The sequence below is a fragment of the Heterodontus francisci genome, chromosome 11 (genome assembly GCF_036365525.1).
Source record: "Heterodontus francisci isolate sHetFra1 chromosome 11, sHetFra1.hap1, whole genome shotgun sequence".
NCBI classification, from domain to species: Eukaryota; Metazoa; Chordata; class Chondrichthyes; order Heterodontiformes; family Heterodontidae; genus Heterodontus; species Heterodontus francisci.
In genome coordinates this window covers 49,259,224-49,547,581 of record NC_090381.1, presented here as the reverse complement: position 1 = coordinate 49,547,581, position 288,358 = coordinate 49,259,224, and the positions used below count along the sequence as shown (strand labels likewise).

General features: G+C 43.2%; 1 protein-coding gene across 3 annotated transcripts; it reads left to right on the top strand.

Moving 5' to 3' along the window:
* The first annotated feature begins 88,464 nt into the window (after positions 1–88,464).
* LOC137375251 (ephrin type-A receptor 4) lies at positions 88,465–236,258 on the top strand. 3 transcript variants are annotated; one of them, XM_068042129.1, is made up of 18 exons: positions 88,476–88,661; positions 91,192–91,259; positions 94,418–95,081; positions 148,443–148,598; positions 162,129–162,464; positions 194,216–194,340; positions 194,932–195,091; positions 200,515–200,626; positions 212,421–212,485; positions 213,989–214,102; positions 215,305–215,490; positions 217,581–217,642; positions 217,769–217,978; positions 218,082–218,231; positions 220,284–220,480; positions 222,659–222,814; positions 230,467–231,268; positions 235,244–236,258. In XM_068042129.1, the coding sequence occupies exons 1-17, from the start codon at positions 88,571–88,573 to the stop codon at positions 230,579–230,581; spliced, it is 2,967 nt and encodes a 988-aa protein (XP_067898230.1). In that variant the 5' UTR covers positions 88,476–88,570; the 3' UTR covers positions 230,582–231,268; positions 235,244–236,258. The 3 variants fall into 3 exon arrangements, with proteins under 3 accessions (XP_067898231.1, XP_067898230.1, XP_067898229.1); XM_068042128.1 differs by having other exon boundaries at positions 230,467–231,276; XM_068042130.1 differs by lacking the exons at positions 148,443–148,598; positions 162,129–162,464; positions 194,216–194,340; ... (10 more) ...; positions 230,467–231,268; positions 235,244–236,258 and adding an exon at positions 118,676–119,122 and having other exon boundaries at positions 88,465–88,661.
* Positions 236,259–288,358: the final 52,100 nt, after the last annotated feature.

Here is a 288,358-nt window from a genome sequence, read left to right as displayed (position 1 = left end):
TCCATCAGATTCCTTGCTCTATTATTTTCTCGAGCTATATAATTAGCTGAGTGGATTACCTGAGTACAATTTTGCAATAGCTGCAAAAATACACACATCCTATCCTGCTGTGATTTACATTCACCTACGATTACAAAGTGGTGGAAATAGTACTGTAGACAGGAAATTCTTCCAGCTTCTCTTTTAACAGATCAGCTGATTGAGTATCTGATTGAGGACTGATATTTGCATTGCATGTGACTCACTTTCTGTAATAAGCACACAACTCTTATATATCCTCTTCATTTATTTCTATCGAAAAATACAGTTAAAGCCTCATTTTTAAAAACATCTTCATGTGTTCTGTCAGTAAATCCCCATTGATTATCTCATATTGATCAATTATCAGTTGACATATCTGCTGAGGGATGCTTTATTTGATCATAATAAAAGAACAAATACTGTAGATCAAACACTCTAATAAATCAATCATCTGCTCACTTCATAGATGCAGAACACAACAGAAATATTTAACATTTTATTTTGTGTGGAGACTAGTCATATAAGGTTGCTTGCATTGGAATGTCTTTGCCCTGAAATTTCTAAACATTGTTGCCCCAGGTCATGCATAAAACTAAAAGCTTACAGCCTTCATCATCCTTTCTACCAGGATATTTACATATGGAGTGCCATAACAGTTTATAATCCAATCAGTGTATCGACTACCTGACTGGAATCTATCAACTAACTGAAGGTCATTTTAATGCTAAGGAGCACAGCATAGGTGCTAGACCAAGAAATTCAATAAAATATAACGAAACTATAGTTAATTCTTAAAACATTATTTAAAGGATACATCTTAGATTTCAGGGACAAAGTAAGAATATTTGCATTGGTGTAAAATTATGATCAAGGCTGAAGGGACATCAGTTGTAACATACTTGAGATTGAAAATGTTCGGGCACTGTAGTCTCTTTCTGTGTAATGCAGTATTTTCTGTTCAAGAGAGCGTGAGAATAAATAATGTATATCAAAATCACACTGCAGAGAGGACAGTAATTTACATTTTATATGCAACATGAGATAAGACAATGCAGGTAGCTCCAGAATAATATCAAATTATATTCTGCCAAGAGTAGAAAAACCCTCCCAGCTCAACTCCCACATGCAGATGTAGTTTACTTTTAATATTTTAGACAGTTTTCAGTTCAATCTTAAAACAATACTCATTGTATATTCAGAACTAAAGTCCTTCTTGCAAGAACTTAGAATGAGGCTGCACCAGTGTATCGCTTTGCAGGAATCTAGAACTAAAAGCAACAAAGACTCAAGCTTAACAGTACATATGATTCTTCCTCCTGTTAATTAACGCTGTATTTAAGACATTCATTGCAACACTTGTAAACCAGATAGAGATTATTTCAAGAACTGAATGTCTTACATTCTGGGTAATAAATCTTTGTCCTTGTAGTGCCTTCTAGATTGATATCTTACTCTTTGTGTTATATGCTAGTATATATCCAAGCACGCACATGTGGTTTTCATCAATTTACCACCTAACTAGAGGTCATGAAAATGAAGCCAGTGAACCACATGCAGTCCCAAAAAAGAAGTGATGTGCCTCCAATTATGGTAACTTTTATGCTGAACAGTTCATTTCACAATATCTTTTATATTCAGAGCTCTGAAGGAAATTGTACTTCGAGAATACATCCTATATGTCATCATGTAGACATGCTTACCTGAGTTGAATGGAGTAGTACTGCATGATACTTGTTTATTTCACTTAAAACCTTTACAAGTCATTAAACGGACTAGCTGAATCCACCAGCATCACCATGGAACATTGCATACTGCATAAGCAAACTACTTGGTAGGGCTGTGCATATTTTTAGAAGCACCTAGTGCTATTAGCGAGATCTTGAGCTCTTCCAGGCTGCTCCAATACTTTTACAAACATCTTCAAATATCCAGCACAGTAACACTAATGGTTTAAAGCACTTATTATACAGTTGGTTAAATGTGATATTTGTAAAACTTGCAGATCCCGTGTAATACGCCAACCTGTTTTCAGGGTGGTCATCTACCATATATCTCAATCTTACCACAACAGTAACAACTTATATTTATATAGGGCTGTTATCATAATAAAACTTCCAAGGTGCCTCACAGGTCAGCTATAAAACAAAATTAGACACCAAGCTAACAAAGGTGATATTAGTGAAAGAGAAGTGATGGGCTCAGATCTGGAGTGGCAGATTTGTAGATATATTCTGGGTATGTCGCTATAGTCACAAGATGTGGTGAGAGATCAACTAATGATAGTCATTTCCAATTGTGTAGCAGTGATATTTACTGCTTTGTAAACTAAAAGCTTCTAAAGACATTGAGAAAAAGGTGTGGGGGAGAAAATCATTTGTGTAGCACTACTTCTAGCTTTTAGTGGGGCTATACTAACTTACCTCGATTCACCAGGGCAGGCAGTGCCACAGGCACTTTTCTTTGATGATATCAGAGGCCAGAAGCAGCATAGAATTTAAATTCCATGAATTAATAAAATATCTTGTATGGTACCATGAAACCATCATCAAGGAGGCGGTGGCGTAGTGGTATTGTCACTGGACTAGTAACCCAGAGACCCAGGGTATTGCTCTCGGGACATGGATTTGAATCCCACCACAGCAAAAGGTGGAATTTGAATTCAATTAATAAATCTGGAATTAATAAAGCTAGTCTAATGATGGCCATGAAACCATTGTCGATTGCTGTAAAAACCCATCTGGTCCACGATTGTCCTTTAGGGAAGGAAATCTGCTGTCCTTACCTCGTCTGGCCTACATGTGACTCCAGACCCACAGTGATGTGGTTGACTCTTACATGTCCTCTGAAATGGCCTAGCAAGCCACTCAGTTGTACCTAACCGCTACGAAGTCAATAAAAAGGAATGAAACTGGACGGACCACCCAGCATCGACCTAGGCACGGGAAACGACAAAGGCAAACCCAGCCCTGTCGACCCTGCAAAGTCCTCCTTACTAACATCTGGGGGCTTGTGCCAAAGTTAGGAGAGCTGTCCCACAGACTAGTCAAGCAACAGCCTGACATAGTCATACTCACGGAATCATACCTGACAGACAATGTCCCAGACACTGCCATCACCATCCCCTGGTATTCCCTGTCCCACCGGCAGGACAGACCCAGCAGAGTTGGTGGCACAGTTGTATACAGTAGGGAGGGAGTTGCCCTGGGAGTCCTCAACATCGACTCTGGACCCCATAAAGTCTCATGGCATCAGATCAAACATGGACAAGGAAACCTCCTGTTGATTACCACCTACCGCCCTCCCTCAGCGGATGAGTCAGTACTTCTCCATGTTGAACAGCACTTGGAGGAAGCACAGAGGGTGGCGAGGGCACAGAATGTACTCTGGGTGGGGGACTTCAATGTCCATCACCAAGAGTGGCTCGGTAGCACCACTACTGACCGAGCTGGCCGAGTTCTAAAGGACATATCTGCTAGACTGGGTATGCGGTAGGTGGTGAGGGAACCAACAAGAGCGGAAAACATACTTGACCTCGTCCTCACCAATCTGGCTGCCGTAGATGCATCTGTCCATGACATTATTGGTAGGAGTGGCCACCGCACAGTTGTTGTGGAGACGAAGTCCCGCCTTCACATTGAGGATACCCTCCATCGTGTTGTGTGACACTACCACCATACTAAATGGGATAGATTTCGAACAGATCTAGCAATGCAAAACTGGGCATCCATGAGGCACTGTGGGCCATCAGCAGCAGTAGAAGTGTACTCAGCCACAATCTGTAACCTCATGGTCCGGCATATCCCCCACTCTACCATTACCATGAAGCCAGAAGACCAACCCTGGTTCAATGAAGAGTGCAGGAGGGCATGCCAGGAGAAGCACCAGGTCTCAACCTGGTGAAGCTACAACACAGGACTATCTGCGTGCCAAACTGCGTAAGCAGCATGCGATAGACAGAGCTAAGTGATCCCATAACTAACGGATCAGATCTAAGCTCCGCAGTCCTGCCACATCCAGTCGTGAATGGTGGTGGACAATTAAAGAACTAACTGGAGGAGGTGGCTCCACAAATATCCCCATCCTCAATGATGGGGGAGCCCAGCACATCAGTGCGAAAGATAAGGCTGAAGCATTTGCAACAATCTTCAGCCAGAAGTGCCGAGTTGATGATCCATCTCGGCCTCCTCCTGAAGTCCCCAGCATCACAGATGCCAGAAGTCAGCCAATTCGATTCACTCCGTGTGATATCAAGAAACGACTGAAGGCACTGGGTCCTGCAAAGGATATGGGCACTGACAATATTCCGGCAAAAGTACCGAAGACCTGTGCTCCAGAACTTGCTGCGCCCCTAGCCAAGCAGTTCCAGTACAGCTACAACACGGGCATCTACCCTGCAATGTGGAAAATTGCCCAGGTATGTCCTGTACACAAAAAGCAGGACAAGTCCAACCCGGCCAATTACCGCCCCATCAGCCTACTCTCAATCATCAGTAAAGTGATGGAAGGTGTCATCAACAGTGCCATCAAGCGGCACTTGCTTAGCAATAACCTGCTCAGTGACGCTCAGTTCCTGACCTCATTACAGGCTTGGTTCAAACATGGACAAAAGAGCTGAACTCAAGAGGTGAGGTGAGATTGACTGCCCTTGACATCAAGGCAGCATTTGACCGAGTATGGCATCAAGGAGCCCGAGCAAAACTAAGGTCAATGGGAATCGGGGGAAAACCCTCTGCTGGCTGGAGTCATACCTAGCGCAAAGGAAGATGGTTGTGGTTGTTGGAGGTCAATCATCTGAGCTCCAGGATATCACTGCAGGAGTACCTCAGGGTAGTGTCCTCGGCCCAGCCATCTTCAGCTGCTTCATCAATGACCTTCCTTCAATCATAAGGTCAGAAGTGGGGATGCTCGTTGATGATTGCACAATGTTCAGCACCATTCGTGACTCCTCAGATACTGAAGCAGTCCGTGTAGAAATGCAACAAGACCTGGACAATATCCAAGCTTGGGCTGATAAGTGGCAAGAAACATTCGAACCACACAAGCGCTAGGCAATGACCATCTCCAATAAGTGAGAATCTAACCATCTCCCCTTGACATTCAATGGCATTACCATCGCTGAATGCCCCACTATCAACATCGTAGGGGCTACCAATGACCAGAAGCTGAACTGCGGTTACATGGCTACAAGAGCAGGTCAGAGGCTAGGAATCCTGACTCCCCAAAGCCTGTCCACCATCTACAAGGCACAAGTCAGGAGTGTGATGGAATACTCTCCACTTGCCTGGATGGGTGCAGCTCCAACAACACTCAAGAAGTTCGACACCATCCAGGACAAAGCAGTCTGCTTGATTAGCACACCATGTACAAACATTCACTCCCTCCACCACCGACGCACAGTGGCAGCAGTGTGTCCCATCTACAGATGCACTGCAGCAATGCACCAAGGCTCCTTCGACAGCACCTTCCAAACCCACGACCTCTACCAACTAGAAGGACAAGGGCAGCAAATGCAAGGGAACACCACCACCTGCAAGTTCCCCTCCAAGTCACAAACCATCCTGACTTGGAACTATATCGCCGTTCCTTCACTGTCGCTGTGTCAAAATCCTGGAACTCCCTTCCTAACAGCACTGAGGGTATATCTACCCCACATGGACTGCAGCGGTTCAAGAAGGCAGCTCACCACCACTTTCTCAAGGGCAATTAGAGATGGGCAATAAATGCTGGCTTGGCCAGTGACGCCCACATCCCGTAAATGAATAAGAAAAAAAATCCATTTGGTTCACTAATGTCCTTAAGAGAAGGAAATCTGCTGTCCTGACCTGGTTGGCTCTTAACAGCCCTCTGAAATGGCCTAGCAAGTCACTCAGTTGTCAAAGGCAATTAGGGATGGGCAACAAATGCTGGCCTTGCCAGAGATGCCCACATCCCATGAAAGAATAAGAAAAAAATTCTCTTCACATTCTCTTTACTCAACAGCAGAGTTTGATTCCAACTGGAACTGACACACAGCCTTCTTACTTGGTCAATGGGTTATGTGCACTGAATGCTCTAATACTGAATCACACTGACCAAATAGGACACTAGGTTCAATTTTTATCTTCTGTTGACTTAGTCAACCTGGGTGGAAGTGTGGCATGACCTCAGGGCCGTTTGACCTTGAGAAGGAGAAAAAAATCAACTAGGTTGCTGACTCTAAATTTCTATCCAGTAAGCAGACTGGAAATGTGTGTGAATTTTGGGGGAACATAGAATTAGACCTGAATGTGATACCCTCTCCACAGAGTAATAACTTATTGACACTCACACGAGCTTCACCCATGAACTATGCAAGCAAGAGTCAGCATCTTCAAGAAAAGAGGAGAGGAGGAAAATAACAAGACCAAATTCAATTCTGTTTATTTATTTAGAGATACAGCACTGAAACAGGCCCTTCAGCCCACCGAGTCTGTGCCGACCAACAACCACCCATTTATACTAATCCTTCATTAACCCCATATTCTCTACCACATCCCCACCATTCTCCTTCCACCTACCTACACTCGGGGCAATTTACAATGGCCAATTTACCTATCAACCTGCAAGTCTTTGGCTGTGGGAGGAAACCGGAGCACCCGGCAGAAACCCACGCATTAATTTAATTAATTAATCTGTTATTAATTTTGTTCTATAATAAAATGTTTCATAAGTATATCCTACGTAATCCTATGTAAGCTTTCTCAGTTTCTGAAGGTGGTACCAATACTCCCTCTATCTTCTTCCTCTCCCTGCCCCATCATTTCATGTTGTATTTGTCTCCTTTTGATTGTCCAGATAACTCATTGCAGCGTAATATGATAGGGAAATCACCTCTCCCCATACCAGCATAACAACACAGTTTTGCTCAACATTGACCCTACTTACTGTAGATTAATCCCAGAGTAAAGAAGTAATGGCTATTTGGCTTTCCCAAATATATGTAAAAACAGTTCTCATACAAACTTCTTACTGACTTGCCTCACAGCTTTAAGCAGGCATTCTTCTGTTTTCATTATCCATCTGTGATGATGGATTCTATTTTGACAGCATCTGATGAACTTGCAAGCTGGTATGATTAAATCACACCCGCCCGCAATGTGTAGGTAAAACTTAATTCACTCTAAGCAATCCATACAAAATACTTATGCTGGGGTTATATTCATCCTTGCCTTGATGTTTCCAATGCACGTTAATGAATTTCCATTACATCTATTTTTCATTGGTTGGCCACTGTAACCTTCTATGTTATTTTAGCAAGAACAATTTTTTGGTTAGATGAGATAATGGAAATAAATTTAAAACAGAAGGTGCATATAACTTCATGAAGTGAATGTTTTGGGTTTCTCAGATGGAAACAGCAGGAGGGAGATGAAAATGCTCTGTGTGGACTCTGAGTGAGGTCCAAATAAAAGAGTGAGCTGAATGAACTCAACAGCCTTTTCTCATTCCGACCTTCTTATGTTCCTATAATAAACAGAGTATGCTTTTGTTACATTTGATTTAAACATTAAGGAAACATGTCATTTACCCTCATTTGGTCATGGAAAATTGAGAATAACCAAAGTGTATGGCGCTAAGGTTGACTAGGGCAATATTTTTGAACTCTAATGGGAATGGGGACAATTCACAATAGTTTCATGTGCTGTGCAAAGTGCAACCTTAAATTGATCATAATTCATTACGGCATACCCTCTTTGAATTATTTCCTTCAAAACTTTGAACTTGTTAAATATATAGATTAGATCTGGGTATGCCAAATCACAATTCTCCTGACTATATTGCGAGATGAGTCTAATCACCAATATCATCTTGAGCATAGATGCCATAACAACAACTGCAAACACAACTGTGCACAGAATATGTTCAAATATTGGACAGGCTTTCCAAATAGCAAATGCAACATGAATATTTGAAGTGTATTTTCCTCTATTTGGTTATTTTAGCAACAATGGATTTTACCAGCCGCTCGACATTGTGGATCGTGGCGGGGAGGCCCGTAAAATGCTTGCGGGTGCGGCCCGCCACAACCCACAATGCCAAGAAGGCCCCGCCGCATATTATCGGCGGCAGCGAAGTCTCGGTGCGGCCCTGCCTTCATTTAAATAATCAACTTTATTTAAATCAAATGCAAATTGCCCTCTGTACGGAGTTCCAAGGCAAGACACTAGTCGGGAGGGGGGGAAGGACTTTATTTAAAATCATTAACAAACCGGTCCCTTTAAACATTGAAATTTCATCTAATATTCTAATATTCTATTCATCTAATACATCTAATAATGTATTATTCTGTGAAATTCTGTCTGTGGCTTGAAGCCTTTTATAAATGGCGCCGGAGCCTGCGCGTTGGCATCAGACACTGTTGCGGGGGACGCGGCAGCCGCCCCCTCTGCACCATCGGGGGTGGCTGTTCCACCCCCTCCATTTAAATGAGCCCCCACGCGCAATATCATGGGGGCTCTGCAGTGGCGCTTCCGTGTCAGAAGACCGCCGACTTCAAAAGACAGGGTGTGGCGCGCTGATCAAATTCAGCCCTATGTGTCCGTAATAGCTGTGCACTACTGGTAGCAAGCATAGCTGACTATTCATTCAGCTTTTCTGAGCCCTCCAAAAAAGGATCAACGAACATTAGCGAAAAATTCTGGTCAAATTATTTGTACTAGTTTAAACCCTCATTACGGTTATTAATAAGGGACCTGAACAGAATTCCTCAGCTTCACAATCAAATCAAAAATTATTTTATTCCTATTCATGCCTAGAGTTAGTGAGCTCAATGGACAGGAAGATTTGAAATCATCAGTACTGTGCAGACAGAAGTGAATAGAAAGAAAAAAACATGCATTTGCACAACATCTTTCATGACCTTAGGAAGTTCCAATCCAATGAAGCACCTATGAAGTGTAGTCAAGTGTGACAAAGGTCTCTTTTGAAGTTGTCACTGTGAGCCCATTGCTTTTAAAGACCAAAGCAACTCTCATTTGTATGGTTATATAATGTAAAAAATGTTCCACAGAGTCATGGAGGGACATTTAGAAGTGATGACCAAAAGCTTGAGTGAAAAACTTGGTTTTGAAAAGCTTTTTAATGTGAAGAGAGCTGTGTGGAGGTGGAGGGGTTTGTGGAGAACTCAACCAGCTGAAGGCTCAGTCACCAAAGATGGGGTAAAAGGGAGGGCAGGAAGCTCAAAAGGTCAGAGTTCGTGGAATGGAATATTCGAGAGGAGACATGGGGCTGCAGAAGACTGCAGTGAAAGGATGGGGCAAGACCACAAAGGGATTCATCGGCAAGGATAGGGACTTAAAATTGAGTGCATTAGAGGATAGGGAACCAGCATAGATCAGTGAGAGGGACGAGTTATACCTATTGTGAGACAGAATGGGCTGAATTTTACAAGCCCCTTTACGCGGTGGGTCTCGGCGGTGGGGCCTGTAAAGTTCTGCGGTGAGAAACCCGCCTCGACCCTGATGTCAAGAAGAGCCTGCTGCATATTAACAGCAGTGGGGGGCCCTTGGTGCTCTCCCACCCCTGCCGCTCGGCAGTGGCACCCCAATTAGAATATGTAAAACGCTACTTACCGCTCCAGATTATGCATCCCGTCACCACTCGCTCCACATTTCCATATTTTACTTAGAATGTGCAGCCGTCACGTGCCGTCCCATTCACGAGCAGAAAACCAGACGGGACATCAGAAGCAGGAGTACTGGACAGTGAAGATAAGTCCAGATATACAGGGGTCTCAGCTCTGCACTCTTAAAGGGAGGAGGGAAGGGGGATTACAGGGGTGTCAGTGCTGCATTCTAAAGGGAGGAGGGAGGGAGTCTGGGATTACTGGAGGGAAAGCTCTGCAGGCATGAAGGGATGCACTGTGTATCCTCCCTCCGTAAACAGTGTATGTTTTGCGTTTGTTTGTGTGTGTGAAGGAGCAATGTCTCCCTGTGTGTGGGGAGGGTGCCAAAAAGGGTAGGAGTGTTAAGGTTATATGGATAGTGGGGGCAATCGATGCAGATGGTAGGATCTTGATGTGGACATGCAGTGCCACTCTGACTGTTAGCCAAGATGAGCAATGCCATGGCATGCCGCCGTGGGTAATATCATGAGGCCTCGGTGGTGGCCGTTCAGTGCAGGCACACCACTGAGTTCAAAGCATGCTAATAAAATTCAAGCCGCAATGTGAGACATATTTTAACAAGTTGGAGTGTGTGGAGGGGAAGAATAGGAAGCAGCAAAGAGAACATTGGAAAAATCTAGTCCAAGGACAATCATAATGTGGATAAGACATTCAATGGGGTAGGTGGAAATTTTAACTTATCCATAAATTGACAGAGGTGGCAGTGGTATCAGGGGAAGTATTAGGAAGGTAGGACTGGATGTTGTCCAAATTTGTTTCAGGCTTTAGACTGGACCAAATGGGTGAGTGGAGTAGCTGATCTGCCAACTTTGTTCTGTTTCAGGGCTAGTCAAATTTTTGGCCATTGACTCTATCCATTACATTCTGTCACACTTATTGTCTTCGTTGCATTGTTGTTGGGGATGATCGGGGTGCGAAATTGGTGGTGGGCTATCCTCCCTCATGACAAAAAGGCTGGCACTACATTGCCATAGTTACCAGCACATTCAGTGCCTGGTCTGTAATCTTTATTGTCACTGAAACATTTTATATACAAATTGTATGCTCTATTGCAAACTTAGATTCACAGTATTTTAGACTTCATATTGCTTAAGTAACTTGATAGCTACTAACAAGCATTTGTGATCGATCTTATTTTGTTCTGTTTAACAAAATTACATTTTCGGGAATCACACATTTCTAAATTGCTGGTCACATCGACAAGGTTGGGTGCTCTATTCCACATTTATTTCTCTGAATGTGTATCAAATGACGAGATGAACAGTTGGCTCACAATGGTGTGAGTGGAATAATAGAATATATCTTACATTTTAGATTATTGGACAGATACTGAATAAAAAAAGAAACAGTGAGATCTACAGCTAGATATGCAAAATGTGTAGTACTGTGGTGAAAGTTAAGCTGCAGGAACATGTCATTATGCTGTTTACAGGAAGACAAGAACAGTCAGTGATGATAACTCCTACTTACACACCATGATATTTTCTGGACTGAATTGCAAAGCACCAGCACAAAGCACATTTTGTTCTAATTTAATTTAGTTTGTTTATTTCCATTAAAAATGTATTTTATTTACGTCCATTCATTTGAGGTTCATGCACTAAACACCATTCTGTTGTCAGCAGGGTAGGCATATGACCTAAGCTCAAATTTGTCCCTATGCTACTCTTGAACTAGATGTTAAATGGGTTGTCGAAATGTTCCTGGGTCACTTGTCTCTAATTTTTTTTTGACTCCCATGGGGATGTGCCAAGCATTTGTTCTGCACTTCTCTCAAGCAGCTTGGCTGTAATCAGTATTTCCCATTTAGGGAACCAGGTCTACTATCTGCTGCTTAGCCTACTTAGATTGAACTTACTACCCATTTTAAACCAAACAGCTGTTGCACTAACCTTAGAAATTAGTCATTATGATGTTTTTACAACACTATTCTACTTTCTTAAAAGAAAGTACATATAATATCTATATACTGTATTATAATCACAAAAGCACAGGGTTTGTTAGAAGCTCAACCTGGGTAAATTTACCAGATATGTGTCGGCTTAGTACAGTAATATTCCTGAGGATCCAGTACAAAGAAAATTTCTCCATTTTATTTCAGCTGTCCTGATAAAATGTACTGTTATAAATAAATAAGCATGTTTTTTGTCTGGCTCTTTTCCATGCTGTGATTGTAGTCACTCATGGCTGCAGAGTGTAACTTGCCTTTGTGATTACCAGTTTAATATAAAAATAAATAAATTGTTGTTCTCTTAATTTAAGCTGCTGGTAACCCCTTTGAAAATACCAGGAAAATAAACAGAGATAACATAAAAATGGTATCATTTGATTTATCTGGGAAGACTTGTACATGCATCAAAGCAACATGTTTTTGTGATTTACATTTTTATTAGGTTTTATTTTAATTTTATTTGTTCCAGATTGAAGCACATTCTAAGTTCAGATTCTTAAAGGGGCACATGATGTTTTCGTGAACAAGTTATTGTTTGGGAAGAGAGAAGAGTCAAAACAGCCAAAAGTCATGACAATATTATGTGCAAGTGGTAAATGCACTGACACAGCTCAGTGCAAGTTACTGCACCTCGGTGTGTTTGTGGATAAATTAACAGGTTTTGTCACTTTTTTTTTGTATGAAGGCAGTGCCAATTCATATTCTAAAATGATAACTAAAACTATAATTAAAGAACATGATTATTTGAGGATTTGGCAGTGGTCCCCATTTGAAACCTTTTTCAGCACATTGTCAAACAAAGAGCTTGTAATATGATACCAAACTATTTCTACTTGTAAGTATTTATGATGCTATTAAAACTGCTCAATCTGGTCCAATTCAGAAACAATGGGAGGAATTTTAATGCTGCCCTTCCCCCAATACAGAGGGCTGAGGGGGATTAAGTTCAAATTTCAAAAATATAAAATGCACCTCCAACCCGCCTCAAACCCTCCACTTCCGGATTTAATGGAGGTGGTTTGGGGATGGGAAACTAACTGGCTGCCTAGAAGCAGACCAGTTATTTAGATATACGAACGAGATTGCGTGCCTCAACTACTAACAGACTTTTAGATTTAGTAGCTGCAGGCTGGTTTTCCCATGGCTCGGGAAACCCGGTAGCAGAAGGGAGGCGTGAATAGCTGGATTCAGCAGGTAAGTGCCTTCTAAGCATTGTTTGTGGACTAGAAGGAACAGGAATGGTTCCCCCAGCCCCTCAAACAAACCTGCATCCCCCTCATCACTCCTTCTCTCCCTCCTCTCCACTCTCCAGCTGTGCCCTTCCAGTGCAGACCTTCCTATCGCCCAAGATGGCTGGCTGCTGGCTGGGGAATGGAGAAAAAAGATTCAAATGAGGTCCTGCCCTTACATTTGCAAGGTCTCCATGTTACCAACATTATGGGCTTCCCTGCCCGACGATGCCCTCCACACTGCTCCCTACCCACCTCCTCGCAAATGTTGGGGCCAATGGAATTGTTTGGAATATCAGCACTGATTTATGAATGTGTGTACATTAAAATTTTTCTCAGAGATTGGTGACCGAGTGAGTTGAGGCACTACGCAGGTGGGCACTAAATCATACAGATCAGAAGGTCCTGGGTTTGAGTGCTCATCTGTGCTGTTTGTTGATTTCAGCTGAGACTGCAGTAGAGATACTATAACTAACCTCAACATTAGGATTCCCACTCCCATTGCTTTCCAGTGACCCAGTAGAAGGTCTGCATGTGTAGACATCAGGTTTGGGCTCATGTGTGATGCTTTTGATGGCCAAATAGCTTGTTCTTACTCACTGTTTAAGCTCCCACCGTAACAACAGCTGTAACAAAGGTACAGAGGAATTAGCACCTTTAACTTTGGAGATGGCAGAATTAGTGTTGACTAGGTTATACCTTGGTAACCCAACACCCCCCATTACTTCTTTGGCACCTGCCTGTCCTTTGAACAGTTCACCCTATTCTGCCCCTCTCATCTCTCCTGTAAAATCCGCATTGCATACTGGCCCCTATAGCTGTATCTCAAGTTTCTCTCTGAAGTGTCCTTCTTCCTTTCGTCCCTCAGCCTCTGCACTGAGCAGTTCCTCGCCCTTAACATTTTAATCTCCATGTAAGCTGCCTTTGCTCTCTCTCCTCTGAATTCAGAACTCCTATTCTCTCTGAACCTCACCCTCCAATTAACTCTCTTACCTATATTCATGGCTACCTTTTTGAGCTCACAATCTCCCATTGCCTCCACAAAATTTTGTAAAATTGGTTCCATTGACACAACAGTGGTGACACAACGTCCACTGTGAATTCTGCATAAAACTTAACATACAGTTCCTTTAGTGGTGTCATTGGTATTTGCCAGGAAAACAAGCACAGATCTGCATGAGTGCTGCTGGTGATCACACACCAGTTGCATAATAATAGTATGGAAGCCCTTGCAATTCATGAATGCACTGGGTGTGTATTGAAAATTTCAAGTGACCCAGCATCCTTAGCTTTTTGAATGAGTCATTTCCAGATTTTCACTATCCTTCCTGATTTCCATCTTAAATGTCCTGGATCTATTTTTAAGATCATGTCCTCTTGTTTTGGATTCCTCCACCAGAAGAAATAGTTTCTCTGTATATAGACTATCAAATCACTTAATCAGTTTAAACACCTTGTTACGAGCAGGTGAGAAAGAGGTCTAGGGTTCCCTTTCAGCCTTCACCTGGTCTTACTCTAACAGGGTTTTATTTTTAAACACACCGTGTTTTTAGCTCCCCCTTGATGAATCTTTGTTCACCGCTTTCCAATTCCAAGGCAAAGAAACTGGCACAACAGGTTTTCTCAGGTTTAAAGAAGAAAAGTGAAATTTATTAAACTTAAACTCTAATTTGGTTAATGCCTACGGATACAGGACACCCACGCTAACATGCATACGCAATACACACATGTAGATAGGGACAGAAAGAACAGAAGAAAAATAAAGTGGAAAAGTTTGAGGCAATCTCTGAAGAGTTGTTCTTACACATCTCCGAACTTGCTGTAGTCCTTGATTGTAGGTAGATCTTGCTTTTCATTGGGGCCCAGTATTCTTCTTAAACCTTGTTCACTGTAGGAGACTTCTGTTTCTTGGGGTTCATGTGTCTTTAGTGGGTTTTGGAGTTTTGTGAGAATGAGCTTGGAGCATACAGGAGAGACATAAGGTCTTCTTCAGTCCAGGAGCATTCTGCTTTCTGCAGACTCACAGTTCAAACTCTGCAACAGCCAGTTAATCATGTGACTAACTGGTCTGAACACATCTATTTGTGGATTGAATTGGAGCAGGGAATAGCTCCTTTGTCTGCAAGCACTGTCTGTCAATATGGAAAAAAAATTTCAGTCAAGGTCTAACAATTCTTGTAACAGGCTTTCTCTTCTTCCCAGCAACAATTTGAAATTTAATGCCCATGTGGCGAAATTGATGTGCCTCATTTTTGGCATTTGGGGCCTGCATGACACCTCCACACCCAGGGAAATGAAATGCGATTTGAGAAAAGTGCATTTCATTAAACGGGTTGGGAGAAAATATATAAGATACAGGGGAAAAAAACAAGCATTTCTCTCATTATTTCCATTCATTCAAAAATCCTAAAGCTTATTAAAATTGCCTGTATTTTCTTGGTGCCAGTGCTGCTTTAATTGTTCCCTCTTTGGTCTCCCAGTAAACATGAGATTCTTTAGGGAAGTTTTTCTTCAGTTTGCCCAATGCCATGACTGCCTCGGGTCTTTGTTCCTGTTGAGGTCTGCCAGTGAGGGGGGCGGGGGGGAGGTGGGGAGGATGGGAGTTAGATTTAATTAGCCCTCAATTGGAATTTTTTCCAAGAGAGTCAGTGGTGGGCATGTCTATCCAGAACTTAGGATGGCACAGTGGCGCAGTGGTTAACACCACAGCCTTACAGGTCCAGGGACTCGGGTTCGATTTAGGGTACTGCCTGCGTGGAATTTACAAGTTTTCCCTGTGACCATGTGGGTTTTCGCTGGGTGCTCCGGTTTCCTCCCACAGCCAAAGACTTGCAGGTGATAGGTAAATTGGCCGTTGTAAATTGCCCCTAGTGTAGGTAGGTGGTAGGGAATATGGGATTAGTATAAATGGTTGGTTGTCGGTCGGCACAGACTCGGTGGGCCGAAGGGCCTGTTTCAGTGCTGTATCTCTCAATAAAATAAATGAAAAACTCTCTTTCAGTGCTTTGCTGAGTCATGCAAAGACTTTTGACTCCACGGGATGAGTGGTTCTCTTTTTCACTGACTGTGGGGAGGATTCTTTGATAATCTCCCCTTTGTTCTCTCCAAAACTCCTGCCTGCCTGTATGTGTGCAGACTCTACTGTACACCCCTGTGGCACTTTGACTAGGTGAGGCATCATCCTCACAGTCTCTCTGTTCCCCAGAGGTCTTTCTTTGTCTCTTTAGGTTCCTGTAAATGCTGTTAGCAACTCTCTTGAGGTGCTTCTTGTGTCTGCATTTACGTAGGAAGAAGAGGGGTCTACCTTTTCACATTTTTTGGGTTTGGCTGACTGGACAGTGGGGGTTTTCATCTGGGATACCCCGCAGACTTCCTTTAACCTGCCCTCTTGGTTCCTTTCTCTCTTTTCCTGTCTGACCTTTTGCCAGCCTTGTGCCTGCCTGTCCCCTTCTGTTCTCAGTGAGGGTCCCTTACAGCTCACCAGCCCTCTGCTGGAGGGTCCTCCTAATACTGGTACAGGACTTAGGGGTGCAGTTTTCTCTGTAGGTTGGGGTTTCCCTTCAACTTGGCACATGTGGCAACTCCTGCAGTACTCCACCACATCTTTGTGGAATTTTGGCCAGTCAAACTGCTGTCTTATGCGAGCATCGGTTTTTCGTATACCGGCATGTACAACCATTGTAATCTCATGGGCCCTTCTTAATATTTCTCCCTGGTACCTCTGTGGCATCACTAACTGGTGAACTACTATCCACTCCTTGCCCTCAGGTCTGTGAAGAGAACTCCCTTTCCTCATCAGTACCTCATTCTTTAAATAGTAGCAATCAGGGACTCCCTCTGCTTCAATTTCAGACTGGGCAACCTGTGCTAACTCTCGCAATACTGGGTCAGCTCGCTGAGCCTCAGTTATGGAAAATCCATTTAATTCATTCTCTGGGCCTCGTAACTTTCCAAAGAAAGTCTCAGATGGGCAGACCTCATGGTCATTTGCTTGCCGTGCCAATGCAATCTTCTCTGGGGGAGCTGGTTTGATCATGGCCTGACCCACTACACATTCAGGGAAACTGCAGGGGTCCATCTCCTGCCACTGCCCTGTCACTCTGACCTCCTGCAGTCTTTCTTTCACTACTGGGAGTCTACCACCTTTACCCCCTCCAGATCATTACCTAGGAGTGGGTCAACCCCGTCCACAGGCAAACTAGGGACAATCTCTACGGTCACCGGTCTCGAAACTAGGTCGCACTCCAGCTGCACCCGGTGTACAGGTACAGGCATACACTGCCCTCCAATACCATTCACCACCATTTTGGTGTTCACTGCACTCTCTGGGGGAAAAGTCAGGCCTTTTCCCAGTAAAAGGGATCAGGACAAGCGGCTGTCCTGGCTGATGAGTTTGCTTTAATTTATAAGTCAATTTCTGAGAATCACTATGGGCTTGCTTGCCCCACTTGAGGGGTAAGGGGTTACTTTCTCTTCAGACACAAAACCCTGATAGCCCTCAGGAATCCTGGTAAATTTTCCTGCACTTGCAGTAGTAAGCTTCCTGGGTTTCACTCTTACTGCAGTAAAAGCCATGGTTAGTTCTGCTGTGCTTTCCATCAGGTTCACTTCTTCACTGAACGGGTGTTCTCTGATTAACCCTACTGGTTGTCCCTTTAGTTTCCAGCAGTTAGCTTTTAAATGCCCTGCTTTATTACAATGGAAGCACACAGGTCTCCGGGTCTCACTTTTCTCATAGTACCTTCCTTTTTGGCTGGAGGAGGGCCCCCTTTCCTTTCTCTCCCTGGGCCTGGGCTTCTATCACCCTCCCACCCTTTGTCCCTTTCAGATTTGTCATAGAATCATAGAGTTATACTGCACAGAAACAGGCCCTTCAGCCCATCATGGGGGTGATTAGGAAAGGTTCTTCCCTGGGAAACTGACTTATAAATTAAAGCAAACTCATCAGTCGGAACAGCCGCTTGTCGGGGTCTCTGAACACGCTGCTTCTCTATGTGGGTCTTTATGGAGAGTGGGAGAGAGTTTTTAAATTTCTCTAACAGAATTACTTTCCTGAGATTCTCATAGCTGAGCTGTACTTTAACAGCCCTCAGCCACTGGTCGAAAGCCAGCTGCTTACTTCTTTCAAACCCCAGATAAGTTTGATTAGCTTGCTTTTTGATGGTTCTAAACTTTTGGCGATAGGCTTTGGGTACTATTTCATATGCCCCGAGGATAGCATTTTTTGTCATTTCTTAATGTGATGAACTCTCATCTGGCAACGGGGAATAAACCTCATGGGCTTTTCCAGTGAGCTTTCTTTGCAGTAAAAGAGACCAGATCTCAGCTGGCCATATTAGCTGCCTTGCTAGTTTCTCAGAGGACACAAAAAAGCCACCGCATCTTCCTCATTGAATTTTGGGATTAGTTGAGCTAGTTTTAACAATTTTGTACCCAGCCCTGAATTATGCTCCTCCATATTGGCCATTCTTTCACTGGGGTTACTCTGTCACCCCCTAGTTAACTCAAGCCACTTCAACTCTCTTTCTTTGCATTCTTTCTGGAATATTCTTTCTTTCTCTCTCTCTCTCCTTCCTGATTTTCATTTTCTTCCCGTTCCTTCTGGAAGGCTTTTTCTTTCTTCTCCTTCTCTAATTCAAGTTTCATTTGTTCCAATTGTATCTTTGCTAGCAGTACCCTGTCTGGGTCTGCTTCAAACCCTGTTTCTACTTCTTCAGATTCAAAGGAAAAATGGTTGGCCACTGGCCTTAGGAGTTCAGACTTCCTAGCCTTGCCACATACAGTGATCCCACACTGCTCAGGCATTTTCCTCAACTCCTCCATAGGCAGTGCTTTCAACTTATCCCAAGTTACTTCACCCTAGCTTGGAGAGCTACTCGCTCCAGTTGCAGACATGTTAGTATTCAATCACACACAACCACAAGAAAACCTGTATTAATCATACTCTTTTTTGCTTGGAACAATTTGGCTTCGCCCTTCCAATTTCTCTCGTTTGTGGGTCAATTCCAGATGCTAGCACCCAAATTTCTGTTACGAGCAGGTGAAAAAGAGGTCTCGGGTTCCTTTTCAGCCTTCACCGGGACTTACTCTAACAGGGTATTATTTTTAAACACATCATGTTTTTAGCTCCCCCTTGGTGACTCCTTGTACCCTGCTTTCCAATTATAAGGCAAAGAAACTAGCACAACAGGTTTTCTCAGGTTTAAAGAAGAAAAGTGAAATTTATTAAACTTAAACTTAAGCTCTAATTCGGTTAATGCCTATGGATACACGATGCACCCACGCTAGTATGCATATGCGATACACACATGCTGATAGGGACAGAAAGAGCAGAAGAAAAATAAAGTGGAAAAGTTTGAGGCAATCTCTGAAGAGTTGTTGTTACGGTTCTTCGAGCTCACTGTCGAGTCCTTGATTGTCGGTAGACCTTGCTTTTCGTTGGGGCCCAGTTATTTTCTTAAACCTTGTTCACTGTAGGAGACTTCTCTCTCTTGGGGTTTATGTGTCTTTAGTGGGTTTTGGAGTTCCGTGAGAAAGAGATGGGAGCATACAGGAGAGACAGGAGGTCTCCTTCAGTCCAGGAGCTTTCTGCTTTCTGCAGACTCTCAGTTCAAACTCTGCAACAGCCAGTTAATCATGTGACTAACTGGCCTGAACACATCTGTTTGTGGATTGAATTGGAGCAGGGAATAGCTTCTTTGTCTACAAGCACTGTCTGTTAAAATGTCATTTTTCTTTCAGCCAAGGTCTGGCAATTCTTGTCAGCAACAATTCCCAGCAACAATTTGAAATTTAATGTCCATGTGGTGAAATTGATGTTCCTTATTCTTGGCAGGTGGGGCCTGCATGGCAACCTCAATTGGACCACAAGAATGCAAGAAATAGTAGTGGGAGTAGATCATATGGCCCATCGAGCCTGCTTTGCCATTCAAAACGATCATGGCTGATCTTAGGATTCAACTCCACTTTCCTGCCTGTTCGCCATATCATTTGATTCCCTGAGAGACCAAAAATCTGTCAATCCCATCCTTAAATGTATTCAACAATGGAGCATCCACACCCTCTGGGGTAGAGTATTCCAAAGATTCACAACCCTTTGAGTGAAGTAATATCTCCTCATCTCAGTCCACTTCTCAATCTTCTAAACTCAAGGGTGTACATGCCTTGAGACATTTAACTCTTTAAACCCTGTTTTATTCTGGTGACCTTCCCAGGTCAATATATCTTCTGGAGATTTGGTGCTCAAGACTAAATGCAACTCTCTGTACAAGGCTCTGTACAACTGAAGCATCACTTCTTCACTTTTGAGATAAAGGCAACTTTCCATTCACCATTCTCTCTCCACAGATGCTGCCAGACCTGCTGAGTATTTCCAGCACCTTCTGTTTTTATTTCCATTCACTATTTTGGTTTTGATTACTGTCCTGTAACTTTTAGTGATTTGTGTATTTGGACACCTTTGCTCCTCCTAGTCTCGCACTATTAAGAATATATTCTGATTTGTCTTTCTGAAAGCCAAAGTGGTCAACTTCCCCACATTGAATGCCATCTGCCATAGTTCTTCCCATCTGTCTATGTACCTCTGCAACTTTCTGCTCCCATCCATACAACTTACAGTGACTCATAATTTAGTGCCATCTGCAGACTTGGATGTACAACTGTCCATTCCTTCATCAAGGATATATATTTCATATATTATATATATGTATATTGAAAAATTGTTGCAGGAGGCAACTCAACTCTGTGATAGCCTCCCTAGAGAAGTCAGCCTCCTTCTGCACTGCTCCTCAGAGGGTATGTTGCCTTGGGCCGATAAACTCAGTTGCGAAGGTAAGATTATTGGGGGAATGTCTGCTTCTCTTTGCACTCCCTGCAGCTGCAGCTCTTTTGGCTCCTTTTTCCTACTGCTGCTCCTTCATTCCCAACCTTCTTGTCATAGAAGCATAGAAAGTTTAAGGCACAGAAAGAGGCCACTTGGCCCATCGTGTCTGTGCCAGCTGAAAAATGATCCACCCATTCTAATCCCACCTTCCAGCATTTGGTCCGTAGCCCTGCAGATTACGGCACTTGAGGTGCATATCCAGACTCCTTGTGAATGAGTTGAGGGTGTCTGCCTCAACTACCCTTTCAGGCAGCGAGTTCCAGACCCCCACCAACCTCTGGGTGAAATTTTTTTTCCTCAACTCCACTCTAATTTTTCTACCAATCACATTAAATCTATGCCCCCTAGTCACTGACCTCCCTGCTAAGGTAAATAGGCCCTTCACCTCCGCTCTATCCAGGCCCCTCAAAATTTTGTAGATTTCAATCAGATCTCCCGCAGTTTCTCTCTTCCAAGGAGAACAACCCCAGCCTATCCAATCTTTCCTCATAGCTGCATTTTTCCAGTCCTGGCAACATCCTCGTAAGTCTCCTCTGTACCCTCTCTAGTGTAATTACATACTTTATGTAATGATGTGACTAGAACTGTGCACAGTACTCAAGTTGTGGCCTAACCAATGAGTTATACAGTTCCAACATAACCTCCCTGCTCTTATATTCTATACCTCAGCTAATAAAGGGAAGGATTCCATATGCCTTCTTAACCACTTTATCGACCTGTCCTGCTACCTTCAGAGATCTGTGGACATTCACTCCAAGGTCCCTCACTTCCTCTACACTTCTCAGTATTTTCCCATTAATCGTGTATTCCTTTGCCTTGTTTGAGCTCCCCAAATGCATCACCTCACACCTCTCCAAGTTGAATTTCATTTGCCACTTTTCTGCCCATCTGACCAGACCATCAATATCTTCCTGCAGCCTCCAGCTATCCTCCTCGCTGTCTACCACACGGCCAATCTTTGTGTCGTCTGCAAACTTCTTGACTATGCCCCCTACATTTACGTCCAAATTGTTAATACCACAAAAAGCAGGGGACACATTACTGAGCCCTGCAAAACGCCACTAGAAACAGCCTTCAAGTCGCAAAAACACCCTTCAACAATTACATTTTGTTTCCTGTCACTGAGCCAATTTTGTACCCACCTTGCTGCATTTCCCTGGATCTCATGGGATTTTATTTTTTTAACCAGTCTGCCATATGGGACCTTGTCAAAAGCCTGGCTAAAATCAATGTAGACCACATCAACTACATTGCCCTCATCTATCTTCCTTGTTACTTCTTCAAATAATTCGATCAAGTTGGTCAAACAAGATCGTCCCTTAACAAATCTGCAGTATTGAGTTCTCGGCACAGTGGTGCAGTGGTTAGCACTGCAGCCTCACAGCTCCAGCAACCCGGGTTTGATTCTGGGTACTGCCTGTGTGGAGTTTGCAAGTTCTCCCTGTGACTGCGTGGGTTTTCGCCGGGTGCTCCGGTTTCCTCCTACAGCCAAAGACTTGCAGGTTGATAGGTAAATTGCCTATTATAAATTGCCCCTAGTATTGGTAGGGGGGATGTGGTAGGAATATGGGATTAATGTAGGATTAGTATAAATGGGTGGTTGATGGTCGGCACAGACTCGGTGGGCCAAAGGGCCTGTTTCAGTGCTGTATCTCTAAATAAAATAAAAAATAAATCGATGCTGACTATCCTTGATTAACCTCTGCCTTTCTAAGTGACAGCTTAACCTGTCTCTCAGAATAGATTCCAATAATTTGCCCTCTACTGAGGTTAGACTGACTGGCCTGTAATTATTCGGTCTATCCCTCATTTCCTTTTTAAACAGAGGTACAACGTTAGCAGTTCTCCAATCCTCCGTCAACACACCTGTATCCAGTGAGGACTAGAAAATGATGGTCGGACCTTCCGTTATTTCATCTCTTGCTTCCAACAGCCTGGGGTACATTTCATCTGGTCCTGGTGATTTATCAACTTTCAAGGCTGCTAATCCCATTAAAATTTCCTCTCTTCCCATGTTTATCACATCCAATACTTCACACCCCTCTTCCTTAACTACAATATCTGTATTGTCCCCCTGTTTTGTAAAGACAGACGCAAAGTGTTCATTAAGTACAATACCAACGTCTTCCGCCCCTACACATAGGTTACCTTTATGGTCTTTTATGGGCCCTACTCTTTCCTTAGTTATCCTCTTACTCTTAATGTATTGATAAAACATCTTTGGGTTCACTTTGATTTTGCTTGCCAATATTCTTTCATGTCCTCTCTTTGCTTTCCTGATTTCCTTTTTGATTTCACCCCTCCACTTTCTATACTCCTTTTGGCTTTCTGTAGTATTGAGTTCTCGGCGTCAGACATAAGCTTTCCTTTTCTGCCTTATCTTATCCTCTAAGCTCCTTGACATCCATGGAGCTCTAGATTTGGCCATCTCACCCTTTGCTTTTGTGGGAACATGTTTACTTTGTCCACAAAGAAGAAAAATCAGAACCTCCTAAGAGTTCAGATGTTTCTACAAATACTACAAGCAATTTGAAATTGTATAAGTACCATAACGTAATACAATTCCCAAAACTTTCCAGTGTTTTACCTGAGAGCAGCTGAGGGTTCCTATAAATATCACTGGAAATAGCTGCCGACCAACATGTACTGCCTGTGATTAGAGGGCAGGATCAGAATGGACAGAAACAGAAATGGCTTTGGTAGTTCTGACTATGTCATCTGACCCAAGTTAGAATATATTTATTAGTATGTTCACTTGTTTCTGGAATGAGCTCTGGCCACCTAAGCTGAGGCTCGTCAGAATATAGGAATGGGGAGATGACCAGTAGTAAGCCAAAGTTTCGGTACCCATGCGGTTATGATCCACTTTTAAAAGAAACAAAAAAAAAAGAAAAGCCTGCATTTATATAGCACCTTTCACAACCTCAGGACGTCTCAAAGCGTTTTACAGTCAATGAAGCACTTTTGAAGTGTATTTACTGCTGTAAAGTATGAAACGTGGCAGCCAATTTGTGAATAGCAAGCTCTCACAAATAACAGTATGATAATGACTAGATGATCTGTTTTTTTTCCGTAGTGTTGGTTGGGGAATAAATATTGGCCAGGACACTGGGGAGAATTCCCCTGCTCTTCTTTGAATATTGCCATGGGATCTTTTACGTCCACCTGAGAGGGTAGATCTCGGTTTAACATCTCATCTGAAAGACAATGCCTCCAGCAGTGCAGCACTCCCTCAGTACTGCACTGGTACTGTCAGCCTAGATATTTGTTCTCCGCAATGCAGCACTCCCTCAGTACTGCACTGGAACTATCAGCCTAGATATTTGTTCTCCGCAATGCAGCACTCCCTCAGTACTGCACACGGTGTGTCAGCCTAGATATTTGTTCTCCGCAATGCAGCACTCCCTCAGTACTGCACTGGGACTGTCAGCCTAGATATTTGTTCTCTGCAGTGCAGCACTCTCTCAGTAGTGCACTGGGACTGTCAGCCTAGATATGTCTATTGAAGTAAATAGGGCAGCAGTGAGACAAGAATTGTCACAATGGAAATGACCATTCCTTAGCATCAAGTTAAGAGTACCTACAAGTAAATAAAAGGTGAACCAATCAAGTGGCAAAATATTTTTGGAAAAGAAATACAGATATATTTTAATTGAAGATGTTCGTATCTCTCAAATTTCTTGGCTTGAAATTCAAATGTTTTCACTGAGTTATTACTCTGTCAGCTGTAAAAAACGATGCTACAGTTTCTACATGCGTCATGTGAACAGTGTCGCAATATGATTCTGGACAACAACAACAATGTGAATTTATATAGTACCTTTAACATAATAAAACGTCCCTTGGCATGTCATCGGATCATAATCAGCGAAAAATTGACACTGAGCCAAAGTAGGAGACATTAGTACAGCAGTAGGTTAAGGATTTTCTTAAAGTAGGAGAGACAGGTGGAGAGATTTAAGGAGGGAATTACAGCTGAAGGCACAGCTCCAATGGTGGAACAAAGAAATTTGTGGATACACAACAGGCTGGAAAGGCTTCTTTCAGTGCAAGTAAAAGGCTGTGCTTTCTCATTGTGAAATGCATTTTCAGCTTCTTTTCCCGAATGATTCCCAAATAAGCTGGTAAATGTAAACTATTTAAAGTGTTACCAATTACTTAATCTACCATGAACTGCTCACTTTTATTTCAGAGAGACAGCCTAGATCAGATAAACTCAGACAAAGCTTAACACATGTGCATTTTTGTTTATACTTAGAAATCCAAAATAGTGACTCTTTATAAAAAATGTATTTTGCTCAGTGGATTGGTGTTTACTTATTTTTCTTCATGATTTTGAACTTAGCTGGAAGAAGATTTGAATTATTGTGTTGGGTTTTGCTGGCAGGGTTTTCCTTTTAAATGTCTTGGGTCCTCCTGAATATCTGCCCTCCACATCAATCATATCAACTCTGCCCGCCCCCTCTTCACCTTGGCAACCAACGTAGTTAATGATCATCCTTGCCTGAGTCAAGCTGAAATTTACAGTGTCAGCACATGTGTCAGTAAAACATTCTGGCAGATCGGAAGCTGCTGGCAATGTTATGGCATTAAAGTCTCCCCATACTTTAGGGGAAGTCCTTGGCAGAGGCTGGGAAGCTGGCAAAAAATATGGTAATGACCCTCAGGCCAGAAGATTGGATCAGATCAGGGATACATAATTGCGGTGAACAGAAATCCCATCACACTGGAGATGTGTCCCAATTCCACATCCTGCTCCTATGTTCTCTTTGCAATAAAGAATGAAACATTTTTCTTAACTAACCTGCATTTAATTTCACCAATCTCACCAGCGAGGCTCACAAATCACTTTACACACATCACCATACAGAGAAGAATCTGTCTTTACAACACGTACATACGTATGCATGTTCTATGTTACACTTTGATCTGAATATCCTGCAGAATTATCTTCAAATTCTTCAGCTAGGCGAGATTTGGTTTGGCCGTTGAGGGGCTGAAATTTGACATTTAATCTCATGACTCACTGAGCCAGTGTACAAGATGAATGACTCTCTTCAAGAGATGATGAGAATGAATTAGACTATTTCACAACATAAGATTTACTCAGTTTTCGACAAAATCTCCCAACAAAATTTGACACCAGTGGCAGGATAATTGATATTGCAGGAGACAATGAACAAGTAAAACATTCCTTTAAATGTATAATGGAGTATAAAACTTTTCATTTGCTCTTAATGCTTAATGCGTTGCATTTATGCAATGAGAAATTTAACAAAAGACACCTCTGGTAGTCATTATCTTCTTATATCTTTGCTGTCATTTAATAAACCATATGTAAGCTGTCAAGTAACAAAATATTAGCGAGTGCATGCTCATTTCATTTGCTTTCCAATACCATTCTATTTTGTTAGTGATTGCAAAGCCATAGCAATTTGGAACTGGCTGCTATCATTGCACATTAGCTCAATGTTTGGTTCAAGACTTTGAACCTGATATTTGTGGGAAGGCAAGGAGGGTGTGGGGATGGCTGACAACAGTTGAAGAGCCTAACAAGGTTAGGTACATGGAGGTCCAGCTGAACATAACTGCAGAAACTCACTAACATATTTTGCTTCCATTTCCCACTTGGCAGCTGGCTAAATTGAAAGCCAAGCGAAAGCCCTTGGGGATATTCCCTAGTAATCGGAAGGGAGGAAGTTTGGCGTTCCAGGTTTTGTGGCGGAGGTTTGTGAGGGAGGTTGACCGTGAATAGGGCTTCAAAGGGAGGGTGTGGTTAGCAATCACAGCAGGGAGATGAGAGGAGCCACAGTCAACAGGGAGAAGACTGAAGGCTTCCTTAAGGGGCTGAGGCGAGCACTTTTACTCCTGGCCCACAAGCTACAGACCCTCTAATTTTTTTTTTGGCTTGTGCGGGAAATTTAAGTGTGCAGCCCGTTTAAAGTTTTTTGCACAGTATCTTAAAAGGGCTGATTTATGCACGGCTTGCAAGGGAACTTGAGGGTTGCTGCGCGGCCACACAGCTGAGAGGAAACATTACCCCCAAGGAGTGCTATAAAAGGCACTTATCTTGTGGAGTCGGCAGTTGCCACCTCTGTTAAAACATACTAATGAGGTGTCCCACCTCTCCATGGGAAGAAGCCCAGATGGCTCAGATTTTGTCACTGTTAAAAGGGCAATGGATGCATATGGCAGATTGGGGCGCAAGCCTCATTTTAAAATTTTTAATCCTGCCCGTTGTGTGTTTTGTGTGTGGGGAGAAGGTGTTAGATCGAAGCCTTGGGCTGAATATTGTATGGCTTTCCCAATTTGTTAAAATATAATAATTCTGTGTATATAGGTATATCAGGCCTGTATTTGATTATAGTGATGTCAAAGAAATAAACATACTATTAATAACAGTTTTAATATTGAAATATTTGACAGCTTGGCAATAGACATAGGAAATACTCTTCCCCTACTCCCACACAATGTACATTGGTTACCCAGATGATATCACATTTCATTTCTCATTGATTTGAACAGGAAGCAGATCTCTTTCGAGATCTTTATACCATGTTATCTGCAGAATTAACAAAGTGAAGTGACGTGTGCAGTTGCACTTGAAGTAAATGGGATTTTGAGCCTGCTAAGATGTCACGTGCCTGTGTTGTAATGTCTTCACTGATGCATTGGTGCTAATGAGCTAATGTGCGATGATACGACACAGGATATCTGAAATTGCTATCAGTGCTGTTACAATTAGCTGGACAAGAAGAAAGGTTAGAGCTGGCTAAACGCAGGCTAGACCCTAAACAAAATGCTCTAATAAGATGAAATGGCAATCAGCCCTTTTAGATATTGATCTTTCAACCTCATTTGCACTAACATTCAGAATACTTTGAGTCAATCTCACTTTGGGTTTCCCTATGTAAAGAATTAAAATCCTGTCATAGCGTTCTGCTTGGCAGATGGCGCTAGAGTAAAGCCAACCACCATAACAATAGCCTTTATTGCATCAGACTCCAGGATCATTTGAGGGTTCTGTTTTCCCTAATCAGGTAACTAGTTTTTGATCAATTAATTATTACCATATAAAACTTACAGCCAGATATATAAGATTTTGCATCAGTACAATTTCAGTAAATAGTGCAGGGGGGTGGGGTGGCGTGAGTGGTGAGGGGGGTAGTGATGGTTATGAGGCAGGAGGTGGGGAATACATAATGATATTCATTAAACAGTTGAACTTATACCAAATTCAGTCTGGAAAATGTTCTTGGAATGTGAGGGCTAAAGATAAAATATTGTTCAATTTATACAAAGTTTATGGATTAACTCAAGTTTATATTTATTGCCAAGGCACCAAATATTTTAATATTCAAACTTTCATTTATGAATTGAAATGGATTGAATCATTTGACCACAAGTTGAGTATAAAATAATGACTTGAACAGAACAGATACTCTAAATCACTTTCTATCCTGTGTAGCGATGCCCCAGAGTTATAGCTCCACTCTATACTTAGTTATTGATAAGATTTTCTGAATCACCAGAATGTAAGCAGCCTTAAAACAAACCAAGAGTGATTGAGAGGTAATCTGGATCAATCTGATTCTGATTCTTTGCAAGTACCTTGTATAAACAGGATTACAATGCTGCTTAACAGCTCAGCTGATATCAGAAAACCCCAAAGGTATGTGTCTGAAGTGAAAGATTAAACCATGTATTATGGGTGGGAGGCTGCAGTACCAGCTCAAGAGTCAGTGCTGTCCTTTCAATGTTATTTGAAAATGTATGTTACAGACAGACCTATAACATAGGAATTAAAATTAAGGTATTTATGAGGTGCCTTATACCTTCTCACATGATTTTATATTGTCCAGAACCGATTATCTTGATCCTGTTACTACATCTTTAATTAATGAATAACAGTTACTTAAAAAAAAATCATAATACTGCTGTTGTATATTTCACGTATACGGGTAAATGCAGCAAGGCTGTGCTCGTGGAATGTAGCCACACTAGACAGGTTTATAGGCCAGAGAATTGGGCAAGAGTGTTTTTGCCCCATCTAGCAAGGCCCTGCTCAAGAAGTGCATCTTGCTGATTTGCCCTATACTTGCTGCTGAAATGTCTGAAGGCATGCTGATAATGATAGATTCTCCCAATGGGAATGTTGAATTATTCTACATTGTACTTACATGATGAGATCAAAGAGGAATCCCAGAGAAATATGATAAATTTTCCTATCCTTTTCATTTTATTGATTTTTTTTGTTTTTTTGTTCAATACGTTTTCTTTAAACAGTGAGTTCTGATAACATTGTGGGAGGAATTAAATGAATAAGTTTGAGGGGTTGGGGAGCCGACTTTGTGAGGGAACTGTATTTATATGTTTATGTAATTCTCTTACACTTTTAAGCTGTATCGCTCTTTACAGTTACTTCTCCTGATATTATCATTGTCGGAAATTCAGGCAATTATATGAATATGCAGGAAGAAGACTGGGGAATTATTATCACTTAACATGCTGTCCTTTGACTTCTAGAACATAGGCTTGAGTCAAGCCTATGCTGATGTAACGGAAATGTCATGTAGGCCCCCACCTGCAAAGGATGAGATACATTAATTTCGCCACATAAACATTGATTTTTAAACTGTTACTGGAGTAAAGAAAGAACTTCGCATAGGAACAGACAGTATTTGGAAAGGACAAAGGGGCCATTCCCTGCACCAATTTAATCCACAATGGACTTTTGATTACCAGACATTGAAGATGGAGAAGCTAGCATTCCAGGTTAACTGCTAAGTTGGCCGAATACACAAACTGATGTGGTCAGACTAGTTTAGTCAGATGACTAACTGGCTGTTGGAGTTTTTTGAATTTGAACTTGCCACCGAGTTTTAAAACTCAGAAAGCTGTTTGCTCCTGGACTGAAAAGACCTCTCTCCTGTCTGCTGTCATCTTGCTGTCACCAGCTTCGGAAACCATTGAAGACAAATGAACAAGAGAGAAAAGTCTCCTACGGTGAACAAGGTTTAAGAAGAATACTGGGCCCCAACGAAAAGCAAGACTACCTAAAATCAAGGACTCTACAGCGAGCTCGAAGCACAGTAAAAAAAACCTCTTCAGATACTGCCTCAACCTTTCCACTAGTTTTCTTCTGCTCTTTTCTGTCTCTATTTGTATGTGCATATTGCGTATGTGTGCTAACATGGGGCACGGCGTGTATTCGTAGGCGTTAACCGATTTAGAGTTTAAGTTTAAATTTAATAAAATTTCTCTTTTCTTTTTTACACCTAAGAAAGCCTGTTTATACTCATTTCTTTGCCTTATAATTGGAAAGTGGTGAATAAGGAATCCCAAAGGCTGAGCTCAAAACACAATGTGTTCAAAAATTAAATCCTGTTACAGTAAGACCAGGTAAAGGCTGAGAAAGACCCCAAGACACCTTTCTCACTTGATCAGGCAGCACAGTGGTGCAGTGGTTAGCACCGCAGGCTCACAGCTCCAGGGAGCCGGGTTCAATTCTGGGTGCTGCCTGTACGGAGTTTGCACGTTCTCCCTGTGACCGCGTGGGTTTTTGCCGGGTGCTCCGGTTTCCTCCCACAGCCAAAGACTTACAGGTGATAGGTAAATTGGCCATTATAAATTGCCCCTAGAGTAGGCAGGTGGTAGGGAATATGGGATTACTGTAGGGTTAGTATAAATGGGTGGTTGTTGGTCAGCACAGACTCGATGGGCCGAAGTGCCTGTTTCAGTGCTGTATCTCTAAATGAAATAAATAAATCGTAACAGAAGTATTTTTCTCAACTGACGATAAAGTCCTATGTGAAGTGGATTTAGGACCATCACAACACAATACTTAGCGAGTGTGAATCGACAGCACAAACTGCCCACAACTCATTGCAAAATTGGTGCTAAATCAATAATCTAATTCAGTGAAGCTATAAAGTTAGTTGCTGTGGGAAAAGCAGATATTCATATCGATGTAAAAAGTGATATTGGGGAGGTTATACATCCTGGATTGGTTAAAGGCAAGATGAGAGATATTGACCTCGATTTTGATGTCTGCGACAAAGCAACCACTCTCGCTGCTGACCTCGAAGAAAGTTGCACACAAAGATTCATTGATCTCTATGGCAAAGACTTCCTCTTTCTTGATAGCAGTTTAAAGCTGGCATCATCAAAGGGACCACTAAGCATCCAGTAGCAGTGATGCCAGCAAGCAGGGTAAGCAACCAATCACATTGAAGTATTCTCTCAGACAGCATAGCAAGAAGTTAAAAGCATTGAATGATTTCCCTTTTAATTTAACTTTTCAGATAGCAACATAAATGATTATGCTTCTGGATTAAGGTAGAAACTAGAATATTGCAAGCCAAATTTTAGAAAATACATATTATTTTGGAAAATTTGATTTTTTTAACAAAATGAAGAAATTTGACATTCTACAAATATAAAATTAGCTTCTCAGGGCCAGTGAGGGTGCTTAAAAGTAATTATGAAATTATTTTGCCATTAAAAACCCAGCTACACCCTGTTCGACACAGTGTAACTTTTTCAAAAGTTTTACAGTGAGACTAACAACGTAAAAATGGAAGTTTTCGTCAATTCACTGATTGCTTAGGGATTGCACTCTGGGAGAATGCCACCAGCACACCCTCTGGAGGAGCATAGAATCAGTGACAGCACCTTCTGGATTTCAGCAATATTCTGCGCGAGTGTATATACCTAAAGTTATTGTCAGTTTCAGTGGAGTAATGGCAGTGAGCACTGGCAGTTTTGCCATCATTACCTCTGCAAAATTTGGGACATTATAATAAATAAAGGGTTAATATTAGAATAGTTATATAAGCTAAAGGAGGACAACATGTCAGGATCTAACAGGATACATCCAAAGGTGAAATGAAAGGAGAGCTAATGGAGACCCCAGAAATTATACTTCGGGGTGCGTTTTAAACAGTAACTTAAAGGAGGAGAAGGAGGTGGCAAGGTAAGGGGAGGGTGAGAATTTGGTGAGGAAATTACAGAGACTGGGCCTAGATGGCTGAAGGTATGACCACCATTGATTGGGTGATGGGAAAAGAGAAATGCACAAGAAATCAAGATTAGAAGAAAGGAAACTAGTGGGTGGGGGGGGGGTGGGGAATGAGATGGAGGGGGCTTGCATAGCTGAAAATAGTTACTGTGATAGAGAGAGGCAATGCCTTATAGGTATTTCAACACAAGAATGGGAATATTACACTTAAATTTTATAGCCATTGGGGAACCAAGAACTAATGTAGGTTGGTGCAGTTAAAGTTTTGAGCTGAAGTATTCAGACAATGCAGAATGGGAGACCAACAAGGAAAGCATTGGAGTAACTGACTCTAAAGGTGATAAAAACATGAAAGATGGTTTCAGCAACATTTGGGCTGAGGTGGGGCAGAGACATGTGATTTTATGGAGGTGATAGTAGGCAGTCTTTTGATGGAGGGGAAATGGAGTTGGAAACTTAGCTCAGAATCAAATAGGACACTAAGATTGTGAACATTTTGGTTCAGTCTGAGACAATGACTATGGAAGCATTTTAAGGATATAAAACATTAGTTTTGTCCCAGGTGGAGCACTGGAATGAATTTTAGCACACACAAAAATCGGTGAGTTGGGAGCAGGTGTGAGGTTAAAATTTTAAATTCTAAACCCTGATCCCAACCTACATCCAACCTGCCCATTTCCAGGTTTTATGGAGATGTGACAAGGGGCTGTCTGCCAATCCATTCACAGGAAACAAGTGTTTAACCTGTTTAACAGCTTAACCGTGGCCGGCCAGGTTTCCCAGGCCTCAGGAAATCCAACAACTGCAGTGAGGTGAGGACAGCTTCGGGGAAAAGGTAAGTGTCTCCACAATACTGCTTGTCAGCTCCATCAGATTCCCCCTTCAAATAAAGGCCCCCAGGTTAGTAACTGCCTCCCACTCTGCTCCCCCACCACCCTGGATCAGGGATCAGAACCCCTTCAGGATAGGACCTGCCCCTGGATCAGGGATCAGAACCACAGCTTGCCCCCCCGGGACCTGAACTCCTCCCCCTAGAATCAGTCCTCCTCCCCCCCCAGGATCATGGATTGGTCCTGTGGCCTGTTCTAGTGTACTCCCCATTCAACTGGAAACCAAGCCTGTCACTCAGGCTCCACAGCATGCAGGGAAACCTGGACAATCCATTCCCGACCCCCACTCAACCCCATCCTGTGTAACTCACCCCTGTTAACATCTATGCCATTGTGTCCAATTCTGGGCACCACACTTTAGGCCAGACTTGAAGTTTTGGAAAGGGTACAGAGGAGATTTACTGGAATGGCTCCAGTGATGAGAGATTACAGTTATGTAGATAGACTGGAGCATTTGGGGTTGTTCTCCTTCGAGCAGGGAAGGTTAAGAGGAGACTTGATAGAGGTGTTTATAATCACAAAGGGTTTGGATTAAGTAAATAAAGACTAATTGTTTCCAATGGCTGAAGGGTTGATAACTAAAGGGTACAAATTTAAGGTGATTGGCAAAAGTGGTTAGAATTTGAAATGTACTACTCGATATAGTGGTGGATACAGATTCAATAGTAATCTTCAACAGGAAATTGGATAAATAGTTGAAGGAGAAAAAATTGCAGGGATATGGAGAAAGAGCATGGGAGTGGGACTAACTAGATTGGTCTTTGAAAGACCTGGCACAGACTCAATGGGCCAAATGTCCTCTTTTGTGCTGTCCTATTCTATGATTCTAGATGAAAATGGTAGCGAGGGTATAGACAATTGATTGGGTCTTCCTAATTTTTAGCTGGACAAAATTGAAGCTTATCCAAGATTGCATGCAAGACAAGCAGCCTGACATCACAATGGCAATGAAAGGATTATGAGAGATTGTGCAGAGTTAGAGCTGGATGTCATCAGCATGCAAACAGAGAAAACTTTACAGCTCCATTTCACTTTACCTTTATGGTCAGTGATGTGTCAAAATGTTATCATCCTGGCCCCAAAAGTGCCCTTTAAGTCCAGCCTAAAGGAGACCACATCCAATTTTTCTTCAAGTGCAGAAGAATATAGTTTGTTAATGTAAGTCCTTTCCATATTCTAAGTCAAACAATGAAGTTTTGTTCTTAGTTTTATGGTGAGCAACAAGTTGCATCAAAAATGGAATGAGTCAAGTGACTCTAAATAGTGTCAGACAAGCCCCCCATCTGTCAAGACTGAGGTACACATTATTTCACCACATGAACATTAAAACTTAAAATTGTAAGCCCCCGACTGGTAACAAGCAGTGTTGGAACATGGGATAAAGGACCATGCCCTGACACATTCAACCAACAATGGACTTTTGATTTCCGGATGTTGAAGCATTCCAGGTTAACTACTAAGATGGCCGAATACACAGAAGAAGTGGTCAAACCAATTTTGGTCATATGACTGACTGACTGTTGGAGCTATGAATTTGAACTTCCAACAGAGGATTTGAAATCAGAAAGCCGTGCGCTCCTGGAACTGAAGCAAAACCCTTTCCTGCCTGCCTGCTCATTTCTCAGGGAACTGAATCTTGCAAAGACACGTGAACCTCGAAGAGAGAAAAGTTTCTCGCAGTGAACAATGTTTAAGAATTCTGGGCCCCAGCGAAAAGCAAGACTACTTACAAAAGGACTAAAGTGAGCTCGAAGCACAGTAAACAAGAAACTCTTCTGATATTGCCTCAAACCCTTCTCTACTATATTTTCCTCTCCTCTTTTCTGTCCCTATTTGCATGTGTGTATCGCGTATGCATGGTGTGTTAGTTTCTTTGTCTTGTAATTGGAAAGCTGTGAACAAGGATTCACAAAAAGGGGGAGCTCAAAACACAGTGTGTTTAAAAATAAAACCCTGTTACAATAAGACCAGGTAAAGACAGCAAAAGTCGCGTAGACACATTTCTCACCTGGTCGTAACAATATTTATTTCATTTTTTAGTTCTGTTATTGCTCTATTCCCTGAAAGTAGTTAGGAGGGAGAGGTGATCTCTCCCCAACTTTCATTGTAGTTTGATGGGAAGGAGTGACTTATATACATGAGTTCTTTGGGGAGACCCTTGTTGTTCAAATATCACAGTGGTCTAAGGAGCATCCTGATCTCCCTCAACTTGTGGTCTTTTTATTTTCACCCTTTAGATTAAGAACATCTGAGTTCCGGATGTTTGGAATTTGAAAACAAAATTAATCCAATAGTTATCCACCTCATGCATTACATTCATTCACACTGGTGCCCTCTGGGTGGTTTTATTTAAAGACTGCTCTGTTAAAAAAATGAAATGTCAAAGGCATCTATATTCAAAAAAAATCACAGCAGACTATCAGACTGGCAGCACGGAAAATGGGATGTCAAAATGTTACGGATCAAGTACATAAACTAAGCTGAAACTGTTGATGAGAAGGCTGCACTAAATTCATAGGCTTGGCAATCAAGTCATTCTGCAAACAGAGCTGACTCCAGATGCACAATTATCTGATTGAAACATAATCTGATCCAAGTACAGCATTCCAACCTAAAATCATTCTCATTCCTCTCATTATATACAACTCCTAATTCAGACATAACAATGACTCCTAGGCAATTCATGTTCTTGATGTTTGATACACAGGATTCAGTCAGTTCAACATTTGCTAGATGTTTCGTTCAGACTAACAGTTATTTGTAATTTGGTTTGCATAGTGGTTTTTAGCTGTTGTTGCCATAGTTCTTTAACATTGTGACACCAAGGGAGACTTTCTCTGGTTTCCTGCAGACCACTTATGCACATATGTCCTCTAATGGGGAGTGTGCAACTAGCTAGGCCTCTATTTACACTGCTCTGCAATGGTTGATAGACGGCATGCAAAAATACTTCTGGGATGGCTCTTCTGATCTTTCTCTCATCCCTGTTGAAATGGGCCTAGCGTCTGCTTGCAGCCTGTAGCAGTTCTGGTGTCAGCCATGACTCCATGCTTGCACTCTCACCTTTGAGCCAGAAGGATCCGGGATTCACTCCAGTGATTTGAGCATAAAATCTAGGCTGACGCTCTAGTGCAGTACTGAGTGGAATGCTGCATTGTCAGAGGTACAATCTTCCAGATTTGATGTTAAACTAAGGCCCCGCCTGTCCTCTCAGGTGGATGTTGTTGCCTTAAGAGTGATGTCCCTTTAAGATCTCAGTATGCTAATGAGCTAATAACCAGAATGTAGTCATGGGGCAATCCAGGGTCACTCTGTAACTGTTACACCTAGAGGAAGGTTCTGTAAATAGTTTGCTCTGTACTGTACATAATAGTTTAGCTATAATAAACCTGTTAGAGATCTTCAATGAACTGGATTCCACACATATCATTTATGTTGTATCAGACAGCATAAATAACTCCTTACAGATGTAAAGGATCTCATGCCACTATTTTGAAGGCCTCCTCGTGTACTGTAACCATTCTATTATTCTAAGAATCAGGGAATTTGCCCTGGTGTTCTCTCAACCAGCAAGTCCAAAATAGATTAGCTGGTCATGATTAAATTAGCTGTAGAGTGCTTTGGGACATTATGAGGTCGTGAAAAGCACGATATAAATACAAGTTTTTCTCTTTATTTCTTTTTAACTGAGACTGTCTGCTCAAAGTATGTGGGACTGAATCTGTATCCTTCTTTACCAATGAACTCCAACACACTGATATTTCAATGATGTGCTTCGACACTATGTGCTATCATACCAGTGAGACCCCGTACTCAGGAAATTCATAGGGAGATGATTACATGTTGCATGCTGTCTCGCAGCCATCTCAGAGCAGATAAGATTTTTCTCAGAATTTAATGATTGTCAGCGAAAAGTTAATAGGGGGAAAATTGGATAGACCCTGAAAACAGGCATGGGGATTGCAATGCATGATAAAGTGCGCCCGTTCCTTCTGATGCAAGTATCACGCAAATTTATTGGCTGGATTTATCCAAGCCCTTGACGTTGGGCTCCGTGGCGGGGGGGGGGGGGGGGGGGGATGAGCGGGGCAAAAGATAGGGCCAGCAGCGGTCCGCCACAGAGGTTGATGCTGGGAGGGCCTGGCTTGATCCTCCCGCCAGCGGCGAGGCTCCCTGGCGGACTCCCCCCCCCACTGCCGCTCGGCAGCGGGAACAGGATTTCAAAATTTAAATTAATGACGTACATAAATTTAAATGAACTCACCTTCAATCTTCCGGGCCCGCCACCATCTTTGGCGCGGCACCCCCACACCTTCAATTTCCCATCCGGGGAAAGCTGACGTGACACTGGTAGGGAGGGGGCAGGAGTTAATATTTTCAGTGCAAGGGGGTAGGGGGGCAGGGTCAAATAAACATAATGGGTGTAAGGGATGGTGGGAAGGGGTGAACTTTAAACTTTGTGCAATCTGTGGGGGGAAGGTCCGGTTTAAAAGGAGTTCCGAAGAAGGGTCACTGACCTGAAACGTTAACTCTGCTTCTCTTTCCACAGATGCTGCCAGACCTGCTGAGTGGTTCCAGCATTTCTTGTTTTTATTTCAGATTTCCAGCATCCGCAGTATTTTGCTTTTATTTAAAAGGTATGTGTTTTGTGGAGGAAGGGCAAATAGTTAATGTAATTGCTATTGGGGTGGGAAAGGGGCGTTAGAAATTTATTCAATAAATTTTGGGGGGGAGATGTTTCTTTAAAAATTTAAATTGACCGTCAGGGCTGGCTGCCCTTTCAAAATGGTGTCAGCGCCTGTGCACAGGCAGCTGATGGCATTGCTGGGGACGGACAGCACACACTCTCAACATGATTGGGGGGAGGGGGGAGCGGGCCGCCCCAGCTATTTAAATGAGCAGCCGCACATGAGATTGCAGCGGATCTTTGACAAGATCAGCGGCGGGCTCTTAAAATCCAGCCCCATGTTGTCAGCTCATTTAAATATTTGTAGCCTGCAGTCAGCGCTAACCGTGCTGTTGAGTGACTGCATACCTTTTCGGCTCAGCACTGGGAATCCTGCCGCCTCCACAAGATTCACTGACACACTTCCCTCTCTCCTGCAGGTCAAGCTGATACACAACTGCACAAAGCCTCAGTGAGCTCTCTTATACAACAGTGGATAGCAAACTGTGAGATGTTGGAAATATGACCTGCTCCAGCCTAGAAGGAATCCTATGTGAAAAACATGGCCTGGGTCACCTTCACAGCCACTGGCAATGCTGTCCTTGCTCTGCTATGAGGTTGCAGGTCTGTGCAACTGAGGTGACACACACAGTGTTGTTTGCTGAGGTTGAGAGAGGAGAACTGTTTCCTGAAGAGCCTGGATGTTTGTGGCCTCCTACTGAGAGTCCTTCTCCCCTTCTCCTCCTCCCTCTTTGTACAGCTTGTCCCTCTCTCTGTCACCTCTGGTCATTCTCCCTGTCATGCTGCAGGCCAAGGAGGGTGGAAACTACAACACCCAAGACTGGGAGCAAATGGTTTCAACAGAGAGCTTGAAGTGAGAACCAAGTCCTTTTGGCAGGTGCCACACCACTCCCTGTAGACATCAGCAACTTACAAACCTCCAAAACGTCTACTAACTCAGCCATAGCCAGTAGTAAACAATCAGCAACTAACCTGAAAGTGGTTGATGATCCCTTTAAACAGAACTGGAGGGGAGTTGGGGGTGTGGGGAAATCTTTCCTACAGATGAACCCATGTTGTAAGTTGTTTATTTATCAAGATTCAGTGGTATTTATACCTTAGAATACTGAAACATACAGGATTACAATGGCACTTGAAAAATCTACCACACTGACTTTGAAATTTGTTTAAGAAAGGCAATCAGTATACAGAAATAAATTGTGACAGCAATAATTGTTTCATGGTTTTATGCTGTGATGATACTGTTTTACCTACTTCAGTTCCAAACAGAGCCAACAACACTGGTGTCATACTGCAGACAGCGAGTAACTGTGAATCCTATTCTGGCTGTTAGGAGGCAGCACTCTGCTTCACTCCTGAGAGGTAAATTTTAAATATTATTAGACTGCAGGTGGGACCATCTGGCTTTTTCAAAAGATTAGAAAAATAGATTTCTCTTACGTTGATAAAGTGGTGAGGAGGTCCAACAGGGTGCCTGCATATTCTTTGAAATCTTTATTCACACTGCACAAGATTTATACTCCATATTTTCTCGAGCCTAAGCTTAACGGAGGGGTGCTCACTTCACTGTACTCTGCAACTGTACCAGAGTTATGAGGGGAATTTTAACCCCCAAAAATGGGCAGGTTTGGGTCAGAAGGGAGGGTAAAGTGTAAAAAATCTGAATCCTGATTCCAACCTGCCTCCAACTCATCCACTTCCGGTTTTAATGGAGGCAGGATGGAGGGGTGGGGCCAGGCGACAAACCTGCAAATTAAATATTACAATGAGAATGGCAACTTCATGTTTATCCACCATTTCAAATTTAACTCTGGCCAGCACAGGTTTCCCATGCCTCAGGAAATCAAGCAGCTAAGGTAAGGACTGCTGGATCCAGGAGGTAAGTGCCTTTCCACCTACCTGCAGCATCTAGTGTATCTGCCTTGACGACACCCTGCAATTGAGCACCACCACCCAACCATTCCAATCTAGCCCCTGACCTGCCCCCTCCCAACCCAAGGCCACCGATCTCCCCCCAAGTCTTCCGATCCCTCAGGCCTTCGGTCTCCAAATCCCTTCCCCCGGAACTGGCAACGCCCCAACCTCCCAACCTCCCAGGTTCGGACCACCAGTTCCCAGGATCAGAACTACCCCCAAAACCCCCCAACCCCCAGGTTTAGGGATCAAAGCCCTCCCTGGGGTTAAGGATCGGACACCCCAGGGATTGCACTCTGTGTAAGTTTGAGCTCATCCAAAACTCTTCTGCCTGTATTATAAGCCACAACAAGCTCTATTATGCATGTCAGACAAACCCCCCACCTGCCAAGACTGAAGCACACATGATTTCGCCACATGATTAAAACTTAAAATTGCAAGCCCCTGACTGGAAAAACATTTGCATATTAACTGACTGTGTTGGAACAATGGGGACACAGGCGTTGCTTCCCCAATACACAGAAGAAGTGGTCAGACCAGTTTTGGTCACAATACTGACTGACAGTTGGAGGTTTTGAATTTGAACTTCCAACAGAGGATTTGAACTCAGAAAGCCGTGTGCTCCCAGTTGGAACAGAACCTCCTCTCCAGTCCAGCCTGCCTCTATCACTTTCCCACAGAACTGAATCTTGTGAAAACACATGAACCTCAAAGAAAGAAAAGTCTGCTCAGTGAACAAGGTTGAAGAAGAATACTGGGTCCCGGCAAACAGCAAGACTACCTACAATCAAGTGAGTTCAAAGCACAGTAAACAAGAAACTCTTCTGATAATGCCTCAAACCCCTCTCTACTATACTGTCCTCTCTTCTTTTCTGTCCCTATTTGCATGTGCGCTTTGCATGTGCATGCTAGTGTGGGCATGTCGTATATCTGTAGGTGTTAACTGTATTAGAGTTTAAGTTTAAGTTTTAATAAATTTCACTTTTCGCCTTTAAACCTGAGAAAATCTGTTGTGTTTGTTTCTTTGCCTTATAATTATAAAGCTGTGAACAAGGATTCACAAAAGGGGGAGCTCAAAACACAGTGTGTTTAAAAATAAAACACTTACAATAAGACCAGGTGAAGACAGCAAAAGATCCCAAGGCACATTTCTCACCCGGTTGTAATAGAAATTTGGGTGCTAGCATCTGGAATTTTATCCACAGACAAACGAGTGAAATTGGAAGTGGGAAGCCAAATTGTTCCCAATCAAAAAGAGCAAAGATTAATACAGGTTTTCTGGTGGTTGTTTGTGATTGAAAACTAACATGTCTGTGACTGAAATGAGTAGCTCTCCAAGCCAGGGTAAAGTAACTTGGGATAAGTTAAAAGCACTGTCTATGGAGGAGTTGAGAAAAATGGGTGAGCAGTGTGGGATCACTGTACATAGCAAGGCTAGGAATTCTGAACTCCTAAGGCTAGTGGCCAACCATTTTCCCTTGAATCTGAAGAAGCAGGAGCAGTGTTAGAAACAGAGACAGGGTATTGTTAGCAAAGGTACAATTGCAACAAAGGAAACTTGAATTTGAGGAAAGGGAAAAAGAGAGAGGCAGGAGAGGGAGAAAGAGAGAGCTTTCCAAAAGGAACGTGAAGAAAATGAAAGGCAGGGGAGGGAACAAGAGAGAGAGGAGAGAGAGAAAGAAAGACAGGAGAAGGAACAGGAGAGATGAGAGAGAGAGAGAAAGAATATTCCGGAAAGAAGCTGGAGGGAGAGCTGAAGTGGCTTGAGTAAACTAGGGGGCGACAGAGTAACCCTAGTGAAAACATGGCCAATATGGGGGAGCACAATTCAGGGCTGGGTATGAGATTGCGAAAACTTAATTAATTCCATAATTCAATCACTAAAATGTGGAAGTGTTTTTCATGTCTTTCGAGAAAATGGCAAGGCAGCTAAAATGGCCAGCTGAGACCTGGTCTCTTTTATTGCAAAGGAAACTCATTGGAAAAACCCATGAGGTTTATTCCTTGCTGCCAGCTGAGAGTTCATTAAATTATGAACTGACCAAAAATGCTATCCTCGGGCATATGAATTAGTACCCAAAGCCTATCGCCAAAAGTTTAGAACCCTCAAAAATCAAGCCAATCAAACCTATCTGGAGTTCGAAAGAAGCAAACAGCTGGCTTTTGACCAGTGGCTGAGGGCTTTAAAAATACAACTGAGCTATAAGACTCTCAGAGAACTAAACCTGTTAGAGGAATTTATAAACTCTCTCCAAGTCTCAATAAAAACCCTTGTAGAGGAGCAGTGGGCTCAGGAAGCCCGGCAAGCAGCTGTTCTGGCTGATGAGTTTGCTTTAATTTATAAGCCGGTTTCTTGGGGAGAATCTTTCCTAATCACCCCCACAAATCCGAAAAGGACAAAGGATGGGAAGATGATATCCACCAAGGCAGTCCTGGAAGAGAAAGGAAAGCAGAAGACACAGGGAGCACTCCTCCAGCCAAAAAGGAAGGTACTGTGAGCAACAGTGAGACCTGGAGACCTGTGTGCTTCCATTGTAATAAGGCAGGGCATTTAAAAGCTGGCTGCTGGACAAGGACAACTGGTAGGGTTAATCTGGGTACACCCGCTCAGTGAAGATGAGGCCCTGATAGAAAACACAGAGCAAGCTGTGGCTTTGACTGCAGTAAGAGTGAAACCCAGGAAGCTTACTACGGCCAGTACAGGAAACGTTAATAGGATTCCTGAAGGTTATCAGGGTTTTATATTTGAAAGGAAAGTAACCCCATATCCCTCAAGTGGGGCAAGCAAGCCCATTGTAATTCTCAAGGACACAGGGGCCACCAGATCCCATTTACTGGGAAAAGGCCTGACCTTTCCCCCAGAGTGTGCAGTGAACACCAGAATGGTGGTGAATGGTATTGGAGGGCAGTATATGCCTATACCTGCACTTGGAGTGTGACTTAGTTTTGGCACTGGTGATCATAGGGATTGTCCCTAGTTTGCCTGTGGACGGGGTTGACCTGCTCCTAAATAATGATCTGGCAGTGGGGAAAGTGGTAGCCCCCAACCCCAGTAGTGAAAGAAAGACCACAGGAGGTCAGAGAGAGACAGGGCAGTGTCGGGAGACGGTCCCCTGCAGTGTCCCTGAATATGTAATGGATCAGGCCATGATCAAACCAGTTCCCCCAGAGGAGACTGCATTGGCACTGCAGGCAGATGACCATGAGGTCTGTCTGTCTGAGACTTTCTTTGAAAGGTTAGGAGACCCAGGAAATGTATTAAATGAATTTTCCCTAGCTGAGGCTCAGCAAGCTGACCCAGTATTGCAAGAGTTAGCACAGGTTGCCCAGTCTGAAATTGAAGCAGAGGGAGTCCCTGATTGCTACTATTTAAAGAATGAGGTACTGATGAGGAAAGGGAGTTCTCTTCACAGACCTGAGGGCAAGGAGTGGACAGTAGTGCACCAGTTAGTTCACCAGTTAGTGATGCCACAGAGGTACCAGGGAGAAATATTAAGAAGGGCCCATGAGACTACAGTAGCTGTACATGCCGGTATACAAAAGACCAAAGCCTGCATACGACAGCAGTTTTACTGGCCAAAACTCTGCAAAGATGTAGTGGAGTACTGCAGGAGTTACCACATGTGCTAGGTGGAGGGGAAACCTCAACCTACAGTGAAACCTGCATCCCTAAGTCCTGTACCGGTGTTAGGAGGACCCTCCAGCAGAGGGTTGGTGAACTGTAAGGGACTCCCACTGAGAACAAAAGGGGACAGGCAGGCACATGGCTAGCAAAAGTTTAGAAAGAGAGGGGGAAAAAGTGACCAAGAGGGCAAGTTAATGGAAGTCCAGGAAGAATCCCGGCTGGAAATCCCTACTGTCTGGGCCACCAACCCTGAAAAATGTGAACAGTTAGACCCCACATCCTCCTATGTAAATGCAGACTCTAGAAGCACCCCACCAGAGTTGCTAACAGCATATACAGGAACCTGCAGAGACAAGGAGAGACCTGTAGGGGGCACAGAATCTGTGAGGGTGATGCCTCACCTGGTCGAAATGCAGGAGGGTACAGCCAAGTCTGCACAAATACCTACAGAAAGGAGTGTCCCAGAGAACAAAGGGGAGAGTAACAAAGACTCCTCCCCCACAGTCAGAGGAAAAGGGAACCACCCATCCCCCTGAAATCAAAGGAAAAGGGAACCACCCAGCCCCTGAAGTCAAAAGTCTTTGTAAAGCAGCCCTGGCACCCAGAACAGAGCATTTTAAATAAGCTTTAAGATTGGTGAGTGAGTGAAAATGAATGAGACAAATCATGGTTTGTCTTTCTGTTGAGATGCAAAGGAATTCCTTTTCTCAGAGGGTAGCGAATGTCTGGAATTCTCTACCCCAGAGAGTTGTGGAGGCTAGATCACTCAAAGTATTTAAAGAGAAGGTAGATAGATTTTTGAAATGTCGGGAAGTTGAGGAGCTGGCACGAAAGAGGAGTTGAGGTCTGGGGCAAATCAGCCATGATCTTATTGAATGGTGGGGCAGGCTTGAGGGGCCAAATGGCCTACTCCTGCTCATATTTCTTAAGTTCTTATGTATATTATATTTCTCTCAAACTCTAATAAAATAAGCTGTTTTTCTTCAAATCGCATTTCATTCCCCTGGGTGTGCAGGTGTCAGGCAAACACCCCCCCTGCCAAGACTTAGGCACACATAATTTTGCGATATAAACATTAAAACTTAAAATTGCAAGCCCATGACTGGAAAGACATTTGCATAGTAACCGACAGTGTTGGAACTATGGGGACCCAGTCGTTGCTTCCCCAATAGGCCAGAGGATTGGGATTTTTTTAGGAATCAGCAGCGGATGACTAAAAAAATAATAAAGAGGGAGAAAATTGATTGTGAGAGTAAATTGGCAAGAAATATAAAAACAAACAGTAAGAGCTTCTATGGGTATATGAAAAGGAAGAGAGTAGCGAAAGTAAGTGTGGGACCCTTAGAGGATGAGCCTGGGGAATTAAAAACAGGGAACAGGGAAATGGCAGATAATTTAAGCCAATATTTTGCATCGGTAGAGGACACGATAAACATCGCAACAATAATAGATCAACAAGGTATAAATGGGAGGGAGGAACTTGTAACAATCTCTATCACGAGGGAAAAGGTGTTTGACAAACTGATGAGACTAAAGGTAGACAAGATGGCCTGCACTCAAAGGTAATAAAAGAAGTGGTTGCAGAGATAGTGGAGGCATTGGTCGTAATATACCAAAACTCACTGGATTCCGGTAGGGTACCAGCGGATTGGAAAACTGATAATGTCACGCCCCTATTCAAGAAAGGAGGGAGACAGAAAACAGGAAACTATAGACCAGTTATCTTAACATCTGTAATTGGGAAAATGCTAGAGTCCATTATTAAGGAAGAAATAGCAGGACATTTAGAAAAACATAATGCAATCAGACAGAGTCAACATGGTTTTATGAAAGGGAAATCATGTTTGACAAATTTGTTAGAGTTCTTGAGGATATAATAAGCAGAGTGGATAGATGTTGTGTATTTGGATTTTCAGAAGGCTTTCGATAAGTTGCCACATGAAAGGTTATTGCACAAAATAAGAGCTCAGGGTATTGGGGGTAATGTGTTGGTGTGGATTGAGGATTGGCTAACGCACAGAAGGCAGAGATTAATGGGTCTTTTTCAGGTTGGAAAGCCGTAACTAGTGGGGTGCCATAAGGATCGATCCTAGGGCCTCAACTATTTGCTATCTATATTAATGACATGGAGGAAGGGACAAAGTGTAGTGAGTCATGGAGTCATAGAGTCATACAGCACAGAAACAGGCCCTTCGGCCCATTGTGTCTGTCCTGGCCATCAAGCACCTAGCTATTCTAATCCCATTTTCCAGCACTTGGCCCGTATCCTTGTATGCTATGGCGATTCAAGTGCTCATCTAAATAGTTCTTAAATGTTGTGAGGGTTCCTGCCTCTACCATCCCTTCAGGCAGTGTGTTCCAGATTTCAGCCACTTTCTGGGTGAAAACATTTTTCCTCAAGTCCCCTCGAAACCTTCTGCCCCTTACCTTAAATCTATGCCCCCGGTTATTGATCCCTCCGCTAATGGAAAAAGTTTCTTCCTATCAATGCCCCTCATAATTTTGTATTCCTCAATCAGGTCCCCCCTCAGACTTCTCTGCTCTAAGGAAAACAACCCTAGCCTATCCAGTCTTTCTTCATAGCTGAAATGCTCCAGCCCAGGCAACATCCTGGTGAATCTCCTCTGCACCCTCTCCAGTGCAATCACATCCTTCCTATAGTGCGATGACAAGAACTGTACACAGTACTCCAGCTGTGGCCTAACTAGCATTTTATACAGCTCCATCATAACCTCCCTGCTCTGATATTCTACGCCTCGGCTAATAAAGGCAAGTATCCCATATGCCTTCCGAACCACCTTATCTACCTGTGCTGCTGCCTTCAGTGATCTATGTTCAAGTACACCAAGGTCCCTCTGACCCTTTGTACTTCCTAAGGTCCTACCATCCATTGTATATTCCCTTGCCTTGTTAGTTCTCCCAAAATACATCACCTCACACTTCTCAGGATTAAATTCCATTTGCTACTGCTTCGCCCATTTTACCAGCCCATCTATATTGTCCTGTAATCTAAGGCTTTCCTCCTCACTATTTACGACACCACCAATTTCTATGTCATTTGTGAACTTACTGATCAAATTTAGTGTATCCAAGTTTGCGGATGATACAAAAATACGTGGGAAGGCGTGTTGTGATGAGGACACAAAGCATCTGAAAAGGGATATAGATAGGTTAAGTGAGTGGGCAAGAGCTTGCCAGATGGAGTTCAATGTAGAAAAGTGCGAGGTCATCCATTTTGGTAGGAAGAATAAAAAGGCAGATTATTATTTAGATGGAGAAAGACTACAAAATACTGCAGTACAGAGGGATCTGGGTGTTCCTGTACATGAAACACAAAAAATTAGCATGTAGGTGCAGCAAGTAATTAGGAAGGCAAATGGAATTTTGGCCTTTATTGCTAGGGGGTTAGAGTTTAAAAATAGGAAAGTCATGTTACAACTGTACAGGGTGTTGGTGAGGCCACACCTGGACTACTGCATACAGATTTGGTCCCCGTATTTAAGGAAGGATATACTAGCATTGAAGGCAGTTCAGCAAAGGTTCACTAGGCTGATTCCTGGGATGAAGGGGTTGTCTTATCAAGAACGGCTAAGCAGGTTAGGCCTTTACTTATTGGAGTTTAGAAGAAAGCGGCACAGTGGCGCAGTGGTTAGCACCGCAGCCTCACAGCTCCAGGGACCCGGGTTCGATTCTGGGTACTGCCTGTGTGGAGTTTGCAAGTTCTCCCTGTGTCTGCGTGGGTTTTCTCCGGGTGCTCCGGTTTCCTCCCACAAGCCAAAAGACTTGCAGGTTGATAGGTAAATTGGCCATTATAAATTGTCACTAGTATAGGTAGGTGGTAGGGAAATATAGGGACAGGTGGGGATGTTTGGTAGGAATATGGGATTAGTGTAGGATTAGTATGAATGGGTGGTTGATGTTCGGCACAGACTCGGTGGGCCGAAGGGCCTGTTTCAGTGCTGTATCTCTAATCTAATCTAAATGACAGGCGATCTTATTGAAACATATAAGATTCTAAGGGGGCTTGACAGGGTAGATGTTGAGAATATGTTCCCACTGGTGGGGGAATCTCGAACTAGGGGGCTTAGTTACAGAATAAGGGGTCACACAGTTAAAACTGAGCTGCAAAGGAATTTCTTCAATCAGAGGGTGGTGAATCTCTGGAATTCTCTACCTCAGAGAGTTGTGGAGGCTAGGTCACTAAATGTATTTAAGGAGGAGATAGATAGATTTTTGAAATCTCGGGGAGTTGCGGGTTATGTGGAGCAGGCCTGAAAGAGGAGTTGAGGCCTGGGACAGATCAGCCATGATCTTATTGAATGGCGGGGCAGGCTTGAGGGGCTGAATGGCCTACCTCTGCTCCTATTTCTTATGTTCTTATGTAAAACACAGACGAAGTGGTCAGACCAGTTTTGGTCACATAACTGACTGACTGTTGTAGGTTTTGAATTTGATCTTCCAACAGAGGATTTAAACTCAGAAAGCCATGTGCTCCGTCTTGGAACAGAACCTCCTCTCCAGTCCAGCCTGCCTCCATCTCTTTCCTACTGAACTGAATTTTGTGAAAACACATGAACCTCAATGAGAGAAAAGTCTCCTAAGTGAACACGTTTTAAGAAGAATGCTGGGCCCAGACAAAGGGCAAGACTACCTACAAACAAGTGAGCTTGAAGCACAGTAAACAAGAAACTCTTCTGATATTGCCTCAAATCCCTCTCTACTATATTTTCCTCTCTTCTTTTCTGTCCCTATTTGCATGTGTGTATCACGTGTGCATGCTAACATGGGCGCATCGTATATCCATAGGTGTTACTGTATTAGAGTTTAAGTTTTAATAAATTTCACTTTTCTCCTTTAAACCTGAGAAAACCTGGTGTGTTTCTTTGCCTTATAATTGGAAAGCTGTCAACATGGATTCACAAAAGGGGAGCTCAAAACAGTGTGCTTAAAAATAAAACCCTGTTACAATAAGACTAGGTAAAGACAGCAAAAGACCCCTAGACACATTTCTCTCCTGGTCGTAACACACATCACACCTGCACACTTTGACCTACATTGGATCCTAGACCTACAATGCTTTGACTTTAAGAGTTTCATCCTTGCTTTCAATTGCCTCCATGGTCTTAGCCCTCCCTATCTCTGTTACCTGTTGGTTATCTCTGGCCTCTTGGGTATCCCCAATTTCCTGTCTTCCACCATTGGTGGCCATGCCTTCTACTGCCTAGGCCTTTAGCTCTGGGATTCCTTCCTTAAACCTCTCCACCTTGCTAACTCTCTCTCTTCGTTTACAACACTCCTTTAAAACAGATCTCTTTGACCAAGCTTTTTGGGCATCTGTCCAAATACCTCCTTATGACGCTCAGTGTCAAATGTTGTTTGAAAATCTCCTGTGATGCACTTTGGAATGTTTTACTATGCTAAATGCAAGTTGTTATTGTTGTTGTTGTACTGTCACTTCTACATTGCTTCAAAATGGAGAGTATTATGCTCATTTCCAAAGCATAGAAGAACCATAGAACCATAGCAAAATTACAGCACAGAAGGAGGCCGTTCAGCCCGTTGTGTCTGTGCCGGCTGAACAAACTAGCCGCCCAATCTAATCCCACCTTCCAGCACCTGGTCCATAGCTTTGCCGGTTACAGCATTTCAGGTGCATGTCCAGGTACCTTTTAAAAGAATTGAGGGTTTCTGCCTCCACCACCATTCCTGGCAGTGAATTCCAGACACCCACCGCCCTCTGGGTGAAAAAGTTTTTCCTCATGTCCCCTCTAATCCTTCTACCAATCACATTAAATCTGTGCCCCCTGGTAATTGACCTCTCCGCTAGGGGAAACAGGTCCTTCCTCTCTACTCTATTTAGGCCCCTCATAATTTTGTACACCTCTATTAAGTCACCCCTCAGCCTCCTCTGTTCAAAGGAAAACAACCCTAGCCTATCCAATTTTTCCTCATAGCTGCAACTTTCGAGCCCTGGCAACATTCTTATAAAGCTCCTCTGTACTCTCTCCAGAGCAATTATGTCCTTTCCATAATGTGGTGACCAGAACTGTATGCAATACTCCAACTGTGGCCTAACCAGCGTTTTATACGTTTCAGCATTACATCCCTGCTTTTGCATTCTATACCTCGGTCAATAAAGGAAAGCATTCCATATGCCCTCTTCACCACTCTATCTACCAGTCCCGCCACCTTCAGGGGCCTGTGGACATGCACTCCAAGGTCTCTCACTTCTTCTACCCCTCTCAATATCCTCCCGTTTATTGTATATTCCCTCACTTTATTTGCCCTTCCCAAGTGCATTACCTCACACTTCTCTGGATTGAATTCCATTTGCCAGTTTTCTGCCCACTCAGCCAAACCATTGATATCTTTCTGGAGTCTATGGTTATCCTCTTCACTACCAACTACACGGCCAATTTTTGTGTCATCAGCAAATTTCCCAATCATGCCTCCCACATTTAAGTCCAAATCATTAATAAATACCACAAACAGCAAGGGACCCAACACTGAGCCCTGTGGAACACCGCTGGGAACAGCTTTCCATTCATAAAAACATCGGTCAACTATTACCCTTTGTTTCCAATCCCTCAGCCAATTCTGGATCCAACCTGCCACATTCCCCTGTATCCCATTTGACCTTGTCAAATGCCTTACTAAAATCCATGTAGACCACATCCACTGCACTACCCTCATCAATCCTTCTTGTTACTTCCTCAAAAACCTCAATTAAGTTAGTAAGAAATGACCTTCCCTTAACAAATCCATGCTCACTATCCCTGATCAATCTGTGCATTGCTAAGTGACAGATTATCCTGTCCCTCAGAATAGATTCTAACAACTTACCCACCATCGAGGTCAGACTGATTGGCCAATAATTATTTGGCCTATCCCTCACACCCTTTTTAAACAATGGTACAACGTTTGCAGACCTCCAATCCCCTGGTACCTCACCTGTATCTAGTGAGGATTTGAAGATGATCCTCAGTGCATCGGCTATTTCCTCCCGGGCTTCCTTGAACAACCTGGGATGCAATCCATCCAGCCCTAGCGATTTATCCATTTTCAAGGATTTCAGACCTTCTAGTACTTCCTCTCTCATTATGCTTGTCGTATCTAATATTTCACACTCCTCTTTAACTACAATGTCTACATAAACCCTCTCCTTTGTGAAGACAGAGACAAAAAACTCATTAAGAACCCTGCATCTTCTGCATCCATGCATAAGTTCCCTTGTACATATCTTATAGGCCCTACCGTTTCCTCAGTTAGCCTCTTGCTCTTAATGTACTGATAAAACATTTTCACATTTTCCTTGATTTTACCTGCCAATAATTTTTCATGTCCTCACTTTGCTTTTCTAATTTCCTTTTTTACTTCACCCCTGCACTTTGCATACTCCTCTCAGCCTTCTAAAATATTAAGATTTTTGTGATTGTCATAAGCTTTCTTTTTCTGCTTTAACTTACCCTGTAAGCTTCTAGATAATCGGGGGCTCTAGATTTGGCAGTACCACCCTTTATCTTTGTGGGGATGTGTCTACACTGTGCCTGTAACATCTCGCTTTTGAATGTCTCCCACTGGTTTGCCACTGATTTTCCTTCCAGTAGCTGTATGCCAGGTCACCTCTCAGTTTTTTTAAAATTTGCCTTTCCCCAATTTAGAACTTTTACTTCTGTTTTCTCTTTGTCCTTTTCCCTGATTATGCTAAAACATTGACTTAATGCACCCAGAAACATTTAAATAATTCACAATTACTTGCAGTATTACTATAGTTAAAGCAACAATATCCCTTTTTAAAAATAATGATATTCATTTCAATATTATAAAATGTAAAACCTACCAATGAATTTTGACAGATGTGAAAGAAAAGATAAATTGCCCCACGTCTTGAGAACTGTCTGGTCTGCTGGGCGTTAAATGCTTTTGTAAACTGACAAGGACATCAGTTTGAAAGAGGGCAGCCATTTGAATTTGAAAGCTTTGGTTTTCTGCATTCAGGTAAAAGAGTGATATCTCTGTATCCACAGTATGGGTTCTGTGAAAAGTAGATTGAATATAGAATAGGGCAATCATTTCAACAAGTGGATGGTGTGTGAGTCTAATGGTCGAGTAAAATTTACTGAATCTAGTGTTCAATTGAATGTTCTTCATGCAGTATAGAAATGTCTATCATCTTTGTATATACAAATATATATGTATAAATATTCTACTTCAAAGCTATCCATGACGATAGGGGATGCGGACCCACAGCTCCTTCATTCCTCTCACTTTAATATTTATAAAATGCGTTGAAAGAAAAGTTACATTCATACGGTAGTTATATTGCTACTCACAATCTTGGTGCTGTCATGCAGGCCCCCACCTGCCAAGAATGAGGCACATTAATCTCGCCACATGAACATTGATTTTTAAGCTGTTACTGGACTAAAGAAAGAACTTGCTTTAAAAAAAAAATCAGACCCTTGACTGGAAAGACATTTGCACAGTAATAGACAGTACTTGGAAAGGGTGAAGGGCCCACTTCCTGCTCCAATTTAATCCACAATGGACTTTTGATTACCAGACGTTGAAAATGAAGAAGCTGGCATTCCAGGTGGACTGCTAAGATGCTCCCAATACTCAGAAGAGACTTGGTCAAACCAGTCAGTTATGTGACCACCTGCTGGCCAACTAGGGGAGTTTTAAATTGGAGAAACAGCATTTGAAGTCAGGAAGCTCCTGACTCCTGGATTGAAAACATCTCTCTCCTGTCTGCTTCCATCTCTTTCTCACAGAACTGAAGACCCATTGAAAACACATGAACCTCAAGAGAGAAAAGTCTCCTACAGTGAACAAGGTTTAAGAAGAATACTGGGTCCCAGTGAAATGCAAGGCCATATCTTCAGTCAAGGACTCTACAGCGAGCTCAAAGCACAGTAACAAACCCTCCCCCCCTTCAGAGATTGCCTCAAACTTTTTCACTTTCCTTCTCTTCTGCTCTTTTCTGTCCCTATTTGCATGTGTGTATCACGTATACATGCTAGCGTGGGGCATGCTGTGTATCCGTAGGCGTTAACCGAATTAGAGTTTAAATTTAAGTTTTAATAAATTTCACTTTTCTTCTTTAAATCTAAGAAAGCCTGTTTGTGCTCATTTCTTTGCCTTATAATTGGAAAGCGGTGAACAAGGATTCACCAAGGGGGAGCTAAAACATGGTGGGCTTAATTTTACCAGCTCCTCGATTCCGCGGGTCACGGTGTGGGAGCCGGTAAAATGCTGCAGGGAGAGGCCCGCCTCGACCCGCGACGTCGAGAAGGGCCCACTGCATATTACCAGCAGCGGCGGGGCCTCGGTGTGGCCCCCTGCCACACAGCGGCACCACAATCAACATATGGTAATATTTACTTACATTTGCTGATTGTGCAACCCGCTGCCTCTCCACCGACACTGCTGGATTTTTCGTTGAACGGGCAGCCGTCACGTGCCGTCCCGTTCACGATCTGAAAAGCCGGCGGGTCCTCAGAGGCAGAAGTTGTCGCCAGCGAAGGTACGTTGTGTTATTCAGGGGTCTCACTCTGCATTTTGAAAGGGAGGAAGGAGAGGGGAATACACAGGGATCTAACTCTGCATTCTGGACGAGAGGAGAGAGGTGAGTAACGCAGGGGTCTAACTCTGCATTCTGAAAGGGAGGAGGGAGGGATACACAGGGGTCTAACTCTGCATTCTGAAAGGGAGGAGGGAGGGATACACAGGGGTCTAACTCTGCATTCTGAAAGGGAGGAGGGAGGGGGGATACACAGGGGTCTAACTCTACATTCTGAAAGGGAGGAGGGAGGGATACACAGGGGTCTAACTCTGCATTCTGAAAGGGAGGAGGGGGCGGGATACACAGGGGTCTAACTCGACATTCTGGAAGGGAGGAGGGAGGGGGATACACAGGGGTCTAACTCTGCATTCTGAAAGGGAGGAGGGAGGGGGGGATACACAGGGGTCTAACTCTGCATTCTGAAAGGGAGGAGGGAGGGATACACAGGGGTCTAACTCTGCATTCTGAAAGGGAGGAGGGGGGGATACACAGGGGTCTAACTCTGCATTCTGAAAGGGAGGAGGGAAGGGGGATACACAGGGGTCTAACTCTGCATTCTGAAAGGGAGGAGGGGGCGGGATACACAGGGGTCTAACTCTACATTCTGGAAGGGAGGAGGGAGGGGGATACACAGGGGTCTAACTCTACATTCTGGAAGGGAGGAGGGGGGGATACACAGGGGTCTAACTCTGCATTCTGAAAGGGAGGAGGGAAGGGGGATACACAGGGGTCTAACTCTGCATTCTGAAAGGGAGGAGGGGGCGGGATACACAGGGGTCTAACTCTACATTCTGGAAGGGAGGAGGGAGGGGGATACACAGGGGTCGGACTCTGCATTCTGAAAGGGAGGGGGTCTGGTATTACTGGAGGGAAAGCTATGCTGGCATGAAGGGAGCACTGTGTACCATCCCTCCGTTAACAGTGTACAGTCTGTGTTTGTGAGGGGACAATGGCACACTAGGCACCCTGTGTGTGGGGAGGGTGCCAGAAAGGGCAGGAGCATTAAGGTTTTATGGATGGTGGGGGCAATTGATTCAGCTGGTAGGATCTTGATGTGGTCATGCTGTGCCACTCTGAGTGTTAGCCAACATGGGCAATGGCATAGTTGATCCAGGAAAGCAGCTGATGTACAATTCAACACCAATCCATGCCCTGTTAGGAACCTTCGAATACATGCAGGGTTCAACTTTATTTATCACATGGAAATAGGCATGAATCATCGTACATTGTGTGATCCTCTGCACGTGAGGATTCGTATGCGCCAGAGGTAATACCAACAGGCAGGTGCGATCCACGTAGAGGTCCCCGGTCGTGAGCAGCAGCCCCCAAGGGGAGCCCGCCATTATGTTTGCCGTACATCTATGGGCCCCACATGACGTGCCATCGGACGTCAGAGCACCAGTGTCAGAGGAGATTATGCATATAGAGAGGGTGGTGACAAGTCTCTATGCCCTGCTCAAGGATGACCTGCAGCCCATGGGCTCCAGTGGACATCCCATGCCTTTGTTCCTCATAGTGCCAGCGGTTCTCAGGCCTGATGCCTCTGCAGCCTTTTAGGTACCCACCAGAGACCTTTGTGGGGTCACACAGTCAGCAGTGCACCCCTGCATCAGGGAGGTCACCAATGCCCTGCACCAGAGGGCCTGTGAGGATGTCCTCTTCAGGACGGACTCTCACAGCCAGGCCCAAAGGGCCATCAGTTCTGGCACCATTGCCGGAGAACCATAGGTTGTAATGTTCATAGACTGCACTCATGTGGCCATCAGGCCTACTGCCAGGCTACCACCTGCAGACATCACCATTAAAGAAGGCCTCTCAATCTAGGTGAAGCTGGTATGTGATCATCGCAGATGTTTGCAACGAATGTGTGACCGCTTCTCAGGCAGCTGCCATGACACCTGGGTTTTGCGCCAGTCCCGGCTGCCACCGCTGTTCACTGAACTGGCTCAGATGGACGAGTGGCTTCTTGGAGATAAGGGCTATCCTTTGCAGACATGACTCCCGACACCAGCAGAGGAGAGATACAACGCCAGCCACTGAGCTACATGAGTCCCATTGAGCATGTGGTTGGCATGCTGAAAGAGTGCCATCAGAGGCAGCAGCTGACTGAGCCAATGTCCATGTCACTGAATCCGTGGAGACGCTCATGAGTAATGGTGGCACGGCAATGATGTTATTGCATATGTTGGCTCTCCTGAAAGGCCAACGGTGCAAAGGGATGTGACATTGGCGCTACATGCTGGCACACATCATTTACATAGAGAAAAGGACACACATGTTGGTGAGGAACATTTAGTGAAAGACGTATTTACATTGCTGTGACACCCGTGCATTCCCATTTGTGTCAGCGTGTTCTCTCTAAACCTCTGTAATACCTTTTATGGTCTATTTAAGTCTCACGTCCTGGAATGTGCAAAATTAAGATTATTCACCCAGGTGCAGCACGCCTACAAGAAGGAATGTTACACTTGAGTGGGAGAAGAAGATCGTAACTTCACAGGACACTGGGACACAGCAGTATAATTATGTGGCAGCAAAGCGGAAAATGCTGGGGTAACTCAGCAGGTCAGGCAGCATTGTGGAGAGAGAAGCAGAGTTAACTTTCAGGTCTGTGAACTTGGACAAGTTAGCTCTGCTTCTCTCTCCACAGATGCTGCCTGACCTGCTGGATTTCTGCAGGACTTTCTGCTTTGCTGCCAGATTGACAGCAGCCCCATTCTTCAGTAAGTATTCAGGTAAGTATTCTTTGACAGCTGCCAGGACGCAGGTGCTGGGGCCCTTAAAATAGGGCCCCAGCACCTGCTGCACAGCAGTCAAAAACTCTCCCACTGTGCCAAATGTCCCACCTCTCCCCATGTAATATGGGGATGGCAGCTCGGCGCCGTGATTCTAATGAGCCTCCGCGATCCAGGCGGCGGCGGGCGAATGTGGGCGCATCACCGAGTTCAAAGGACACCGCCGCGGACAGCGGCACCCCAATAAAATTCAGCCAGGTGTGTTTAACACAAAATCCTCTTACAGTAAGACCAGGTGAAGGCTAAAAGGGACCCATAGACATCTTTCTCTCCTGGTCGTAACAGTGCCATTGTTTTAGATGCTTGCTTCACAATGTCAGGAACAGTCTTGCCCTGTGAGAAATCATGCTGTGCTTTGCAGCAACTAAAATTTAATCGTATATCACCTCCACTGGAAAAAATAATAAATACTGCTCACTGAACTATAAGCATGACAATCTGGTGTTAGGAGTCACACTTTCATACAGGTTTTTACGACCTGCAGTCCTGGGTGTGAAACTTTGCTGTGATTTTGCTGCATGTCACTTTTGCAACTTTTTATCCTGGCACGATAAATACACGAGATTTTATGGCATATATTTGTCTATTTCCCAGAAATGGTAAATCACTATTGTAAAGTACCTGGTAGCTCAGCGCATACATCTTTTTATATACAAGAAGTAGCAGCGCCGGCATTTTAAAAATTGATCGTACCTTATGCATTATGATAACTGTCTGGTGACTGATGCCAATGAAAAACGACTGCTGCAGCACTTAAACGCCATTGGTACTGTTTGCTGAGCAGATCACCACAGTGTAGCTGCTATGTTTGAAAAATAGGTGATCAGTCGCAGCTATTGATTGTAGAGGATTTTCATGGTGATTTCTTGCTTAATTACTTATTTTCCAGCTTCCTGGTTCTGAACGCAGATTTCAGTCACCACTCATTTTCAGTGCTATGATATTGGCAGTGATCATTGGTTTCTTATTCAAAATATTATTTATCTGTTTACATCCAGGGCAGATTGCAGGTCTCAAGTCAACTAATTCTCTCCCAGGAGAATACGTTTATAAAGATTAAGTTTCATTTTAATGATTCCCAATTAAGAATTGTACATGAGCATTTCAATGGGGGTCGGTTAGCTCAGTTGGCTGGATGGCTAGAGCATAATGCAGAAAGACGCCAACAGTGTGGGTTCAATCCCCATACTGGCTATGATAGTTCATGGAGGTCTGTCTCCTCGCCTTGCCCCATGCTTGAGGAGTAGTGATCCTCACGCTATAGATCACCAACTGTCTCTCTCCAATGGGGAGTCCTTTGGGGACTATGTCTAGAGCAAATTAGTTGCTCAATGGTTCTTCAATGGGTTGCATAGCTGTGTAGACCAGGATGGATCTTTGGTTTACAGTGTGTTGATTGATGCCACCTAGGGCAGCAATAAGGGTGTTCAAATTAGGATCATTGCCCTTAGATTCATGATTTGAAAATCACATCAAGCTTGCACTCAAGTTTGCTATCGAGTGATCTTTGATGCAACAGTTCATGTATAGAAAGTTGGTGAGGGCAATATCAAATTTGGCTGTGATGCCCATAGCAGTTGAGAAGGAAGAGTTACATTTATTTGGCACGTTACAGAACCAACAACAACAGTAATTTGCAATTATATAGTGCCATTAACATAATAACATATCCCAAGGCCTTTCACAGGAGTGTTATAAAGCAAAATTTAACACTGAGCCATAATCCAGAGGCCCAGGCTAATGCTCTGGGGACGTGAGTTCGAATCCCACCATGGCAGATTGTGAAATTTGAATTCAATTAATAAATCTGGAATTAAAAGCTAGTCTAATGGTGGCCATGAAACCATTGTCGATTGCTGTGAAAACCCATCTGGTTCACTAATGTCCTTTAGGGAAGGAAATCTGCTATCCTTACTTGGTCTGGCCTACATGTGATTCCAGATCCACAGCAGTGTGGTTGACTCTTAAATGCCCTCTGAAATGGACTAGCAAGCCACTCAGTTGTATCTAACTGCAAAGTGCAAGAAAAGGAATGAAACAGATGGACCATCTGGCATCGAACTTGGCACCGGAAATGACAACGGCAAACACACCCCTGTCGATCCTTCAAAGTCTTCCTTACTAGCATCTGGGGGCTTATGCCAAAATTGGGAGAGTTGTCTCACAGACCAGTCAAGCAACAGCCTGACATAGTCATACTCACGGAATCATACCTTAAAATGTCCCAGACACCACGATCACCATCTCTGGGTAAGTCCTGTCCCACCGGCTGTACAGATCCACCAGAGGTGGCGGGTGGTGGCACAGTGGTATACAGTCGGGAGGGAGATCCCATGGGAGTCCTCAGCATTGACTCCAGACCCCATGAAGTCTCATGGCAACAGGTCAAACATGGGCAAGGAAACCTCCTGCTGATTACCATCTATGGCCCCCCCCCCCCACTGTTAAGTCAGTGCTTCTCCATGTCGAACACCAATTGGAAGAAGCAGTAAGGGTAGCAAGGGCACAGAATGTACTCTGGGTGGGGGAGATCAATGCCGATCACCAAGAGTGGCTCAATAGCACCACTACTGACCGAGCTGGCCTAAAGGACATAGCTGCAAGACTGGGTCTGCAGCAGGTGGTGAGGGAACCAATAAGAGGGAAAAACCTACTATACCTCATCTTCACCAATCTACCTGCTACAGATGCATCTGTCCATGACAGTATTGGTAGGAGTGATGATCCCACAGTCCTTGGGGAGACAAAGATGGACAAAGTTCCATCTTCACATTAAGGATATCCACCATTGTGTTGTGTGGTACTACCACTGTGCTAAATGGGATAGAATTCGAACAGATTTAGCAACTCAAAACTGGGCATCCATGAGGCATTGTGGGCCATCAGCAGCAACAGCAGAATTATACTTAACCACAATCTGTAACCTCATGGCCCGGCATAGTTCCAGGGGATTCCAGAGCGTAGGGTCTTGGCAGCTGAAGGCATGGCCACCAATGGTGGAGCAATTAAAATCAGAGATGCTCAAGAGGCCAGAATTAGAGGCGTGCAGATATTTCGGAGGGTTGTGGGGCTGAAGTAGATCACAGAGATAGTGAGGGGTGAAAACAAGGATGAAAATTTTTTAATTGAGGCATTGCTTGACTGGGGACCAATGTAGGTCAGTGAGAACAGGGATGATGGGTGAATGGGACTTGCTGCTAGTAAGGACACGGGCAGCAGAGTTTTGGGTGATCTTAAGTTTACAGGGAGTTTATTTATGCCTTAGGATGCCCCAAAGTGCTTCACAGCCAATGGAGTACTTTTTTTTAACAATAGTCACTGTTGTAATGCAGAAAATATGGCAACCAAATTGCACACAGCAAACTCCCGCACAATGAAATAATGACCAGATAATTTCTTTTAGTGCAGTTGATTCAGGGATAGATATTGGCTAGGACACTGGGGAAAACTCCCCTGCTTTTCTTCAGATAGTGCCATGAGGTCCTTTGCATTCACCTGAGATGGCAGAAGGGGCGTTGCTTTCACATCTCATTTATAAGACGACGCTTCCAACATAGCAGCACTTCCTCAGTACTGCACTGTGGTGTCATCCAAGATTTTTGTGTTCAAGTCTCTTTGAAGAACTAGAACCCACAACCCTCTGACTCACAGACAAGAATGTTACAAACTGACCCATGAAAAAAGCATGCCAATACTCATCATCAAGACGTACATGTGAATATTGAAGTTCAACAGCCACTCATGGAACCATACTCTAAGAAGAATCTCCTGGAGAGGGAGAGTCAGGAGAAAATTCATTTGGAAAAAGAAAGACAGGGCAGATATAACAACTCCTGTTGAAAAATGTGCCGGGGAGGGACAGACATTGGATGAGGACAGGTTCAAGCTTGGCTGTGATGCTTCCACAAATAGTCTGCTGACAGGGCAGCCAGAATAAATGGAACCACATCTCATGATAAATCAGCACCATCAAGAAAGAAGCTACTTCCTGTAGAAGATGCTCAGTTGAATTTGAAATTTGAACAAGAATTACCCCCCAAAAGATCACAAAATAACCAAACAACCTCATTGGCTATATGTGTTTGCTGCTCCGAATTTTACTTTTTTAATGTGACTTTTGGAGGTGTGGCAGTGTCAATGTATTTTAAATAATTGTTTTTAAGTAAAGCATATGATAGCATTGCAAGACCTGTGAGATAGAGGGCAGAAGAATGTCTGCAATCAGCTGATGCTGTCACTACCGATTGTTCTGAGCTGGTGTCATGGTAATGCAAGCTGCCTTGAGTGATACACTGGCTGAAGTACCCTTAGACTGTAATGAGAAGATTTTTATGTTGTCTGATGCAACATAAATGAGATGCGTGGAATTCGGATGATTGAAGATCCCAAACAGGTTTATTAACAGCTAACAAGTATATTCGGTGCGGAGTTATCTATTTACAGATCTTGCCTCTTGGTGTTCCAGTTACAGAGTGAGAGTGGTATGTAGTCACATGACTGCATCCTGGTAGTCAGCTCATTAGCATACTAGATCTGAAAGGGACATCATTCTTAAAGGCAATCACACAACATTCCCCCTCTTTCCAAAGATAAGTCTTGTATGCTGAAAGAAAAAGCATGTAAAATTAGATCACATCAAAATTATTTACACATGGATAGAGAGTGTGAAATTTACAGATATAGAGGCTTAAAAGTCCATAAATCATCTCAATGATTTGGCAGGTCTTGCTCTGTTCATTTATTCTGGCTGCCCTTCATCTGTTGCTGTTCTTTCTGAAGTTTCTCTCTCTCTGCATTCAGTTTCTGTTGCTCTGACTTCAGCCTGCTAATATACTCTGTTGCTTTTCTCAAGATGACCACCTTTGAGGCCTTATTATTCTTGGACTGTTCCGGCACCTCATCTGAAAGAACCAATAGACATTGCTTCAACTCATTCCTCCTCTGCATCCTCCACATCTGAAGGCTTGTGGCTCAAGGTCGAGGATTTGTCAGGGGAAAGAGTACTCGGTGTCATGGAGATAGCTGTCCTTTCTGACTAGTTGTGATGCTGGTGGTCCTCTATAGAGCAGAAGTGAAGGCGCAGCATATTTGTGTTGTTGCTGCATTTCCAGACTGCACCGTTTAATGCCGGTCACAGTCTGCGAGCGGGTTCTGGTCCTTCGAGATTTCCCCTTGGCAATGCTCTCGTGGATAGTTATGATGTTGAGGTCCTTATACACCGGTAGTCCTGCCACTGCTGGTCCGCTCGTGTCTACTTGGTAGAAAGTTTGTGGTTTCCATACCAACTTGCTGTATTTGCATTGCATTGTTAATGTGCCACTGCAAGGATGGGTGACCCGTTGTATGTAGATAGCTTGGCAGTTGTCGGTTGTATCATTGATCTTCAACGACTCTGGTACATATCTTTGAGGATTTGGACTGGTAGGATATTTGCACTAGTGCTGGGATCAATCTTGACCTTGAATGTATGTTTGCCAGCTTTCTTTGTGCACATAATGTTAATAGTGACAAAAGTTTCCAGTTATTGGACTTCATCAGCATGATGTGTCAGGTTCATAATGTGGAATGCCTGTTCGTCTTCTCTCTGAGAACTACTTCTTTCCGAGTCTTGTCTCAGTTCTATTTTTGCTGTGGATTTCGTGTATCGGCTTGCATTTACACCGGTCTCTGGCGCGTTCCATGCTGCTGTTGCCCAGCTGTCTGTTCGTTTGCATTCAACTGTGACTTCTGGCTGTGTCTTTGGGGACAGAATTCCTGCATAGGCGGGCCCAGTGTCCTTTTGCACGGCACACCTTGCACAGGTCTTGAAATGCAGGATAAGTTCACTGTGAGTGGGACCAATCACACTTATCACACAGCTTGCTTGCTCTTTTCAACCTGGTTATAGTGCTGATACTGTTAGCTGCACCAAGAGCTTGTAGGTACTGTTGTCCAGTTACAATGCCTTCGTACTTCCTGCCATCTTCCAGTACTGCATCAATGCTATGACCTTTTTTCTCCCCAAGAGGTCTTTCTGAAATGCTGCAATGGGTGTTGATACAATTACCAGCTCCATTATTCAGTTTAACAGCTCAGCTTCTGAAAAGTCGCATTTGTTGCCATTGCTACGGCATCTACTGACAAACTGGTCTATTGTGGCTGTTGCCTATAGGACATCACTTCCAGGCCGTTAATTCTGAAATTCACTCATAATCGGCACTTTCCATATCTTTGCAGGATCTTTTGGTCCTTTTCAGATATGCCTAAGGTATTGATTCTGTGTAATCCCTCATTTCCAATTGCGATCATTATTTTTACAGTTTGCTTCTCTTGTTCTGTAATTACTTGGTCTGTGAAGCATAATTGCATTCTTTGTTTGAACAATTGTAACTCAGGTCTTCTCGTTCTTGCTGAGAAGTTTGGTATCCATTTTCCTGCTTTTTTGTACATTGAACTTGCTTTAAGAACTTCCTTTATGACTTTGCACTGTTTCCTCTTTAAGAAAATCTCTTGGTTGTTTTGATTGACAGAAGCAGTGCTAGTCTGATGTTTGTTTAGCTTCCAGCACTCTAGTCTCTTTGTTTATACAGCTGTGCAATAGGCATTTCAAGTGCTCTTCTTTGTTAGTGTTCGTTTATACAGCAGATTCTTCACGCTAGAGTGGTTTTATGAGTTTTTTAAACTCTGGCTAAGTAAATGAAACCTCTTCAGTGTTGGAGTGATTAAATGGTTTCTTTTAATAGCTCTAGCTACAAGCTGCAGGAATGGAGGATTCCCGTGCTTTTTGCTGACGGGCGCCTCCTGTAATGCCACGGAACTGATCAGCATGGGGGAGCCTTTGAAAACAATTGATCAGCCTGAGATAGGAATAGGGTTTTCCCTGTTTTTTCCTTTTACTGAGCCTTTAAAGAAAATCAACTTTGTTAGCACCTCAAAGCTTTTTTTTTAAACTGGGGTTCCTGTACTGACATCACACTGACTCACCTGCTCACAGTGATTGATTTGCAGCTTGTCATTCAGCTCAGTCCTCTACAGCTGGAGGTGTGTTTTTTTCCTTCTTTACACTGTTTGGGTCAGTGTTTCTTTTTGACTTTCTGTCTTTTAGCTGTAGGTAGTTTTAAAAACTGTTTTCCTGTGGTCTTCAATCTTGGATTCTGTCTTCTCACGACAGTTGCCACCATGTAATGACAATCTTTTTACATTGTCTGATGCAACATAAATGAGATGCATGGAGTTCAAATGATTGAAGATTTCAAACAGCTTTATTAACAGCTAACAAGTATATACAGTGCAGGTCTTGCCTCTTGGTGTTCCAGTTACAGAGTGAGATGGGCATGTAGTCACATGACTGCATTCTGGTACTCATCTCATTAGTATACTAAGATCTTAAAGGGACATCACTCTTAAAGGCAATCACACAACATAGATGACAACAGATGTGTCTACCTGGGATTTTAAATTATTCTGGTTCACAAATCCCTAAAAAGTGATTAAAGTAATGCCAGCAAAAATCATACTCAGTGAGTACAAACCTTGGCAAAAATGACCACAGTCTAAGGAAAAAATTGGGTGAATTTCCTCAGGGTGTCTCCAACTCTGCCTTCATAACATTGACAGAAGAAGTTCAGTGGAAATCGAGTTCACATGTGTAAACAGGGCTTCGGCCCCGGAGCAGAAACCTCAAGAACATTCACCTACAGAGTACTATTAAGTAATTTTAAATTATTTGCAGGTCTGTCAGGCTTCTTTTTTATTAATTTCAGCTGTTCATTCCCCTCAATATTGCAGATCCTAGTGTTCCTTTGTCATTACATCTAAATTGAGGGATTGCTGCATTGTAGGAGGTGCCTCCCTTCAGATTAGAGATTAAATCAAGGCCCAATTTGCCTGTTCTGGTATTTAAGGTAGATATTAAAGATCCCATAACACTTTTCAAAATCATCGGGTGCCCTGGTTTTTTAACGAACACTACCAAAAACAGATTCATTCAATTCATTGCTGCTTGTTGCATATTGCTGTGTGAAAAATGTCTGTTGCATTCACTTACAAAGCAATAATTGCATTTCCAAGTAACCTCTACAGGTGACATAATAAGGCACTATACAAATGAAAGCTTTCCCTTCCTCCTTAAATGAATATTCCAGAAAAGACTACTCAATGAGTCATCAATTAACTATAATGCAAACATTTTAAAATTATATTTAACCTATTTTTAAGCCATAATTTTTAACAACCAATCATCATAGAAAAAGTGTGCTTCTGCATCTCACCTCTTGACGATAAAACCAGTCTATCACATACCTAATGTCTGCAGTAAAACATCTAGCAGGTAAATTAAAACTAGATTAGAATTGTGTTTTGCTGAAGAAAAAAATTATCAAAAAATGGTGCTCTGGCCCTAGCCTGCATATGAAATACGTTGTTTGAAGATTGTAATAGTACAGGGGAAAATCCCAACCGCTTCTTAGCTGCAATAGTATATTTTCTACTTCATTTGCTCTCAAACAAAAGCAACATTTAACTGCGAGAAGAAAATCATGGACCACATGTTCTTACTTATGTTTTTAAAAACTATTGCCTGTGTCACAAAATCTTTGCCGAAAGAATAATGGCCACAAATATGGCAAAAGATGCTTGGGTGAAATAGAGAAATTGCCTGCTTGACACAATGGAGCAGTTTACCAATAAAGCTTTCCTCAGCTGCACGGTGCTGTTCAATAGCTCTGACAGCTGTCAGGGAGCATGGGGACACCTTTGCTGTGCCTCCAACATTTTAATCACATTACTTAGCAAGCTGGAAAACAAATATTCATTTTCAGGTCTTTTTTTGTTGTATGAAGCCTTCAGTTTTCTGACTTTCAAAAAAATTTCATCATGATGCCTTTTAAAAGGCAACCCTCACATTGCTGAAGAAATAGTATAAGGGTGTGGAAATTGGTCGCATAAACAGGAACACAGATCCCTGGTGCTTAATATCTGAATGTTAATTTCAGTTTGTGTAAAGTGTCCTGCTTAACACCATTCAAACTATGAATACTATGACCCTGATTTCCCTTTTGAATTGATAGCATGAATAGAAATAAATGGGTAAGATATGATAGCCATTACAGAGACATGGCTGCAAGGTGATCAATGCTGGGAACTAAATATTCAAAGGTATTTGACATTTTGGAAGGTTAGGAAGAAAGGAAAAGGAGTTAGGGTAGCTCTGTTAGTAAAGGATGAGATCACTACTGCAGTGAGAAATGATGTTGGCTCAGAAGATCAAGATGTAGAATCAGGTTGGATAAGAAATAGCAAAGGAAAGAAGTCACTGGTGGGAGTAGTTTATAGTCCTCCTAACAGTAACTGCACTGTAGGACAGAATATAAATCATGAAATAATGGGGACTTGTAAAAAAAAGGTACTGGAATAATCGTGGGCGATTTTAATCTTCACATAGATTGGACTAATCAAATTGGCAAAGGTAGCCTTAAGGATTAACATGCTCTTTGTCCCATGACAACTTTGTTATTTAATCACTCCAGCCCTCTGCCTTATCACACACCTTCCCTTTTGCTCTCCTCCCCACCAACCACCCACTCACCACACCCTCCACCCCCCTTCACTTGCTCTTTTCTAATCTTTGCCAGTTCTAATGAAAGGTCACAGACCTGAAACGTTAACTCTGCTTCTCTCACCACAGATGCTGCCTGATCTACTGAGTATTTCCAGCACTTTCTGTTTTTATTTCAGATTTCCAGCATCTGCAGTATTTTGCTTTTACATTTTGTCATTGCCTGGGTGATAATCTGGCATACAGGGTGGCAAAATCAATTGAATTAATATCAGGCAGCTTCTACAACAGGCAGGTAATCTGCTCCATCACATCACTGCCCAGACAGAGGGAATGAAAATTTACCCCAAAATTCCTTTACACGTAGTCATCAGAACAATTCTAACCCTCTATCCTTAATGCAAAATTGGAAGCAATGTTGTATGCTTTGTATCTCCTGGACAAGTTTTGATCACCTGAAGTGGTTGAAGAGGAATTTTCCAAAGTATTTCTCTTCCCCAGGAGATTATACAGCTACAGGAGGTAAGAAAGTATCTAGTTATCATGCTCCAGCCATCATTGTGTGGGGCAGGCTTGATGAACCAGCTGGTCTTTTCCTGATTGTGAATTTTCAGATCAATCAGCCTCCAGAGGCCATTCTTGCTATGCTCTCCTGGTAGACGAATGCAGCATTTCCAATTATATTCATATTGTTATTTCATACATTAGGCCATTTTGGTAGTTATGGAATAGAGCCTGAAGGGATGACAAGTTTAATTCCTTTCTGAATCCATTTAGTTCTGTAAATGTAAATGTCAAAACAGACAGTTAGGCTTTAGGTACATGCCCTAAAATATGAAATATGTATGGATCACTAAATGCTACAAATCAATAGCCGAAATATAAACAAAGAAGGTGCGTGAAGAGTGAAGACTGCTATTGTCACTGTTGTCATTGTGAATGGGAGGAAATAAACACATGGACAAATTCAGCAATACAGCCATTACTAGTCTTGCAAAAGGCTTTAATTTTTAAAGTGTCCTTGGGTCCAAATTAAATTGTAAGGGTTTTATTACATTATAAAACCTTTGCACACAAATAAGAGCCAAGTGAGGCCAATTCGATCTGTTTGTATAGTTTGTCCAGAGCTGAGAAAAGCCCACAGATGGCAAACAAAGAGGCAATTTCACTATCTTTCTCACACCAGCTTACCAATGAGTTGAGGAAACTATGCTGATGGTGTTTAATAAGAGGGAATCCTGTGCCTTGCACACATGATAGCTTCAGTAAATCTGTACACAAAGACCCTAAGGATGCATCAATTAAAATTTCACTGAGAGTGCCCTTAAGATCCATGTGCCTTCCTCCCAAATGTTTATAGATGGAAATTTCCCAAATGAATTATATATTTCAATGTGTGTGTTATGTTTTATGAAATAATTTACCCACAGTTACAATGTTATTTTCTCTGGAAAACACATTCACATTTATGCGCTGTGTGATGCCTCAATGGGGCCAGGTGCTTTTCATTCTGGCTTTAAAAAGAAATTATCTGAAATATTCCATAGAAATTTTGATTTGTTTGAGATAAAGTAACAGAGTGTCGAAACTCCATTGTCTTGTGCGTGGAGCAGTAGAATGCAGGTATAAACTTACAGTTCCTTACACATTTAGTTTTCCAATCCTAGCTGCAGTGTTTTAGGAAGGAGCTATATGAAGGTTAGACACCTTCTCACAGGGATCAATAGAAATAAAATGGGCTCAGGGCATTCACACAACTTTAGGAGCTGTTGTACGGGAGAATCAGTGGAGAGAGAGCAGATTATCTGCTTGCCACCTTGGACAGGAATGGTGCATCATGTAGAATGAATGGAGGAGATCAACAGAAGAAAATAAACAACAGAAACAAAACACTTTCACATTAGCTTTTTGGTGATACTTTGTCCTGTATAATTGTTTTGATTTTGCTTCATTTAAAAAAAAGGGAAAACTGGATGGCAGGAAGCAAGAACACTCCCCCAACCCCCTCCCCCCAATTAACTAACCTACAGTGCTGGCGACGTTGTAATAAAGAAAATATTCTCTTGCACGTCACCAAACATCTCAACCAGTTTATTCAGTGAGTAGCTAAGTCATACAGATAGGAACATTCTCAGGATGAATCCTTGTGCGAGCTGTGCTGAGCTCGGCAATCTCAGCTGAGTTTGCACTAGGAGCTCCACAATTGACTTACTGCCCTTGAGTTGGGGGGGTAAAACTCAGCTAAATGTTCTGTTCTTGAACACTATGCAGTGGCTTATGCTGGAAACCGCATGTGTGTGGATGTTAGTTGAGGACATGATTAAGCTTGTTTGTGGTTGAATAGCCTGCTGATACTCACTGCCTGGGCTCTCAAATAAAGAATGGCCACTGGATGGGTTACTGGAAGGCCGCCAATGTCCAAGGTACTATATTGCAGTATTAGATAATGCCTTAAGCAGTGAAAGTAATTTTTTAAAATTTTATTTTCCCTCTACTTCCCATTTTCTGCCCTCATCTCCATGGATGACACAATCACTCAACTCGTTAGCCTATTCTCAGCTTCTACAAATGTTACACTGAATTTGCTTTTGGTGTGTTTGTTTGTTCAATGATTGATTGTTTTGTGCTGTGTAACACTGCTCACTATGCTGGTAGTCAACTCTGGAAGGTGCATGGTTCCAAAAGTGAAACTAAGACAAGTCCAGACAGATTCCAGGCAGCCAGCTTGAATAAAGCCTTCACACACACAGAAATAGTGAGTCTAGTTTCTTCATGTTTGAGACATAAAACGTAACATCTAGTGATAGAAGCATAGAAGCATAGAAAATAGGAGCAGGAGTAGGCCATTCGGCCCTTCGAGCCTGCTCCGCCATTCACTATGATCATGGCTGATCATCCAACTCAATAACCTGTTCCTGCTTTCTCATCATATCCTTTGAGCCCTTTCACCCCAAGAGCTATATCTAACTCCTTCTTGAAAACATACAATGTTTTGGCCTCAACTGCTTTCTGTAGTAGCGAATTCCACAGGCTCACCACTCTCTGGGTGAAGAAATGACTCCTCATCCCAGTCCTGAAAGGTTTACCCCATATCCTTAGACTATGACCCCTGGTTCTGGACTCCTCCACCATCGGGAACATCCTTCCTGCATCTACCCTGTCAAGTCCTGTTAGAATTTTATAGGTTTCTATGAGATCCCCCCTCACACTTCTGACCTCCAGCGAATATAATCCTAACCGACTCAATCTCTCCTCATACATCAGTCCCGCCATCCCAGGAATCAGTCTGGTAAACCTTCGCTGCACTCCCTCTATAGCAAGAACATCCTTCCTCAGATAAGAAGACCAAAACTGCACACAATATTCCAGGTGTGGCCTCACCAAGGCCCTGTATAATTGCAGCAAGACATCCCAGCTCCTGTACTCGAATCCTCTCGCTATGAAGCCAACACAATATTTGCCTTTTTTACCACCTGTTGCACCTGCATGCTTACCTTCAGTGAATGGTGCATGAGAACACCCAGGTCTCGTTGCATATTCCCCTCTCTCAGTTTATAGCCATTCAGATAATAATCTGCCTTCCTGTTTTTGCTACCAAAGTGGATAACCTCACATTTATCCACATTATACTGCAACTGCCATGCATTTGCCCACTCACTTAACTTGTCCAAATCACCCTGAAGCCTCTCTGTATCCTCCTCACAACTCACCTTCCCACCCAGTTTTGTGTCATCTGCAAATTTGGAGATATTACTTTTAGTTCCCTCATCTAAATTATTAATATATATTGTGAATAGCTGGGGTCCTAGCACCGATCCCTGCGCTACCCCACTAGTCACTGCCTGCCATTTGGAAAAAGACCCATTTATTCCTACTCTTTGTTTCCTGTCTGCCAACCAATTTTCTATCCCTCGCAATACACTACCCCCAATCCCATGCACTTTAATTTTACATGCTACTCTCTTATGTGGGACTTTGTCGAAAGCCTTCTGAAAGTCACAAATAAACCACATCCACTGGCTCCTGCTTCTCAACTCTACTAGTTACACCCTCGACGAATTGTAGTAAATTTATCAAGCATGATTTCCCTTTCGTATATCCATGCTGATTCTATCCGATTCTACCACTGTTCTCCAAGTGCACTGCTATAAAATCTTCGATAATGGACTCTAGAATTTTCCCCACTACTGATGTCAGGCTGTCTGGTCTATAATTCCCTGCTTTCTCTCTACCTCCCTTTTTGAATAGTGGGGTTACATTAGCTACCCTCCAATCTGTAGGAACTGTTCCAGAGTCTATAGAATCTTGGAAGATGACCACCAATGCATCCACTATTTCTAGGGCCACTTCCTTAAGTACTCTGGGATGCATACCATCAGGCCCTGGGGATTTATCGGCCTTCAATCCTATCAATTTCCCCAACATCATTTCTCTACTAATACTGATTTCCTTCAGTTCCTCCCTCTCACTAAACCCTGTGTTCCCCTGTGTTTCTGGTATGATATTTGTGTCCTCCTTTGTGAAGACAGAACCAAAGTATGCATTTAGTTGGTCAGCCATTTCTTTGTTGTCCGTAATAAATTCCCCTGTTTCTGACTGTAAGGGACCTATATTTGTCTTCACCAATCTTTTTCTCTTCACATACCTATAGAAATTTTTACAGTCAGTTTTTATGTTGCCCGCAAGCTTACTCACGTACTCTATTTTCCCCTTCTTAATCAATGCCTTGGTCCTCCTTTGCTGAATTCTCAACTGCTCCCAATCCTCAGGTCTGTTGTTTTTTCTGACAAATTTGTATGCCTCTCCATTGGATCTAATGCTATCTCTAATTTCCCTTGTAAGTCTATATACAACCCCCAAAGAAGATGGCGAGTAATTTAAATTTACCAGCTCCAGCTTCTTTCCTATCATCGCCAGGGGAATCCTCCCATTCCGTGGGACAGATGGATTTCTGGGTTTGAAACTTACCTGCTTGCTATGGGTATGGACAGCACGGATATAGCAGCGACCTGCAAGAAGGCAATTCTCGTGCATTGCCTTGGAGCAGAGGGTCAGCACATATTCAAGCAGCTAACGGATGATATGCCTCTGTCCAATAAGGCAACAAATGCTCTTAAGAAATACTTCGGCCCAAAGAAAACTATCATTATTGAACAATACACATTCCACCAGAGATGCCAGGGAAATGGTGAGCCCATAAAACAATAGGGGGCAGCACTGTGTCAGTTGACTTCTATATGCAGATTTGACACACTAACTAATGTCTAACTAATGTGACCAACTCATTGAAAAAACTTCAACCCCACAAATTAGGGAATGCCTGCTCATGGAGGATGATGGTTTGACTTTGGAAAGGCCACAATCTTGGCCATCCAAATCAAATCCGTCATGTTAGATTTGAAGAGCTTGCACAAAAGTCCATCCTGATGCTCATGCTCAGGGTCGCAGACACAGCTTGCACAATCAGTTCAAGTGCAAGGGATACGGACAAAGAGACCTCAGAAGGTCCAGGCGCGCTCAAAAACTTGCCCAAATTGTGGAGGTACCCATGGATTCAAATCACAATGCACGAGGGAAAAAGTGCAATACATGCTCAAATATTTGAATGATGTGCAGGTCATCGAAGAAGGAGGCTTCGTCAGTTCAATACATGGATGAACCTATTCCTGAGAGCGAAATACAGTACGTGTATAATTGCGGACAGTAAAAAGTGTCCAGTTCCATGTACAGGGGTCACTTCAAGGATTGCATGGTCGCGATCGCTAGCATTTCAATGTTGCTTCTCATTGATGTGGATGTGAAAGTATCCATATTGAGCGAAAACCTCTACTGTCGTTACTTTTGCAACTTTCTCTCACTCCTGAGATTAAGAGGTATTGTCATGCTCCTTGCATCGACACATCAATTCTGTCTGTTTCGCAAAATTGAGACAGTTGCCGTTTGCAATTCACGCCGAAGTGTCACAAGATGGAAATGACTTTAAGCAGATGGTATCATTGAACGAAACAACTCATCCCCATGGGTATCGAACCTAGTCATTGTGCAATGCAAAAATACAGAACTTAGACTATGGGCTGAATTTTACCGGCCCCTTGATGCCGCCGGTTGCGGCACGGGGGCTGGTAAAATTCTGTGGGGAGAGGCCCGCCTCGACCCACGACGATCAGAAGGGCCTGCTGCAAATTACTGGTGGCGGGGGGACCTCAGTGCAGCTCCCCCGCCGCACAGCAGTGGCACCCCAATTAGAATATGATAAACAGTACTTACCTCTGCAGATTATGCAGCCCTCAGCCTCTCCATTGACACTTCCTGATTTTACTTTGAACGGGCGGCCGTCATGTGCCATCCCGGTCACGATTTGAAAAGCCGGCGGGTCATCAGAGGCAGAAGGTTTCACAGAAGGTAATTTCCGTTTTCAGGGGCCTCACTCTACATTCTTAAAGGGAGGAGGGAGGGGGGGATTACAGGAGTCTCACTCTGCATGCTGGAAGGGAGGAGGGAGGGGGGGATTACAGGAGTCTCACTCTGCATACTCGGAGGAAGGGGGGATTACAGGGGTCTCACTCTGCATACTGGAAGGGAGGAGGGAGATTACAGAGGTCACAGTTCTGCATTCTTAAAGGGAGGAGGGAGGGGGTCTGGGATTACTGGAGGGACAGCTCTGCAGGCATGAAGGGAGGCACTGTGTACTCTCCCTCCATAAACAGTGTATGCTGTGCATTTGTTTGTGTTTGTGAAGGAGCAATGGCACTCCACCCGAGTCACCCTGTGTGTGGAGAGGGTGACAGAAAGGGTAGGAGCATTAAGGTTATATGGACAATGGGGGCAATCGATTCAGCTGGTAGGATCTTGATGTGGTCATGTTGTGCCACTCTGAGTGTTGGCCAAGATGAGCAATGCCATGGCACACACCACATAGTTGATCCAGGAAAGCAGCTGATCTACCCGTCAACACCACTTCCTGCCCTGTTAGGAAACTTTGAATGCATGAAGGGTTCAAATTTATTTATCACATGGATATAGGCATGGCTCATCCTACATTGTGTGATCCTCTGATCGTGCGGATCTGTTTGTGTCAGAGGCAATATCAACAGGCAGGTGCGATCCACGTAGGAGGCCCCCAGTCGTGAGCAGCAGCCCCCAAGAGGAACTCGCCATTACGATTGCTGTGCATCTATAGGCCCCACATGACATGCCATCGGATGTCAGAGCACCAGTGTCAGAGACGATTGTGCTTGTTGAGAGGGTGGTGACATGTCTGTACCCTGCTTAAGGATGACCTGCAGCCCATGGGCTTCAGTGGACATCCTATGCCTTTGGTCCTCATTGTGGCAGTGGTTCTCAAGCTTGATGCCTATGCAGCTTTCAGGGGATCACCGGAGACCTTTGTGGGGTCACACAGTCAGCAGTGCACCCCTGCATCAGGGAGGTCACCAATGCTCTGCACCGAAGGGCCAGTGAGTATGTCCACTTCAGGACAGACTCTCACAGCCAGGCCCAGAGGGGCATTGATTTTGGCACCATTGCTGGAGAACCATAGGTTGTAATGTTCATAGACTGCACTCATGTAGCCATCAGGCCTCCCGCCAGGCTACCACCTGCAGACGTCACCATTAAAGGAGCCCTCTCATTCTAGGTGAAGCTGGTGTGATCATCGCAGATGCTTCATGCAAATCTGTGAGGGCTTCTCAGGTAGCTGCCATGACACCTGGGTCTTGCGCCATCCCAGCTTCCTCCTCTGTTCATTGAACTGGCTCAGATGGAGGGGTGGCTTCTTGGAGATAAGGGCTATCCTTTGCAGACGAGGCTCCCGACACAAGTGAGAGACCCCACCACTGCTGCAGAGGAGAGATACAACGCCAGCCACTGAGCTACATGAGCCACCATTGAGCAGGAGATTGGTATGCTGAAAGAGCACCTCCAATGCTTGTACAGATAGGGTGATGCCCTGTACTATGGGCCGAAAAGGCCAGTTCCTTTCTTTACTGCTCTGCACAACTATGCACCCAATAGGGGCCAGGCGTGGCATGATGAGGAGAGGCATCAACAGGAATCCTCCTCAGACTATGAGGATGCTGAGGACCTACAACATGAAGATGCATGGGAGGGCAGATGGCACCCAGGCTCTGCACGCAGGGCTAGTAGTGAGCTAGGGATGTATGGAAGTGGCTTATCAGACAAAGGCTGTCTGCTCCATAGGAAGCAACATGAGCTCTGCAAGCCACACATCACCCTCGCTCACCTGCTGTGCACCAGTCCACATCTGCAGCATCCTTGTGTAAACAATTAGAGGCAGCAGCTGACTGAGCCAATGTCCATGTCACTGAGTCCGTGGAGACGCTCATGAGTAATGGTGGCATGGCAATGATTTTATTGCATACGTTAGCTCTCCTGAAGGGCCAACGGTGCAAAGGGATGTGACATTGGCGCTACATGCTGGCACACAATATTCTCATAAAGAAAAGGACACACATGTTGGTGAGGAACATTTAGTGAAAGATGTATTTACATTGCTGTGATACCTGTGCATTCCCATTTGTGTCAGTGTGTTCTCTGTAAACGGAGAAGTTGCCCCTTCTTGGTGAAACCTCTGTGCTAGCAGCCTGACTGGAGGAAGGCTGCTGATCTGATTGCCCTTTGACTGTGGATGACTTTGGCGCTCATACCCTGTGCATACAATGCCTTGCGGGCCCCAGCTGGCTGAAGGAGTGCTCATTCATCACCTTCCAGGATAGGACCCTTTGACGTCAGATGGCCCCATGACTACTCACCTCCTCTGCCATCTCCAGCCAGACTGCCTTGTTCAGGCAGGAGGGCCTCTTCTTACCGTCGCTGGTGAAAAGGACCTCCTGCCTTGCCTGCACAGCCTGGAGGAGAGTGAGCAGGGAGGTATCGCTGAATTGTGGAGCCACCCTAGAGCACCCCTCTGCCATCCTCGGCTTTTGGTGTGGTCCTTTAAATGCAAAGGTGACTCCACCATGTAACTGCTCTAACTTCTGGCTGCAAGGTTTGTCTTGCACATGTTTGAAAACCAATGCAGGACTGGTGGGGAAATCTGTGCTGTTGTCATGGTTTTTCAACTATTACACATCGACACATGTTCACTAACACTTTGCTTCTGCAGCAGCTGATTATATTTATTTGTCTAATATTCCTAGTTGGCAATGCAGCTAGAATTTAAACATATTTTTCTGTTTTTTTAACAAAGATCGTATAATTGCAGTTACATGTATTTTCATATAACAGTTAACAGAGAAATGAATACAGATTCCAAATGCATATTAGTCTGCGGCTTTTCACAGTCAGATGATTAGATGCTCATAGTAGGTAATTATTCTTCAATTATGGTTTTATTTCTGTTGTGTATTTGCCTTTTATGGTATATTTAAGTCTCACGTCCAAGAATGTGCAAAATTAAGATTATTCACCCAGGTGCCTACAAGAAGGAGTGTTACACTTGAGTGGAAGAAGAGGATCGCAACTTCACAGGGCACTGGGCCACAGCAGGGTAAGGATGTGACAGCAAAGCAGAAAGTGTTGGGGTAACTCAGCACGTCAGGCAGTATCTGTGGAGCGAGAAGCAGAGTTAACTTTCAGGTCTGTGAACTTGGCCAAGTTAACTCTGCTTCTCTCTCCACAGATACTGCCTGACCTGCTAAGTTTCGCCAGCACTTTCTGCTTTGCTGCCAGATTGACAACAGCTCCACTCTAAAGCAGTCAGATAAGTATTTATTTGACAGTTGTCAGGAAGCAGGTGCTGGGGCACTTTAAATAGGGCCCCAGCACCTGCTGCACAGCTGTCAAAATGTCTTTCACGGCACCAAATGTCTTGCCTTTCTCCACGTAATATGGGGGGGAGGGAGGGGGTGGCTCGGCGCAGTGATGCTAATGAGCCCCCGCAGAGTGCGCCACCCAGATAAAATTCAGCCCTATGTGTTGAGCTTAAGTCGACCAACAAAGCAATCACTCCAGATATGTATCCGTTTCTGACGATCCAAGAACTATTGGCATCACTTCATGACTCCACAGTCTTCACGAAGCTCGACATGCAATGGAGCTATCTTCAGATACCACTATTGGAGCAAAAGCTGACATCTTACAGCCTTTGCTACGCACAACGGTGTGTTTCAGTACCGCTGTATGCCCTGTGGACTACGTTCAGCACCTAGTGTGTTCCAGAAGATTGTCTCTTCAGTTTTCTCAGATGTGGAGGGGAAACTCAACCGTCTCGGATGATGTCATCATCCATGGAAGGGACAAAGCAGAACACAATCAGCGGTTATCCACCATGCTTGCTTGATTCGCACAACATAATTTGATGCTCAACAAAGATAAATGCACATTCGCAGCATCTGAAATAAACTTTCTTGGGTACAAAGTGTCAGTGGCTGGAGTAAAGCCTATGTACAATAACGTCAAAGCCATTCATCGTTCCTCAGCACTATCAACTTTTATCACAGTACACAGAGATCATGGAGCCTCTTCGAAAGTTACCACACAAAGATCCACAATGGGAATGGACAATCACACAGTCGACAGAATTTGACATGTTAAAGATGGAGATAGCATCTCCACAGTCCTCACGCATTTCAACCCACATATGGAAAAGTACCTCACAACAGGTGCATCAGGAAATGTGATGGCTGCTGTATTCTCACAGTACATTACAGGAAACGAACGACCGATTGCGTATTCATCACCTGTTGTCGGAAACTGAACGCAAATACTTCACTGGAAAGCAGGAAGCACTAGCCTGCATCTACGCCTGTAAACATTGGCCCATACATCTTTATGGTAGCAAGTTCACCCTCCGCACTGATCAACAAGCACTGGCTACATTGTTAGCCACGTCAGAATTTGGTCATTGACCTCTATGCATTTACTGATGGACTGATCGACTTCATCGGTACAACTTTGAGGTCGAGTATCACGCAGGTTCGTGCAACCGAGTAGCTGACATGCTTAGCTGCACTACTATCACAGATAGCGTTAGTGATAGTGAAGTGACTTGCAACATCGAAGACCATATAGTCACAGTGATTTCGCATGCGACTGCGAATCTTGTGATGCGAGAGGAGTTGAATGCAGAGTCGGCGGCAGACAGTGCATTGTCGAAAGTAAGCCAGTATATAAAACAGACTGGCCTTGTGAAATAGATGAAGAACTGGTCCCTTACTATAGAGTACACAACGAGCTCACATTGTTTGATGACAACTGTGTTTCACACTTAATTCGAGTGGTTACCCCAAAAGCGCTACAGCAACAGTTGTTGCATCTTGCCCATGAAGGACATCCACGTGTCAGTAAGATAAAACAACGATCCTGTGAAGCAGTCTGGTGGCCAGCAATAGATCGCCACATAGAAGAGTTCATCAGAAACTGCGTAGCATGTACACTCAATGAAAAATCTACTAAACTGTGTCCAGCACTTCTACAACTGACCCCACGCCCAACAAAACCATGGCAACAACTCCAAGTAGTTATTTTCGTAGAAGTGCATGCAGCCCCTAGCAATCAAAGTTTTTTGCTTGTTGTTCATGATCTACATGGTAAGTGGCTGGAAATTGACCACTACTTCAGTCATTAACTTTCTAGACAAGTTGTTTACAAAATGGCATTTGCCAGAGACTATCACTACAGACAACGGACGGCAGTTTTTTTTCTAGTCAATTCACCGAGTTCCTAGCAAGCTATGGAATTCACCACCATCTGACATTGTGATACAATCCGCAATCGAATGGTGTTATCGAATAGTTCAACAGGGTGATCAAGGGCAGTTCGAGAGCTGGGATGTCTGAGGGGAAAACGTTTGACCAATCTATTCATATCCTACTTTGCACATATCAATCCACCCCACACTCTCTGACTGGAAAGACAGTGGCCGAATTTATGATTGATCGCAACATTTGCACACTGCTGACCATTCTTCAGCCATCGCCACCATCCAATATGAATTTCAGGGCAGAAGCAGAAGAAATCACAAAGCGACAAGGCAAAGTAAAAGTTCTGATGAAGGGTCACTGACCTGAAACGTTAACTCTGCTTCTCTGTCCACGGATGCTGCCAGACCTGCTGAGTGTTTCCAGCATTTCTTGTTTGTGTTTCAGATTTCCAGCATTTGCAGTATTTTGCTTTTATCGAAGTAAAAGCATACTCAGTTAAGTGAACATGCGCAAGCAAACTACAATTCACAGTCAGAGACTGCATTTACATCAAACGTCCAAATCACAACCACAAGCTCACATCATCCCTATTATGACCTAAGCAGATCAAGCGGATGCTTGGTACTAATGCTTATCTCTTGGATGACAACACCAAGTGGAACATGAAATGCTTGATTGCAAGCAGGCCTGGAGATTTCGCCAATCGTGACTATGAGGACACATTTCCTTTTCTGATTAGTGATCATGATGTTGATCATCTACCTCATCAAGATAATGGCACTGAACCACAACCACATGTTGTTCGATCTCAGCAACATCAGAGGTGATCTCCATATCATGAAGATTATTTGTATTCTCAGAGAAACAAACAGGCCCAAAGAAATGACTCAATAAATACCTGTTTGATGCTTATTAAGGTTTAATTCAAAATAAGCTCCTTAGTTTACAAGCGGGAAAATATGCTGTGTTTCATTGTTCAGTGATTGACTATTTTGTGCTGTGTAACCCTGCCCACAATGCTGTTAGCCAACCCTGGAAGCGGTGTAGTTCCAAAACTGAAACTAAGACAAGTCCAGACAGATTCCAGACAGCCAGCTTGAATAAAGCCTTTGCACACAGAGGATCTGTGAGTCTAGTTTCTTCATGTTTGGGGATCTATGCAAGAGTAGCTTATCCTGGGGGAGATGCCTGCCCTCCGTTCAGTGCCTCCTCATAGAGCCAGGCAGAGACAAGGAGTTCTGGACTGATGCCAACACGAGAGCACGATTGTTGCTTGCTCCATCCGTCAGCACGTAAAAGAAAAATCCTTCTATGCTATAGTTGGGGGCCATTTGGATCCTGATAAACTGGCATCCTGCATGCCCTTCCTTTCTAAATCTTGCTGCCAGTCTCCTGGATGTATGCTAAGGATCAGAAGGGTGCATGAGTTGTCTGTGCATGCACAGACTGTCCCTTTGTGCATGTGTGGCGTCCAGAATCATTATATGTTCCATAATATTGACAATGTAATCCTATCATTAACATTCAACTTTTAAAAAAAAGGGTTTCCAAATCAGAGTCCAATCAGCAATTAGCAATTTTGATGTTTAACCATTCCCATGCATCAACTTGCTTGTGTTATGAAGCTTTTTCGTATCCTAATGACAGCACACGTGTTTACCAAGTCACAAGAAGAAGCTGTTTTTCAGATCGGGAGATCCAAAATAATGTGCATCTCCACAGCCAACACATCAAGGTAGGTAAGGTCACTTACATTTAGGAGCACTTTGACTGCAGGAGACCCATGACCCATGTAAAGCACCTTCAGACCTAGACTAATAGGGTTAATAGCTGGGACCTGGATGATTTTTGACTGCCTTTTTTCCCCTGCAGTTTCCAAAGGACAAAGCAGTATTTACAATACCACAACATCACTCCAAGATTTCAAATTCAAATCACAATCTGAACTAATCAATACCAAATAGAATCAAGGATAGACACACATAATTTTTGTTCTGTCTCTTGTGACTGCTGCCCTTCAATTCCAATTCAATTAAACTTTGAAGTATAGTGACATCTTTTAAACCACTATATATTGACTCTGCCTGTTCATTTATTTAGTATTCAGTGTTTAATCTTCGGGAGGTAGATATTGCCAAGCACATCCCTTGTTACTAGAAATCTGCTTTTGAAATGCTTATTGTTTTAAATGTTTAATTACAAGGGGCATAATTTTGTGCATCTGTTTTGCTATGTATCCAATGTTACTCCAATATTTGATATCTCAAGGCTTGTTTTAATGTCTAAAATGTGCTAGAAATTCTAATTCATCTACATTAGAAAGATACAAGGATTTAAATAAGCAACACAATGAAAGGAAATGTGATCTATCTTTTATTGAAGGCAGAATTTCTGTGCTGCCTCAGCACCATAAGTGAAGTCTTTCACTTAGTATAATTACTATTGGTAAGAAGAAATATTTGGTGTGGTTTTACTGACATATCTTTTCAAGTATTACAAGACAGAACTTAAAAGACTTTATGCTCCAGAAATATATCCCCTGTATTTAGCATGTGTAATTAAAGCAATAAGCTTACCCTAAAACACGTTTGTAATGAATTTGGTTTTAAAGACTTTTCAATTTTTCTGGACGGAGTCACGACTTCTCTTAAGCAGTTGGGTTTATAAGTTTAGTTACTCCGCTGCTCTCATATTAGACACTGCTTCCACGTATTTCAGGAACCAGTATTGCAAGACTGAAACTTGTAAACAGAGGTCTGCAAAAGGAACATGATCGATAAGGGAAAAAAATTAAATCTCTCCGATACTAAACACATCACAAAGTCAATTTGGAGTAACTCAGTTACTCTAATTCTGTACTTTCAAGTTGTGTGCACTAATCTGAACAACAGAAAAGTGTAAGGATATTAGGAATCTTGCCGACACCAATGGGAACATGAGAGGCTGATGAACAGGCGAGTGGCATGCTATGTGGGTTGTAAACAATGCAGATGTGTGGGTTGATGCCATCTGTAACACAGACGTAAGTGAAACAAAAAAGGTGGGGGAAGAAGAGAATTTCTCAGAGATATAATATAATAGTGAAGGACTGCAAGTAATCAATCAGAACAGTGACACAAATGGTGAAACACAACAGCGCTGATGCGACAAGATGTCCTAAATGTCAGCATCACCCGCAGCGTGTCAATCCCCAGGGTACCTCTGCTTTATGTATTGCACCCCTGATATTAAGCAAAGTTCACTTCCATTGGCCCATGCAACTAAGCATTGCTGCTTCTTCTTGCGCCTCCTAACACGATCTTTATAATTGCGCAGCCTTACATGCTTGAGCACATTTATCTTTTGACCAACGCTGACAGTCACTTGTAAGGAAGATGCTGGATCCACCAGATGTTGCATGGTCCCACAATTACATATGGATTATTTCAACGGAGCAACAATCTCGCAATACAAATGAAGCGTAAGTATAATAGAATGCCAAAAAAACTCAGCAACTGACACAATACGTATTTTCCACAAATTTGCCTGAAGCTTTTCTCCTTGACTAAAGTTCTTATTTCTCACTCTTTTTCAAGGAAAACGCTATTGTGATAACTTTGACAAAATACTTCACACCAAAATAGTTCAAAAAATCTGCAATGCAAACCAAGAGCATTCAAACCAATTATGCTGCCATGTTAGTTTGCTATCACCCACATCAGAATGCATTTGTGAGCTTTGTTATTGCAATAAAAAGCAGAGCTTGAATTATTCTGTTTCAACGTATTGTAGAGATGTATTTTTAAAACAAAATAATTGACAAATAAGATACAGAAAAGGAAAAACAGTTGCTTCACATTTGATCCCACTTCTTATTTGGAAATCAAGGAACTCTCGAGTGTGTGGTCATGGACAGTTTGTTGGACTAAACCTGTCCCATTTTGAAAAAATGTTGAGTGGCTCCATAAAGAAATATAAGAATCACAGGGATAATAATATACTGAGAATTACGCTTTTGTTCTGTGCCAATGCCAAAGAGTGGATCACTATTATTTCAAGCTACGTTTCACGAGTGAAGTTTCATCACTTTTCTGCTCTAATTTTGGAGTCCTGTGTATCCGTCACCAGCTTCTAAATTCAATAAGCTCTTTATCTGACATTTTGACCCTAAAGCATCAGTCCCTCTTTTCCAACAGACTGCTTGTCAATTTTATCAATTTCAAAAACATCCCACCATTGTTCTGTACTTGTGACTGGTCTAACTGTGGAATATTAGTAAATAGAATAATGCAGTACAGCTTAAAAACCTTAAATAAATCATACAGAGCTTCAAATGTGAAGGGTGAACATTCCAGAGTAGCCTTAGGCACTGGATATGCCAACTTTGAGCTCAGTTCCAGCATTTACTGTGAAATGTAGAAATAATTTTAATTAATATATGTAAATGTCCTTGACATTCTCTAGTCACTTAGCAAAATATTTTCAGCTGACCTGTGACCATCTGAAAAATCATCTAAGATTAGGCTACCAACCTGCACAGATTGCACCAAATACCAGAAATATTCCCACTGTGGTTGCAACATATAATTAATTCCTAATCCTAAACAGAATGCCAAAGAAATTTGAAAACTCCTATGTAAAGTTGGTTCTCTGCATTTTTTTAAAAGGACTGAAAACGAATTCCTTTAAAAGGCAGCTTTTTCACTTTTCCTGAATTTCATGTTGTTCGCACAAAGGACATAAGTTTTAAATTATCCCACCAACAATATCAGCAACAAATACTTAGCAATAGCATGCACTATAAAACTTTCTTTGTACTTCCCTACAATGCATATCAACCACAGCCTCAGAAGAATAGCCATTACTTTAGGGTGCAAGTACATAGTTCCCTGAAAGTGGCAACACAGGTAGACAGGGTGGTGAAGAAGGCGTATGGCATGCTTGCCTTCATTGGCCGAGGCATTGAGTACAAGAGTTGGGACGTCATGTTACAGTTGTACATAACGTTGGTTAGGCCGCATTTGGAGTACTGTGTGCAGTTCTGGTCGCTGCACTACAGGAAAGATGTGATTAAGCTAGAGAGGGTGCAAAAAAGAGTCACAAGGATGTTGCCTGGTTTGGAGGGCTTGAGTTATAAAGAGAGATTGGATAGGCTGGGTCTGTTTTCCCTGGAGCGAAGGAGGCTGAGAGGGAACATGTTAGAGGTATAAAAAATTATGAGAGGCATAGATAGGGTAGATAGCCAGAATCTGTTTCCCATGGGAGGGGAAAACTAGAGGGCATAGATTTAAGGTGAGAGGGAGGAGGTTTAAAGGGGATCAAAGGGGTAAATTTTTCACACAAAGAATAGTGGGTATCTGGAATGAGCTTCCTGAGGAGGTGGTGGAGGCAGGAACAGTAGCGACATTTAAGAGGCATCTGGGTAGGTACTTGAATGAGTAAGGCATTGAGGGATATGAAATTAATGCAGGCAGGTGGGATTAGTATAGATAGGCATTATGTTCGGCATGGACGCGGTGGGCTAAAGGGCCTGTTTCTATGCTGTACGACTCTATGACTCTACTTCGTCAGTATGATAGTTCCATGTCCCACTACAGTCATCCCTTCTCTTAGGCAGTCCCTCAGGATTGAGGATGACTTGTTTCTGCTCCAGATCAATGGGTTCTGAGATGGCTGATAAGTTCACTGCATAATCTGCAGACTCCATCACCTGAGGGGGAGGTGGTGATTGAAGGCTCAGGTAGATGAGTAGTTTGGAGGTATGTGCCCGCCCTCCGATGCCTTGACTTCACCTCTGCCTGTTCCTGACAAAATTGCTTGAGGTGTATGACACCTTGCCGAATGAGCTTTCTCCATCTAGGCCGGTCATGAGCCAGGAACTCCCATGAGTCGAAGGGGATGTTTGACCTCTTCAGGGATGCTTTGAGGATTTCCATTGCTCTCCTGGGAGTCTCCTGCTGCAACCAAGCTCTGAGTATTCCTCCCATTATCATACATGCCGAACATAATTTTTGAAACATACTGAGCAGGCTCTTTAGTCCCAATCACACAGTTGTTCCTGGCTATTTGCAAACCAGAATAAACTATCCATTAAGCTAACTCTGCATGGCATTTGTCTGTGGTAGTTTTAAACTGTTCATGTAAAATTTGCCAAATATGGATTTAAATGCAAGATTTTTTTAAAAATTGATGTTTTGGACATTTCAATAAATTTTTGAAGCAAATGAAAGTGAGAAATTTGAATCTAAAGGCTACTTTATTAGTATTAGGAGTACCAGCAGCAGTTGGGTGTTGGTTATTTGACTAAACACCTGGGAATCATAAGATCATAGCCAAGAGATGAAAGAGGACATAGTGCAGGAGAAATAATCAGAAAATTAAAGTGAAATAAGTGAAAGATTCTTAATATTTTGGTTTGGTTTCAAAAGTCCTGCTAGAGACGAGAAAAGAAAAACTGCAGAGGCCTGCAAAGTTAGGCCACTTTCTAAAATGGCAATATTCCAGGTTGTTATTTTAAAGGTACTATATTAAACTTAAAATGCCTAAGAAGACACTTAAATTTTACATGTGTTGTTTACAATGTAATCATTGTAGTTTTGTGTGATTGCAAAACACAAAGAGCTAAAATCTAACGAATCAAAAATAAATAAAGTTTCATTTTTCCTGGAGACATGTCAAGCTGATTATCTGAAATAACAAATTGGCATGTCAAACCTATCTGTGTTGCTTTACCAAACAAACCTACATATGGTTTCTATTCCTTAATGCATTTTTTTTTTTCAAATTAATAGACTGCCTGATGTAGATTATATTGAATTGAACAAAAACTGCATTCACTAAAAAAGTTTTTTCCACATTTATCTTTTGATTGTCAAAACATGAAAGATGGCACCTTTTACCTTCTCATCTTTATTATCAACATAATATGCTTATATAGTTTCTTTTTCAACATTTAGTCAAGCACATCACATTGGAAAGGTTGATATTAGTCTCTCATACATTCAGTGTGTGGGTGAGAAGCTCACTGCCTACTTATCACACTTTCTGGTCCAAACTTGACACAACTATACTAAAATATCTGTACCTACCATTTGTTCTGTGATTTGGCAAATACAGAAAAAGAAACCTGAAGTTGGACATTTTATAAAAAATTGTTACTTCTTCCTTGTTAGCTAGCTATGTTTAAAACTAACGTCCATATAATAATGCTTGTAAAAAGTACATTGTTCAGAAAAAGTACGATTACATACCTTAAGTGCTTCAGAATTTGAATTTACAAAAAGAATTTGGGAAATCATACCCAGAAATGTAAATATAAGGTTAACTTTCAACTATTTCCAAGGCTAAAATTGGGCCATGGCAGAAAGAAAGAGAGAGAGAGAGAAAGATCTCTCAACATCTCAGAGTAATGATATGTTTCAATGATTTGAAAGGTCGTGTTGATATGGGGCAAATACAGAGGGGCTACAGTAAATTAGGAGGAGAAATTTCTGAACAATTGCCCTTTAGTGCATGGATGGAGGCTGACATGATTAAAGGTCCTGGCAGTTACACATGAGGTTACCTAAAGGCATATTTTCAAATAGTGAGACATAGGTTGCCAGAGACTGTTGATTCAAATTGAAATATGCACAGTAGCAAATTTAACAAAGTACCCAGCTGAGAAATATCAATGTTTATAGACCCTGACAGATCCTGATCACTCGCCCAGCTTATACTTTGTGGGGTCTCAGATCCAGCAAGGCTCAACTTGCTTAAACAAAGTCCTCATGTAAATTCTGTTAGCACTATATGGCAAAAGCTTACTTTTCTAATATGTACTCATAAACACTGCACTTTAGGCAAGTGTAAACTTTAGATTTAAAAAATCATGTGATTAGTTCATCATTGTTTTCCAATTCCACAAATATTTCTTTTTGAACCAGTGATGTGATTTGTTGTTTTTGTTGTATCTGTACCAATACGATAAGCAGATTTTACAACAATAAGACATTTTAGAGTATTTAACTGATAATATTAGGGAGGTTAAATTGGTTTGATAGAGTCCACAGTAGAATAAATTGTATATGATCTATGTAAATACAAGAACACAAGAAATAGGAGCAGAAGTAGACCATATCACCCATCGAGTCTGCTCTGCCATTCAATACGATCATGGCTGATCTTGGGCTTTCCTGCCTGCTCCCCATATCCCTTGATTCCCTGCGAGACCAAAAATCTATCTATCCCAGCCTTAAATGTAATGAAGGAGCATCCACAACCCTCTGGGGTAGAGAATTCCAAAGATTCACAACCTTTAAGTGTAGTAATTTCTCCTCATCTCAGTCCTGAATGATTGACCCTTTATCCTGAGACTGTCCCAGTGTTTTAGATTCCCTGACGAGTGGGAACAATCTCTCAGCTTCTACCTATTAAGTCCTTTCAGAATCTTGTATGTCTCAATTGGATCGCCTCTCATTCTTCTAAACTCCAGAGAATATAGGCCCAATTTATTCAGCCTCTCATCACAGGACAACCCCCTCATCAGTTTGGTTAACAAGCAAGCAGTTTAAAAAGTCCAATATTTTTATTTTAAAAGACACAATGCATGTTATTTGTTAGGGAGTGGTGTATGGAGGTGGGGAGCAGAACTGAAAGTTAACCAAGAAATCATGCTTTTTGATTTAGTTATCTATTTTTAACAATTCTATGTTTCCTTTTGTGTTGGGAACATGTTACAACACTATAGTGTGAAGCTTTTATCATTAATTATTTATAAATATAGCTGAATAACCATATATTGTTTCTGCATTATACAAATTTATAACAGGCTAAATATTTTCAAAACAGATGATTATTTACCACTGTAGTGATTATGTTTCTTATTTTAAAAAATCTTTTGAACCATAAGGGGAAACTGTAACAGTCTCGAAGTGGAACTAACGTCTTACCAGCAAATCTGATGTGATTACAGCTATTGTGTAATGGGACAACTGTACTTGCATTCATCAGGCATTGGAATGTGTTTTGGGAATAAAGCACTACAGGGTCAAGTGAGTAGGTGGTAAAATAGCCAAGTGGGCACAACATGAAATGAATAAAGTGACTGATTTGACACTTTGGAGTTTGTGAGATTGCATATCGAGGCAAACACTTCTGTGTCTCTTTTCATCCATATTCAGGAATGGGCCTGGGGGAGGCCTGTGCATACACAAAGTCTCCCGCTGGGCTGGTGCCTGTCATTGGCTGACAGCACAGATCTGCTGGGGAGATATGAAGCTGTGAGTAGGAGGAGGTTAGCAGCATTTAGAAAGGGAAGTAACTGAAAGGATTTTAAAAAATGCATCACCACTGCTCTTAATTAGTCTTGCAGTAACATAAAGTCTAAAGCAACACTGCAATGTAAGGATACATTTATTTATCTGATAATCTTCAATCAATTCCCTCACACACATGCCCAAATTCTGTCATGTCTAATTTCAGGGATGCCCAACTACAGCAGAAATTACAATTCTGTGATAATTTGAATCCAAATTATAGCAACTGAATTTTGCTTGAACAAACCAGTAAATAGATTCTGGCATGCAAGCAGTCTTTTATGACACTTCTCAGAAACGTTCCAAAGAACATCACAGTCAATTCATTACTTCTAATTCCATTGGCTGCTAAAGGATCCATATTGTGCTCAGCACGATCCCAAAAATGACCAGTAAATTTGTTTTTGTGTGGTGTTGGATAAGGGAGGGGTGTTGGGCAGGGTGGTGGTAAGTGTTGTCAGACCATTTCCCTGCTCTTCTTTGAATAGTGTTATGGGATCTTTAACATTACCTGAACCAGGAGAGAAGGCCTTGATATAACTTTTCATCCAGAGGACAGAACCTCCGGTAATCCAGCAATCCTTTGGACTGTCAGCCCTGATTCTAGATTAGTTCTTCAAGCCACAACCTTTAGTCTCAGAAGATCACTGCCAACTTAGTCAAATTGGCATAGATAGATTCAAATAATGACTTTAACTGGTAAAATATACTCTATTTCAAAACTGGCTATTTAACTTATTAGTAATTTATCTGTGTGGATTTGTAAATTGTGTTCTTTATATAGCAACACCGACAGCACTGTTCCCAATACAAAGCTTGCTGCAAAATCTTTATTTGCACATGGCTTCGATCAATTCTTATAAATACATCCCATGAAGGGGATCCATATTTTACATACGAGCTGACTACTTGCAGTACTAAATTATATATTTTATATTATATATATGCACACATTTCTATAATCATAATAGCGCATTTTATTTATTTTCTGCAGCTTGGCAACCTGGCTCTTTACAGGGACAAGAAGCTCGGCCTTTGTATCAGCTGAGCTCAAGTTCTGAAGAAGGGTCACTGACCTGAAACGTTGACTCTGCTTTCTCTCTCCACAGATGCTGCCAGACCTGCTGAGCATTTCTTGTTTTTATTTCAACTGTATCGATAGTAGTTTAGTAACTACTAAAATGAACTCCACAAATCAATACACAATACTAAATGAAAATGCGGTGCAGCTTAAATGTATCGTTACACTCATTAGCCTCCCGTCAAATAACAGTTCATTAAAATACAAGTTTTGTTTCTGTGCCTTCACACTCCGCTGTAAGTGAAAAGCATATCCGAGTCAAACTGTCATCCACAGACCTTTGCTCACAAATGAACCTGAAGTTCTAGTCCTGTCATGGAGCGTTAGGACTTTGCTTTAGAACAAGGGGATCCCCAAAACGTACTGAACACGAATGACCCTAAGGATTCCACTGGGTGGCGCTGCCGGGTCAGTTGTCAGGCGATAGAACATGCTCGTCCGCTGGTTTCAGCTACTGAAGCAAAGCTGTGTCCGTCTGTACTTGAGAATCATTCGTCGCGTAGACGGAAATGGTGCAAGACAACAAGTTGAGAAGACAGGCCTGGGTGAGATGAGAAACAGGCGTTAGATCCAGCCATCTGGACCTGAGTTTAATAAATTATTATAACAACTTCTGAAAAGTTGCACGAGAGGCTAGTATATTGCACCAGTTTTGTTTCTAGAGTGTTTTTTTTTCAGTCCCAGCTCCCAATCAAATAAAACAGATATTCTTAAAGCATCCGCAGTATAGAAATGCGTGTTGGACCGATGACAAAAATCATACAGCAATATCGTACAGTTCGTGCATCACGAGGGGAGTCCATTGTTAATATTTAGATACTACAATGACACAGACATGACTGAAATATTTATAAGGCGCAACTAAAAGAATGAAAGTGCCTGACAGTAAGAATGCAGTAATCCTCGTGAGCTAATAGTCAGTTTCAATAGTCTTTTTAGGGAGAAAAATCGTTGAATGTGCACAGACAGGACAGTGTTCTCATCATTAGGTGTTATTACATTGCTAAAAATTATAACCGTTTTATTTTTCATGTGGAAAAACTATTAGAATGAACGAGTTACTGCGTTTAACTTTGATCCATTAGTTTATAATGAGTAAATAAAAGCACATCAGGGAGGTAGGTTAAAACTTTAAAAGGTGAGGACACAAGAGACATTTAAACATGGGATTCTACAGTCGTGAAGCCTGTATTTCCCACGTCCCGCTTTCACAAATGTCCAAAATGTACACCTTCAAACCATTTACAAAACTAAGTCGAACCCTTGGTTTCCCAAAAAGATCTTGGAGATCTTTTATAAACCGTAAAGGGCATAAATAGCGTAGAAGCTTGCGAAGTTGTGCTGAGAGTTTAGTGCAATGTGTTTACATGGCCTGGAGAAGCCAGAACGGTGGATTTGTGTTAGGTGTTGTGTTCCTTGTGGATGTTCAACAAAACCACTTGTCAGAATTGCAGGAGATTTCCCGCAGTCTGTTATGTGTGTTACTGGGACGATTTTGATGTTGTTGGTTAGTGATTAACTTCAAGGGAAGAACTGATCAGTCCAATAGATAGAGTTTGAGCCTGAGTACTGCTCTGGGCTGCAGTTTATGCCGACAGAATGACGGATCCGACTCCACGCAGAGTATTTTGACTGGATGCATTTGATTGACGCCTGACGTCAGACTCTGGCCCTGCCCCCTCGGCAATGTCTACGAGCTGCAGCTTCCAAAGTCCAGTCACTATTCCACCGGGAAAGAGCGATCTAAAGTGAAGCTCCCTCAACTCGCAGGCTTATAACAAACAGAGACAAGAAATGGCCGGGACTGTACAGTTAACCGCCTGTGCGCTCATACTCGGGATTGCTGCAGCATTTTATAATTCAAAGGTCCATCCGCCCAACCAAGGTAAGTTTGAGATGAAAATGTCTTGTGTGTCTCCCGGAGCAGAACTTGGGACCTGATACTTGTATCAAAGGTTTCCACTCTAACTTGATTAAAAATAGGATAACCTGCTGGTAGGATCAGTGGAACAGTAACAGGCAGCTATTAAAGTCTGCGTGTTAAAGTCTATCCGGACCTGCTGTGAGAGCCCTGAGCTGCTCACTGCCCAGATTTGATCCTCACCGTTTCATACCTCGCCTTGTTTCTAAGTATCGCAAACAGACGAATGTTTAGAAATGTACTTTGCTGCCACGGGCTAGTGTATCCGTCCAGTTCTATTCACTTACATTTTTAAAGACAGTTTCCAACTCCTTTAGTGGCTGATCGCCTTATACGTTAAACTGCACCTATCTCGGCGAACAGCAATGAAGCAGAACCGATTGCCCGAGAAAACCCCGGGCTCTGTAACTCCAGAGTAATCTGCCAGTTCCCGCAGTTAACACATTGGACACTCCACCGCTAAAACTCTGACAACACATAATGAAGACATTTCCCAGCTCTTAAATAAAGAATGGAACGCGCGGCGAAATGAGAAAAAAAGTCAGTTTAACATTGTATTGCATTGTAATCGGGCCTTGCACAAGATTGTAATCTGAATGGGAATTGGTTAGTGATTTTCATTTACTTTTTAAAATCCCATTTTCCAAAGCAATAATATCGGATGATCGCAGCAAAAGCGGCTTTACTTTAGGAAAGTGGTTGAATTGTGGGAACCGGTACAAAAAGGCATAAGTTAGCGGCTGATGGCAGCCAGGTTTGTGGCGACCGTTCTTAACATTCAGACCACGCATTTTCTCCTTTCTGAGGAAGGGATTGAGTCCTCATTCATTGTCCTCCCGCAGTGTAATCCACCTTAAATTCATCAAATGGACGAGGCGTACGATTCACAACACGCCAAGAGTGCAGAGGAGAGGAAAAAAACGGCCTGGCATTCAGCTATTTCTCTCTCCTGGAAATCGGAATGAGATGCCAGACATGCAGTTTGTGGGCGCTTTCCAACAATCCTTAAATAAGATTTATTAGTGTGTTTCGGGCTCTCTAACACAATCTGATAACGATCGCGGATAACATTCAAAGCCGGTTGAACACTGAAAATACTGCTAGATCTGAATTGATTCTCAGAGAGTACCCCCACTGCACCTCCCTCCACTGCAACCCCACTGCACCCTCCCCCTTCCTACTGCCTCCTCCCCTCTCCTCACTGCACCCTCCCCTTCCCCCAGTTCAACCTCCCCCACTGCACCCTCCCCTCCCCCCACTTCACCCTCCCCCACTGCACCCTCCCCCTCTCCACTGCACCCTCTACCCCTCCCCACTTCACCCTCTCCCCTGCACCCTCCCCTCCCCCACTTCACCCTCCCCCTCTCCACTGCACCCTCCCCCTCTCCATTGCACCCTCCCCCTCTCTCCACTGCACCCTCCCGTTCCCCCACTGTACCCTCCTCACTGTACCCTCCCCCTCCCCACTGCACCCTCTCCCCTTCCCCACTTCATCCTCCCCACTGCACCCTCCCCTCCCCTCCCCACTGCACCCTCTCCACTTCACCCTCCCCACTGTACCCTCCCCCTCCCCACTGCACCCTCTCCACTTCACCCTCCCCACTGCACCCTCCCCTCCCCACTGCACCCTCTCCACTTCACCCTCCCCACTGCACCCTCCCCTCCCCACTGCACCCTCTCCACTTCACCCTCCCCACTGCACCCTCCCCTCCCCACTGCACCCTCCCCCCTCCCCACTGCACCTTCCCCCCCCCCCCTCCAATTCTACAGGATGTATGTTTTTGATAGCGAACTCAGCTACTAGAGGTGATCTTTCGCAGAGAACGTTGGCTGGCAAAAGTGCTTCTCTTGAAATGCCCTTCCCCTCCCCTTGTCCTTCCCACCAGTCAGTGAAGGAGGCGAGTGCTTATGGTTACCTAACTGAGTGTTCAAACGGCTGCTTGCTATGGGTGCATTGCAGTCAGCATTGGAACCGCTTCATCTCCTGCCTTGTACAGCTCCCGCATTGCCAATAAAATAAACTAATAAACCTGGCACTGCCTGTCTTATTATTCTGCTTTCATTCACATAAACACCAGTCCAAACGTGCCGACTTTATGGATTAACCCCCTCAAATGTTGCTGAACACTAATGCAATCGAAGTCTCTGGTCTATAGCGAGTGTAGTGATTACTCTGAATTTCAATTCAATTACATTTCAAATATAATGTAAGTATATTTCCAGCAATATTTATGCCCCTTTCCAATAACCAGAAGTGATATTAAGTAGCGTTGACAAAGCTGAGTTCGAATAGTACAAAGCAGCGCAGCAGAACGCAGGTCGTTTAGTTTCTTTTGAAATGATTTATAAGGTTTATTCGCAATTAAACAATGTTGGCTGAAGCAAGTTGGAAATATGCAGACACTGTGACATTTGACATAGGCGGGAAGTTCAGAGAGAGCTATTATCTACTGCTGCACTTCTTTTCCTAATGGGTTGCTTTTACTCCCAACAGTTATTCTCTTGGATTCCCGGTCTGTTCAAGGCGAGCTGGGCTGGGAGGCTTTCCCTTCCGAAGGCGGAGTGAGTACCAAAACTTGAACTATCACGTTGAGAAGTATTCCATTCCAAGCTAATGGGAGCATTTTCAGCAGTTTGTGGCGGGAAGGTCGGGTTTCCGCAATGCTCCCGTGAACTGAATTGCTCTTTGTGAGGCGAAACTATATACCCCCATCGGAAAGCTCCAGCATGCAGAATTGGAAACCGAAAGGGCAGGGTAAAGCGGAGTTGGTTAAGTGGAAAATGGATAAGATCACTTTTAGCGATCACATGATTCAAAAAACAATTTAAATGTCAAGAGCAACTAATGTAGGGAACGATTGTGCAAAAAAAAACCTCGAAAACACGCAGGAAAAGTCCTTTCACAGAGAGAATATACCGATATGTTATTTCCACAGTTTAGTGAAAGATTTAGTGAAGGATTACAATGAGCAAGAGGTGGCTGGGCAGGCGTTAGGTGTGAGGAGCGGTGCAGTGTGGAAGGGATTCCATTCCCAGACAAGAAAAGAGCACTCCCTCAGGATATGGCCGGGCTGAGGAGTCACATCTGAGGGACAGGGTCAGCAAAGGCAGCTTTTGGAGGATTAACGGGGAAGCTGATCTGCTGTTGGAGGTGGAATGAGAGCGTGGTACAGCGGGCGGGATGAGCACGAGTGTACACACCCTCTCCATTTCCAGATAAGTGAAAAATGTCAAAACAGAGATTTCCAGTTAGTGACAAGCCATCTTCCCGGGCTCCCTTAGCAACAATTGTAACTTTGAACAAGACACGCTGTGTACGATGAACTGCCTGGTCCTGGTACCTAAAAAAACACACACACCCATTTTCTTTCCAATTTCCCTTTAACAAAATAAAACAAAAACCGAAGGCATATTGAACAACTGTTTGCGCCTAGGTCGTTTTCTTCGAAGTAGAAATGTAATGAAGGCTCCTCAGTTAAGATGTTTTTGTTGTAACTAAATTAAACAAGTAGGGAAGCTGGTTAGCTCAGTTGGCAAGCGTGTGGGTCAGAATAACATCAACAGCGCCGGTTCCATTCTTGCTTAGATGTTAGTCGGTGATGTAGAAACTTAGACTGGATATCATATCTCTAAGAGGGATTTCATTGCTGAGTAACTTGTACAGATTCACGAAATTGTAAATATTGAGGACAAGCTTGACAAGGATTGAATATGAGCTGACCTTGGGCTGTATATTTCCTTTGCTCTGTGTGTATTTGCACGTTGCTGACTCTCTGGTACAGGTTGATTGACAGCTTGCTGGCAGAGTGGCGAGTGCGCACATATAACACGGATTGCTAATGAGTGTCCCCCATTCACTGGGCATTGGGGAAAAGGTACCTCAGCGGCAGCCAGGCTTCCCCTCAAACGCAGCACAACAACAATTGCAGAGGCAGACACTATCCCCTTCTCTCCAGGCAGCCCGAGGGGAACTGGAGTGTAGTCCGCAAATGATGGTAGTTTTCAGTGAATTGATACCATGAGTATGGGTTTGATTGGTAGGCCATTTAATTAAACCTGGTCGTGGCGATAGCTGGCGGCGAGGAGGACCCCTTTTTTATTTACAAAACGGAGTTTAATGAAACGCTTTCCATTTAATTGAAACGTTAGTTGCTTTCATAACATGCACTTCAGTTCTATTTATAGACCCTTGTGAAAAATTAAACAGCCCCTAGCTTCTCCGCGCACAAAGTGCACTTGAAGCATTTATTTAGATTTCTCTTGGTCAATGTTTCATTATACAATATGGGACGCAGGGAAATATTCTATACTGGGTTTCATTTTGAAATAAAAGCTCGAATATCGTTCACATAATTTGCAGCAGCGATCACTGACAGATTTACAGTAAACGAAATATTGTTTGAAATTACAATCGTATCTTTTGAAAAAAAAAATTATATGAAGCGGAGTGGCACCAGTGACTTCAATTCCACACATTCAGTTGGAGCAGTTGATGAAGGTGGTGGACCAGGGACAGAGACATAACCCTGACGTGTAGCTTCATTTAAAAACAGCTTCTAATTCGAGTTTATCGTTTTGTCGCTAACAAGGTTTAACACATTGCGCTGATAAATTAAACCCTGGAACCCAGTCTCCCGGGAGCTCAGAATGAAGCGACGGTCATTGAATCTTTATTAATTCCTAAACAAGTCAGGGTAATGACCGAGATATTATGGGGCTGACATGAGGATTCATGTGTGGCGAGTTCGGAAGAGAGCAGGTGCAGCTCACGGTCTTCACTTTCTCTAATTAAACATAACAGGTCACATTGACAAATGTGGATTGAAAGGTTTTACTCTGCCGCCGGTTAAATACGGGCCAACTCCCTCCTTCACTCCACACCACACTGCACAAAGATCTTATATTTTCTCATATAAAACACATATATGTACACTGATTTTGAGTGTAAACGTGTGTATGTATTAAGTTATTAGACAACTTTTAAAAAATTACATTGGAAGATTTTTTAGTCCCCATGAAAACAATTCAGCATTACACATTTGCACATAGTTTACTATCTAATTTTTACAGGATGGGAACAAGTTATTGTTCAGTACATCATCCAAGAGGTAGATTGGCTCCGTCCTGCATACATTCCAGCTCATCCAAAACTCACCTGTTTGCATCCTGTCCCTCTCCCCTTTTTTTATCTCTTGGCTCACAGTTCCCCAAACCCCTTGTTCTCCTTTACAAATCCATTCCAGTCTTGTCCCACCCTCCCTCTGTAGTCTGCTCCAGCACTATGTCCCAGCTCACATTCTCTGCTGTTCTAACTCTGACTTCTTGCATATCTACCCCCCCCCCTCCCCCTCCCCCTCCCCACTCCCCACTCCCCACTTTCTGCTTCACCAGACACTTGGGCCTCAGGAGTTCTCTCCTAATCTCTCTGCATTATTATTTCACTCCCCAGCTTCAAGAGTCTTTTGTAAACCTATCTCTAGCCATCAGTCATCTCCCTTAATGTTTTATTGCTCCTTGGCATCTGCCTCTCCTTCAGGAAGCATTTTGGGACATTTACTTTATTAAAGGCACTATACAAATGCATGTAGAGATAAGTGCACTTCCTTGCTGCAGGCATTCCTTCAAAAGCATACATCTTATATTAATCAATGAAGTTAAACTGCATTCCAAAATAATATGGACACATTGAAGTAAAAGATGTGTATGTTTTATTTTAACAGTGGGAGGAAGTGAGTATCATGGATGAGAAGAATACTCCGATCCGTACCTACCAGGTCTGCAATGTGATGGAGGCAAATCAGAATAACTGGCTACGGACTGATTGGATCCCTCGTGAGGGAGCCCAGAGAGTTTACATAGAGATTAAATTTACCCTTAGGGACTGCAACAGTCTGCCAGGTGTCATGGGAACATGCAAAGAGACCTTTAACCTGTTTTACTTTGAGTCAAACAATGATAATGAGTGGTATATCTCAGAAAACCGGTACATAAAGATTGACACCATTGCAGCTGATGAGAGTTTTACGCAAGTGGACATTGGTGATCGGGTGATGAAACTGAATACTGAGGTCCGGGATGTGGGTCCACTGACTAAGAAAGGCTTCTACTTGGCATTCCAAGATGTAGGTGCCTGCATTGCCTTGGTATCTGTCCGTGTTTTTTACAAGAAGTGCCCACTGACAGTACACAACTTGGCACAGTTCCCTGACACCATCACAGGCGCCGACACCTCATCCCTTGTGGAGGTGCGTGGTTCCTGTGTGAACAACTCTGAGGAGAAAGATGAGCCAAAAATGTATTGTGGTGCAGATGGAGAATGGCTCGTGCCCATTGGCAACTGCCTGTGCAATACTGGTTATGAAGAACAGAATGGAGAGTGCCAAGGTAGGATATAATACTGTGTATTTGGACTAATTCCATTTTGGCTTTATACATAAGTAATTTAATTAGTGATGTGACAATATGATGTAAACAGTGATAATTAGCTGGTCCGGTGGGACAGTACAAGACGGAACAATGAGATTAACAATTCTGTCAGTTCTGGGTGGTGTTTCTTTGACTACATAGTGTAACAGACAGGCAAAAGTACAGAAAGCCAATGACTTATTTACAAATAATTTTGAGGATTTAATTCTACCTATCAAAAATTAGAGATTTTAAAAATCACATTTAATCATATCATAAAGTAATCAAAGTCAAACATGCATCAATTGTTATATAAATAATTTAATGTAGTACATCCCTATATAATTAATGTTTAGAACTTGGATTGAATACCTATTTCAATAGCAATGATAATGTCATGGGGCCAGCATCCTATTCCTGTATCATTTGTAAACAACTCTTCATTGGTTGAGGTGATGTCATACTGACTTCTGCCCCAACACTGCACCATTCAAAAGGGCACAGATTACAATGACGTTTTAGTGGCTCTATATTTTTGTAAAGCTGACAATTTAAGCTGATGTAATTGCCAAAATAAGAAAGAACAGCAGAGTTTTACAAATTATTTATTTTCAAATTGTCACAATGCTCTCAGTGTTACACTGCAATCAAGGTGGAATGCTGTATCACATCTCTCAAATTCATCGTGGTTTACTAAAGTAATATTAAGTTCTGTTGAATTGGTGAGGAACCATTGCTGCAACTTTCCTGTTGAGTTTTAATTGTAGTTAATCTGTCTAAAGGTAAGTGTAAAATCTAAGTGACTTCCCATTGGAAGCAACTAAATAAACATGGTATTGATTCAGTTTTAATGGAGGCTTTAAATTGGGAAAGTTTTACACTCAATTCAGCAGAAAATAATTCGGTTTCTGCTAAAAAAAAATTTAGGATGTGACTCAAAATTGATAAGAAATGGAATGAAGCACAATTTTTACTCGGAATAATCTAATTTAGAAATTGTTGGAGAATTTTTGATCGTGAACCGCTGACAGAAGAAAGATAACATAATACAGTGCTTGGGCAGAACATAGTTATTTTGTACAGACATTAAAATTACACTTGAAGAAAAAGCTAGAAAACTATGAAAGCACAAAACACTATGAATTAGTGAAGTGTTAACGAGAAGTATTGTATTTTCTTATGTAATTTTTGCCTTTAAACATTCCTACATTCCCTTTTCCAAAGGATGGAATATGTTAATTTTCTGTATTTTCAGTGTGATAAAAGAAATGCAAGCTATCTTTTATATATCTGTAACCTTTATATGATCTGTTTGGTTTGGCCATACCAAGAGTACTCAAGAGTTCAAGATATGTAGCAAAATGGGTCTTCATTGGGTTGTGCTGATTAATGACAGAATAACAAAGTTTTTTACTCTTTTATTAGCTTTGTATCCAGGTTTTGTGCAGCTGATTACATTGCACTGTTCAAAAAGAGCCTTTTGATAACTTCGATGTCGGACAGCCCCCTAACAAATCTTTAAGTATAACTAAAAGCCTCGTTGAGTGACTGAGCCCAGGTCTCTTGTAATTCTTGGTGCAACTACAGCACAACCAGAATTAGTCACCTGATCCTTTTTTTTTGTAACCACATTATTGTTTAAATAGGATGGATCAGAATTGTGTGTTTCTTTTGGTGATCTAGTGATAAAATGTTTGCCATTTTCAGACCATTCATTCCAGTTCTTATTAAATAAAAAGTAAGTAAATAAATTATATCAAGAAGTGAGATTTAAGGGCTTAATTCTATTTTTTGACTTTATTCAAATTATAACAATTTTTCTGGCCTGTAGCTGCAGTTCTTTGGTCAAGACAAGTCAGCTAGGTTAAGTGCAATGAAATAATGATGCACATTCCTGAAAAGCTAGGGGTCATTTTCTTATCTTCTATCTTGAATCTGAAGTTCATTTTTTAAATAAAGTAAATAGATTATCACCTTTTACAAATGTAAAAATCCACCTTTGCTGTGACAGAACTGACAAGGTGTCACAGTAGGGAATTAAGATTCCACCCCAACCCACCCCCATTTGATTCAAGTAACACTGACTGTGTTTGAGTCTTTGTGAATAGGAACTGCCCCTATTGTTTTTGCATGAGAGAACTCTGACGGGACAATTATGGAGCAGGGGTCAAGGGTCACTTACTTCCTCATCCATCTTCCTCCTGTCATTGGGGGTCAGCGTTAGATTGATTAAGATCTCATGGTGTGACAAAGGCCTGGCAATCAGCAGTGGTGGGTGCTTATTGTTATTGCAGTCTCCAACGCTGGTCATCTGCTGGGGCCTGAAACCCCATGGGACAGAATTACATTTCCTCTTCCAGTTGTCACCTTCAGTAGAATGTGTTAATACTTGAAAGAATTGAAAGATTGGAAGGGACGTATCTTAAGGCTTCAAAGTGACAGACGGGTATTGTCTGTGCCACCTGCAAGTTCATATGAAAGGGGCAATGATGTCTGACGGGCTGCCCTATAAGACAGCATGTAGAAGAGCGTCCCATGATATCATTGTATCATTGATCATGTGTTACCGAAAACTGATCAAAACATTTGGTTCAACAGAAGCTAAGAAAATAACTCAAAATCTCACAACTTTAGCATGTGCTATAATACAAGCGCTTCCTGGAAGTCATTCCAATGGTGTTGTGATACAGTTTATGGAGCAGAATTCCACCTGATTTATTGCAGGATGTTGAGTCAGTTCAGAAACTCCCCATTGATCCCTCTTTAATTATGGCCCCATTTAGATAATCCTCAGTTTGAATGCAATCTTTTAATTATGATACTTTGGTATGTGAGTTTTATTAAAGAAAAACAAGTTGTAGTGACGGAACAGTAATTGTCCTTTGTCAAGAGAGCTAGACTTTATAACAGTGAGGGAAGTAAACCAGTGTTTTGGGGCATGTTTACTACTTGTTTTGACATGTTAGGAAGCGACTTCAAATAATCTAAAATGAAATTGGGCAAGTCACAAATGTGTGTCTGAATCATTTCTGAGGAGTGATAGAATGGTACCAGTGTACCATAACGTTCAATTATGGCCAAATTAGGGAATGAGTAATCAATGACGAACAGGTTTTGTAAGCAGCACTTACACAAAAAGACAGTAATGACAGCCTTTAGTATAATATTTCAGCAGTCTTAAAGGGGAACTGTTTCTACAGGAAAATATTCAGCAAACCTTTTTGTTTGCATTTACAAATCCTTGTTACAGCTAATGTAAATCCTTTTGAAATGATCACTTATAACTTGTGTTTGACATTATGTTGAAAATAATTTGCAGCTTTTAAGGTCTGCCTGGAACCTGGAGCATTTCTGTTCTGTGACTCAGCTACTCACTGGATAAATTTACTGATATGCGGTTGGAGCTGCCAAATGCTTTATCATGAAGCTGTTGCATTAAAGGCATTTGCATTTGTTCTTGCATTATCATTACAGTTCCAGTATAGTAGCTATTTCTGGCTCAGTAAAACCTATTTTATATATATATATATATATATAGAGATAATAATTCATAAACAATTCAAGATCTCTGCCTACCACTTTTTAATGTGTAAATCTTATTTGTGCTTATTAAATACTTAGTAAGTTATCAAAACAGGGCAAAGTTTACTTATATTATTAATGTAACTTCGGAGTAACAAAAATAGAAATTTGCTCATTGAAACTGCCTGTTTTACCAAATGATGGATGTTCAGGATTCAAGATATATGGCAGATTTCATGACCAAACCAATGCTGTGACTGACTGTAATTTTAAAGTGCTGCAAGCTGAAGAAAATCCTTCTGAACTCAGTACTTGGGATTCACATGTCGAACACTTGTGTTTTACTGTCAATCAATGCTGAAAGATCAATATGATCTTTCTCAATGTCATCATCATACTGACCCCCATCCCCCACCCCCATTCATCTATTGTGATGAATGAACATTGTCAACTGGCCAGCCAGCTTTCCCTTGCACATATCAGCGTCCTCATTTGCAAATTTCTTAAACTGCATTATGCAAAATAATCCGTACCATTTCCTAATCCACAAAGAAAAGGAACTTCCTTTGCAAATTGTGATCAAAACACTCAGACAGAAGATGAATGCAATTTGGAGACCGTCTGTATATAGACGCATGGGTCAATTTTAACTCGGGGCAGGATCAGTGCTTGAATTGGGTGGGGGGGGAGAGGTCGTGGTGGGTGGAAGAGCGCCTTAAACAGGCACCATTAATTCTGAAAGCTTGAGTGGCCTGGCTGTTGAAACAGCTGGGCCTCATTTACAGTTGATTGGAGGGCAGTTGGACAATCATGATAGTAGCAGGCCCTGAGCCCATATATCCCATTGGGAATCGCAGGCAACTAATTAAAGGGTGAATCCACCTCTTAACAGGAGGGTGCATTCATTCAATGCAAGTCCTGGTACCGAATTGCCCAATTCATTTTCTGTTTCTTGGGGATGCTGGCGAGAGGAGTAAGTTTGCTGCCACGTTCTCATGTCTCCCTGGAGGTATCACTTGCAGCAGCGAAGGCTGAGTGAGAAGTGCCGTTTCCACAAAGTGGTAAACGAATGTCCAACAGTGTTACTGGGATCACCTGGTTGGAAGTGGCAGAGGAATTTAGTAGCAGGGGTATCATCCCAAGGATCTGGATGAATTGCCTGGATTCAATGGCATCAGTAGATTAGGAATGGTCAGTACATCTCCCTTCCCAATCTCTTGCATTGCCTCTGTTCATGGTCCCTCTACTTCCTCCTTCATCATTCAGACCAACCACCATCCCTGCAAAAGTTTCCTCACCATTGATCAAAATGGTGCACTCTACCACCTCTTCTATATACAGTCACCTGATTCTTGCTGCATTCACTGTTTCCACTTATGACATGCTCTTCTCACCAACTCTCGACTGCAGAATATGAACCTCCTCTTCGCACTGCTTCCTTTATACACCTTCAAGCTAGTCACTTCCTAATTAACTCCATTCTCCCAGAATCCTGCTTCATTCTCTTCTCAGCTTCTCTACTACATGCACAAGTCACGCACACATCTACGCTTGCTTTAATAGTAGGCACACATAACTGTTTCCTTCCCTCTGCAGGAGAAGACCTGCCGAAGACTTTGAGTACCATGTCTGAAAATACAGAAGGGTCCACCTCTAGTATGTGCACAGTTGTCTCACATGGCATTTCCACTCTGCACCCTACACTTGGGGAAGTGTATCACTACTATGAATTCTATGCCCCTCATTGTGACTACTGTCATCCATTGGAAAGGAAATATACTGGCTCATTTGGTGGTTTATTTGAAGAAATCGACTGTGAGATCCTTGAAATATCCCCAGTAACATCCTGGCAGGAGCCTTAGGCATAAGAATTGGGAGTGGCAGTATCCTTGACAGCCACTGGTATTGCAGGAACCCCAGGCCCACCAAGCTGCAAGTCTTGCTGTAAGAGGTTGCACAGATCAGGCCGTATCTGCTTGACCAAGCTCTTCACACAGGTTGAAAAAGGCGACCCGTGACCTGTAGACCCTATTGGTTGGGTAAGCTATTCTGCAAACTGGTGCCCTCACCTGCTGCCTTTGGAGAGATCGAAATGCAGCTGCTGTTGCATGTTGAGGGCAGTGCTAGTGCTGTGCCTGCTCTTCTTCCTCCTCCTCTTCCTGCATCCAGTATAGTGCACCTAGAGCAGCACCCATCTTTATCTGTTCAAGCCTCTTGAGGGGTGAGTTGTCAGATACCCCTTCAATTCTAAGTAAAGCACCTAAAATGAACAATTAATCAACTGCTGAACACTTCAAAACCAACGAGCTCAATCTGTTACAGCTGAATTAAGTGCCTGCAACGTGTGGCCACTTGCAATCCTGCAGCCAATCCTGCTGATCACAAAAGGTTTCTCCCCACCAGGCTGGCTGTTAAAATTAGACTTCTTTTTTTGTGTTAAAACGGCATTGGGGTCCCAATTACATCATAGGACCCACCTCCATCACAGGCCTTTCTGCCTCGCTGCCAATTGAGGCCATTAACTGGCAATTAACCCCAATTAAGGGCCTTATCCCGCTGCCGCCGCAATTAGCCATGTGGCAGGCAGCCCTGTCGCCGCAAGGGAAGCACGACATGAGAAATGAAAAACTGTGTGGGCTGCTTCCTGGCTCTGGGGGGGGTGGGGTTCCTGATTGAAAGGCACTTAGTGCATGAATGAGGGACCAGACATCGGGAACGGGGGAGAGCGCGCTGAGAGTCCCATCCCATGAGACTGCACCCGTCCTGACCTAGCTGTGGTTTGGGACCAGTGCCACTCCTGGGCTTCCGGTAGGTGCTCCTCCAGCAGCAGCCACTGCCTCCTGGTGGTGCTGCTCAGTGGAAGATTGGCTTTCAGCCCTCCAAGGGTGGGACTTCTGGCAAAGGGGTCCTTGATCCTGTGGAAGCCCTGCCACTGTCCGCTTAAGTGCATGATTGACACTAGGTTCAGCGAGCCTTCCGGAGAAGAAGTGATGCGGGGTTTTCGACATCACTTTTCCGAGGCATCGATACCCCTGTTGCCAGCATGAAATCCTGGCCATTGTTTCAGCAAAAATTATCACTTTCATTCGCATTGCAGCCAAAAACTACCTGCTGTAGCTATTCTGCGTAGTCTTTTTGTGTAAATTTGATATCCATTCTAGGCTGCATACTGCTATAGATTTTACATGTTTGCTTATTTATGTGTGACAGATATACAGAGCTTCATTGGCACTGTTTTTTTAAATTAACAATGCAATTTTTACCTATGAATTGTTGCGCTGAAGATTTTAGGTTAACTTCAAGCCTTTTGAATATTACATATGTTTCTCCTATTAGCTATGGTAAAGATGAGGACCAAAATGAGGCAAGCAAAATGTAATAACCTTATAAATAAATCTTAATTTTACATTGCTGCTACATTTCTGGCAAACAAAGGCCAGCGTTATTGCTTACTTTAATGATGCAGATAATCCAATTTGTTTCACTGATTCCAAGTTAAATGCAATAACTAACAACCGTGCTCCTTGAGGATTATAAAACATTCTTGTTAACAGTTAGTTTAATTTATGAGCAATGGAAAATCAAACATGTCAACTATACACGACACAGGGAAAAAACATAATGAACCTTGCTGCACATTGTTTCTGACCGATCGTTTAGGGACTTTTGATGTCCAGAATAAAGATTGAGTGGTGTCCAGAATAAAGTTTGAAAGTGAGAAAGGCTTCAGCAACAAAATCAAGTGCCACTAATGTTGTTTTTGATTGGGTTTTTCCAGATCATTTTTCATGGTTTGTTTCTATGAATAGCAGGAGCATTACAGAGACTGTCCAGTATAGAGTGCCAAGTGTTGTTTTGACAGTCTGATCCCCTGCTGTTTGCCATTTGACTGTGTTCTGACATGGCTCCAGATCGTCTCTTTGTTGCTTTCAGCTAAAGGGGTCAGAGGCTAACAGAAATTTCATTTTGTCCCCAGTGAGGATAATTCTAGAAATAGGCAAATATTCAATTCTTATATCTCACATTTGATGAAGCCGTGACTCAAACTTGAATATCTCTCTAGATTTGTGTTCAGGCACAAATTTATTTTTGTAGTGACTGCAAAATCATTATTTTTATATCTTACAAGTGTGACTTTTTAAATTAGGATTTGATTCCAAAATTGAGTGGTCATAATGTTAGAGTCAAATTCTAAAATAACATGGACTCTTTTTTGCTCCATTTTGGGCTAATGATGCACTATTCCTGCTAATTTTGATTAATAAATTACTGCAATTAAGATTCTTATTGTGTCTAACTTAATTGATTTCCATCTGAATCTTAGACTTTCTTAAATATACAAAACCTAATTATAATTAATGTTGCATTGAATAGCTCCTAATAGTAAGTGATGTATTTCTAACAGGGTTCCATTTAAAATATCTATTTCTGTACTTTAAGTTTCGCGGGCTGTTCTGCTTGAAATTGAAAGATGTTATAAAACTAAAGTCATACCCTTTTTTGCTTTCATCAGCAGCAGTACAAAGTAATATTTTGTAAATAAATTGTCTAAAAGTCTCCAGCCAGTGAACTTGACAGTAGAATGTGTTTGAAAATAAGTGCATTCTCGTTGAAAAAGACATCCCAGCTTTGAAAAATGTCCCATTTTGAAGCGTGCCAGAATGGGAAAGTGATTAATGCAGTCGCTAAGCAAATTAGCATGTCAAAAGCTTTGAATCAATACCAGTACTTTTTGTACTAGATGCAGCGGGAAAAAGCCTGAGAAGCACCAGGAAGCTCTTGACAGCTGTGCCAATGTGCAAAAGAGGCTGTTGATGGTGATGCAGACATGGAAAGCTTGATCTAGCAGTGAGGCTAATCCCAAAAAACGACTAGAACAGATTAGTTGAAAACAACTTCAAAGAACCTAATTGCTTCAACAGTGCAAGGGGGAGAAAACAATTGGTATAGCCAACATTTGATATACTTCATATTAAATATTTACTCCACCCATTTTTTGTAGAAAGAATTAATCAAGATCAATCCTCAACGAAGAGCTTGATATATTAACGTTTTGAGGCATCATAATTCTGATATTGGGCAAATAATCAATTCTTACATTTCAGATTGAACCTGAACTTAAACTTGTAAATCTGTCTAGATTTGACAATCTTTAGGCACAAATTTATTTTGTTTGTCATGACGGAAAAATATTTTTTTACATGTCTTTCAAATTTGATTTGCTGAAACTTTCTTTTGGTGATGGTCCTACATTTGTATCACATTGTTGCACCAAACTACTCGTTTCAGTTCACTCAGGTGTACCCCATTTAGTTGGCAGCAGCTAACTTTCATTTTATTGTTGCATACATTGATACCACAAAACTGCCTCTCATACCAGCTTTTTGTCAGCTGAATACTTCACTTAGTGGTACAGGCTCGGATGTCTCCTCAGCAAAGTAACTTGGACAATGTACTTGCTCAACTGTATTGGCTTCCGGTCCATTGATCCCTTGATTTTAAAATACTCAAATCCCTCTATGGCCTCACCCCTCCTATCTCTATAATCTGCTCCATTCCTACAACCCTCTGAGAGCTCTGTGTTCCTCCAATTCTGGCCTCTTGTGCACCTCCACTTCCTTCTCCCAACCATTGGCAGCCATGTTTTCAGCTGTCTAGGCCCTAAGCTCTAGAATTCCCTCCCTAATCCTCTCTGTCTCTGTACTTCTCTCTCCTCCTTTACAACGCTTCTCAAAACCTATCCGTTGACCAAGTTTTTAGTCACCTGTCCAAATGTCTCCCTCTCTGGCTCAGTGTCAATAGTTGTTTGATAATTGTTCCTGTGAAGTGCTTTGGCATGTTTTATTATGTTAAAGGTGCTATATATGTGCAGTTACGGGTTATAAGTCCAGATAAATTGGCGTAGAAACTGGGCGCCACGGGTTGCCTTTGTCGGTGGGAGAGGTCATTGCACCTCACTGGACAGCTACCGCCCGCCTCAAACCGGGCAGCCCCCGGTCAATAAGGTTCTGTCCCGCCACAGTCTGCCTGCTTCAATGGGTGCTTGGAGCTCAGGGTCATTGCCCGAAAGGTGGACTGATACACCGCACCAAACAACATGGAAAAAGGAAAGAAGGTACCAGCCCTTCGCTTTGCAAGCTGGAACGTCAGAACTATGTGTCCTGGCCTGTCGGAAGACCTTACACAAATCAACGATTCTCGGAAGACCGCCATCATTAACAACGAGCTCAGTAGATTCAATGTGGACATTGCAGCACTTCAGGAGACTCGCCTCCCCGCGAGTGGCTCTCTAGCAGAGCAAGACTACACCTTCTTCTGGCAGGGCAGGGATCCTGAAGAACCAAGACAGCATGGAGTGGGCTTCGCCATCAGAAACTCCTTGCTCAGCATGATAGAGCCTCCCTCAAATGGCTCGGAACGCATACTGTCCATCCGACTGCTCACCACCTCTGGTCCAGTACACCTACTCAGCATCTATGCTCCAACACTCTGCTCCGCACCTGAAGCTAAAGACCAGTTCTATGAACAACTCCATAACATCATTAGCAGCATCCCCAACACCGAACACCTATTCCTGCTGGGGGACTTTAATGCCAGGGTTGGGGCCGACCATGACTCATGGCCCTCCTGCCTTGGGCGCTATGGCGTTGGAAGGATGAATGAGAACGGGCAGAGACTGCTTGAGTTGTGTACCTATCATAACCTCTGCATCACCAACTCGTTCTTTCACACTAAACCCTGTCACCAGGTTTCATGGAGGCACCCAAGATCACGTCGTTGGCACCAGCTAGACCTCATTGTCACAAGGCGAGCCGCCTTAAACAGTGTTCAAATCACACGCAGCTTCCACAGTGTGGACTGCGACACCGACCACTCCCTGGTGTGCAGCAAGGTTAGACTCAGACCAAAGAAGTTGCATCATTCCAAGCAGAAGGGCCATCCGCGCATCAACACGAGCAGAATTTCTCACCCACAGCTGTTACAAAAATTTCTAAATTCACTTGTAACAGCCCTTCAAAACACTCCCACAGGGGATGCTGAGACCAAGTGGGCCCACATCAGAGACGCCATCTATGAGTCAGCTCTGACCACCTACGGCAAAAGTGCGAAGAGAAATGCAGACTGGTTTCAATCTCATAATGAAGAGCTGGAACCTGTCATAGCCGCTAAGCGCATTGCACTTTTGAACTACAAGAAAGCCCCCAGCGATTTAACATCCGCAGCACTTAAAGCAGCCAGAAGTACTGCACAAAGAACAGCTAGGCGTTGCGCAAACGACTACTGGCAACACCTATGCAGTCATATTCAGCTCGCCTCAGACACCGGAAACATCAGAGGAATGTATGATGGCATGAAGAGAGCTCTTGGGCCAACCATCAAGAAGATCACCCCCCTCAAATCTAAATCGGGGGACATAATCACTGACCAACGCAAACAGATGGACCGCTGGGTTGAGCACTACCTAGAACTGTACTCCAGGGAGAATGCTGTCACTGAGACTGCCCTCAATGCAGCCCAGCCTCTACCAGTCATGGATGAGCTGGACATACAGCCAACCAAATCGGAACTCGGTGATGCCATTGATTCCCTAGCCAGCGGAAAAGCCCCTGGGAAGGACAGCATTACCCCTGAAATAATCAAGAGTGCCAAGCCTGCTATACTCTCAGCACTACATGAACTGCTATGCCTGTGCTGGGACGAGGGAGCAGTACCCCAGGACATGCGCGATGCCAACATCATCACCCTCTATAAAAACAAAGGTGACCGCGGTGACTGCAACAACTACCGTGGAATCTCCCTGCTCAGCATAGTGGGGAAAGTCTTTGCTCGAGTCGCTCTGAACAGGCTCCAGAAGCTGGCCGAGCGCGTCTACCCTGAGGCACAGTGTGGCTTTCGTGCAGAGAGATCGACTATTGACATGCTGTTCTCCCTTCGTCAGATACAGGAGAAATGCCGTGAACAACAGATGCCCCTCTACATTGCTTTCATTGATCTCACCAAAGCCTTTGACCTCGTCAGCAGACGTGGTCTCTTCAGACTACTAGAAAAGATCGGATGTCCACCAAAGCTACTAAGTATCATCACCTCATTCCATGACAATATGAAAGGCACAATTCAACATGGTGGCTCCTCATCAGAGCCCTTTCCTATCCTGAGTGGTGTGAAACAGGGCTGTGTTCTCGCACCCACACTTTTTGGGATTTTCTTCTCCCTGCTGCTTTCACATGCGTTCAAATCCTCTGAAGAAGGAATTTTCCTCCACACAAGATCAGGGGGCAGGTTGTTCAACCTTGCCCGTCTAAGAGCGAAGTCCAAAGTACGGAAAGTCCTCATCAGAGAACTCCTCTTTGCTGACGATGCTGCTTTAACATCTCACACTGAAGAATGCCTGCAGAGTCTCATCGACAGGTTTGCGTCTGCCTGCAATGAATTTGGCCTAACCATCAGCCTCAAGAAAACGAACATCATGGGGCAGGATGTCAGAAATGCTCCATCCATCAATATTGGCGACCACGCTCTGGAAGTGGTTCAAGAGTTCACCTACCTAGGCTCAACTATCACCAGTAACCTGTCTCTAGATGCAGAAATCAACAAGCGCATGGGTAAGGCTTCCACTGCTATGTCCAGACTGGCCAAGAGAGTGTGGGAAAATGGCGCACTGACACGGAACACAAAAGTCCGAGTGTACCAGGCCTGTGTCCTCAGTACCTTGCTCTACGGCAGCGAGGCCTGGACAACGTATGCCAGCCAAGAGCGACGTCTCAATTCATTCCATCTTCGCTGCCTTCGGAGAATACTTGGCATCAGGTGGCAGGACTATATCTCCAACACAGAAGTCCTTGAAGCGGCCAACACCCCCAGCTTATACACACTACTGAGTCAGCGGCGCTTGAGATGGCTTGGCCATGTGAGCCGCATGGAAGATGGCAGGATCCCCAAAGACACATTGTACAGCGAGCTCGCCACTGGTATCAGACCCACCGGCCGTCCATGTCTCCGTTATAAAGACGTCTGCAAACGCGACATAAAATAGTGTGACATTGATCACAAGTCATGGGAGTCAGTTGCCAGCATTCGCCAGAGCTGGCGGGCAGCCATAAAGACAGGGCTAAATTGTGGCGAGTCGAAGAGACTTAGTAGTTGGCAGGAAAAAAGACAGAGGCGCAAGGGGAGAGCCAACTGTGCAACAGCCCCAACAAACAAATTTCTCTGCAGCACCTGTGGAAGAGCCTGTCACTCCAGAATTGGCCTTTATAGCCACTCCAGGCGCTGTTTCACAAACCACTGACCACCTCCAGGCGCGTATCCATTGTCTCTCGAGATAAGGAGGCCCAAAAGAATATGTGCTATATACATGTTGTATGCTGCTGAAAGTGAATGATGATTCCACAGAGTTTACTGGGGTCGTGCTTTGCAACCAGCTGCACAGGACCTAAGATTTGGGGGTCCCAATAGCACCAGCACAATCTAACATTGCCTGAAGAGCAGCAAACAGGAAATATTTTGATAGAACATTGATCCTTAGTGGCTTGAGTGCGATTTAAAAAAATCCCCTACAGTGTATTGGTTTTAATAATGCTGCTGTCTGTATAACTGTGACGTTTTGCTTTTCAGCATAATTAAGAAAATCATTTTTATATTACTATATTATATTATTACTATATTATATTACTATAACCAGATGAGCACATAATTCTTTTTAGTTGTACCAATTCTTTGCAATGGTTTGAGCTTGCTGTGTCTAAATGCACCAATTCATTGCAGATAATTTCAAAGTACGTCAACTGGATGCAAATATATTCCCCACTGACTGTGCAAATGGAGCAATGGACTCTTGTGCATCTAGTGCATATAAACAATTGAAATATGGTAAATCTGGTTCATCCAGAGTTAAAATTAGCCCTCCATATTCTCCATTCTGCAAAGCATCAATGCACCACTGTTTTAAGTTGCCCATTTTCCCTTCAAACAACTGGAATAAATGGTGGCAAGCAGACAAATATCAACATGTAAAGGATGCAGGGCTGCAAATACAATTCCTGCCTCTTATCAGATACCCTGCCAAAGCTGGCTTACGATAAGAACAATACACAGTAGTTAGCCCCGACATAGCAAGACCTTCTCAATTATACTACAATGTAGATTCTTGGAGAGGTCAATATTTCTGCTGTTTTTGTATGGAGAGAGAAATGTTACTTTATAGCATGCTGTGACATACTGTAGAATTAAAAACAAACACCTGATTTAATCAGTAACCATTACTAGAAGCCTTTCTAATAAGCATGTTTGCCTTTAGAGAATTACTTGTTGGTAGAGAGACAAATTTCAGTTATGTTCGATTGGAAATAAATTAGAAAGTACAATTTGCACATTAAAACTTGGATTATTGATACTATAATCCAATCCATGAGGTAAGAGCAATTGCATAATACTTAAATAATTTTTACTAAAAAAGCATGTATGCTCGTTGTAACTTAGCTTTTGTGTATTTAAATGTGAATCCTTTTTATTGCTTTCCCTAGAATATAATTCAAATTTGCAGAAATTTTAATTTTTTAAAACTACCTCTGGAAAAATATATGCTATTTTTGTGAAGTATTTTGGGCTGGTATTAGATGAAAAAGATTGCTAAAAGGTTTGCATTCCTCATTTATTTGGCTGAAAGCAGGGAAGTTTGGGTCGATGCTGCTTCATTGAAGGACACTGCTCATTTTATGATATAACAAAGTGAATGAGCCACACAGAAAAAAATGTTAGAATTCTCAAGGAACTTTGTCCTCATAAAAAGTGTTTTACAAACCAATTTTTCTTTTTGCAGAGAGAGGAGGTGGAAGAACTGTATGTCAATTGACACAATGGTGTTATTGGGAAGTGTTCAGACGATGTGTTTTAATTCAGTTCGCATCATTACCTCATCTGTTTGTAAGGTTTTGCCAAATACTTTTTCATAAGGATTTTAAATCATGAAAAATCTTCAAAGTAGAACCAAATATTATGCAAATAACTGACATGTTTTATACCACACAAAGTTCTAAGAAAATAGTTGTGAGTGGGAAATAGTTGTTGCTTTCTCAAACCCCCATTTTGTAAGTGGTGCAGCTTTACAGTACATTCTTTAGTGTCGCTTATGTGTAGTTGCTCATAGATTTGTAGAGGCCAGAGTTGCCAATTGATAAATTGGGGGATAAGTTGGATAGCCCTTTAAAATGGGCGCAAGGAACATAATGCATGATTAACCCTCACGCATGGATTGAAATGTAGGCAGCATGCCAACTTGGTGCTGCCTACTCATTTTCATGATCTCTGCATCGAGCTCCTGATAATCATGCAGTACATTGACTGGAAGTATCAGCTGGGGGGCAATATCATAACTGACTAGCACCAATTAAAGCTAGCCTGCACTTCTTAAAGGGGATGTGCATTGTAGCTGGAGCAGATGCTGGGAGTTGTGGCTGAAGAGAATCTGACCTGGGAAAGATAAAGGAATGGTACAATGTGGGAGAGCATGGTCCCAAAGTTGCCAGACTTTGCCCTGGAGGTCTTGGTGGAAGAGGTGGAAAGGAGGAGAGATGTCCTCTATCCGCAGGGGGAAGGAGGCACTCCAGACACATGGTCAAAAGGCAGCGGGAGCAGATAGCTGTGGAGATCAATGCCAGGAGTCAAGTCGGAGGACCTGGATGCAGTGCTGCAAGAAGTTCACTGACCTCACACAACTGATTATATTCAGTGAATGCATTTTCAAATGCAAGATCCTACCAACTGCAACTAGCCTCAGCCACTGCTCAAATCACCACACCCTATCACTCAGCTACCAACAAACTCCATCAATCAGAACTCATACCGAACATTCACATGCTTCACCTCACCCTCCCACATTTAGCACTGCAGCAAGCCTCACACCCACATCTCTCAGTATGCACACACCGCCAGCTATTCAACCATGACAGCCACATCAACCAAACTGATTGCACTTCACTCACTGACACACTTCCCTCTCTCTTGCAGGACAAGGTGGCACCCAACCAATGGCAGCAGGAGCTAACCGTTGGGGTAACAGGAGCCCCTGTATGTCCTAATTCCTATGGAGGAGGCAATGCTGATCATTATTTGGATGACCGATGCTGAGGATGTGGCAAGCACTGGGGCTAAAACCATTGAAGACAACGGTATCTTCATATCTAATTCTCCTTCTCACATCCCACCTCCTCCTCATCTCACACTCTCTTCTGATTTACAAGCTGGAGATGGTGTAAGCATGCAGCTCCTGCTTTCCCCACCGGCCCCACCTCTCTCTGCACCACAACTCTACCCTTGTGCCTTTTTGCAATCAGATACCCAATAGGTGCAACCTGACCAGGCAGTGGAGAAACACCAAGAAGAGAGTGATTATTAAGACATTTGACAAAGAGGCTGCAGAGGGATATAGACAGGTTGGGTGAGTGGGCAAGAACATGGCAGATGGAATACAATGTGCCAAAGTGTGGAGTTATCCATTTTGGTAGAAAAAACAAAAGAGCAGAATATTTTGTGAGTGCTGAGAGACTGGAAAATATTTGCATTCAGAGGGATCTGGATCCATGTACATGAAACATGGAAAGTTAACATGCAGGTAAAAGTAAGCAATTAGGAAGGCAAATGGTATGTTAGCTTTTGTTACAAAGTATAAGAGTAAAGGAGTCGTACTACAATTATTCAGGACATTGGTGAGGCCACACCTGGAGTACTGTGTGCAGTTTGGGTCTCTTTACCTAAGGAAGGACATACTTGCTGTAGAGGGAGTACAACAAAGGTTCACTAGACTGGTTCCTGAAATGAGGGCATTGTCCTATGAGGAGAGATTGAGTAGACTTGGCCTATATTCCCTGGAGTTTAGAAAAATGAAAGCTGATCTAATTGAATCATATAAAGCTCTTAAGGGGCTTGACAGGATAGATGCTGAGAAAATGCTTCCCCTAGCTGGACAATCTACAACACAGTGTCGCAGTCTCAGAAAAAGAGGTCAGCCATTTAGGACTGAGGTGTGGAGAAATTTCTTCACTCAGACGGTTGTGAATCTTTGGAATTCTGTACCCCAGGGAGCTATGGATGCTCCATCGTTGAGTATATTCAAGACAAAGATCGATAGATCTTTGGATACTAAAGGAATTAAGAATTATGGGAATAGTGCAGGAAGGTGGAGTTGAGGTAGAAGATCAGCCATGATCTTGTCGAATGACAAAGCAGGCTTGAAGAGCCAATGGCCTCCTGCAGCTCCTATTTCCTATATTCATAGGTGGGATCTGCATATGGTGAGATGCTGGGCATGAGTCAGCTGCAGCCAGGGCAGGGGGAAAGCCACTCACCGGAGGTCGCACTGCAGAGAACTTAAATGAGGACTTCAGTGGAGCAGCCTATAGAAGAGCGCTGATGGTAATGCATAACAGATTGCTTTGTTCTCTTGTTCAATATACGGAAAATGCCTCATAGTTTGATTAGATACTGTTCATTTTTCCTATCTTAAAGGAAAGTATTTTTTTTTATTCTGTTGCTACAGCATTGATATTGAAGTGAGAAGCCTGCAGTCAGTGCCGAGGAGTATGGAGGAATCTGGCATCAACCTGGCAGAGCTTGGATCCCATCCTTTCTTGCACAAGAAAGAGATAGTCAACTCCGTTCACACTGTCGATCCAACCATGATGTAGTATCTGATGGCTGATGCCTCAGCTTCCATTGCAACACGAACAGCCACCCATTATCTGAGTGCTGCAGCGGAAGCTCAGACTGCTGTCATCATGGCTGCAGATTATAGCGTGTAAAGGCACTTGCAGGGCGTCACAGCATTCCAGCAATCTATCCTCAAACAAATCACTAGGATTGCTGAGGCACCACCCTGGGCGAGTAACAGTGGCTCTATGGCACTGCTCGCATCAAATCATCATTGTCTGCTGATTGACATCATAATCTGCCTGCTCTGCATACTTCTGGCAGAAGTTCACTGAATGCGCACGAATGCCTGCAGCAGTATGGTGCTTGGCGCGAGTCACTCGCATTGTGGCTACCATTTTGGAGCTTTAAGGGCACTCATGCCATTTACAGTTCCACTTATAAACAGCAGTACAGCATCGCAAAGAAAATTTTTGTTTGCTATTTAATGTAGTGCAGAAGAGGCTCTTGTAATAGGAGTCTTCTAGGGTGATTACAGCTCCATTGTTTTCTTCTGCAGTAACTAAAGCATTGTGCTTCAATATCAATGCTGTAGCAACAGAATAAAAAAAAACTTCCCTTTAAAATAGGAAAAATTAACAGTATCTAATCAAGCTATGAGGCATTTTTTGTATATTGAACAATAGAACAAAGTATTTATCTTTGCTGCTTCTGGGATATATGTTACCCTATTTACCTGTGTGATTCTACATCTTTCCACCACATATTTGAGATGGGGTTTTGTAAGGAAGTTATTGTTCAGTGGAGAGGATTAATGGATCCTTTGTTGACATTATCCCCACACAATATCAGATTAGCTTCTTTTATTGGTGACAGAATTCTATACCTCAGTCTCATGTTTTCAACCTAATGAAACAAAAACAAGTTACGAGAAAAATCAGAATCATTTTCAGTTTTGTAAGTACCTCAGATTTCTGAACTCTGTGATATGGCCTGGATATTGAGGTCAGCAGAAAAGGAATGATGCTTGCCATTCATCATGCTTACAGCTGCCTGCAGACTTGTGTAGGATTTTGAGCAGCAACCTACTGCGATCAGGTGCCTGATCCAAGGTAGTGCCTTTTACCAAGATTCTGTGGTGTGTGTGTGAACAGGATAAGCAACAGCTTGACTTTTCAACCAATCAGATTGAAGAATCCTTACTGGGCCATGCAAGCGGGAATTTTAACCCTCATAGCAAGTGGGTTTGGGGTGGGTGGCACGTAAAAAAAATTTGAAACACAACCAGAACCTGACAACTTCCGGTTTTAATGGAGGTGGAACATGGGAGGGCAACCAACACGTTCACAGGAAGAGGGTTGACCATTTAAATATTATAATGAGGTTGCGTGCCTCAGAATTAAAAAAAACATTTTTAATTTACCCTCACTTCGGGCCTCAGGAAACACGGCAGCTAAAGGGAGGCAAGAACTGTTGGATCCAGGAGGGAAATGCTATCAGCTTACCTGCTGGATCTAGTTTACCTGCTTCACTTATCTGCAACCACCTGGCCCCTATCCTACCCCCCCCCCCTCGCGCACAAGCCCGCTTATGATAGGACACCTCCTCGATCCTTCTGATCTCCCCCAACGCTTCTAAATTTCATCCCAAGACCTCTCATCTCTTCCATTTCCACGTGAGTGACTAGATATAAGACACAATAAAAGTAAAACAAATAGAATTTTTATAAAATCTCCAATAATTAAATTCTATAGGAATGAGACTCCACACTTGTAAAATTAAATTTCCATGCCAGAGAGGTTGTTCAGCGGTCACTAAGACCTAACGTACTTCTATAAATTCATTTGTAGCTGATGCACCAGCCCTAACTTTTTCTGACATGTTTAATGGGAAACTAATGGGTAAGTATAGCAACAGCAAGCTTTTACTTAGATTTCAATGCCAAGTCTATCAGTGAGGTACTGGTGTAACACAGCTTGTGGAGGAGCAGAGCAAGCTAGAGGGCGACTTCCAGATTTTCATGTTTTGAGCGTGTCTATGCAGACTCTGGAAGTTACTGTCCGATATACTCCAGAATAATGGTGAGCATTGTTAGCCGCACAGTCATTCTTAAAGCAAATTCTAGGCCATTGTTGCATGTTATTGCATTTTGTAGCTGATAAGCTACTTTAGTTTTGGGAAGTTTTAGATCCTCGAAATATACTGCACTCTCAGGACACCTTCAAAATCATCCTTGGCATCATAAATAGTAACTGCATTCAGATGTAATCAGTAATTGTTTCTCAATGCTATCATATGGTCCAATCAGTGTGAAAGGTTAGTGGGTGGCAATCCACAGATATCTTTATACAACCATTTCCTTGTTAAAGCTGTAGCCCTAGCACAGAAATCAATAAACTGGTTGTAAATGGGTTTATGTGAAAAGTGAAATATTCCAGATACTGTGCCAGTGAGGATTGGGACGCAGGCTAAATATAACCTCCCATTAGGCTTTGCACTATAAGTGCTAGTTGTAATAGAAATCAATACATCTCTGATAGCCTCAAAAAGGAGTGTTTAACAAGACAACTCTTGGTAGAGTAAATCCTAATTGGAATGGAATGCAGCAATATGAATAACGTCAGTTTAGTATTTAAGTACCACATCCTTCTACTAAACATCAAACTTTATCTCTGGCTTTAATTTGACTGATTCCTCATCCAGATTTAGAAGAACAGTATTATTACCAGCTGTTGATAACCCAATCCAAAAGATTATGGAAAAAGTATTTGAGTTGGAGATGAGTTGATGTAAGTAGTGGGGGCTGTTCCTTAGACTCCCAACTTTGCTTTGGTCATGTAAGCCACATCAAAATTAAAATCTCATGCTGACTTTAACTTGTCTCCAATTATAATCTTACATCCATGGCAATAAACCAAATGAATGTATAGTTTACTTGCATTTTCTAAATTAAGGTACACATTGAAATGTGGGAGGGAGGCAGTGACTTGGCAGTCATCCAAATGGAATGGTTCAAATACATCATAGCTTACACAAATACAGCTTGATTGGTTTGTGGATGTCATCGGAACCCTCAGAATGGATTACGGTCTTCAACTATTCCCCAGATATTTATTGTTTTTGACATAATACAGCAATACTGAACAATATAAAGTTAATCATTCTGATGTTCCAGCATGATGAGTGTGGTTGCAAGTTTGAGGTAGCATGATGTTTTTTTGGAAGATATACAGCATCTTGTGATGGGTGCTGCTGTACTGCGACAATTTCCTCCTTGGGACTGCATTTTCAGCATTAGCATTGTTCATGGTAGAATGATTAGTGGTGGGTTTTAGACAGACTCAAATGGAAGTGGTCTGTTTACTGCATATTTTCCGAGATCAGCTTATTGGCGTAACTAGGTGTAGAATTGGACTGGTCCAGGGAGCTCATGAATGATGTAGACAGAAAATTGAGTATAACTGGAATTCAAGCAATGTACACAGTTAAAGCTTAGTGTCACACTCGGGGACAAAGCCTTGAAAATCTCAGGAAGAACCTGCAAAGGTATCTCATCCCGTTAAACAATGTTTTAATACAGTGACCTTTTGAATACAGCCTGGACTGAAAGGAGTAAAAGCCACCTCATTTTACCAGCTGTACTGATTTTTAGTAATTGTCTCAGCTCAGTTCTCAGTGTTTATTGGCAGAAGCATTAAAATATGTCCACAAAATAACAGTCTTAGAGGGACCATAAAGGTGGCTAATGCTGTAATTGGAAAAATTTACACTGATGCACTGCATAATGCTCCTACGAGTTTGGTGTTGAGGTATGTTATTAGGAAACATGACTCCAAATCTAGTTGCTAAATATGCAGTGGAAAACAAATAGCTTCAGCAGGTTTCTATTTAATCACAAGCTATTGTTGTGATTAAAGTATATCAGCTTTCCTTTTCAGACTTCATTGAAAAAGTGCTACCTGAGATGAAGACAACAGAATGGTTTATCCAGAGATTAAATTATTTGTGTTGATTTCTGCTGGATTGTGATTTAATATCTTGCCTTTGACAGATGCAAGTCCACTGCTTTTCAAGGCTGTAAAAATGCATAGATTTAATTTTTTCATGCATTCACAGGATGTGGGCATCGCTGGCAAGGCCAGAATTTATTGTCCATCCCTAATTGCCCTTGAGAAAGTGGTGTTGAGCTGTCTTCTTGAACTACTGCAGTCCTTTTGATAAAGGTACTCCCAGAGTGCTGTTAGGTAGGGAGTTCCATGAATTTGACCTAGTGACGATGGAGGAACGGTAATATATTTCCAAGTCAGTGTAGTGTGTGACTTGGAGGCGTGGTGTTCCTGTGCACTTATGGCCCTTGTCCTTCTGAGTGGTAGAGGCCACACATTTGGGAGGTACTGCCAAAGAAGTCTTGGCAAATTGCTGCAGTGCACCTTGTAGACGGTATATACTGCAGCCATAGTGCTCGAGGGGTGGAGAGTGTGAATGTTTAAGGTAGATGGGGTGCTGATCAAGCAGGCTGCTTTGTATTGGATGGTGATGAATTTTTTGAGTGTTGTTGGAGCTGCACTCATCCAAGAAGTGGAGAGTATTCCACTACACTCCTTGCTTGTGCCTTGTAGATGGTGGAAAGGGTTTGTTTGGGGGGGGGGGGGGGTCAGGAAATCAGTCACTCACCAAAGAATACCAGCCTCTGACCTGCTCTTGCAGCCACAGTATTTATGTGTTCCAGTTAGGTTAATGGTAAACCCCAGGTTGTTGATGGTGGGGGATTCAGCGATAGTAATGCTGTTGAATGTCAAGGCAAGATGGTCAGATTGTTGGAGATGATCATTGCCTGGCATTTGTTTGGTACAAATATTACTTACCACTTATCAGCCCAGGCCTTAATGTTGTGCAGGTTTTGTTGCATGATGACACAAATTGCTTCAGTATATGAGGAGTTGCAAGTGGAACTGAACCTTGTGCAATCATCAGCGAACATCCCCACTTTTGACCTTATGATGGAGGGAAGGACATTCATGAAGCAGCTGAAGATGGATGGGCCTAGGACACTGCCCTGAGGAACTCCTTCAGCGATGTCCTAGGGCTGAGATGATTGGCCTTCAATGGCCACAGCCATCTTTCTTTGTGCTAGGTATGACCCCAGACAGTGGAGAGATTCCCTCGATTCTGATTGACTTCAATTTTTGTCAGGCTCCTTGATGGCACATTTGGTCAATGCTGCCTTGATGTTAAGAGCAGTCATTCTCAACTCATTTGGAATGTAGCACTTTAGTTCATGTTTGAACCAAGGTTGTAATGAGGTCCTGGTGGAACCCAAACTGAGTAGCAGTTTATTTGTAAGTGAGTGCCGCTTGATAGCACTGTTGACAATCCCTTCCATTACGTTGCTGATTAAATAATGTGAATTGCAGCAGCACAGGATTATTAGTGGCTTGAGTACAAATATTGTATTCGCCTGGTCTTTGCGTTAATATTGATGGTGAGGTTAACAGTGCTCACCGTTATTATGGAGTAAGTCCAAGAGAAACTTTTGGATTATGCACATGTGCAGTTAAATGTGGAAATCCAGAAATTGCACTACAGCAAATCCTCATCAATAGACCCGGCATTGAAATACATGCAATAGCATTAAGTTCAACTAATTATCCACTAAATGTGCCATAAAAAGTTAGGACTTATGCATTCAGGAGTAAGTCAATTTTTAATGGTGTGATAGTGATAATTACTGCCAAACAACTCTCTGGCCCTGAAAACTTAATTTTAAAAATGTGCTGCCTCATTCCTTCAGATGCTAATTAGTGTTGACGATTTAAAAAAGTATATATTTTTTTTTCTGTCCATCTCTTTTATTTCTCTCTTTCTCTTAATCCCATCTTTCTTTTCCCATCTCTGTTTCACTTTCTCTATATAATTTACATCTAACTTATACTTCCTGGTTTAGATTCTGCAGGGGCGTGGTTGAGGGGAAATTTTAACCTGCAAAACAGGTAGACTTCGGTCAAGTGGGATGATAAAAGGTTAAAAACCAGAATCCTGATCCCAAACCACCCATTTCCAGTTTTAGTGGAGGTGGCATAGAGGGCAGGCAACCAACCCGCTCGTAGGATGTGGGTTAACAATTTGAATATTGTAATGAGGTCTTTTATTTTTTCATGGTTTGATGGAAACCACACCGGTCAAATGGAAACATTAATTTCATCAGATGGAACACTACTTGAACCCTTTTGCTGGACATTGCACAGAACTTGTTTAAAAAAAGACCACAGAGTTGGACAACTGAAACATGGCTGCACATTTGCATTCTGAAAGACAGTTGAATAGAGATACAATGGAAGTGATCACTGATTCAATTAACAATGTTGGTCTGGGCAATCATTGTAATCAACCTTCTTTATCTGTGTAAGAGCCAGAGCTCCACACCCTACCGAGCCTGACTGGAGAACTTTGAGAACCACCAACCCTCGCAGAAGATGCTGTTTCACCTGCTGGCCAGACTGGGAACTGTTTGAATTATGCCTCACAGAAAGGTTAGAACAGACTGCAATTTGAAGGCAAAAGAGAAGGAAAGTCTCTCTCTGTCTCTCTCTGCAGCAAAGTCCCGGGGACCCACGGCAGCAGCTTGAGTGTCAAAACAGAGGACCTCTTCAGCCTCTGGTACCAGAGAAGTAAGTTTGAAAGTGTGCAATGGGCCTCAGCAAGAACTACAAGACCGCAATTACAACCAAGGATTTTACAGCAAAACTAAAGACAGTAACTGAATTCTATTTACTACTTCAACCCACCTGCCCTAACTCTTTCCTCCCCTCTGTATTTATTTGTGTGTGTTTCTCTCGTATGTATGCTAGCATGGTTGCGTCACATAGTTTAGTAATTTTAACTGAGTTAGAGTGATAAGGTTAATAAACTTACATCTTTCTTGTTTAAACCTGAGAAAACCTGTCTGGTTGGTTCATTTACAATTACAACTAAAGATCAGTGTGCAAGGACTCACTGAGCTGTTAAGCTAAAAACACTATGTTTTAAAAGTTAAACCCTGTAACGGCCAAACCAGAAAAGGGGCCAGACGGGAGCCTGAGACCCCTTGCTCACCCGGTTGTAACAATGGGATGTGGGCGCTGCTGGCAAGGCTAGCATTTGTTACCCATCCCGAATTGCCCTTGACAACTGAGTGGCTTGCTAGGCCATTTCAGAGGGCAGTTAAGAGTCAACCACATTGCTGTGGGTCTGGAGTCGCATATAAGCTGGACCAGGTAAGGATGGCAGATTTCCTTCTCTAAAGAACATTAGTGAACCAGATGGGTTTTTACGACAATCGATGATAGTTAAATGGCATAATTACTGAGACTAGCTTTCAATTGCAGATTTTGATTAATTAATTGAATGTAAATTCCACCAGCTGTCATGGTGGGATTTGACCCATGTTCCCAGGGCATTAGCCTGGGCCTCTGGATTTCTAGCCTGATATTTAACCACCGCTTTAAATTTAACCCTGGCTGGCCAAGTTTGTGGTGTCTCGGGAAACCCGCCGGCAAAAGGGCGGTAAGGATTGCTGATTCCAGGCATTAAGTGCTTTTCCACTCACTGCTGAAACCAGTATAGCTGCTTCACCCATTCCCTGCAATCAAACACCACCACCCCCACACCATCCCCCTCTCACCCCACCCGTTGGGCCCTTCCACTCTCCTCCACAAACTCTCTGAACTGTCTCTGGCTTCTGCTCTCCCACATCCCCTGACTCCAAACTGCCTCTGGACTGCAATTTCCCTTGTCTTCTAATCCCAGTCATCTCCTGGGCCAGAAAACAGAGACAAAAACATTAAAAAGATCCCACACTTAAATTCAGCCGGACCTTCAGGAAACCCATTCTTCCAGGTTTCCCGACCTGAAAGTACATGCTACAGACCCAACAGATGCCCTGTGAATGGTGCCGTACTGGATCGGATGCCAGATTAAAGCACTATTCCTTTACTGCTGACTGAAAAATCCAGGCCATTAATAAACTTCTGAAGAAAGCAGTCTGTAGCCATAGTCCCAAAGGATCTGTCCACATTAGAGAGAGACAGTTGGTGATGCATAGCTTGAGGGTCATCACGCTTCAAGTGTGGGGCAAGGCGAGGAGGCAGGTCTCTGTGAACTACCACTGCCAGTATGGGGATTGAACCCAAGCTGTTGGCATCTTCCTGCATCACGCTCTATCCAGCTGAGCTAACGGACCTGCTCCATTAAAAAAAGTAAGCAGAGAAAGAACAAAATAGCATGCATTTATAATTTTATTTTCCTTCAAGTAAAAGGTGTTGCTATGGGTACCTACATGGGTCTGAGTTATGCCTGTCTTTTTGTGGGATATGTCGAACATTTCTTGTTCCAGTCCTACTCAGGCCTCCTCCCCCAACTCTTTTTCCGGTACATTGATGACTGTATCGGTGCTGTTTCCTGCCTTCCGCCCCGAACTGGAAAACTTTATCAACTTTGCTTCCAATTTCCACCCTTCTCTCACCTTTACATGGTCCATCTCTGACACTTCCCTTCCTTGACTTCTCTGTCTCCATCTCTGGGAATAGGCTGTCTACTAATATTCATTATAAGCCTGTCGACTCCCATAGCTATCTCGACTAAACTTCTTCACATGCTGCCTCCTGTAAGGACTCCATTCCATTCTGTCAGTTTCTTTGTCTCCGACATATCTGCTCTGATGATGTTACCTTCCATGACAGTGCTTCTGATATGTCTTCCTTTTTCCTCATCCGAGGATTCCACCCACCGTGGTTGACAGGCCCTCAACTGTGCCCGGTCTATTTCCTGCACCTCTATCCTCCCCCTTCCCCTCCCTCCCAGAGCCGTGACAGGGTTCCCCTTGTCCTCACTTTCCACCCCACCAGCCTCCACATCGAAAGGATCATCTTCCGCCATTTCTGCCACAGCCAGCGTGATGCCACTACCAAACGCATCTTCCCCTCCCTTGTCAGCATTCCGAAGGGATCGTTCCCTCCGCGACACCCTTGTCCACTCCTCCATTACCTCCAACACCTCGTCCCCTTCCCACGGAACCTTCCCATGCAATCGCAGGAGGTGTAACACCTGCCCTTTTACCTCCTCTCTCCTCACTATCCCTGGCTCCAAACACTCCTTTTAGGTGAAGCAGTGATTTACTTGTACTTCTTTCAATGTAGTATACTGTATTTGCTGCTGACAATGTGGTCTCCTCTACATTGCAGAGACCAAACGCAGATTGGGTGACCACTTTGCGGAATACCTCCGCTCAGTCCGCAAGCAGGACCCTGAGTTTCCGGTTGCTTGCCATTTCAACACTCCCCCCGTTCTCATGCCCACATATCTGTCCTGGGATTGCTGCAGTGTTCCAGTGAACATCAACGCAAGCTTGAGGAACAGCATCTCATTTACCGATTAGGCACGCTGCAGCCTGCCAAACTGTACACTGAGTTCAATTATTTCAAAGCATGATGGGCCCCCCTTTTTATTTTTAGTTATATTTCCTTTTTTGTTTTTTAATTTGTTTATTTTATTTTAGTTTGTTTCATCATTCATTTTTTTTACCATGTGCCTACCCACTGTTTTTTTTCATGTTTGTGCTTTGGGCCAGGGCTGTTCATTTTTTTGTCAATGAACATCCTCTCTGTTTTGCCTTTGCTCCATGACCTCCTGGTCAGTTATTCTCTGTGACCCTCTGTCCTATCAACACCTTGCCTTTTGTTATCTCTTGCCCCGCCCCCGCTTTATTATGCTTAAAACATATTACATTTCTAACATTTCTGATGAAGGGTCACTGACCTGAAACATTAATTCTGCTTCTGTCACCACAGATGCTGCCAGACCTGTTGAGTATTTCCAGCATTTTTTGTTTTTATTTCAGGTTTCCTGCAGTATTTTGCTTTTATTTTATTACATTTATATAGTGGCTTTCACAACATCAAGATGTTCTAAAACACTTTACAATCAATACCTTTACACACTCCCTGAAATAACCTCAAATAAGAGCAAAGAATACAATACTTCATAACATTTCTTTTTCCTGTTTGGGGCACAGATTCCTTTAGAGGCATGAAGTTATTTGAAGTTATTTTCTGTAAATTAAAAGTAGCAAAGAGGAATGTCACTTTCAAGCAGAATTTATAATGTTTAACTTTTGGGGTTCAGATGGGCAGAACATTGGGTGGGCTGCATTACAGATATGAGATCTTGTTCACTCATCACCTTCTATGCGCTTCATCCAGGTGCTCCCTTGCGCTGAAGTGCTAGAAGAGGAAAACCTGTTTTAATACAACCCCAAATTATGCTTCATCAGAATACAATCAGAGCACTGAGAGTGCTACTATCTTAGTGGCCAGCTTAGATTAGTAGTAACATTTTCACCACTGACTTAGAAAATCATGGCCTCAAGTCCCACTCTGGAGACTTAATGCTTAATCTAAGCAAACACTTAAGTGCAGTAAAAGAAGGAACTTGCATTTATATTATATAGCACCTTTCATGACCTAAGGATGTCCCAAAATGCTTTACAAATGCAGTATTTTTGAAGTGCATTCACTGTTGCAGTGTAGGAAATGTAGCAGCCAATTTGCACACAGCAAACTTCCATAAACAGCAATGTGATCATGACCAGATAATCTGTTGTTAGTGATGGTAGCTGAGTGATAAATATTACCCAAGACTGAGGGAAAGCTGCACTGTTGGAGGTTTGACCTGCCAAATGATATATTAACCTGTCTACCCTGTCAGGTGGATGAGTCCAAGAAGAGCAGGGAATTTCTTGGTGGTTTGGCCAACAAATATCTTCCTTGTTCTTATTATTAAAAGGTAAATTTGTAAATTGCAAATTTGTTTAGTTTCTTTTGAAGTGAGTTGTCATTGCATCAATCAGTTGCCGTAATAATCATGTGCTACCATCACCTAACACATCAGGTGTTTCAGAAGGACGGATAGCAGAGTCTGATTTTTTACTACACATATTAATTCTTAAATATCACATGTTAACCAAGCATCATTGTACAAAGATGTTCCAAGTTTACACAGCTTCACCTTTATGTGATAACTGTATTCAATAATTACTTCAAAATTCAGACTATTGAAGACTGCTGCAGAGTTTATCTCATCTTCCACGATTACCACTTATTGGGCTGAATTTTGATTGTGAGCTGTGCTCCATGGCGATGCGCTTTCAACTCGGAGGCCTTCCGACACGGAAGTGCCGCCGAGGAGCCACCGCAATATTATGCGCAGGGGACCATTTAAATAGAGGGGGTGGAGTGGCTGCCCCCAATGACTTTGAGGCGACAGCTGCTGCGTCCCCAGCAAGGGGGTCCGGGGCCTCCATGCAGGTGCCGTGCTATTTTTAAAGGGCTTTAAGCTCTTAGATGAAGTTTTAATTTTTAAAGGCAAATTAACCAGCATTTTTATTAGACAGGTAATAAAGATATGGAGGCCCTTGCCCAACCCCCTCAATGGTCATTTCAATTCCCCAAAATAACCAAAACATGCCTTTTTCCCTACCCAAACTTTACCCCCCAAACTTCTAACTTTTGTCCTTCAATCCCTTCCCACCATCCCCACATCCAAATAAAAATTGATTTTCCCGCTCCTCCACCCCTCCCGCCCTGAAAAGTTTATTCCTCCCTCCTCCCCATCAGGTTCTCGCCTCGGAACTCAGGAGTTCTGAAGGTGTGTGAAGCATGAATGGTAGCTGTAAAATCGGCCTGGGACGGCCGCCACCTGCAGGTAAGTGTCATCGACTGAATGTTAATCTGCATATTTAGCTGAAGGGCCCGCCACCAGGTGGTGGTGGGGGCCGCACCGAGGTCGCCCCGCCGCCGGTAATAAGCAGCAGGCCCTTCTTGACGTTGCGGGTCGAGATGGGCCTCTCCCCGCAGAATTTTAACGGCCCCTATGCCGCGACCCGCAGTGATGAGGGGCTAGTAAAATTCAGCCCATTTTGAAGCAACAAAGTATCAGGTGAAGCTTCTTTTGCAATTACAGCATGGCAAACAGACACAACTTTAGTTGTAATAACGTGAAAGCCTTTCTTTTGAAAGACATACATCACTGGCATCTGAAAAAGATGCTCTTTTTCACCAGGTCTGAATGCTTGCTACAGTTTATAATTCAAGCTGTATTATAACAAGTGGAATCCAAGGTTTAGGCTCAGGATTCAGTTTAGATTCTATTTTACTATGTGCTCAAAAGTACATTGCAATTAGATGTTTCTTATTGTGCTGCTTTGAAGTACATGTTTAATTTCTTTGGATTCAGATTTGTTTATTGTTGGAGTGTCTTCAACATAAAGTTCTTTATCAACAGAAATCTTATCCCAGATACATCTTACAAAGTTAACAACTTTGGGCCAAGCCATAGCTGTTATATGAAATATGAGAGTTTCAAATGATGCATTCAAATTACCTGTGGATAATTGCAGGCTTGTGTTATGTGAGGAATGCAAACCATAATTAAAAATTTGCCTTAACTGCTTTGGCAGGAGGCGTGAACAATCAGATCCCACAACTTGGACTTATCAAATAATAGTCATTGACCTCTCTCATCCTCTTTTGATACTTCCTACTGTGTGGCTTCTTTTGCCACAGACATATTCATTGTTTGTTCAGATCACATCACGTCAGTCCTGTAAAGCTAGAATTTATGTGTGAATGGGTGACATGATTGTGGTATTAAAGATACTGTAATAGAATCTCAACTATTGTGATTTCTAGTAATATTGAACTAATTATCTAGTAGTCGCTTGGCAGTACAGAATTTGGGTATTGCTGAAAAAAGAAACATGCCGTTGAAGCATTTCATCTTGCACTCATCAGGATAGATGCACGAATGCCAAATTTCAAAGAGATTAACAATTTAAACTGCATGAGAAAAGGGTGCTGATTGGTTGGCAAGTCGGCTCTGATTGGTTGAGGCATTAACATTGGAGAATGCACCAGGCAACTATTGTCCTCCACGCCTTTGTTTAATTCAAAAAAGGCGCAACACCTGGACATGTTCCTTTTGCCTGCAGAGGCCAGGTCCCTGTGTATGAATATATGTAGCTTCCAGCAAGCGCAAGCATGCCACATTGTGAGCCTGACTGATAATCTTAAATTGGTTGTTAGTGTAATCCTTAGCACACTCGGGATTGTTCAGTAAGTGCTGTCCAATAGCAGAATCACATCTAACCTTATATATTGTCTTCTGAGCTTTGTAATTATGGGCTGATGGAGTACAGTCAGTACTCGGCCTATTGCGAATAGCCGAAGGGACGTGCTGTTTGATACGATCCGCCAGTTGTTGGAACATGCAGCCTATGTACCTGGTATCGCACCAACACTGGAATTCATATATCACATTACTCATTTGTGTGGTAGGCAGAACGTCTTTTTGGCATGACAGCAGCATCCCAAACAATCCCAAATATGCTAAGAATTACACTAACAACCAATTTAGGAGAATTTTGTGAGAATTATTCCAATGGGCTGTACACTACCTCATGAAAAGGATAGTTGCACAAGGTTGATTGGCGCCCAGATTAAAGAAAATCAAACTAGGCCCCTTTGATATGTTGGGAGACACTCTGAAGATACTTGGGACATCATCTAGTCTAGTACTCCCAGAACCTGTCATTCAGAAGATCCAGAAAAAAAAGCTGAAATAAAAACAGAAAATGCTGGACATACTCAACAGGTCAGACAACATCTGTGGAGAGAGAAACAAAGTTAATGTTTCAGGTTGGTGACCTTTCATCAAAACTGGAAGAGGTTGAGATGTAGTAGGATTTAAGCAGGTACAGAGGGAGGGAAAGGGGAGCGGGTGGAAAGAACAAAAGGAAAGGTCTGTAATAGGTTGGAAAGCAGGAGAGATTAAATGCCAAAAGGGATGATGGTGCAAGACTAAAAGAGATGATAATGGGACAAGTAAAGAAATAGATGTGTCTAGAAGAGAACCTAAACCCAAATAGCAGAACCATTACCAAAGCTTCTGTTCGAAAAGATGGGGACAAAGGATATGATCTGAAATTATTGAACTCAGTGTTGGGTCTGTAAGGCTATAAAGTGCCCAATCAAAAGATGAGCTGCTGTTTCTTGAGTTTCCACTGTACTTTATTAGAACAGTGAAGGAGGCCGAGGACGGAAAGGTCAGAGTGGGAGTGAGGCAGAGAATTAAAACGAGAGATGACAGGAAGCTCAGGGTCATGCTTTTGGACTGAATGGAGGTGATCCACAAAGTAGTCACCCAATCTGTGTTTGGTCTGCCTAATGTCGAGAAGGCCACATTGTGAGCTGCAAATACAATATACTAAATTGAAAGAAGTACAAGTAAATCCCTGTTTCACACAGAAGGAGTGTTTGGGGCCTTGGACAGTGGGAAAGGAGGAGGTAAAAGGGCAGGTGTTGCATTTCCTGTGCTTGCATGTGAAGGTGCTATGGGATGGAGAGAGCCTGTTGGGGTTGATTGAGGAGTGAACCAGAGTGTTGTAGGGAACGGTCTCTTCAGAATGCTGAAAGGAGAGGGAGGGGAAGATCATTTTGGTAGTACCATCATGCTGGAGGTGGCAGAAATGGCAGGGAATGGTCCATTGAATGTGGGGGTTGATAGAGTTTTAGGTGAGGACACGGGGAACTGTATCATTCTGGGAGGGAGGGGAAGGGGTGAGAGGAGGTGTGGAAAATGGAAGGGGTGCGGTCGAGGGCCCTATCAACTATGGTGGAGGAGATTCCTGGGTTGAGGAAAAAGGAAGACATATTGGAAGTACTGGAAGGCGAGGTGTAATTATCAAGCTAGACATGACAGAAATGAAGAAACTGGAAGAATGGAGTAGAGCCCTTACAGGAAGCAGGGTCATAGGAAGTGTAGTCAAGGCAGCTATGGGAGTTAGTGGGCTTATAATGGATATTGGTCGATAGTCTATTCCCAAAAAATAGCGACAGAGAAAACGATGAAGGAAGAGTCGGAGATAGACATTGTGAAGGCGAGGGAAGAGTGGAAATTGGAAACAAAGTTGAAGAAATTTTCCAGTTCAAGGTGAGAACAGGCAACAGCACTAATACAGTCATCAAAGTATTGGGAAAAGAGGTGATGGAGGGGACTTGATTAGAAATGCAACAAAGAATTGTCCACATATCCAATGAAAAGGCAGGCATAACTGGGACCCATACAGGTTCCCAATGCAATTATTAGGAGAAAGTGAGTGGAGTCAAAGTAGAGGTTGTTAAATATAAGAACAAATTCATCCAAATTAAGGAGGGTGGTGGTGGATGCAGACTTATTGAGCCACCAATGAAGAAAGAAACAGAGAGATCTCAGACACTCCTGGTGGGGTCTGGAGGTATAGAGGGATTGGGTGTCCATGGTGAAAAGAAAATGCTTAGGGTCAGGCAACTGGAAACGCTTAGTTAAGGGGGGAGTTTTATGCTCTCCCCCGCTTCGGGTTTGGAGGCGGGAAGAGCATTTAATCGGGTGGCATGGTGCTGTTGAGGGGTGGGGGGAGCTCCGCCATATTCCCGTCTCCACCCAAGTTAAGTCTGGGGAGGCCATCCTGCCCCACCACCAATCGAGGCCCTAAAGTGGGCAATTAATGCCCAATTAAGGGCCTCATCCCACCACCACCAGAATTAGCCCAGTGATGGGCGGGTCTGTCGCTATACAGGGAGCATGCCACGCAAATCCGTGCGAGTTGCTTGTCGGTTTCGGGTCGTAGAGTCATAGAGTTATACAGCACAGAAACGGGCCCCTCGGCCCATCATGTCTGTGCTGGCCATCAAGCACCTAACTTTTCTAATACCATTTTCCAGCACTTGGCCCGTAGCCTTGTATGCTATGGCATTTCAAGTACTCATCTAAATACTTCTTAAATGTTGTTGTGAGGGTTTCTGCCTCTACTACCTCTTAGGCAGTGTGTTCCAGATTCCAACCACCCTCTGAGTGAAATTTTTTTTCCTCAAATCCCCTCTAAACCTCCTGCCCCTTACCTTAAATCTATGCCCCCTGGTTATTGACCAGGATGTGGGAAGAGTCCCTCGTTAAAAGGCACTTAATGCCTGATCGAGGGACCCGGCGTCGGGAAAGGGGAGGGGGTGCAGGGGATGCTGAGAGCCACACCCTGCCCTTGCTGCCAACTACTTACACCCCCTCCCCTCGACCCCCACCCCATGAAATCCTTCCTATTGATACTTACCTGAAACCTGGTTCTAGGGCCTTGGGTGAGTCCAGTACCAGCAACAACCACTGCCTCCAAGGTGGCGCTGCTTAGTTAAAGAGGTGCCAGTCTTTGACTGGCCGAAAGCTCTCAGCAGGCAGGACTTATGCTGCCAGGGGCCTTGATCCCGGGAAGGCCCACTGCTGTTCACTTAAGTGCCTAATTGGCACTTGATTTGGCAGCCCTTCCCCAGAGGAATCGACGTGAGATTCTTGCTGACACTTTTGCTGGTGGTCAAGACTCCCATCGCCAGGACAAAATCTCGCCCTTAAATTGGCAGAGGATGTCAAAAGAGTCACCAGTATAGGTGGTAAGAGACTGGACAAAGGGAGAAAAAATGGCATTGAGCTAGGAAGAAATCAGTTCTATGGGGCAAGAACAGGCTGAAACGATGGGTCTACCAGAGCAGTCCTGTTTTTGGAGCTTGGGAAGGAAGTGGACTCTGCATAGTATGGGGCTATGAGATTGGAAGCCGTGGAGGGAAGATCCCCAGAGGAGATGAGGTCAGTGACCGTCTTGTAAATGACGGCTCAATGTTAAGCGGTGGGGTCATCATCCAGGGAGAGGTAGGAGGGGTCAAGAGAGTTAGTGTTCATTGCATCCCATTACCATCTCCTTTTTGCCATGCACTATCATCCCTTTTGTCATTTAATCTCTACGACCTTCCATTCTATCACAAACCTTCCTCTTTGTGCTTTCTCTCTCTCCCCTCTTTCCCTGTCTCGGTATTTTTTTTAACTCTTGTTACATCTCAACTTTTTTCCAGTTCTGATGAAAGATCATTGATCTGAAACGTTAACTTGGTTTCTCTCTCCACAGATGCTGTTTGACCTGCTCAGTATTTCCAGCATTGTCTGTTTTTATTTCAGATTTCCAGCATCTGTAGTATTTTGCTTTTGTACTAGAGAAAGAAAAAAGGAATCTGCTCGAGTATGCAGTTTAGCATTTACTGCAGAATCTCCAATAGTTCACCAGATAAGGAAGAGGATGGTTTTCCTTTCTGAATTGTGAAATGAATCCTGACCATTGAGTTTTTAAAAAAAATAAAAGACTTTATTCAAAATTTTATTTTAAAAGCCATCATTATAAGACCTTTTGTCCCTATTTTATGCCCATACAAAAATCCCAGTTGTAGCTGATATTTCTATTTTAATTCAGTATTTAGTCAAGCTCTCACCACTCTTAGTTCAGCCGGCTCAAAACATCCACAGAGTGGACTGTACAGATTTAGTCTGAAGATATGTGCCAATGTTGTAGAGTTTCAGTACACTGCACATTTTGTTAATATACAATCCTCACCACTTATACCATGTGTGGTTATTGTGGGCAGTCGTTTACACCAGACAATGAACGTTAGCCATTTGCTATTCCAATATATGTCAATGACAAAGGCGCTGCTTATACCGTGTTAAACATGCGGGCTATATCAGCAAGACTCAGCTGTTAAAACAGCTGTTGGCACCCCATTAAAGTGCAATAATCTTGGCTGTTGTATCCCCCATCATTACTGTCAGGATACAATTTGCACTAACACTGCTGACTGCAGCAGTTAACATGACTGGAAAGAGAAAAGCAATGAGACTCAGCACAAAAAATGACCATCTAAACAAGATGGATAAATACTAAACATTTTTCTTAGCACTCTATTAAGCATAAACTAGAAAGATTTGGCACATTGTCATGTATTTAATCCCCCATCCCACCCACTAGCAAAAAGGGAAGTTGGCAGTCTATTCCTAGGCTTCCGTTGCTGCCACAGTACAGTCGGTTCCCAGGACATAGGCAAGAATGACCTAAGTTGTTTCATGCTGTGTAATTACTTTATTCCCTCCCTGTTGGACAGACACTAACTTCCATTTGACACCAACAACAGCCCAACTGAGTCCTGGAACTCATGATGTATGGATTTATGGATCTGAACTCATTTAGTGCTGCTCCATGGCACACTGCATCACCAAGCCATCTGATACCGGATGTGTTTTTAATTACTTCACAATATTAGTGATTGTTTAGCGAACTAAATCTCGACCAACTGGCCATTCTCTAGCTGTGAGTTGAGACTCTGGGCTTGTTCAACTGTGGAGAACATTGTGACCGAACCTGATCCAATTTCGATTTGACATCCACACATGCTTACTTTATAAAGTGGTCACTTTATAACAATTAGGCAGAATTTGGGATTATTTTCTCCATGAAAGCCGAGCGATATTATGAGCAATTGTAATCTCTCAACTCCTGCTTTCATTATGATTTGCTAAATTAGTGCAGATTTGGAATCAAACCTTCTAATAAGGCTTAGTTGCCTTTACCCACTAGGCCATCAAGGGGTGCTTGTACCTTTAACTTTGATACAATAAACTGTAGCCTTTATTTTGAGAAAATCACATATATAGACCTGGCAAGTGTTTGTTTACTCCCACTAGGACTGATGATATCTTCTCCTAATGCCAACAGTTAGGTAAGCACATGGGAAAAATTTCATTTCAGTTATATGGGATTGACTGTTATTCTCAGCAATATGTCATGAAACTCTCCAACGATTGGTATAACATGATAAGAAGAGCTAATGGTGGAAATACCCATCCGATTTCTATTGCAATTAATCAGGTATGGCATCCACTCTATAATGAACTCAACAAAAATAAATCAACTGCATTTGCCTCTGATGTGAATGAAAATTCTATGCTGCATCTTGGTATGGTGCCATTTTCCTCAAAGCATCAGCACTGATTTCTTTCTACGACTCCAGGCAAGAAAGAATTTTGATGGGATGGTGCAATATTGACATTCTTATTCTACACCTGTGTAACCAGAATTTGTAGTTTTTAGAACTGTAGCATTACAGACTATAATGTATAAGCTGATTGGTGGTGGGGTCGGGGTGGGGGGGGGGGGGGGTGGTTGGTGGCGACGTAAAATGGAATGGGAAGCTTGGGGGGGTGCCCTTCCCAACCCACTCCCACCTACGTCGCCATTTTACATGCGGTGACGGCGAAAACCGACCTGACAAAAGCCGCTTGACAAAAGGGGGGCCCTCATGATCAGGCACCCTTTGCCCGACGGAGGGCCACCCCCGATGCTCCAACCACCCCCAACTCCCAACACCACCACCCCCCCCCCACCCCCATTTCCCCAATTGACCACCCTTACCTTGCCAGGGCTGGACTGATCACCCCGGCAAGGCCCCAAAAAACTTACCTTTTCCCAGGGCGTCCTTCCTCTTCTTGTTGATACTGGGTGGGAGTCCTAGCAGTGGCCACTGTTCCCAGTGGTGCTGCTGGGACTAAGAGCTGCTGGCCTGCTGACTGGCCGACAGCTTCATTAGGTGGGACCTCCTGCCTCAATGAGGTGGAAGTCCCACCTGAGACCAACTAAGGGCCTGGGGACTGTAAAATGTGGTCTGGATTCCCTAGACCAGGCGGGGGTGGGATCGCCACCACCGTTTCAGTCGGTGGACGGCTCCTGTCCAACGAAAGTAAAATTCCGGCCCTCATCTTTGTAAGTGGAGGTAAAACATCTCACGGCACTATTCAAGGAAGAGCAGGAGAGTTCTTTCCAGTGTCCTGGCCAATATCTATCCCTCAGGCAACATCACTAAAAATGAATTATCTGGTCATTTATCTGATTGCTGTTGTGCAAGCGAGCTGTTGTGTTTCCTACATTACAAAAGTGACTATAATTCAAAAGTACTGGGGCACCCTGAGGCCATGAAAAGCACAATAATAATGCAAGTCCCTTTCTTTTATATGCAAAGATGCCTGTCTTCACCATATTCTACTATTGTTCAGGAAGATATAGGGCCAGATACCTTGGAAACAATTGGTGCTAAATATCTCACGCTGATCGATCAAGAGATTCTCAGAGATCATTCTAAATTCATTATTCAAAGTAAACTATTGTCAGGGAAGCTCCTCATCTACCAGGTTTATTAAAGGCCTGCTACCTGACCCGAACCCGACAGGACCCGATGACATGTGTCAGGTTCAGGTCGGGTCGGGTCGCACTTCCGGGTCCGGAATTTGGGCTTGGGTTGGGTACGGCTGGATCTGACAAGCTCTATCACCACCTCAGGTAAGTGACTTTAATGTTAATTTATTTTTAGGACTTTAAAGGTGGTTTTGCTACAGTTGTTTTAAGCTTGTGCCGGTAAGGAACAAAGTGAAAAACGGAAGGTAGGTTAACTGATGGTCGGGTTGGGCGCGGGGAAGAATGGAAGGACTGGGTGGGGCTCAGGGTTGGATGGGGTTCTGTCAGGTTCGGGTCGGGTCTCATTTTCAGACCCGAGCAGGCCTTTAAGGTTTATTTGATTTCCAGTTAAAGACAATGACAGATAAAGGAAGGTTGCATCTCCCAGCAACAACGCATTATCATTTCAGCCCTGATAGTGTAACAACACTGGCACATGTGAAAGAGAAGCTGCCAGTCTACTGAATTAGCCTCCAGTCAGTCTACAGCAAGACTTATGTGTAGGAGGAAAGCATATATAGGTTGTTCTGGCATCATTTTCCTTCAAGTGATAAGATAAAAAAGGCTGATGGACCAATTTCACCGTTTCGGTCCCATAGCATTTGATAAAGCTTATTGTGTTTGTTTTGATTCTTCTGCTTGATTCTTTGAGGAGATTTATAAGATATCCGACCAGTCAAAATGCAGACAACGCAACCAGTCTCTGCACAGGAACAAAAATAATTAATTGTATGAAGTATTTTGAGGCATATCATTGACTTGATAACAGACTATATAAATGATTTTATTTCTTCGTACGTATGGTGATACTGACTTGTGATACAGACTCCCCACATGCCAACAATGAGGCATATTAATTTTGTCATATGAACATTGATTTTAAACTGTTGCTGGTGTGAAGAAATGACTTATTTGAAGATCACCAGACACTGGGCTGGAAGGACATTTGCATACTAAGAGATGCTGCTTGTGGAGACAAAGGACTATTCCCTCCTCCAATTACCCCAAATGGATTTTGATCACAGACGTTGAAGGTATAAGGAAGCACATTCCAGGCCCTGCTAAGCTGATACAATCCACAGAGCTACGACTGGTTAAACCAGCTGGTCACATGACTAACTGGCTGGTCCAGGTTTTTTGAACTAGCCACAGGACAATTTGAATTCAGAAGGAGTGTGCAATTGAAGCTGAAACAAGCAAGTCTCTTGCCTGGCTGTCTCTCTCTCTTTCTTTCTCCCAAGCCACCAGACCCACGGAAGACACGTAAACCTCAAAAGAGAAAAGACTCCTACATCGGAACAAGTTGAAGCGTGAACTGGGCCCCAATGAATTGCAAGACTTACTGGCAACCAAAGACTCCACGTTGAACTTAAAAGACTGTAACTACCAGATATTGCTTCAAACTTTTCCCCTTTATTCTTTCTACTTTTTCTGTCTTTCTCTGCGTGTGTGTTTATTGCATATGCATGCTAGTGTGGTTGCATTGCATATTCGTAGTCGTTAACCGGATTAGAGTTTAAGATTAATAAACTTCTGCCTTTCTTGTTTAAATCTAAAGAAACCTATTTGATTTCTTTGCCTTACAATTGGAGCAGTGAACAAGAATTCACTAAGGGCGAGCTAAAAACAGTGTTTTAAAATTAAACCCTGTTATGGTTAAACCAGGCAAAGGCTGAGAGGGAACCCCTTGACCGCTTCTCATCTGGTTGTAACAGAAATTTGGGGGCTAGTGTCCAAGATTTTACCCACAGACAAACGAGAAATTGGAAGTGGGAAGCCAAATTGTTCCCAAACAAGAAAGAGAAAAGATTTCAATACAGGTTTTCTTGTGGTTGTGTGTGCTAGAATACCAACATGTTTGTGACTATAGCTAGAAGCTTCCCAAGCCAGAGTGAAGTAACTTGGGATAAGTTAAAAGCACTGACGATGGAGAAGTTGAGGAAAATGGCTGAGCAGTTGAGATCACTGGATGTGGCAAGGCTAGGAAGTCTGAACTCCTAAGGCTTGTGGCCAACCATTTTTCCCTTGAATCTAAAGAAGCAGAAGCAGGGTTAGAAGTAGACCCAGACAGGGTACTGCTAGCAGAGATACAATTGGAACAAAGGAAACTTGAATTAGAAGACAGGGAAAGAGAGAGAAAGGAGAGAGAAAGAGAAAGAACCTTCCAGAAAGAATGCGAAGAAAGAGAGCTGAGACGACTTGAGTTAACTAGGGGGTGATAGAGTTGTGTTAACTAGGGGCCCAGTGAAAGCATGGCCAATATGGAGGAGCATAATTCAGGGCTGGGTACAGAATTGTTAAAATTATCCCAGCTGATCCCAAAATTCAATGGGAGACATGGAAGCGTTTTTTGTGTCTTTTGAAAAACTGGCAAGGCAGTTAAAGTGGCCAGCTGAGACTTGGACTCTGCTGTTACAGAGCAAATTAACCAGAAAAGCCCATGAGGTTTATTCCATGTTGCCGGATGGGAGTTCATCAGATTATGAACTGACAAAAAATGCTATCCTCAGGGCATACGAATTAGTACCAGAAGCCTATCGCCAAAAGTTTAGAACCCTGAAGAATCAAGCTGATCATACTTACCTGGAGTTGAGAGAAATAGCAGCTGGCTTTTGACCACTGGCTGAGGGCTCTTAAAGTACAGCTCAGCTGTGAAAATCTCAGAGAAGTAATTTTGTTAGAGGCATTTAAAAACTCCCTCTCGCTCTCTGTAAAGATACACATGGAGGAACAAAAGGCTCATAAAGCCCGGCAGGCAGCAGTCCTGGCCGATGAGTTTGCTCTCATTTATAAGTCGGTTTCCCAGAGGAAAGCCTTTCCTAATCACTTCCACAAATCCAAAAAGGACAGAGGGTGGGAAGGTGATTGAAGCCCAAGCGGTCCTGGGAGGGGAAGAAAATCAGGAGACACAGGGGGTCCTCCTCTAGCCATAAAGCAAGGTGTTATAAGTAGGAGTCAGAAGCACCTGTGTGCTTCCATAGTAATAAAGCAGGGCATTTAAGAGCTGACTGCTGGAAACTAAAGGGAAAACCTGTAGGTTAATCAGGGCACACCCGCTCAGTGAAGAAGAGACCCTGATGGAAAGTGCAGCAGAACAAGCTGTGGCTTTAACTGCAGTTAGAGTGAGACTCAGAAAGTCTACCGCTGCAAGTGCAGGAAATTTTAATAGGATTCCTGAAGGTTATCAGGGTTTTGTGTCTGAAGGGAGAGTAACCCCATACCCCTCGAGTGGGGCAAGCAAGCCCATAGCAATTCTCAGGGACACAGGGGCCACTAGATCCCTTTTACTGCGAAAAGGCCTGACCTTTTCCCCAGCAAGTGCAGTAAACTTCAGAATGGTGGTGAATGTTATTGGAGGGCTGCGTATGCTTACACCTTTACGAGGTGGACCGAGAGTGCGACCTAGTTTCGGGACCGTTGACCATAGGGATTGCCCTTAGTTTGCCTGTGGATGGGGTTGACCTGCTCCTAGGTAATGATCTGGCAGGGATGAAGGTGGTTGCTTCCCCAGTAGAGAAAGAGAGACCGCAGGAGGCCAGAGGGACAGGGCAGTGGTAGGAGGCGGTCCCCTGCAGTTTCCCTGAATGTGTAATGTATCATTACACTGATCAACTTCCCCGAAAGAGACTGAATTGGCACTGCAGGCAGATGACCATGAGTCTGTCTGTCCGAGACTTTCTTTGGAAAGTTAGAGGACCTAGGGAATTAAATAGATCTTCCCCAGCTCGTGTTCAGTGAGCTGACTCAGTGTTGAGAGAGTTAGCACATGCTGCCCAGTCTGAAATCGAAGCAGCGGGAGTCCCTGATTGCTATGATTTAAAGAATGAGGTACTGATGAGGAAATGGAGTTCTCCTCACAGACCTGAGAGCAAGGAGTGTACAGTGGTTCACCAGTTAGTGGTGCTGCAGAGGTACCGGAGAGAAATAGTAAGGATGGCCCATGAGATTGTAGTGGTACATGTTGGGATACAAGAAACCAAAGCCCGCATAAGACAGCAGTTTGACTGGCCAAAACTCCACAAAGATGTGGTGGAGTACTGTAGGAGTTGCCACATGTGCCAGGTTGAGGGGAAACCCCAACTACAGTGAAATCTGTACCCCTAAGTCCTGGTTGGTGTTTGGAGGTCTCTCCAGCAGAGGGCTGGTGAACTGTAAGGGACCCCTGCCGAGAACAGAAGGGGACAGGCAGGCACTAGGCTGGCAACAGGTTGGAAAGGGACCAAGAGGGAAGGTTAAAGGAAGTCCAGAAAGAATCCCGGATGAAAACCCCTACTGTCTGCTCAGCCAACCCCGAAATATTTGAAAAATTAGACCCCACAACCCCCACCCGTGAGGGTGATGCCTCACCTAGTTGAAGTGCCACAGTGGAGTGCCGTACAATCTGGACAAATACCTGCCAGCAGGAGTGACCCAGAGGACAAAGGGAAGATTAGCAAAGAATTCTCCCCCGCAGTCAGGAAAAAAGGGAGCCACCCATCCCCTAAGGTGAAAAGCCCTTGCATGACTCATCAAAGCACTGAAAGAGAGTTCAGAGTGGAATCACCTACTGCAGCCGCCACTGAGCAGAACTCACACCTAGGGCTAATTAACCCCAACCCTCCCCCTGCAGAGCTCAACAAGAACAAAGGCATAGAAATGTGCAAACTGAAAAATTTCCACATGTCGATTGGGATACCAAAAAGGGCCGTTTAAAGTCGCACTGCTGCCCAGAAAAGGCAGGCTGTAACAATTGTCAGGGTTCTGAATGAATGAGAGAGATGCATGTGTGTTTTCCTGTCCTTATCTTCCCTCTCGTCCCTTTTACTGAAATGTTCTTTTTAAAAATCGCATTTCATTCCGCTGGGTGTGGAGGTGTCATGCAGACCCCACCCCCCCACCTGCCAACAATGAGGCATATTAATTTGTCATATGAACATTGATTTTAAACTGTTGCTGAAGTGAAGAAATTACTTGTTTGAAGAGAACCAGACACTGGGCTGGAAGGACATTTGCATACTAAGAGATGCTGCTTGTGGAGACAAAGGACTATTCCCTCCTCCAATTACCCCGAATGGATTTTGATCACCAGACATTGAAGGTGTAAGGAAGTGCCTTCCAGACCCTACTAAGCTGATACAATCCACAGAGCCAGGACTGGTTATACCAGCTAGTCACATGACTAACTGGCTGGTCCAGGTTTTTTGAACTAGCCACAGGACAGTTTAAATTCAGAAGACAGTGTATAACTGACGCTGAAACAAGCAAGCCTGGCTGTCTCTCTCGCTTTCTCCCAAGCCACCGGACCCACGGAAGACTCGTAAACCTCAAGAGAGAAAAGACTCCTACATCGGAACAAGTTGAAACATGAACTGGGCCCCAATGAATTGCAAGACTTACCAGTAACCAAAGACTCCACGTTGAACTTAAAGGACTGTAACTACCAGATATTTCCTCAAACTTTTCCCCTTTATTCTTTCTAGTTTTTCTGTCTGTATCTGTGTGTTTGTTTATCATGTATGCATGCTAGTGTGGTCGCGTCACATATTCGTCGTCGTTAACTGGATTAGATTTTAAGATTAATAAACTTCTACCTTTCTTGTTTAAATCTAAGGAAACCTATTTGATTTATTTGCCTTACAATTGGAGCAATGAACAAGGATTCACGAAGGGGGAGCAAAAAACAGTGTTTTAAAATTAAACCGTGTTTTGGTTAAACCAGGCAAAGGCTGAGAGGGATCCCCCAGACCCCTTCTCACCTGGTTGCAACAGACAGTAACAACACTGTTTGCAGCTCATCAGTTGTTCATTCAGACTGTGCAGGTTTCAGCCTAAATCATTAATGTATATTCAGTGGTTTGGCATAATATTTCATTCATTTCACAGTATTTCAGTATTTTCCTGATGTTAGAATGTTGTTCAAATTCACCTTTTAGAACTTTTGTATGCAAAAGACAAAATGACATCACAATCCAACATCTGTTATGCAAGTGGCTATATTTACAGCAACAGAAAATTACATTCTGAAACACAAGCATTCATTCAGCACAATTTCTGAAACTAACTCGCAAGTACTCCATAAGATTCTATTGTACAGGATCTGTACAAGTCTAAAATAGCAAGACATTCAAGAAATATGATCAAATTTAGCTTAGAGTTCTGTGTCTGGAGCACAATTAATCACTTTGTGTACTTCAAGGTGGAATGCACAGCTCTTTTATAATTTCCTCTTTTGTGCAGCAAACCTTTCTTATTTATTTTTCAGGTGGTAAGGTGACCCTGTCATTGATATGATGAAGCTAGACTCTACTAATCTTTCAAAGACTCCTGCATCAATTGAGCTGTTACTGAATTAGGGCTGTATTTTACTGCCCGCTGGGTGGCAGGAACAGAGGTTGGGGGCTGGTAAAATAGCAGGAAGCTGCATCAGGATGGCTCCCCGTCGCTGTCTGGCCCCGGGGGAAGTTTCTCCGTGGTGGGTAGGAGGTAGGCTGCGAGGCAGATTGACTGCCCGCTCCAAGGAGGCAGGCAGCTGATTAACATAATTAAGGCCCCAATTACTCCACAGTTCAAAGAGGGGGCCGTGGGCAAGAAAGTTAGCCCTTGCGGACCCAATGATCCTCCTGGAGGGGTTTCATCTCTATCCCACTGGAATTACTGCCCTCACCCCCTAAATTTTAATTTTTACATATCTGTCCAAGACCCCCTCCATATTGAGATGCCTCGCGGTCTCCTCCCTGCTTCAGCAGTGCCCACTTCTCCTGGTGGCACTTCTGAGGCTTCAGAGCTGCTGTCCCTCTGATTAGGCTGGTAGCATCAGGAGCCTGCCCGCCTTAATTGGATGGCGAGTTCACAGGCAGCCAATTAGGAGGCCATCTGCAGTAAAATCACTGAGCTGGTCCTGCAGCCAGCAAGTGTGGGTTCAGGACCTGCTCCTCGCCCCTCGTCCGCATCCTGAAGCTCCCAGTAAAGTTCAACCCACAGTGGCCAAATAGTTTCAATAAATTAATTGTTTGGTCAGTCAAAAAGGAATTCACATAAATCAAAAATATTAATACTTTTCTCATGTTAAAAATATTTTAAAACCATATTGCAATAAGATCAGATAATTTTTTTATTTAAATGCTGAATATTCCCACAAAAATATATTTTTTAAAACTTGCAAAATGCCCAAGTTAAGCACAGTCATCTTACATATACAGCCACATAACGCTCACAGTTGTATTCTGAGATGTATGATCGAAAGAGGTATATATAGTTGCCGATCAAGGTTAAAATGGGAATGATTTTTCAGAAAATAGTCATAAGCCAAGTGAGGAGGAAGTGGGAAAAAGTATTTTAATTGAGTTTTATGTAATCTAATATGATCCTGTAGAACAGTTTGTAAATCTGCAGATTGTTGATGCACTTACCCTGGAAGAAATGTCAGCTTGAAGAAATGTTAATTGTAGTTTTTAGGGCATTTTATTATCAGCAAAGAAGATTACAGTCACACAGTTGGGAAACAGAGAAACAACTCATTTCATAACATGAGGGGAGGTATGCTGGGGTGGTTAATGAACTCTTTAAGAAGGCAAATAAAGTTGTTTCAGTCACCACAGTATAAATCAAAGGATTATCATAGAATTGGAATTTACCTGCTGGCGATATTGGCCAGGGGCCCATTCCCAGGAAGTTTCTTTAATACAGAGAGCTATGTAAACCTGCCAAAAAAAATATATCCTTATTTAGCCCTAAGATGAAAAATCAAAACACTTCAAATGTCAGTTATGAGTGACTTACAACAGCAACCTAAAAGCACTTAATCTGTTGTCAGGCAAGCCCCCCACCTACCAAGATTGAGGCACCCGTTATTTCGCCACATGGACATTAAAACTTAAAATTGCAAGCTCCTGACTGGAAAGACATTTTTGTATAGTAACAAGCAGTGTTGGAACAAAAGGGACCCAATCGTTGCTTCCCCAATACACAGAAGAAGTGATCAAACCCGTTTTAGTCACATGACTAGCTGGCTGGGGCTTTTTTGAATTTGAACTTGCAACAAAGGATTTGAACTGAGACAAAGCCTTGTGCTCATAGAGTAAAGTTCTCTCCTGGAACTGAAGCAAGAATTACCTTCTCTCGTGTCTGCCTGTCCCATCTCCTTCCCATGGAACTGAATCTTGTGAAAACACGTGAAATGCAAAGGGAGAAAAGTCTCCTACGTGAACAAGGTTTAAGAAGAACATTGGGCTCTGATGAAAGTAAGACTACTTACTAAAAGGACTAAACTATGAGTTTGAAGCACCATAACAAGATATTGCCTCAAACTGTTCCACCTTACCATTTCTTCTCTTTTCTGTTCCTATCTGCATGTATATATATGGTGTGAGCGCGTCATATATCCGTAGGCAGAAACGGATTAGAGTTTAAGTTTTAAGTTTTAATAAAATTGCATCTTCTTTAAACCTGCAAATTGTTTTCTTTGTCTTATACTTGGAAAACTATGAACAAGGATTCACAAAAAGGGGAGCTCAAAACACAGTATGTTTAAAATTAAACGCAGTTACACTAAGACCAGGTAAAGACAGCAAAAGACCCCGAGACACATTTCTCACCTGGTCGTAACACTGTTCAGCTGCATCTTTTTGCAATACTGGAAGTAAAACTAGAATTGCTCCAAATAATTTTGTTTTAAACAGCAGTTAATCCAGAGCAGAGTGAAAGCTTTCCTCTGCTGGTTAAAGGCTTATGAATGAAATGAGTTTTCCTGTACTCAACGTGATGGTTGGTGTGAGCCCATCGTACAAAACTGCTATATTTCAGCATTAATGGGTACTGTATTGCATGTCTCACTCAGAGATAACGTAAAGATCATTGGTGTGGGTAATGGGAATGCCACACTAAGCAGTAGGAGGGGGTTTACTGGGATCAAAGTGCATTGTTGGGGTAGATTAAGGGAGGCTTACCCTACATTCATAAAAAGTGCTTGAAGTTGACATTTGGTGAAAAGAGCTTCTCAATGCTGATGCCCCTCACCTTAATAGCCACAAATTTTACCTGCAAAAATTTCAAATGATTTTTCACTGACAAAGACTTTCATTGCCTATCGGCATACACATGTTCAATATAAAATTGCTTGCCATTACGTTAACACGTGATCGGAAGCATGTCTTGTAATTTACTATTGTCACCTGTTTTATGCTGTGCTTTTCTTCTTTGCGCGCGTAACAGAAAATATATTTAAACTCAGTGCTTTTTAGAGATATTTACTTTTAATTTAGATTTAGTTAATTATACTGATTAAAATTGCAAGAGATGTTGAGCTGAATTTTTGTTTCATCTCAAATTACCTGAAGAAAATAATTGGTTTTAGATAAGTATATGGTAGAGAAAACATTTATAGTTTATAGTCAAATCTTTTCATTCAAGAACTGCATGCCAGCCCTACTTTTGCAGTTGGAGCAGAAACATGAGATTAAAAATTCGGTTAAAATTGAGGGAACGCCTTTTTAAAAAAAACAAATCTCAACTTTCTTCCTTCCTGTCCTGAAAGTGATGACTTATCTCAAAACTTGGTTCTGCCTATGGCAGATATTCTTCTGTACTTAACCCAACTGTCCATTGTTCGTGCATAGATTAGACACAAATATGTGAGGTGTCAGTAAAGATTGCTTCATTTAACTTATTTTGGGCTTCTTTGTTAGCTGAATTCCACCTGACTTTCTGTGGGTCAAACATTCACTGCATTTAATTTTGCTGCAAGATTCTGTGGGTCAGTATACCTAACCATTTACACATGCATGACTTTCCTAATTGGGATGTTCATGATAAAGTGCCTGCATACCACACTGTCCAAACACACTTAACATCATTCCTGTTAATGGAAATTATGGCTATAATGTGTCTTTTACAATGTTGTGCTAACCAATCACAGTGCTGACATATCGATCTCAATGTGATTAATTCCAACTTTTAGCATTAAATATAAACAGTTTGGCTGAGTTATAAAATAAAGTGAGCATATTGATTTAAAGTACTGTCTAAGTTGAATGTTTCATGCTGTTTGTTGAAGGATAATTCATTACCTCATGATTGTCCATTTTATTCTAAAAGTTAACAAAGCTTATTAGTTTAACCATCAATTATGCAAGTAACAAGTCCCTTGTGTTGTATTTTGTATACTTAGTGAGTGACCTAATACTTTTTTGGTGTTTGATTTTAGTTAAGGTTGGAGGGGGAGAGCATATTTAACCTTTAGTGTCAAGATACTAGGCTTTTAACTGAGAAAAGTTTAGCCAGTGTATATATTTCTTTATCTTTTGTCTTGTTCACTTTTACAGCAGGGAAAAATGTTACAAAAATACCTGAGAGATAGGCAAATGATTTATAATGAGCATCCTTAATATCTAGGCCTTCAGCCTCTTGCCAGTTACCTTCTCACAGTTGGATGTAGTGCACATCAAGCATCATCACTGTATCATTAGTGTACCTGTGTGAACGTGTGCTTGTGATTTAAAAAATACCTGCTGCAGCCCAATGATGATCTCTCATTGGCATTGACTGATAGCAGTTCTGACTAGATCTTTGAATAATAATTGTTCTTTGTTTCAATAACCTAGCTACTCGGGTTGATCCCAGCTGCTCTCTGAGTTTGGGAGTTAAATAGCTTTTTAAGGATCAGCAACGCTTAAAAGATCAGAGATAATCCCAGGCAGACTAGCTAGCTCTTTAAGATATGGATTTATGCTTCCTTCACTTCTCATTGTTCCAGGAGTCACTGTAAATGATTCTCCTGTTGCAAGTGTGAGATCAGTATAGCTCCTTAGAATGATTATTTATTATTGCACAACATTGTTAATGGATAGTATTTTATAAATCAAAGTTACCAGTTCAATTCATGTTCAGCTTCAGTTTTTTTTTGCAAAGATGCCAAAGCAGGAGGAGAGAACTGTTTAAACAATGAAGATGCTTATATCTCTTAACCTACTGTGATGTGTGGTCCTAACACACACTACACTGATTACCAGCTTCTATACTTTTGAGACTTTTTTTCTATGTCTCAAACAAGGCTTAACATTATTTACATTAGCAAGCAGAATGCCCAAACTCTGGCATGCTCAATTCCACTAGTTTAAATCTTCCCATTTCCTTTCTCCCTTCAGAAAAGTGTTTAATCTTGTTCTAGCAGTGTCCCATAAGTACTTTGCTCATTAATGTGGGGGAGAGTACAGGACCTGCCTGTGCTATTTAAACACGCAAGACATAGGCTGGAAGCATCTCTGGGGAAAGTATTTATCCGGGGACAGCTGAACAGTCTGAAAGCCTGATTGTACAGCTCAGCTGTCCCAGAGCTCAATATCCAATCATGTTTGATCATTGTATCATTGAGAAAATCAAGCTAAATATGTCTTGGTGAACATTTGGATCGTTCACTTTGAATCTACATGTTGAAATGTGGCTGTATGCATTTAAACTGCCAATCATAGAAATGGGGGTCAAAAATCCATGGGTTGGTGCACTCCAGCACTGACCCCATCAGACTTTGTAAGTTTAGTGGGTCCAACAGATATCCATGCAACTATCAGCACATAACAAGTCCCATCTGCCCTCGCTGCTGGAAACTCTCACCTTTCCAGGGGGGTAGTGCAGTTTTTGTCTCCAAGACCCCATTCTGTGCTCCTTTCAGCCCACATGATGAAGGGAGCCAATAATAAGATTTCTCTTTTTTTTTTAAAAATTATAATCTTCTGGGTTTAGGCTTCTTTCCTGGCCTGGACTCCTCACCCTAGTGGTGCCCATTGGACCCTCCTAGAGGTTGATATATTTCATCTGACCAAGCATAATGTCCACTAATCTTACAGTGGATTCCTCTTGGTGAGGTGAGAGTGATTGCCCTTGACATCAAGGCAGCATTTGACTGAGTATGGCATCAAGGAGCCCTAGCAAAACTGGAGTCAATGGGAATCAGGGTGGAAAAGTCTCTGCTGGTTAGAGTCATACTTAGCACAAAGGAAGATGGTTGAGGTTGTTGGAGGTCAATCACCTCAGTCCCAAGACATCACTGCAGGAGTTCCTCAGGGTAGTGTCCTAGGCCCAACCATCTTCAGCTGCTTCATCAATGATCCCTCCATCATAAGGTCAGTAGTGGGGACGCTCGCTGATGATTGCACAATGTTCAGCACCATTCGTGACTCCTCAGACACTTTCCAGTTGCAGCAAGACCTGGACAACATTCAGGCTTGGGCTGATAAATGACAAGTAACATTCGCGCCACACAAGTGCCAGGCAATGACCATCTCAAACAAGAGAGAATCTAATCATCCCTAATGTTCAATGGCATTACCATTGCTGAATCAACATCCTGGGGGTTACCATTGACCAGAAATTGAACTGAATCAGCCACATAAATACTGTGGCTACAAGAGCAGGTCAAAGGCTAGGAATTCTGAGGCAAGTAACTCACCTCCTGTCTCCCAAATGCCTATCCACCATCTACAAGGCACAAGTCAGGAGTGTGATGGAATACTCTCCACTTGCCTGGATGGGTGCAGCTCCAACAACACTCAAGAGGCTCGATATCATCCAGGACAAAGCAGCCCGCTTAATCGGCACCCCATCCACCACCTTCAACGTTCGCTCCCTTCACCACTGACACACAGTGGCAGCTGTGTGTACCATCTACAAGATGCACTGCAACAACTCACCAAGACTCCTTTGATAGCACCTTCCAAATCCACGACCTTTACCACCTAGAAGGACAAGGGCAGCAGATGCATGGGAACCTGCAAGTTCCCTCCCAAGCCACACATCATCCTGACTTGGAACTATAATCACCGTTCCTTCACTGTCGCCGGGTCAAAATCCTGGAACTCCCTTCCTAACAGCACTTTTGATGTACCTACACCCCACATGGACTGCAGCAGTTCAAGCAGCTCACCTCACCACCGCCTTCTCAAGGGCAATTAGGGATGGGTAATAAATGCTGTCCTAGCCAGCAACACCCACGTCCCATGAACTTAAATAAAAAAAAGGAAGCAGCAGTTCCCAATGTAGGGAGTCTCTGCCTTCCAACGTATCCACTCTGACAAAACTGGCCACGTAAAAGTTAGGTGGAGGCTCTGCCCCTTATGTGGCTCCAAATGAGGTCAACACATGGTGTATCCAGATCCTGGCCATTTTCCACAGTGTTTCACTAAAACTTTTCAAGATTTCCAGCAGTAGTCCAGCGGAACGGTTGAGGAAATTCTGCTGCCTCTTTTTTTTCATTGCAATGGTGTCTTTGAAACCCCAACCTTAAGCTCTCAAGATTTCACTGTGACATTTTAAAAGACTGAGAAACAGGAACAGTGCAGCTTTTACAATACTGGACTTGCCATTTTGTCGTTTTATTCTTGTGATGTGATTAAGCTTCATGACTCAGGGCTACGTGATGCTGCTTTGGAACTGATGGGTCACCCTAAGTGGCCAAACAGCTGCTGGTGGAGGATGGTGAAACTATGCTTACTGTTTAGCCTAGGTGGTTGTTGCATAGGGACTGCAAAGTTGCATAATTAGTGATTACTATTGCTTTAGATTATTGGGTTAACCAGTTGTGACATTCATTTAATGGAAAGTAATATTAATCTAATGGAAAATCAAAGCACTTGTTAAAAAAGATTGAAAGACCATGCTACTGATTCATTTCTAGTTTCTCATCTAAATTGAAAGGTTGTTAATAGAAGATAGTGAGTAATAACTCCACCCAGTCTATTATAAAAGAATTATCAATGAAACTCCTAGTCTATTCCAGGAAGTACATTTTTCTTAGTATGCATTTAACCAGTCGGTGTTTTATATGATATTTAATTGTACATTGAATTTTATTTATTTATTTTATTTAGAGATACAGCACTGGAACAGGCCCTTCGGCCCACCGAGTCTGTGCCGACCAACCACCACCCATTTATACTAACCCTACAGTAATCCCATACTCCCTACCACCTACCTACACTAGGGGCAATTTACAATGGCCAATTTACCTATAACCTGCAAGTCTTTGACTGTGGGAGGAAACCGGAGCACCCGGAGGAAACCCACGCGGTCACAGGGAGAACTGCACAGGCAGTACCCAGAATCGAACCCGGGTCCCTGGAGCTGTGAAGCTGCAGTGCTAACCACTGCGCCACTAATCTTGCTAAAATGTTTTGGCTGGTGGACAAATGCCCTATTTGCTGTAGTTTTAAACTCAACAGACTGAAAAGGTACTTGGTTCAAGTTCAGATCTATGCTGAGATAACTGCTAACAGATAACAGTTGTAACCTTGAACTTTGCCACAAGATGCCTGGGTGGAGATAATCAGCCAATCCCGATCATTATCTAGTGACTAATGCTGGAAAGTGCCCACGTGTGAACATCTGGCCAAGAATCCATATTTGCTCCAATGGCCTGTATGATTAAGTAACGCACAGTCTGGGCTTACAAATTCTAACTGTCCACCTGTAGAAGTCCTAAGGGTGACTGAGTTAGTGTGTCCAGGAAAGGTCAAAAATGGGGATTTTTCTTGTTTTATTGGTTAGCAGGTTCATTTGTATTGCCTGATGGAAATCAGAATATTTTCTGTTTCTGTCACAGTCCAGTTTCTGAAGATCAGCGCAATTGCTAAGTGCATCATGTCTGGCCTGGCTTCTTCAGTGGTGTACTGCGAGTTTCTGCTAAAATTGTTGAAATAAAGATAGCGCAGATATCTCCCTAAGAAACATTCTAGTTTGGAACTTGTATTTCTCTCACAAAAAGCACATTTCTGGTATTTCAGACAGAAATTGCTGGAAATACCCTGCTGATCAGTCAACACCAGTGAGCAATCCTGATGAAGGATCCCACCCGAAGATATGAACAATATTTTTCTCTTCACAGATGCTGACTGATCTGCTGTGTACTCACAACATTTTCTGTTTCAGATTCCAGCATTTGCAGTTTTTGTCTTATTTTCCATTCATTAAAGAAATACTTAAATTAGTATTTGGAGAATTAGAATAACTTTTCTGTTCACTTGTATATATACCTTTGTATGTTTAGTTTAAACTTACTTAACAATTAAGACTTATATATAGGAGAAAATCTAATTAAGTTTGCCTGTAGTTTGTCTAGTCAAAGTAGGTTGGCAGTAGGATGCAATTTCTGACTCAATTAGTAAAGATGTTTCTCATGAGATTTTACTGTATCAACTTACATTTCTGCACTATTTTCTTGAGAAGTAACCAAACGAATGACGAGGAATGTATGGGCAACTGTGACTAGAGTTTTCCAGTACAGCTGTTAAAATCAGTGCATTGGAATGCTCGATGCTAACAGGACAATGTGCTTCACACTCTCTATTTGTTTAATCTGACAGCCTTCCTTCCCCACTTAAACTGTATCATTTGTTTTTGGGATTGCTTAGGTTAGTGGTGTTTGTTGTGGAGGGGAGGCTTTGACCTTTATACTTTGTACTTTGCTGTGGTTCTTGATTTTTTTTCAACACAATCCTGAAGCTGCTGAACTATAGCCAAAAGCATCTTGCAACCTTATGTAACAATGCTGGTCCCATAAATCTCAGTCACCTCAGTTATGGATTTGAAACCTGACACAGGGTAGATTGATAGTTTCAGTTAATCTGTTTTTGTGCAGCAGGAAGAAGTTTATTGCATCAATTAAAATTCTTGATAATTTTCTAGCTATCAGGGAGGATGAGAAACTATAGGAGATGAGTTTATAACCTTCAGGTGACATAAATATTTAAATCCCTCTTTGTGCTTTCATTCAAACCTCTGCCTGTTTTAGGTGAAACACAGTCTCGTGATGACAAAATGATAACATTCAGACCGGCAGAATAATTAAATCTGAGACACAAAAACTGATGGCATGTAAATGTTTTGAAATCCATCCCTTTACTCCTCTGGTTATTTACATTAGCACTCCATTTCTCTTCCATTAAAAGTCAAGTGTTATCCCACTGTGGGGACTTCAAAAATGTTACCAGAAGGTTCTATATAAAACTATATAAATAACACAGTGACACTCCCACTCTTTCTTCCAGCTTGTAAAATTGGATACTACAAGGCCTTGTCGACAGATCCAAGCTGCTCAAAATGTCCACCGCATAGCTCTTCCACCCAGGAAGCTTCCACATACTGCATCTGTGAAAGGGATTACTTCAGAGCTGAAAATGATCTCTTGTCTACACCTTGTACAAGTGAGTCTCATTTTTATTTCACATTTTGTCTCAATTGTTTGTTTTTTAAAATGCAATTAGGTCCCTAATTCTGCCTACATTTCCAATAATGAAGCAATTTTAATGTAATAAATGTGCCACGGTGCATTACAGATCTAAAAAATGAATGAACAGTTGTGCTTTAATGGAATTTAAATCTGAGTGGATTTTCACCTTTTGACAACAAAGGGGAATGCTGACATATTTAATTAAATTTTGTAGTTGAAATAGGATAAAGTATGTATCAGTCCAGTGACTATTTTGAAAAGAAATGCCAACAGTGGATAGTAATGTGTTAGTAGAATAATGGGGTGTAAACAAAGAAAACTGCACTATGTGTTTAATCACACTTTCAATTCAAGAAAAGGGGTGAGTGGGGGAAACAGATGCTGAGGAGTCGTGGTAGTAGAAAAAGAACCACAGGAGATGGCCAAGAAAGAACATGATGAAAGAGGCATTTTCAGGAGGCTTTTGAACGTGGGAATGAACTGTCAGGAGATAGGAGTTCCAGAGTTCAAGGTCACGGTGGTTAACAATTCTTCTGGCTTTCATGACTGGTTGATGGAGCAGGGCTGCAAACTGCACTGTGAGGCATTTTCGAAGGTCATCCTTATTGGGATCCCTGCTGTGTTCATGACTAAATTACTGATCACACTTGCCATGCATAGCAGAGCAAGGGAGTGGGGAAAGACATCAGTCGGCTAGAGTCATCGAGTAATTTCTGGCACAGGAGGAGGCCATTTGGCCCATCAAGTCCATGCTGGCTCTCCATGGAGCTATTCAGTCAGTCCCACTCGAGCTGGAAGAGTAAAAGGCACATGGTGAGATGTGGGAAGATGATGATGAACTCAGTAAGGAGAAGACACTGACAGAGTTAGTCTGTTAAATCACTCATTAGTTGCAATGTATGACACATTGTACAGCGAGCTCGCCACTGGTATCAGACCCACCGGCCGTCCATGTCTCCGTTATAAAGACGTCTGCAAACGCGACATGAAATCGTGTGACATTGATCACAAGTCGTGGGAGTCAGTTGCCAGCATTCGCCAGAGCTGGCGGGCAGCCATAAAGACAGGGCTAAATTGTGGCGAGTCGAAGAGACTTAGTAGTTGGCAGGAAAAAAGACAGAGGCGCAAGGGGAGAGCCAACTGTGCAACAGCCCCAACAAACAAATTTCTCTGCAGCACCTGTGGAAGAGCCTGTTACTCCAGAATTGGCCTTTATAGCCACTCCAGGCGCTGCTTCACAAACCACTGACCACCTCCAGGCGCGTATCCATTGTCTCTCGAGATAAGGAGGCCCAAAAGAAGAAAAAAAGAATGACTGATTAGACCTCCTGTCCCCTCAAATGAAATTCTTAGCTATTGGAAGCTCCAACCAATGAACGAAGCTATTTTAATGTTACCCAAGATAAAGACACTAACCTGAACTTTAGAAATTGTTTGAAGGATAGTTCAGTAACAATAGATTTCCTGTACCAATGAGATTGTATTTTTAAAAGTAAAAGCAATTTGATTTAATTGAGAATTGCTTGGGGATTAAACACAAAACTAGCCAATTCACTGAGGCATGGTCAGAATGATGTTAAAATAACTGAAGTTTTGCAGTACATCAGATTGCTTCATCAGTCTCATTGGACTGGTATTAGATCTAAAAATGAACAATAATTTGTGCAGTAATTAAACATAAACATTGGCAAAAAGGGAAATGCCAATATGGTTATCATATTACAATAAGATAGAATTGGAATCAGCCTATCAAATAAGTTTGAAATGAGTTGCCAACACTAAATAATAGGTTATAGAGTGCAATGCTTTATGTTTTAATCACACTTTCAACTCAATACAGAAAAGACACCACATTCTTTGGATCAATATTAAACTGAATAATCCTCTGCAACATTCAAAATTTCCACATGTTTCATAACCTGACACCTCCAGATATAACTTTCTCAACATTTAACTTTTTTTTATAGATAATTTCATGATTTTTCAATTTTGGAATTGTATTGTGGGAACCATTACACAGAAGAGCTGATTTTAAGAAGCTTCAATGTGCCCATGATTTTCTGTTACATACATTCATAAAAGGGGACCTAGAGGGCTGGATTTTATATGGGAACCGTGGCTGGAGGTGGGAAAGGGATGAAGACTGCTCCAGATTAGGCCCACCACCAACCCCATCGCTGGCAGGGCCCATCAAGAGCTTGGCGGCGGCGGCGAGGCCTCGTGGCGGCCCCCCGCCACTCGGCGATAGGACCCAGATTTGAATAGGCATATGGGCACTTTACTATTCATTAATATGCAGGCCGCTGCGATCCAGGCAGCAGGTTGTGATCTTCATCCGGACATGTGGCACTCACATGCATTCACTTTCACGTTTCACGGGCAGCACCAGTTGTTGGAGCAAGTGACGGTGGGTTTGAGGCTCCAATGTCCAGGATATAACTCTGCATGTAAGAATAGAGATGGGTGGGGGTCTACAATGTCCGGGTTTCAACTCTGCACGTAAGAAGGGAGGTATATGGGGGTCTACAATGTCTGGGATATAACTCTGCATGTAAGAATGGAGGTGGGTGGGGGTATACATTGTCCGGGTTTCAACTCTGCATGTAAGAAGGGAGATGGGTGGGGGTCTGCAGTGTCTGGGATATAACTCTGCATGTAAGAATAGAGGTGGGTGGGGGTCTGCAATGTCCGAGTTTCAACTCTGCTTGTAAGAAGGGAGGTACGTGGGGGTCTGCAATGTCCAGGTTCCAACTCTTCATGTAAGAAGGGAGGTACGTGGGGGTCTGCAATGTCCGGGTTTCAAGTCTGCATGTAAGAAGGGAGGTGGGTGGGGGGTCTGCAATGTCCGGGTTTCAACTCTGCTTGTAAGAAGGGAGGGACGTGGGGGTCTGCAATGTCCGGGATTTAACTGCGTGTAGGAATGGACGCCGGTGGGGGTCTGCAATGTTCGGGTTGCAACTCTGCATGTAAGAAGGGAGGCACCCCATGCCCTTCCTCTGTAAAGGGGGTCACTCTGAGCCTGCTAACGTTTGGTGGGGTGGGGGAGGGAGGGGTGGTGATGAAAGAGGCTGACCCTAAAATCGGCCAACGCTGTTTGGGGGAGGGGGAGCAATAGCACTCCACGACTCCTTTGTGTGGGGTTGGGGCCAAAAATGGTAGGGGGTCGAAGGTCATGTGGCCAATGGTTGCATCTTCGTAAAGTCAGTAACATGACCGTGCTCATGCTGCCCCACTTTTATGCAAAGCTAAGATGGGCAATGTCATATCATACCATATAGGTGATGATGGAACGCAGCTGAAGCACCAATTTACATCACTCTCTGCCCTGCCATTGACCTACTGAAGGAACCGAGTTCACCTGCAGCATTCAGATGGGGCTGGCCCATCCTGTCTCTCTTGTTCCAAGTGCCTTGTGGAGCCACATCTGCCGGAGGCAGAACCAAGAGGCAGGCACAGCCCCTGTGGAAGCTCATGGAAGTGAGCAGCAGCAGTCACCAAGACACATTCAATGTCAGAGAAGACAGCGGCTCTACAGGCCCCAAATGACATACCTGCACATGTCAGAGCGCCAGTGTCAGAGGCGACTGTGGATATCTAGAGAGGTGGTGACACATCACTGCGCACTGTTGAATGATGACCTGCAGCCGATGGGCTTTAGTGGACACCCTATGCCTGTGGCCCTCAAAGTCACCGCGGTTCTTAACTTTTACACCTCCGCATCATTCCAGGGATCCACCGGTGACCTGTGTGGGGTTTCACAGTCAGCAGTGCATCGCTGTTTCAGGGAGGTGACCAGTGCCTTGTACAGGAGGGCCGATGACTTTGTTCGCTTCAGGATGGGCCCTGAGAGTCAGGCTGAGAGAGTCATTGGATATGGGGCCATTGTGGGATTCCCACAGGTGCAAGGGGTCATCGACTGCACGCATGTGGTCGTCAAGGCTCCAGTCAGACAACCAGCTGAATAGAAAGGGCTTCTACTCACTCAACCTGCAGCTCGTCTGTGACCACAGTAAACACTTCATGCAAGTGTGTGAACACTTTCCAGGCAGATGCCATGACTCATTCATCCTGCGCCAGTCCCAGTTGCCAATGCTGTTCACTGCACTGACTCAGATCCAGAGGTGCATTCTTGGGGACAAGGGCTATCCCTTGCAGACATGGCTCCTGACACTGGTGAGAAACCCCACCAGCGATGCAGAGGAGAGATACAACGCCTGCCAGGACTCGACAGGAGCTACCATTGAGCAGGCCATCGGCATGCTCAAGATGCGTTTCTGCTGCCTGGACAGATCGGTTGGGGCCCTACAATACTCACCAGAAAATACTCTGCACAACTTTGCAATACAGAGAGGGGAGGCCATGCAGGATGATGAGAGACAGGAGCAGGAGACATGCTGACACGATGAGGACACAGATGAGGTGCAGCAACATACAGCATGGGAGGACGAAGATCATCGAGGCATCGCAGACAGGGTGAGCAAACTATCCCTGAGGTCGAGAATATGTTCCCCATGTCACACATCACCGTGCTGCATCTGGTAGGCAGTCTTCTGCATCTGCAACATCTGTGTCTCCACCACTACTGGCAGCAGATGACTGAGCCATTGCTCATGTGACTGCTTCCATGCAGTGCCACATCATGCATACTGGCATAGCAGTGATGGTTTTCCATACATTGGTATTTCTCTTGGGTCCATGATGTAATGGGAGGAGACATAGTTGGCACATGCTGGCATGTGTCATTCACACAGTAGAAAGGAGACACCTGTTAGAGAGACACATTTATTGAGAAGTATTCAATACATAATACGTTTCACCTGTGATAACCCATGTGTGTAATTGTGTCTTTTTTAGCCATTTGCGGTTGCTCTTTCACTGTGCAACCTGAACGGGAGCAGCTTGACTGGAGGCAGGCTGCTGATCAGGACACCCTTTGCCTTTGGATGACTTGGGTGGTCGGCCTCTGAGCGCACGAGGCCTGGAGGGCCCCGGCTGCCTGAGGGCCTCCTGCACCATTGCAGGGCTCTGCTCAGACGTTGTGGCTGCTGGAGCTGGGCTCACCAGCGGAGGGGCTAAGGAATCACCTTGAGGGGAGACCCTAGATATGAACAGCTGGCTCGCCTCCTCCCTCTCGAGGCTCCTAGGAACCTCGCTGCTCTCCTGAGAAGGACCAGGAGCAGAGACACTCTCCAGGCTCCTGGTCCCTCTCTTGCCTAGCCACTGCTGCATCCAGCTCATGGCGGAGGCGAGGGTTTGCAGGTCACCTGTGGAATGTGGCTCTCCATGAGGGTCGCCATCCGCTCCATGGAGGAAGCCATGTGCTTATTTGCCTGGGACATGGCAGCTGTCATGGCCTGGATGGACTCCCCCATTGTCCGCTCATGGATGCGCATGGCCTGTGGCATCTCTGCCAAATGTTGCCTTACCTCTCCCTGCAACTCCAGCTTGCCCTGTGCTGTCGACACCAGAGGGTCATCATCTCAACATGGCCTGGCTGCCCACAGTCCTCCGACTGTCAGAGGCCTCGGCTGCCTCAGCCTCAGCCAACTGCTTGGGCGCGTGTGGTGCTTTCGCCAGCTTATGACCCTGACTCTAGAGCTGAACGCCTTCCCACCAAGGTGAGTGTATCTGTGCTGGTGGAAGGTGTGGGAGTGTCATGGGACACTGCTTCCTCTGAGTTCGTTTACTCCTCAGAGGTGCCGGCACTCTCTGGGGCCTCCGATGCCACTTCAGAGCGATGCCCTGCAAGCTACAATGTGAAGAGCACAGTTTTAGGTCCACTGGTGAACATATCACTAATATGACAGCATTGTGTCCACAGAGGAAATGTTTCTAATAATCATTGCATTTGTCAGAGAGATGTATGTTCACCCGGGAACTCAAGCTCCATGTCAGAAACGGAACGTCCTCGCTGACCGCCATGTAATTCGAGGGCCTCCTCCTCGGCCTGGGATAATGATCGGATGTCTGACATCCCTCCGCCAGTCCTGGAGGACTCCCTCGCATTATGTGCCCTTTTTGCCTGGAAGAGTAAGGATGCAGATGTATAACATTGCCATACAACTACATGATTCAATAAAAGCTTTTCTTTAATTTGCTGTAATCAAAATGTCTGACTGCAAGGCTGGCTGCTGTTTAAATATGGTGCCAGCACCTGCTGACTCGTCAGCTGACGCCGTTTACGGCATCGGTCAGCCGGCCCCCTCCATGTCATTGGGGGGCAGCCAACTCGGGCATGCTAATGAGCCCCGCGCTTAGGATTGTGACAGCTCCTCGATGTTTGGCGCAAATGTGTGGGATGCCATTTTTCTCGGTGGCGGGCTTATAGAATCCAGCCGAGAGTATCGACAAAAAACCATGTAAAGCTAATGTTAGAAGCAGGACAATTTCTGCCGAAGTATCTTACATCTCTAGTGCTGCAGATTATAAAAGTAGAATCTGATGAACCTGTGGGCTGGTATTTATACTTAATTGGCAGCGGATGAAAACAATGGTGGTCCGCCTGCATGGATCGCATGTTGCGGCGCGGCGGCTTATTTAAATAGCCAGGATGGACTGCCCACCCCGATGACATGGAGGGGACGGGCGGTCGTCCCCGGCAATGGCATCAGCCGCCTTTGTGCAGGCGCTGATGCCATTTTTAAAGGGCTCCGAGCCCTAACATTGAATTTAAATATTTAAAGGTAACTTCAATAAAAAACTTTAAATCCATTTAAATTGCCCCTCTCCTACCACCACCCCTACAAAAACCATAAAATTAGTCACTTGCCCTCTCCCCTCAAAACACTTCCCCTGCCTACCTGACCTCCCGCCCCCCCCGCCAAAGTGCATGAACATTACTCTCTACCTCTTCTCATCATCATCTACACCAGTGATATTGTTTTGACCCCTCTCCTCCCACTCCAGCACAGAGAAACTTACTTGCTCCGCCCTCCCCACCAGTGTTCTGCCTCGGATTCCCACACGAGGGTTCAAAGGCACAGGAGTGCCAGCCACCGGTACCAATATTGCATCGGGACAGACGGCGGGAGCAAAAAGGTTCTTTATTCCTTTATTTAAATTAAATTACATATTTAAATTTGGCTCCGGTTCGCCAGCGGCAGTGGGCCGCCATGAAGCCTCGCCGCCGCCAGCAATATCAAGTCGAGCCTTCCCGGCATCGAGGCCCGAGGTGGGCCTCTGCCGGAGGCGTTTTCTGGCCCCCCCGCAGCCATGACCCCCAACGTCGGGCGGTCTGTAAAATTTAGCTCTGTATGATTTTAAAGGAACAATTTTCAATAAAAGCTTTTCTTTAATTTGCTGTAATCAAAATGAAAGGATTTTTTTTTAACAGCAGTGATTGTTGGCGAGCTCCAGATTACAGTGCTAGAAACTTTCCAGTGTTTTGTCTACATTGCCATTCTTTATGTGTGAGGCGAGAGAGAAAATATTAACAGGCTATTCAACTACAAGGGACATCACAACTGAGGCCAGTATAGGTCAGTGAGGACAGGTGGAATAAGTAGGTGTGATCTCATATAGGATAAGGTACAGGTGACAGAGTAAGGTTCATGGAGGATGGAGGATAAAAGGCTGGCCAGGAGGACATTGGAGAAATAGATGAGTCTGCAGGTGACAAAGGGATGATTGGGGGTTTCAGCAGTGGTAGTAAAAGGATGGACAATATTGTGGAGCCAAAATCAGTCTGTTTTTGTGATGGAGAAAATGGGTTTGAAGCTCAGTTTGGGGTTTAAACACAAGGCCCTATGTGAAGTACTGGACAGATGGTATGCCCAGTCCTTTAGCCCAAATCACAATAGGTGCTTCCAAAATATTTTCCATAAAATAATCCGAAATAGTACAAAGGCTGAATATTTTTTAACAATGCATTCAGCCTTTCTAGCAAGGGCATATAACCCCATTTCATTGATTTTAACCTATTTTTCTGACACAACTTTTCCCCTAATTTTATTAATTACTAAATGTTGCTTTCATGTACTTAAAGGGAAGACCACTTCCCAAGGCAGTCTGTTACAGGGAGTTTATTGTTTGCAATCTTGGCTGTACCCTTTGCTCTCCTGACACTAGATTATTTCCTTTTCTACCTTCCACCATCACTGACCTTTCTTTCAGCCACTTATACCCTGCCCTCTGGAACTCGCTCATTCAGCTTGTGTAATAATTTTATTTAGAGATACAGCACTGAAACAGGCCCTTTGGCCCACCAAGTCTGTGCTGACCATCAACCACCCATTTATACTAATCCTACATTAAGCCCATATTCCTACCACATCCCCACTTTCCCTCAATTCCCCTACCACCTACCTACATTAGGGCCAATTTATTTTGGCCAATTTACCTATCAACCTGCAAGTCTTTGGCTGTGGGAGGAAACCGGAGCACCCGGTGAAAGCCCACACAGTCACAGGGAGAACTTGCAAACTCTGCACAGGCAGTACCCAGAACTGAACCCGGGTCACTGGAGCTGTGAGGCTGCAGTGCTAACCACTGTGCCACTGTGCCGCATTCTGCTGTAAGAATGTTCAAAATGGTATCGTTTATGGTAAAATGGTTGAAAAGTCGATCTGCGCAAAGCCAGTTTTGTTGTTGCTAAGTGGGCTGCAAGACCTAATGCACACAATGTTTTTCAATAGAGGTTTGGAAAGAAATTTATTACCCCTTTCCAGCCTGAAATTAGAATGGAGTGTTAAATGTAAATATGCTTTTCATGTTGAATGATAAATGGTCCAAAATGCTAAAGAAACATTTGCTAACAGGTAATGTAATCTGAGCAACACCATTTGAATAAACTGGCCTCCAGCAAGCTAAACACTTTCCATATCTGTTGAAAGAAATCTATTAGTGCTGGTGATATGTGGATCTGGCAGGAAAGCAAAAAAAAATCAGCGATCCTTTAAGAGCATTAAAGTAACTTATTTCTCATGGTTACCGTCATTCATTTTCACAGAAATGTACCTTTGACAAGATTTACCAGTTGATTGTATTGACCACATCTGCCCATGGATGAGTATGCAGGGTGTTGGCTGGAAGTGATGAAATTGAAGAGATTCTGAAGCTATTCAGAAAATTCCCTTCAAAACCAAGCTCAAGTACTGAGTCTTTCAATACCAGTTTTAAAATGAGACATAGAAATCAGGAAGCTTTTTTTTTAACTTGAATTTTTTCTTATCTCCTTTGCATAATATGGTTGCAATCACCCCCGCCCACACCACCCCCCCCCCCCCCCCACCCCCGCCAGTGCTGAAACCTCATTTTTTTCTGTACCAATCAGTTGTCATCGATAAAGCATGGAGCAAATGTGAAATAATAGGATTTGCATAACATTATTATTTTTTCTCTCTTGCACACCCCCCCACCTTTCACACATAACTTTTTCCACTACTTTACGATAGGCAGTGACTCAGCAGAGGTATTATTCCACATCTACAGGTGGCCCTCCAGTACCCTGACCAAGTAACCATTTTTCATATTGGAGCCTGAGCAATTCAGTATCGGTACACTATTTGGTCACAAGACCATCTATAGACCTGCAGGACTCCATCGTCACCGAATATCCATATTCACTTCCCAGCAAGGTAGTTGTAACACTGGCTGTTACTTCCCCTAAGCCAGGAGCACCAAGTCCAATTGTATCCTACCATCACTCCAGCTGGAAGCAGCTAACTCAAACCTAACTTGGGCTCAATATAACTACTGGCTGAATCTAGGACACAATTTAATTTGTGTGATTCGGTATTTACCTATTAAATAGGCGACAGCATTTCGAATAGTGTCTACACTATTCAGGGCTTTGGGATATCCTGAAGTTCTGAAAGGCACTATATAAATGCAAGCGCTTTCTTTCTATTAAGACTTATTTTTACAGCCCATTAAACTACATCAAATTTGGATTGATTTCTAGTAAATGTTATCTCTGCAAACAGTAACCCTATTCACTCAGAGTAAATCAGGGGACTTTATTTCAACTGTGTGCTGTTTCTACAGTACTGGCTAATGCATTTTTGTTAAATTCATGTCTGCAAGTTTGAGCGCAGCCATTAATCTATTTAAAATAAGCACAAAGTGTTATCCAGTGCGATAAAAATAGTGCGGAGAAGAAAGCAAACACCCAAGTTGGCAGGAGCAGGCTAGCAATGTGTGATTTGTTCTGGTTTTTATTGTTCTTTTGCTATTGATTTTGAATCTATGACCTCTGGTTACTGATGCACTCACCAGAGGGAACAGCCTTTCTCTATTATGGAGTTATAAGGCTGGATTTTACCAAGCCCTCGAAGTCGTGATCCATGGCGGGAGGGGCCTGAAGATGGGTCTGGATGAGGCGTGACACGGACCTCGCTGCTGGGAGGGCCCGGGCCGATCCTCCCAGCGGCAACAAGGTGCCTCCCCCCACCGACAAGCCCTCCCCCCCAACCCCCCGCCACTGGGCGACGGGATCTGTATTTAAATATTAAATGAATACATTTAAATCCATTTACCTGGGATCTTACAGGCCCGCCATGATCTTCGCAGTGGCGGCTGCCACTCCCGTGCCTTCAGTTCCTCTTCTGGGGAGAGGCAGTGTGACACTGGTGGGGAGGGGGAAGGAGGTACGAATTTCAGTGCCCGGGGGGGGGGGGGGGGTGGTTGTGGATGGGGTCAAAAGCACATAATGGGTGTAGGGAATGGTGGGAAGGGTGAACATCAAACTTTGTGCAGTTTGGGGGGGAAAGGTCAGATGTAAAAGCTAAGTATTTTGGGGAGAAGGGCAAATAGTTAATGTAATTGTTATTGGGGGGTGGGAAAGGGGCATAAGAAATTTATTTATTTAATTTTGGGGGTATGTGTTTATAAATTTAAATTAGGCATCAAGGCCCGCTGCCCTTCAAAAATGGCGCCAGCACCTGCGCACAGGCAGCTGACGCCATTGTCGGAGACGAACAGCCCGCCCCCCCCCCCACGAGATTGGGGGTGGGGCAGGCTGCCTCAGTTATTTAAATGAGGCACCACACTTGAGACTGTGGCCACTTTTTCACATGCGGGCTGCCATTTTTTGAGTTCGCCGCCAGCTCTTAAAGTCCAGCGCATAGAGTCATTTACAGCATAGAAGGTGACCATTCAGCCCATCGAGTCCATGTCGGCTCTCTGCGGAGCAATCCAGTCAGTCCCACTCCCCCACTTGATTCTCGTAGCTTCTGTGACATATTGTGGAAGTACCAGTGCAAGATGCTGACTTGTCAAACCATTTCCTTCTAAAATTATTCCATTTTAATTATCTTTAATTTCTTTCCCCAATGAAGATCAATACCAGTAATAAGAACACATTGATGCCACTGATCTTTGCTCTTTGAACCTAGTTCCTATCAATCCCAGAACCAGGTTTAAAGGCAAGAAATCTGAGCACACAAATTGCATATTACCAGTATTGATTTCCTCCAGTGGAATTTTCTTTTCTATATATATGGGAACTGTCTGAAAGGATATGTTTTCATAGTGATGTTTGTACATGTAGATTGGAACAGCCCTAACTGCACTGTGTACCTACATCCTAAGGACTATATTGGTTCAAGAAGGCAGCTCACCACCACCGTCTCAAGAGCAATTAGGGATGGACAATAAATGCTGACCTAGCCGGCAATGCCCACATCCCATGAACAAATAAAGAAAAATGTAATTATAGTCTTCTTCTCATCTTCTTCTTTGGCCTCCTTGTCTCGAGAGACAATGGGTAAGTGCCTAGAGGTGGTCAGTGGTTTGTTGGGCAGTGCCTGGAGTGGCTATAAAGGCCAATTCTAGACTGACAGACTCTTCCACAGGCGCTGCAGATAAAATTGGTTGTCGGGGCTGTTACACAGTTGGCTCTCTCCTTGCACTTCTGTCTTTTTTCCTGCCAACTGCTAAGTCTCTTTGGCTCGCCACTCTTTACTCCCACCTTTATGGCTGTCCACCAGCTCTGGTGATCACTGGCAACTGACTCCCACGACTTGTGGTCAATGTCACAGGAGTTCATGTCGCGTTTGCAGATGTCTTTAAAGCGGAGACATGGACGGCCGGTGGGTCTGATACCAGTGACGAGCTCGCTGTACAATGTGTCTTTGGGGATCCTGCCATCTTCCACGTGGCTCACATGGCCAAGCCATCTCAAGCATCGCTGGCTCAGTAGGGTGTATATGCTGGGGATGTTGGCCGCCTCGAGGACTTCTGCATTGGAGAATTATAGTACAGTGGAGCATTAACCCTATTCCCCAAATCAGCAGAAGTAGTCCAAGAAATTTACTCTCCTACTGAGATTTTTAAATATTATGTTACATATTACATTAACTGCATTTAATTTTGAAATAAATGTCCAGATGTCCAGCACTAGCAGAATAGTCCCACTTCAAAGTGTTCCTGTCTATTAATGAGGCTTGATAATGGTGTTTCACAGCTATTTGGAATGCAAACTGGACTTTTCCAAGGGCTTAGCAAACAACCTGAAAGATATTTTAGAAACGTCAATGTGATCGTCTTAATATTAAACCAACTCATTGTGCAAGAACAGCAAAAAGAGAATTTAATTGCTATTTATAAACTTAATTGAAATAATGAGATGCTTGTAACTGTGCAAAGCACACAGCTCTAGCTGGCTCCTCCTTCTCTACAGGCTGCTGCATAATGCAGTGTTTCCTTTTGGTGAGCTTCATGCTTCCACTTTGTTCTGTAACCATGTCTCTCTTCTTTAGCACACTGCTCCTCAACTCTTGCAAGCAGCTGCTTCCCAGTTTTACGCCTCACTGATTCCCTGTTTAGACACTGTCGTGCCCTGTCCCACATAATAATTGTTGACTTTTGCTTCCAAAAAGCTCTCATTCAGCACGGGACATTTTCCCACGTGAACACAGCATTCCGTTGTGATGCAGTCTGAAAAGTCGAATTCACAAAATGAACTTCTAATAAGCTAGAAATATTTCTTTCCAGTTTCTTAACTATATGTTTATTCCTGTAATTTTTTTTTGAAAGAGTGATCCTTGCTGTTGTGCATTCAGCATCTTTAAAGGGTTTTTATTGCTTACTATTCAGAATGCAATAGAAAAGTTTACCAACTACAGTCAATTGTTGTATCTGAACAAAGATTGATTTGCAGTAATTTATGCTGCACTTTTGTATAGGAGGCTGCAAAGATACGCAAAACAGAAATAGCTAATTTTGACAGTGTTCAGTCAGGCTGCACCACAGAAGCAGATTATATTCAATATCTGTTGGCATCTCTTGGCAGTTTTATATTTTTACTTGCTTTTTGCCCATGGCTATTACATAAAGTATTAGAAATCCAAGATAACCAGGTTAATATGAATGAACTGGAAGGAAGTACGGCAACCAAGATGATTTAAAAAAGCTTCATGTCTATGTTTTAAAATATTTTGACAGTGATTTATTTTCAACAAATGCCCTTAAGATGTCTTAAAAAGGATTAAGTGGATTGAATATTATATCGAATTTTTCAAACACAATTAAGTTGTCATTCACCGGATTTCTCCACTCTAACCAGGACCACCCTCTGCTCCGCTGAACCTGATTTCCAACATTAATGAGACGTCTGTGATCCTGGAGTGGAGTCCTCCCCAGAACAACGGGGGCAGGCACGACGTTACCTACAATGTAATATGTAAGAAATGCACCAATGATCTCAGCCGCTGTCGCTCATGTGGGAGTGGGATTCATTTCGTCCCCCAGCAGACGGGCTTGAAAAATACCAAAGTCTCTATCACTGATCTTCAGGCTCACACCAATTACACCTTCGAAGTTTTTGCAGTAAATGGAGTCACAAACTTGAATCCTAGCCACGAGCAATCTGTCTTAGTCACTGTCACAACCAACCAGGCAGGTAAGAGCGTGAAATTACATAATAAGTCCGACAATTGCTGGTTTATTACTTGACATTTTATACATTATTGCTGTTTGGTCTTTTAAGAAGTATCACCGAAACCTACACTGTGTCAGAGGTCACTTTGTGATGTTCAAAACTTAAATCAAATTCTCATGTTTTTAATTTTTCATTCTCATCAAAATGAGGGATGTTGATGCTGAGGAATGGAATTCATCCCATTTCAAGCACCCACTGGCAGCATCAAGCACTCCCAGGTCAGGTAGGACACAGCCTGGTGCAGAGTAAGCCTCTTCCTGCAATGTCCCATCGATATGTGTCAACTCCAACCTCAGAACAGCATCTCCTTCCAGGCCAGTGTGACATCTTTCCCCAGTTCCCGCACCAGCCATCCTGTGCAATATCTTAAGTGAGATTGCCAATTAGGAACAGTTTTTCACTGTTAAACTTATTAACATTTCCCAAATTCATTCCATATTGGCCACTAGCCAATGGAGACAGCAAACCCGTTAGTATGAGGTGGATTTGAACCCAGATCTGAGAGGCAAAGGGCAGTGGAAAACCCACAGACTCCCAGTGCAACTTATTTGGAAATTCAACAGAAGCATCTTTGACCCAGACATACGGTAAAAAATCATAACCTACTTATTACCACTCTTGATAGTGTTGCCCATGCTTTAAATCACCAGTGATACTGTTACAGATTAATGGATAATAATGAATGGGCACATTCTAAAGTAGTGAGCATGGACATGAAGTTCTCCTTTTGCTTAAATGAACCATGCTTGAATACCACAATTACAGCTTAAACTGGTAGAATTGATTTCAAGCCTCACTTGAACAAGGACCAACACTATGAAGATATCCATCTACTTATTTGTGAAACATTCAATCATCTTTCATCCTCCGTGTATTTCCTGCTATGGAATGAAAAAACATCAAAGCATTGCAATCATTTTAAATACTAGTTCCAAGCATGTCCTGGAAGTGTGGCTTTTCAATGCAGCTCAGTAATGCAAGTATCAATTTTTTATTGATTGTACTCTGTCTAGACTGCTCCAGTTTCTAGATGTGGTTTACTATTTACAGAATACAGCTAATAATTATTATTTAAAACACAGATAATTGTAAAAGACAACTGTACAGAAACAGATTGATTTTTTTAAAGAACCAGGACAGTACATTTGTAGTAGGGAAATGGGTTAGTAGACAATTGGATCTTCCTGAAAGGTTCTTTTCTAAAATGCTTCTGCATTACTTCAGTGAAGGAAGCATAACTCTGCAGCAAGCTGCCCATCTGCCATTCTGGCAATGAGGTGAAGAATGCCTTAATCATTTGACATCACAAATGAGTTGCGAGCTAAAATCAGCTGATAGTGATTAGTGAGCAAGTACTCTGGAGCCATCTTTTCTGTAAGATATGAGAAGAAAGACTTGCATTTATAGCATTTAGCGTTTTTCATGACCACCAGACGTCTCAAAGTGCTTTACCAATGAAGTACTTTTGAAGTGTAGGCAAGCAATTTGTGCACAGCAAGCTCCCACAAACAGCAATGTGAAAATGACCAGATAACTAGTTTTTGTGATGTTGATTGAGGGAGAAATATTGACCAGGAAACCAGGGATAACTCCCCTGCTCTTCTTTGAAATAGTAACATGGGATGTTTTATGTCCACATGAGGAGGGGAAAGATTTTGATCACAACTGAGATGTACAAGCACTTTGAAAACAAGCCTTCTAAAAATATTGTGATGCAGACTTAATATTTGAAATATTTTCACTTAAGTATTGTGCTCTTTTCAGAGCTTGCTTTCTGTTGATATTTGATAAAATAAAATTCATAAATTTGGCTGCTTTGACTTCCTACAATTTTATGATTGCACACTATAACTATTAAAGGCAGGTAATGTGATTGAAATTTAAAGTATACCCAGATATTGTCAAAAATTCCAGTCCTGAATCAAGAAATTGATCAATTTGGGCTCTCGCTTATTTTCCCTTATCAAGAAGAACAACAAAGTTTCCCTGTGTAGTGTTTCAAGGCCTCTACAGAATAATGGAGAATTACTTTGTTAAGCTTTTATAGCACATTGATAAATGTGTCTTCAGGAAGTTATTTCAACAGTCTTCCGGTGGAGTTTGAGAGATGCAAGAGTCCAAGATTTTCTAGGTCAGGTTGACGTCAAACTGAGTCAGGGTCTGGTATGGCTTTCAACAGCTAACCTCAGACTATGTCAATAATGTATTTTCAGATACAATTGGAAGAAACATGGGCTGTTTTTATACTGGTAGATTTTTTTTAGGTCGGATTTTGAGAGATAAGAAGCCGTGAGCCAGCTCCTTTATAGACGTGTCAAAGTCATGATGAACTCAGTTTTGTATTGCAAATCCCAGAGGCTGCCTTAGAGATTCTGGACTCTAGAGGTTTAAAGTGAACAAATGGCAGCAATATTTGGTACAGCATTGCAATAATTTTCTGTGTGAAGTGCTTTCTCTCGCTCTGAGAACAATGTTATGACAATTCAAGTGTTTTCTAAAGGTAACATCACAATACAGTTGAGGCACTGCACAGCATGTAGTAGTACTTCAGTTCTCATGGCCTAATTTTGAACAAACAGATTTTAATGTTTCCTGTAGGTTTGTTTTTCTTCTGTTTTCTAAACATCATGAAAGCAAGATATATTTGAATATGCAAATAATTCAGCGATATATGAAATTAAGCTGCCAGCTTGCACTATCCCCATCAAACACAGTACAGTAATTTCAATAGTCATTGGTAGCTGGTTTTAACTAAGTGAACTATTACGTGGCACGGCTGGGCATGGATGAATGTCCAGAACCTCAGTGAGTTATTCTATCCCTTATGGAACTAGTGTAGTGAAGCTCCCAAACCTTTACATATTTTTGATGGGAACTTTATTGTAGGCCAGCTACTGTGCAGCTGCGAGACTGTTCTAACTTCACATATATGACAAATCTGTTGTATAATTGAGTATGAAGTTATGCAAAGCAAGGGTAGGTGCCCTTGAAGAAGTAGTTCCACACTGTTTAGATTTCCCAATAGGTACAGTGCAACTGAAATTGGAACGAAGCATGGACCACCTGGGAACGTTATGGATCTCATTTTAATGTGTGCCAAGAGCTAGTTGGCTAGCTATTCCGTGAGCATTTGCTAACACCCAAAAAAAAAGCAATGCAAAGCTGGAAGTATAACTCAGATCTGTTAGCTCTACCTCATAGTCAATAACTAACCAGAAATGAAAAATGCTCTTGCATTGCATTGTTCTCTTGAATGTGTATTGTTCTCTTGAACTTAATTTTGTCAGTTCACCCGCAAACAGCAAGCAAATTGGGGGTGGGGGTGGGGGATGATTTGCATTGGTGGGGGTGGGGAGTGAGTGCCATGGGATTATGGAAGGGGATGGTGGTAACCTTTTTTCTTTCCCTGCTGCTTCTGAACAGGATCCGTGGCATAAGCAGGAGAGTTTTCCCAGCTGGCAAAAACACAGTTGACATCTGCTTACACAGTAAATGGGTGTGAAGTGTTACTGGCTCTTGACAGAGTCTTGTGCAAACTCTCTGTGTTAATGTTGTGCTGATTGTCACATCATGCAGAGGGTTAACATGTTAACAATATGTTTGGATTTGCCTCAGACCTCTCCACTGATTTTGTATGAATTAAAGGCACTTTCGCATTATTAATTAGGTGCCATGGGAGTAAACCTTTCACGTGCAACTTCCACTTTCCTGTAAGCCATTTGGAGAATGGTCCCTAGAACAAAAGGCCAATGTAATTGCACATGTCAGGCCTGGTTAACTGTATAATTTATCTGTTATGGTCATGTGAGGAGGGGTTGAAGGGCTTCCCTCTTTTCCCTCTCTTTGTTTGACCACCAACAGGTTTAATTCTTTCTTAAAGTGGATGTACTGGCCAATTCAGTAGGTGTTTGATTACTTACTTGCTATGATCATAACAAGAGCCAATCGAACAGGTTTTCTTGAGTTAACAAAGAAAGAGGTTAACTCTTCTCTCCTCTCTCCTCACTATCCCAGGCCCCAAACACTCCTTTCAGGTGAAGCAGCGATTTACTTGTACTTCTTTCAATGTAGTATACTGTATTCGCTGCTCACGGTGTGGTCTCCTCTACATTGGGGAGACTAAGCGCAGACTGGGTGACCACTTTGCGGAACATCTCCGCTCAGTCCGCAAGCAGGACCCTGAGCTTCCGGTTGCTTGCCATTTCAACACTCCCCCCTGCTCTCATGCTCACATCTCTGTCTTGGGATTGCTGCAGTGTTCCAGTGAACATCAACGCAAGCTCGAGGAACAGCATCTCATTTACCGATTAGGCACACTACAGCCTGCCGGACTGAACATCGAGTTCAATAATTTCAGAGCATGACAGCCCCCCATTTTACTTTCATTTTTAGTTATTTTTTCTTCCTTTTTTTAACATTCTTTTTTACATTTTTTACAATCTTTTTTTTGCATTTATTTCATTTCATCTTTGTTTGTTCAGTTTGCTTACCCACTTTTTTTTTCAGGTTTGCACTTGCTGCTGTTCAATATTCAGTGTATTTACACCTAATCTGTACTAATGCTTTGTCTTTCAACACACCATTAACATATTGTTTGCCTTTGCTCCATGACCTTTTTGTCAGCTATGTGGCCTGGTCCAATCTAGACCTCCTTTGTTATCTCTTGCCCCACCCCCACCTCACTTGCTTATAACCTGTGACTTTTCTAATATTTGTCAGTTCCGATGAAGGGTCACTGACCCGAAACGTTAACTCTGCTTCTCTTTCCACAGATGCTGCCAGACCTGCTGAGTGATTCCAGCATTTCTTGTTTTTATTTCAGATTTCCAGCATCCGCAGTATTTTGATTTTATATAAGAGGTTAACTTTATTGTACCTAATCGGAACTAATAAAATAACAAACAACGCTCCAACTTTCACTCACACACACATTCTTGGGGTTTTATCACACACAAATAGATTACAGAGTGGGAAAAGGTAGATTGGTTGAGTTAGAGTCTATAAAAAAGGTACAGACTCAGTGAAGTTTGTTGATTCAGCTGGCTTCTAGCTGAATACAGTGGTCCTGAGGCTTCTAGTTTGAAACGGTAGATGACGAGTTCATTGAATCTCTTGGAGATAGCGATGCGGATGATTTCCTCCAATGGGGTTTCTGATTGTTGCTGGAGTATGCAGAGGTGGTTCGTCAATAAACAGGATTTGTAAGCTTTTAAGCTGGAATGGAGAAAGAGAGAGAGGGAGTCCCACTTCAGGTCTGCTCATGTCAGAGTCCAATTGCTTCTCCTGTGCTGCAGAGAAAAACACCAGCTTAAAATCACAGATGGGGAGGGGCTTGTCACATGACAGTCATTCCAATATAGCAGTTAGCAGCATTTCTCTGTTTGCTGAGAGAACAGGTAGTTCCTTTAAACTTCCTGGGTCTTGGTTTTTCTTGTTGGGATACTAGCACACATTTCGGGCTGGATTTTACCAGCCCGTTGATGTCACGGGTCATAGCGAGGGGGCCCATAAAATGCTTGTGGGAAAGGCCCACCACGACCCACGATGCCGAGAAGGCCCCGCCGCATTTTACTGCAGCGGTGAGGCCTCGGTGCGGCTCCCCCCAGCCGTTTGGCAGTGGGGCCTTCATTTAAATATTAAAATTAATTAAAACAAGATGCCAATAAACCACCTGATCCCGGCGGCTGTCCCATGCCGATGTTATGGGCACCGTTCACAACCCTTAAGAAAATTAGATTTACTCTATATGCTGTTTCCAATATTGTTATAAATTTACTATAGTTTCCCTATCAGCTATATGAAAGACAGAATTTCACAGAATTCAATACTAGAAATCAGAATCTTTATTCTGTTGTATGAAATAAATTTGACCTTATTCACTTCTTTAAAATCTACAACAAAATTAAATTTACCCCTTTTATCACAATTACTACAAATGTGTCTCAGCAAAATCAGTTTTGCACAAAAGTACCAGTAACAGAATATTGTTTTCAACAATATTTCTGGAGTTATAATCATCCAAAAGACTTGTAGTTATGAGGGGCTGGAGAGAAAAAAAGAGATCTAACATTTAGTCACTTTAAGACAGTTTTACTAGAGGAGAGTGATACTGATAGCATCTTTTGCTGTCAACAGCACTTGAAAGTACAAAGGGTGCTGGTTCAGTAATTCCAAATATTATTGTGAGTCTTACATTTTTGTGAGGCTTGTGACCTTCTGTCAGATTAGGCAATTCCTGTGCTATCCCACTAAATTCATGGATCTGATTCCATGTGCCTGTGTCACAATGCCTTAAAGGTAATTGTTTTCAGTTTTACTTCACCCTGAGTCAATTCTATCATCTCAGAGACAACAATGACAAAAAGTGCTATTTTTCAATAGTACGTACACTTATTTCAATTCCTAAGTAAACGCTATGTTATGCCAAAGTGTTTTGTTGAATGATAATTTTCTTTGGCCCACTGGCTGGAGATCTGAATTTGTATTTTTTTTAAAATACATTTTTAAAAAGACAAGCGGCCAGGAAAGTCATCCTTTCAGCTTAAGATGTTCACCTAGTTTGCAACACTATATCCTATACTGCAATCCTTGAGGAGAGAGACGAAGAGTTGAATTTTATGATTATATTACACACGGGGGTTCATTTAAATGGAGGGTGCAGAGCAGCCTCCACTGATGACATAGAGGGGGCGGCCATGTCGTTCCCGGGAACGGTGTCCAGCACCACTGCGTAGGTGCCCATTTTTAAAGGGCTTCAGGCCCTTAGAAGACATTTGGATATTTAAAGCAACAGTATTTTACATTGGGCTTAAAAAAATTAAATGAAAGCTGGAGGCGCTTTCCCACACCCCCCAATGTTTTTTTAATTGTCCCATATGCTGAACATCAACTTTCTTCCCACCCCGGACTTTCCCCCCCAAACTCTTCACATTTGCCCTACAGCCCCTTCCCACAGCCAATAAAAAAACATTTTCAATCCCCCTTTAGTGTAGTCATTCTTGCTAGTGAAATAACTTTAGCTGCTAACGTGATATATGTTTTTTAATCTGTAGCAATTGTCATATTTACTTCTCTTTTTATATACCATTTATAAGCATGTTATATAGAAGGCTTATAAACTTACTTTTGCAACGACCTAGGAAATGACAGCAAGTTCATTTTACAGTGTTTACCTGTACTTTATAATCCATATATTTGCATTCTAATTAAAAGCCTCAATTATAATTAATAACTGATTCTTAAAAACAATTGCAGGATGGAGAGCTTGCTGAACAGGATTTGGCTGCATTTAAATGTGCACTATTAAGGATCAGAATTGAAAGTCACCCCTAGCTCCAACTTTGATGAATCTATAACAGTTTAAAACTGCTACAGCTTCATGGTGCCCAGCATTGCACTGCACATTTACATTGCTGGCATGTTGGTAGCAAACAATCCATGTAATTGGGTGTTGCTTATTTTGCCAGAGGCCTGCCCTCTAACAGCAGCATAATGAATTTCCAGAGACACAATTTTTTGGCCACCTCAGTACTGGTACCAACACTATACAGGTCAATGAAATCGTTTTGCTTCTGCTGGCCTGCTTGGACCTTCCACAACCATTATGGAAGTCTGTGGTAAACAGTTACAGTCAAGAGTGTAAGTAGACTAATGTACACAAACACAGGTACATTTATTTCAGCACTGTCGTAGCAGCATTGGGGGCAGAGATGAGGTGACTTTGTCGAAAGGAGTGGTGATGCCTGTGCAGTTTGTGTCTGTATTTAAGTCCCTGGAAGCAGATTCAATAGTAACTTTCAAAAGGGAATTGAATAAACTTGCAGGGCTATAAGGAAATTAGAATTAGAATTAGAACATTACAGCGCAGTACAGGCCCTTCGGCCCTCGATGTTGCGCCGACCTGTGAAACCATCTGACCTACACTATTCCATTTTCATCCATATGTCTATCCAATGACCACTTAAATGCCCTTAAAGTTGGCGAGTCTACTACTGTTGCAGGCAAGGCGTTCCACGCCCCTACTGCTCTCTGAGTAAAGAAACTACCTCTAACATCTGTCCTATATCTATCACCCCTCAACTTAAAGCTATGTCCCCTCGTGTTTGCCATCACCATCTGAGGAAAAAGACTCTCACTATCCACCCTATCTAACCCTCTGATTATCTTATATGTCTCTATTAAGTCACCTCTCCTCCTCCTTCTCTCCAACGAAAACAACCTCAAGTCCCTCAGCCTTTCCTCGTAAGACCTTCCCTCCATACCAGGCAACATCCTAGTAAATCTCCTCTGCACCCTTTCCAAAGCTTCCACATCCTTCCTATAATGCGGTGACCAGAACTGCACGCAATACTCCAGGTGCGGTCTCACCAGAGTTTTGTACAGCTGCAGCATGACCTCGTGGCTCCGAAACTCGATCCCCCTACTAATAAAAGCTAACACACCATATGCCTTCTTAACAGCCCTATTAACCTGGGTAGCAACTTTCAGGGATTTATGTACCTGGACACCAAGATCTCTCTGCTCATCTACACTACCAAGAATCTTCCCATTAGCCCAGTACTCTGCATTCCTGTTACTCCTTCCAAAGTGAACCACCTCACACTTTTCCGCATTAAACTCCATTTGCCATCTCTCAGCCCAGCTCTGCAGCCTATCTATGTCCCTCTGTACCCTACAACATCCTTCGGCACTATCCACAACTCCACCGACCTTCGTGTCATCCGCAAATTTACTAACCCACCCTTCTACACCCTCTTCCAGGTCATTTATAAAAATGACAAACAGCAGTGGCCCCAAAACAGATCCTTGCGGTACACCACTAGTAACTAAACTCCAGGATGAACATTTGCCATCAACCACCACCCACTGTCTTCTTTCAGCTAGCCAATTTCTGATCCAAAGCTCTAAATCACCTTCAACCCCATACTTCCGTATTTTCTGCAATAGCCTACCACGGGGAACCTTATCAAACGCCTTACTAAAATCCATATACACCACATCCACTGCTTTACCCTCATCCACCTGTTTGGTCACCTTCTCGAAAAACTCAATAAGGTTTGTGAGGCACGACCTACCCTTCACAAAACTGTGCTGACTATCGCTAATGAACTTATTCTTTTCAAGATGATTATAAATCCTGTCTCTTATAACCTTTTCCAACATTTTACCCACAACCGAAGTAAGGCTCACAGGTCTATAATTACCAGGGCTGTCTCTACTCCCCTTCTTGAACAAGGGGACAACATTTGCTATCCTCCAGTCTTCCGGCACTATTCCTGTCGACAATGACGACATAAAGATCAAGGACAAAGGCTCTGCAATCTCCTCCCTGGCTTCCCAGAGAATCCTAGGATTAATCCCATCTGGCCCAGGGGACTTATCTATTTTCACACTTTCCAAAATTGCTAACACCTCCTCCTTGTGAACCTCAATTCCATCTAGCCTCGTAGTCTGAATCTCAGTATTCTCCTCGACAACATTTTCTTTCTCTACTGTAAATACTGACGAAAAATATTCATTTAACGCTTCCCCTATCTCCTCTGATTCCACACACAACTTCCCACTACTATCCTTGATTGGCCCTAATCTAACTCTAGTCATTCTTTTATTCCTGATATACCTATAGAAAGCCTTAGGGTTTTCCTTGATCCTATCCGCCAATGACTTCTCGTGTCCTCTCCTTGCTCTTCTTAGCTCTCACTTTAGATCCTTCCTGGCTAGCTTGTAACTCTCAAGCGCCCTAACTGAGCCTTCACGTCTCATCCTAACATAAGCCTTCTTCTTCCTCTTGACAAGCGCTTCAACTTCTTTAGTAAACGACGGCTCCCGCGCTCGACAACTTCCTCCCTGCCTGACAGGTACATACTTATCAAGGACATGCAGTAGCTGCTCCTTGAATAAGCTCCACATTTCGATTGTGCCCATCCCCTGCAGTTTCCTTCCCCATCCTACGCATCCTAAATCTTGCCTAATCGCATCATAATTCCCTTTCCCCCAGCTGTACTTCTTGCCCTGCGGTATATACCTGTCCCTGCCCATCGCTAAGGTAAACCTAACCGAATTGTGATCACTATCACCAAAGTGCTCACCTACATCTAAATCTAACACCTGGCCAGGTTCATTACCCAGTACCAAATCCAATGTGGCATCGCCCCTGGTTGGCCTGTCTACATACTGTGTCAGAAAACCCTCCTGCGCACACTGGACAAAAACTGACCCATCTAAAGTACTCGAACTATAGTATTTCCAGTCAATATTTGGAAAGTTAAAGTCCCCCATAACAACTACCCTGTTACTCTCGCCCCTGTCGAGAATCATCTTCGCTATCCTTTCCTCTACATCTCTGGAACTATTCGGAGGTCTATAAAAGACTCCCAACAGGGTGACCTCTCCTCTCCTGTTTCTAACCTCGGCCTATACTACCTCAGTAGACGAGTCCTCAAACGTCCTTTCTGCCGCTGTAATACTCTCCTTGATTAACAATGCCACACCCCCTCCTCTTTTACCATCTTCTCTGTTCTTACTGAAACATCTAAATCCCGGAACCTGCAACATCCATTCCTGTCCCTGCTCTACCCATGTCTCCGAAATGGCCACTACATCGAGATCCCAGGTACCAACCCCTGCTGCAAGCTCACCCACCTTATTCCGGATGCTCCTGGCGTTGAAGTAGACACACTTTAAACCAAGTTCTTGCTTGCCAGTTCCCTCTTGCGTCCTTGTAACCTTATCCCTGACCTCATTACTCTCAACATCCTGTACACTGGAACTACAATTTAGGTTCCCATTCCCCTGCTGAATTAGTTTAAACCCCCCCGAAGAGCAGGAGAGTGGGATTAATTGGATAGCTCTTTCAAAGAGTTGACAGGGCCACAATGGGCTGAATGGCCTCCTTATGTACGGTTTGGCTGTATGATGCTATGCGTATGCATTGGTAGGGGAGAGGGTGGCAAGAGTCAGGGAGGGAGTTAATTACACGCCTGTAGTTTGCAGCTTTAAAACAGTGGCAATTTAAAGTGACGACTATAGGAACAACCCATAATATGAACACAACAGTTTCTATCACGGTGAGTAACCGGTCAGGGTGTCATTGGAATATCGCTCGTTGGTTTGCAACTTGAACTGAAGTAGCTCCATGTATTTAGCATAAGCGACTCATTAGCTTTCAAGAAGGCCAGCTACTTAAGAAAGACGGAGGAAGTCGACATAATGTACTAAGTCCACAGATTGCCTGGCTGCTAAAATGCAAATTCTTGGATCCACTATCAGGAAAACAAGCCTGTTTTTGATTCCAAATAAAGACAATGTTAGAAACTTGCCAGTTAGCATTAGTGGAGAGGATGGCAAATTAACTTTTAATGTGGTACCACTCATCAGTCACACTCAAAAAGTTCACTTGTCTGTTCTCTCTACAAATGCTGACTAATCCACTGTCCATTTACATTTACATTTCCAGAATTTGCTGGGGTCTTTTTTGTGATGATTACATTTGGCTCCATAAATGTTTGTGGCAGAGCAGTATCCGATGTTGTATATTATTAACAAGTAGAGAGGAACATTTGTAAGTAAAATAATGCAATGATACAAAGAGGAAGAGCTTAAACATACATCAAAGGCACTTTTATGTGCCTTTTACAGTTAGCATCTGACCTTGAAAGAGCGACGCTGCAACAACCTCCATGTGAAACCTTCCCTGATTTATACATATCATCTGGCATAACCCTACACTGGCCTACATGAGGCACTGATGTGGTAAATTCCAATAGATTTTTCAGTGCACACAAATACAATAGCTGCCTATGTGTGTTCGGGGCACAGCAAATCTGACACCAGTTTGCCAGAACTATGAAAACATGGAATTCCAATACCATTAGAACACTAGAGCTTTTACCCTTTTTATTTGAGAATGCTGTTGATGGCGGACAACAGCATGTTTTAGTCTGCATAAAATGGATATTACATTCTCATAAAGGATTTCTGAGATTATAAAGCTCAAAGAAAGATTCTTTGGGGGTGAAATTGGACATGGGGTGGGATGCAAAGCAGGTGGAATTGCTTCACTTGTTATATGTTCCACCCAATATTCAGTTCCATTGACTACAAATGGACTCAGTATTGGGCATGTGGTATAATGGTTGGCCAATTCTTTAGGTGCTGCCATTGCTCCTAGTAAAAGCTTATTGGAAGATAGGCATTCATGGTTCTCATTGCCAAAAGCAAGTGTATCCTTCTCTGGGGTTGCAAGACTCACAAGAAGATTGCTATGTAGTGCTGTTAAGTCTCAAGAACCTCCATTCTTTACAGTAGCATATTATCAATGGTGAAAGTGCTGCATGACTGCTGGCAAAGGCACTCCGTCAATGCGAGAATCCATGAATAGGTTTCAAATCAACACTCTGATTCATAACAATACAAATTGCTGCTTTTTGCCATGCAATCAGGAGGAAGCACAAGAGTTTCCTTACAGTTAGGGAGGGAGACAAGAACCCGTTATACTGAACCACCCTTACCTCTGTAATAAGAATGAGGTCTGAGAACAGATTTCTGACTGCTCTTTTGACACTGGAGTAGGGGTTAGGATCTAAAAATAGGATTGAAACTATAACTTTAAATAGTAAACAAACTCAACTTGTGGAAATCTTATGTTATTCTACACTTGTAAGTAGATATGCTGATAATTTTATTTCTACTTTAGACCACTAAACCAGCTCTGGAATCTACAATTCATGTTGGATTGCAGGAGTTAGTACTAAAATCCCTCAGGAAACCTGCCCAAATGTCCACTTAATCTTTGGGAAGCTCGACAGTGCCTGTCAGGAAATTAATTGACTGTGAGGGATATCAAAGCTGAGTGCAATCCTGTCCTTAATCACTGCCCACACTTAAGCACTCATACGAACCGATGCCACTGGATAGGTATCACTAGCAGAAATCCTGGAAAATGTCTCTGTCCTCTTGTCCAAGCAGAGAAACACTGAAGGCAACTGTAGTCACCCTTACCAGTGATACAGCAAAGTTCCGATGACCTAGACCTTGGTGTAGTGGGCACAATTTCAAACTTTGCAAATGATACGAAACTTGGAAGCATTGTGAACTGGAAGGAAGATAGTTCAGAACTTCAAAAGGACATAGACAAGTTGGTGGAATGGGCAGACAAGTGGCAGATGCAAGTTAATGCAGAGAAGCATGAAGTGATTCATTTTAGTAGAAAGAATGCAGAAAGACAATATAAAATAAAGGGTACAATTCAAAAGCGGCTGCAGGATCAGAGGAGCCTAAGTGTATATGTGCATAAATCATTGAAGGTGGCAGAACAGGTTGAGAGAGCAGTTAATAATGCATTCAGCACTTTATTATTAGGGGCATAGAGTACAAAAGCAAGGAAGTTATGTTAAACTTGTATAGAACATTGGTTCGGCCTCAATTGAAGCATTTGCCAGGATTTTTGCTCGTGATACCTATCCAGTGGCATCTGTTAGTATGAGTGTTTTAGTGTGGGCAGTGAATAAGGACAGGATTGCACTCAGCTTTGATATCCCTCACAGTCAACTAGTTTCCTGACAGTCACTGTCTAGCTTCCCAAAGATTAAGTGGACATTTGGGCAGGTTTTCTGAGGGAATTTAACACTAACTGCTACAACCCAACATGAATTGTAGATTCCAGAGCTGGTTTACTGGTCTAAAGTAGGAATAAAATTATCAGCATATCTAAGTAAGATTTCCACAAGTTGAGTTTGTTTATTATTTAAAGTTATAGTTGCAAGTCCAGTTCTGGGCGCCACACTTTAGGAAAGATGTGAAGGCATTAGAGAGAGTGCAGAAACGATTCACGAGAATGGTTCCAGTGGTGAGGAACTTCAGTTACATAGATAGATTGGAGAAGTTAAGACTGTTTTCCTTGGAGGAGAAGGTTGAGAGGAGATTTGATAGAGGTATTCAAAATTATATGGGGTCTGGACACAGTAGATAAGGATTGTTGTCATTGGTGAAAGGATTGAGAACAAGAGGGCACAGATTTAAGGTAATTGGCAAAAGAAGCAATGGCAACATGAGGAAAAACTTTTTCACGCAGCGAGTAGTTAGGATCTGGAATGCACTGCCTGAGAGTGCGGTGGAGGCAGGTTCAATCGAGGTACTCAGGAGGGAATTGGATTGTTATCTGAAAAGGAAGAATGTACAAGACTACGGGGAGAAGGCGGGGGAGTGGCACTAGGGAAATGGCTCTTTCGGAGAGCAAGTGCAGACATGATGGGCTGAATGGCTTCCTTCTTTGCTGTAACAATTCTGTGATTCTCTGAACTCCACCCAGACCTGAAATAGTCCTGTTCTTTAAAACCTACCTCTTTGACCAAATTTTTAGTAACTCCTCCTTATAACTGCTTTTGCTCAGCATCCAGTTTAATTATTACATTTCTATGGAACGCCTTTGGAAGTTTTCCTCCATTAATGGCACATTTCACATGCAATGTGCTGTTTCTGCGTCAGCAAGAATTCAGTTGGGAAATCAGTCAACTTTAAACCAGGAAATATTTTGAACAAAATCCCTTTCAAATTTCTTTTCAGTGACTGGCAACAAGCATTGGATTGGAGAATCAAAACATCTTTTAAGGAAAATCCTCTTGCCTCATGCTTAATATAATTTATATTCTTTTGAATTCCCCAATACTTCCTTATGTGAACACATCAAGCCAGGCTGGAGCCAGACAATGAGCTCACAGTCAAGTTTATCTCACCATACAGTCATCCCGAATATCTTGGATTTCCTGGTACATAATGGAAATTTTATTGCTCATAAAAGACTTTGTGTCATCTCACTACAAACAGAACAGATGGCGAGATAGTTTCAGGTGAAATGTAACCACATTCCTCAAAGTGCATAGTGCATCATTAAAGAGGAGGTTACAGAGTGGCTAGAGCAATGTTTCTTCTCGTATCATGCATACCTCTGAAAATGCACCATACCTAGGAGCACATGATTACAACCATTGTACCTATGTATGGCTATATTACAGAAGAGGTGTCCTATAGCAGAATAAGTAAGAGTACTTTTTTAACGGAACTGAGTTGCAAATTTAACATGTTGCATATTTATGTTGAATGATCATTTATTGCTGATAAATTATATTTACACTGAACATAATATTTTATGTCTCACCCTGGCCGTTCCCCCGGTACAGCCCTCATTTCCACGCCCTTAAACCCAAGGGATGCAGACTTGAAAGGATATGGAAGACAACTAGTTTAATCATTCACCTCCAGATCTGGCTAGTCAAAACATCAGGTCCTGTTCTCATCTGCTAAAACTTCTCACTATTCCAGGATCATCCTGAAATGCAAAGATATAACCCCTGGCTTATTTTCTCTACTGCAAACTGTCTTCTTAAACCCCTTTCCCCTGTCCCTCCACCCTCACCTCCAACAATAAGTGCTAGGAGCTCATAGACTTCATTGTCACTAAGATCGAGACCATCCGATCAGCTGTCTCTGGACTGTTCCTCCATTCCACTACAGTACCTGGCCAAACTTCCTCTAATGCTACCCTCTGCCCTAGACCTGAACTCAAATCTTTCTTTATTTTCTGTCCTATCTCCCCTCAAACTCTCTGAGCCCATTCTGTCCATGAGACCCATCTCCTGCTCCCTCGATCCTATTCCCACTAAACTATTGACCTCCCATGTTCCCCTTCTGATCCCCATGTTAGCCGATATTGTTAACGTTTCTCTCTCTTCAGATGTTGTCCCTCTTTCTGCTGTCATCACCCCTCTCAAAAAAAACAGCCCTTGACCCCACTGTCCTTGCAAACTACCATCCCATCTACAACCTCCCTTTCCTCTGCAAAGTCCTTGAAAGTGTTGCTGCTGCCGAAATCCATTCCCGTCTCTCCCAGAACTTCATATTTGAATCCCACTAATCAGGTTTCCACCCCTGTCACAGTACTGAAATAACTCTTATCCAACAAATGACATCCTATGTGACTGTGACAAAGGTTCTTGTCTTTCTTGACCTGTCTTCAGCCTTTGAAATGGTTGACCACATCATCCTCCTCCAATGCCTCTCCACTGTCAACCAGCTGGGTGAGACTGCTCTCACCGGATTCCATTCTTATCTATCAAATCATAGCCAGAGTATCATTTGCAATGGCATCTCTTCCAGCTCCTGCATCATTACCTATGGTGTCCCTCTAGGATCTATCCTTGGCCCCCTCCTATTTTTCGTTTATATGCTGCCCCTCAGCAACATCATCTAAACGCACAGCATTAGTTTTCACATATACTCTGATGACACCCAGCTCTACCTCATCACCAGCTTGCTGGATTCCTCCACCATTGCTAAATTATCAGACTGCCTATCTGACATCCAGTACTGGAAGAGCAAAAATTTCCTCCAATTAAATATTGGGAAGACGGAAGCCATTGTTTTCGATCCCTGCTCCAAAATCCATTCCCTAGCTACCGATTCCATCCCTCTTCCCTGGCAACAGTCTGAGATTAAATCAGTCTGTTTGCAACCTTGGTGTCACATTTGACCCTGAAATGAGCTTCTAACCTCATATTCGCATCATCACAAAGACCGCCGATTTCATCTCTAAATCATTGCCAGACTTCACTCCTGTCTCAGCTCATCTGCCGCTGAAACCCCCATTCATGGCTTTGTATCTCTAGACCTGACTATTCCAATGCACTCCTGGCTGGTTTCCCACATTCTAGTTCCTGTAAACTTGAAGTCATCTAAATCTCTGCTGTCCATGTCTTAACTCAAACCAAATCCTGCTCACTTATCACCCCTGTGCTCACTGACCTACATTGGTTCCTAGTCCAGCAACACCTTGATTTTAAAATGCTCATCCTTGTTTTTAAATCTATCCCTGGCCTTGCCTCTCCCTATCTCTGTAATCTCCTCCAGCTCCACAACCCTCTGAAATATCTGCACTCATCTAAATTTGGCCTGTTGACCATCCCTGATTTTAATTGCTCCACCATTGGTGGCCATGCCCTCAGTTGCTAGGCCCTAAGCTCTGGAATATTCTCCCTATGCCTTTCAGCTTCTCTACCTTACTTTCCTCCTTTGAGACACTCCTTAAAACCTAGCTCTTTGACCAAGCTTTTGGTCATCTGACCTAATATCTCCTATGTGGCAGTGTGTCATATTTTGTTTTATAATGCACTTGTGAATGCCTTGGGCTGTTTTATTACTTTAAAGATGCTATATAAATATAAGTTGTTGTTGAAATTCATTTGTTTTAACAATGCTTTGTTCATAGTCCTTTTTTCACACAAAGCTTAAATTTCTGGAAGTTTTTTTTAGCCTTTCACATTTTTCAGGCAGTAAACAACCTGCTCCAAGCAAAAACAGGGGGCATGTTAGTGCACTAAGTATATTTCTTGGTGTTTTTAAGAACTAGACACGGCTAGATAGTTGATTTTGCAGTTACTGTTTTTGTGTTAAGTCATTTCTCAGGGAAACGGTATTAACAAACTACCAAAACAGGATTTTCAGCCGTTTTCTTGCTTCAGTGATTTCATTGGCTCTGTTCCAAAAAAGATCTGGCCTTGAATTAGTATTCCTCAGGGAAACATTCCTGATTTTACGATTACTATCCTACATTGGCTGAGTAACTATCCTTGATGTAGATATTGCGGCTATGCAGAATAGCTCCTTTGCTCATTTCCTGAGACTGAACGACAGTAAAGACATTTGCTCTTTGCTCTTCTGGCAGTAAAGATATGTTTCCTAGATCCTGTGAAAGGTATAAGGTGATAAGAAATCAATGATAATCTCGGTATTCTAATAAATCTTTCATTTCAGATTTTTTTTATTAACCGCAAGTATTAATTTCTTAGAAATGATTATTTTCTCTAAAGAGAAAGCCATTTCTCATGTAATCGTATGGATTATTCATACCAGCACAGTGCTGAAATAGGACTCATGTTTTGTGATGCTGGTAAAAGTTTAACCTCAATTATTTGGACTCCCTGTGAATGAGGGTTATTAGCATATCCCATCAGTTTAAAGTACACAAAGTAAAGCTGTCTTGTTTAGATTGGTTTGCAGGTCTGAGGTGTGCATGCAGAAACCCAGGTAACAATTCATCTTTAAAGGTTCACTCGGTATGCTTGTTTTTACAAGCAGTTTTTCTGACCTTGTGTGTCCTTTAGCAACCACTTGACCCTCCATCTGACAAATAGGAAAACTGGCTAACCAAACAACCGTAAGACATTCCATACTTAAAAGATTAAGGAGCTTGGGATCTAATCAGTTTCTATCGAGATGTTTTGGGAATATTTACCTCAAAGTAGTGAAAGAATGGGTGTTGTGTAAAAAGGCTGAGATAACTATAAGTCCCCATCATCTTTCATAATACAGCACTACAACAACAACATGCATTTCTGTAATGCTTTCATTGTAGAAAAACATCTCAAGGTATTTAAGTTTCAGATATCACAAAATTATTCTTAATTTGAGAATTAGAACCAGGCCCTGTGGTCTTCATTGTTTAAATGATTGAATTGGTAGTTAAAATGAACTCTGATTTTGGAATCAAAAATGATTATATTTTTAATCTTTAAAATTATCTTGCAGTGATATTCTAAGTCGGAATATTTTGCCATGTTTTCTAGAAATGTTTTCAGGGTTTTTTTTTAATTTAGTAAGCTGATCAAAAATTCAGTGCTTCTTTTTTGCAATGTGTGTGAACCATTGCAACTAGCACAAAGAGCCAGCTCAATAATTACAGATGCACATGGGCTGATGTTTTTAGGAGCATTTGACCTAGCTGGTTTCCTTGTTAAAAAAATAATCCACACTGCTGCTCTCCAAAGGCTCAACTGATAAATAATTTGTGTCAGCCTTGGCTCAGTGGTAGCACTCTTGCCTGTGACTTAGATGGTTGTGGGTTCAAGTCCCACTTCAGATATATGAGCACATAATCTAGCCTGACACCTCTCTGTTGTACTGAAAGAGTGCTAGAGGGCCCAACTTTCAGATTAAAAAAAAAATTAAACTGAGGTCTCAGGTGGGTGTAAAAGATTCCCTGGTACTATTCAAAGAAGAGCAAGGAAGGTGTCCTTGCCAGTACTTTTCCATCAACCAACACCTAAAACAAATGATCTGGCCACATATTACATTATTGGTTGTTGCAGCTTGCAATGCTCATTTTGGTTGCCGCATTTCTTACATTGCAACAGTAACTACACTTCAAAAGTACTTCATTGACTGTAAAGCATTTAAGATAACCTGAGAATGGAATATATAATTGCAATTCATACTTTCTTTTCCTCCAACCAGCATGGTATTGAGCTGTTTCTTCTTTTCTTTCTTTCTTTTGGGCCTCCTTATCTCGAGAGACAATGGATATGCGCCTGGAGGTGGTCAGTGGTTTGTGAAGCAGCGCCTGGAGTGGCTATAAAGGCCAATTCTGGAGTGACAGGCTCTTCCAAGGTGCTGCAGAGAAATTTGTTTGTTGGGGCTGTTGCACAGTTGGCTCTCCCCTTGCGCCTCTGTCTTTTTTCCTGCCAACTACTAAGTCTCTTCGACTCGCCACAATTTAGCCCTGTCTTTATGGCTGCCCGCCAGCTCTGGCGAATGCTGGCAACTGACTCCCACGACTTGTGATCAATGTCACACGATTTCATGTCGCGTTTGCAGACGTCTTTATAACGGAGACATGGACGGCCGGTGGGTCTGATACCAGTGGCGAGCTCGCTGTACAATGTGTCTTTGGGGATCCTGCCATCTTCCATGCGGCTCACATGGCCAAGCCATCTCAAGCGCCGCTGACTCAGTAGTGTGTATAAGCTGGGGGTGTTGGCCGCTTCAAGGACTTCTGTGTTGGAGATATAGTCCTGCCACCTGATGCCAAGTATTCTCCGAAGGCAGCGAAGATGGAATGAATTGAGACGTCGCTCTTGGCTGGCATACGTTGTCCAGGCCTCGCTGCCGTAGAGCAAGGTACTGAGGACACAGGCCTGATACACTCGGACTTTTGTGTTCCGTGTCAGTGCGCCATTTTCCCACACTCTCTTGGCCAGTCTGGACATAGCAGTGGAAGCCTTACCCATGCGCTTGTTGATTTCTGCATCTAGAGACAGGTTACTGGTGATAGTTGAGCCTAGGTAGGTGAACTCTTGAACCACTTCCAGAGCGTGGTCGCCAATATTGATGGATGGAGCATTTCTGACATCCTGCCCCATGATGTTCGTTTTCTTGAGGCTGATGGTTAGGCCAAATTCATTGCAGGCAGACGCAAACCTGTCGATGAGACTCTGCAGGCATTCTTCAGTGTGAGATGTTAAAGCAGCATCGTCAGCAAAGAGGAGTTCTCTAATGAGGACTTTCCGTACTTTGGACTTCGCTCTTAGACGGGCAAGGTTGAACAACCTGCCCCCTGATCTTGTGTGGAGGAAAATTCCTTCTTCAGAGGATTTGAACGCATGTGAAAGCAGCAGGGAGAAGAAAATCCCAAAAAGTGTGGGTGCGAGAACACAGCCCTGTTTCACACCACTCAGGATAGGAAAGGGCTCTGATGAGGAGCCACCATGTTGAATTGTGCCTTTCATATTGTCATGGAATGAGGTGATGATACTTAGTAGCTTTGGTGGACATCCGATCTTTTCTAGTAGTCTGAAGAGACCACGTCTGCTGACGAGGTCAAAGGCTTTGGTGAGATCAATGAAAGCAATGTAGAGGGGCATCTGTTGTTCACGGCATTTCTCCTGTATCTGACGAAGGGAGAACAGCATGTCAATAGTCGATCTCTCTGCACGAAAGCCACACTGTGCCTCAGGGTAGACGCGCTCGGCCAGCTTCTGGAGCCTGTTCAGAGCGACTCGAGCAAAGACTTTCCCCACTATGCTGAGCAGGGAGATTCCACGGTAGTTGTTGCAGTCACCGCGGTCACCTTTGTTTTTATAGAGGGTGATGATGTTGGCATCGCGCATGTCCTGGGGTACTGCTCCCTCGTCCCAGCACAGGCATAGCAGTTCATGTAGTGCTGAGAGTATAGCAGGCTTGGCACTCTTGATTATTTCAGGGGTAATGCTGTCCTTCCCAGGGGCTTTTCCGCTGGCTAGGGAATCAATGGCATCACTGAGTTCCGATTTGGTTGGCTGTATGTCCAGCTCATCCATGACTGGTAGAGGCTGGGCTGCATTGAGGGCAGTCTCAGTGACAGCATTCTCCCTGGAGTACAGTTCTAGGTAGTGCTCAACCCAGCGGTCCATCTGTTTGCGTTGGTCAGTGATTATGTCCCCCGATTTAGATTTGAGGGGGGTGATCTTCTTGATGGTTGGCCCAAGAGCTCTCTTCATGCCATCATACATTCCTCTGATGTTTCCGGTGTCTGAGGCCCGCTGAATATGGCTGCATAGGTGTTGCCAGTAGTCGTTTGCGCAACGCCTAGCTGTTCTTTGTGCAGTACTTCTGGCTGCTTTAAGTGCTGCGGATGTTAAATCGCTGGGGGCTTTCTTGTAGTTCAAAAGTGCAATGCGCTTAGCGGCTATGACAGGTTCCAGCTCTTCATTATGAGATTGAAACCAGTCTGCATTTCTCTTCGCACTTTTGCCGTAGGTGGTCAAAGCTGACTCATAGATGGCGTCTCTGATGTGGGCCCACTTGGTCTCAGCATCCCCTGTGGGAGTGTTTTGAAGGGCTGTTACAAGTGAATTTAGAAATTTTTGTAACAGCTGTGGGTGAGAAATTCTGCTCGTGTTGATGCGCGGGTGGCCCTTCTGCTTGGAATGATGCAACTTCTTTGGTCTGAGTCTAACCTTGCTGCACACCAGGGAGTGGTCGGTGTCGCAGTCCGCACTGTGGAAGCTGCGTGTGATTTGAACACTGTTTAAGGCGGCTCGCCTTGTGACAATGAGGTCTAGCTGGTGCCAACGACGTGATCTTGGGTGCCTCCATGAAACCTGGTGACAGGGTTTAGTGTGAAAGAACGAGTTGGTGATGCAGAGGTTATGATAGGTACACAACTCAAGCAGTCTCTGCCCGTTCTCATTCATCCTTCCAACGCCATAGCGCCCAAGGCAGGAGGGCCATGAGTCATGGTCGGCCCCAACCCTGGCTGTGCATGTCAGGAAAGTCATAGGTTTGATCCCCAGTCTGAGCTGAGTTTTCTGATTCTAGCTAGGGTGATGGGAAGAGCACTATAATTGGTCTCAGCACATGTGGACGGAAGTGGGGGTGGGCAATGGTGAATCTGTTGTCAGGCAAGCCCCCCAGCTGCCAAGAATGAGGAAAATTAATTTTGCCACATGAACATTGATTTTGGATTGTTGTTGGTGAAGAAAGAATTTTCTTTAAAAAACAATTGGAGACTTTGGCTGGAGAGAGACATTAGCATATCAACAGACAGTACTTCAAAGGTCTAAGGGGCTATTCCCTGCTCCAATTTAATCCACAATGGAGTTTTGATTACCAGACGTTGAAGGTGGAAAGGCTAGCATTCCAGGTTAACTGCTAAGATGGCCGAATACACAAACAGACATGGTCGGACCGGTTTGGATCACATGACTAACTGACTGTTGGAGCTTTTTGAATTTGAACTTACAGCAAGGAATTTGAAATCAGAAAACTGTTTGCTCCTGGACTGGAAAAGACCTCTCTCTTGTCTGCTCTCATCTCACTCTCACCAGCTTTGGAAACCATTGAAGACAAATGAACCTTAAGAGAGAAAAGTCTCCTACAGTGAACAAGGTTTAAGAAGAATACTGGGCCCCAACGCAAAGCAAGACTACCTACAATCAAGGACCCGACAGCGAGTGCGAAGCACAGTAAAAAAAAAAAACCCCTTCAGAGATTGCCTGAAACCTCTCCATTTTATTTTTCTTCTGCTCTTTTCTGTCCCTATTTGCATGTATGTGTTGCTTGTGCATGCAATTGTGGGCGCATTGTATATCTGTTGGCATTAACCGTATCAGAGTTTAAGTTTAAGATTTAATACATTTCACTTTTCTTCTTTAAACCTAAGAAAACCTGGTGTGCTCCTTTATTTGCCTTATAATTGGAAAGCTGTGATGAAAGCAATGTGGAATGCTGACAAGGGCAAGATTGGACTTGGAGCAGCCTGATAGAAATCACTATGTAAGCTCTCCTTTGAAAAATGGCCATTTGAAATAATCAAAATTCAAAAATGTTGGGTTCAATTTCAGCCCCTAATTAAGGAAATTATCATTGTATAGTTACAGTAATAAAATGAAAAAAAGCCTTAACATTTATTTTATAAATTTCTAACAGAGAAACCCAATATCTTGTCATGCTAGGTCCCCACTCCTGCCAAGAACGAGGCACATTAATTTTGTCATGAACATTGAATTTAAACTGTTACTGGAGTGAAGAAAGGGCTTGTTAAACAGATCTGCTGTGGCTGGAAAAGATATTTGCATATTAACAGATGGTGATTGGAAAGACAAATGACCATTCCCTGACACATTCAACCCACAATGGACTTTTGATCACCAGACGTTGAAGGTGGGGGAGCTCGCATTCCAGGTTGACTGCTAAGATGGCCAAATACATAAACGGACATGGTCAAACCAGCTAGTCACATGACTAACCTGCTGGACAACCTGAGTTTTTTGATTTTGTACAAACAGTTTAGGCAGAAGGCAGAATGCTCCTGGACTGAGAAGATCTCTCCTGGCTGACTCGCCACAGCCGCTCCTGTCTGCCTGCTCCCATCTCTTTCTCATGGAACTCCAAACCCCCTGAAGACACATGAACCCCAAGAGAGAAAAGTCTCCTACATCGAACAAGGTTTAAGAAGGATACTAGGCCCCAACAAAAAGCAAGATCTACCTACCATCAAGGACTCTACAGTGAGCTCAAAGAACCGTAACAAAAGCTCTTCAGATATTGCCTCAAACTTTTCACTTTATTTTTCTTCTGCTCTTTTCTGCTTCTATTTGCATGTGTGTATTGCATATGCACACGAGTATGGGCGCGTTGTGTATCCATAAGCGTCAACTGAAATAGTGTTTAAGTTCAAGTTTAATAAATTTAAATTTTTCTTCTTTAAACCTATGAAAGCCTGTTTGTGCTGGTTTCTTTGCCTTATAATTGGAAAGCTGTGAACAAGGATCCACCAAGGGGGAGCTAAATACACGGTGTGTTTAAAATTAAGCCCTGTTACAGTAAGACCAGGTGAGGTTGAGAGGGACCCCTAGACACCTTTCTCACCTGGTCGTAACAATCTAAACATGCAACAAGTAGTCAAGCACCTCTCATTAAAACATGGAATTTTGTATCACCCTTCTATCAGTAAACATTGGGAGTAGTTGTCCCACTACCTAAAAAACTGTTCTTGCTTCTCAAGAATGATTTCTGCCTCTCTGCTTAAACGGAGTGTAAATGTTCGTCACATGTACTTCACAGACCGACTCAATCTTAAACTGATAGTATACTGAGAGATCACATTTTGGTGGCTCTTCAATGCTGTTGGGCTGGATTGTTTGCATGTGGAGTGCAACCAAAATATGGACAGTGATGTGTCTGTCATCAGCTGAACTCATTTAATGCAAAACTACCTTTGGGTTATGTCACAAAGGCTTGTAATATGCATTCAGTGACACCACCCTTGCCCAGGACATGAGGCAAATTAGCAGGAATTGACAATCTTTATGAATAAAGATTAAATTGATGGGTATTTTAAGATACATCAAAATAAATAGGAGTTAAAAACTGCAGCATAATCTGGGGTAATTCAAATAATGCTTAGAAATAGCTTCAGGTTTACCCTTATGCTTTATGTCATCAGAACGCTTCAGTCATGTGACTACCTTTGTAAATTTCAACCCTATTTATTCATTATTCTGTATGCATACCTCTATGGGCACATATTGTAAGTAGACAATAGTAACATGCTTTGGTACAGAATTACCGAAACTAACATGAGATACACAGGAAGGCATCACTCAAGAGCAACGGTCAAGAAACATGAAAATTGCTAAAACCAGCTGTTTCTAGCCTTGTGCTGCTCAATCAGAGTAAAAATCCAAATTGTTGTATACTTTCCAATGTCCCTAGAGGTTCTCAAATTCATTTTTTGCTGATTTGTTTTGACATGATTGATTTGAGAACACAAATGGCAGTGCTTAATTGTTAAAGATAGCCATAACACATTAGATGTACAGATGACATATTTCCACCAAATCTATTTACTGGAACAGAACAGCAGCTCCAGCAAAATGATCAATGGGTTGTATTTCTTGACTGAAAGATTCAGTAATAGATTGACTCCTTACCTCTTGGTTTGTATTGGGATTCTGTTCAATAAATTGCAATTGTTTCTTTAAAAACTGGAACAATTAATGAATTTGTGATTTGATTTTAAGTAATATAATGTCTTTCCTACTTTGCTATTTGATTTTTTTTTCAACTCAATTAACAAAAAGCATGCATTCATTGTTATATAACATATAATGGTCAAATACTGAAAATGCAAGAGTTCTTTAAAAACTTGTCATCTGCAAATTGCTTTCCAGTAGAATGCCTTGTTTTGATATTTAGTTTAAAATTGAGACTAACTCTGAAGGAAATATATGCAGTAGCGTGCCATGTTTCTCTTGGCAGGTCATAAGTCTTCATTACCAGATTTTAAGAAAACATTGCATTTGATTGACTGAATTGGCAGAAACAAACCAACAGTGTTTTGCTTAGTAGAAGTACATTTTAATGCAGGAATGTGAAAACCCCCTCAAGATTAATATCTGAAATTGAAAATAACATCAATTACACATTTCTGTGTTGCAAGTAAGCTGCTGCTGTGCACAATATAAACTATATGCTTCATAAGTCATTGTCACGGTAAAGTCGACTTGAGCTCGTAATTTATTTCCAGTTCTATAGAGTAAAAGTTTTACAAAGCTCCACTTTATCTAATGATTGATATATAATTTCTGGAACTATGCACATTACCCTAATTTCCCATAAAATATCATTGAAATGAATCACCTGGCAGATGTTGAACAGAAGTGTTAGGTACTGTCCATGTGTTTCATCTCCCACTTCAAATTTATTCATTATGACAATATTTTTCTCTTCCTCAAATTTCACTCCAATTCTCTTCTGCCTTGAAAACAATGATTCATGTTTGATTGACAGGTGCCACTCTTGTATCTCACCTCATTCAATGGGTGAATCCTTGGAAACAGAATATCCTGCAGGGCCGTCAGACAGTGATCTGAATTAGGAATCCTGATGGAAATATACCCTCTCCTCTACTCTTTTCTCCTTAAATTGTGCATAGTGAGACCAATCTACTAGTGTCCCCCATTTATTCCCTGGCTGACATCAGGGGCAGGATTTTTATTCTGGTGTCGGGACCCCAATGTCTGGAGTTTTTGCAGTCCTGACCTTTACACCCTTCCTTAAATAAGGAGACCAGTACTGTACACAGTACTCCAGATGTGGTCTCACCAATGCCATGTATAGCTGAAGCATAACCTCCCTACTTTTCCATTCAATTCCCCTCGCAATAAATGTTAACATTCTATGAGCTTTCCTAATTACGTGCTGTACCTGCATACTAACCTTTTGTAATTCATGCACCAGGACACCCAGATCCCTCTGCATCTCAGAGCTTCGCAGTCTCTCACCATTTAGATAATATGCTTCTTTTTTGTTCTCCCTGCCAAAGTAGACAATTTCCCACTTTCCCACATTATACTCCATTCGCCAGGTCTTTGCCCACTCACTTAACCTATAAATATCCCTTTGTAGCTTCCTTATGTCCTCTTCACAAGTTACTTTCCTACCTATCATTGTGTCATCAGCAAATAATGGCCAGATGGGTGGTCTAAAATGGCTGGAAGGCCAATAGGAGGCTCTCCAGCACTGAAAAATCGGCAGCCCCACTGTCAGAGGTAGGCACTGCTGATGTCGGCAGGAGGAAAAGAGAGTGCCTGAAGATGGTGACGCCCTCTGAAGAAACTTCAAAAAGTGGCCACAGCTACCAGACCCATGGAGGGAGAACCTCTCAAGGCCACAGAGAGGCCGCCTCCGTTCATCAGCCAGATTACGACTTCAGCAGGGGGACCAGCACACCGACTGAAAAATTCCAGTCGACATCTCAAGAGTGGCCTTAATAGACCCTTTAATTTTCTTAACTAGCTACCTTACGGGCGGGTATCTGTCACTCCCCCGCACCTCCCCACCACCCTCCTGAGAGCAGTCCGATCCAAAATGGTCCAAAGACGGGAACATCCTGGCAAACCGGCACGCCGGCCAGTAGCAGAAAATTGAGGCCTTGCCCGCCTCAGCAGCCGAGTGAATACTCGATCCCAGATGTGGGATTGAACTAGGAATCTTTTTTCACACAAAAGTAAAATAATGCAGTTGCTGGAAATCTGAGACGAGAACAGAAAATGCTGGAAATAGCAGGTCTGATAGCATCTGTGGATTTTTTGGAATCCTCCTTGTTTGTATTTCTAAATGTCTTACCAGGTGATGCATTTATCCACTGAGCTATCAGAGGAGTCCAGTTCGAAGAATACAAACCTGTCCAGCTTTACTTGTTCCAAGACTCAGTGATTTTGATCAAAAACAGTTGATTCTGAATATCTTGTCCCAAAAGTCAGGGGCTTTCCACTCTCCTGATATAAAAGCAAAATATCGCAGATGCTGGAAATCTGAAATAAAAACAGAAAGTGCTGGAAATACTCAGCAGGTCAGGCAGCATCTGTGGAGAGAGAAAAACAGAGCTAATGTTTCAGGTCTGTGACCTTTCATCAGAACTCTATCCACTCTCTCCTTTCTCCTACAATCAGTAGTAGACTGGATTCTCTGAAAGGCTGTAGAATTTTTTTGGGATTCTCACGGAAAAAAAGGGACATATAAATAATACATGTTGTCATAGAGTCATAGAGTCGTACAGCATAGAAACAGGCCCTTTGGCCCACCACATCATGCTAGGCCCCCACCTGCCAAGAATGAGGCACATCAATTTTGTCATGTACAGTGATTTCTTAACTGTTGTTGGAGCGAGGAAATGACTTGTTAAACAGATCAGCCATGGCTGGAAAAGAAATTTACATACTAACAGACATCAAAGGTGAGGAAGTGCATTCCACAGACTGCCAAGGAGGATACAATCCACATGGGCCAGGACTGGTTAGACCCGCTGATCACATGACTAACTGGCTGTTCCAGGGTTTTCTTCTGAACTGGCCACAGAGAGTTTGAAGGCAGAGTATCTGTTTGCTCCTGGACTGAGAAGATCTCTCTCCTGTCTGCTCCCATCGCTTTCTCACAAACCTCTGAATCCACTGAAGACACATGAACCCCAAAAGAGAAAAGTCTCCCTACAGCGAACAAGATTTAAGAAAAATACTGGGCCCCAATGAAAAGCAAAATCTCCCTACCATCAAGGACTCTACAGTGAGCTTGAAGAACTGTAACAAAAACTCTTCAGATATTGCCTCAAACCTTTCCACTTTATTTTTCTTCTGCTCTTTTCTGTTGCTATTTGCATGTGTGTATCGCATATGCACGCCAGCATGGGCACGTCATATGTCTGTAGGCGTGAACCAAATTAGAGTTTAATAAATTTCAACTTTTCTTTAAACCGCAGGTTTCTTTGCCCTGTAATTCGAAAGTGGTGAACAAGGATCCACCAACGGGGAGCTAAAAACACGGTCTGTTTAAAATTAAACCCTGTTACGGTAAGACCAGGTTGAAAGGGAGCTCTAGACCTCTTTCTCACCTGGTCATAACAATGTCAATAATACATAGAACCATTCATGTGGCCATTCGGGAAATCTCCCAAGTTCGCATATAGGCCGCCTGTTTTTGCCTGCAGTCCTACTGTTGCCAATGGTCTTACCACAGCAAGTATGATTAACCACAAAGAATAGAACTATTGGTAATTTAAATGTATTTCAGGATTTTAAAATATATTATTATACATTTGGCTGCAGGAATTCTGAATGGCCTTTGAAATCAGATTTTGTCTTGAATTTGCTGACAGGCAATACGGAGCCAATATTTGCAACTGTTTATTTCCAGCTTTCAAACTTTAGTTGCTTTAATGGACCAGTTATCTTACTTCTGTACCTTGGTCACTGGGGCAGCTCCAATTGGTTCTGGTTAAGATCTTATTGATGCTTAAGAATTATTTTACAGCACACGCAGCATAGAATGAGCTGCAGTCCTATATTGGGAATGGAAGTCATCAGCTCAGGAGGGCAGCAATAAATCTATTGAAGGTGTTGAATAGCAGGTTATTGAGGAAGTGAATGTAGCCAAATGAGCTTGTTCACATCTATAGGGACTACAGTCCAAGAGGCAGATGGGGAGAGTTTTGGACAGAACAAAGTGAAGATTCCAAGTCTGTGCTGCATTTTGTGAAAATGAAATATTAGGAAGGCATATTCCAGCCAACTGGTAATTATAACATACCATCAGCCCAGACTATACTTCAAGCCATTTCAGAACAGTAGTCATACAGGCTATAGTGGGCAAACTGGAAGAGAAATAAAATTAACTACTGTGCTACAAGTGGATGTAAAGTATAGATATCATTGCCTCTTTTCTGGATTTGTTTTTCCTCTTTGTCAAATTTTTCCCATCCCCTTCTCCACACATTGATTTTTGACTGGGGTGTGATATTTTGGGTACCGGTTGCCTTTAGTGCCTCGATCAAGTGACTATGCATTTTTGACAGTGAGCCTCAGCAGGCTATTTGACCATGGAAGCATCACAGACCAGCTTGATTCTGCTCTTACCCGACAGTTCTAACGAGTAAGATTTGGGAACACAAATTGATTTTCCTTTCTCTAAACCAGGATATTTCTGTTCTTTCTTTTTGTTATATCTCTAATATTTGCTTGAAAGTTATCCACCAAAGTACACATTGATGGTTGTTAAGTTAACTAATTACAAGTATATTGGTAATGGAATTCATGGCTTGGCCATGTGAGCCGCATGGAAGATGGCAGGATCCCCAAAGACACATTGTACAGCGAGCTCGCCACTGGTATCAGACCCACCGGCCGTCCATGTCTCCGTTATAAAGACGTCTGCAAACGCGACATGAAATCGTGTGACATTGATCACAAGTCGTGGGAGTCAGTTGCCAGCATTCGCCAGAGCTGGCGGGCAGCCATAAAGACAGGGCTAAATTGTGGCGAGTCGAAGAGACTTAGTAGTTGGCAGGAAAAAAGACAGAGGCGCAAGGGGAGAGCCAACTGTGCAACAGCCCCAACAAACAAATTTCTCTGCAGCACCTGTGGAAGAGCCTGTCACTCCAGAATTGGCCTTTATAGCCACTCCAGGCGCTGCTTCACAAACCACTGACCACCTCCAGGCGCGTATCCATTGTCTCTCGAGATAAGGAGGCCCAAAAGAAAGAAAAAAGAAGATTGGTAATGGAATTCAGTGGCTTCAAAATATGGACTAAATTTTCCCAGCCCTTTGGAGACGGGCTGGGAGGTGGGAGGGGAATCCAATGTTTTCCTGCTGCCGTGGCATATTGCCAACAGCGGGAACCTCGTTGGCACAGCCATACACTGGGTGTCCAATTGAGGCAATTAATTGCCCAATTAAGGGCCAACTTCTGCCCTGCTGGCCTTTTACCAATGTTGAGAATGGCTACTGCCACGTGGGGAGTCCCACAGTGGCACTCTCACAGTGGGTTCCTGGGTGGGGGCGGCCTCTGATTGGGGTGCGGGGGAGGGGTGCAGGCTGCTGTCACCAGTTGGAAGCCGGCCCCAGTGGCGGCCTTTTAATTTGTCATCGTCAGCATAATGCTGTCCCAGGGTCCTGCCGCCTGCCAAAGCAGAGTTGGCTCCCACTTTTGGCTCCGGCGGGGAGACTTGATCCTTTTTTGAGAAAATTCAGCCCATTGTCTTCAAAACATAGCAAAAACTTACAAAAGTTGCAGCTTTCTATTACCACTTGCAATATGAATCCTGTTGATTAACTTAACAATTGCTGTTCGGCTACTATTTTTCACCACCGTGCTCTTTGATAAGAGTGTGCCAGGAATATTTAGTATAGGAAGCTGTGACAATTGCTGTCTGTTTACTTCTGTCTGGAAATAGATGAACTTGTTCGAGTGAGAGAGGTTGGAATCAATGGTAGCATGCTTTTGATGAAACGACTGTGGCTCTACCAGGCTAATACTGTTGTTCCTGGTTGATCTCATGCCATCAATACATCTAGTGATATTGACAAATAACAGCAGGGGCTAGGCCTCTTCTGACAGCTAGAAATCAATCTGCAATCAATAGGAATTCATTTCCACGAGCTATAGACGGCTGTGTTCATCAATTAACCTGTGAATGGGGTTCTCAGATACACATTCTTTAAAGTAAAAGCCTAGTACATTGTGCTCAGGTGTTCCTTTTTAATGCAGTGCCACTCTTTTGTTCCCTTTTTGAGGCCTTCAAAATCTTTAGGTTCATAATGTACAAAACTTCATGGATTGCTAAGCATTAATACTTAGGAAATGGCAAACCAATGAATTAGCTTTTATTGTGTGTCGTGGATGTGGAGTTTTCAGAATAGCCTGTCTAAGAACTCATCCTGTCTGAAAACTCCCCCATGGAGTAAGAAAAGATTTTGTAAACTCTTTTCTTGTGCTAAAGATCATTAAATTTAAAAATAAATTGCCTGCACAATGATTAGAGTGTATAAAGGATTAATTATATTTGAAGTCTTTCGTTTAGTTTGTAAATTAGGTTATAAAAGTAAACTGGTTTATTTGTTCCACTCAGCTCCATCTTCAGTTGGCCTAATACAAGCAAAGGAGATAACAAGACATGGTGTTTCTTTGGTCTGGCCAGAACCTGAGCGGCCAAATGGTGTAATTCTAGAATACGAGATCAAGTACTATGAAAAGGTTAGTAGAGATCAACATGAACCTGTCAACATTTCATAGAATCATTGAACAGTACAGCACCAGAGGAGGCCATTTGGCCCATCGAGTCTGCACTTGCTCTTTCAAAGGGCATTCATACTTGTACATTTAGGATATCACAGTCTTTCAAATGATTTGTTTCCATTTAAAGTTCTCTTTAAGATCCAGGGAGAGCTGCAACTTAATAATAAAAGTAGTAGCTAACAATAGATGTGGTGTTTCATCAACTCATCTCTGCCAGTTGCAGTTCCACTGTAAACTGAAGATTGTGTTATTAAACTTTCTACAGTATGATAGCTTTCCATTTTAACAACTCCAGTTATAATGTAGATTTCTTATAGCTGCCTTTTCTGTGTTGTTCATTCTTTGCATCTTGTAAAAGCAGTCCTTACAGAGACTATGTCTTCAATGTGGCTTTATGAATGAAGCAGTAAACACAGGACATCCCCTTTCTTCTCTAATATGCGCACATCCTGAAAACAAAGTGAAAGCCTTTTACTCCAGATTGAGTACGAGCCCATATTTTTAACTGGTTCCCTTCTAACACACTTTGTGGTTTATATCTTTGCACAGGATCAGAATGAACGCAGTTACCGGATTGTTAAAACTCTCTCAAGGAGCACAGAAATCAAGGGCCTGAACCCCTTAACAGCCTACATGTTTCATGTTCGTGCACGAACTGCTGCTGGATATGGCGAGTTCAGTGCCCCATTTCAATTTATAACAAACTCAGGTATTAAGCAGTTCAGAAATCATTTCAGTCAATTCTGTTCCCATTGATTTTCGCAAAGTTTTTAGCAACTTAAAATGTTATTTTGAATCATGCTGGGTACGGGTCTGTAGGCGGCATCTACTAGATACCTGCCCAGGAGCCTTTTATCATGTGTGACCCCAGACAATGAGCTGGATTTTACAGCCCCCCGACGTCTGGGGTCGTGGTTGGGGCGGCTGGAAAATGCCTCCAGGAGAGGCCTGCCACGGGCCTCGATGCTGGGAATGCCTGGCCCATTATTGCCAGCGGTGGTGAGGCCTTGTGGTGGCCCCGCCCGCCGCTCGGTGACGAGAGCCAAATCTAAATATGTTAATTTATTAAAATAAATGAATGAAGTATTTACCCGCTCCCACCGTCCATTCTGCAGCTATATCGGATACCCATTCAGAGATCCGATGCGGGACACTGGCGGGGAGGGGGAGCAGGTAATTATTTCACTGTGGGGGGGTGGGCGTGAGCAGGATCAAACAAATCTGATTAGTGTAGGGGATGGTGGGAAGGAGTGAAGTTAGAAGTTTATGAACTTTGTGGGGAGGGAAGGTCAGTTACATATGGTAAGTAGTTTGCGGGGGTGGGGAGAGGGCAAGGAATGAATTGTGTGCTTATTGAGGAGGTGGGAGAGGGGCTAGAAACATTCATTTAATCTTTTTCCAATAAATTTAAATTCATATCTCTTTAAAAATTTAAATTGTAATCTCTGGCTTGAAGCCTTTTAAAAATGACGTCGGTGCATGTGTAGTGGCGCCTGACACTGTTGCCAGGGATGGACCGCCTGCCCCCTCCATGTCAGTGGGGGGGTGCAGTCAGCACCGATTATTTAAATGAGCCACCGTGCTGAATATCCACTCTCAAGACCAATTGTAATTCCTCTACAATGGCCCTGGCTGAGATCAACTTAGCTTCATAGAAACATAGAAACATAGTAAATAGGAGAACAAATGGGCCATTCGGCCCTTCAAGCCTGCTCCGCCATTCATTTTGATCATCACTGATCATCCAACTCAGTAGCCTGTTCCCGCTTTCACCCCATACCCTTTGATCCCTTTAGACCCAAGAGCTATATCTAACTCCTTCTTGAAAACATACAATGTTTTGGCCTCAACTGCTTTCTGTGGTAACGAATTCCACAGGCTCACCACTCTCTGGGTGAAGTAATTGCTCCTCATCTCAGTCCTGAAAGGTTTACCCCATATCCTTAGACGATGACCCCTGGTTCTGGACTCCTCCACCATCGGGGACATCCTTCCTGCATCTACCCTGTCAAGTCCTGTTAGAATTTTATAGGTTTCTATAAGATCCCCCCTCACTCTTCTGAACTGCAGCGAATATAATCCTAACCAACTCAATCTCTCCTCATACGTCAGGCCCACCACCCCAGGAATCAGTCTGGTAAACCTTTGCTGCACTCCCTCGATAGAAAGAACATCCTTCCTCAGATAAGGAGACCAAAACTGCACACAATATTCCAGGTGTGGCCTCACCACGGCCCTGTATAATTGCAGCAAGACATCCCTGCTCCTGTACTCGAATCCTCTCGCTCTGAAGGCCAACATACCATTTGCCTTTTTTACCGCCTGTTGCACCTGCATGCTTACCTTCAGCGACTGGTGTATGAGACGACTCAGGTCTCGCTGCATATTCCCCTCTCTCAGTTTATAGCCGTTCAGATAATAATCTGCCTTCCTGTTTTTGCTACCAAAGTGGATAACCTCACATTTATCCACATTATACTGCATCTACCATGCATTAGCCCACTCGCTCAACTTGTCCAAATCACCCTGAAGTCTCTCTGCATACTCCTCACAACTTACCCTCCCACCCAGTTTTGTGTCATCTGCAAATTTGGGGATAATGCTTTCAGTTCCCTCATCTAAATCATTCATGTATATTGTGAATAGCTGGGGTCCTAGCACCGATCCCTGCGGTACCCCACTAGTCACTGCCTGCCATTCGGCTCTTTGTTTCCTGTCTGCCAACCAATTTTCTATCCATCGCAATACACTACCCCCAATCCCATGCACTTTACTTTTACACGCTAATCTCTTATGTGGGACTTTGTCGAATGCCTTCTGAAAGTCCAAATAAACCATTTGCTCCCCCTCATCAACTCTACTAGTTACATCCTCGAAGAATTCTCGTAGATTTGTCAAGCATGATTTCCCTTTCGTAAATCCATGCTGACTCTATCCGATTCTACCACTGTTCTCTAAGTGCTGTGCTATAAAATCTTCGATAATGGACTTGAGAATTTTCCCCACTACCGACGTAAGGATGACTGGTCTATAATTCCCTGTTTTCTCTCTACCTCCCTTACTAAATAGTAGGGTTACATTAGCTACCCTCCAATCTGTAGGAACTGTTCCAGAGTCGAGAGAATCTTGGAAGATGACCACCAATGCATCCACTATTTCTAGGGCCACTTCCTTCAGTACTCTGGGATGCATACCATCAGGCCCTGGGGATTTATCGGCCTTCAATCCCATCAATTTCCCCAACACCATTTCTCTACTAATACTGATTTCTTTCAGTTCCTCTCTCTCATTAAACCCTTTGTTTAATGTTCCCCAACATTTCTGGTATGATATTTGTGTCCTCCTTTGTGAAGACAGAACCAAAGAATGCATTTAGTTGGTCAGCCGTTTCTTTATTCCCCATAATAAATTCACCTGTTTCTGACTGTAAGGGACCCACATTTGTCTTCACCAATCTTTTTCTCTTCACATACCTATAGAAACTTTTACAGTCAGTTTTTATGTTCCCTGCAAGCTTGCTCTAAACAGGATGAGAGCCAACCTGTGACAGATGTGGACAATAAAAGCAAGAAATGCTGGAAATACTCAGCAGGTCTGGCAGCATCTGTGGAGAGAGAAGCAGAGTTAATGTTTCAGGTCAATGACCCTTCAATCAGAACTGACAAATATTAGAAATGTAAAATGTTTTAAACAAGTAAAGCGGGGGTCGGGCAAGAGATAACAAAAGAGAAGGTGTTGCTAGGACAAGGTCACAGAGAATAGCTAACCAGAAGGTCATGGAGCAGAGGCAAACGGTATGTTAATGGTGTGGTGAAAGACAAAGCGTGAGAACAGAGAGGGTGTGAATTGACTGTAAAATGAACAGCCCTGGATCTAAGCACTAACATTAAAAAAACACAGTGGGTAGGCACAGTAGAAACAAACTAAAATAAAATAAATGAATAAAAAAAACTAAAAATAAAAAGGGGGGCCCGTCATGCTCGGAAATGATTGAACTCAATGTTCAGTCCGACAGGCCGTAGCGTGCCTAATCGGTAAATGAGGTACTGTTCTTCGAGCTTGCTGTTGATGTTCGCTGGAACACTGCAGCACTCCTAGGACAGAGATGTGAGCATAAGAGCAGGCGGGGGTGTTGAAATGGCCGGCAACCGGAAGCTCGGGGTCATGCTTACGGCCTGAGCAGAGGTGTTCTGCAAAGTGGTCAGCCAATCTGCGTTTGGTCTCCCCAGTGTAGAGGAAACCACATTGTGAGCAGCGAATACAGTATACTACATTGAAAGAAGTACAAGTAAATCGCTGCTTCACCTGAAAGGAGTGTTTGGGGCCTTGGATAGTGAGAGAGAGGAGGTAAATGGGCAGGTATTACACCTCCTGCAATTGCAGGGAAAGGTACCGTGGGAAGGGGACAAGGTGGTGAGGGTAATGGAGGAGTGGACCAGGGTGTCGCGGAGGGAACGATCCCTTCGGAATGCTGAAAGGGGAAGGGAGGGAAAGATGCGTTTGGCAGTGGCATCATGCTGGATGTGGCCGAAATGGCGGAGGATGATCCTTTTGATATGGAGGTTGGTGGGGTGGAAAGTGAGGACAAGGGGAACCCTGGTCACAGTTCTAGGAGGGAGGGGAAGAGGTGAGGGTAGAGGTGCTGGAAATGGGCCGGACACAGTTGAGGGCCCTGTCAACCACAGTGGGAGGGAATCCTCGGTTGAGAAAAAAGGAAGACATATCAGAAGCACTGTCGTGGAAGGTAGCATCATCAGAGCAGATGCGTCAGAGACGGAGAAACTGGGAGAATGGAATGGAGTCTTTACAGGAGGCAGGGTGTGAAGGAGTGTAGTCAAGCTAACTGTGGGAGTCGGTGGGCTTATAATGAATATTAATAGACAGCCAAAATCCGGAGATGGAGAAAGAGAAGTCGAGAAAGGGAAAGGAAGTGTCGGAGATGGACCATGTAAAGGTGAGAGAAAGGTGGAAATTAGAAGCAAAGTTGAGAAAGTTTTCTAGTTCCAGATGGGAGCAGGAAACAGCACCGTACAGTCATCAATGTGCCAGAAAAAGAGTTGAGGGAGGGGACCTGAGTACGACTGGAACAAGGAATGTTCGACATATCCCAAAAAAAGACAGGCATAACTAGGACCCATGTGGGTACCTATAGCAACACCTTTTACTTGAAGGAAGTGAGTGCAGTTGAAGGAAAAGTTGTTCAATGTGAGAACAATTTCAGCCAGGTGGAGGAGGGTGGTGGTGGATGGGGACTGGTTGGGTCTCTGTTCAAGGAAGAAGCAGAGAGCCCTCAAACCATCCTGGTGGGGGATGAAGGTGTAGCAAGATTGGACATCCGTAGTGAAGAGGAGGCGGTTAGGGCCAGGAAGCTGAAAATTGTCAAAATGACGTAGGGCATCAGAAGAGTCACGGATGTAGGTGGGAAGAGACTGGACCAGGGGAGAAAAGATTGAGTCAAGATAGGAAATAATAAGTTCAATGGGGCAGGGGTACAGGCTGAAACAATGGGTCTGCCGGGACAGTCCTGTTTGTGGATTTTGGGAAGGAGGTAGAAGTGGGCTGTCTAGGGTTGCAGGACTATGAGGTTGGAAGCTGTACAGTTAATTCACACCCTCTCTGTACTAACGCTTTGTGTTTCAGCACACTATTAACATACCTCATGCTTTTGTTCCATGACCTTCTGGTCAATTATTCTCTGTGACCTTGTCCTATCAACACCTTCTCTTTTGTTATCTCTTGCCCCATTCCCCCGCTTTACTCGCTTAAAGCCTTTTACATTTCTAATATTTGTCAGTTCTGATGAAGGATCACTGAACTGAAACGTTAACTCTGCTTCTCTCTCCACAGATGCTGCCAGACCTGCTGAGTATTTCCAGCATTTCTTGTTTTTATTTCAGATTTCCAGCATCTGCAGTATTTTGCTTTTATTACAGATATGGACAAGCTTTTCTCAATTGTTCCAAGGGAGGAGCTAAAATATTTGTTTATTTAAATGTAACTTCTCATCACCAATGCACCCATACCAATTAAAGCAAAGCTTTGTTCATAATTATTTTAATATTTTGGTATATGCCCTTTGATAAGATCAGATCTGTTGATTAAGATCTAATGTATTTTTCTGTTTATTTCCAGCTCCTTCAGCTATCATTGGAGATGGTGCCAGCCCCACTGTTTTGCTTGTGTCCGTGGCTGGCAGTGCAGTTCTACTGGTGATACTGATCTCAGCCTTTGTTATAAGCAGGAGGTAAGACTTTTAAACTGATGTACAGGGAGCAAAGATCCACTGCAGCTGAAAATTCAGACTGGCCACAAATTTATTGGCGTAAGCATTGCCATTACTGAATCCATTCGTAAGGCACTTTCAAAACAGCCCTTTCCCCCTTCTGTTAACAGAACTAGGAACTATAAAGCAGTACTGACTACAGCAGCAAAGAAGTTGTACAATTTTCATGGACCTTCTGAATTGCGTCTGGATTCCCCAGCTTTGCTTTTGCCCAGTTTCTCATGGAAGATACATACGAACATCTGAATTAGGAGCAGGAGTAGGCCACTCAGCCCCTCAAGCCTGCTGCACTATTCAATAAAATCATGGCTGATCTGATTGTAACTCGACTCCACATTCCCACCTACCCCTGATAACCTTTCATCCCCTTGCTTATCAAGAATCTATTTACCTCTGCCTTAAAAATATTGAAAGACTCTGCTTCCACCACCTTTTGAGGAAGAGAGTGCCAAAGACTCATGACTCTTTGAGAGAAAAAACTTATCATCTCTATCTTCAATGGGTGACCCCTTATTTTTATATGGTAACCCCTAATTCCACATTCTCCCACAAGGGGAAACATCTTTTCCACATCCACCCTGTCAAGACACTTCAGGATCTTATATGTTTCAATTAAGTCGCCTCTTACTCTCCTAAACTTCAACGGATACAAGCCTAGCCTGACCAATCTTTCCTTATAACATGACCCACCCATTCCAGGTATTAATCTAGTAAACCTTCTCTGAACTGCTTCCAACACATTTACATCCTTACTTAAATAAGGAGACCAATACTGTACACAGTACTCCAGATGTGGTCTCACCAATGTCCTGTTTAACTGAAGCATAACCTCTCTACTTTTGTATTCAATTCCCCTCGCAATAAATGATAACATTCTATTTGCTTTCCTAATTACTTGCTGTACCTGCATACTAACCTTTTGCGATTCATGTACTAGGACACCCAGATCCCTCTGCATCTCAGAGCTCTGCAGTCTCTCCCCATTAGATAATATGCTTCTTTTTTTTATTCTTTCTGCCAAAATGGACAATTTCACATTTTCCCACATTATAATCCATTTTCCAGATCTTTGTCCACTCACTTAATGCATCTATATCCCTTTGTAGCCTCCTTATGTCCTCTTCACAACTTACTTTCCTCCCTATCTTTATGTCATCAGCAAATTTAGCATCCATACCTTCGGCCCCTTCGTCCAAGTCATTTATATAAATTGTAAAAAGTTGAGGCTCCAGCACCGTTCCCTGTGCCACACCACTCCGTTACATCTTGCCAACCAGAATATGACCCATTTATGGCTTCTCTCTGTTTCCTGTTAGCTAGCCAATCTTCTATCCACGCCAATATATTACCCCTACACCATGAGCTTTTATTTTCTGCAATAACCTTTAATGTGGTAAATATCAAATGCCTTCTGGAAATCTAAATACATCCACCGGTTCCCCTATATCCACAGCACATTACTTCTTCAAAGAACTCCAATAAATTGGTTAAACATGATTTCCCTTTAACAAAACCATGTTGACTCGACCTGATTAACTTGAATTTTTCAAAGTGCCCTGCTTTGATGTCTTTGATGATAGCTTCTAACATTTTCCCTGAGACTGATGTTAAACTAACTGGCCTGTAGTTTCCTTCTTTCTGTCTCCCTCCCTTTTTGAATAAAGGAGTTATATTCGTTATTTTCCAATCTAATGGAACCTTCCCCACATCTTGGGAATTTTGGAAAATTAAAACCAACACATCAACCATCTCACTAGCCCCTTCTTTTAGGACCCTAGGATGAAGTCCATCAGGATCCTAGACATAAGGTGGGAGGTGGGTGTATAAATGGGCGAGAACAGCTCTGCTGGTTGTGGCGGGGAGGTGGGGGGGGGGGGGGTCGGTAAATGCATCACTACTGTCCCTGAATTGGAACTACAAAGCAAATGTACCCTTAGTCAGCACTAAAAACACATACTTGTTGGTGCTATTGGTCAAAAGTTGGGTGAACTTCCATGTTACAGTATAAAGGATGGTCATCTCTGGTCATTTTCTGCCCTGAAAATTAAACACAATCATTTTGTTGGTCCAGTAGTGTAGTACTATTCAAGACAAACCCTGGATAGAGGTGAATAAAAAAACACTACAAGGTCTTGTATATTTACCATCACATTGACTCACATTGAATATGATCTCAGAGCATGAAGAGTACATTAGATTAAGGAGCACAGCTGCAAAAGATGTAGGATATTTCCACGAGGGATACTCATTGCCTGGTCTATATTAAGTTAACTGATCACAACCAGTAAAGCGTGGAGGCACTAAAATTGGCAGAAAGGTTTTAAGTCATAGGATTGCTATCCAGTGACCCTGGTTGGAAACCATGCCTGTGTAAACCACAAGAATAGGTTTATGCTTGGCAATGCTCCTCTTTCCACCTCAACTGTGACCAATCTTAATGTATGAGTGTCTCTATATTGACAATGGGGGTGAAATTTGTCTTGGATGATAATGCAAGATGTGTGACAGTCCATTTTATACTCAGCTGATCATCTTCCCTATTGGAGTGGAGAACCCCGGTGAGTGTTGTTGGTTAGTCTAGAGGTGTGGGATACCAGTGCCTATGGAACTGTACTTTGGATGAGAAATGGAGGGAAGAAAATAGGGAAGTTTAAAAAGGCCCAGATTTTGCGGTAGTAAGGACTGTGAAACTATCAGTGTTCACCCTCGTTACTCCTCTGAAACTGACAGAGAATTCTGGAGTCCACACATGTGAAGTTAAACATGGAAATCCAGAAGTTGCTGTTAGTGATTCTACATTTCTCCAGAGGATGCACTGTTCACAGAATAATAAAATCATAAAAATTTACAGCACAGAGGAGGCCATTCGGCTCATCGTCTCCATGCTTGCCATAAAATAGCTATCCAGCCTAATTGTACTCTTCAGTTCTTGGTCCGTAGCCTTGTAGGTTATGGCACTTCAAATGCATATCCAAGTATTTTTTAGACGCAATGAGGGTTTCTGCCTCTACCACCCCTTTTAGGGAGTGAGTTCCAGACCCCCACCACTCCTTGGGTGAATACATTTCCCCTCAATTTCCCTCTAATCCTTCTATCTATTACTGTAAATAAATTATTCTCCAGTCCTGGCAACTTCCTTATAAATCCCCTCTGTACCCTCCAGTGTGATCAGATCCTTCTCATACTGTCTTAACCAGAACTGTACACAGTACTCTACCTGTGGTTTAATTAGTGTTTTATTCAGTTCTGGCATAACCTCCCTGTTTTTATATTTTATGCCTCAGCTAATAAAGGAAAGTATCCCGTATACCTTCTTAACTGCCTTACCTACCTGTCCTGCAATCTTCAGGGATCATGGTGGACATGCCCACAAAGGTCCCTGTATAACTCTACATTTCTCAGTATCCTACTATTTATTGTGCATTCCCTTGCCTTGTTTGCCCTTCCCACATTAATTATCTCACAAATTTCTGGATTGAATTTTATTTGCCACTTTTCTGCCCACCTGCTGCGGTCACTCCACAAAGCAATCAGTCAGAAATCATTGAACAAGAACACACAAGAACACAAGAAATAGGAGCAGAAGTAGACCATATGGTCCATTGAGCCTGCTCCGCCATTCAATATGATCATGGCTGATCTTGGGCTTCAGTTCCACTTTCCTGCCCACTCCCCATATCCCTTAATTCCCTGCGAGACCAAAGGTCTATCTAACCCAGCCTTAAATGTATTCAATGATGGAGCATCCACAACCCTCCGGGGGAGAGAATTCCAAAGATTCACAACCCTTTGAATGCAGTAATTTCTCCTCATCTCCTGAATGATTGATCCCTTATCCTGATGAGAAATTCTACTCTTGCGCTGTAAAAACCCTTGAAAAAGTTACATCATGTTGAATGAGGTGGAACTGGGTTTTTAATAGCATACTACGGTCATAATTACTGCTAAACATACACACTGGCCCTGAAAGAGCAATTTTATATTTGTTGAATGCCGAATTTCTCCATTATTATAAGAAATTCCACATTTTCAAAATAGAAAAAGTTTGTTTATGACATTTCGTATCTACTTTAATCCCATGTGTATGTCCCAACCATTTATTTTGCTATCTATAAAAGTTAAAAATTAAAAGTAATGGGATTTAGTGGTTTTTACTTGCTGGTTTGCTGTCTGTGAGAGTACTTCAAAGTAATTAGCTACTTACCTTGTTTAATGACATCACTGTTGCTGGATGCCTAGTGATCCCCTTGACTTGGCACCAGATTCAAACTGACAGCGCAAAAGGGGAAGTACACACCACATAAATTGCTCAATCTTGAAGCACCATTGCTTCACCACTGACCGCAAAATCTAGTCCATTATGCCCAGGACGCACCAGGTTGTGTGAAGTTTTAATAGCAAATTTCAAAATGTTACCAACAAAATATTCTTCTAATTCGTAATGACTTCAGCCTTTGTAAATTTCCCAGTATTCCCTTGGCCTTACTATACCAAAAAAGATCAACTTCTGTGCATACACCAGGGAAACCATCTCAAAGCATAATTTTACATTGCTCTCTTAAAATTTCCAAAATACTGTTCAGATTACTGGCATAAGAAATGTTTTCCAAGATACGGCTTTGATTGTACATCATTGTGGTTAACCTTGAAACATCTGGGAAGTTGCATCACATGGAGTATGGTATCATGAATAGTAATTTTACAGAGCTCTTCTTTCCTGAAGCCCTTGTTGGAAAAAAAAAGCAAAAAGTAACTGACAGTGTAATTCAGTGAGATATCTTTATTAAAAGCCACTGCAATAGGAACTAGTAATGACAAGCATGATGGCATATCACATCAATTCATAGTGATGACTTTATTATTTAAGACAGATTTGATGGCATGATTCATTGGAATTCTAATTACTGCTCGCCACCAAAGAACATTGAGATTCATCAAGTGTAGAAGAAGATAATTCTGTGCTATAAATATGGTCATTTCCAGTCTCTGATAAACAGGATCTGGTGATTGGCTCTCAATAGATCACTTTTGGAAAATGAAATGTCAACTTTTGGCCTCTTATTGATTTTTTTTGCATCAGACAGAAAATTATCAAAGAAAAACCGGCAGTGGACCAATTAGACAGGGGCAAATTTGTCAGTGCAAATAGTAATTTTTTGTTCTGGGTTCAGTTATCTTGTGTATTTGCTGTTCAAAGGTGAACTACTGTTTATGTTACTGCTAAAGAGCCATAAATCTGGTGATAACAGCCATGCTTGTGGATTGCAATAAATCAAAGATAGAAATCAATTGAATTCTGCCTTTTAAAGATTGCTTTGTATTTAGAGCACTGCAGTGTTGTTTACCTACTGCCGAGCCAACTAATCTGTCGAAACTCAAAAAATGACAGCAGCACTAATCTGTAATAAGCCAGGAAAGAAACAAATGGGACATGTTTGCAAGGCTGTGGGACGAGTCAATAGTGGAATAAGTAATAGCATTAGACAGGGACACACTGGAAGTAAACCGAGGCTACATTCAATTTTATTTTAAAAATTATAGGTAGATGTGCTGTTACCATACCAGATGAGATGCTAAAAAGCTGAGCATGAAAAAATGTGCACTAAGTTCAGATTTTTTGGCAGCTTTTTCATGTTTAATTTCGTGAAGATTAGGATTTGAGGATTAATGGAAAATATTGATCATTTATTGTTAGGATTTCAATAGAATGTAATGATGAACATGTGAAATTTTCAAGCTATCTCCACTTGGCCCTAAAGAAACAGCAAGCAGTATAATTATAGCTTTGCCTGGAAAGAGCAACTGAAGCTTCTGGAACTCCCTCCCTAACAGTACTGTGGGTGTAGCTACACTACACGGACTGCAGCGGTTCAAGAAGGCCGCTCACAACCACTTTCTCAAGGGCAATTAGAGATGGGCAATAAATTCTGGCCTTGCCAGTGATGCCCACATCCCAGGAACAAATAAAAAAACTATGCAATAGTAGAGTGAAGTGCAGGTGTTTGTAGGTAGAGGGCGGAGATATTAATTATGATTAATTAAGAACATCATACAAGATAGGTATTGGACATTAAGCCATATGAGTATAATTTTAAACATTCATTTCCTTATAGTCTATTGGTGCCAATGGATAAATCAGTGGATAGAATATATCAAGTGTTATACTAGACCACACATTCCAAGAATGCGCCAGTTTAACTTCTGGTTTGAGTTGTTAGCCAGTTTAGTGCAGCAATGTAAGCAAATGGCCTTACATTCCTGGATGGAAATCTAAACTATGAATCAAACTCCCCTCCCTTGTGCATTGGTAGTTCAGAAACAGTATTGGAGCTGAGCTAGTGATAACACGTTGAGGAACTTCTTACCTAGGTCTCCTGTGGTTCTGATCCTGGATCCCCTCCACATTTTGCTGCCGGGTTTGAGACAATGTGGCTCCAGTCAACCCCACAGTTAAAATACTGTGTGCATCCTGATGGTGTCATTGGGATGAGACTTTGCTGTTTAAATTAGTCCCTGCTCCTCTGGGATGGACAGACACTCCATGCGCAGTTCCAGGCTAATTAAAATGGTGGGGGCAGGCACTTAGCTCAAACCCTACCATCATCTTATTTCCATCCACACCGTTTCTGCCTGGAATAGGGGTTAAAATGTCCCCTCTACTCTCTGTTTATGATTCAGTTTAGCTTCTTTCGACAGAGAACAGTTAACGGGACAATCGCCCCATTTTAATTGGTAGCAATTAGAATATTCCCCTTACAGCAGGGAAGGTTAAAGAGAGTAAAAACAAAAATTGCTGGAAATGCTCTGCAGGTTTGGAAGCATCTGTGGAGAAAAAAACAGAGTTAATGGCCAGAATTTTACAGTGGGTGGACGGGAGCCGAACTCCGACGTAAATGTCGGTGACGAGCCCGCTCCTGCCCAGCCTGGGAATCCTTCCCGTATTTTACGGAGCCCCAGGTTTTAATTAGCCCGAGGCGGGACTTTCACCCACTTGAGGGAGGAGGTCCCGTCTCAGTGAGCTGCCGATCAGCGGGCTGGCAGCTCTTAGTCTCAGCAGCACCACTGGGAGCGGTGGCTACTGCTGGGACTGCAGCCCAGCCAACGCCTTGGACCTGAAAGAGTGGTTAAGTTTAGGTTGCCTCACCAGGTGGTTCGGTCGTGCCCTGGTGAGGATAGGGTGGTCGTTTGGGGGGGCATCTTGGATCCCAGGGGTGGGTTGGGAGGCAGGGGCGGCCCTCAATCGGGCACCCTGTGCCCGACTGCCATGCACCCCCACCCTCCCCCACACCGGATCGTGGAAAGGCCGGCAGCTGTCGCTGGGCAGCCTTTCACGTCCCCGGCACACCCGCTTGCCATGGGTGAAATACCCGTGGAGGCGGACGAGGGCCCTTTAGTGGCCATTAAGTGGCAACTTAAGGGTCTTGATTGACCTCGGGCGGGCAGGCCATTTCCCACACCCCGCCCCCGCGCTGGACCTCCGTAAATTTGTTCGGAGGCGGAATCGGAGTGGGTAGGCCTCCTGGAGCCTGCCGCTCAATTTTCTGCCGCCCCCCACGTCACCATCCGACCCGCTGGGGCGGCGTAAAATTCCAGCCAATGTTTCAGGTCTATGGCTTTTCACCAGAACTATTTTTATTTCAGATTTCCAGGTCCTGCAGTATTTTGATTTTGTATTAAGGTTAAAGGGAGATTTAATAGAACTGTTCAAAATCGTGAAGAGTTTTGATAGACTAAATAAGGAGAAACTGTTTCCAGTGGCAGAAGGGCCATCAACCAGAGAGCACAGATTTAACATAATTGGCATAAGTATCAGAGGCAAAATGAGAACTCTTTTGACGCAGTGAGTTACATTGATCTGGAATGCACTGACTGCCTGACATGGTGCTGGAAGAAATTCAGTAACTTTAAAAAGGCATTTGGATAAATACTTGAATGGAAAAATTTGCAAGGCTGTGGGGAAAGGGCAGATGAGTGAGACTAAGTGAACGGCTCTTTCAAAGGCGCGATAGGCCGAATGGGCTCCTTTGCTGCTGATTCGTTGTGTGATTCTTTGGTCTCCTGCGGCATCTAATTTTAAAAAGCTATGTGTTTGGTATTTGGCTAAACAAACCAAAAGCTTTTCAGATTTAGTTGCTAGCTTCTGTTGAATTAGCCTCTTGCAACCAATGCAGTAATAGGCTACTCCAATTGACGTTAGCTTCTCAGGATTTTATCGCTCCTGTTTGCTATCCAATGCTTTCTGTTGGAGACTTTGGGCTGAATTGTCAGTGCCCCACAAAGTTGAGAACAGAGGCAGTGGCAGGGGTGGGGCGGGTGATCCTCAAATATACCGGTGCCGAGTGGTATGTCAATTTCAAAATGTTGATCCCAGCACTGGCAGGGGGAGAGCAGATCCCATTCTCCTCCCAGTTGAGGCCAATTAAATCAGCTTAAAAGCTCGTTATGAGCTTGTCAAGGGATGACCTTCAAATTTTTAAAGAGTGGACAGCTTCAGAAACTGACCAACTGAAGGCAGGCGGTAAAGAGTTAGGAGCAAGTCTTGGCTGCCCCATGGCATCCCCTGGCCCATTAGAGAGTCAGAGGGGAAAAGGGACTCGGCACTGGGTAAGGGGGTGCCTTTGGCACTGCACAGGTGGTCGGGAGAGTGGACACTCAATGCCCTGTCTTTGAATGGAGTCAGCACCCCCGGCATTGCAGGGGCAAAAGAGCAGCTGCCAAGGACAATTTGACGGCCACCTGCCCAGAAAGAAGGCTCCAGCTGGTCATGGGGGCACGACAGTCAGATTTTACGCCGTGGCGAAGAGGGGACACACCCTCCGGAGGAAGGTCAGAACCCTAGGCATCAGGATGGCGCAGCAAAGGAAAGAGGTGCAGGAAGGCAGTGGAGGCCAAACCCTTAACACAGGATCTAATGCCAAAGATGGAGCTATTTGGAGATGACCAAGAACCAGTGTCACAGGAGACTGCAACTCTCCAGGCAGCTGAGCACAGGCATCTGTGCTCTCATCATCGAAGACCTCGCACCTGACGGCACTGGTCACCATGCCCTGCCAGTGGCCATCAAAGTCACTGTGGTCTTGAACTTCTGCACTTCTTTCTCCTTCCAAGGACCTTAGTGGCATCTCAAAAACGGCAGCACACTGCTGCAGAGCTGGACAGGGCCTCGCAGGGACTGAGGGCATTGGGTTTTGCCTTCATTGCTGGATTCCCCCAGGTTCAGGGCATCATTGATTGCACCCATGTGGCCAACATGGCACCTAGTGACCGGCCATTGAAATTATTAACAGGAAGGGCTTCCATTCCCTCAACATCCAACTGGTCTACAACCAAATGAAGAGCTTCCTCCTTGTGTGTGCTCACTTTCTTCGCAGCTGTGAGGATCTTTCATTCTCCGCCAGTCCAGGCTGCCTCAAATCTCCACTTCAACCTGCAAAGTGCATAGATGGATCCTAGGGGAGAAGGGATATCCCTTGAAGAGATGGCTACCAACTCCTCTATGGAAGTCCCAGACAGAGGCAATCCAACCAATGTCACCTGCACAGCAGGACAAACGTTGAGCAGGCCATCAAACTTCTGAAAATGCGATTCCAGTGCCTGGACTATAAGTGGTGCCCTCCAATACCCTCCTGCAAGGATCTCCGTCATTGTGGTGGTCTGCTGCACTCTCCATAACATGGCCCTCCAGAGAAATGTAGAACATGAGGATGTTGAGGCCCTGGAAGGAGGCAGCTCATTGTGGGAGGAGCAGGAAGTGAGAGAGGAGGAAGAGGAAGCAGAGGAAGATGACGCTGAACAGAGGTGCCCCTGCTGCATGACGAGGTGGCTGCCTCCTGCCATGCTCTGGGAAGAGGACTTTTCTCCTCTCCGTCACGGCCTGCAACATTAGATCCAGGTCAATGAAGCGAGGGTCTGCCCTACCCCCGGGCGCCAGGTCTCTGGCTCTCCTGTGGCGTCTTGCTTCCCTTAGGTGCAGTGGAAGGCTTTGGCACAAACTGCAGATCTCTCCCTCAGAATAATCAGCAGCCTCAGTGATGGCTGCCTTGGGAGTCTAAATGAGTCCCACACTTCATCTGACCCACCTCCATTCCACCCCCACTGGCTCTAATTGGACAGGGAACCTCTCTCCATATCAATTAAGGACTCACCCATGTGAAAATCTGAAGTTTAATCAGTTTCCAACCGGAGGCAGGTTTCTGACCCAAAAACATGCCCCCTCCTGTTTCCTGCCTCCATGGTGAAAATTCAGCCCTTTGTTGTGATACCCCTCATACCCAGTTGAGTGAGCTATCAAAGGCTGCTGATGCCTTTGGAACTGTGCATCAATTTGAATCACTACTACCTTCAACAGAGGCGCCCTCTTTGCATTGCAGTAGGAGGTTGTATATTGAGAATTAATTCTGGTTAGAATAAAACATATTTAGACATTATGAATTTTATTTGTGTTTCTATTGCTACCTTCGTGTTTATAGCTTAACCACTAAAATATCTGATCCGCACTGAATTCTATCAGTAAAGCATATATATACTGGTAAGTATAAATGGTTTCACATAAATTAAAGGTGTGACATCTTCCTGAACAAGTGTTTGCTAAACAGATTTTTGAATATGCAAACAAAGACAGCATGTAAATACTTCACTTCATGTCAATATCACTTAAAAGCAATTATCTGGTCATTATCACATTACTGTTGTGGGACCTTGCTTTGTGCAAAAAATTGGCTGCCACATTTCCTACTTTGCTACACTTTCATCAGCATTTTGGGATGTCCTGAGGTTGTGAAAGGCGCGATGTAGATGCAAGTCTTTCTTTATCAACTTTGGGTATAAAAGTTGCCTAACTGCTTTGGCTCTTCATTCCCAAACAAAGAAAAGTCTCTTGATAAAACTAATAACATAAACTTCATTTTGTAGAAACTTGATTAGTAGTTTAAACCTCCTTTCACCAGATCCTGCTCAAGTATCTGCTACAGAATGTATCCCAGTAATTAATCTTTCATCAATGTGCTACAGTAATCAAAGTTAGCTCTTTTTTTGTTTTAGCAGAGCAGATAAAAGTAGGAGGCTTGGCAATGTTAATCAACTAACTGTTTACCCATCCCCAGTATCTTTTATTCTGTTCATTATCTTTGCTTTTGTGAATGATAATGGAACCAACAACAAAGCGATGAAGCTTGAAACCCCAACAGCTCTGCCACATCGAGTGAATCCGCAAATACCATGTTAATGCCCTTTTGTGTTTTGCTGCAGTAGCCTGGAGAGAATACCCCCCTCTGTCTCACCTACAGACCTGCTAGCCTTTCTGATCCCTGCTGCTTATCAAAGCACTCTCTACCTGTGCCCTGTCATTCTGCATAAACCTTTCTAATTACATAATTCAAACCGTTACAAAGGCTTCCTTATTCCATTTAGACTTAGTCAGGTAAACCATCTCCGAATGTCAATTTATTTTCCAAGTCTGCAACTGGCTATTAGCATTCATTTCCCTTGCTCAATGACTGGCTAATGAGTTCTCTAGCTTTCTCAGTGGTTAATGATACACGGCAGTGTCATGCCCCAGGCAGAGTTCAGCAGGTGACAGTCATGCAGGTAAGGACTGGGGGGAGGGCGAGACCCAGACTTGTAATTATGAGGCAATAAAGGCACAATTGAATGTTTGAACAGCAAGATATGGTGCATTCCCAGCTTAGCAGGTGGTCCTGAATTCTTATTTCCCCCCATTGTCATTAATCTTCATGCTTTATTCCTGTTCCTGCAGGCGTAGAAAATACAGTAAAGCCAAGCAGGAAGCAGATGAGGAGAAGCATTTACATAATGGACAAGGTATGTGATAATAAGAATTTGATTGCATTTGTAGGAAGACGATGCAGGTATTAGCCTTTTTGCATTTATGCAGTTTATGTTAAAGATATTTCACAGCATGCTATTGCAGATTAACTTTTTGTTCTAATTCTGCTACAGTAGGTAACAGCAACATGCTGAGCAAAAGCTGCTTTAATACTGGCGCTGTTTTGTTTTGCATTCCTTGGAGGTGTCCACTACCCCGCCTCTTGTTATTTCTGGTACTAACTCCAGCTTCGTTGCCCCAGTGGCAGGTTGTAAACCCACAAGAAGGGAGGATTTATGAGTCTGCTGCCAGATATATCAGGATAAACATTGAGAGCTGGCTCACGGGCACCATTTTCTCAGGAGTTGAATTTAAAAGTTATTGACACCTAGCTTGCACCATCATGTTACACTTAATGATATTCAATGGTACTCTGAGATTAGGAGAAGTTTGGAGCTCTCTATACAATCAGCTTGTTTCCTCCAGCAGTGCTCACTGAATCCTGTTCTCTGGGCTGGGATGTCACACTGTGTGCCAGTTTCTGGGTTGGTGTGTTACACTAAAACCAATACAATACTAATACACATTCATACCACTGTCCTTGACAGTCCATCAGAAGAACTGTATGAATGTTGCTTCCAATCTGAGTGATTTCTTGTGTTGTAATGCTAACTTGGTGCCAAGTTTATGTCATTATTGATGTCAATTCAAATTTAACTCGCTTATCAGCCTCCTTTGTAAATAACGGCGTGTATTTATATAGCACCTTTATTGTAGAAAAATATCCCAAGGTGCCTCACAGAAGTGTAATCAGACAGAAATCTACTACGCAACAACATCTATTCAACAAAGCAGGCAATATTAAATAATACAAATGAAAATAAACCACAAACAATGTTTTCACTATAGACATCGAAAACCGTTCCTCGTGCTCCACCATATATATCTTAGTGGGTTAAAAGCACTGCCCATCCTCACACTAAACAATATGGACCAGAAGATACCTGGTTAGATATTGGTTAGATACTGGAACTATCTTGGGTTAGCTGACCTCAGCTAAGGCTGCTTTGAGAAGTACAATTTGCCTCAAGTCCCTGAACAAAAATCGACCAGGGTTTCCCTTCCAAGTTGCTGTCCAGTTATCCATGTTGTAATATGTCATATAAAAACAGCATTGGGCTTGCCATAAACCTTCTGTGTTTGAATAGCTAGCTGGCATTCACTATCTGGATACACACATGAGGTACTGGAGATATGGACATCTATCAGTCCAGCAAGAATGGGTGCCTTCAGGAGACCAGGGTGAAAAGAGAAGAAGATTAGGGAGGAAAGATTCTCTTCTTTCAATGACTTGGAAAATGTTGACCTTGTTGTATATTTTAAATGCTGCAAAAATTATATTTTGTCAGTTTCTTGTATACACAACAGGGAGTATCTCCTTTATGCTAATAATGTAAATTGTGGCTAAAAGAATGTCAATCCCTTTGCATATTTTGAAGGAGTAAGGACATATGTCGATCCGTTCACGTATGAGGATCCCAATCAAGCAGTCCGCGAATTTGCCAAAGAAATCGATGCATCATGTATAAAGATTGAAAGGGTGATTGGTGTAGGTAAGTTGAGATAGGTTATTTATAAATTGATCTAGAAAGTATGTTTATGATCATCTTTCTGGTGAGAGTAAAGGTTTTTTTAAAAAAAAGTTTCTCTTGTGAAGTTTGTGCTTATCAAAGTGAGACTGTTCGTGCTAGGGAGTAGAACAAAGTCAGTTTAGACACCTGGGGCTGGATTTTCCCCACAAGCTTCAGAACCCGCTTCGGAACTCTGTTGTCATCGTCCAATGGGGGTCAGAAATCTACACTGTGTGGCGAACAGTCACCTGGCTGTGATTTTCCCCACATTTTCCCCAAATTGGCCAATTAATGGCAGAGGGGGTGCTTGCTGTCTAATTAAGGCTCGACACTGGAGTCCCTCTAGCACTGAAGAAGGAGCAGGCTGCCTTTTCATGTAAACGAGAGAGAGGGTGCCCCAAGATGGAGGCACCCTCTCTCCCAACTTCTTTAACTTTAAAAAAAAATGGCCTCGGCAGCCAGGGCACCATTGTGGACGACGGCTGCAGCTGAAGCCAGGCAAGCAGAGAGGGTCTCTAAGCCTGCCTGGTGAGCTGCACACCTCCCCACTACACCCACCACCCCCCCCTCCACCCCCGACCAACCTGGTCTGCCACCTGGAGGCCCAATCAGCCTTCAATAATGGCCTTTAACTAGCTGAAGTGGCTGCTTGTGGGTTGGTAGCTGTGTCACCACACCCCCCCACCCCACCCCCCACCCCATCCCACCTCCAGGAAAATGGCCTGGGGTGGGATGGAGCTGGGGAACCAGCACTGGCTGGCAGCACAAAATTCCACGCCCACCTGCCTCAGTGCCCGTCCCTATTAGGGCCTAAAGATTCAGCCCCTAGTTTCAGGAGTGAACACCTGAAGGTCAGGGATCTCACATTTAGATGTAGAGTAAAGCTTCCTTTGCTCTAATACTTGCAGCTAATCCCAGGACAGCCTTTCTCAATGCACATGTCAGATTTGTTTCTGACTCTCACATCAGCCATGTTGCAACCTGAGTGAGCTTGCCAATTAATGCTGAATTAAGGACAGTTGGGATGTGAGCCTATGCCCTGCTAGAATTAGACTGACCAAGTTAATTCCACATAGGACCCTTCCAGATAGAAAATACTTTTGTCACATTAGGTTGGGCTGGATTTGAGTTAACATTGTTATGATAAGTTTTATTTACATTTTATTCCCTGCACTTCTTCATAGGTGAATTTGGTGAAGTATGTAGTGGACGTTTGAAAATGCCAGGCAAGAGAGAGATCTGCGTTGCCATCAAGACCTTGAAAGCTGGATATACTGATAAACAGAGACGAGATTTCCTGAGTGAAGCAAGCATTATGGGCCAGTTTGATCACCCCAACATCATCCACCTGGAGGGGGTAGTCACAAAATGTAGGTCCAGTCATGGGATTGAGCATAAAAGTTGCATGCATTCATCTAAAAATGACAGATGGAACATCTATTGATAAATAACAAGGGAGAAGCCCTGGAATACAAGTCATTAATCTCTGTGACAGATTTAAATGAGTTTATGGTGTAAATTGACATTCTATCCTTAGACAGCTTGTATTAAGATTTGCAGTGAAATTAATATCTCGGTCTATGTGGGCCAGGATATTTTTGAAACTGTGACAGACTGGTTTGGGTGTCATAGGATAGGTGAAAACAGATGGCAAGGAATTCGATATTATGCAGAAAAACAATTCCTTTTTAAAAAAAATCATACCAAAAACGACTTGCCCATGAGAGGATGAGAAATTATAAAATATTCTTGCACGAGAATTCCTTTCTTCACCGTACGCTGAAATTCACCAGTAAAACCAACAACAATTAAACATTCTGCTATGCTTACAGATGAGTTGTAACAGAAAATGATTCATTTGCATAAGTAGTTGGCAGTAAATTTAAAAAAAAGTAATTTAAATTTGCAATATGTAAAAGCTGACCTATTGTGTCCTGTCGCCTGATTCCCAGCAGGCAGTGCCCAACCATAATGAGCCCGGTCTCCCTAAGCTCTCACTTTTCTAATGACTGTCATTTAATAAAGCATTCATATCAGCTGTTCCTGTCTGGGTTTTGATAGGTACGATAAATTACAATATTTAGTAAACAAAAATGAAAATGCAAGTGTCGAACATTGTTTTCAAACTTGATTCTGAGCTGTCGCTTCAGCAACTTTTGTTCCTGACTTGAATACCAACCTGGCCTGCATCGCTAGGATTACATGCCGGGCTGCAATGTGCTATCACCTATTTTTCTCACTGTCCTGAAAAGAATCGGCTACTTATGGATTAATTGTCTGAGTAACGTAAATCGTTTCTTGGGAATTCCTATGATAAAGTTGAGTATTGGGGTTAAGAGTCTGCTGTGATACCGAGCTATATATAGACCAAGGAGGTTTCAGGTTCAGTCCTTCATCTCTGCTCCCTTAGCTGGCATGGTAATGGAGAATATTCCAGTGGGTCATAGCACCCCTGAACAGGGCGGGGGGGAGTTTATTCAGTCAGGGTTCCTGGTCCCAGTTGCCATTCTGTGACTTGTGCTGAACAAGTGCAGGCCTGTGAGCATCAGGTTTGGACAGGATTATTTTTGCCTGTGATACCTCCCATAATCAAATAGCCTGCCGAATCTCACTGGCTTCTCTCACACAAGAAGAATGACCATTTGGATGAGGTACTGGAGGGCTGCTGACACCTATTGAACCATACTCCAAAACAAGTCAGATTTCAAAAGAGGAGAGAAATTTGGAGTCGAGGATGGGGGAAAACATATTTTTAAAAATAGTATATAAAAAGAGAATTATCTTCAGCAAGGTATCAGGAGCTATATACATCTGTATAATGTTCAACATCACATTTGAATTTGAATGTAAGCAGTTTAGCTCAGCAAGTGAACATAGATCAAAATTTCTGGCATCTGAAAGTTTATACTGTATTCTGTTCTTCACTGTTTGGGGGTCATTTTCTCCTTTGGCGTGGGCAGTACACTGAGAGTCACGGATCGACCATCTCATGTCTCCTGCCTGATATTCCTTCCAATCCGCAACCGTCTGTTTATCAGCCATGCCGGAAAGTGAAAAACGGCCACAGTAAATAGATGCAGCTTCAAAGGGAACTTGTGAATTCAATTTGGAAACATGTCATGTTCTAAAGAGGTGCAATTATGATCCCTGGAGCCAAGGTAAAGTAAGGGAGGAAAAGCTGAGCTTCATCAGGCAACTAAACCCTGGAGACATTCTCCAAATTACACAAGACCTTGTAAATATATGGCTAGCAAGGGTTAATCTGACAGATGGTGTCTAACATGTTGTTCAATAAATCATCCAGACTACTATGCATTTAGGGCATAGATTTTGGCATTTTTAATTAAATTAGATCTCTCAAGATGAATGATAGTACAGCCAGTATAATTCTCTATATCTCATTTTCATCTAATTAATGGAAGTGTTTGGCAAGTAATTTTGTTTTTGTTTGAAACTCTAGGTAAACCAGTAATGATCATAACTGAATACATGGAAAATGGATCTTTGGATGCATTCCTCAGGGTAAGTCATTCATCAGACTCCAAAGAAGGTGCATTTTTCAGAAACAGCCACTTTCCAAAATGTAGGTCTTAATTGGCAGTTTGCTGCATTGTATGTCAAAACTGAATGTGATTGTATTGTTTACAGAAGAATGATGGCCAGTTTACAGTGATTCAGTTGGTGGGAATGCTGCGAGGAATTGCCTCGGGAATGAAGTATCTCTCTGATATGAGCTATGTGCACCGAGATTTGGCTGCACGGAACATTTTAGTGAACAGTAATTTAGTCTGCAAAGTTTCAGACTTTGGCATGTCCCGAGTTCTCGAAGATGACCCAGAGGCAGCTTACACCACACGGGTAAGGCAACACAAACTTTAACATCATCAGTTAGAAAGCAGTGCTGGGAGCCAATTAAACATGATTGGAGTCTCCTAACTGATAACTGAACTTTCATTTACAGGGTGGTAAGATCCCAATCAGATGGACAGCACCTGAAGCAATCGCTTACCGCAAGTTTACCTCAGCAAGTGATGTTTGGAGTTATGGAATCGTTATGTGGGAAGTAATGTCATATGGAGAACGGCCGTACTGGGATATGTCCAATCAGGATGTAAGTTTATTTCACATGATCCCACAATTTTTTTGGGGACTCAATAGCCCATGACTTTAAATGCTTAAAGAGTTTAAGACTGATCAGTTTTTTCTCCTATTGTACGCTTAAAATTCCAGCCTCCCTTCATAGAAATTTATGACACAGAAGGAGGCCATTTGGCCCATTGTGCTTGCAGCTGCTCTCTGAAAAGGCTATCCACTTCTGCCCATTCCCATACAGTTTTTCCAAAACTGTTTCATTTAAATCCTCTATTTCAAACATTTATCCACTTCCCTTTGAAAAACTATTATGGATTCTGCTTCCACCACTGTTAATAATAGGGCATGCCATATCCTAACAAGATGCTTTGTAACAAAACATTTCTCCTTCACTCTTATCTTTCTGTTGTCTAGTTACTGACTTATAGACCAATGGAAATAGTTTCCCTATTTTGATGAGCGACTGAGTAAATGCACTGTATGGCATGATATTGAGCTACACAGACCAGGAGAGACCCAGGGCAGGAATTTCCCTGCAGACTTCTGAACCCCGCTGTCAGGCTCAAATGGGGATCAGAAGCTTGCACTATATGGGACACAGTCACTCATTGTGATTTTCCCCAGAGTGGCCAATTAATGGCCAGAGGGCAGGCTTGCGGTCTAATTAAGAATGGTGGGTGGACTCTCGATGCTGGAGGGTAAATCAGAGGCCTTCCAGCTTCAAAGCAGCAGCAGGCTGCAATGGAAGTAAAGTGATGGAGAGGGCGCTTCAAAATGGAGGCGCCCTCTCTCCAACCTTTTAAAAAATTTGAAATAAAAAATGGCTTTTGCAGCCAGGCTGCCACAGGGGGAGGGGGGGAGCCCCTCTACAGGGTGGCCTATGGCTGCTGTAGCACCCAGGCAGGCAGGGGAAGCCTCTAGGCCTGCCTGGAGTGCTGGTTCCTCAATCTGCCACTGGGAGGCCGCCTCCAGCCAACTAAACTGGCCTGTGCTACCTGCGGGAACCTGGAGACCATTAATTAATTTAATCAGCTACCCAATGCATGCAGGCGAACAACCCTGCCACCACCACCCCCCCACCCCGCCACCCCCCCCGCACCCCCACATCATGCCTCCTGGAAAGTGCTCCTGGGTGGGATGGGGCCAAGGATTCGGCACGCAGGCTGTCAGCGCTATTTTTAGCGCCCGCCCACCTCAATTCCTGTTCCCGTCAGAACCTAAACATCAGGCCCCAATGTTGATCATTTATCTGTGCTTTGGCCTCAGTTTCCTTGGGCTGGGGAGTTGGGGGAGAGGGATGTGAACTCAAATTTAAAATTCTCAGCTTCATGTTTAAATCCCTTTATGATCTCATTTCTTTCTATCTCTTTAACCTCCTCTAGCTGTACAACCATGCAAGAAGCTTGGGTTCCTCTAACCCTGGTCTCCTGTGCATCCTCCATTTCTTTTGCTCAGTCATTGGCAGCTAGCCTTTTAGCCATCCAGGCTTTGTACTCTGGAATTGCCTATCTAAACTTCTCTGCCTCCCCATCTCCCTTTCTTCCTTTGATACATAGCTTAAAAACCACCTCTTTAACCAAGCTTTTAGTTATGCCACCAAATATCTCTTCCTTTGACTTAGTGTCCATTTTTGTCTGATTACATCTTGGGACATTTTACTACGTTATGTGAATGTAAGTAGTTGTGGTTGTTCTCACTCCTGATTGCTGTTCCATTACCCTTGTTGGAAAGTGTATGCCTGTGCATATCAGCCGACAGTTTCAGGCTTGGCTGTGATGCCTTAATTTCCCCCACATTGGAACAGTCTGTTGACACTCCTGGTCTGTGTTTCCAAGTACTTGGACGAGGTACTATTACTGATCTGTTCATGCTCATGAAGACAGATTGCATTATATGTCATTGTTCAGAAAAGTAGGGATAATGGGAGTAATCAAGAACAAAGTATTTTAAATTGGAAGTAAATAACTTGACTTTTGATAAATTGTTTTCACATGTAATTAGTCTGAGTTACAATCCAAGAGCATGACTGTAGTGTAGGAAAGATGAATCTAGATCATACATTTTATTGCAGGTGATTAAAGCGATTGAGGAAGGTTACCGATTACCTCCTCCCATGGACTGCCCAGTCTCCCTCCACCAGTTAATGCTGGACTGCTGGCAAAAAGAGCGCAATGACAGACCCAAATTTGTTCAGATTGTAAATATGCTGGACAAACTGATTCGAAACCCAAGCAGCCTGAAAAGAACAGCAGTGAGTGAGAGTACAAGGTGAATATTTAAAATTCTTTGGATAGTGTTAAATGTTGCTGCCATATCTGAGTATAAAGATATATTTTTAATTTCTTTCTGCAAATCATTTATTATTGCTTCACAAGAGCTACTACGTACATTGAGATTGCCATTATGTATTGCTTATTTTTAAAATTAAAACTATTCCTAATAAATCAAGATGTTTAGTCATTGGACTCAAAAGATTACCAGTAATTTTCATTCCTACAGCCATGAACCTGTTGTGAGCTCAACCACCACTCACACTCTCAAGCCCCTTAATCCTTCAGATACCCTAAGTCCTTCATTCATAAAATGTGACAATATTGATAACTCTCTTTATCCAAAATTACTACAACAATTAAAAAATAGCTTCAAATTTAATTAGAGCAGGAACTATTGTTTGTCTTGTATTAATGTTTCAATGGGCATTATCACTTAAATGTGCTTTGTACCCAATGAATGATTGGGGTGATTATCAATTCAGATCTTAATGGATGTCCTTACAGTACATGAATGCACAGTGAAAAATGTCACTAGGCAGACTGTTCTTGCTGATGCTGTCATGTCGCATAGCAGTTACATATCATTACTAGCTCACCGAGCCCATTATTGACCTTTACGTAATTTGAATAGGTAACAAGCACCTTGGGGCCATTAGCTGGCACATCTTCCTTCAAACTGATTTAATTGTGGCAGGGTAGAGGCCCTTCATGCATCCATATGATGCAAGTTAATTATTCAGAAAGACTGAAGAAGTTATCCAGTCAAATACTTAAACCTGTAAGCCTGCCCTAAATCCCAACTCAAGAGTATAGATAATAAATAGTTCATATCACAGTACATTATTCATCGACTTTCGCCTTAGAATTCCTGCACTTCTGCTTCCAGACACTAAACATGACAGAATATCATCAACAGAAGCATGGATAAATTTCTGTGCTTTCTTTCATCATAACCATTTAAAGTATGTCTCCAGTTAGGAGTATATGGGTAGGTGCTTGTGGTGATTATGGATTGAATGGTTAATATTATAATGATGATCTTTTAAAGTGGCATAAGTATCATAATTATGGTTACTAAAATCTTCCTTCTGGTGTAATTAGTGCAAACCACAGATTTTCAGTGAATCGCAAATATGATTAAACAGCTTAATATTATATAACTAATGCTAATGTTACAGTTTCTGAATTTTGGCTTCAGCACAGAATCTAAAAGAACAGGAGTGAAATTCAGCTTTGGCAGAGGTGCAAAACGGATGATAGCAGATTGGTTGCCCGTTACAACCCCCACCTGATTCTGCCGAGTTCAATAGAAAGGAAAATGGGGCACGGTCTATAATGGGCTGCTCTCTATTTTGCATCATCACTGAAGTTGAATTTTACTCCCAAAGTCTTTCATGATACATATAGAAAAAATATTGAAGCTTTTTAGGATTTTGAAGTTTAATACTCCATAGCCTGCTGCTTCTGTACTGTCGATACTTTCGTGCCTTCTACCTCTTTTTGTCTTCTGACCTGATTCTTTGTCATCAAGCAATTGGCAGTAGGTATCTGCTATCATTAATCATGTAGAATGCACTGTTATAAACTTACAGAATGCATGCTGCTATTTACTTTGATTTTCAAATCATTGATAGCAATGCCAGCAAGAACTATGCAATGGCAAAGGAGCAAGGTTGCAGGCCAATTCATAGAACATGACCTGGCAAATAACCAGGATTATAGGACCGGTGCTAATTTACAAATTTACAAAAGAGATAGATGATCCAACCCACACAGTCATGATGCCTTAAGCATCATGATTCACAACACCCCCACTCACCATCAGCAATACAATCTCTTGGGAGTGGGAAAAAAAAGGTTTAAAAAAAACACAGCCAATGTAGAGAGGGGAAAAAAATCAGGAAAATTTCTCTCCAACACCCTTAACTGTTCAAAACTTCCAGAGACCATATTGTCACTTATTTACTTTGTATTCCACCTGAAACTGGTCCAGCTCCCTTTTGAAGCAATGCTTGAGCAAACAATTTGTTTCATAGATCAACTACAGCAGTATATTCACTATTTGCTGCAGCTGTACATCCCCTGTAATATAGATTATAGATAAATACTGTGCACTAATATACTTTAATTAGCTATTTTTGCTTAAGATGTTTCTCTTTTAAAAAAAATATAGACCCTCCACCGCATTGTTAGACCCAGGCACACCAGATTTCTCTGCTTTGGGTTCTGTTGGTGATTGGCTTCAAGTTATTAAGATGGACAGATACAAAGATAACTTTACAGCAGCAGGATACACCTCCCTAGAGGCAGTGGTACATATGAACCAAGAGTAAGTATGAAGATGTTACGTAAAGATCTGAATGAATTACCACTGTATTTCCCATCAGAGTTTCAATAAATTTTAAAATGTTACAATCTAAACACTGGAAAGTCAGTCGATCACACCTGTAAATATCCACATACAATTTTTTCACATTAACACTGAAATTAGTGCGGCTGTTTGGAGTGGGAATGGAGGTGTGGGGTCCAGAGAATCACATTGGAAGCATCCACTTGGAAATCCAGTATTTTGACGTCAGTTCTGGATTTAGTCTGCGGCGGAAAAGCATCAAGGTTGCATTGCACCTTGACGCGACGGAAAAGTAAGTTAATTTGTGGAATCCCTACTTTTAATTCATTAGCATCTAATTCATCGCGATTCACTGGGGAGGCTTGGGATTAAGTGGACGATGGATGGCTCTCATGTACCTTCGGATTCCCAACCACTAAAAGCTGGCGGCACTGAGGTGAGGCAGCCATGACCAGCACTGCATAGGGGGAAAGTGGGGAGCAGAGGACATTGTGGGCATACTGTGCAGTGTGTTCTGCAAGATGGGGTCGAAGTCTTAGGCAGAAGTGCCAGCTGAGCAGGGTCTCGGGTAGTCTGCAAGGAGGGGGAGGGTTAGTGTTTGGGTTGCTGTATCGGGTGAGCAAACTGTTGAGTGAGATGTTTGGCTGCCCATACTGCTGAATGAGAAGGTCGGCTATGAGCAAGGGTGGGCACTGAGGCCTTCGGGGAGTCTGCCAGGAGAAGTAGCAAAGGCACAGCTGCCAAGGCAGGGTCGACAACGCTCTGGAGGCCCACTGGTCACCTGGAATGGGTCTCATACATCCTGTATTTTTGGACCTCTGTGGCATGATGCATCACCTCTGACGGAGGGAGGGCCAGGAGGCAGCAGAGCCTTCCCGTGATGCTCCACAACAAGAGCAGCAGCCGGCCATGCCAAGAAGGGCTCAGAGTGTACCAGACTCTAATCAACTACCTCCTAATATCCGAGCAGCATTGTCAGTGAAGACTACAGCTCTCCAGGGAGGCTATCACCGACTTAGGCACCCAGCTGCAGGATAAGTTTTGCAACCTATGGGATTCGAGGGTTGTCCTATACGTGTAGCCCTGAAGATCACCGTGGCACCAAACTTTTACATGTCTGGGTCATTCCAATGATCTACCGGGGACTTGTATGGAGTCTGCCAGGCAGCAGTCCAACGCTGCATCAAAGAGGTGACCAGTGGCCCGTTCAGGAGGGCTGGGGACTATGTGCAGTACTGGCCCAAACCTGACAGTCAGGCCGAGAGGGCCATCAGATTCAGGGCAATCACTGGATTCCCCCAGCTGCAAGGTATAACAGATTGCATGCATGTGGCCATCAAGGCTCCAATGGACCAGCCAGCCACCTTCATCAATAGGAGGAGCTTCCATTCCATCAACAGTCAACTGGTCTGTGACCACCAAAAGCATTTCCTGCAGGAAGCAGCGACAATGCCTACATACTTTGACAGTCCCAGGTGCCACACGTTTTCTAGCCTCCTGCTTGCCTTCAGGGATGAATTCTCAGGGACAAAGGCTACCCATTGAAGACATGGCTACAGACTCCTGTGAGGAACCCTCACAAAGCGCCAGAGGAGAGGGACAACACTTGCCACGGCTCCACATTGGCGACCATCGAGCAGGCCGTTGGGCTGCTGAAGATGAGATTCTGTTGCCTAGATCGATCTGGTGGAGCCCTGCATTATGCCCCAGCGAGGGTCTCACAAATCATTGTGGTCTGCTGTGCTCTGCATAATCTAGCACTGCAGAGTGGCGAGGCCTTGCATTATGATGACATGACTGAATGACACTCCTCCACCGACAAGGAGTCTGTGGAGGAGGGAGAGGAGCAGGCAGCACTGGATGTCGAAGCCCTTGCACTGGCGGCCAAGCAGATTGAGCGACAGGCCAAGAAGGCAAGAGACAATCTCATACCCGCTTCCAGCCACCCACTTGGCCACTCAGAGTAAAAAGAATAAAAGCTCACCTCAATGCATGCTGTCTGTTGCCTTCTTTCTATTTGTATTCCATGCCTAGTGCCCAGCAGAGTCACGTGCTATGGCCCCTAGGAGTTCCTATTCAAATGAGGGCTGTGCCTACATTGGCACCTACTAACGGGGAACGGTGAAGTCAGCAGCTCACAATTAATGCATGATAGAATAACCACTTGTACACAATGAAGGTTAATTGTGAGAACAAAAGAACTTTATATGATGCAGCACATGCCAAATTTCAAACCCCATGAACCCCAAGTGGTTTTCTTTATACATTTATGAGTGCTTCTATGAGCTGCAAACCCATCACTAGCAGTTGGGCTGGAGGCAGGCTGCTGATCAGCCTACCTCATGGCCTGTGATGACTTTGGCGGCCGTCCTCTGGCTGCCTGAGGCCTGGAAGGCCCCGGCTGCCTGAGGATTTCCTGCAGTGGCGCTAAAATATCTTCAGGTCTCATGGCTGCTGGAGCTGGGCTCACTGGTGGAGGGGTTGAGGAGCCAATGTCCACAGTCAGAGTGCCCTGAGGAGAGCCCCCAGCTGTGGAGGTCAGACTCTCCTCATCACTTTCAAGCCCTACTTGAATCTCCCTGCTCAGAGAGGGACAAAGGGCTGGAGAAGACTGTGTCGGGCTCATGGCCAAGGCGATGATGTGAAGATCTGCATGCATTTCTGGTCGCCAACCTCTCGATGGAGGAAGCCATGTGCTCACATGCCTGAGATATGGCAGTACTCATGGCATAGATGGACTCCTCCATCATTCGCTCATGACTGCTCATTGCCTCTGGCATCTCTGCCAGATGTTGCCTTACCTCTCTCTGCAACTCCAATATGTCCTGTGCTGTCAACACCAAGGCTCGTCATCAGCCTAGGGCTCAGCATGGGCCTGGCCAACCACAGTCTTCCAACTGTCAGAGGCCTCGGCGATCTCAGCCTCAGCCAGCTGCTTCGGTGCATTGTGACCCTGATTCTACAGCCGAGCAGAAACCCCCTGAGCTGAAAGTATCTGCGCTGAGGGAAGGTGCAGGAGAGTCATGGGACGGTGCTTCCTCTGACTGCGGTTCCTCGTCAGAGGTTGATGGCTGTCCCTCTTCTGGTTGAATCTTCTGCGGAGCCGACCTGTATGAGAGAACACAAACATGTGAGTTAGGCTGTGCAGATCTCGTCATGCCAACCATGAGGGATATGGGTCTCCAGAAGTGAACCGTATGTCAATAGAAGACAATCCTCACTCTCTTGCGCAGAGATTCCAGTCTCTCCATCAGATGTGGAGCGGCTGCCCTGGGTCTCTGCCAATTCTAATGCTTCCCCCTCTGCTGTGGAGACAGGTTGAAGATCTGGGATGCCTCCGCCAGTCCGGGCTGTCTCCCTCCAGCTATGGGCCATTTCCTCCTGCAAGTGGAAAGAGGGAGATAGTTAATTGCGAGAGTAAAGGAACTTTATTTGATGCAGCACATGCCAAATTTCAAACCCCATGAAACCCAAGCGTCTATAGTGGTTTTCTTCACGGAGAGATCAACTTGACAATTCTACTCTGTGGCAACTGCCCCGTCCCCTACTTGAATATCCTGTATAGCTCATACTCCTGTCAGCTCTCAGGGTGTTAATATGGATGAGCTATGAAAGAAGGTGGATTTGCAATCACTAAAAAGGAGAGACGTATGGAGCAGTCACTTTGGCAAAATGCAGGAGGTTGTTGACCCTCTTGCGGCAATATAACCATATCCGGGGGAGGTGACCCACTGACTGCTGACCTCCTCAGCTATCTCCACCCAGGCTTGCTTGGTCCGGCAATCGCTGGGGAAGAGGACCTCCCGCCTTTCTGTTACAGCCTGAAGGAGAATCTGGAGGGAGGCATCACTGAACCTTGGGGCCACCCTGTGTGTTGCCTCTGCCATCCAGTGGGGTCCGTCTCCAGGGGGAGGGAGGGGGGCGGGTCCAGAGTCACTGCAACACTAGTCTCAGTTGTGAAAAGCTAGCAACAAATGAGTCCAAGGCAGCAATGAAAATGGGGCTGGCAGGCCTTTAAATATGGCTCCACAGTCATCTGATACTGTACTCAAAGTCTGCCCCGCTGCCTAATTGGCCCGGTCCTGCAACGCTATTATGCAAAGTGGACGCCTACCATGTGATCGCAATGGGCCGGCGGCCCATGTGACAAGCAGGAACGGTGGCCACTTCTGGGTCTGCTGCTGGGACCTGCGGCTGTCTCATTAAATTCAACCCTAAGTGTGGCCACTTGACCTTCTCCAACTGTACACGTACAGGTAAGAGTTTAGTACCTGTGATTGTCTGGTCAGAGTTACATTTGGGCGTGGGTTTGAATCAGGTTTAGACTAATAAAATAGCAACTTCCCTGAATGTTACCTGTAAAGATCCTACTGAAAATATGTCTCAGCAGCCTTAACCCAATTTATGATATAGGTACAGAGAACACTATCCTAATTTAAACACAAAAAGTGCTGGAAATACTCAGCAGGTCTGGCAGCATCTTGGAGAGAGAAGCAGAGTTAACATTTCAGGTCAGTGACCTTTCACCAGAACTGACCTGAACCTGAAACGTTAACTCTGCTTCTCTCTCCACAGATGCTGCCAGATCTGTTGAGTATTTCCAGCACTTTTTGTTTTTATTTCAGATTTCCAGCATCTGCAGTATTTTGCTTTTACTTTATCCTAATTTGATGCTAACGGGCAATCTCACTCAGAGGCCATAAGGGTGACTGGTATACGTGCTTTTGAGTTTTGGACAGAGTAAAAAGAATATATTTCTCTATCTAGTTGTTCAATACCTAATCTGGAAGTGTTTGGTCCTAACGGCAGTCATTATAAATGAGAAATTTCCATTCCCTGGCATGAATATTCCTCAGCTTGTTAAGAAATAAGGATTTTGCATCTATATAGCTCTTTTCATCATCTTGGAACATCCCAAAATGCTCCACATACAATAAAGTACTTTTTGAAGTGTATTCACTCTTGTTTTTTTTTTATTTGTTTCATGGGAAGTTAGGCGTCACTGGCAAGGTTAGCATTTATTGCCCGTCCCTAATTGCCCTTGAGAAGGTGGTGGTGAGCTGCAGTCCATCTGGTGTGGGTACACCCACTGTGCTTCTAGGGAGGGAGTTCCAGGAGTTTGACCCAGCAACAGTCAAGGAACGATGATATAGTTCCAAGTCGGGATGGTGTGTGGCTTGGAGGAAAACTTGCGGGTAGTGGTGCTCCCATGCATCTGCTGCCCTTGTCCTTCTAGGTGAAAGAGGTCACAGATTGAGAAGGTGCTGTCGAAGGAGGCCTGGTGAGTTGCTGAAGTGTATCTTGTAGATGGTACATACTGCTGCCACTGCGCGTCAGTGGTGGATGGAGTGAATGTTTAAGGTGGTGGATGGGGTGCCAATCAAGCAGGCTGCTTTGACCTGGATGATGTTGAGCTTCCTGACTGTAGTTGGAGCCACACTTATCCAAGCAAGTGGAAAGTATTCCATCACATTCCTGATTTGTGGCTTGTAGATAGTGGACAGGTTTTGGGGAATCATGAGGTGAGTTACTTGCTGCACAATTCCCAGCTTCTGACCTGCTCTTGTAGCCACTGTATTTATGTGCCCACTTCAGTTTCTGTTCAGTGGTAACCCCCCCAGGATGCTGATAGATTCAGCGATGGTAATGTTGTTGAATGTCAAGGGGAGATGGTTAGATTCTCTGTTGTTGGAGATGGTCATTGCCTGGCACTTGTGTGACGTGAATGTAACTTGCCACTTATCAGCCCAATCAAGACGGAATGTTGTCCAGGTCTTGCTGTATATGGACACCGACTTCTTCATTATCTGAGGAGTTGCGAATGGTACTGAACATCATACAATCATTAGCGAACAGCCCCAGTTCTGACGTTATGATGGAGGGAAGGTCATTGATGACGCAGCTGAAGATAGTTGGGCCTAGGACAGTACTCTGAGGAACTCCTGCAGCGATGTCCTGGTGCCAAGATAATTGGCCTCCAACAACAACAACCATCTTCCTTTGTGATAGGTATGACGCCAACCAGTGGAGAGTTTCTCCTCTTCCGGAACCCAAACTGAGCAGGTTATTGCTGTTTAAGTGTCGCTTGATCGCACTGTTGATGACCCCTTCCATTACTTTGCTGATGATCGACCAAGAGTAGACTAATGGGGCAGTAATTGACCTACTTTTTGTGGATAGGACATACCTGGACAATTTTCCACATTGCCAGGTAGATGCCAGTGTTGTAGCTGTACTGTAACAACTTGGCTAGGGGCGCAGCTAGTTCTGCAGCACAAGCCTTCAGTACTACAGCAAGGATGTTGTCAGGACTCATAGCCTTTGCAGTATTCAGTGCCTTTAGCTGTTTCTTGGTATCACGTGGAGTGAATCGAATTGGCTGAAGACTGGCATCTGTGATGCTGGGGACCTCAGGAGGAGGCGGAAATGGATCAGCACTTCTGGCTGAAGGTGGTTGCAAATACCTTATTGCCTTGTCTTTTGCACTGATGTGCTCGGTTCCCTCATCATTGAAGATGGGGATATTTGTGGAGCCTTCTCCTCCTGTTAGTTGTTTAATTGTCCACCACCATTCGCGACTGAATGTAGCAGGACTGCGGAGCTTTAATCTGATCCGTTGGTTGTGGGATCACTTAGCTCGGTCTATTGCTGCTTCCACTATTCGGCATGCAAGTAATGCTGTGTTGTAGCTTCACTAGGTTGACACCTCATTTTTAGGTATGTTTTCGGTTGTTGTTCCTGGTATGCCCTCCTGCACTCTTGTATTGTAGGCAAACATAGCAGCCAACTTGCGCACAGCAAAGCCCCACAATCAGCAACAAGATCAATTGCCAATTAATCTGTTTTTTGATGGTGTTGGCTGAGGGTTAAATGCTTGCACAAGACACATAAAGTATTCACTTGCTGTTACTCAATTACTGCCATGGGATGGTTTTACATCCACCTGAGAGGATAGACATGGCCTTGATTTAACCGCATCTGAAAGACAACGCATCTGAAACACGATACTGTCTCAGTACTGCACTGAAGTGGCAGCCTAACTTTTGTGCCCATCTATGCAGAATGGGGGTTCAGGGGTATTGCCACTGAGCCAAGGACGACCCCTCAGCTCAAAGTTTCACTGAAAATATGCGGACTTGATCTCAAATGTGCTGCAGCCATCTTACAGTTATCTCGTGTAAGGTGTATTCCTATCCCTCCTTCCTCAGAATCAATGAGTGGCCTGAGAAGCTGAAGGCACTTCTTATAGTGCTGAGGTAGGGTGAGGAGAATTGCCTTTCTGCTTTCAGTTACTTTGGTACGTATGCTGCAGGATCTGAGTAAATGGATGGAATTTTCTACTTATTGAGTATGTTTGGACAGAAAATCCAAGACCTTAGAATTAAAGAATACTCTAAGCCTACTTCCAAGTTTGTTACAATTCCCAACAATGTCTAACAGTACAAGACTTCTGGTGGTAATTTTAAAGACCATCACCACTGAAGTTCTAAATAAAAATATATAATGGAACCCTGGACCTGATTTGCTTGGGTAGAGTTGGGATATCCAGGTGTCTTCTGTTTTATGAATAGGACATATGCTTTTGACAATACTGATGTTCTAATTTTGTCTTCCATTATTTGTTCCCACAGTGACCTGGCCCGAATTGGAATCACAACAATGATGCATCAGAGCAAGATCCTGAGCAGTGTCCAGGGAATGAGGGCCCAGATGCAACAGATGCAGGGAAGAATGGTTCCTGTCTGAGCCAGTGCAAAAACTTAATGAAATTATTTTACCTCATCCATGCACTTTAACAGGAAAAAACTGCACTTTTTACGTCATTGTTGCCCTTTGATATAAGAATATTTTGTCAGTGGTTTTGCCTGATTTGAGGACAGAGTGCTGAACTTTATGACCACTGTATGGCAAATACAGAGACCTCGGTGACCGCAGCTGGAAACTGGATCGCATATATATTTGTTTTCAAATTCCTGAATCTCTTGGGTGAACTCTCATGAAGGAGTCAATCTATTAGTCACTGGATTGTAGGTTATTTTTCATTTTGTGGGCTTGCTAATGAAGGACTCATATAAGCTGATTTGAAGCTCTCCAAGGCATTCCAGTAGACACAGTCTTGATATGAGCAATGATTTGATAAACAATAAAGCCCTTATAATGACTGCATCTTATACAGGTTTCTGTAAACTGCCATTATGTTCTTCCAATTTTTCGTTGAAATGAACAGGCAGCCTTGTGGATTACCATTTGAACTATAATGACTTTGATGTAATATAACTTCTAGTGGTTCCCTACGCAAACATCATGGAGATTCCTTCCATCAAGAAATGTCTAGGTAGATTTTTGGAACGGGAGACCTCCGTTGGCTAAGGAACTCCGAATGTATAGTCACTTTGAATGCTGAAGGGAAATTGCTGCAACCAACTACAAAAGGTGACAAGGTAAACAGAAGCTTGGTCAAACTCTAACTAGGTCCTCACAAGTTTGATCATTTGAAATTAATGTTATCTGATAGATTGCTTTGAATGATGCTGCAACATAGATTCTCCTCTCCCCATCAAACCAATTTTCTCCCCCTACTCCCCTACTGAAGAGTCTGATTCATGCTGGATATGGTTCCATAGGTTCCCAGCTGCCCTGTATACCTGATCCAAATGGCAGTAAGTGCTGGCAGACTATTTGACCAGGAGGAAGGAGCATGAGAATTTCTAAAAAGCCCACTGCTTACAAATAGTGACAGGAAATGTGGCAGAGGAAAAAAATTAAATCTATTGAAATGTTTCCCTGGAAGCAATGCTTTGAGATCCAGGTTTAAGCATAACACTTTCTGTAACATATTCCAGGAGTCAATTTTATATCCATGGTGATATTTAGAAAAACAGCCTATTTTCATACCACAAAATCATACAGCTGCATCGCAACAGATGTATGTTCTCCACATTGTGGGGTGTTGTACTTTGTTAACAACCGTAGGCCAGCTTATCAAGTGAAGCTGGGCATCGCACCAGCCTGAACGTAGTGCTACATAATAACCACGATGCACCAATGAAAAGGTGATCAATCCTCATTTGATGGAATGTCATTTAAGCACTTGGCCCATTATATTTTTGAAAATTAAATGTCTTGTCAAAATTAAGTTTGATTTCTTGTGTAATAACAGCATCAATTCTCATTGACAAAAGCAAAATACTGCAGATGCTGGAAATCTGAAATAAAAATAGAAAATGCTGGAAATACTCAGAAGGTTAGGCAGAATTTGTGGAGAGAGAAATAGAGCTAACGTTTCAGGTTTATGACCTCTCATCAGAATTAGGAAACGTTAGTAATGAAACAGGTTTAAAGCAAGGTTTTAAGCTGACTCGCTTACATCTTTAACTTTTCCCAATTCTAATGAGAGGTCATGGAACTGAAACGTTGGCCAGAATTGTTCCAACGAGGTAGGAAGTCGCACCGCTGGACTGAAAGTGGGTCCCAAGCATGCACCAAGTGGACGGTGGGACCAATGACACGATATTATCGGCGGCGGCCAATTAAGTTGCTGCCTGGAGCGCCATCCAATTGAGAATGGCGAACCATCTCTCACAGCTGCTAGCCCAATCAAAGGGCCAGCCACTCGGCAACCTCGGCAGCACCACCAATAGAGTGCTGAGAGTACAGGAAGAAGAAGAAGGCACCTTCATGTTTAGACACCCTCGAAGGTCAGGTAAGTTTTTTTTGTACCATGAAGAGGCCACACAAGCAGGCCCTGGTGATCGGAGGGTGAAACCTCCAGCAGTGGCACCAGAGCCATGGGGGCAGCCATTGCTGCCCAGGGGCTCCTCCATGGGCCATGGATCATCCATTAAGGAATGCCCGCCCCAGGAGCTTGCTGGAAGGCCGCCATGCTTTACTTGGCGGTCTCTCCAGGCAGTGGGGTCCCGTCCCGATGCCAATAAAATGCTGGCAGGGTGGGAAGTGGCCGTTAATTGGCCAATTAATTGCTTTAATGGCTGCCTGCCTCCGGCCCCTGAGAATATCCCTTGGCGACCGGAAGACATCAGGGTGCCCTCCTGACGCCTTCTGCCACCATTGTATGAGGGCTCCTGTCTCCCAACCTGTCTCCAGAGGGCTGGTGAAATCCAGTTTGTTTATGCTGTTTCTCCACAGATGCTACCAGACATGCTGAGTATTTCCAGCATTTTCTGTTTTTATATCAATTTCCACTTTTTTATGGATTTGTTAGATAATAAGTTCTGAGATACTATCCATAATTTTGCCTAATTTTACAAATATGTTGCAGCCTTTTTCTTCACCATAAAAATATTTGAGAGAGAAAGATATTGGGCTGAATTTTATCAGCGTACCGCGCTCTGCGGCTGAGCGCTGTGAAACGACATGGAAACGCTACCGCAGAGCCCTAGCAATATTATGGGTGGGGGCTCATTTAAATGGAAGGGGTGGAGCAGCCACCCCCGATAATGTTGGGGGGGCGGCTGTTGTGTCCCCGGCAATGGCGTCTGGAGCCACCGCACAGGCGCTGGTGCCATTTTTAAAGGGCTTCAAGCCCTTCAGGAGAGATTTAAATATTTAAAGGTGCCGGTTTGATAAAATATCAATAAAAGTTTAATTTAACTTTGAATACCCCCTCCCCCCCACTACCCCTCCCCCCAACCCCCAATACATAAATTGACCTATCCCCCTAAAAAACCACTTCTTGAAATTCTGAATTTTCCTTCCCGAACTTCAGCATCTTTGATCCTCAACCCCTTCCCACCATCCCCACAACCAATAGGAATAGGTTTCCCCGCTCCCCCTTCCTTCCGCCCTGATAATTTCATACATCCCCTTCCCCACCAGTGTCTTGCCTTGGAACTCCATACGGAGCTTGCATTTGATTTAATGAAGTTGATTATTTAAATGAAGGCAGGGCCACACTGAGGCCTCACTGCCAGTAATATGCGGCGGGCCTTCGCAGTGTCGAGGGTCATGGCCGGCCTCTCCTGCAAGTATTTTACGGGCCTCTCCACCACGATCCACGACGTCAAGAGGCTGGTAAAATCCAGCCCATTATTTACATGGGAACAAATTCAGGTCACCCACCACAAACCCATGTAAACCCGGTGAACGAACGAGATAGCTCTATAAATTAATCACTTTGTTCTCCTCTCCCAAAGGCATTAACTCTTTACTGTGGTATAACTTCATCAATATCTGGTGCTTTCCAGCGTAACACCCAAGTGACCATTCCTCAATATGTCTGCATTAGCAGGCTATACACTTGGGCAGGGAGATGATACAAATACTTTCCAAAAGAGCTCACTGGATGATGATCAAGAGCAGCTATTTTTTTTCTGGCTCCTTAACCGAAGTAAGCTGAGGCCAATTGCCACTATGGCTGAAATTAACTAACAAAGCACAGAGCAGAAGTCAAGTCCACAACTCCTGGTCTGTATGGCTCAGCTACTTCCTGTGTTTACCAGCTGGGCCATTGGCAAAAACAACTATTTACATTTGAGAGAAGAAGCATTAGAGCTGATTCTTTGGCTATTTATAATGAAGAAAGAACCTCCAAAGCACTTAACAGATCTTAAGACTTAGACTTTAGTTATGAGCAAGATACCTTAGGAAGTTTAACATGCAATAGTTCAGAGGAATTGGGGCTGGTGTATTTTTTTTAATGTAAATCGCTTACCTGAACTGTAAAAACCCTGATCAAACTAAGTGTATTACTCAGTATATAACATTAAAAATAACAGATGTAGAACTGTGATTTTCAAATCTGGAGATCATTACTAGTAGGAAAGGAAAGAATCATTTCTGTGTAAAATGTTTCTCTTTCCTCTCTCCGTCTCCCTCCTTTCTTTTAGACTTTGAAGTTCTAGAAGCTCTGCACTGTAGTGCCCAGTTACATCCTTCTCTCAAGATATTTACTTTGGATGTCACAACTTCCTGTTGCACCTGATCTGAATAAACTCCAAATCATCTCCAACAGAAGAAGAGGAGACTATTTTGTCCTCTATAACATGGCCTGTCACTAAATACCATTCTCCTGGCAGCCTAGTGACTGCATTTGATACAAGAGTTTTCTTCAAAACTAGGCAGTAGTTTAAAAAAAAGTCCTTTGAGGAGTTGCTTACAATAATTCACATCTTGTTTTTGTTGCCATTGCAGCAAGACGAAAGCAAAAATCATGTGACTTGTGCCCATTGTGGTTAACAGTAGTGACATTGATTGACGACAGCCTAGGGGATCGTATGTAGCTGATAAAATTGTTTCTAACAAACAATATTCTATAAATGCAGAATTATATGGAAGAAAATTAATGCTAAACTAGACAACGTTGATTTAATCTTTATATATGACATGTATCCATCATTGTTATATTATGCAACAATTAAAATATATCAATTATCCATTCCTTTGCTTTAGAACTGATTCAGCTGCCTAATCAAGCTCAGCATGCAGCCACTGGGAACTCAGAACAACAATGAATGTGGAAAATCCCACAGGACCTAGTTCCACTAAGATCAGATCCAAGGAAGGAACTTCAGTTCTAAAAGCATTGGCTTCGGACAAGCCCAAATTCAAAGCAAAAAAAAAGATCTCACGCTTTAAGTATATAAAGTTCAGCATCTGTTCTGGAAAATCACTAGAGGAATGTACTGTGTAAGATAACTAACCTTTGTGGACTTCTGCATGTCACTGCTGCGCCTAGTGTGACAACCTGTTCAAAATACTATTAGGTATTAATATAATGTATGGAATCTGTTATATAGAAACAGATCCCTGGACCTTTCACTGAGTTGTACACATGTATTTTATTGAAGTAGCATTTCAAAATGTGCCATTGGAATTTACCATTGTTTTATATACATTTGATAATGTCAGAAAATTCTCAGTCATTTTCAACAGTCTTGGTCATTTTCTTTTCAGACCATTTTTTCTAGATAACTTGGCTTGATGCACACTTTTGTTATATTATGTGACAATATGTCATCATTCTTTCAAAGTTATCATAAATTGTAACTGATATTTTCATTTACATTTCACATCCTTCTGTCCTGAGCAGTGTTCTTCTTAAATGCTAATTTTAAACAAATGACATAGATCTATTTTTTGTATTCCTGCTTGGACCTGATTGGGTATATGCAAGACTGTGGTCTTCTGAATAAAAATGTACAGCATATTTTAATTTAGTTCAAACTGGAATTCTTCTAACCGTCCAATATTTTTTCTTTGTACCCTTTATTGATGAGTTAGGCATAGATTAATTTTTTTGCTGTTTTAATTTTTATTTTTTTTATTTGAATTTTAGGTATATGTAACTTATGTTCATTTATTTATGGTCTTGAGAATCTTTTTGTACCTAGTTTGTACATTGTAAGATAAATAGTTACAAAAAGTGCACAGAAAGTGCATTCCAAATAAAGTAGTTACAGCACAATTCTTGGCTTGCGAAAATGATTAATACACAGATTGGTACAATGTTGATTTCTACACTTTGATTCCTTGCAGGGCAAGTGTCCAGTCTCATCTGGGCTGCTAATGGTGGTGGTGAAGCGGGGAGGTAGGACTTAGGCAGTGCTGGGTTAAGATGAGGGAGGAAAAAGATAACAGGAATGAGTTACTCTCACTATTCTTTTGCAACTCCTAGTGATCAGCACCAGTGTGACACTGGCTGAAGTCTCGGAACAGGTCACCTAAAACGAATTGGTAGGGTGACCAGAGAGAAACCTTTCCGCTTGTTGAGGAGTCGAAGGAACATGATCTTAAAATCAGAGACCATTTAGGAGAGAGAAGTTAAGAAACGCTTCTTCAGGCTAAGGGTGGTAGAAATGTGGAAGTCTCCAACAAAACGTAGTAGATGCTAGCTCAGCTAATAATTTTAAATCTGAGATTGATAATTTTTTTCTCGTCAATAGTATTAATGGACATGGAAACAAAGCAGGTAAACAAAGCTAGGTCACAAATCAGCCATAATCTTATTTAATAGTGGATCAGGCTCAAGAGGCTGAATGACCTACTCCTGTTCCTATGTACCTGACCACTCTTTTCATCAGGGAATTTCATATGGCACAGATAAAGGAACCATTGAAGTCTCCATCATTGAAGATGGCTATTCACCCCATCATATCCCTGCTGGCTCTTTAGTAAAGCAATCCAAAACACACACCATTATCCTGCATCTCCCCTACTTCAAATATTCATCTACTTTTCCCTTACAAGATGTAATGGACTCTCCCTTAACCACCGTCTATGGCAAAACATAACATATTCCAACAGCTTTCTGTATAAATACATTTCTTCCAAAGTCTTCCTTCACTCTCTCAGTGACAGTTTTAATTTGACGACCCCTTATCATTGGCTCCCCAATCAGATGAAATAGTTTTCCCTTAACACTGTCAAAACCCTTCATAATCTACTCAACACTGAGCAGTATTATAACTCTGGCCTAACTATTGCCTTGCACAAATTTATCATAACTTTTTTTGCTCTTGCATTCTAGGACTCAGGATATAATATCCAAAATGCTAATGGCCTTTTTTATGGCTTTACCTGCTCTCGTACTTTTCAGGATTCAGTTTCCACTTGTTCGCACTTGTTAGTATAGTGCAATCTGGGCTGCATTAGCCGAATCAGGAAATTTTAAATGTAAGTGAGTCAAATCTGAAACCATTTATGTTGCGTTTTTTGCCATTTTTTAATGTTGGTTCAAGATTTAATTCTTCCAAATCAGGTTCCCCACCACCTCCCCTCCTCCCCCACCACCATAAAACTGGCTATGTCCCCAAGTTGAAATTCCAAGATTCTGCTGACTGCACTGGTTCAAGGTGGCTCTACAAATTGCACTCATTTTCTTAGGCAGACAGGCACAAGTAGGCACATTTGTTTTCCACAGCAAAACAATGTTTAATTTACTAAGAAAGTGACTTGTGTATGCCAATGAAACTATTAAATAGTTCAGTACAGTTCTTTTAAAGTCATTATCAGTGATTTTGACAGGTGGAGGACTGGACTCTGTGATATCCTCGGGACTGGAGTGACTTTAACCAAGTTTAGTATAAAATATGAGGCTTAAACTGAGTCAACATGATGAGACAACAGCAGCAATCTCCTTTTTCATTTTGTTTTAGTTTCCCTTTCCCTTTCCTGGCATATGTGTTCTACAGAAGCCTCTGGAGTACACAATGCACAATGCAATTGTAGTTTCAAAACACTAGAACACTACAGACACCCTTATTAAATGCTTATTTTTTGTGATAAACCCATTTTCAGCTGTATTATTAAAACTCTACCAGGTTACCACTTTTTAATACATAAGGAATACTATTTGATGGAATGAAAATAAATTATACTGTGCTGTCCAATCGCACTGGTTCAGAGAAGATTTCACATTTGTGGTTATGCAAATGAATTTAGCAGAAACTTGAAGTGTAACCTAACCGGAGCAATTTCAAGTAACTTTGGGTGCAATTTCCTGATTGTGGCCAAAGCAGAAACTTTACCCAATATGCATTTGTATCCGTAGCTTTCTGTTCATCTGCACCCTTCAGCTGGTGTGCTTTGAGTTTATGCAGCCATTCTTCATTTTCCCTGCCAAAGTGGATTACCTCACACTTCTCCACATTAAATTGCATCTGCCACTTGGCTGCTAACTCCTCAAACCTGCTGATGTTTTCCCGAAAGCCTCTTGGAAGCTGCTTTACTGTTTGCCTAACCCCATACTTTTGCATCACCAGCAAATTTTAAGACTACGTTCCCTGTCCAAAGTGCAAATCATCGATATAATGTCAAGATCAAAAGTAGATCCAGCATTGATCACTGGGATGCACCACTTCCAACTGATCGCCAATCTGAGCAATATCTATTAACCAAATGCTTTGTTTCTTGTCCATGAACCATTTGCATAGTCATGGTGCCCGCCACCTGCAGTGATGTGGAGAGGGCAGGCAAGCCACCACAGGCAATGGCATCCGGCACTAATGCGCAGGTGCCAGCGCCATTTTTAAAGGGCTGACAGCCCTGAGTGGTGATTTTAAAATTAAACGGGCAGGTCAGTTCAATGACCAAAAAAAGTAAATAACTTACTATTAAATTCATTTTCCCAGCCCCCCCATTTCCGGCCATTCGTGCCCATTTCCCTCCCAGAATACGAATACTCATAATTTGCCCTTTCCCCTGCTAAAGTTCGACAACTTTGCCCTTTAGACCTTCCCTTCACCACCTGCAACCACCCCCCCCCCCCCACCCCCACCCGACTAATCCGTGTGCTTTTAATCTCACGCCCCTGCGCAGAGGAAATGTTCTCCTCCCTCCTCCCCACAGGTGTCGCGCCACGTTTCCCCGAACTGGGATTCGAAGGCACGGTATTGGCGGCTGCCCGAATGAAGATCAGTGCGACGATTTAGGAGGGGACAGGACCCTCATTAAACCAGGTATGTAAATTAGTTTACATATTTAAATGAGTGTCCTGTCGCCGAGATTGGCACGGGGCCTGTCACCGTCAGGTTTGGTAGTGGATCTCCACCGCACCCATCTTCATTGCCCCCTCCCCCGCCATCGTTCCTGACGGTGGAGGGGCTTTAAAATCCAACCCCACGAGTTTGCTTATAACTGACTTTAGATTATCTGATTTATAGTTACCTGAATTATCATTCTCTCCTTTCTTGAAAAGAAGTAGTTAATTGGTTACCTTCCAATTCCCTAGCATAATTTGCATATCTAATTAGGATTGAGACAATACATGCTTAGAGCAACTGCTACCTTCTTCTTTCAACAACATAGTCAATGTGCTTGCCATCAGGGCCTGGTGACTTATCAATTGAGTTCTACTCACTATTTTCAGAATTAATTCCATTTTTAGTCACCCCTAACAATTTGCAGCTCTACATATATATATATATATATGTATATGTACTTGTATATTTGTCATATTTCTACCATTTTCTTGCACTCTCCCTCCTCTCCTGAGTGTTGACTGCTTATTGGGAAACAAGTTCTTTGGGTTCTAGTCGTGCTGCAGTACCTCACAGCCAAGCCCAATTCTGTTTGTCAGCTGAGTATCCAGAGAGATATATTCCTATGGGTGTCGCTGAACAATAACTAGGAAAATAAAATCCCTGTTTAATTCTCCTCTTACGAATCGAAGGGTACTGAGGGGGATTGTAGCATTCCAACCCCTACCACTACACTGACTAAGACTAGCCTATACTAGAAGAGTAGGAATCAAGCCTGATACCTTCTGATATCTCTTGATCTATATGATTCAATTAGTTATGATGGAAATCACACCTGCTAAGTGGAAACATATTAATTTTGTCATATGGGACACAACTGAAACTCTTTTACTGGACATTGCACATAACTTGTTTAAAAAAACCAACACAGCTGAAAACATGGTTGCACATTTGCATTCCGAGAGATAGTTGAATAAAGAGACAATGGGAATGCTCACTGATTCAATTAACAAGATTGGTCTGGGCAATCGTGATAATCAACATTCTTTGTCTGTGTAAGAGCCAGAACTCCACCCCCCACCGAATGTGTCTGGAAAGCTTTGAAATCAAAAGCCCTCCCAGAAGCTGCAGTTTCACACAAAGCGATGGTCACATGACTTACCTGCCGGCCAGATTGTGGACTGTTTGTATTGTGCCTCACAGAAAGGAAACAGACTGCAATTGAATTTCAAGAAGACAGCACCTCTCGCTCTGTCTCTCTCTCCAGCCAAGTCCCAGGGAAACCATGGTGGCAGCGTAAGCCTCAAGACTACAGAACTTTACAGGCAACCACCAAGAAGACAATTGAAACCTCTCTTCGGCCTTCTGGTACCAGAAAAGCAAGCTTAAAATTGTGCGCTGGGTCCCAGCGAGAACACCAAGAACTCAACTTCAACCAAGGACATTGCATCAAAGACAAAAGATCGCAACTGAACTCCATTTATTGCCAATTCTGCTTCAACACCCCCCCTCTGCCCCCCTATTCTTTCTTCCCCTCTGTATTTATTTGTGTGTGTTTGTCTCCAGTATGCATGCTAGTGTGGTCGCGTTGTGTATTTTAGTAATGTTAACCAAGTTCGAGTAATAAGGCTAATAAACTTACATCTTTCTTGTTTAAACCTAAGAAAACCTGTCTGATTGGGTCATTTGTAATGACAATTAGAGAGCAGTGAGCAAAGACTCACTGAGGTGGTAAGCTAAAATCAATGCGCTTTAAAAGATAAACCCTGTTACGGCCAAACAGGAAAGGGGCAAGAGGGGAGCCTGAGACCCCTTCCTCACCCGGTTGTAACAGAAATTTGGGGGCTAGCATTCGGATTGGATCCACACACAAATGAGAAATTGGAAGTGGGAAATCAAATTGATCCCAATCAAAAAAGAGAAAAGACTTCAATACAGGTTTTCTTGTGGTTTTGTGTGCTAGAATGCTAACATGTCCACGACCAAAGCCAGTACCTCGCAAGCCAGGGTAAAGTAACTTGGGATAAGTTAAAGGCACTATCTATGAGGAGTTGAGAAATATGGCTAAGCAGTGTGGGATCACTTTCCGTGCCAAGGCTAGGAAGTCCAAACTCCTCAGACTAGTAGCCAACCATTTTTGCCTCGAATCTGAAGAATCAGAGGTAGGATTAGAAATAGACTCTGACAGGGTAACGTTAGCAAAGAGACAATTGGAACAAAGGAAACTTGAATTAGAAGACAGGGAAAGGGGGAGAAAAAGAGAGACAAAGAGAGAGAGAAGAGAAAGAAAAAGAGATAGAGGAGAGAGAAAAAGAGAGACATGAGAGAGAAAAAGAGAGACATGAGAGAGAAAAAGAAAGACAGGAGAGAGAAAGAGAAAGAACCTTCCAGAAGGAATAGGAGGGAAGAGAACGATGGTGGCTGGAGTTAACTTAGGGGGCGACAGAGTAACCCCCGTGAAAGCATGGCCAATTTGGAGAATACAAGTAATCCGGGGCTGTGTGCTGAGTTTTTAAAATTTTCAACATGCTTACAAAATTCAATGAGGGAGACATGTAAGAGCCAGAATTTCACCCCCCACCGAGTGAGTCAGGAAAGCTTTGAAATCAACAATCCTCCCAGAAGCTGCAGTTTCACACAAAGCGATGGTTACATGACCTACCTGCTGGCTAGATTGCAGACTGTTTGAATTGTGCCTCACAGAAAGGAAACAGACTGCAAATGAATTCCCAGAAGAAAGCACCTCTCTCTCTGTCTGTCTCTCCAGCAAAGTTCCAGGGAAACCATGGTGACAGCGTAAGCCTCAAGGACTTTACAAGTGACCACCAAGAAGACAACTGAAACCTCTCTTCGGCCTTCAGGTACTAGAGAAGCAAGCTTAAAATTGTGCACTGGACCCCAATGAGAACTCCAAGACCTTGGGCTGAATTTTACCCTCGTCGGATGGAAGCCGTCCACGAACTGAAAAGTCGGTGGCAAACCGGCCTCTGCCTGGCCTGGGGATCCGGACTGCATTTTACAGTCCTCAGGACTTGAACTGGTTTGAGGCGCGATTTCCACCTCATTGAGGCTGGAAGTCCTGCCTAATGGAGCTGCCAGCCAATCAGTCAGCTGGCAGCTCTTAGTCCCAGCAGCGCCACCAGGAGCGGTGGCCACTACTGGGACTGCGACACAGCTTCGAGAAGAACAGGAAGGACGGCCCCGGGAAAGTGTAAATTTCTGGGGCCTCGCCGGGGGTGATCAGTTGGGCCCCGGCGAGGCAAGCATGGCCGATAGAGGGGACAAGGGGCGTGTTGTGGGTGATTGGGGCATCGGGGGTAGCCCTCGTCAGGTACAGTGTGGCCTAATCATGAGGGCCCACCCTCACCCAGGCCGTCAAAGAGCCGCCTGCTTTTGTCAGGCAGCTTTTGTCAGGCTTGGGCCGCCCGACCGGACAATGGTAAAATCTCCATGGCGGCAGCAGATGCCCTTATGTGGCCATTAACTGGCTACTTAAGGGCCTTGAGTAGCCTGGGGTAGGCAGGTGGGCAGGTTTTAGCACCACCGCCCCGCATAAAATGGTGGCGGTGTCAGGAGCGGGTCGGGAAGGTCCCCCAAAGCTTTCCACTCCATTTTCTGCCCTCCCACCCCCACCCTCCACCATCAACCTGCTCTTTGGGGAGGGTATGTAAAATTCCAGCCCTCAACTTCAATCAAGGACTTTACATCAAAGACAAAAGACAGTAACTGAATTCTATTTATTGCCAACTCTACTTCAATCCCAACCCCCCCCCCCCACCCCCGCAATTCTTTCTTCCTCTCTGTATCTATTTGTGTTTGTGTGACTCTCATATGCATGGTTGTATCGCGTATTTTAGTAATTTTAATCAAGTTCGAGTGATAAGGCTAATAAACTTACATCTGTCTTGTTTAAACCTAAGAAAACCTGTCTGATTGGTTCATTTGAAATTACAATTAGAGAGCAGTGAGCAAAGACTCACTGAGGTGGTAAGCTAAAATCACTGTGTGTAAGATAAACCCTGTTATGGCCAAACCAGGAAAGGGGCAAGAAAGGAGCCTGAGACCCCTTCCTCACCCTGATGTAACATAGTCCATGACAACCCGGATGAACCATCGGGGGGGAGGGGAGGGGGGGGGGGACAAAATTGATAAAGAGTAATACATTTGGTTGTGGCTGTTTGTGTGATCTTTCTGCAGGCAAATTGGCTGCCCGGTTTCCTACATTACATCAGTAACTACATTTCTAAAATACTTAATTGGCTGTAAAGCACTTTGGAACCTCCTGAAGTCCCAAAGGTGTTATATAAATGCAAGTATTCCTTTTCTTTCTATTTTATTTGCAGGGAACATATCAAGAATGTATGAACTATACAAAATAGAGATTCAAAAAAGCAGGGAGAGAGGAACAGGGAACTACAGGCCTGTTAGCCTGTAGTCAGTCACCAGGAAATTTTTGGTTAAGGAAGTCTTAACAATGCACTGAGAAATTCATAGTATGATCAGACAAAGTCAACATGGTTTTACAAAAGAGGAATCATGGCTGACAAATTAATTAGAGTTTTGTGTGGATGTATTGAGTTGGGTAGATAGGGTAGGTGTAGTATACTTGGATTTCCAAAAGGCATTCAATAAGGTGCCACACAAAGGTTAATATTCAAGATAAGGGCTCATTGAGTTGAGGGTAATATATTGGCATGAATAGACGAATGGTTTAAGGAAAGGAAGCAAATAGTGGGAATAAATGGGACATTTTCAAGTTGGCAAGCTGTAACTAGTGTAGTGCTGCAAGGATCAGTACTGGGGCCTCAGCCATTTACAATCTAAATTAATGACTTGGATGAAGAGACCGAGAGTAATGTGTCTCAGTTTGCTGATAATACAAAGCTAGGTGGGAATGTAAGCTGTGAGGAGGACACAAAGAATCTGCAAAGAGATATAGACAAGTTAAGTTAGTGGGCAACAAGTTGGCAGATGGAGTATAATATGGGAAGTGTGAGGTTATTCACTTTGGTAGTAAGAATAGAAAAGCAGAATTTTTTTAAAATGTGTAAATGTTGATGTTCAGAGATTCTTGGGAGTATTCATACAAGGAACACACAAAGTGAGCATGCAGGTACAGCAAGCAATTGGGAAGGCAAATGGCATGTTGGCCTTTATTGCAAGGGAATTGGAATACAAGCGTAAGGAAATCTTGCTACAATTGTATTGGGTTTTGGTGAGACCACATCAGGAGTACTGTGCATAGTTTTGGGCACCATATCTAAGGAAGAATATACTTGCCTTGAAGGCAGTACAGCGAAGAATCACTAGATTGGTCCCTGGAATGAGGGGGTTGTCCTATAATGAGAGGCTGAGTAAATTGGGCCTATACTCGCTGGAGTTTAGAAGAATTAGTGGAGATCTCATTGAAACATACAAGATTCTGAAGGGGCTGGATAGGGTAGACACTGAGAGGTTCTTTCCCCTGGCTGGGGAATCTAGAATGGGGGCACAGTCTCAGGATAAGGGGCCAGTCATTTAGGACTGAGACCAAGAGAGGTTTCTTCACTCAAAGGGTTGTGAATCTTTGTCATTCTCTACTCTAGAGAGTTCTGGATGCTCCCTTGTTGAATTTATTTAAATAGACAGATTTTTGGTCTCTCAGGGGAATCAAAGGATATAGAGAGTAGGTGAGAAAGTGGAGTTGAGGCAGTAGATCTGCCATGATCATATTGAATGGCAGAGCATGCTCGGTGGACCGGACGGTCTACTCCTGCTCCTATTTCTTATGTTCTTAAGTGTTGGAGGGGTAATTTTAACTTGCTGGTGTAAAATGGTTGTCCATTTAATGCCTTGCCCAATCTATGGAAAAGAAAATCAGATGGGGCTTAAAACAGGTGGTGGTTGATTTGCTATTGCCTGCTGGTTACCTGGAGATAAAAGTTAAAATTACTCCCTCTGTCTGAATCCTTTAATCATCTTGAATTACTTGAATTTCATTGTGGTGATTATTTCATACACTGACCACATCAGTTGAAAGTTTATTACAGCCTTACTAGTAAACAACTTATATGATAGAAATGTAGAAAAATTAAAATGTAGCATTGTTGATTTTTTTCTTAGACATGGAACTGGCTCTATGCAAACTATGGAAGTAATTTAATGAATAGCATATAAGATAGATGTATTACTGGAGAAGATCTCCTCTGACTAATGTGTAAAATCTGAAACATCCATTTTATAAGATTTCATTGCAGCTAGTGAATAGAAGAAAGATTTTCCCACATTTAATAAAAGGGCAACTATAACACACATTCCTTTATACTTTAGTAGTATTCTCAGTTGAGAGGTTATTGATAATATTAAAATATGAATTTGGTTCTAATCATTATTTCTTAATTCTAAGGCAGAATTCATTTGTGTTTTATTGATGAAGCTTTTGTCAAAATGGAGCTGATGTCTGGTCTAGATGCTGGGTGGCTAATTCTGCCAATCTCCACACCTGAGTCTGACAGTTCAGCAGTAACTGATCACTGCCAGCAACAAAAGCAATTCACTGTTGCTGCCAGGTAAAATATTAAACCTGTGATGATTAATGTTGTGTTTCACTCAGCATTAAAGCCTTTCACTGGTCTGCAGAACTATAACTATGATGGGATCACAGCAACTGAAAATATATTAAAGCATGGAAATTATGTGCGGAAATGGTTAAACCATATGTTTTTCTTTTCTCAGTTCAAATGAAATTTTCCTCTGCTGTCAGGGTCTTCTGTAAAATAAGTTTGATTATTCACAATCTGTTTCCTTCTGGGTTTGGACTCGCAGCACAGAATTGCTTCTAATTCAACAATAACATGTATTTGTATAAGAGGAGAGGACTGAATGCACAAAAAGGAATGTTTTAGGAGGTATTTGAAGCCAGGAAGGGAGGTAATGAGTTGAGTAGGGCTGGGAATGAATTCCGGAGCACAATCATTGGCGAAACAAAGAAAACAGGGAACAAAAAACCTTTTGCAGTCAGTGGGGAGTCCTACCAGAACAGTATGACTGGAGCAGATTGCTCAGGTGGGATGGAGTGAAGCCATCGAGAGATCTGCAGATACGAAAAGGATCTTCAAATGGATTCCCTAGGACATAAGGAGGCTGTGGATCTTGGCAAAGATGAGCATGTGGGACTTTGTGTGGGCGAGGATACTGGGTGTCAGTGTTCCAGATTAGCTGGAATTTATGAAGACTGTAATGTGGTGGCCAGTGAAGAGAGTTTTGGAATCCTGAGTGTTGCAATAGTGGAGTAGAATTTCAGCAGCTGTGGAGGGATGGAGTGGGGAGAGACAGGCAGGGTAGGTGATGGGGGAATTATAGAGGCATAGGCAGGCAATGTTCCAGAGGTGGAAAAAAGCGATCTTAGCAATTGACTGAATATGAAGTAGAAAATATAACTCTGTCTCGAAGCAGAATGTCAAGATTGTAAATCACTAGATTTTACTTGAAGGAGACAGCCAGGCAGCTTCATTGAATCAGGGCCAGAGCTGCGCAAATCCTCATAGGACCCACAAAGGATGGCTCCTGGTTTGCCAAGATTGAGTTAAAGAAAGTTTTAGTTCATCCAGGACTTGATATTGGGCAGAAAACTGGAAAACATTAATTAATACTAAATTAGCAATCTCAATCAGAAGCCACAGGATAGCTGGTGTGAAAAGTGGAAACTATCAGACTGGTACTGTTCTGAAGTTGGATTGAGGTAAATTATTGGGGTAGAGTAGCAGGAGGTTTACTTTGCATCTATTTAAATCAAACAGAGCTTTCGATATGATTTAAAACATTCAAACTTGTGTGCTTTTAATCATTTTCTTAACTGGCTTGTTAGAGCATTCTATAGGGACCCAAATATATTAAACAAATAAATCAGCTTTCTGTCTCCACTCCTTCAAAAAGAAAAAGTTTTAATTTTCAGAAGTTTACTGACTGACCCAGTCGACATAAAATCTGCCCACAAGCAAAACACTTTCTTTAAGCCTCACCATAAAACTTTCTGCTTTGCAAGGAAGTTTAAAATGTTTTCATAAAAGTCCTAATCTCAAATAATGAATTTGATGGTATGTTTGCCCAGATTGGAGTACTTGATTTCACATCATGTGTGAACAATTTCTAGCGTTCTCTAACCTCAATAAATACACACCTTTCTACTCCTGACTGTCTAATTTTACACAGTGCCTCGCTGAAATGAAATCATTAACAAAAGAATTGCCAAAGGGCCAATTTTGACTCAGGCATGAATCAGATGGGCAGGGGTGGAAAGGCCCCATGACGTTGTGGCCTGAGGACTGGGGAATTTTAACTCCTGGACCTAATTACCATTTGACTGACAGGCCGTCTTGATCATGTTGTGATTTGGGTAGAACTCTCTCTTGCTGCACATAATTTCCAGCGCAATACCTGAGGGCCACTTAAAATGGGGGTGCATCTCCACAAGCAAGATTGCATTCCCTGCTTACATTTTTCATCGTTGCATGCTTGAGCAGCCCCCTCTCATCTGTGGTCTTCTAATAGGTACAGCTGCTGTTGGTACTGCTCTCCCTCCAATTGTTCCTCCATCCTAAGAAACTAGCCATAATTACATAAGATTTTACAGCACAGAACCTATGGTAAGCACAGATATCTTTCTGAGTTGATCAGTCAACAAAATGTGTGAAAGAAGCCATCTGGAAACTCACCTGGAAAACCAGGTAGCAAAAAGATCCTCTGATTCACTGAGCCTTTACTTCAGTGGCTCTCAGACATAAAACTGGCCAGATCTCCTACGCCTGGTTATTATCCTGCTGCTGTTGTTCATGTGTGGACATATAGTTGGAGCAGGATTCGGCTTTGTTGTGTTGCCTCATAGTTGAATATACTGTCAAGGCTCACTTGGGTGAGATAGAGGAGGTTGTCTGTGGAACTGTACCCCAGATAGGAATTGATGTCGTCAAGAAAGAAGGGAAAGGAAAAAGTGATGGATAACAAGCAAAAGCTTTCCACATTTGCTCAGTTATATCACTATACTTAAGTATCATCCACAACAGCAAGTCACAAGGAATAGATTTACACCACAAATGTTATTCTGTATATAAAGTATTATATACAACCGGTTTACTGGGAAAAAACCTGGAACTGTGTCAATGCTTTGTCACTCTCTCCTAACTTTTTGATCTATGTGTAAGACCTCCTGTGCCAAGAAAAAATTAATAATTTTGCTTGGAGGTTCCCTATAGAGAGAGGCAGCAGCAGATGTGAATGCTGTGGTCATGTAGTGGGAATGAGTGTAGGCTAGATACGAGACCACTCACAGCCTAGTCTAGCTAAACTGCAGTCTTTGCAGAGTAATAAATACAGGCAAATCCACATGCTAATGTAATGGAAGACTTTGCACTGGTGGTTATTTTCTAGAATTTGTTAATTAGCTTGTGTTCTGGCTCATAAAAACTGTTTGCTCACTTACTGCTTGTGTTTTTAGTGGGGCGTGAAGCTCCAGCAAAATTAGTGTTAACAGGGCAGCAGCGGCCTCACACTGAAGTCTGTAGACTTACTGCCCCATTAACATTGTCACATCAGTTAATGCTATTTTGGAAGGGGCCATCCCTTGGGCAGGGGGAGTGCCTGGCTGTTTCAGGAAGTTTCCAAATCAAGGTCCTAACTACAGCATTGAAGAAAATAGAAAGGAAAAATTAGACAAGGCTGTATAACGGCAGCAGACCTGCTACCACCAGATCCCCTCCACCTCACCACTGGAAGTGAGAATTACCCTGCCATGTACCCTGACTTAACCAGTACAGTCCACAGCAACCAAAAAGTCTATCACCACTCCTTTAAGCTCACATATGAAGGGCTGGATTTTGTTCCCTGCCTGACATCGGGTTCTGTGGCAGGGGTGGGCCGGAGAATTGGAGCAGCAGTGGCTGCCAAGGAACCCAACACCAGGAGTGCTCAGCCCGATCTTCCTGGCGGTGGGGATTCTCCTCTGCCGCTCTGCAACAGAACCCTAGTTAGCATATTTAAATTACATATTTGCATGAATTAAACTGCAAACCGCAGCGATCTTACCTTCAGTTCCTGATCTTCAGTGCCGTCCAGGGAAAGCTGGCACCACCGAGGTAGGGAAGAGGTGAACTCTGCACTCTGATGAGTATGGAAGGATGGGAGGGATGAATTCTGCACTCTGATGGGTATTCGGGGTGAGGAGGGGGCCGAAGCTGCCCCCGCCACGTGATTAGGGGTGGGTGACCATAGTCAATGTGCAAAGTGGCTGCCCACCGCATAATTGCGGCGTCGCGGGACTTATGGGGGATGGCCGCCATATTCCGTGCCCACCACCGCCGGGATTACAAAATCCAGCCTGAAGAATGAGAACGGTGCACCCCTAGAGAGCTGCAGAGACCCATGGAACCACAGTCCAGCTCTAATACCTCCAACAAGGAACATAAGAAATAGAAGCAAGAGTAAGCCATTTAGCCCCTCGAGCCTGCTCGGCCATTCAATAAGATCATGGCTGATCTGATTGTGACCTTAACTCCACTTTCCTGCCTTTCCCCCATAACCCTTGACTCCCTCATCAATCAAAAATCTGTTTAACTCAGCCTTGAATATATTCAGTGACACAGCCTTGACTACTCGCTGGGGAAGTGAATTCCAAACACTGATGAACTTCTGAGAGAAGAAATTCCTCCTCATCTCCATCTTAATTTGAATTATGCCCCCTAGTTCTAGATTCCCCCACAAGAGGAAGTATCCTCTCAGCATCTACCCTGTCAAGTCCCCCCTCAGAATCTTATACATTTCAATAACATCACCTCTCAATCTTCTAAACTCCAATGAGGATAGGCCCAACCTGCTCAACTTTCCTCATAAGACAATCCCCTTCCTCCCAGGAATCAGCCTAATGAACCTTCTCTGAACTGCTTCCAATGCAAGTGTGTCCCTCCTTAAATAAGGTGGCCAAAACTGTACGCTGTACTCTAGATGCAGTCTCACCAATGCCCTGTACAGTTGTAGCAAGAATTCCCTACTTTTATACTCCAGCCCTCTTGCAATAAAGGCCAGCATTCTATTTGCCTTTTTAATTACTTGCTGAACATGCATGGTGATTTTATGTGATTTATGTGCAAGGACACCCAGATCCCTCTGTACCACAGCATTCTGCAGTCTCTCTCAATTTAAATAATATTCTACTTTTCTATTCTTCCTGCCAAAGTGGACAACCTCACATTTTTCCACATTATACTCCATCTGCCAAATTTTTGCCCACTCACTTAACATATCTTTTTCCCTTTGCAGACTCTTTGTATCTCCTCACAACTTGCTTTCCTACCTATCTTTGTATTGTCAGCAAATCTGGTGGCAATACAGTCAGTTCCTTCATCCAGATCATGAATATAGATCATAAATAGTTCAGGCCCCAGCACTGATCCCTCTGGCACTCCACTAGCTACAGTTTGCTATTATGAAAATGACCCATTTTCCCCGACTCTCTGTTTCCTGTTAGTTAGCCAATCCTCTATCCATGCTAATATATCACCCCTGACACCATGAGCTCTTATCTTGTGTAGTAAACTTTTGTGTGGCACCTTATTGAATGCTTTTTGGAAATCCAAATACTCTAGATCTACTGTTTCCCATTTATCTGCCCTGCTTGTTACACCCTCAAAGAACTCTAATAAATTTGTCAAACATGATTTCCCTTTCACAAAACCAAGTTGACTCTGCCTGAATTATTGTGATTTTTCTAGATGTCCTGCTACTACCTCTTTAATAACAGATTCTAGCATTTTCCCAACAATAGATGTTAGGCTAAATGGTTTATAGTTTCCAGCTTCCTGTCTCCCTCCTTTCTTGAACAGAGCTTTTACATTTGCAGTTTTCCAATTGCTGGGACCTTTCCAGAAGCTAGGAAACTTTGGAAGATTACAAACAATGCATCCAATATCTCTGCAGCTACTTCCCATAAGACCCTTGAATGCAGGTCATCAGGTCCAGGGGACTTGTCAGCCTTTAGTCCCATTAGTATTCCCATTACGTTTTCTCTGATGATCGTGTTTGTTTTAAGTTCCTCCCTCTCTTTTGCCTCCTGATTTTCGACTATTCTTGGGATGCTTTTTGTGTATTCTACTGTGAAGATTGTTATGCAGGCCTCCACCTGCCAAGAATGAGGCGTATTAATTTCATCACATGGACATTAAATTTCAAATTGTTGCTGGGAAGAAGAGAAGGCCTGTGACAAGGCATTGCCAGGCCACTGACTGGAAAGACACTTTTGCATATTAACAGACTGTGCTTGGAACAAAGGAGCTATCCCCTGCTGCAATACAATCCACAAACAGACGTAGTCAAACCAGTTAGTCACATGACTAACCTGCTTGGCAGTCTGGCTTTTGTTCTGAATTGTACAGTTTGAACTGAGAGTCTGCAGAAAGCTGTTTGCTCCTGGGTTGAAAAGACCTCTTCTAATTGTCTCGCCACAGCCCCTCCTGTCTACTCCCATCTCTTTCTCCAAAACCCACTGAAGACACATGAACCCCAAGAGAGAAAAGTCTCCTACAGTGAACAAGGTTGAATAAGAATACTGGGCCCCAACGACAAACAAGATCTACCTACAGTCAAGGACTCTGCAGTGTGCTCGAAGCACAGTAATAAAAAACCCTGTTCAGAGATTGCCTCAAACTTTTCCACTTTATTTTTCTTCTGCTCTTTCTGTCCCTATTGTTACGGTGAAAAAAAGGTCTAGGGTTTTCTTTCTGCCTCCACCTGTTCTTACTGTAACAGGGTTTAATTTTAAACACATTGTTTTTAGCACCCGCTTGGTGAATCCTTGTTCACTGCGATCCAATTATAAAACAAAGAAATCAGCACAACAGGCTTTGTGAGGTTTAAAGAAGAAAAGTGAAATTTATTAAACTTAAACTTAAACTCTTATTCGGTTGATGCCTAAGGATACACGACGCGCCCACGTTAGCATGCATACGCGATACCTGCAAATAGAGACAGAAAAGAGTTGAAGAAAAAATAAAGTGGAAAGGTTTGAGGCAATATCTGAAGAGTTGTTGTTATGGTTCTTCGAGTTCACTGTAGAGCCCTTGACTGTAGGTAGTTCCTACTTTTTGTTGGGACCCAGTATTCTTTTTAAACCTTGTTCACTGTAGGAGACATTTCTCTCTTGGGATTCATGTGTCTTCAGTGGGTTTGGAGGTTCCATGAGAAAGAGTTGGGAGCAGACAGGAGAGGCAGTGGCGAGCCAGCCAGAGAGGTCTTTTCAATAAAAGCAAAATACTGCAGATGCTGGAAAACTGAAATAAAAACAAGAAATGCTGGAAATACTCAGCAAAGTCCGGCAGTATCTGTGGAGAGAGAAGCAGAGTTAACGTTTGAGATCAGTGGCCCTTCTTCAGAACTGACAAATATTAGAACTGTAAAAGGTTTTAGGCAGGTAAAGCGGGAGTGGGGCAAGAAATACCAAAAGAGAAGGTGTTGATAGGACAAGGTCACAGAGAATAACTGACCAGAAGGTCATAGAACAAAGGCAAATGGTATGCTAATGGTGTGCTGAAAGACAAAGTGTTAGTACAGAGAGGGTGTGAATTGACTGGAAAGCACAAAGCACACCAAGCACAACATTTAAAAAAAAATTTAAAAACAGAAACAGTGGGCAGTGTTCCAGCCAATATCAATGCAAGCTCGAGGAATGGCATCTCATTTACTGATTAGGCATGCTACAGCCTGCCGGACTGAACATTGAATTCAATAATTTCAAAGCATGACAGGGCCCCCCCCCCCCCTTTTATGTTTAGTTATTTTTTTTTTCTTTTTTCTTTTATTGGTTATTTTATTTTAGTTTTTTTAGTTTGGTTAGTTTGTTTCTACTGTGCCTACCCACTGTCTCTGTTTTTTAAAAAATTTTTAAAGGTTAGTGCTTGGAGTGCTTTGTGCTTTACAGTCAATTCACACCCTCTCTGTACTTTGCCTTTGTTCCATGACCTTCTGGTCAGTTATTCTCTGTGACCTTGTCCTATAAATACCTTCTCTTTTGTTGTCTCTTGCCCCACCCCCACTTTACTTGCTTAAAACCTTTTACATTTCTAATATTTGTCAGTTCTGAAGAAGGGTCACTGACCTGAAATGTTAACTCTGCTTCTCTCTCCACAGATGCTTCCAGACCTGCTGAGGTCTTTTCAATCCAGGAGCAAACAGCTTTCACCCAAGTTCAAACATTGTCTCTACAACTAAAAAAAAAAGACTGCCAAGCAAGTTAGTCATGTGCAAGGGTCACTGACCTGAAACGTTAACTCTGCTTCTCTCTCCACAGATGCTGCCAGACTTGTTGAGTATTTCCAGCACCTCCTGTTTTTAATTTAGTCATGTGACTAACTAGTTTGACCATGTCTGTTTGTGGATTGTATTAGAGCAGGGGATAGCTCCTTTGTTCCAAGCACTGTCTGTTAATATGCAAAAATGTATTTCTAGCCAAGGGCCTGGCAACTCCTTGCGACAAGGCTTCTCTTCTTCCCAGCAACAATTTGAAATTTAATGTCCATGTGGCGAGATTAATATGCCTCATCCTTGACAGGTGGGGGCCTGCATGACACCTCCACATCCAGGGACTGAAATGTGATTTGAGAAAAGTGCATTTCATTAAAAGGGTTGAGAGAAAATATAAGATACAGAAAACCATGCATTTCTCTCATTCATTCCCATTCATTCATGAATACTAAAACTTACTAAAGCTGTCTTTTCTTGGTGCCAGTGCTGCTTTAATCTCCCCTTTTTGGCATCCCAGTAACCATGTGATTCTTTGGGGAAGTTTTTCTTCAGTTTGTCCATTTCCATGGCTGCCTAGGGTCTTTGTTTCTGTTGAGGTATGCAAAGGGGGATGGTTGGTTTCTCTTTGGTTCTGACTGTGGGGGAGGATACTTTGTTAATCTCCCCTTTGTTCTCTGGGACACTTTTGCCTGCTGACATCTGTGCCATCTCTACTGCACTCCTCTGCGGCACTTCAGCTAGTTGAGGCATCACCCTCACGGTTTCTCTGCCCACTAGATGTCTTTCTTTGTCTCTGCAGGTTCCTGTAAATGCTATTAGCAACTTTGGTGGGGTGCTTCTAGAGTCTGCATTTACGTAGGATGATTTGGGGTCTACCGTTACAAATTTTTCAGGGTGGGCTGTCCGGACAGTGAGGGTTTTCATCTGGAATTCCTCTCGGACTTCCTTTAATTTGATCCCTTAGCTGCTTTTTCCCCTTCCCTTTCTAAACTTTTGCCAGCCTTGTGCCTGCCTGTCCCCTTTTGTTCTCAGCGGGGGTCCCTTACAGTTCACCAGCCCTCTGCTGGAGGGTCCTCCTAATACCAGTACAGAACTTAGGGGTGCAGGTTTCATTGTAGGTTGGGGTTTCCCCCTCAACCTGGCACATGCTGCAACTTTTGCAGTACTCCATCAGACCTTTGTGGAATTTTGGCCAGTCAAACTGCTGTCTTATGCGGGCTTTGGTCTTTCGTATATCAACATGTAAAACCATTGTAGTCTCGTGGGCCCTTCTTAATGTTTCTCTCCGGTACCTCTGTGGCACCACTAACTGTTGAACTACTGTCTACTCCTTGCTCTCAGGTCTGTGAGGAGAACTCCATTTCCTCATCAGTCCCTCATTCTTTAAATAGTAGCAATCAGGGACTCCCTCTGCTTCACTTTCAGACTGGGCAACCTGTGCTAACTCTTGCAATACTGGGTTGGCTAGCTGAGCCTCAACTAGGAAAAATCCATTTAATTCATTCCCTGGGTCTCCTAACTTTCCAAAGAAAGTCTTGGACAGGCAGACCTCATGGTCATCTGCCTGCAGTACCAATGCAGTCGCCTCTGGGGGAGCTAGTTTGATCATGGCCTGATCCACTACAGGGCGAAACTGCAGGGCGAAATTAATAATGCCTCATCCTTGGCAGGTGGGGGCCTGCATGACACTATCTGCATGTGTGTATCGCATATGCATGCTAGCGTGGGCTTTGTGTATCCATAGATGTTAACCGAAGTGGAGTTTAGGTTTAGTAAATTTCAACTTTTCTTCTTTAAACCTAAGAAAGCCTATTTGTGCTGTTTTTTTTGCCTTATAATTGGAAAGCAGTGAACAAGGATTCACCAAGGGGGAGCTGAAAACACGGGGTGTTTAAAAATTAAACCCTGTTGCAGTAAGACCAGGTGAAGGCTGAAAGGGAAACTTAGACCTCTTTCTCACCTGGTTGTAACAAGATGGATACAAAATATTTGTTCAAAGCCTCTGCCATTTCCTCATTTCCCTGTATTAATTCCCCAGTCTCACCCTCTAAGGCACCAATGCTCACTTTAGCTGCTCTTTTCTTTTTTACATATTTGTAGAAGCTTTTACTGCCTATTTAATACATCTTGCTAGCTTTCTTTTGTACTCCAATTGTTCCCTCTTTATTATCTTTTTAGTCATCCTTTGCTGGTTTCTAAACTTTCCCCAATCTTCTGGCCTACCACTAATCTTCGCAGCATTGTACGCCTTTTCTTTCAATTCGGTACCAGCCTTAACTTCCTTAGTTAGCCATGGATGATGCATCCTTCTAGTAGAGTCTTTCTTCCTCCATGGAATATATTTTTGTTGAGAGTTATGAAAGATCCTTTTAAAAGTCTGCCACTAATTCTCTATTGTCTTACCTTTTAACCTATTTTCCCAGTCCACTTGAGCCAACTCTGCCTTCATACCCTTGTTTAAGCCTTTATTTAAGTTTAAGACACTAGTTATGGGCTTACATTTCTCACCCTCAAACTGAATGTGAAATTCTATCATGTTATGATCACTCTTGCCTAGAGGATCTTTTACTATGAGTTCTTTAATCCTGTCTCATTACACATTACCAGGTCCAAAATAGCCTGCTCCCTGGTAGATTCCAGAATATATTGTTCTAAGAAACTGTCCCAAATACACTCTATGAACTGATCCTCGAGGCGACCTTTGCCAATTTGCCAATGTGAAGATTAAAATCACCTACGATTATTGCCACAAATTTCTTGCAAGCCTCTTGAAGTATTTCTTGATGTATACATTGTCCTACTTTCTAGCTACTGTTAGAGGGGCCTATAAACTACTACCACCAGTGACTTCTTTCCTTTGCTATTTCTTATCTCCACCCAAACAGATTTTACATTTTGATCTTCTGAACAAGATCATTTCTCACTATTCTACTGATCTCATCTTTCATTAGCAGAGCTACTGCACCTCATTTTCCTTTCCTGCTGTCCTTCTGAAATGTCAAATACTTATGAATATTCAGATACCAGTGTTGGTAATTTTGCAACAATGTCTCCGTAATGGCTATCATTTCAAACATATTTATAGCTATTTGTGCCATCAATTCATCCATCTTGTTACGAATGCTGCAAACATTCAGATAAAGAGCCTTTAATTTTTACTTCTTAGCACTTTTCCCTACTCTGACCTTATTTGCTGATACACTCTTATGTTTGTATGCTCTGTCCTTTCCTGTCACATTCTGGTTCTCATAGCCTGTATCCTGTTTCTTTGTCCTTTCTCTTTAACTTTTCAAATCTCCCCTTACGTGAATCCCCACCCCCACTATTTAGTTTAAAGCCCTCTCTACTGCCCTCGTTAAATGATTCATCAGAGTAAAAAATGGAGGAAACGGGTTGGGAAAAGTTTAAAAGTACTGATAGCAATATAAATTTTCCCAAAAGGCCAGCAGTATAGCAAAGCTTTCATTAAAGGCTTGCTGTGGCTTTTTGTCCAGAACTGAAAGTTTACCCAACCCGCCCCCATAGCAGGGAACTTAGCCAGAACACAATTTGGATTGCGATCATACAGAGTGTGGCTCTCCCATTTCTTATTTTATACATTCATAACAAAATGGTTAGAAAATCACCTGGTTTATGCAGATAGAATAATAATATAGGAGAAAATTCAATCGACTACATGGTTTGATCTAACTACATCACTGTTAGTTAGATTTAAAACTGGCTGTTTATTTGGGTAAAGGTAGTGCCCCCTTTCTGTTAATGCTATCTTACCATTTTTCCAATTTCCACTCAGCTCCTGACCTCATTACAGCCTTAGTCCAAACACGGACAAAACAGATGAACTCCAGAGGTGAGGTGAGAGTAAGTGCCCTTGATATCAAGGTAGCATTTGACCGAGTACGGCATCAAGGTGCCCTCGCAAAATTGGAGTCAATGGGAATCAGGGGGGAAAATCTCTGCTGGTTGGAGTCATACTGAGCACAAAAGAAGATGGTTGTGGTTGTTGGAAGTCAATCATCTTAGTCCCAAGACTTCACTGCAGGAGTTCCTCAGGGTAGTGTCCTCAGCCCAACCATCTTCAACTGCTTCATCAATGACCTTCCTTCCATCATAAGGTCAGAAATAGGGATGTTCACTGATGATTGCACAATGATCAGCACCACTGGTGACTCCTGAGATACTGAAGCAGCCCTGGTCCAGATTCAGCAACACCTGGACAACATCCAGGCTTGGGCTGATAAGTGGCAAGTAACATTCGCACTACACAAGTGCCAGGCAACGACTATCTCAAACAAGAGAGAATCTAACCATCTCCCCTTAATGTTCAACGGCATTACCATGGCTGAATCCCCCATTATCAACAACCTGGGGGCTACCATTGACCAGAAACTGAACTGGACCAGTCACATAAATGCTATGGCGACAAGAGCAGGTCAAAGGCTAGGAATTTTGCAGTGCATAACTCACTTCCTGACTCCCCAATGCCTGTCCATCATCTACAAGGCACAAGTCAGGAGTGTGATGGAATACTTTCCACTTGCCTGGATGGGTGCAACTCCAACAACATTAAGAAGTTCGACACCATCCAGGACAAAGCAGCCTGCTTGATTAGCACCCCATCCACTACCTTCAACATTCACTCCCTTCACCGATGCACAGTAGCAGCAGTGTGTACCATCCACAAGATGCACTGCAGCAACTCACCAAGGCTCCTTTGACGGCACCTTCCAAACCCGCGACCTCTACCACCTAGAAGGACAAGGGCAGCAGATACATGGAAACACCACCACCTGCAAGTTCCCCTCCAAGCCACAAACCATCCTGAGTTGGAACAATATAGCCATTCCTTCACTGTCGCTGGGTCAAAATCCTTCCAAACAGCACTGTTGGTGTACCTGCATCCCAAGGACTGCAGCGGTTCAAGAAGGCAGCTCACCACCATCTTTTCAAGGACAATTAGGGATGGGCAATAAATGCTGGCATAGACAGCGATGCCCACATTCCATGAATTAAAAAAAAAATCCATCTTCAGTGTTTGGATAGTTGTAGGATTTTGTGGCTGCTTACAAACATGATTAAAACATTGATTGGTTACCAGCAGCTGTCTTTTCCAGAACAAATAAACTGACCTCATTATTGAAGCTGCCTGGATGTTGGTCAGTGACTAACCAACGATCCAGCTGAACACTTGATTCCCTATGGCATAATATGTCTTAGCTGGACAATTACCAGACTACAAAGATTAAATTCAAGATTAAGATTACATGCCAATTCTTGCAGCATGTGGTTTAGTATTATGTCTCAAAACTGGATAGCTAATCCTTGCAGTATGGAACATGTGTTGAAGAGTTAAAGGTCTAAATTTAACTCTTTTCAAGTTATTACTGCCAGGTTGGCTATTGGCAGGTTTTCAAAGATGGGCTGTTTAGTCTCAATTTCCTGAAGCCAGCTCATTAGCTGAAATTCAGATGTAGTGTTGAATGCATGCTGATGAAAATTAAGCATCAGTGACATTAAAGGAAATTGGGCTAATTAAAAGAAGAATATCTTAACAAGGGGACAAAATTTCTGAAAGCTTTTGGACTGCATTAGACAGCATCTAACCCCATTGACAGCTTTTACTAAAGCACATGATGGAACAGCAAAACAGTCAACCCTGTTTGATAGCCGATGGAATGGAGGTGACACAGTGTAAGGTGATGGTGAGAATGTTTGCTCCATGTGCTACTGCATAGCACCATCTTTATAGGTTGGTAATATGCAACATGGTCTGTAGGGAGGTAGAGCTAAATTTAGGGCTGCATCTGGCTATTACTGTCACTGAGAGTCTTTTTTTATTGGTTCATGGGATGTGGGTGTCACTGGCTAGGCCAGCATTTATTGCCTGTCCCTAATTGCCTTTGAGAAGCTGGTGGTGAGTTTCTTTCTTGAACTGCTGCAGTCCTTGGGGTGTAGGTACACCAACAGTGCTGTTAGGAAGGGAGTTCCAGGATTTTAACCCAGCAACAGTGAAGGAACGGTGATATAGTTCCGAGTCAGGATGGCGTGTGGCCTGAAGGGGAACTTGGTGGTGTTCCCATGCATCTGCTGCCCTTGTCCTTCCAGGTGGTAGAGGTCGTGGTTTTGGAAGGTGCTGTCTAAGGAGCCTTGGTGCGTTGCTGCAGTGCATCTTGTAGATGGTACACACTGCTGCCACTATGCGTCAGTGGTGAAGGGAGTGAATATTTGTGGATGGGGTGCCAATCAAGTGGGCTGCTTTGTCCTGGATGGTGTCGAGCTTCGAGCCCTAACTCTAACCCTAACCGTAATGTTGTTGGAGTTGCACCCATCCAGGCAAGTGGAGAGTATTCCATCATACTTCTGTCTTGTGCCTTGTAAATTGTGGACAGGCTTTGGGGAGTCAGGAGCCTCCACATGCTGCCTTTGAGATGGCTGTGGTGGGGAAGAGACTGTTGCCCACCTCCTTCTGGAATGTGCCTTTGCAAAGTAGGTACAGAAAGAGGTGTAATGGTTTTTGTCGAGGTTCATCCCAAGCAGCTCTGTAACACAGGAGTCTGTGCTCTATGGGTTGTTCCCAGGGATGCACACCGAGATAAACATTAACTGCTGCTGGAGGACCATCAATTCGGTGAAAGATGCTCTTTGGTCTGCCCTAAACTTGCTGGCCTTCCAGCGCAAAGAGTTGTTCACGAGTGAGTGTTGCAGACTGGCACATTCCAAGGTCCAGGACTACGTGCTGAGGGATGAATTAAAGCTTGGGGCAGCTGCCGCAAAGGCTCAATAGGGAAAGACCATTGGGTACGGTCCTCCCGCCAAAGTGAACTGAGGGGCTCAACCCATGGAAAACCCCTCGGTCTGTATACACCAAATATGGGTTTGCTGTAAAATGTACATCGTATGTAAAATGGAATGAAAGGGTTGTGAAGCAACTCACACCTGTATTGAAGAAAACTGATTCCCCTTGCACTTTCTGGAATGTCAACTTGGTGCTGTTTTGAACTATTTTGTAATGTATTTTTTACATATTTTTATGAATAAAGTATATTTTTGAGGAAAAAAGGGGAGTCATGAGGTGAGTTACTCACTGCAGGATTCCTAATCTCTAACCTGCTCTTGTAGCCATGGTATTTATATGGCTACACCAGTTCAGTTTCTGGTCAATGGTAAGCCCCCAGGATGCTGTTAGTGGGGGATTCAGCGATCGTAATGCCATTGAATGTCAAGGGGATATGGTTAGATTCTCCCTTATTGGAGATGGTGATTGCCTGGCACTTGTGTGGCACGAATGTTACTTGCCACTTATCAGCTCAAGCCTGCATATTGTTCGGGTCCTGCTGCATTTCTACATAGATTACTTCAGTATCTGAGGAGTCACCAAGGGTGCTGAACCTTGTGCAATCATCAGCGAACATCCCCATTTTTGACCTTATGTTGGAAGGAAGGTCATTGATGAAGCAACTGAAGATCCTAAGGAACTCCTGCAATGATGTCCTGGAGCCGAGATGATTGACGTCCAATAACCATCTTCTTTTGTGCTAGGTATGACTCCAAGCAGCGGAGAATTTTCCCCCTGATTTCCATTGACCTCAGTTTTGCTAGGGCTCCTTGATGCCATACTCGGTCAAATGCTGCCTTGATGTCAAGGGCAGTCACTCTCACCTCACCTCTGGAGTTCAGCTCTTTTGTCCATGTTTGAACCAAGGCTGTAATGAGGTCAGGAGCTGAGTGGCCATGGCGGAACCCAAACTGAGCGTCACTGAGCAGGTTATTGCTAAGCAAGTGCCGCTTGATAGCACTGTCGATGACACCTTCCATCACTTTACTGATGATCAAGAGTAGACTGATGGGGCGGTAATTGGTCAGGTTGGATTTGTTCTGCTTTTTGTGTACAGGACATACCTGGGCAATTTTCCACATTGATGGATAGATGCCAGTGTTGTAGCTGTACTGGAACAGCTTGGCTAGGGGTGCGGCAGGTTCTGGAGCACAGGTCCTCAGTACTAATGCCGGTATATTGTCAGGGCCTGTAGCCTTTGCAGTATCTAGTGCCTTCCGTCATTTCTTGATATCAGGGCGAGTGAATCGAATTGGCTGAAGTCTGGCATCTGTGATGCTGGGGACTTCATGAGGAGGCCAAGATGGATCATCCACTTGGCACTTCTGGCTGAAGATTGTTGCAAATGCTTCAGCCTTATCTTTCGCACTGATGTGCTGGGCTCCCCCATCATTGAGGATGGGGATATTTGTGGAGCCACTTCCTCCAGATAGTTGTTTAATTGTCCACCACCATTCCTGACTGGATGTGTCAGAAATTCAGAGCTTTGATCTGATCCGTTGGTTATGGGATCACTTAACTCTATCGTATGCTGCTTACGCTGTTTGGCATGCAAATTTTCCTGGGTTGTAGCTTCACCAGGTTACCTCATTTTGAGGTATGCCTGGTGCTGCTCCTGGCATGCCCTCCTGCACTCTTCATTGAACCAGGGTTGGTCTCCTGACTTGATGGTAATGGTAGAGTGAGGGATATGCCCGGCCATGAGTTTACAAATTGAGGTTGAGTACAATTCTTTTGCTGCTGATGGCTCACAGCGCCTCATGGATTCCCAGTTTTGCATTGCTAGATCTGTTTGAAATCTATCCCATTTAGCACGGCGGTAGTGCCACACAACACAATGGAGAATATCCTCAATGTGAAGACAGGACTTTGTCTCCACAAGGACTGTGCGGTGGTCACTCCTACCAATACTGTCATGCATAGATGCATCTGCAGCAGGCAGATTGGTGAGGATGAGGTCAAGCATATTTTTGCCTCTTGTTGGTTCCCTCACCACCTGCCGCAGACCCAGTCTAGCAGCTATGTCCTTTAGAACTTGACCAGCTCGGTCAGGAGTGATGCTACTGAGAAAATCTTGGTGACGGACATTGAAGCCACCCACCCAGAGTACAATCTGTGCCTTTCCACCCTCAATGCTTCCTTCAAGTGGTGTTCAACATGGAAGAGTACTGATTCATCAGCTGGGGGGAGCAGTAGGAGGTAATCAGTAGGAGGTTTCCTTGCCCATGTTTGACCTGATGCCATGAGACTTCATGGGTCTGGAATCGATGTTGAGGACTTCCAGCGCAGCTCCCTCCCAACTATATACCACTGTGCCACCACCTCTGGTGGGTCTGTCCTGCCGGTGGGACAGGACATACCCAGTGATGGTGATGGCGGCGTCTGGGACATCGTCTGTATGGTATGATTCGGTGAGTATGACTATGTCAGGCTGTTGCTTGACTAGTCTTTGGGACAGTTCTCCCAACTTTGGCACAAGCCCTCAGACGTTCGTAAGGAGGACTTTGCAGGGTGCAAGCACGATGTTGCTTAGTAACTGCAAATGTCCTTGCAGTAGATGGCACAGCTTTGACTCTGCCTCTCTGCTGACCAAGACCCTGAAATGACACATCCCATTGATCGTGACCAGGTAGAGGTGCCAGAAGCAGAAATAGTTGGTGGTATCTTGATGGATACAGCCAGTCGGGAACACTGGCTCTTCATTGCTTGGGCATGCCTTCTTCCATGCAGTGGTACTAAAAGCATGACATAATGCGATTGGAAGTTTTATGAAGAATTACAATTAGACATTCTTTTCTTCTTCTTCTTCTTCTTTGGCCTCCTTGTCTCGGGAGACAATGGGTAAGCGCCTGCAGGTGGTCAGTGGTTTGTGGAGCAGCGCCTGGAGTGGCTATAAAGGCCAATACTGGAGTGACAGACTCTTCCACAGGTGCTGCAGATAAAATTGGTTGTCAGGGCTGTTTCGCAGTTGGCTCTCCCTTTGAGCTTCTATCTTTTTTCCTGCCAACTGCTAAGTCTCTTCGACTCGCCACACTTTAGCCCCGCCTTTATGGCTGCCCGCCAGCTCTGGCGATCGCTGGCAACTGACTCCCACGACTTGTGATCAATGTCACAGGACTTTATGTCGCGTTTGCAGACATCTTTAAAGCAGAGACATGCACAGCCGGTGGGTCTGATACCAGTGGCGAGCTCGCTGTACAATGTGTCCTTGGGAATCTTGCCATCTTCCATGCGGCTCACATGGCCAAGCCATCTCAAGCACCGCTGACTCAGTAGGGTGTATAAGCTGGGGATGTTGGCCGCCTCGAGGATCCACTTATACAAACATCCACTTATATCTCAGTGATAACATTGGGTCTGGTGTCCTCGCATGACTTGGGAAGAGGAAGCTAGACTAGCACGAGTCATTTGCCAACATGAGGTATTTTCATGTATATTTACAGATACAGCTGTGCTGGTTACTCAGAAGGCCATGTGACTGGCCTCCATCCTCCTATATGTCCTCTTCGTCCACACATTTGGATGGAGGATTCCCATTGGAAAACCATTGGTGCCCATAGCAGTGGTAGGGAAAATATAAATAGCCTACACCAAGTGTCTCAAAGGTAAAAAAACGTAATTACCAATAGAAATAAAAGGGGAAAATGCCTGCAATGCACTCCGCTTTATATAATTGGTGTAGATCTTTAATTCAATGAAAATAAAAATCATGAGAGATGGAAAACAGGCTGCTGACTCACTATCACCAGTTTTATACAATTGTAAAGGGCAAGATCTATTTCACTGTGTCCTTTATATGAGCTTCAAGATATGAACCACTATCAAGCAACCTTGGACACCTGTCACGAAAGCTAAGTGTATTGCATGTCAGAACCGTGAACAATGGCCCACAGGTTGCCAAAGTTGACAGCAGTCATCCCTCCCTTTAGGCCCCTCATGACCATATGTCGACTGCAATACTCAAATCAACCTACCACCCCAGCAGCCACCACAGCCAGCTTCAGCAGCAATAGCAACCACCATAAACTCCGGACACTCCCCTCCTCCCTCCTCTGCTCCTCCATGCACCTGATCACCCCACCCTTTGTGCTCCCCCCCCCTCCCTCCCATGCTCCTCTAAGCATCTGGTTATCACACCCTTTGTCCTCCCCGAGTGCCCTTCCCTGCTCCCTCATGTACACCCCACCATGCCTTCGCCACCATCCCATGAGAAGAATCGCCCTTGCTGGTGCTGAGCCTGGAGCCAAACATCCATTCCAATGCTGGAATTCCTTGTGCTGATGAGTTCATGAAAGAAAAACACTGATCTCAGACACAACTGCAAACAAATCCGACTTGTTGCATACCATGTTTAAACGAACGTGAACCGGGTGGCATGGGAATTCAGATCGCTGGTAACTCCATCTGGCAGGTAAGACTTAATTTGAACTAAGTGTAGGGTAATGAGTACTCATGGTATGGAAATTAATGCAAAGCTGAAATCTGCCAACGTGAAGCGGGAAGCCCAGAGAGCCACAAACATGCAGTTGACTTAATTGCGCCAAAAAATCCCGTCATCGGAAATCCAAAAAAAACTCACGCCTGATTAATTCACACCACATGCCACCAAAGCCACTCTTGTAGGGCCCATAAAATGCCCCCAAAGCATGGTAGAAGTGTGGAACTCGCCCACAGAATGAGGTAGATGAGAGCTCAATTGTTAATGTTAATACTGAGAGTGATAAGTTTTTTCTAGACAAGGGTTTAGAAGGATATGCCAAGGCAGGTGGATGGGATTAGGATACTGTTACGACCAGGTGAGAAAGGTGTCCAGAGGTCCCTCTCAGCCTTCACCTGGTCTAACCATAACAGGGTTTAATTTTAAACACATCGTGTTTTCAGCTCCCCCTTGGTGAATCCTTGTTCACCGCTTTCCAATTACAAGGCAAAGAAACCAGCACAAACAGGGTTTCTAAGGTTTAAAGAAGAAAAGTTGAAATTTATGAAACTTAAACTCTAATTCGATTAATGCCTATGGATACATGACGCACCCCACGCGGGCATGCATACATGATGCACACATGCAAATAGAGGCAGAAAAGAGCAGAAGAAAAATAAAGTGAAAAGTTTCAGGCAATATCTGAAGAGATTTTGTTACGGTTCGTCGAACTCACTGTAGAGTCTTTGATTGTAGGTAGATCTTGCTTTTCGTTAAGGCCTAGTATTAATCTTAAACCTTGTTCGCTGTAGGAGACTTTTCTCTCTTGGGGTTCATATGTCTTCAGTGGATTTAGAGGCTTGTGAGAAAGAGATGGGAGCAGACAGGAGAGAAATCTTCTCCAGTCCAAACTCTCTGTGGCAAGTTCAAAAGAAAACCCTGGAACAGCCAAGTAGTCATGTGATCAGCTGGTCTAACCAGTCCTCGCCTTTGTGGATTGTATCCTCATTAGCAGGCCCTGGAATGCGCTTTCTGACCTTCGATGTCTGTTAGTATGTAAATTTTTTTTTCCGGCCACAGCTGATCTGTTTAACAAGTCATTTCCTTGCTCCAACAACAGTTAAAAATCAATGTTCATGACAAAATTGATGTGGTTCATTCTTGGCAGATGGGGGCCTAGCATGACAATACAGATCAGCCATGGTATCATTAAATGGTAAAAAGGCTCAAACTGGATGAATGCCCTACTCCTGTTTCTATGTTCCTAGGACCTGAAGGGAGGCTTGAATCCAGATATTAGTGCCTTATGAACAAACGTGCTACCACTGAACCAAGCTGAAAATTTAAGACATTTGTCTATAGATAATGAGTGAATTTAGACAGCTCTGTGTGTGTAATGAATATCTGGAGATGTCTCTCTGTGTGGCAAAAACACCTGGATAGGTCTCTCCGTGTGTAATGAACACCTAGGCTTCTGCCACAATTCCCGTTTTGCACGCAATTTTGTATGTAATTGAGTAATGCAGCGACAGGCATGGGGGACATGTGGGATCTTGTAGCAGGGAGCGGCATTTCATTGGTAGAACACAAGAAATAGGAGCAGAAGTAGACCATATGGCCCATCGAGCCTGCTCTGCCATTCAATATGATCATGGTTGATCTTGGGCTTCAATTTCACGTTCCTGCCCACTCCCCATATCCCTTGATTCCCTGCAAGAACAAAAATCTATCGATCCCAGCCTTAAATGTATTCAATGATGGAGCATCCACAACCCTCTAGGATAGAGAATTCCAAAGATTCACAACCCTTTGAGTGAAGCAATTTCTCCTTATCTCAGTCCTGAATGATTGACCCCTTATCCTGAGACTGTGTCCCAGTGTTCCAGATTCCCTGACAAGTGGGAACAATCTCTCAGCTTCTACCCAATCAAGCCCTTTCAGAATCTTGTATGTCTCAATTAGATTGCCACTCATTCTTCTAAACTCCAGAGAATATTGACCCAATTTATTCAGCCTCTCATCATAGGACAACCCCCTCATCCCAGGGACCAATTTAGTAACTCTTCGCTTCACTGCCTCCAGTGCAAGTATATCCTTTCTTAAATGTGGCAAATAAAACTGCACAGAGTATTCCAGGTGCAGTCTCACCAAAACCCTATACAATTTTAGTAAGACATCTTTATTCCTGCACTCCAAACCCCTTGCGACAAAGGCCAACATGCCATTTGCCTTCCTAATAGCCTGCTGCACCTGTATATTATCTTTGTGCATTTCTTGTAAAAGCACACCCAAGCCTCTTTGAACATCTACACTTACCAGTTTCACACCTTTTAAAAAATATTCTGCTTTTCTATTTTTACGACCAAAGTGAACAACTTCACATTTCCCTGCATTATACTCAATTTGTCATCTTGTTGCCCACTCACTTAACCTGTCTATATCTCTTTACAGCGTCTCTACATGTTCCCCGCAGCTTACCTTTCCACTGAACTTTGAATCATCAGAAAACTTAAATACATTACTCTCTGTCTCTCCATCCAAGTCATTAATATAGAGTCTAAATAGTTGAGGCCCCAGCACTGATCCTTGTGGCACCCCACTATTCACTGCCTGCCAACTTGATAATGTCCCATTTATGCTCACTCTCTGCTTCCTGTCTGTTAACTAATCCTCTATCCACGCTAATATATTACCCCCAACATAATGAGCCCTTATCTTGCCTATTAATCTTTTATTTGGATGCTTATCGAATGCCTTTTGAAAATCCAGGTATACTAATTCTACTGGTTCCCCTTTATTTACCTTACTAGTTACATCCTCAAAAACTCTAATAAATTTGTCAAACAGGATGGGTCTTTCTGGGTGTGTTTTTGTTTTTGAATGGAATGTACTTTTGTTGAACCCTTTGATTGTTTCTTTAAATGTTTCCCACTGTTCATTTCCCGCCATACCTTCCAGTCTATTTACCCAATTAACCTTAGCAAGTTCTCCCCTTATTACCTTTGTAATTGGCTTTGTTTAAGTTTAAGATTCTTGTTTGTGATTGAAATGTGTCACTTTCAAACTTAACATGAAATTCAATGATATTATGATCTCTATTTCCCAGTGGATCTTTTACTATGACATTGCTTATTAACCCTGTTTCATTACACAATAAGAAATCTAAGATAGCTTTATCCCTAGACTGTTATACAATGTATTGCTCCAAGAAACTGTCACAAAAGCATTCTACAAATTCATCTTCCAGACCACTGTTGCCAATCTCATTGTCCCAGTCTATATGCAGATTAAAGTACCCTTTTTACATGCTCCAATAATTTTCTGTTTAATGTTCTGTCCAATAATATGACTACTGTTAGGGGGCCTGTAAATTACTCCCAGCAGTGTTTTCTGACTCCTACTATTTCTAATTTCCACCCAAACTGATTCTACTTCATGATCTTCTGAGGCCAGATCCCTTCTTATTAATGTCCTTTTGCCATCCTTTACTATCAGGATTATCCCTCCTCCTTTGCCATTCTGTCTGTCTGTCCAAAATATTGTGTACCCTGGAATATTTATTTCCCAACCTTGATCTCCTGTAACCATGTCTTGGTAACGGCAATTAGATCTAGATCATTTACCTCTACTCGTGCCACGAGTTCATCTCTCTTATTACAGATGCTTCGTGCATTCAGATAAAGGAACTTCAATTTCATTTTTTTACCTCTATTCCCTGCAATGACCTTATTTGCCAATGTAAAATTTTTGTTAAACTCTCTGTCCCATTCTGTTGGGAGTTACCCACATCACTATTTTGCTCCAATGCCCTGACTTCTCTCTTTGGATTTCTAAATTTCCCGTTATCCAAACCCTGCCCCCCACCAACACCACTGCCCCCCCAACCTTGTTAGTTTAAAGCTCTGTCCACAGCCCTAGTTATGCGATTGGCCAGGACACTGTTTCCAGCCCCATTCGAGTGAACCCGCTGTCACTGCCCCAAACACTATGATCGTCACAGTTATAAAACATTTTGTGCTTGCAGCCTCAAGAATCAGCAGCCTTCCTTTCATGTACATATCTTCAGAATAACTTAAAATGAAGATTTTACTTAAATCAAAATGTTTTTGCCTCCCTTATTTTCTGAAAGTCACCACCAACTTCACATCCTTTTATTTTACCTGCAGCCAAAGTGAATGACATGGCAGCCAGCAGGCAGCATCCCACCCCCAGGGTTCAGTGATGCCTCCCTGCAGGTTCTCCTCCAGGCCGTCAGGGAAAGACTGGAGGTCCTCTTCCCTGCAGATGGAATGTGAAGATCCTCCCACCTCACCAAGGTGGCCTGGATGGAGGTAGCAGAGGAAGTCCCGAACCCTGGGCTCACTCGTGGAACATGGGTGCAGTGCTACAAGTGGATCAATGGCTTGCTCAGATCGGTGAGGGTAAGTATTCTAGGCGAAGCAGCTCCACTATCTTCTTCCACAGCTCTGTGTCTTTAAGGCAGAGGGGATGCAAGGAATGCAGTGGAATGCGTTAGCCGCCTTGGTCTCATTCACAGCATGATTTTGGGCCAAGATGAAAATTGGCTTTATTTATGTGCTTGGATGTGTCGTGCGAAAGCCACTGCAGAATGAGTGATATTGATGCGTGTATGTAATGGTTGTGATGCATCATTTGCCATGTCATTAAATTTGCATTGCCTGCTGCAGGATAAACACAGCCACCACAAGCATTAGCATGCTAGAATGGGAGGAAGGGTCTCTGACCTAAGGCTGCTGACCATGGCTGAGGAGGAGGTGTCAGAGATTGCAAGACAGGAGGAAGGCAGGGCGAGTGGAGATGGCGAGGCAGGAGCCATAAGGTGAAAGGATGAAGTGTCATCTCCACTCTTGCAGAAATGTGTGGAAAGTAAAGGAAATTGTGTGAACTCATGTGAAGCACATGCTTAAAGTGCCTCTGTTTGTGTCTCCGCCCCAGGTGCCTGCACTCGAGTTGTGGGACGCCACATGGCCCAAGACTCCTTCTCTGGGGAGGAAGAAGAAGCCAGTGCCCCAGAGGGTGCACTGTCACCTGCCTTTTCCTCCACCTCTGCCAGCGCAGATACATCCACACAGTCCGTGGGGGGTTTAAGATTAGAAACAGGGTCACAAGCTGGTGGTCACGACACAGACATGTCCCAGCAGCTGAGTGAGCATGTGCCAACTGGGTCCCCTGACAATCGGAGGACTGCTGGGGACCAGGCCCCTGCTCAGCCCCATGCTCATGATGATCCTCTGTTTATTGCAATGAGAATTCTGCTGGATGTGCAGCAAAGCCATGTGGAAAATATGTTGGAAATGCCTGATGTCATGCGTGACTTTGCACGTACCATGGAGGAGTAAATGATACCTGCCATGTCCCAGGCACTTGAGTCATATGCGTGAGTCTGATTGAGCACTTGAGCCATATACGATCGGACATGCACTCCATCACTATTGCCATGGGCTCCATGCAGCAGAGTTTAAGCAAGAGGGGGACGAGGAACCTGGACCTCCCTCCAGGTGCTCCTTCCCCTCAGGGAGACAAGTAGGTGCCATCGTACACCCAGATGGAGGAGGAGCGTGTGCCAGCTACCCCAGGGCCTTCCTCTCAGGACAGCCCCAAGGAAAGCAGCGTCTTGTCCCCCTCCCAACATCAAGCCTCTTGCCTCCAGCAGGCGAGCACACAGGGGATACTCAAGCACCAGTGCTGCAGATTCCAAGTGAAATAGAGCTATCAAGGCCCCGTTCCTCCAGGGGATGCCCAGCATGGTCATCCACAGCAACGGAGCAGTGCACTGAGCAGACTGCCTCCACTTCAGCTGCTAATGTCAGGGTGGCACTTAGAAGTAATGGGTGAAAAAGGAAATTGAAACAGTTTTGGCAGGAATGAAAACGTTTTATTAATACATTTTTATTTCATTTATAATTGGATCCACTCTCGTTAATGATTTGCTTGGTTTCAGATGGATACAAGAATGTTTTTTGGAGGCCTATGGCAAGAACGCAATGACATTTGCAAAGCATCTCAGAAAATGTCCAGTGTCCATTTCTCATTGGAATTTGAACCTTCAATCTTCAATGATGGCTGTTTTCCTATTGATGATTATTAACTTTTTCCAATACTGTCATGTCTTACTTTTGGTTTCTGCGGTCATTGGTTAACACCGCTTGTAGTGGTGTGTAGCCGCATTCATCGTAGCTCATGGATGATTTCAAATGCCAATCACATGAAAGTGCAGCAATGCTTCGTTAAGATTGCAACGATGAATAAGACCTCATGCAAAAGGGAATTTCTGTGGGGAATTGTTATGTTTCTCCTCCCAATGTTCCTTGATGATGTGATTTATTGTTGACTGAAATGTGCATAAATTAGATTTTCCCTGATGTCCCTTGCATGTCTCTCCATGGCCGTCATATCGATGGCAGCATCATTGTCATTGTTGTCCTCCTCCTCACCCTCTTCATAGTCATCCTCATCTGAGGAGGACTGGTGTTCCTCCTGTTCCTCCACCTGCAGAATGTTACTGCGTCTAATTGCAAGATTGTGCATGGCACAGTACACAACGATTATTCGTGACACCCACTGTGGCGCGTACTGAAGAGCTCCTTCAGGCAACGGAATTGCATTTTTAGTATGCCAATGGCATGTTCAATGATGGCTGTGGTGGCTGCCTGTGCAGCTTTGTACCTCTTCAGCAGCACTTTGGGGATGATGTACTGGTGTCATCAACTAGGTACAAAGGGGGTAACTCATGTCATCCAGGATCCATTTGTCCACTTTGGCTGATTCCTTGAAAACTGCTGGCAGCTGGGAGTTCCTCAAAATGTAGGCGTCCTGACAGCTCCCTGGAAAACATACGCAAACATGCATGATTCTTATCCTGTGGTCACAAACCAGTTGCATGTGTAAAGAGTGGAAGCCTTTGCGATTAACAAAGACAGCAGGCTGGTCTCAGGGAGCTCTAATGGCTACATGAGTACAGTTGATCAACCCTATACAAAGGAACCCCAGCGATGGCACAAAAGGTCACAAACCTTGTTGTCTGGGTGTTCTTGTCTACATTGAAATAGAAAAAATCATTGGCATGTCGAAAAAGGGCATTGCTCACCTCTTTGATGCAGCTGTGGGTCGCAGACTGCAAGATGCCACATATGTCGCCCATGGATCCCTGGAAGGAGCTGCTGAAGAAAAAAATGGAGTACAGCAGTCACCTTGAGGGCAACTGGCATGGGATTCCTACCGAAGCCGAGTGGCTGCAGGCCATGCTGCAGGATCCTACAAATTGCTGCGACCATTTCATGTGACGTCCTTAGGAGTCTGTGGCATTGCCTCTCTGACATTTGAAGTTAATTTGTCCTTGTGCTGAGGATGTGATGATGTGCTAGTGCCCATCTTCGATAAGGTTGTTCCTGCTTGTTATCATTCAGAGCATCCTCACCTTCCTGTTCGGCCTGTTGCTGGAACTCGGGCATCATGAGTTGAGGGAAAAGAGCCCTCCTTAGTCTCTCCCTTTGCTCTTCTTCCCATGGGTATGAGACAAATTGGGTGTTTGAGACCTGTGTCACTGTAGCTTTTCTGAACAATAAACAAGGAGAGCGAGGCAATTCAGCCCTCTGTTGCCAGTAAGCTGAAACATCAAGGCAAAGAACAGCTCCCTTACAGCAATTTGCCTTCAAATTGCAGCCAGGTAGAAGACACACTCACTATTGATTGCCTCCTCCCATTAGTTTAGTTTAGAGATACAGCACTGAAACAGGCCCTTCGGCACCTTCTGTGCCGAACATCAACCATCCATTTATACTAATCCTACACTAATCCCATATTCCTACCACATCCCCACCTGTCCCTATATTTCCCTACCACCTACCTATACTAGGGGCAATTTATAATGGCCAATTTACCTACCAACCTGCAAGTCTTTTGGCTTGTGGGAGGAAACTGGAGCACCCGGAGAAAACCCACGCAGACACAGGGAGAACTTGCAAACTCCACACAGGCAGTACCCAGAATTGAACCCGGGTCGCTGGAGCTGTGAGGCTGCGGTGCTAACCACTGCGCCACTGTGCCGCCCCTCTCATTGAGTGTCCAGGTAGTTTCCTTTGTCGTTGGAGAAAATGGCATGTGTGGAATTCAGGGAAAGTCTCCCTATCTTCCAACCACCTCCTGCAAACTTCCAGCATGAGCCCATCACCCTTGACCCACCAAATGTTACCGTTACCCTTCTCTCTGTAACTGTTGAGCCTCCCCAATTACCCTGCACAGTGTAATCAACTATTTATTCATTCCATCCCTGTCCACCCTAACCCTAACCTCCGAATCTCAAACTGACCATTTGCCGAGTCCCATTCCCCTCCATATGAAGTTGTCGATTTCCAGCCCATTAGTCTTGACCTTCTCCCTTACAGAATCCATTTGCCCCCATTGACTGTGACCCTTCCTTCTGATAGCCAGTACACTCAATTTGCCAACAGCTCCCCGATGTTGACAGCATTCATCCCTCCCTTTAGGCCCTTGACAAATATCTTCACGCAGTACTGATCTAAGACACTCACCACCCCCACAGCCGACAACATGCATCTTCAGCCACAACTGCAACCATTTAACTATAATAAAAGCAAAACACTGCAGATGCTGGAAATCTGAAATAAAAACAAAAAGTGCTGGAAATACTCAGCAGGTCTTGCAGCATCTGTGGAAAGAGAAGCAGAGTTAATGTTTCAGGTCTGTGACCATTCATCAAGTTCTGATGAAAGTCACAGACCCGAAACATTAACTCTGCTTCTCTCTCCACAGATGCTGCCAGACCTGCTGAGTATTTCCAGCACTTTTTGTATTTATTACAACTATTCAACACTTGGTCACTCCACGCCACTCTCCCCTTCTCCTCCATGCACCTGAAGACCCCACCCTTGCCTTCCCTGCTCCTCCATAGTGCCCCCGCCCATGACTCCGCCGCCATCCCCTGAAAAGATTCACCCTTACTGGTGCTGAGCCTGGAGGCAAACATCCATTCCAATGCTGGCATTAGTTTAGCGGATGAGTTAAAGAGAGAAGAGCACAGTCCTGAGACTGCACAAATCCGACTGCTGCACACCACGGTTAAACAATCGTGAACCGGGTAACACAGGAATTTTGCTCGTGGTTCACTAAATCTGGCAGGTAAGACTAAATTCTACCTATGTGTCGGGGAATGAGTATTCATGTTTTTAAATGAAGGCAAAGCTGCAATCGTCACCAAGCTGGGGGAACCCTGGAACACTGATAACCCACTGCCGACTTAATTCCTCTAACTATTCCCGCCGCCGCCGCCAGGAATCTGATAAAACACCTCTCGCCTAATTATATCACCCTGCAGGCCACTAAATCCGGTGTGGTGGAGACAATAAAATACCCCCTGGTGATGTCTCTCTATGTGTAATGACCACCTGAAGATATCTCTACGCATCATGAAAACCTGGAGATGCCTCTGTGTGTAATAAACACCTGGAGAGGTTTCTCTCTGAGTAGAATGAACACCTGGCCATGTCTGTCTCTCTCTCTCTCTCTCTCTGTAATGAGCACCTGGAGATGTCTCTCTGTGTGGAATGAATACCTGGAGAAGTCTCTGTGTGTGTAATGAATACCTGGAGAAGTCTCTGTGTGTGTAATGAATACCTGGAGATGTCTCTGTGTGTGTAATGAATACCTGGAGAAGACTCTGTGTGTGTAATGAATACCTGGAGATGTCTCTGTGTGTGTAATGAATACCTGGAGATGTCTCTGTGTGTGTAATGAATACCTGGAAATGTCTCTGTGTGTGTAATGAATACCCGGAGAAGTCTCTGTGTGTGTAATGAATACCTGGAGATGTCTCTGTGTGTGTAATGAATACCTGGAAATGTCTCTCTGTGTGGAATGAATACCTGGAGAAGTCTCTGTGTGTGTAATGAATATCTGGAGATGTCTCTGTGTGTGTAATGAACACCTGGAGATGTCTGTCTGTGTGGAATAAGCACCTGGAGAAGTCTCTCTGTGTGGAATGAACACCTGGAGATGTCTCTCTGTGTGGAATGAGCACCTGGAGATATCTCTCTGTGTGGAATGAACACCTGGTCATGTCTCTGTGTGTAATGAACACCTGGAGATGTCTGTGTGCGTGTAATGAATACCTGGAGAAGTCTCTCTTTGTGTAATGTACCCCAGGCCATGTCTCTCTGTGTGGAATGAACACCTGGAAATGTCTCTATGCGTGTAATGAATACCTGGAGTTGTTTCTCTGCATGTTTTTTTTTATTCATTCAGGGATGTGGGCGTCGCTGGCTAAGCCACCATTTATTGCCCAATTCTAAATGTCCTTGAGAAGGTGGTGGTGAGCTGCCATCTTGAACTGCTGCAGTCTATTTGGGGTAGGTACATCCACAGTGCTGTTAGGAAGGGAGTTCCAGGATTTTGACACAGCGACAGTGAAGGAACGGCGATATAGTTCCAAGTCAGGATGGTGTGTGACTTGGAGGGGAACTTGCAGGTGGTGGTGTTCCCATGCATTTGCTGCCCTTGTCCTTCTAGTTGGTAGAGGTCGCGGGTTTTGAAGGTGCTGTCTAAGGAGCCTTGGTGCATTGCTGCAGTGCATCTTGTAGATGGTACACACTGCTGCCACTGTGCGTCGGTGGTGGAGGGACTGAATGTTTGTAGATGGGGTGCCAATCAAGCGGGCTGCTTTGTCCTGGATGGTGTCGAGCTTCTTGAGTGTTGTTGGAGCTACACCCATCCAGGCAAGTGGAGAGTATTCCATCACACTCCTGACTTCTGCCTCGTAGATGGTGGACAGGCTTTGAGGAGTCAGGAGGTGAGTTACTCGCCTCAGGATTCCCAGCCTCTGACCTGCGCTTGTAGCCACAGTATTTATATGGCTATTCCAGTTCAGTTTCTGGTCAATGGTGGCCCCTAAGATGTTGATAGTGGGGGATTCAGCGATGGTAATGGCATTGAATGCCAAGGGGAGATGGTTAGATTCTCTCTTGTTGGAGATGGTCATTGCCTGGCACTTGTGTGGCGCGAATGTTACTTGCTACTTATCAGCCCAAGCCTGGATATTGTCCAGGTCTTGCTGCATTTCTACACGGGCTGCTTCAGTATCTGAGGAGTCATGAATGGTGCTGAAAATTGTGCAATCATCAGCGAACATCCTCACTTCTGACCTTATGATTGAAGGAAGGTCATTGATGAAGCAGCTGAAGATAGTTGGGCCTAGGACACTACCCTGAGGAACTCCTGCAGTGATGTCCTGGAGCTCAGATGATTGACCTCCAACAACCACAACCATCTTCCTTTGCGCTAGGTATGACTCCAGCCAGGAGAGGGTTTTCCCCCTGATTCCCACTGACCTCAGTTTTGCTAGGGCTCCTTGATGCCATACTCGGTCAAATGCTGCCTTGATGTCAAGGGCAGTTACTCTCACCTCACCTCTTGAGTTCAGCTCTTTTGTCCATGTTTGAACCAAAGCTATAATGAGGTCAGGAGCTGAGTGGCTCTGGCGGAACCCAAACTGAGCGTCACTGAGAGGTTATTGCTAAGCAAGTGCCGCTTGATGGCACTGTTGATGACACCTTCCATCACTTTACTGATGATTGAGAGTAGGATGATGGGGCGGTAATTGGCCAGGTTGGACTTGTCCTGCTTTTTGTGTACAGGACATACCTGGGCAATTTTCCACATTGCAGGGTAGATGCCAGTGTTGTAGCTGTACTGGAACAGCTTGGCTAGGGGCGCGGAAAATTCTGGAGCACAGGTCTTCAGTACAATTGCCGGAATATTGTCAGGGCCCATAGCTTTTGCAATATCCAGTGCCTTCAGTCGTTTCTTGATATCACGCGGAGTGAATTGAATTGGCTGAAGTCTGGTATCTGTGATGCTGGGGACTTCAGGAGGAGGCCGAGATGGATCATCAATTCGGCACTTCTGGCTGAAGATTGTTGCAAATGCTTCAGCCTTATCTTTCGCACTGATGTGCTGGGCTCCCCTTTCATTGAGGATGGGGATATTTGTGGAGCCACTTCCTCCAGTTAGTTGTTTAATTGTCCACCACCATTCACGGCTGGATGTGGCAGGACTGCAGAGCTTAGATCTGATCCATTGGTTATGGGATCGCTTAGCTCTGTCTATCGCATGCTGCTTATGCAGTTTGGCATGCAGATAGTCCTGTGTTGTAGCTTCACCAGGTTGACACCTCATTTTGAGGTATGCCTGGTGCTGCTCCTGGCATGCCCTCCTGCACTCTTCATTGAACCAGGGTTGGTCTCCTGGCTTGATGGTAATGGTAGAGTGTGGGATATGCCGGGCCATGAGGTTACAGATTGTGGTTGAGTACAATTCTGCTGCTGCTGATGGCCCACAGCGCCTCATGGATTCCCAGTTTTGCATTGCTGGATCTGTTTGAAATCTATCCCATTTAGCACGGTGGTAGTGCCACACAACACGATGGACGGTATCCTCAATGTGAAGGCGGGACTTCGTCTCCACAACAACTGTGCAGTGGTCACTCCTACCAATACTATCATGGACAGAAGCATCTGCGGCAGGCAGATTGGTGAGGACGAGGTCATGTATGTTTTTCCCTCGTGTTGGTTCCCTAACCACCTGCCGTTTACCCAGTCTAGCAGCTATGGCCTTTAGGACTCGGCCAGCTCGGTCAGTAGTGGTGCTACCGAGCCACTCTTGGTGATGAGCATTGAAGTCCCCCAACCAGAGTACATTTTGTGCCCTTGCCACCCTCAGTGCTTCTTCCAAGTGGTGTTCAACTTCGAGGAGTACTGAGTCATCAGCTGAGGGAGGGCAGTAGGTGGTAATCAGTCGGAGGTTACCTTGCCCATGTTTGACTTGATGCCATGAGACTTCATGGGATCCGGAGTCAATGTTGAGGACTCCCAGGGCAACTCCCTCCCTACTGTATACCACTGTGCCACCACCTCTGGTGCGTCTGTCCTGCCCTTGGGACAGGACATACCCGGGGATGATGATGGCAGTGTCTGGGACATTGTAAGGTATGATTCCATGAGTATGACTATGTCAGGCTGTTGCTTGACTAGTCTGTGGGACAGCTCTCCCAACTTTGGCACAAGCCCCCAGATGTTAGTAAGGAGGACTTTGCAAGGTCGACAGGGCTGCGTTTGCCGTTGTCGTTTCCGGTGCCTAGATCGATGCCGGGTGGTCCGTCTGGTTTCATTCCTTTTTATTGACTTCGTGGCGGTTAGGTCCAACTGAGTGGCTTGCTGGGCCATTTCAGAGGGAATGTAAGAGTTAACCACATTGCTGTGGGTCTGGAGTCAGACCAGGTAAGGACAGCAGATTTCTTTCCCTAAAGGACATTAGTGAACCAGATGGGTTTTTACAGCAATCGACAATGGTTTCATGGCCATCATTCTCTATTCTTCTTTGGCCTCCTTATCTCGAGAGATAATGGGTAAGCGCCTGGAGGTGTTCAGTGGTGTGTGGAGCAGTGCCTGGAGTGGCTATAAAGGCCAATTCTACAGTGACAGGCTCCTCCACAGGTGCTGCAGAAAAATTTGTTTGTCGGGGCTGTTACACAGTTGGCTCTCCCCTTGCGCTTCTGTCTTTTTTTCCTGCCAACTGCTAAGGCTCTTCGACTCGCCACACTTTAGCCCCGCCTTTATGGCTGCCCGCCAGCTCTGGCGAACGCTGGCAGTTGACTCCCACGACTTGTGATCAATGTCACAGGACTTCATGTCACATTTGCAGACGTCTTTAAAGCGGAGACATGGACAGCCGGTGGGTCTGATACCAGTGGCGAGCTCGCTGTACAATGTGTCTTTGGGGATCCTGCCATCTTCCATGTGGCTCACATGCGGCCATCATTAGACTAGCTTTTAATTTCAGATTTATTAATTAAATTCAAATTCCACCTTCTGCTGTGGTAGGATTCGAACCCATGTCCCCAGAGAAATACCCTGGGTCTCTGGGTTACTAGTCCAGTGATAATACCACCACCACTGCCTACCCTAATGTAATGAACACCTGGAGATGTCTCTGTGTGTAATGAGCACCTGGAGAGGTCTCGCTGTGTGTGATGAACACGTCGACATGCCTCTCTGTGTGTATTGAATACCTGGAGATGCCTCTCTGTGTGTAATGAACACCTGGAGATGTCTCGCTGTGTGTAATGTGCACCTGGAGATGTCTCTCTTTGTGTAATGAATACCTGGAGATATCTCTCTTTGTGTAATGAATACCTGGAGATGCCTCTCTGTCTGTAATGAACACTTGGAGATGTCTCTCTGTGTGTAATGAACACCTGGACATGTCTCTCTGTGTGGATTGAATACCTGGAGAAATCTCTATAATAAAAACCTGGAGAGGTCTCTGGTCTGGATTCTGTTCTCAGCCTGATGTCAGGTTTTGTGGCAGGGTGGGCCCGTGAGTCAAAACGGCAGCGGCCGCCACGGAGTCCATACCGAGCCCAATCTTCCTGGCGGTGACAAGGCTCTAGGGCAGCACCTGCGCCGCTCTGCGTCGGGACCCTACTTTAAATATTTAAAATAGCTCTCTGCATAAGTTGAAATTTAATTCATCACGATCTTACCTTCAATTCCCAATCTTGAGCACGTCGTGTGGCGCTCAAGTGCCTTCACTTTCCCATCCAGGAGAAGCTGACGCTGCCGAGGTGGGGAAGGGGTCTACTCTGCATTATTTAGTGTATTGGGGCTGTGGGCGGGAATGGGCCTACTCTGCATTATTTAGTGAACGAGGTGGGTAGAAGGGGTCAACTCTGCATTATTTTGAACTGTTTGCAGCGCTGGCAACCTTTTAAAAATGGAGCCAGCACCTGCTCCTGCATCAGGTGATGCAGTGAACGGTGTTGCCAATGCCGACAAGTCATGTGATTGGGGGGAGGTGGGGTGAGGGTGTGGGGAGCGGCTGCTGTCAATATATTAATTGACCGCCCGCTGCGTTATCGCAGTGAATGATGCAGCGGCGCGGCTCTCATCCGGAACGGCCACCATTTTCTGCACTTGCCACTGCTCCTGGAGGCAGGACAACAAAATCTAGCACCCTGTGTGTGCAATAAACACCTGGCGATATCAGTGTGTGTATGTGTAATGAACATAGGAAATAGGAGTGGGAATAGGCCATTCAGCCCCTCGAACCTGCTCTGCCATTTATCTAGATCATGGTTGATCTTCTACCTCAAGGCCATTTTCCCGCACTATCCCCTTATCCCTTGATATCCTTCATATCTAGAAACCTATCGATCTCGGTCTTGAACAATGACTGAGACCATAGACCCCTGGGGTAGAGAATTCCAAAGATTCAGCACCTCTGAGTGAAGAACTTCCTCCTCATCTCAGTCCTAAATGCCCTCCCTCTTATTGTGAGACTGTGTCCCCTGGCTCTAGACCCCCAGGCAGGGGAAACATCCTTCCTGAATCAACCTTGTCAAGCCCTGTAACAATTTTGTATGCTTCTATGAGATGACCTCTCATTCTTCTAATCTCTAGAGAATACACGCCCAGTCTCCTCAATCTCTCCTCATTCAACAATCCCATCATCCTAGGAATCAGTCTGGTGAACCTTCGTTGACTCCCTTTGTGGCAAGTATATCCTTCCTTAGATAAGGAGTCCAAAACTGTACACAATACTCCAGGTGCAGTCTCATCAAGGCTCTATACAATTGCAGCAAGACGTCTTTACTCCTGTACTCAGACCCTCTTGCAATAAAGGCCAACATACCATTGGCCTTTCTAATTGCTTGTTGCACGTACATGTTAGCTTTCAGTAATGCATGAACAAGGACATCCAGGCCCCTTTGAACATCAACACTCCCCAATCTCTCACCATTTAAGAAATACTCCACATTTTTGTTTTTCTTATCAAAGTGGATAACTTCACATTTTTCCAGTTTATATTCCATCTGCCATATTCTTGCCCAACCACTTAGCCTGTCTAAATCTGCTTGAAGCCTCTTTGTGTCCTCCTCACAACTCACATTCCCACCTAGTTTTGTGTCATCAGCAACCTTGGAAATATTACATTTGGTCCCCACATCCAAATCATTGATATAGATTGTGAATAGCTGGGGCCCAAGCACTGATCCTTTTGGTACCCCACTAGTCACAGTCTTCCAACCTGAGAATAAGCCATTTATTCCTACTCTCTGCTTTCTGTCCATTAACCAATTCTCAATCCATGCCAGTATATTACCCCCAATCGCATGTGCTCTAATTTTGTTTACTAACCTCCTGTGTGGGACCTTATCGAAAGCCTTCTGAAAATCCAAATACACCACATCCATTGGTTCCCCCTTATTTATTCTGCTAGTTACATCCTCAAAAAGCTCTAACAGGTTTGTCAAACATGATTTCCCTTTCATAAATCCATATTGACTCTGCCCAATCCTACCATTATTTTCTAAGTGTCCAATTATAACATCCTTTATAATGGATTCTAGCATTTTCCCTCCCATTGATGTCAGGCTAAACACCTGGAGATGTCTCTGTGTGTGATAACGATCTGGAGATGTCTCTGCGTGTGTAATAAACTGTCCAAAACATCTCCCCGGATGTCATGAGTGCTCTGAGATATTTCACTACATGCAACAAGTGCTGTGGCACATGTCTCTGTATATAAGGAGCATTTGGAGATGTCTCTCTGCATATGATCAGAAATGTGAGACATTTCTCTCTATGTAATAAGCAGTCTGAGACATCTTTCTGTATGTAATGAGCACTTGGAGCTATCTCTCGGCATGTAATGATACCCGTCACAACACTTTTTATGTAATGCATGCTCAGATATATCTATGTGCTGAGCACTCAAAGACATCTCCCGGAATGTAATGAGCGCCCTGAGAGTCTTCTCTGTATAACTTGGAGATAGCTCTCATGCGCACTCGGAGATATCTCCATGTGTAATGAATGCAAGAGAAAGTGTATTGTTGTTGATTTGCAAGGTTAATTAGTTCTTCATACTACAGTTTAGTGTACAGTTAATTTTATTGTATTATGAACATACCTATAGGATCAGTACATTTAGTTTGTGACTAGTGATTGTATGCTGCTACAAAAAGGCTGGTTAAGGTAATTCTGTACTAATGGATTCAGGTACTTTTTCAGTATTAGTTTGCCAGAACATTTTTAATTAAAGTCATCTTCTGTGATGATAGTAAGCCAATATTGTCACAACAACAAAAATTAATATCTGATTTGTGACTTTATACTGCTCCGGAGGGGAACAACTGAACATATTTTTGTTATATAATGCTTTCATTTACAAAGTGCATGGCCTTTTTAAAAAATTCGGTCATGTTATCTAAATATGTGTATTGTTACGACCAGGTGAGAAAGATGTCTGGGGGACCTTCTTGGCCTTCACCTGCTCTTACTGTAACAGGGTTTGATTTTAAACATACCGTTTTTTGAGTTCCCCCTTGGTGAATCCTTGTTCATCGCTTTCCAATTATAAGAAAAAGAAATGAGCACAAACAGGCTTTGTTAGGTTTAAAGAAGAAAAGTGAAATTTATTAAAACTTAAACTTAAACTGTAATTCAGTTAACGCCTACGGATACACGACACGCCCATGCTAGCATGGATACATGATACACACATGCAGATAGGGACAGAAAGAGCAGAAGAAATATAAAGTGGAAAGGTTTGAGGCAATATCTGAAGAGTTTTTTGAGCTCACTGTAGAGTCTTTTTGTGGGTTGATCTTGCTTTTCTTTGTGACCCAGTATTCGTCTTAAACCTTGTTCACTGTAGGAGACTTTTCTCTCTTGGGGTTCATGTGTCTTCAGTGGGTTTCAGTTCCATGAGAAAGTGATGGGAGCAGACAAGAGGAGAGGAGGTCTTTTTAATCCAGGAACACAGAGCTTTCTGTCTTCAAACATTGTTTCTCCACTTTAAAACTCTCAGTTCAAACTCTGCAACAGTCAGTTCGTCATGTGACTAAAGTGGTCTGACCACGTCCATTCTGTGTATTGGGAGCAGGGGATAGCTCCTTTGTTGCAACACCGCCTGTTAGTATGCAAAAATGTCTTTCCAGGCAGGGGCCTGCAACCTTTTGTAATAGGCCTTCTCTTTTTCCCAGCAACAATTTGAAATTTAATGTCCATTTGGCGAAATTAATGTGCCTCATTCTTGGCATTTGGGGACCTGTATGACATATATATGTACATATAAAAGTAAATGTGAGACAGTAAAACACAAGCATGAGCCCCGACGCAGTGGCCTCATAAAATTCAGCCCTAAGAGTTTGAAGCTGAAACTAAAAACAGACAGAGCTAGAATGTTCTACTAAACAGTAACGGTTCTGAGAAGACATTGTGCTAAGATATTTTAAAATGCTGCAAATAAACCAGTCGGTGATTTAATACAAGTTGTGATATCTGCATTGCTTTGAGATAAATCAGATGTATATAATATCCAGCAACCCGCCGAAAACATAACAGTAGGATGAGATGATGGGATGTAGATACAGCCCCAAACATGTCGGAGTGTTGAAAGGAAATTACAGCCCATTGGATCAGAATGGGTCAGAGGATTTTAAAGATGCTTAAGGATCAGCAGGATGTCTCTCGCTATGCTGTTCATACATTACGTAGCTTTTGACAGACTCATCTAGGTTTAGGATCTTGCACAGATAAATTATTAGCACAATACTGAGATTTCAAATATTTTTTAAAATAACAGCCAGCACTTTCAGGAGAAGCAAAAGCCACTTTACATAAAGAAATAAAAGGTATTGAAACGCTCTGCACCTTTATGACAGTCTGGATAAACTACAACCAATATTGTAAGCAAATGTAATTTTGTTTTATTGTATTTGGGCATAATGACAATTTTTTACAATAAGCCATTCCTGTGGTAGGAAGTGTTTTATATCCATGAGTTTCACCTCAACAATAATGACATTATTTAACATACCACCAGACTGACATTGTACAACTATCTGAGTGGGGGATTTGGCAATAAGAAATTTATAGCTTGCAAAGTTAAAATTCCTGATTGCTATACTCTTTTAAATACAGAATGACCACTTAACCTCAGCAGTTGTTTGTGACTTTGGATTCCTGATTTAAGCATGACACATTCCAAGTTTGTTAAAACTCATTCTTATTTAAAGTGCTAAAGGGTCAGGAAGACCTGAATACAATGGAACAATTACTTACAGGATTAAATCAATCATGCCCACCTAAAACCAGAAGGAAAAGTTTGGATTACATAGGAAGATAGCCATTGTCCAGATTTACCTAATCCAGGAAAAGTTGAGCCATTTGCTTTCCCCTTAGCTCCTATCCCCTCCCCCCACAACTGAAATGAAATAAAAAGTTCTACCTCTGCTTTTCTTCTGAATCAAGCTGTAGCTTCCCATTGCTGTGAAGAGATAGGGTGCAGGCCAATGTGGGGGTGGGTTCCAATGGAGTAATCTGCAATTATCCACTAATGGTAGGGTGGAAACTGTAAGCACTTCAGATACAGATGCCACCTATAAAGCAATAATGTTGTCTGTGTCCTTTGGCTCCATGGTGACATGCCTGGTGACAGAAGATCGAAACTGGATTAAAACTCTATGACTAATTTGTTAAATCCGATACCTGAGCCAGCCAGGCTTGGCTCATTGTTGAACCCTGGAGGGATAAATTCAGTGCCAGTTGCAAGGATTCTTGCAATTCAGCTCTAGATTATCCTGCCAGCCAATGCTCCACTGAATAGAGTGGTCCTAGTTGGACTAGCAGTAGGAACATTACCAGTGCTGTGTATTGGTAAACTGTCTGATTTTCACTCATTACACCAAGGCTCCCTTCTGCCCTCTCAGATAGTCGTAAAAGACTCCATTGTACTGTGTCGAAGAAGAGCAGGGGAGTTCTCCCTGGTGTCCTTCCCAATGCTTAACCCTCAACCAGCAACTAAAAAGAGATTATCTGGTTATTATCACATTGCTTTTTGTGGGAGCTTTCTGTACACAAATTGGTTGCTGCATTTCCTACAACAGTGACGACACTTCAAAAGTACTTCATTGTCTGTAAAGAACTTTGGGGCATCCTGCGGTTGTGAAATTTTTGTTGTTGACAATCTGCACCTAAGATCTCTGGCCTAAGATTCATAGGGTGCATTCCAACAGGATAAAAGATACTCTATACTGAGTAATCTAAAACTACACATGCACAAATTCTCAGTACCTTGGTTGGGAAAGTCTTAAACATGGTAATAGATTTCCACACCTTTTAGACTGCCTGACTAAACAAAATCTGTATAATTTGGGAACTGGACTGCCATAAATAAAAATGTGCAGCGGTTTAAGGTGGAACTTTTACCTGCTGCTCTATGCTCCAATCACCTTGTTCCAAATCTCAGAGAAATGGGGTAGGTTTACATACTGGGGGTGGTATCTGTCAGTACAGGCGTTACTGAAGCACCCACCTAGCAGACTTAGGACATCAGATTGGCACCTTGCCAGTTGTTTGATGGGCCACGGGCCCAAGTAGCCAAATATCTGAAGGCCTGCAATCTTCTTTGCTGATCTGCCATTGTTAGTAGCCCTTCCCTTCCTCCCTAATCCATATGGCAAGCGATTTTGCTGGATTTGGCTGTGTCCACTTTGAGATCCAAATTCAATCCTGTATGACAAGTACACCTGTTTCATGCAGATATTCTGATAATACAGGAGCTGTAAAGGGCAGGATTTCTGGAGGAATCTGCGACAATGGATAACAGAAAAATACAATATTGCTGGTAAAGTACATTAATCTTTCACAATTTATGAATTGAATCAAATATTGCAGCCTCATAAAAATGAGCATCACCTCCAACAATAGTGAACTGGAATCTCAATTAGCTAGCTTACCTATAACACACAAATTTTGTAATTTTTACAGTCTGGATAAACTGATAAATAGATTACTCCATTGGAACCCACCCCCACATTGGCCTGCACCCTAGCTCTTCACAGCAATGGGAAGCTACAGCTTGATTCAGAGGCTCCTTTTGAACCCAGGTTCAAGTTCTTTGTTCAAATCACCAGTTCATCTACAAACCTCACAATCTAGATTTCAATCCCAAGGTCTTTCTATTTTCATACATCCTTCAGTGTCCTTCTAGTGAGCAAACACTCACAATTTTTCTTTTTCCTTTTTAAATATTGCCTCACACTTATTGACATTTGATTACATCTGTCACTTGTTTAGTTATTTCACCAGCCTGTTTATGTCTTCCAGATGTCTTTTACAGAGCCTTCTCGTTTGCCAAAGATCCCACTTTTATGTCATTAGCAAATTTTGAGATTGTATTCCCTGTATGCAAGCCTAAATAATCCAAAAATACCTAGAGAAAAAGTGGTTCCAGCACTCACACTGGGCTACTTCACTTGCAAACTTTCTCCACTTTGACCAACACCCACTTACCCTTCCACACCTATAATTTTATTTGCTAGACCTTTTCAAAAATCCTTTAGGTTCAGCAGAATTGTATATGTCGTATACCATTTATCCAGACATTTGCTTATGAGTGGCACATTAAGGGGGCATACTTAGGATTTAATCCACATTTGCAATATTGTCAATCTTTGAATGAACATGAGAAAAGAAAAAAAAAGTTATTTCACTTTTTCATTGAATTTATTCTCCGCAATTGAAGAGATTAACAGTATTTTCATTCTTTTCACAGTATGATTCCAGCCGGGCTGATATTTTGTTATTCAGAGAGCAATATTTTAAAATTCTTTTAAATCTCTCAGCTGGCATTCCAGTTAGGTTCCCTGCAGTTTTCATACCTTACAATATGGCAGAGGGCACATGCCAATACTAATAGGAAGCCGTAGGGGGCAAAAAAAACTAAATCTCATTAGAAAAAGCTGATGTCAGCGCTGCCTGCAGATCCCATTGATGCAGACAGCAACATTTATATGACACAAGCCATCTCACATGTAACATCTCAATGGTCACATTTAAAAATGTAATGACATTATATAGAGGTATGTTAATGTCCATTATACCCAAATTACTTCTTTTCAATAATTTTAACAAACAGTAGTTGTGAATAAAACATATCACAATATTGATAGAAAACAATAATTGACCATTTACTGTCTTTGACACTGAAATGTGGATTCATATTGCTCCAAAAATAAATTAAGCAACATGAGCAACAACCTTCAGTGAAAAAGCAATTTTTGCTGATTCTTCTTCTTTTTCTTTGGCCTCCTTGTCTCGAGAGACAATGGGTAAGCGCCTGGAGGTGGTCAGTGGTTTGTGGAGCAGCGCCTGGAGTGGTTATAAAGGCCAATTCTAGAGTGACAGACTCTTCCACAGGTGCTGCAGATAAAATTGGTTCTCGGGGCTGTTACACAGTTGGCTCTCCCCTTGTGCTTCTGTCTTTGTTCCTTCCAACTGCTAAGTCTCTTCGACTCGCCACACTTTAGCCCCGCCTTTACGGCTTCCCACCAGCTCTGGCGATTGCTGGCAACTGACTCCCACGACTTGTGATCAATGTCACAGGAATTCATGTCGCGTTTGCAGACGTCTTTAAAGCGGAGACATGAACGGCTGGTGGGTCTGATACCAGTGACGAGCTCGCTGTACAATGTGTCCTTGGGGATCCTGCCATCTTCCATGCAGCTCACATGGCCAAGCCATCTCAAGCACCGCTGGCTCAGTAGGGTGTATATGCTGGGGATGTTAGCCGCCTCGAGGACTTCTGTGTTGGAGATACGGTCCTGCCACCTGATGCCAAGGATTCTCCGGAGGCAGCGAAAATGGAATGAATTGAGACATCATTCTTGGCTGACATACGTTGTCCAGGCCTCGCTGCCATAGAGCAAGGTACTGAGGACACAGACTTGATACACTCGGACTTTTGTGTTCCGTGTCAGTGTGCCATTTTCCCCACACTCTCTTGGCCAGTCTGGACATAACAGTGGAAGCCTTTCCCATGCGCTTGTTGATTTCTGCATCGAGAGACAGGTTACTGGTGATAGTTGAGCCGAGGTAGGTGAAATCTTGAAATACTTACAGAGTGTGGTCGCCGATATTTATGGATGGGGCATTTGTGACGTCCTGTCCCATGATGTTTGTTTTCTTGAGGCTGATGGTTAGGCCAAATTCGGTGCAGGCAGCCGCAAACCTGTCGATGAGTCTCTGCAGACACTCTTCAGTGTGAGATGTTAATGCAGCATCGTCAGCAAAGAGGAGTTCCCTGATGAGGACTTTCCGTACTTTGGTCTTCGCTCTCAGACGGGCAAGGTTGAACAACCTGCCACCTAATCTTGTGTGGAGGAAAATTCCTTCTTCTGAAGATTGAACGCATGTGAGAGCAGCAGGGAGAAGAAGATCCCAAACAAGGTACGAGAACACAGCCCTGTTTCACGCCACTCAGGATATGAAAGGGGTCTGATGAGGTGCCGCGATGCTTATTTGTGCCTTTCATATTGTCATGGAATGAGATGATGATTAGTAGCTTTGGTGGACATCCTATCTTTTCTAGTAGTCTGAAGAGACCACGTTAAGGCCTTTTAAAAGGTCATTAATAGGAAATTTGCACTTATAATCTGCTACACAGTCACATCAAAAAGTGAGCATTTAATT

Coding starts and splice junctions, on each gene's coding strand:
- LOC137375251 (XM_068042129.1), top strand. CDS start 88,571: ATGGCCGGGACTGTACAGTTAACCGCCTGTGCGCTCATACTCGGGATT. Junction 214,103..215,304: donor TGAAAGGGTGATTGGTGTAG/GTAAGTTGAGAT, acceptor ACTTCTTCATAG/GTGAATTTGGTGAAGTATGT. Junction 218,232..220,283: donor GGGATATGTCCAATCAGGAT/GTAAGTTTATTT, acceptor ATTTTATTGCAG/GTGATTAAAGCGATTGAGGA.